A 239,000-nucleotide genomic window follows, 5' to 3' on the forward strand; every position below is an offset into this window, starting at 1 on the left:
AATAACCCCTTTAAACAAAAATTGCCTTCTTCCGTTTTTTAAATGTGCAGCCGTAATAATTCGTTTGTTAAACAAGGTGCTTTAAAATTCATAATGCCCCAAACCCCCCCCCCCCCCCCCCCCCCCCACACCCATCCAAGAGGATATCAGGTATTCTTGAGGCCTTCATCTCCCCCCTGCGCTTCTTTCGTAGTCGCTTTCCGGCCCGTGTCCAGGTCCTCTTCCTCTTGGCCCGTCCCGGGTCTTCCAGCTGACGAACTGGCACCCGACAATATGCTTTCGCTAAAGCTCGGCTGCTGTCTGTGTCCTGCAGGATCCATGTTGGAACCCATGGGCTGGAATTCCACTGATGACTTCTCCATGGGGCTCGTCGGCGTCGAACTAGTCGGCGTACCCGACGCCTTGCGTCCCCAGCCAGCACCCCAGCCGCCCGTCTTTCGCTTCTCGCCCGCCCACGAAGCCCAGCTCGACATGTATGCGCTCGCACGCGCGCCGGCTGTCTGCACCGACTGCTGTGCCTTATTGAGGTCCACCGCAGGCACGGCCGATGCCGACGAGGGCGCGGTCGACGACGCTGGTGAGGATGGCTGCTGCTCGGCACCGGCGTCTTGCGCTCGCGCGGCGTCCTCGGCACGGCGTCGTTGTGACTCGCGTAGGTATTCCATGTCCGAGTAGATGCGGTTGAACATGCTCGTGGCCTTCTCCCTGCCGACGGCGAAATTGCGACCCAGGACCTCGCGTCCCTGGGCGAAGCGCTCATCCAGGTGGAGGTCCTTGACTTGATCTGCTATCCTGCGCTGGACGTCATCCATGGTGAGACCCCCGGCACAGGGATGTTTGGGCTCGGAGACGGCGAACAGATTGGCATCCGTGTACTGGTTCCACATGCGGTAGTTCTCCGTGCCGGACCAGGCTTCTACCCAGTCGAGGCCGTAGTCGACAGCCGGGTCGGCCTCTGTGGTGGAACCCGTGTCCGGATTCTCGACAATGAACTGATGATACTTGACTGACGATATTAGACCTAGTATATATGCCTCGAATTGCGCGCGAATGTACTCTTCGGAGCCGAGATACTGGAGTGTCTTGGGTCGGCTGGGATTAGCCTCGTCCCAGGTCTCACTGACTTCGTGGTAGATGCCGTCGATCCAACGGCGATCGGCAGCAGTAAGCGTGAGTGCATTGCGAAGGGAGGCGGACGTGATGTTCACAGTGTCCTCATCGAGGTTGATGAGGATGTCGCTGTAGCGATCCTTCTGTTGCAGCAGTAGTGAGTTGGTGCTGCCCACAATGTAAGACTTGGTGCCAAAGTCGGCGAGGATGTCAAGTTGCTGGAGGGGGGTGTATGGGCCAAAGAGGCTACCCTGTTGGGTTGTATCAGTAAAACGGGTATTGGAGGGTCGTCAAGTGGCGCCGACGCACCTTGCCGAATATTTGCAACGGAAGTCCCATGAACGACAGTAGCGAGCTGCGATTACTACTTTGCAAGCTCGTGGGCTTCGAAAGTTGACTCTCGTAGGTGTTGAGTTCAGGGTCGGCGCAATCCTGGAGATTGCGCATGAGGCCTGGTATGAGCGACACAAGCGCAAACTGGACCATGCACAACCGGTCGCATCGCGAGCCGAAGAAGAGCATCTACGTCAAAGTCAGCAGTGGCTCTCCTCGCCGTGGTGCGTTCATACGTACCTTTGGCTGAAGCAGGCAACTCTTCAGCAAGACCAGCGTCTGCCACCTGAACTCGTGGATCAACTCTCGCAAACTCATGCCAATGAATTGGTCCTGCTCGGATACGGATTCGAGGTCGCCCCTGGATTTCTCCTCGGCCAAGCTTTCCTGCAGCCCTTTGAGAATATCCACATCGTCAAAGCCACGCTGGTCGAACCAGGCGTGGGTGACTATCCCCAGCCTTTGCCGCAGCATGCCAAAGGATTTGGGATTGTCCGCAATAACCACCACAGCCTTCTGCACCGTTGAGCGGGTGACGTCGTCGGGCCGGTTGATGAGCTGGGTGGAGTCGAGCTGTCGCGTACATGATATCCCGAACAAGGAAGTGGCGGGACTCTTGTCGGTCTTGGGTTTCAGAAGGGTGAAGTACGAGAAGTCCTCTTCAGATCTAGCAGGGCGTTAGTTAGCAGTCTTTGTCGAGGACCGCACGTGGCGGTGGCCAACGTACGCGTGCGCGCCGTCGCTCAAGGCCATGAATGGCAGCAACGACCATTTGAACTCTTCCGCGGGGTCGAAGCCGTCCTCCACGCCAAACCATGTCTCAACCTCGGGCCCTCGTGCATGGTGAAAGCCAACGACTGTCACCAGCGGTGTGAAACCAGCTGTTTCGGGCTTGATGGGCAATGCTGGGCCTGGGTCTCCAGGGCTAGGTGCAGTCTCGGCACCATTGGACGTGAATTCGGTGTCTTCGCCGCTCATCGTGCCTTGATGTGGAAGGGGGGGGGGCAGTAGTTCTATATCAGCTGGCGCTTGAGCTGTGGCTATGGACGGAAAAGGAGCCGTGTCCTCCTGGAGTATTGCGCCCTTGGAAGGCTTTGTCGCCAAGCGTACGTCGATTCCAGTGTTCCCGACCAAGTATAAGGCACTGAAGTCACTGCTCCTTCTCGGACGAGCCCCTTCGGGGGGTGCTGAGGGTGTGGCGGATGCGGTTGTCGTCGTCAGGTCAGCGGTGGCGGGTAGATGTGACTTTGCGAAGGGGTTGATGCAATCGAAGTCGTGGGGACGAGTGTCCTTTCAGCTATACGTTGAGGGATCGAAGTGAGTGGGAGGGTACAATATGGAAGGCTTAGGAAGATCGAGGCTCGAGACGTTGTTCTCGCAGTCATAATAGGAGGTTGTTGAGTCGAGCTCCAGTCGGTTCGCGACTAAAGTAAGTTAGGGTCGAGTCAAAGAATGCCAGAAATTCCCCAAATCGTCACCAGATGCAGTTGGCCCCACTGGCAGTCTAGCTGAGATAGGAAAGACCCCGCGTCGCCGACAGCGAAGCCGAATTGTTTGGTTTGACAATTCAGTACGTACTGTTTATTTATTGGCCGTGGCCTTCATCACCATATCTCTCGAGCCCAGTCTCCAGTCCATGCATGTCCTTGTTTATACGTACAGGAACTAGCGATTCAATTCACCTGTTCGACCTATTACGGACGTATTTCGGTATGACGCTGGCCGTCAACACATCGTGTCACATGGTGTGTCTATAATGGTTGTCACGAGATCCAACACGGAGGAAACCAACCATCAATCCTCAATTGTTCACCAACGCCAGCGATAACATTTACTCATCTTGAATTTTAATACGCAGCATAGGTTTGAAAGTGCCGTCATCATCGCCATCCTCCTGCCAGCGTGTCGTGCATTGCATAAATCTTGGTCCCATGCCCCGCCAACATTTCATCTACGTACAGACTACGGCCAGCCGCCAGTCTCAGCGTTTAGCAACACGTCTACATCATATTCAATTCACATGCAAACCAACGTCAATCATCTGCTTTTTATTTGGCACTGGGACAATCGAGCGAGACCCTGAAACCTGCCGCTCAGACTCTCCCACGCTCCAAGAACTTCTTGGGGATTTCTGCCGTCTTCGCCCTGATGTACTCGCAAGCATTCTTGCCCAGCGTGTCATACGTCGAGCAGCCATTGTAGCCTGTTTCTTGTTAGCAGCTCTCTCTTTCGCCTGCAGCCACGTATCATCGGGTCTTACCTCTGTCCAGATGGTCGTGCAGCAAGAAATGCACAGCCTTGATGCCGGGAATCTCGAACCGATCGATCGGTTTCCCCTTGTATTCCTCCGGACCAAGGAGCTCCTTGAGCTTGTCAATCGTTAAGAAACTGCGCAGCCACTCCCACTCATCCGCGTGCCTCACAAAGAAGCCGGCATTGCAGTCGCTCGCCTTGTCACCGGATCGCCCTAGCACGATGTACCCCAGCGGTGCCTTCTCCGTCTCGCCCCAGCTGTCCAGGGCTCGAGGCTCCGTCGTCTCGTAGCTTGGCTGCTGCTTGGGATATGTCCTTGTCTGAGTCGGTGCGTCCATCTTGATGATCATGTTCTCGCCAAAGAGGCAGTGCACGCGGTGGTTCAGCTCGGCCTGTGGCAGCAACGATACCCAGTACTCATAGTACGGCTTGGGCGCAATCTGCCTGAGGTCATTGCTCAGTGACGCTCCTGGGGCACTCTGCAGGAAGACTTCGAGCACCCAGCGGTTGAAACCATTCGGAACGTCGGGTCGCATCACCTCTGGGTCCCTGCTCTGAGCAAAGATGCGAAAGTCCACCGTGGCCACGTCCTGGTTGTGTGCATCGATGGGTGAAGAGCCGTTCTGGTGGAACTTGAGGGTGGTGAACTTTGAGATGTTGTCGCCGATGGCATATCGGATCTGGTCCTCGGTGAATCGACATTTCTCTTCAATGTCGAGGCCGACAAAGTAAATGTGCCACTCTGCCTGGAAACCTGCAGGTGCAGTGATCCCAACTTTGGTCGTGGGCGGCGGCGGCAACCCCTTTACCCCTGTCACGCGCACAGCGTCCTCGCCCGCTTGCTCCATGACAACGCCTGTAATGTCGGCCACCACATCGCAGTTATAGTACCAGCTGTCATTGTCAGTCAGCAAGAGCGGCTCGCAACCTTTGTCCACACTTACGGTCCCTGAATCTCGTAAAGGAGCTGTGAGGCAACAGTTCCCACATTCACAGCGCCGCCAGTGTTCTTCTCCTTGACGATGACGCACTCGCCCTTCTCGTCAATCTCGGCAATGGGAAAGCCCATGTTCACGTGTTTCTTGTCTTTCATAAATTCTTTGAAACCACCGTAATATCCGCCAGTCACATAGGCTGAGCATTCGATCAAGTGGCCGGCTATCAAAGCGCCGGCCAACTCGTCAAGCTGATCGGCTTTCCAGCCATGCCACCATCTAAAGAGTTAGCCATCTTGGAAATAATGAAGAGGCGGGGGAGCCTTACGCCGCAACACCTATCACTGGGGCAGCGTCTGCCACGCGGCCGCATATAACAATATCGGCGCCTTGCCTGAGCGCCTCGGCAATTCCAAGGCCTCCAAGATAGGCCTGCGCGCATATGGGCTCCATGCCCCATTCCTCAAGCTTCTTTCCGTGCATCAGACTCTCAAACTGCTCGCCTTGCTTTATCAGTCGATTGACCTGCTGGGTCACATCGTCACCCTCGACCCAGGCGATTTTCAGATGCCCGTGACCCGCGTCTTGCACCATCTTCTGGCACACCTGCGCGAGCAGCTCCGTATCAGAGGCGCCGGCGTTTACCGCGAGCTTGCACTGATTCTTGGACAGGGCTTCTATGGCTGGCTCGAAGCACTGAATAAATGTCTCGGCATACATGGCCGTCTTCATGCGCTCCTCGAGGGAGAGCGACGCTGTGGCACCTCCAGGTAACTTGGCCTGGTTCTTGGCCTTGCCGCTGCCGTGCATGGTCATGGTCTGTGACATTGTCATGTTAGCATGATACCCAAGTACGCAACGTCTTGAGCACAGGTTTCGTACCATTTCTGCCATCCAGTCACCTATCACAGCGTCGACATCGGGGTCTTCAGCCATTGACTTGATCGCACGCGAGCGATCTGTGAAGCCGCCAGAGCAGCCCGCAACGCGGACTGGTCGTCTTATTGATGATGCCATGGTATCTGGAATCTGTGATGTCAAATCCAAGTTTCTGCGGCCTTGATCAGGTGAATGCACAGAATACAACGATATATCTCTGTCGATTGCCTAGCTATCGACCTAAATATCTATCACCTTGCGGATAACATCGTCCGCTGAGAGGTTGAGGGTATGCAGACGCTAACCGGAGACTGCGGGGTCTCGAGTCAATGATCCCCAGGTTTCGTGGAGAGCTTGACTCATACGCGGAAATTGTATTTCCATGCTGAGTCCGGGATACGTACCGTGCCTTGGGGTTGAACTGAGACTGTTGCTGGTGCTACTGTCTCAGTGGGATCGGTCCCTTTCTGGAGCGCATGGCTCTCTGCTGGAATGAAAATGACGTTTAGAGCATTGGAAGAAGCGTCACACATGCTACCGCAAAGTATTTGGTGTTTCAACCGATTACCACTTAATACACGGTGCGAACAAAGCCAGAAAACTTCAAAGAGCACACAAAACGGAATGAGCTGAGCTCCATGGTACGATTGCTTGTCGACAAGTAAGATGTGACAATTCGGAAGCGAACAACACTTGCGAGCAGATGTGTTGCTTGAATGCTGATGGAGGGGTCACGGTACAGGGTAGGTGGGTCAGCTCGGACAAAACCACAGGCCCCCACTGAACGAACATAGAGTAAACTTGACCAACAACAAGTATCTGAACACAGCCGGCCAGCATCATTCTCAAGAGCGTAAACAAGTCAGTGACTGTCTGTGCCCAGTATCACACCAGCCCAGGTCAGGCTCGACTGTCAATGTCGACATGAGCTTCTGACGCTGAGGTGTCGCTTTTCGTACTTGAATCGAAAACGCGACTCGCGGGGCAGGATGCGTCTCATCACCCTGCCAGTAGCTCGCTCCATGTCTCATAGATTGGGACGAACCCCTTCGCCCAGTCCTTATAGCAATGCTGGCTTGCCAGAAATTGGAGTAGAGTCCGAATGGTCATGTGGGACTGTGGGACTAGGTGCGAAATTCATGGCTTCAAGGACAGGGCTCAGCATTCGCGAGAAGGCGACGGGAGACGGAGTGATCGATCAATCATGCACTCATCAGAACCCAATCTCATCTCACGATCCCGCTGGCCACCGCTAGAGACTGGAGATGAGGGCAAAGCTAGAGAACGGTAGAGCCTAACCATTGGAGTCCCCTGTCCGTACCTTGCAGCTCGTCAAGAAGTTGATTGGACATCGCTGAAGCTCATTTCGCGATCGCGACAGCATTGGTCGGAATGCGAGCCAGGTGGAACCACCGCCCACGACATGCGGACATGGATAATGGCGTCCACCAGCCAGCGGGTGCTCCCCAACGGCAACAGCTGCTGGCGGCGAGGGGATTTGGAGGAGGGAGAGGAGGGTCTTATTATTTACCTCCTTGACCTTACCAGAGCGACAAGTCAATATCCCTGCCTGGCTAGGCTTTTTTGGCTTCCACTCCCCTTTCCAGTCCTCTTGGCTAGGCTCTCTCCCTCCCGAGCCCATCTTGCTTGCTCCCCACGTTCATTTGGCTGACCTGGCCGGCCTTTTCTGTTCATGTTCTTCTTGCCTTTGCCATCACGTTCAGTCGCTCGCTCGCTCATCGCGTCCACAGTCGCGTGTGGAATATACTACGCTACGAGGCTGTCTGTCGAGTAGACGCCCCCATACCTTGTTCCTTGCTCATCAGCCAGCAATTCACGGCATTCGTTACGAAATACCACGACGTTCATTGATTCATACTACAGACGAGTCGATCTCTGATCGACCACTAGCCTAGCTAAACCTGACGATCACTCAACCCAACCTCAGATCTACTTCCTAGACGTATCGCTAGACGCGACACTATCCACTCCTCGTCACGATGAAGGCAGCTGTCCAGGCCGCCTTCGGCTGGACGCTTGTCCTCCTGTCGTCACCCCTGTGCGAGGCCAGCCACAACCACAACCACCGTCGTCTCCACGAGGGACACCTTGAGCGCAAGCATACACACCTGCATGAGCGCGATCTCAAACTTGCTCCCACCTCTGACATTGCCAAGAGAGGTACAACCTGCGCCTTCCCTGGCGATGCCGACCCCAACCTGGTGGCTATCACGCCAGACGCCGACAATGCGGGCTGGGCCATGAGCCCCGATCAGTCTTGTGTTGCGGACAGCTATTGCCCCTACGCATGCAAACCTGGCTATGTCATGGCGCAGTGGGAGAAGGGCTCCACCGTCAGCTATCCGTCTTCGATGAACGGTGGCCTGTACTGCGACAAGAATGGTGAGCTGGAGAAGCCATTCGACGACAAGCCATACTGCGTCAAGGGTACTGGTGCCGTAAAGGCCGTCAACAAGGCTGGTGGCGATGTCTCCTTCTGCCAGACAGTCTTTCCTGGCAACGAGGCCATGATCATCCCCACCCTCGTCAAGGACGCTGTCACCATTGCCGTCCCAGACAATGACTATTGGTGTGAGACTTCAGCTCACTACTACGTCAACCCCCCCGGTACCGGCACCGAGGGCTGTATCTGGGGCGAATCCTCGAAAGCCATTGGCAACTGGTCTCCCTACGTGGCTGGTGCCAAAACCGACGCCACCGGCAGCACCTTTCTCACGCTTAGTTGGAACCCCGAGTGGCAGAAGATCTCGGCGCTGAGCAGCCAGCCAGTTGATTACAAGCTGGAAGTTGAGTGCGATGGTGACTGTGTCGGCACGCCTTGCGGCATTGACCCCTCCAAGGGCAATGGTGACGTCCAGAGCTCCAACGCCGGTACTGGCGACGCCGGCAACAACTTCTGCGTTGTTACCGTCCCCAAGGGGAGCACTGCCAGCATCGTTGTCAAGTCCTTGGACGGCTCGAGCAGCGGTGGAAGCAAGGACGACGATGACGAGGAGGAAGAAGAAGAAGAGGAGGAGGAGGAGGAAGAGCCTACGACGTCTTCAGCTGTTCCCTCTACAACTTCACAGGAACCTACGACTTCTGAGGAGCCCACCACTTCGTCCACCACCTCAACGACCGTGGAGTCGACCACTGAGTTATCGACATCAACTACTTATGAGGAGACTACCACCTCTTTCTCCTCCTCCTTCTCCTCCTCCTCCCCCTCCTCCTCCTCGACGCCTACTCTGTCCTCCACCGAAACTACCTCGACAAGCACCAAGAGAAAGAAGATGACCGCCAAGCCCGGTATCTTCCAGGAGTTGCACAACTCGACCTCCACCATGACAAGCGGCTCGCATAGCGCCACGCTCACCACTGGTCCCGACTCAGAAGCCACCGGCGACGCCGCGAGTGATTCCGAGGATGAGGACGACTTTGCCATGGCCCGTAAGGGCGACCCGGCCATGGCCGGTCTGGTCGTCGCCTTTGTCGTTGCCCTGTACTTCTTCTGAGTCGATGTCACCGGGCTGCGACGACAATGCTTCTCTTCCGAGACATATTTACCATCCACACCTATCCGGCGATGGCCTTTCGAGCTTCACGCGGCGCCCTCCTTCTTTTTGGTCAAGCACCATTCTCATGCTGTCGCTTTCTTTGACAGCTGGGCGTTTGGCACACATTTACTTCTTCTTGTGATATACCCTTGCAGCATATATATACATTTGGTGGTGTTCTTCTGGTTACAGTACATGTGGGAGAGCGGAGTAGGATAAGCCAAAAATCTTTCTCAGCGATATCAAGTTTGGGATACGACGCCACGGGCCATGTACATGAGGAGGGGGTACTTCTTCTCTTATTTCGCTGGCACTTTCAGGATAGCGCACTTTCTCGATGGGAGGAGGAAAGGGCGTGTATACGATCGAACAAGTAATTTCTAAAGAATCATGACTCCCGTCTCGTGATCTCAACGGCGCTTCGCATTCTTCGTATGGGTATCGTGCCTTGTCCCTCGCTATATACGCATGTGCATCTCATCAAGCCTTTACCCACCCAGGCACATCCTCCTGATCGTAGTAGTACTGGTCGTACTTCCTGTCTGTTATGGCTGACCACGGGGTTGGCCACCCTGCAGCCACCGGTCCCTTTGCCTTTGCGCCTATGATGGCGAAACGTCCCTGCCCGTGCGCCACGAACCCGTGCATGAGGCCTTGCTGCACCATCTCCGCCACCATCATCTCAACATCCTCAGCGGCGATCTGCGCGTTGCCCCACAGGACGCCCTCGTGCGAGCGGAGTTTGCGTGGCCCACTGGGCGGCGCGACGAGCGTCGTGTTGGCGTTGTTCCGGGCCGCGTGCACGGCCAAGGGGTTGACGCCCTGCGAGGGGCGATGCGTGGTCGACGAGGGCGTGTAGCCTTCGATTCGTTTCTGCAGGAACGACGCGGCAGTCTGTAAGTCGGCCAGGTCAAGCGTGGCGGCTTTGCGCGACGAGGCGTCCACGGGCGGCTGATATGTCAGGATGAACGTCTTCCTCGCCAGACTCCGCCACAGCAGTGGCCGCAACTTGTGTGCTAGTTGAAGGAAAAGGCCTCGCTCGTAGAGCCAATCCTGCTGCGTGGCGAGATGTGCCTGGAAAGCTGCGAAATCGCCAGAGCGTATCGCTGCGCAGAGCGGGAAGAAGACGGGCGCCAGATTCCTGGCCTCCGGTCTGCTGAGGAGGTTTTGGGAGGGGAAACGCCCTAGGAGGAGGTTGCACGGGATAAGGTAGGTGAGAATCCTGGCGCGATGCGTCACGAATGTGGGAAGAGTCTGGAGGTACGCTGCCTCGAGACAGTGCGCTGCTCGTAGGTAGTGTGTGTTGGCGAACCAGTAGCGGCCGAGGTAGTAGAGAAAGGTGACGCGTTGCGCGGCTGGGTACAGGTTGAGCAGCGGTGCTTGCGAGGCCATCTGACTGAGCAGCATGGTTGCTGGTGTGATTTTGCGGCACTGGAGGCTTCTTAGTAACGGCAGGTCCGCACCACCAAAAGGGGTTGACTCACAGCAAAGGATAGCTTGAGAACCAGGTTTGCGAATGTGTAGACGGCTTGCTTCCTCCCCTTTGGCGCCGTCCACCTGTCTGTTGTACGATCTTGAAGACAGGTCGTAAAGATCTTCTTGATGGTCTCGGAGGTCCTGCCAATGATCGAGCCTTGGCCATCGTCGCCTCCCCCGTCGCCGGCCGCATCCTCTGCACGTTTTGCCTTGCGAAGAAGGTCTGGTCGCCGGCTCAGGGTCATTGTCAGCTGTGCGAGGGTCTGTGAGAGGGCCAAGCATGTCTGCATGAGTATATCACCCCCAGAGGGATACGAGAAGGCTGTTGCGCTGGCACTTTTCGGAGCTATCAGTCGATGGGCAAGAATGGCGAGCAAGAGGGCCGACATACTTGACAAGATTGGTGAGAAGCTCGTGCGTTCTCAACAGATCATTCCAATCGGCGTCGCGCCAGTAGATCAGATACTCCTTGATGAACGCGTACAGCCCGCCCCACGCAGTAGTCTGTCCTTCTTTGGCATTGTCCGTCTCATCGGGGATCATATGCTCGATCCATTTCTCGAGAGATCCGTGCAATGGCTTGTCCCGCTTACCTTGAAGCTCCTGGCCCATTTCATGGTAGCTAGCGGGTGCTTCTGGCACCACCTGGAACCATTGCCTGAGTTTTTCTCCATTGCCGCTTGCGATATCTTTGCGTATCGTGACGAGCAGTTCGTTGACCCGTGACATGGTGTGTGCTGTCGCACTGTCGCGACAGTCAAGAAATTTGGATAATGAAGAGGTTGAGAAACGTTGGCAGTATACGTGAGGTCCAGTCCGTCGTCAGTGTCATGATACGCAGCTTACCCTACAGTACGCCACCACCTTGACAAGCCCATAATGTGTGGTGAGACTTTGGTTCATTTACAATTTTTACTTTTCGTGTATGTATTTACACTATTCGAAATGTCATGGTTCTCATACCGACTCTACACGCTGCACCACGAGTGCAGTAGCCGCGCCGCCACCGTTGCAGATGGCAGCGACACCGTACTCGCCCGGCTTCAGCTGGTGAAGCAGGGTTGTCAAGATGCGCGACCCTGAGCTGCCGAGAGCATGGCCCAAGGAAATAGCGCCGCCCAGAGGGTTGACCTTTGCGTTCTCCAGACCAAGGAGCTTGGAGTTGGCCAGGATGACGCCGGCAAAAGCCTCATTGAACTCCCAAACCGCTACCTGGTCCTTGGTGATACCAGCACGCTCAAGAGCAATGGGCACTGCCTTGGCTGGAGCCACGGGGAAGTCGATGGGCGCGATGGCGGCGTCAGCGTAGCCGCAAATCTTGGCCAGTACTCGCGAACCAGAACCGTACTTCTGAGCAATGGCCTTGCTGCCCAGGACCAGAGCGCTAGCGCCGTCGTTGAGGGTCGAAGAGTTGGCAGCGGTTACGGACCCACTGCCGTCGCGAACAAAAGCTGGCTTGAGGGTGGGTACCTTTTCAAACTTGATGTCCATGAAGCCCTCGTCGGTATCGATGACTGCATCGCCTTTGCGGCCCTTGACAGTGACAGGGGCAATCTCCTCGGCAAAGGCCTTCTCCGACCAAGCCTTCTGCGCGTTCTTGTAAGACTGGATGGCGTACTCATCCTGCTGTTCTCTGGTGATGCCGTGCTCCTTGACAGTGTTCTCACAGCAGTTGCCCATGTGGAACTGGTCATAAACATCGGTCAGGCCATCCTTTATTAAGCCATCCTCAAGCTTGACGTTGCCAAAGGCAGGCAGGCCACTGGCACGAGGCAGGTAATAAGGCACCCGCGTCATGTTTTCCATGCCACCGGCAATCTGCGCCTCAGCGAGACCAAGTTCAATGTTCTGCGCAGCCAGTGTAACGGACTTGAGGCCCGAGGCGCAGACCTTGTTGACGGTAGTGGCCTCTACGGACTGCGGTAGACCAGCGAAAATGACGGCTTGACGAGCGGGGGCCTGGCCCATGTTGCCGCTGAGGACATTGCCCATGTACACATCGGTAATATGCTCAACGGGAACCTTGGATTTCTCCAGTGCTGACTTGATCGCCACAGCGCCCAGCTTGGAGGCCTCGACGGTGGTGAACGAGCCGTTGAACTGACCGAGTTAGTCTTGGAGCTTCAGTGAAGACGACTTCAAGCAGCATCTGACGAACCTTGGCTGTCGGTGTGCGCGCAGCGCTGAGAATGTAGGCGTCCTGGATCTCCTTGCGCAGGGCCGCACTGGTGGTGAAGGCGCGAGCCGTCTTCACATGCCGAGCGAACTGCCCAGCCAGCCTCGGGGAGCGCAATTGCGTCATTGCCATCACCATCGTGCTTCGTTTCGATGTCGGTCTTGTCGGCGGTTGGCACAGAACTTCTCACAAAAACAGAAATAGCAGGGGAGGATTATGGACACGGGGAAAGGAAGAAAACGAAATGGGGGACAAGAATATTGGGTTGTTGGAGAGACCTGCCTTACCTAGGTCGTCTCAGTGCAGCTCGGTCCGCTTCGGCTTTCGGCGGGCAGTGGCGGGCAGCAGTGGACGTGGACCTTCTGGCCGAGCGTGTCGGTGGTGCAGCCCGTCCGGGGTAGCGCATCATCACCCTGTCAAACTAACATCGGATCCGATCGATCATCACCTTTCGAGGGTGCTGATCACTAATTAATGCCCGCAACCGACATGCGATGCTGACAGAACAACATCGTCCGTCCGAAACCCCGAAAGATTGTAACTGGAATTTGTAGCTTGCATGATATCACCAAACCTTGAATATGGCACGGCAATATTAGTAAGGTAAGGCGTTCGTCCCGCGACCATCACGTGAGGGCGCGCCACACGTGGCGGGGCCGCAAGTTCGAAGACTGGATGGTAAGCCACTTGGGCGGCCCAGAGGCCCCAGACACCCTCATAAGGAGCCCATTACCGCACTACGTACATCATCCACTCGAGTCTGTTTGAGCACCAAGGAACCCTGTCCTTCGCCTCTTTCCGCCCGGATCCCTCTCGGTCGACCGTGCTCATCACAGAGACTTCTCCATCCTCCATTTCTTGTGACAAGTCATCCCCCTCGTTGCCCGATAACTAAGACCCCCCCGCAACGTCCGATTATCCAACCAATACCCCAAGATGTCGACAGCTGCACGCCGCCGTTTGATGCGTGACTTCAAGGCAAGTAATTACCGATAGCATCAAAGAGGTTATGATTAAGCTGACATGTTCCAGCGCATGCAAACTGATCCTCCTGCTGGTGTCTCGGCCTCGCCTGTTTCCGACAATGTCATGACATGGTGTGCTGCCATCGCATCATAAGCTCCGCGAACAACAGCTCACAATCATTTCCAGGAACGCAGTCATCATCGGTCCTGCCGACACACCTTTCGAAGATGGAACATTTCGCCTCGTGATGCAATTCGAGGAGCAATATCCGAACAAACCACCGCAAGTCAAGTTCATCAGCCAGATGTTCCACCCAAACGTGTACTCATCGGGCGAACTCTGTCTTGATATCCTCCAAAACAGATGGAGTCCGACGTACGATGTTGCTGCGGTGCTCACGAGCATTCAAAGGTGAGCGACGAGGGACAGCATACTCTGACACAGGATCTAACGTGCGTCAGTCTCCTCAACGACCCCAATACTGGATCACCAGCCAACGTCGAAGCGTCGAACTTGTACAAAGACAATCGCAAAGAATACACGAAGCGGGTGAAGGAGACCGTGGAGAAGAGCTGGGAAGACTGAGCGCTCGTGTTCATCAAGTGACAGCACAAGCGACATAGCGTGAGCCTTGGGCACAGCTCTGTCTCCAACACCGGAGCAGTGGAGTTTGCAGGCGTTTACTGGCGAATTTTGAGCTTTTATACCAAGGAACCGGTCGCATAGGGCAAGGATATTGGTCGTTCGGGTATTGTAGAGTCCATAGCTCGAGGGTCTTCACGATGGCAGCGCTGTATTTGTTCATGCCAGTGGCTTGTCTTTAGACTACTTTCGGCGCCTCTGCTGGTGCGCTTTGATTATGAATGTCAAAAAATCTAGAACAATGTTCGACGAGCGAGCTGCTCCCCAAGTGACAGTAGATGCAACGAGTCCGTACGTCTGGAACGGTTGTCTTGGCACCCAAGAACCCCTAATTGTGGCGGTGCGTGGGGTCTTGGAAGCCAGTGAGCCACACAGGGAGGTTATTAGCGCAGTGTCGGCGACTCGGCAGACGCCAGCGCTTGTAGCAATCTCCATGCCGTGTGGCTTGGACGGCAACGGGGCAGCCCATCCTGTCATCTTGCTGCACGCGAACCCTCATGTCCCTCCCACCTTGGTAGCGCGTCAACAACCCGCTACTACGTACCTCCTCCCGTCGCGGTCGCCAAGCGTAAAGAGCGGTCTCTCCCCTTACTTTGACGCTGCGGGTACGGCCAGGATTGTCAGACCTTCTGCCACGTTTCCCCAGTCCCAACGACTAGGTCTAGTGTCACAGCTTGTTATCGTCCACCGACAACCTAATTCGGGCACTGCCCTGGATTACCTCGACGTCGGCCTCGGGAACCCGCAGCCTGTCCCCACCCCGTGAACGATAGACCTCGAGGTTAGCAGTCTGCCTGCGCACGGATGAAAGCGGGCGGGCTCTGGACAAGGGAACATTCACCATGTCTGCTGCCAACAGCATCAAGGTCGTGGCACGGTTCCGGCCGCAGAACCGCATAGAGCTGGAGTCGGGAGGTAAACCGATCGTCACGTTCGACTCGGAGGAAACATGTACTCTCGATGTATGTCCTGAAGAACCGGGAACGCTCTCGACCAATGGCTGACAGACGCACAGTCGCGCGAAGCGCAAGGTAGCTTCACCTTTGACAGGGTCTTTGACATGGGATGCAAGCAACAGGACATTTTCGACTTCTCCATTCGCCCAACAGTCGACGACATTATCAACGGTTACAATGGCACCGTCTTTGCCTACGGCCAAACGGGTGCCGGTAAATCGTATAGTCAGTTTTGGGATCTCGCACGTAATGTCAATCGCTGACTGTTCCCGCAGCCATGATGGGCTCGAATATCGACGACGAGGAGGGCAGGGGAGTTATCCCACGCATTGTCGAGCAAATCTTCGCCAGCATTATGTCGAGCCCTGAAACCATCGAGTACACTGTTCGAGTTAGCTACATGGAGATCTACATGGAGAAGATTCGCGATCTTCTCGCGCCACAGAACGACAATCTTCCTGTCCACGAGGAGAAGAACCGTGGTGTCTACGTCAAGGGGCTTTTGGAGATATATGTGTCAAGCGTTCAGGAAGTGTACGAAGTCATGCGACGAGGCGGCAATGCTCGCGCTGTGGCGGCCACCAACATGAACCAGGAGTCCTCTCGCTCACACTCGATTTTCGTCATCACCGTCACTCAGAAGAATGTTGAAACAGGTTCGGCCAAGAGTGGTCAGCTTTTCTTGGTCGATCTGGCTGGTAGCGAAAAGGTCGGCAAAACGGGCGCCAGCGGTCAGACTCTGGAAGAGGCAAAGAAGATCAATAAGAGTTTGAGTGCTCTTGGTATGGTCATCAACGCCTTGACCGACGGCAAATCCTCCCATATCCCGTACCGAGATTCCAAGCTCACTCGTATCCTTCAAGAGTCTCTGGGTGGTAACAGTCGAACGACTTTGATCGTCAACTGCTCACCCAGCAGCTATAACGATTCCGAGACCATTGGTACTTTGCGTTTCGGTACAAGAGCAAAGTCGATCAAGAACAAGGCCAAGGTCAACGCCGAACTCAGCCCTGCCGAGCTCAAGACACTCCTCAAGAAGGCACAGGGCCAAGTCACCAACTTCGAGAACTACATCGCAAACTTGGAGGGCGAAATCAACCTGTGGCGTGCCGGTGAACAGGTCCCCAAAGAGAACTGGGCTCAGCCTGGCGCTGCCGGTGCTGTAGTCAAAGCTGAGGCGAGGCAACCCAGGCCCTCGACACCCTCCAGATTTGTTCCAGACAGCCGCGCCGAAACCCCGATCCCCTCTGAGCGCTCTGGCACGCCGAGTATACCACTGGAAAGGGACGAACGCGAGGAGTTCTTGAGGCGGGAGAACGAGCTGCAGGATCAGCTTGCCGAAAAGGAGTCGATGGCTACGACTGCCGAGAAGCAGCTGCGCGAGATGAAGGAGGAGCTAGGCTATATCAAGGAGCACGACAGCAAGGTCGGAAAGGAGAACGAGAAGCTGACGGGCGAGGTCAATGAGTTCAAGATGCAGCTCGAGCGCCTCAACTTTGAAGGCAAGGAGGCGCAGATCACCATGGATGCGCTGAAGGAGGCCAACGCGGAGCTGACGGCAGAGCTTGACGAGGTCAAGCAGCAGCTTCTGGATGTCAAGATGAGCGCCAAGGAGAGCGGTGCCGCCATGGATGAGAAGGAGAAGAAGAAGGCTGAAAAAATGGCCAAGATGATGGCTGGATTCGAACTCGGCGGCGATGTCTTCAGCGATAATGAGCGGTCCATCGGCGAGGCCATCTCCAAGCTCGACGCACTGTACGAGCAAAGCTCTGTTGGCGACAACATTGCCCCCGACGAATTGAAGGCGCTGAGGGCCAAAATGGTCGAGACGCAAGGCATTGTGCGGCAGGCTGAGCTGTCCATGTACAGTGCTGGATCTAGCGACATGGACGCCCGCCGCAGGCAAGAGCTCGAGTCGAGGCTAGAGGCTCTCCAGCAAGAGTATGAGGACTGTCTCACGCGCAACCTGGGCGAGAGTGACGTCGAGGAGGTCAAGGCGCGCCTGGAGCACGTATACCACAATCGCCAGACGACCCAGGGACAATTGGTCGACGAGCTCAAGGCCGACATTTCCCAGAAAGCAGCCGAAAACACGCGCATGAAGACCCTCATCGAAGATCTCCAGCAGCGTGCCAAGTCTAGCGGGGGCTCGGCAGCGACCAACGGCAAGACGGTGCAGCAACAGATTGCCGAGTTTGATGTCATGAAGAAGAGTCTCATGCGAGATTTGCAGAACCGCTGCGAGCGTGTGGTCGAGCTTGAGATCTCCCTGGACGAAACTCGCGAGCAGTACAACAATGTGCTGCGCTCGTCCAACAACAGGGCGCAGCAGAAGAAGATGGCATTTTTGGAGCGCAACCTCGAGCAACTTACCCAGGTGCAACGGCAGCTGGTCGAACAGAACTCGGCGCTCAAGAAGGAGGTGGCCATTGCAGAGCGCAAGCTGATTGCTCGCAATGAGCGTATTCAGAGCCTGGAGAGCTTGCTGCAAGACAGCCAAGAGAAGATGGCAGCTGCGAACCACAAGTATGTCCCGCGCGTGTTGCTCTTGCTCGCTTTCTCCTATGCTAATATCATGATAGGTTTGAGGTGCAGCTCGCCTCCGTCAAGGAGCGTCTGGAGAGTGCCAAGGCTGGCAGCACGCGTGGTCTAAACCAGGCGGGCGGCGGCTTCAGCTTCGCAGGTGCAGGCAGCCGCATCGCGAAGCCCCTGCGCGGTGGAGGCGGCGACGCGCCCGCTGTGAACCCGACCATACAGACGATTCAGAACGAGAGCGGTAATGGCAACAGCGGAAACAAGCGATCAAGCTGGTTCTTCAACAAGGGTTAGACGGACGGTATATACACTCGGATCGACGGCAAGCAGGCGCGTGCGTGCGAGGGGAGGAAACCGATACCCAGAGGATGCCGGCAACGGCATCATTTCCGTAGCTTTCTGTTGCCAGGCCGCCCTTTGCGTTTGCAGACACATGCTCTGATGGGACGACGAGGATGGCAGGGGTAGAGACCTTTCTCTCCATATGCGTAGAGGATGGGACGGGCAGGCATTTTGTTGGATTCGATTATTGGTGGTTATTGGGTGGGCCATCTCTTGTGTTCGGGGGTACAGCAGCAAGCGGCAGACTATTTCCTTGTCATGATTACAGACGAGTTATAAGAACTGAACGATTAGATTAAGTTTAAAGTATCTGACTGCTTCATCGAGATGACGTCCTGACGTTTACCCATGATTGACTGAGGTTTGGCAAGGTAAGGTAAACACTGCTGCCCCACCATCAACGTACTTCCTTCGACCTCAGCTTGACATAATAACCACCGGCTCTGCTTTATCAAAGCATCAACAGCGCACCAATATTGACATATGACATACTGATCTTTGCAATCAACTGCACGCCTCATTTCAAAATACGGCTTTGTTATCGGGATCGCGTGCGACCATCGATGCGGTCCTCAATACCAAACCTCCTCACCCTGCGCGGCAGAGGGGGCTCACGCGCCTCAAGGGGCAGAGGGAGAGCACACCCTGAAGCGCATGACACGACAATTCAAGGCACCGACACCGACGCTGCCGTCTCCCGTCTCAGTGCTGTGCACTGCGGTTATCTTACAGATCCATATGCCCAATTCTTCGTCAGCGCAGGCGGGGGACCGCCGACAAGACGACTCCCCATAATCAACCGCGGCACATATACACGAACCACAGCATTGGATCGGCTGGTGGATGCATTTCTCGATGGCGGTGGACAGAGGCAGATCGTGAGTCTAGGCGCTGGGACGGACACGAGGGTCTTCAAGCGGTTCGCAAGGGGCGAGACCGAAGGTTTGGTGTACCACGAACTCGACTTTGAGATCATCTCGCAGAAAAAGCTGCGGATTGTCCGAGGGAACCCAATGTTGTCAAGGATCATGGGCGAGATCACCGTCAGCGAGGATGCGACTTGCTGGAGTAGTGAACTTGGCGCGCGGGGAGAGTATCACTGCCATGGCCTCGATCTTCGGAAACTGGTCGATGCCGATGAGAGCCAAGTTCTCATACCAGGTCTCCGGACCGACATGCCAACCCTCGTGGTCTCCGAGTGCTGCCTGTGCTACTTGGCGACTGAGCAAGCAGCAGCTGTGCTTGCGTATTTTCACAAACGCATACCGTCACTTGGCACAGTAATCTACGAGCCTGTGCTGCCGCATGATGCTTTTGGCAAAGTCATGACTGCGAATCTTGCTGCGAGGGGCATCAGCATGCCAACGCTGGATTCGTACCCTACACCTGCAGATCAGGAGAAGAGACTATCGGAGGCTGGATTTGTTGGAGCAGTGAAAGCCATGACTGTCGAGGAGATATGGCGTAAATGGGTCACCGATGACGAGAAGGCCAGACTCGATTCGCTAGAGGGACTGGACGAGGTCGAGGAGTGGGAGTTGCTTGCTGGGCATTATGTCGTCGCGTGGGGCTCAAAGGGCCTTGATGTAAAGGCGTGGAACGAGCTGCTAACCTAGCTTATCACTAGCAAGATATAGATAACTTACTTCGGACCATGTCGTGATCGACCACCCGAGACAAGCGTTGGCGTTGATGAAGAAGGGTGTCACGTGCCGCGTCGCATTGGCGCCTACCTCAGCGACCGTGACCAGCCGCCAGCTGAATGGCGGTGCCATTATAATTCACCCATGCGCTACAATCATCAATTACTCTGAATTGTTTTGTCGCAATTCATTTATACTACTTAAACCTCTCGTTGCGATCGCTTTCTTGCCCACAACGTCCAGTCAGCATTCGTACTTCATCCTTGGCGTTCTAATACTCGAGACGTGTCGGCGACGACCTTGGGCGTACGCAGCTTGCCGCATTCATTACACGCCCCAGACCATCGCCTGCATTGACACTTCCCGTCCAAGAGATATTGAGGGGGCACTGGGGTACCTTTGAGTTGGCAAGATGGCGGACAAGCAGTATAAGTACCGCAGTGAGATCAGTCAGGTATGTCAATTGGCCTGGCCCTACCTTATGTCTACGCGCCCCCATCATCGCCAAAGAATCGGTGGTGGATAAGCAGGATGCCATGCCATGTTCGATAGTACCTACAGCGGATACAACGCTCAACAAGTTTCGTGCGCGGCTCATCGCATGATCGGTCGCAGGCTGGCTGTCCAGGCACCAGTACCTGTCAACTATTATCGAAACGCAGGCGCCGCCGTCTGGTTCTGGGCAAAGCTTCAGGCACTCACCATGGGCTCGCCTGCACCTCAGGCGAGGCGGTTTACTACTGTTGCGCTGAAATCGGGCGCTCACTACTCTTCCCTCATTCACATCTTGAACGACATCTACCGCCATCATGACCAGCCTCTTTTCGTACAATCGCAACACTAGATCTCACAAGGAAGCCATGATTAGACTGTTCGGACACAGGCTGATTGATTCCTTCCTTTTGCAGATGATGTACGTCAGCGGCGAAACTGCCGAACCTCCTGCGGAAACGACGAGTATCATGGAAGACATTGTGCGCCAGCAGGTGATAGAGATGGTAAGTCCCCATGCTGCAAGGGGCTCGCCTGTAATGACCGAGACTAACGCCACTGTAAGCTGCGCAATTGCACGGAGCTAGCCTCCCGTCGAGGGTCCAAGTCCATCAGCATCAACGACCTCATCTTTCAGATTCGCCACGACCAGGCCAAGGTCTCGCGGCTACGGACATTTCTCAGCTGGAAAGACGTGCGGAAGAACGTGAAGGACTCGGATGACAAGGGGGCCGACGCTGACCTCGCAGCTGGTGACGATCCCACAGGCGGCGTGGTGGGCAGCGGTCCAGCCGACGAGGCCGCCAAGAAGAACAAAAAGTCCAAGATTGGTCTTCCTTGGGAGCACGCGTCCCTATACCCGGTGGAGGTGCCCGAACGCGACGACGAGGAGGACGAGGACGAGGACGAGATGAACTTTATCACCCTGCAGCGGTTGCGGCGTGCGGACGAGCGCACAAAGGTCATGACTAAGGAGGAGTATGTTACGTGGTCGGAGTATCGCCAGGCATCCTTCACATACCGCAAAGGCAAGCGCTTCCGCGAGTGGGCCGGCTTCGGCATTGTGACGGACAGCAAGCCCTCGGACGACATTGTCGATATTCTCGGCTTCTTGACGTTTGAGATGGTGCAGGTCCTGACGGAGGTTGCGCTCAAGGTCAAGGAGCAGGAAGACTTGGCGCGGGCGCAGAGCGGAGGGGCCGACGACGACGACAAGGCGGCCGGGTCGAAGAAGAGGAAGCTTCACCAGGGCCTCTTTGATCCGCCCAGCGAGGGCAAGCGGCCGATTGAGCCCAGGCATGTGCAGGAGGCCTTTCGACGATTCCAGCAACGGCCCAAGAAGTCAAAGGCTATGCTGAACGGGACGAGGATGGTGCAGCATACGCCACTCAACATTATCTAACCCGGTCGCATTTCTCGCATTTACTCGGGAGGTTACTCGGGATTGGTGCTGTGGCGTCTATGGGATCAGCGTCTGGGAAGGGCTTGATTTGATTCGGACTGCACGAGAGTCGATGGCCGACCTTGTCTAGATGCGTGAACATGGTGGGGTCCTTGACTAAGGACAATGGGATACAGAAGCGCACTTGACTGTCCCACGTCTCCTAGGGTGTGAAGCAGAGGCGACTAACACTCGAAGAGATCTATTAAGCACCACTTTGAGCATACCTACTGAACTGACTTGGAGAAGAGAACAGCTATCAAGTCGAGCGTTAGGCAACATATTGGCTCAAATGACAAGACCACTTTGCCCTGGTTTTCTGGAATGGTAATTGAGAGATGCGGAAGTACCGCGCGTCCGTTTATGCAGCCACGCCACATAATGAGGCGGGGCCGAAAGACCCTACCTAGATAAACAAGCACCTTACATATAATTGCCGTAGATACGGATACTTTGGTCAGCTTTCTGTGCTGAACTATGCTGCATTGGGCTGACAGGCTCACTCACGTCTTGGCGTTCAACGTCAGCTCGACCCTTCTCTGGTTTCTTCCCTCCCACAATCCTCGTCATCCACCCAACACGGACCGACGACTGGAAGCACACAGGTCACACAGTCAGTGAATCATCGCCGACGTCTAGATACATCTAACAGAGCCGGCGCCTGTCTCGCCAGCATGGCCTCCTTCTTCAAAAAGGTCCAAGGCGACATCGAGGCCATGTTTGGTGACGAGAAACACTCCCACGCCCACTTAGGGCACGCCTGCGACGACCTGCATTCCGAAGAACACAGGGCAAACCGATACCACTCGTTTGCGCCTGAATCCAGTGGCGACGCCAAGTGGTATGTGGACGGATGCTCGTATTTCTGGGCGGTCTCCGAGGCTCTAGAGCGTGAGTGTTGTCTCTGCCGTCTCTTCCAACTCTCATTTTTCTCGTTGTCTGACATTTGACGGCAGAGGCGAAAGAAGAGATCTTCATCTTGGACTGGTGGCTGAGCCCAGAGCTCTACCTCCGTCGCCCACCGTCCCAGAATGAGCAGTACCGCGTGGACAACATGCTCAAGGCTGCAGCCGAGAGGGGTGTCAAGGTGCATATCATCGTGTACAAAGAGGTTGAAGCGGCCTTGACATGCAACTCAAACGTGAAATCCTCAATCCATGAAAAGGCCGGCCAGGTAGCGATGCTGACCAGTGGCAGCACACCCGAAAGGCGCTCGAGGCACTGCATCCCAACATCGGTGTCTTTCGGCACCCGGACCATACACCTACTGGGTACGACCTGGCGTCCGAGTTTGGCGGTGTATTAGATCACCTGACCAACTTCGACTTGGCAAAAGCATCGAGCAGTGCTGTGGAGGCAATCTATGGTACCGCCGACGGCATGGTGCTGTTCTGGGCGCATCATGAGAAGCTGATTGTTGTTGATCGCAAGCTCGGATTCATGGGTGGTCTTGATATGTGTAAGTCGAGCACATGCAGTCAGCACGACTGACAGCGGGAACTGACCGAGAGGCTAGGCTTCGGCCGTTGGGATACAAGCAGTACGTTCCAACATCGAGACTCAACGTTTGATGCTTTGCTGAAAAACGACGCGCAGGTCATCCCATTGCAGACGCACATCCTGGCAACCTGGACGCCATCGTCTTCCCGGGTCAGGACTACAACAATGCCCGGGTGTACGATTTCCACGATGTCGGCAATTGGAACCAGAACAAACGCAAGCACCCTCTATCATGCACACCCTATCCTGGTGCTAATTTACTCAGTGGACCGAACCAAGAGCTCACGCATGGGCTGGTCTGACGTGGCCATGAGCATGCAAGGGCCGATTGTCGACAGTATGATTCTACACTTTGTGGACCGATGGTAATGGCACTTGTTCTCTAGAGAGGTTCTGACGCTGATTCCGAGCTTAGGAACTACATCTGGGATGAAAAGTACAAAAACAAGGATGGGGCCAAGTACACGCGCTTACAGGCCGATGGTCTGTCAACGTCTGGTGAACAGACTACAGACGACGGGGCCAATGTCCTGGAAGATCTCACAAATCGCTTCAGCCGAGGCATGAACAAGTTTATGCATTTCGGCGGGCAGGATGGCAACGACGATGCGCCTCGTGATGATGAAACTGAGAGGACGAAGATGCAACTCACGAGAAGGTAAAACAACTTGTACGCAATGTCGTACTGCGATTCAAGCTAACACATGAGCAAGTGCTACCAAGTGGTCTTCTGGTCATCCTACCGAGCACTCCGTTGCCAATGCCTACGTCGATGCGATATCCAACGCAAAGCACTATGTGTACATTGAGAACCAGGCAAGTAAACATGAGAACCCCCCTTTTGTACATAAAGCCTGACGAACGCGACAGTTCTTCATCACCGCCACAAGCAAGAAACAGTACCCCGTAGTCAACAAGCTTGGCGCCGTCATGGTCGACCGCATCCTCCGCGCGCACCGTGCTGGCGAGGCCTTCAAGATATGGGTGGTCATGCCAGCGGTCCCTGCGTTCGCCGGCGATCTTCACTCGGACGGCGCCCTCGGCACGCGGGCCATCATGGAGTTCCAGTACTTCTCCATCAGCCGCGGAGGACACAGCATCCTCGAGACCCTGCGCAACGAAGGCGTGGAGGACCCTGGCCAGTACATTGGTTTCTACAACCTGCGAAACTACGACCGCATCAATATCTCGCAGACCATGGACGACGCAGAACGGGAGGCCGGCGTGTCGTATGAGGAGGCCCGCATGGGCCATGATGAGCAAGTCGGAGATGGCTCCTCCGGCGAGGGAAGGGATAGAGAGAACCATTACGACCAGTACAGGCAGTACCAGAAGGGAGCCGCCCACGTCGCAGACCATACCCGTGACACCGTCAGCTCCTGCTACATGGACGGCGCCCGCCTGTCCGACGTTGGTTGGGACGGCCCAGATCCCGAAACGGAGATGGACGCGTACGTGAGCGAAGAACTATACGTGCACAGCAAGCTCCTCATCGCCGACGACCGCCTCGTCATCTGTGGCTCCGCCAACCTCAACGACCGCTCCCAGCTCGGCACCCACGACTCGGAGATCGCTGTGGTCATCGAAGATCCGACCCCCGTCGAGTCCAGGATGAACGGCGCGCCGTACACCGCCTCCCAATTTGCCGCGTCCCTGCGCCGATATATCTTTAGGAAACACTTAGGTCTCCTCCCCGACCAGCGCTGGGACGAGCCCAACCAGAACTGGCGTCCCGTCAATAGAGCGCCCAATGACTACGACTGGGGTTCTCCGTCCGACTACCTCGTCCAGGACCCCATGCATCCTGATTTCCATCAGCTGTGGGACGGCACCGCCAGAGTCAACACCGAGACATTCAGCAAGGCGTTTCATCCCGTGCCCAACGACCATGTGCGCACCTGGAAGGACTACAAGAACTTCTTTAGCCGGCACTTTATCATCCCGGGCGTGGACAAGGCCGGGTCTGGCGACGAGGAAGGCGGCAAGGTCGAGTATGGCCACGTCATCAGGGAGGAGTTTCCAGGCGGCGTTGTTGAGCTGAAGGCGTGGTTGAGTCGGATCAGGGGGACGCTGGTGCAGATGCCGCTGGACTTCCTGGTGGATGTGGACGACATTGCCAAGGAGGGCTTGGAGCTGAACAGCCTGACCCAAGTGATCTATACGTGAAGGACTCTGTCTCTCTCTCTCTCAAAAGAGAAATTGAGTAGACAATCATTTTTATTTTGCACAGAATCTCTACAGTGTTCACCGGTGAAGCTCCTCCAACCTGAATATACAGGAAACAATCAGACACCCGTTCAAGTCAATACGCCCCAACGCCTCTTTTTGGAATCTCCAATAGAAACCCAACCGCTCTAGTTTCAGTCCGTCTTCTCGCTGATTTGCTGCCCTATCAAGCCGAGACCCAGACCATCCTTCATACCGTGCACCGGCTCGTCCAGCCTAAAGTGGCCCTTTGATCGCCTGACCCGGCCCCGAAGCCAGATCCACGCGGCCAGCAGCAGTCCCCCGACAGAACCGACACTCAGGTATGGGTGCCTGACAAACGTCTTACGAATGTCGAGGAAGAACTTTTCAATCAGCGACACTGTCAGCTTGGCCTTGATGGTGCTGGGCCCGTAGACGATCTTGTCGAGCGACTCGGAGATGGCGGTCCGGCTGACCATGATGTAGTTGCCCGTGGCGGTCTGGTCCCAATACTGGCGGCTCTGCGACAAGAGGTCAGTACTACTCATGCGTCGGTAGGGGACGAGGGAGGAGAAGCGTACGTCTTGGTCGTTGATGATGACGCGCTCGCCATCCTGGACGACGTCGATGCCGTAGGTGGTGCGGATCCAGCGCTGCCAAAAGACACCGTCGACCCAGGCGAAGCCCACCTCCTTCTTGGCGTGCTCGTTCATGTCGATGCGGGTGAGCTTGGCGTTACGAAGCGCACGCTCATCGCCACGGTCGGCAGCCTCCTCGATGCGCATCTGCTTGGCGTCGCGTAGCTTCTTGCGCTCCAGCTGGAACTCGAGGATCTGGCGATCCATCCACTCGTTGGCGGCAAGCTTGATCTCCTTGAGCGCGGTCGGGAAGCCGGTAGCATCGTCGCGCTTCAGGATGCCGAGGACCACAATCTTGTCGTCCATAATCTGCTTCGCGTTGGCGGCGGTCAGCTCAGGGACAAGAGGCAGCCACACGGAGCTCATCCAGTCCATGAGCCCATGGATGTCCCGCATGGCATCAGGGGTGATGGGCTCGTAATATGTCGGGCGGCCGTCGCGGGACACCAACAGACGCGGCCAGGTCGTCACCTTGAATCGCTCGGCAAGTTTGGGGTCGTTGGTCTTGACGAGCTTGGCGTGCCCAATGAGGCTCAGGGGCAGGCTTTCCAGGGCAGTAAAGTCCTCCGTCGTGGTGGCGTGGTCATAGAAGTAGGTGAAGATGACGTCTTCCTTCTCTTCGAGCGCCTCGAACTCGGCGACCGTCACGTCGGGGACGCCGCTGGCCAGGTCGAGGGCACTCTCAGCGTACGAGATGAAGTCGCCCAAGCCTCGTAGGCCGTGGTATTCGGCGCGCTCACCACCCTTGAAGAACAGGATCGTAGGGTACGAATGGGCATTAGCCTCCTTACACAAACGGGGTTCCTTGTCGCAGTTCACCTCGCCCACGTTCAGCTTGCCCTGCATCGACTTGGACAGCTGGTCCCAGGTTGGGCCCATGGCTTGGCAGTGAGGGCACCATGGGGCATAGAACTTGATGAACCAAGGGTCCTGCGTCTTTGTGACAAGTTGCGGGAAGCTCTCCGCCGAAAGCGAGGTCGAGGCCCCGTTCGGGTTGGGCGTGGTCGTAGGCTTCTTTGGCCTCCTGTTGTTGAATACCTCGGCCGGGGTTGGTGACTTCCACTTGGCGTCCGAGGCGCCTGTGGCGTCGCTGCCGGCTTTGTCCGTCTTGTCAGCATCCTGGGCCTCCTTGTCGTTGTCCTTCTTCGTGTCGACATTTTCCTCTGCTTTCCCAGTTTCAGCCTCAGCCCCAGCGGCCGATTCCTTGTTGGCTTTCTCGGGCGACTCGGCCGTGGTCTCGTCTGTTTTGCCTGGATGGTAATGAGCGCCGGCTTTGGGCAGCTGGATCGAGCGAGGCCGCGACCCTGGGCGCTCTTTCTCGAGCACGGCCTCCATGGTGTCACCGAGATCATCGATAGACTTGACACCCCTCAGGTTCTCGATAGCCACGCCGTCCTCGAAGAGGCTGGTCATGGGGTAGGTTTGCACCCCGTTCTTGACGCAAAGATCATAGTAGGCGATACAGTTGATCATGCCGAACCGGAAGTCGTAGTATTCGAGGAAGCTCGCGTCGCCGTCGCCATCGGAGAGGGATGTGTAGTAGAACTCGTACAAAGTCTGGAACGTTGGGGCATAGTCGATGCAATGAGGGCAGTACGGACTGGACAGTAGATGATTAGCAACGGGCCAAGGGCTGTGGTCTTGGGGACTCGTACCTATAGTGCTTGACAAGCATGTACTTTGTCTTCTTGATCTCATCGTCGAAGTTGGATGGCGTGAGGTCCATCAGCGGGGGTACCTTGATGTCGTTGAATACGGTGGCTTTCTTCGCATTGATGGCCTCTGGATCCAGACTCTGTCCCTTTGCCAGCGCCGCGGCGGCCGTGAGTATGGTGAGAGGCGAGAACCTCATTGTGTGGGCTTGGCACCGTCGTGCTCTCGGTCACTCAGGGGAAGCTCTGTAGTATTTGCGACGTCGCGTTTGGATCGTGGACGCGCACTGGGCGCAAGAGGCCTTGGACTAGGCGCAAGGGGCAAGGGGTCCTCGGGGTATCGATGACAATTGGAACGGAAGCCAAGCAGATGGAGGACCGGTAGCGCTGTGCGCAGTGGCTGGTGCGGTTGAAAGTCTAAGATCCTGGCGGCACTATGATGGGAGTATCGATACGTCTGCCAAGGTGCGCCCGACCAGCGAAAGCGAGGAAAAGGAAGGAATAAACGAAGATGTCGGACGGGACGCAATGAGTTTGCAGTTGGGCCGAGACGGGGGTTTCAATAGAATAGGACACGGATCCTAGATCGCCGCGGATGCCCACCACAGGCTGAATGGGCATAGCACGGCATGGCATTGCGTGGCGGCGATGGAGGCAACTGATTTGAAGCGGGTGGATCCCCCAAGATTCAGGGTGCATGTCTGTTAGTGAGGGCAGGCAGCCACCTGCTGGAACACTAACAGAAACTTGCTCATCTTCACTTCTTGCCGCCCAGCATCAACCGCTCATGCCTTCTTCAAATGGCCATTCGAGGACAAGCGAGAGGGGATTTCTCATACAAACGACATCTTTCAATCGATGCACAAACCCTTCTTGAGCTCTTTTTCTTTTTTCTCTCTTTTTTCCTTTTCAACCCCCACCCTGCTCTATTCCCCTAAGATCACAACCCCCCCGGCTCAACATGGTAGCGACGAATCGTGATAGGCTATGGATCGCACATTGAAGCGTGGACGCGATGATGGTGCCGACAGTAAGAACGACAACCTGAGCAGCTTGACTAGGCCTATCAGTCCACCGGGCAAGAAGCAGCGCGCTGCTTCAGAGGTAACGACAGCATCAGAGGCGAGCGAGGATGGAACCAAGCTATATGGGAGGGATCCAGAAGGCATCAGGGGGGGCTCAAGGACCATCGCCAGTGACGGTGCATCGCAGGGAGTTGAGAGTACTGCTGTCGCTTCACCTTGGCAACTCACTTGGATTCGTGACTTGCCAGAGGACCTGAATCGTGATGCAGTCACCTTGAGGGACCTTTTGGGTGATCCGCTGATCTCTGATTGCTGGGAGTTCAACTTCCTACACGACATTGACTTTCTGATGGACGCCTTTGATCCCGACATACGACATTTGGTCAATGTGCATGTCGTTCACGGTTTCTGGAAGCAGGAGGATCCCAGCCGCCTGCGACTGTTAGTGCGTCCAGCTTGGTTGCAAAGGCATCACATCTCGTCGCTGACACGGAGCTAGGAGGATGCTGAAAAACGTCCCAATGTTCACCTCCACACTGCATATATGCCCGAGATGTTTGGCACACATCATTCGAAGATGATCATCCTGTTTCGGCACGACGAGACGGCTCAAGTTATTATCCATACAGCCAACATGATTCCTAAAGATTGGACTAACATGACAAACGCCGTGTGGAGGTCGCCCTCATTGCCCCTTGCACCGCAGCCAACCCAGTTACGTCCCGAGTGCCCAGACAATCATCCGCTCGGCAGTGGAGAGCGCTTCAAGGCCGATCTAATGCACTACTTGCGCGCATACAATCAACGTCGGAAGGTTTGCAATGAGCTGGTCGATCGGCTGTGCAAGCACGACTTTTCGACCATCAGGGCTGCGTTCATTGCCAGCGTGCCTGGGCAGCATCTTGTCCACGATACGGACCACACGTCGTGGGGCTGGGCTGCACTGCGAAGGAATTTACGCAATATCAATGCCGTGGATAGACCATCCGAGATCGTCGTCCAGATATCCTCCATAGCCACGCTTGGTGGGAAAGACGACTGGCTGCAAAAAACGCTCTTTGAATCTCTCAGTAAAACGGCCACGCCCGGTTTGACCAAGCCTCGCTTCCGGGTCGTGTTCCCTACCGCTGACGAGATCCGTGAGTCGTTGGGTGGGTATGCTTCTGGCGGCTCGATCCACACCAAGATACAGTCGCCGCAGCAGGCAAAGCAATTGCAGTACTTGCGCCCCTTCTTCTGCCACTGGGCGCATGATTCGGCGAACGGAAAAGGCAAGCTACCTTGACTAGCTGCACACTGCTTGTTGATCTGTAGCACAGGTTCACTGACAGACGCAGCATTGCCGGCAAACGTGCCGCAGCACAAGAGCGGGCGGGCACGAGCTGCACCCCATATCAAAACGTATATCAGATACAACGCGCAAGGGACGATTGACTGGGCGCTCCTCACGTCGGCGAATCTATCGAAGCAGGCATGGGGCGATGCTGAGAGGAATGGGATCGCGCGGATCTCTTCGTGGGAAGTCGGCGTACTTGTGTGGCCCGATCTCGTGGAACAACAAGGCAGTAGGACCATGGTGCCCTGTCACCAGAAAGACACGCCCGAATGCAGTGAACCAAGCACAACAACTGCCGGTGGCACGAGGATCGGCGTGCGAGTGCCGTACGACATGCCTCTGCAGGCCTATGGCGACGACGAGACACCGTGGGTTGCGACAATGGGCTACACAGAGCCCGATCGGCTGGGACAGATGTGGTTGGGTTAATTTCTTCCAAGACCAGGGCGATGGATGGACTGTACGCATCATCACTTTTCGCCGCCCATGCGCATGTCGCATGCTGCACAAGACACGAAGAAAGACAGTGGAGGGAATGCAGTTGAGAACTTGAGGAATTGAGGTATTGAGTGATTAGAATTGGCCGCGTGCCGAGTGCGGTGAGCGTGCTGACTAGTTTTACCCTGTTAGTCAGGGCGACATGTACATTGCGCAGGGCGCGCCCGACTTGATGGATAGCTCACCTACTGATTGAGGTTAGTAGCTGAGATGGGAATCTGCGAGATCCCCATCCTCTCGCCACTCGGCACGCATCCTTTTCCATGGACGGTTGGGGGGGGAGCGACTAACAGCGGGCACGTCGCCGCCGCGTGAGACTGGATTTGGTGGTCCCTGGTGGAGGGCCGGCGAGGAAGCGGAGGAAGAAAGGCGGGAGGAGGGGCCGGCGGCGGCGGCGTGGTGCGACTGATAAAGTCAAGTTTTCATTCATCGTCATTCTCTGTCGCCTCCTCTGCTCACATCGCCCACACACCTCGTGGATGAATGTTGAGCCTTTGTTGTGGTGAAGCCACTTTGCACATCATAGACGACCAGATCAGTCAGTCAGTCAGTCAGTCTTCAGTGATCGGTCAGGCACACAGTCTGCGACTGTCTCATCGATTCTTTGGGTCTCTGAGACATTGATCGCAGGGCCGAGGAACAACACGTCCGCGCCGGACCTGAACTCAAAACCGACGGGGACCAAAGCCAACGTGGGCCGCGAAGCTCACTCTCTGATCGAGGCTCGCGCATCTACACCTACAGTCCAACTCGCATAGCCTCCGCTGCCATGGGCCGAGATCGCACGGGCTCATCCGGCAGCAATGCCAACCGCCACATCCTCTCGTCGTCCTTCCGCGCCTCCTCCCCCCTCGCCGAACAGTATCTTGCCGCGGATCTCGCCAACTGCTCCTCCGACTCCGAGGAACAGGACGGCTCCGCCATTGACGACGACGAGGATGACGACCTCCTGGACTCGGAATATCACGATGCTCAGCATCACTTCATGTACAGGCGCGCCAGTGGCGTGGCATACGGCGGCACGCGGCCCGTCCTCAACATCCAGGAGGAGCCAGCGCCGCCGTTGACGGCCATCGAGCAGAAGATCTCGCGCGACGCAGAGCGCAGCATCCTGCGGGACAACCACGTCCTCCCGCCCAAGCACCGAAACCAGCCGCAGTCCCAGAACCCCGTGGCCCGCATGTACCGCTACCTCTTTAGCACCAAGCTGCCCGTCGACGAGGAGGCCCCCGTGCCCGCGCGACCCCGCGAGACCGACCCTCTGCTCGGGGCACCGACCCCCTCGACGGACGACAACGCCCTGGACTATGCGTGGGAGGCAGCCGTCGCCTCGGGCAAGCTCAAGACGACGTGGCAGCGCGAGACCAAGACGCTGGCCGAGTACTCGGCCCCGTTGACCATCACCTTTTTCCTGCAGTACTCGATCAACGTGGCCAGCATCTTCGCCGTCGGGCGTCTCGGCAAGTCGGAACTCGGCGCCGTCTCGGTGGCCAACATGACCGTGGCCATCTCCTGCCTAGCCCCCTTTCAGGGCCTCGCCACGTCCCTCGACACGCTCTGCGCGCAGGCCTACGGCTCCGGCCACAAGCACCTCGTCGGCCTGCAGTGCCAGCGCATGGCCTGCTTCCTCTTCACCCTCATGCTCCCCGTCGCCCTCCTCTGGACCTTCTCGACCGAGATCCTCATGAAGCTGATCCCCGAGCCCGAATCCGCCCGCCTGGCCGGCCTGTACCTCAAGGTCATGATCGCCGCCATCCCGGGCATCATCCTCTTTGAATGCGGGAAGCGCTTCACGCAGGCCCAGGGCCTGTTCCGTGCCACCACCCACGTGGCCATGATCGCCGCCCCGCTCAACGTCCTGCTGCTCTGGCTCTTTGTCTGGAAGCTGGACATGGGCTTCATCGGGGCGCCCATCTCCGTCGCCATTGTCGAAAACGTCCTGCCGCTGCTGCTCTTCCTCTGGGTGCGCTTCGTCGACGGCCGCCAGTGCTGGGGCGGCTTCACCCGGCGCGCGCTCCAGAACTGGTGGGTCATGGTCCGTCTGGCGCTGCCCGGCATGATCATGGTCGAGGCCGAGTGGATGGCCTTTGAGATCATGACCCTGCTCGCCAGCCGCTTTGGGTCCGAGTACCTTGCGGCCCAGAGTGCCGTCGCGACACTCGGTACGATTGCCTACCAGCTTCCCTTCCCCGTGTCGATTGCCGCGTCGACCCGCATCGCCAATCTGATCGGTGCCGGCATGGTCGACTCTGCCAAGACAGCCGGCAAAGTGGTAGGTCTCCCCGTGTTGCTCCCTTGTATAAAGTCTTGACTAATACTGACCGGCAGGCTGTCTGGGCCCTTGTCCTCATTGGACTCTTCAACTTCACCGTCTTCTACCTGCTTCGCTACAAGCTCCCTCTCCTTTTCACATCCGACGCCGAGGTCGTTGACCTCTGTGCGCGCGTCCTCCCTGTCGTTGCTTTCATGCAGGTTGTCGACGGCCTCTCTGCTGGTGCCCACGGTCTGCTGCGTGGCATCGGCAAGCAGGCCATCGGCGGTCCTGCCAACCTCATCGCGTACTACGGCATCAGTCTGCCGATTTCCTTGGGTCTGGCGTTTGGTCTTGATTGGAGGTTAGAAGGTCTCTGGGTGGGCGTCTCTATTGGACTGGTGGCGTAAGTCAAAAGCTGTCTGGCAGCACACTCCATGCGTGACACGTTGCTGACTATTATGCTTGCAGGGTCTCCTTGATTGAATATCTATACTTATACCTGACGAGTTGGGACGCGGCCGCGGCAGAAGCGGAAGTCAGAAACAACGCTGGCTAAGGCACGTCTTTACGTTTGATTTACGACTGAACAAGTACTTGGTTGGTTTTTGGCGCCGTTAGCATTTTTCTCATGTCCATCTACTGCATTGTTTCCTGCAGAGGAACCACCACCTTGATTGGGTATCATTTAGAATGGTATGTAGAAGCTGAAAGACACTGCTAGACTGCGGAAGCGCAGCGGGCAAGCCATTTGATGGGTCGTTGTTTCATCACTGGTATCTATCAAAAAACTCGCCTGCTTCTCCCGACTTGTTCCCCAAGCCGTGCGAGTAACTACATATGTAGCAGCGCCCTCCCTCCTTTTCCATAAACTCCTGCAAACAAAAAAGCCAAGAAAGCTCCTCGGACCATGCTCATCCCAGCAACGAGTGCGTTCGCACAGCCTTGGGGCCATATTCGCTAGTACACGGTCAGCCCCATGCGTCTTCTAGGGTAAATATACTGCCAACTTACTTGTAGTCTACGCGGCTCAGGCTCGCCATGCGCTGCGCCTCGATACTCTGGGCATCCATATTGGAATGCACGCAGAACACAATCCTCGCCGCTACTTGCGCGCCGAGGAACATGCTCTCTTCGAAACCGTTCCGCGTCCACTCTTGAAGGTACGTAGGCAGGCTGACCGTCTTGATGGCCGTGGGCGTCTGGCTGTGAAAGTGCTGCGACACGACGTGCGTGGCGCCCCCAGCCTCGGAGCCAGGGCCCTGCGGGGTGGCCACCGTCGTGGGTGCGCTGGCACCGCCGGCGACGCCGAGCGTGTTGGCCGTCGTCGCGGCTTGAAGGAGCGGATTCACGCCGCTGCTGCTGCTCACCCCGTTGGGGCCAAGCTGGTGCGGCGCGCCCGTGAAGGACCCGGTGGGTGTCTGCGCCCCCGTGCCCGTTGGGGTGGCCACGTTGGAGGGCAGTTCGGACGTGAACATGGTCGCCGTCGAGGGCGAGACGAGGTGGCGCGCGTTGAGCGTCTGGAGAATATTGTCGCGCAGGCCGCGGAGACGGGCCCCGTTGCCGACAAACACGAGATTCTCCCAGCACGCGGGGCGCATATACTGATCCTCGATCCCTTGGATCGCCCTGTAGATGGTCTGCACGATCCGGTCAATCTCTTCGCGGCTGGCAAACGTGAAACGCTCGAGGCCAACTTCAATGTCGCGCTTCACACGCTTGACGCGAAGTTCGGGCTCGCTTGAGAGTTCCTCAACCTTGGGTTCGGCAGGTGGTTGGCTTGAGGGCTCGGCTTCTGGCTGCGCTGCCGCTGGCTTGTCGTCCGAAGCTTCGCCAGAGACATCAGCTTGCGACTCGGGCTTCGGCTCGGCACCGTCAGCGTTTGCCGACTCTGCAGGTTTCTCCCCTGATGCTGTTGTATCCGCAGTGGCAAGGGCAGCAGGCGCAGGGGCCGCGGCGTCTGCTGCGACCTTTGGCTGTGGCTTGACCTCCTCCTGAACGACCTCTTCAAAGACGAATGTGTTGTGGGTTTTCTCCTTGTTCGATAATCGGGCGGCTTTCTGTGCCGTCGTCTCTACCTCCTTGGGCTTGCGCCCCGGCTTGCCCTTCTCCTTCTCCTTCTTGGCGAGGAATTCCTTGGTCTGTCCGCTCGTAACAATGCTCGCGACGTCCAGGACACCATCGTCGTCGGCCTCCTTTTCGCCTTCGGCACCGTCCTCGCCGTTCTCGGCGGGCTTGGGCGGCAGTGCCAGTTCTTCGACAGGGACATCGCCCGCCGCGCCCACACCACGTGTGTCCTCGGTCGGCAGTTCAGCCAATGCGTCCTCTCCACTCGCATACGGCAGCACCTCGCAGATCACACTCCTCTTCAATTGCTCCGCCATGTCCTTGTTGAAGCCCTGGCCCTTCAGCAGCGCTTCCAGTCGGCGCGTGAAGACCTCCCCGCCGCTGATTGCCCTCTGGCCCGACAGACCGCTTCCAATATCAACGTGGTGAACGACACGACCCTCGTAGATTGCTGACACGTCGACCTTTTCGTACCCAATATCGACGACGGTCATGGTGGGAAACTTGAGTCCGTACTGAGTGGCAACGGCGCTGTGGATCAAGCACAGAGCTGGCGTCCGCGTCTTTTCAAAGATGTATTGCGCAATCGCCTCGCAGTCCGGCCGTGTCCATTGCGGTGAGGCCATCAGCATGATGGGCGTGTTGTGATATGTCGTCGTGAGCATGCTGTGCACGTGGTCGAGGAACGCGAGGAAAGCCTCCATGTTGACAATCCGGCCAGCTATCGCTTCGGTCAGCATGCTTGTCCCTGACCATGGGCCACCAGTGCCAGCGCGTGCAACCTACCTTGCAACGGATACGTCGCGCCCTCGTCTGAATCCACGTCCTCTACCCATTCCTCCGTCTCGACACCCGCAACTGTCTTTTTGCGCATATAGGTACGATACGGCCGCCACGCGTCCCCGTCGCGGAACATTCTCGTCGGGAATCGATGCGCTGGCGGTGTCAATTCGCTGCAGCCCATCTGGGCCAGGGTTGTCTGGCTGCCGGGGCAGATGATGAGGACCTGCTCCTCGCGCCATTTGCCGGCGGACGACATCTTGACAGGCTCCTGGGTGGTGATCTCGACGCAATCGTCAGTGCGTGCTTTGTGTCAAAAGGTTCTACGTTGCGTGAGTGCTGGCGCGGTTCCCACCAAGCTGTCGCGTCGTCGCTCGTCGCGAGGCTGCTGTTCGATTCTTTGCGCGTGCCAACCAGCGGCGCTGCTTGCGGGCTGGGCTGGATGTGGCGCGTGAGCGTGTGGCTGAGCGACAGTGCCAGCAGCTTCATTCACTCGGCACGTGACTACCGTGCTCGACGCAACACGAGCACAGACAGCAGTATTGGAATTCGATTTTATCTTGTTGAAATCTTGTTGATCTTATACAGCTCATTAGACACCCGCGGTCCCCAGACGGAACTCGTACCTATGCTCGGTCTTTGCCATCCCAACATAAATTCCCGTCATCAAACCCTTCCCTCCCTTGTTGGAGGGTCGACTATATGCACACTCAAAAACGCCATGACACCTAATATCCCAGTATTTCGGGCGCTAGCTCCCAATAAATCCAAACTCCGAAACCCTTTGTACATGACAGTGCGAATTTTGAATCGTGATTGTGGTGCCAATAAGCAGCAAATGCGCCCCCAAGTTGTGTCCCAGAGTATCGGGGCGAGAAATACGCCGAATAGTCGGTTCTAACGTAACTCATACATCGTTCATCAAGTCGACGTTGGTGCAGCAGCGGGTGTCTCCGTCTTCGCTTTGGCCTGCTCTTCGACTGGTTCGGCAGCCTCAAAAGTGGCGGGCCCGTCGTCCTCCTTGCCCTCGTTCCCATTGGTAACTGCAACATCTTCTGTTTGCGCTGCAGTTTTTCGTGGTGTCTCGTCTTGATCATCATTTAGGAGAAACTTGTGTTCAGAAGTCGGTGGAGTGGTATACGCACTATCCTCAAAGCTGGAGTGTGAGTCAGAAACGCCCGTGTCGATTGATGAACGAACCCTCTTCTCATCACCATCGCCCCTCGTGGCGCTGGCGGGAGGGGTGATCGTGACAACAGCTTCCGAAACCTCCTCGCTGTTCGAGGGTAGCTCAGGAGGTGCGGATGACGCAGCGTGGCCAGATCCGACTTCTTCAGCCTGTTCCTCTTGGGGGGTGTTCTGGGTCGCTGTTGTGTCCTTAATTTGGTTGTCGGTGATCTCCTTGGACGGTGACTGAGGCTGGCCATGATCGTTGCTTTCAGCGGAAACATCGGCCTTCTGAGCTGCTTTCGAGTCCTCGACAATAGTCTTCGCTGCCTCATCAGCTTCCTGGACGCCTGAGTCAGGTTGCGGCATTTCAACGACGGGCAGTGCATGCTCGGTGTCTTCAACGCGGGGTGTGATGGGTTCGCACTCCTCCGGAGGCGGCGTTTGCAGCCGTGAGGCAACAGACTCGTTCTGGGACTGCGTGGATGCCCGCTTCTTGTCAATAGATCCCGCGTCGTTATCAGCACTGAGATCCGAGCCACTGAACTGATGGCGAAGAGGACTCCGCAAACTAGCCGAGTCGGTTCCCCAATCGCTCCGACTTTGCAAGGAGGCTCGAGCTGGATTTCTGGCCGGCAATGGAGGTGGGATCCGCTTGGGGATATTGACCATGTTGCCCCTGGCGTGAACGACGCGAGACGCGACGGCTTGTGTGCGAGCCGGCTGCACAGCCGCAACCTCGAATACAACGGGGTCTTCTTCGTCACTAAAGCCACTGTCGTCGTCAGACAGGTCTTCGGCATCCGAGCCGGCAGGAAGATTTTTCTCTTCACCATAATGACTGGAGGCTTTCGACCGACGATCAACATCCTTGTCATTCTGTGGGACACGAAGATTTGAGCCATCCTTCTCTGTTTCGGCCGTAGCGACTCCTTTCCAGGATGGCTCGTCGTCCGTATGGGCCAGTGGGGTACTCAAATGCTTGAGCGGGGTCTCATCGACGGTGGTGTAGTCCACCTCTGCCGGCTCTTGCGCTTCGTCGTGCTTGTCCTCGATCTTGGATCGAATCCTTTGGGTCGGACTTCGGCCTCTGTCTTGCTCGCTGCGTCTTGGGCTCGGGCTGGTGTCGGGCGTGTTGTTGACGTCAGTCTGTGTGTGCGCATCGGTGACCTGGCTCCGGATGGTACGCGACGACCTGTAGCTCTCACGCTGGGTGTTGGACTTGAAGGTCTGGCTGCTCTGGCGAAAGTTGGTCCTGGAAGACGCAGCGCTCATGGGACGAGTTTGGAAGTTGAGTTGACTGCTTGTGGGACGCAGCCGGCTTCCTGCTTCACGGATCTCCATGCCGGCCATTTCCAGAGCCAGCACGCCAAACGGATCGGGGTCATCCACCTGGGGCATGCCGAAAGCCTGCGCAGGGCGAGGAGACTGAGGTGTCGAGTTGGGGGAGGCAATATTCGCATCCCCTGGCGCAGGGTCGACCATCAGCTTAGCAATGAGCGCAGGGTCAAAATCCGACCGGCCCTCGGCGAGTTTGATGACCTCAGATAGAGGCCTTGTCTCCTCGACATGGCGTGCTATGCTGCCCGACAGGATGTCCATTTGCGAGGCGTTGCATCCGTAGAATCGCTCGTTCTCGTTGGTGCGTTCGGTGAGAATGCAGCCACTCATGTTGACCCTCTGCTCCTGACCTCGCGCTTTCATATACGTCAGAACAGTGTTGCCCAGACTCTTGAGATCAATCTCCAGGTCCGTCCCGGGCTTGTCCAGCGGCATCAGAGGGCCAGCGGTGAGTCCGACATCCTCCCCCAGCACAACCCGCGATTGGGTCATCGACTCCAGAGCGGCCAGGCTGTTCACGACAAGAACGCAATCATACACGTCGACGCCGATGATGAAGCTCAGTGTCGGCGTGTGAAGCATGATGCCCGTCGGTGGTGACCATGTGCCGTCAGACTTGCGAGCGATGAGGATGCCGGAGCCGCCGGAGCCTGTCATCCACAATCCACTCCTCATGCAAGTGAAGACGGCAATGCCGGCAGCATTTTGAATTATTCGTTTCGGGATCTTCTTTGATACTTTGATGGGCGTACTTGGTTCGTTCGCGGTAGAGTCTGGTGTGGTTTCGTTGAGGGTCGCGAGGTATCCATCCGCTGTTAGACAACATGATCAGTTCCGATTCGCATCAGTCGCAGGTGCACAGGAGGCGCCGTCGCAAAAGACAGGTCCTTACCACAAAAGGATTTGAGTATCCTGGCCGCCTTGTCGCACTCGGCGTCCAGGGTAGCTGGCCAGAAGGCTTCTCGCTGCACGCGGACATTGGCGACGCTGCCAGTGTTGCTGTTCCTCTGGTTCGCGGTCTGCACATTGATCTTGGAGAGGCCGTTGAACAAGCTGCTGGCCCTTGCGCTACTGGTGCTCGACCGATTCGACCACCCAAAGAAGCCACTAGAGTTCGCTGCGGTCTTGTGCTGGCCAAGCGAGCTGCAGCTGGCGTTGTTGGAGTCTTTCGTGGCCGAGTTCGACTGCGCACTCGAGGTCGTCTGGTTGGAGGTGCGCCTGTCCCATGAGGGCAAGAAGGCAGAGACGCGCTGCATCGTGTTTGAATGGAGGGCCCGGCATTCGAGGATGCCTCTCCGTCGTTGTCGTCTTCGAATTGGGCGGACACGACAGAGAGGAGAGCCGGAAGGAGATGGCAAGGCGAATAGGTTGGAATTATGGGCGTGGAGGAGTCAGACGCAGGGAGATGTTGGGTGCGTTTGGGTTGGGATCGGGTCGGGACTAGGTCCAACAGCAGCCTACTAGCCTCAGGTCCGCCAGGTACCTCGCTTACCTTATTCCTGGCTACATATAATCCGTGCTGTACCGCTGCCAGTCGAGTCTGCCAGCTCACAACGTTCCAGACACCAGCAAGGCTAAATGCGAAGTGGTAAATAAAAAGACGGATCCCATAAACCCTGGTTGGTCTGAGATGGTCCAGTCTGAATGAGACTTGTTGCCCGTGCGTACGATCTTGCCAAGTTTCACGGTACGTGGACGACCGACAGGCATCGAGTGAGTGACCAAACTTCTCATCACTTATTGCCAGGGTCCATCGAGGCGTGACAAGCTTTGTTTGCTCGTCGTTGATCGTGGCGAGCTGTTCTCTTGTACGTCAGGGTGAAGTTGGTGAACGCCCGGCTTCCAGCGCTCATTCAGAAGGCACTAACAGGGGCCCGCCCCGGAGGCTCAACCAACATAAGCGGCGAAGCTTTGCGGATTCATCGCCACGCACTCCAGTCTCCAGCTGCTGTCTCTGTGCTCATTATCGGCCCCGGTATTGCTTGTCATGTTGGCAACAAGTCATCGTGAGATTCGCGCACAGCAACGTGTCACGCAAGCCGTTTCCAAAGCGCCGCAAGTATAAACTCGTTTGGAATGCGGTCTCGCCCACCTTGACCGTTTGGACCAAGCACGTTTCTTCTATGGCTAATGCAGACTTGTTGACACACAGACCACACCCACCACACTTTCATGCCGCTGCTGCAGGCGGCACTTCAGAAGCAAGGGGAAACCACTTTTCCCACCCGTCCCTATCCCGTACCGTACTGGACCTTGCGGTGCTGGGGCCGGCCTTGGGCCAGGACATGGAGCCTCTCGGAGGACATTGAGTCGGGCCCAGTGTCCACGTCCCTGTTGCTCTGAGCCTCTGAGCTGTCGTTCACACTCTCTCATAAAGCCATGATTCAGGCCCAGCAATGTGGTGGCCACACCTTGCGACCAAACGTCTCCCGCTCTGCCGCCCACTCCGGGTCCTCTCCTCCTTGACCGGGCGATAATGCCCTTCTACGAGTACGCCCCGCTGCTGTATCTCGACACGAAGTACACGCTTAACCCAGCGGAGAGGACTGGAGGCGATCGGGCCATAAGATAATACAGACAAACCGCTCGCCCCTCCAAGTTCATGTTACGATTGATTCTATTCGGCCATGACTCGACCGAGCCGCCGCTACGTCAATTAGACTTTTCACGTCAGTCGAGTTTAGCATACCCTTACATTAACTGTTCCGAAATGCGCACGCATTGCGATCCGCCACAACGGAAGACCTTTTCGTATACTCTGTACTACGTTAGTAGTAATTGGCGAGGAGTACATGTAGACGATTCTGAAGCCTCGCGCGCGTCATTGCCCTGTGCTTAACTTTTTCGGGAATGGCATAGCGCTCGTCAACTTCGCCGCAGTGAGATGTTGGCCACGACAAGTGCTGGTAGACTACATTCCAGTCATGACGCTGTATGCATGCACGTGAAATGACTGAGCACATGTTCAGAAGTCTAGGTAGGTATATGGTGTCTCAAAACCCCCAGGAAACGAGCAGCTTTTTGCCTTATTGATCAGCCGCCGTCAGTGGAAGATCTGGTCTTGTTACATCTGAAGGTGCCCAACATATACGCACATGTCTCACTCTGTTGTCTCAGCTGCTTTGCAGGCCCCGACGACGTTCCTTGCGCGATTGCCGCTGGTTGGATCGGCGCAAGAACAGGTCTTCAATCTGTCTGCCCATCATCGCCAAACAAAATGTCATATCAAGGGCCTGCTGATGAACGCTCGGCCATCGGCTGGAGTACGATGACGTACGGAGCTGGCGCGAAGGGACTATGCCTCATGTGCCCCATGTACCTCGTTGATTCGCGTGAAACCCCCAGCCTTCTTTCAATTCAAGCTTGCCGATCATGAAAGCATCAACACCAGGTGCCATCAATAGAAGTGGAAGTTGGCCGTCGCATAGGCCTCAACTCAACTCTGAAAGGCACCTCACGCCTGGCCTGGTATTAGTCGCTCGGCCAATCAGAATGCATAGTGTGGAGCTGATCAGGACGACAGACCATCAGCCAACGGGCCTAGTCCCATTCAATTCTTCACCTCACGCACTCACTGTGAACCGTATCCAACAGGGATACTGCCGCTTGACGATCCGTCTCCAAGCCTCAAGGACTACAATGTGACAGGATACACAACACTCCATCGAGAACAACGGCGCCGACTCCCATTTGCGATGTTCAAGTAAGCCTCAGCTCAGCACGTGTACTGTCCAGTCCCTAGCTTACACTACCAAGAGCATACAGGAATCTCTCACCCAAAGCCCGCTTCGGTGTCGGCCTCACCATCATAGCCTGGGGCTGCGCCGGGCCCTACTTGTCTGATCGTGCGGAGGAGGTGTTTGGATTTACGCCGACTGAACAGGACAAGGAGAATCTGGAGAGACTCAAGCCGCGTTTCACCGCAGTCGACCGCGGTGTCCATGCCCATGAGAAGTCATGAGATACTCAAGGTCCTAACATCCGGCATTGATAGGTCAACTTTGGTACTTATAATTCAGGTCTATAATGAATGCACTCTAAAGATTTTGCCTAACCTCTGCTGGTGTACGTACAACTCCTTCCACACACTGTGGGTTGCACTACCGGCCTTTCATCCTGGCGAGACTGTTCGTTCCTGCACAGGATATATACAGCTCATCGTAAACCACTGCCAAGCCACGTCCGTGAGTGACAGAATTCCATGTCTATCGTGAATGTGTGAAGTCTAGTAGCAATGCAACCCTCGCAACTCCGACCCTTGGTTTATTTGCCGAGAATGCATTGCAGAAAATTGAGAAGACCACCGCCGAGCCCGCCCCAAGAATGCAGAGAATACTGAAAACAACTTGTGGCCCAAGTGCGATGCCGAGACCTGACCGAGCCCAGCAGCAGCGTCGAGACAGACTGGCAACGCCAACAAGGTTCAAAAGTAAAAGAAATCAGGGGGAAATGACAAAAAATACACAACGCAACACAACGCAACGCCTTTTGCATGCAATTCGTCTCCTCATGACGCCTCCAAGGACGACATCCAGAGCCCCTTCTAGTCAAACACTGCGCCGATCGATACCACCCCAATGTTGCCAGTATCTAGGCTCGAAGGTGGTGGAGTTTTTCCGTGTCCATCAGACGGAGTAATCCATAGGCTCGCTTGCCGCCTCAAGCAGTCTTTTCTTTGTATGGCATGAGGTTGCCGGTCCACTTCCACATAGATCTCAAGTTTCGTGTGGCTTACTCGTCGAATGTGGATAGCCACACGCCAAACATTCATGTGACTCGTATTGCACTCCGCAGTCTTCAGGAGAGGGGACTATGCCTCTGTGAGACGCAGCGCTTTGGAGAATCAAACAAGGTGTTGGTGTTTGGCTTCAAAGCGACAAGAAGGATTCGGAAAAGCCTTGGAGAAAGATGAAAGTCTTAGAAGACAGTCGAACAGATTTTGACACTAAGAACCGTGATTGGCTGCAGGAGCTTGGCATCGATCGGGCACGGCTCGACAGAATCAGGATCGGTTCTGGTTGCGGTCTGCGTCTACCAGAGTTAGCCTGTGTAGTCTAGGGCAGATTTGGGGAACACTTACCAGCCTGAAACATCTGCGACCAGTCAAGACCAGACTGTTGATTCGGGTTCGAGCTTCCATACATCGGCATCCCATTCTGGCCGGTGGGCATACCGTTTTGACCGGGAGGCATGCTGTAGCTAGACATGGGCTGGCCGTTCATAGTGTTTTGCACCTCGTTGCTGCCGTAGGGCTGCGAACCACCCATTGGGGGAGGACCGGGCGGCATGGCCCTGCGATCTCCGTTAGAGTTGTCGAGTCGGCCAATGCTGCTGGAGCGAGACATGTGGTTCTGGTCGGAGCCCATGTTGTTCATGCCGTCCTGGACGGGCACCATGCCGAAGGGATGCTGTCCCATATTCTCTTGAGGCATGTTGTTGAGACCGTTGAGCTGATTGAGGTCGCCCTCCTGGCCGGCAGCGGTGCGCTGAGCGTGCTTCTTGACGTGCGCCTGGGGGTGCGAAAGATGGCTAACGCCCGTAGGGTTGCCGCGGCGAATGGAGCACTTCTGGAAGTGACGCTTGAGGATGTCACTCCGAGAGAAGGTATCCCGGCAGAGTACACACATGTAAGGACGGTCGCCGGTGTCTGTAGGGAGTCAATTGTCTGTACGCAAAGAGAGGTGCGCTACATGGAGACTTACGTCGGAGAAGATGGCGCTTCAAGTGCTTAGCGTGCAGGTACGTCTTGGTGCAGTGAGGGCATGGGAATTTGCCATCGGCATCCTTGACAGGGATCACCGTGCTTTTGGCTCCAGTACCAGCAGCCGGTGCAGCAGGGCGGCCGGGGGCACTAGGCAGGATACCTCTACGACCTTGAGAACCGACGACGTGCGTCGGCTGTTCACCTTCGGGAACCATGGGCTGCTGCTGATGCTGCTGCATCATCTGGCCACCAGGCCCATACGGCGAAGGCGCACCGGGCTGCTGCGACATGATGCCACCCGGGGGCATAGGTCTCAGAACAGGAGGACCGCGGTTGCCACCAGGAGGAGCAGGTGCAATGGGCTGCGGTCCCGCGGAGGTGGTGGTCGCCTGGGGCATCATACCGCCCGACGTCGGGTAGCCAGGCTGCGGCTGGTACTGGTTGTGCTGCTGGGGCGGCATCGAGTACATGCCACGGCTGGCTCCTGGTTGCGACGTCTGCTGCTGGTAGCTAGGCAGGTTGACATGGTTCGAGTTTGGCGTGTTCGGAGTGCCAGGGGTCCGCGGCGTATGCGGGTTGCTCCCGTAAAGCTGCATGTTAGACGCGGAGGGCTGCAACGGAGGCAGTGTCTGGGGAAGAGGAGAAGCGGATTGAAGATGGTGAGGCGACACGGCAGTGGGAGATGGGTATGTCTGAGGGGGCGCGGACGAGTTGGTTTGCGCGTAATGAGAGCTTTCCATAGGTGATGCTCACACGAGACGCGTGTGTGCTTTGATGGCGAAGCGCGCGTGGTGACCTAATCAATGTGGGGGGGAAAGATGGAGGCACCAGGTAGGCGACGATGGGCGACAGTGAGGGTGCGTCGCGCGCAAAGCGTGAAGCAAGCGTGGACGCGATGAAAGTATCACGAAGGACGCAAGTTGTGGCGTCGTCGGTAGACTTTCGCGATGTGGATGCAAATGTCCCAACGCGGTGTTTGAGGCTCGTGCTCGTGGCAGTTTGCTGTGGTCCTAGGGAGGGCCCTCTTTCAAAGTAGGTAGGTGGTGGGTGGTTGTAGAGGGGAGACTTTGAGGTGGAGAAATGGGTCTCGAAGCTTTTTATTTCTTCTGACCGAAGCGGGCAGGCACGCAGCAGATTCGAGGGCAGGGAAAAAAAAAATCAGTGCCTCGACGACGTCGGAGGGGGTGCTTACAACCACTATTCGGGGCGTTGAGACCTCTGAGCGATCAGATTGGGCCGACGAAGGGTGTGGGTGGTGTGAGAGTGTGTGGTGGCAGCTTGGTCTGGCCGGCACGTATCCGAGAGAGGATTAAAGTCGCTCTCACAGCGTTGGTTCAAGGCGCGAGTGATCGCAACACGATGGCAGCGCGAACGGGAAGAGTGGTTGATTGGAGACACTTGCGACGTTTTGGGAGAGAAACTCTGACGGTGTGTCCCACTTTGAATCTCTGCGGCGCGCTTTGTTGGAGACAAGTGGGCCTCTTGGTGCGTTCAAGTGCCACAAAAACAACGGACTTCTGATGGGTCCCGACAGTGTGGTCCTCAAATTTGGCGACAGGTACGGAGTAGGTGAGATACTAGTCGCGAAACGTCGTAGAGCAACAATTGCAAATCAGTAGGCAAGTGAAGTGACAAGGAAGCGAGGCTTCGAGACTTAGTGATTCCTTACTCTGATGGCAAGGTGAGGGAGAAATAAGGTGAGAGAGACGGAAGAGCAAGAGTGAGAAGGGAGAATGGGGGGGCTTGTGGTGAAGAGGGATAAGGTCGGAGCGTAGACGGACCTGGCCAAATAGCTGGCTGACAAAAAAAAAAAAAAAAAAGAATGAGGTTCAGGTGCCCCCAGGGTGCTAATCGACGCCTGTTCAGCGCTCTGCAACCGTCACCTCGCTGGCACAACCACTACGTTCATGCAGGGCAGCGTCCGACGTCACTGGGCGATCACCAAGAGGTCCAGTCCAGTCCCGATACTGGCGCAGTTTCTTTGAACCAGTATCATACAATGAACCTGTCCTAGTCCTAGAGATGGAAAGATCGCAGCTCCTTGGAATCCCGCGTGCAGTCATCATTATCGAATCTTCCGCAGCAACGATAATACTGGCACGTATCCTCACCAGTTTGTTACTACAGCTGCATTGCATCAACAGTAATGCCCGAAAAAGGAAACGTCGCGCCGCCCAGGATGTTAGTTGCGCAGCACCACCCCTGTCGTGCCCATTAGGACAGGGATGGTTGCGCCTTCCAAAGTACCGGTACGTGCTCCAATGAACCGTTTTCAGCGTTCCATGCTGTGACTGATGAGTCGCCTGATCCGTGCCTTGAGCGTGCACTGAGTCAGACATCGCTCGTGCCGCCGACGCGTTCCTAACATGAACGTTCGTCGTTTACATGTTTCCGCTGTAGCCCCACTCCTATTTTCCCATCACCCGCTCATCAGAAACTGTGCGTTCCAGTCGTTGGTAATAATCATGACATGCGTATTCCCAAGTTTTTTAAGTCTCTAAATACGCGCGCAATGTCAAGTGCGTCAGGGCATGTTCGTGTTTTTTGTTAAGCATTCTTATTAACGTTCCCGCGAAATGTACTTCCGCTGCTGTTGTCACCTGCTTAACAATGGTTACAAATCACCAGTTTATCCATTCGGGACCTGCTTGGGAGTGCAAAGTATAAACTTCCATAACATTAATCTATTTACGTTTTCACTTTCACCTTCTCGAGTCTTCGAGATTTGTGACTTTTCTTGGCAGCAAGATGCTCTAGAACACTATTGTAGCAATAGGCAAGGCGCAGCCAAGACGCTCGTGTTAGATGCGCAATGGTGAGCAGGCCTAGATCCTGCTAAGTAGTATGCCACTAGGCAAAATGCATTGTGCTTTTGTATCTTACGGGCTCATACAAGCCTTTGATCACGACTACGTGTCAAACGTACTCCTTGGACTGTTCTGCACGTAAAACCACGAGCGCCTGGTTGTTATTGTGTAGTAGTAGCCCATCAACTATTAATTATATATAACATACATAGTACGGAGTGCTATGTAGTTTAATGGATGGATAACAGTGGGTATTGCGCGCCCACCAGACAAGGGGAATTTGTTTTGACAGGTAACCCAGTCGAAATTCTAACTGTTCCCCCTCATCGATGCTAACGATCTGTTCGAGCAAAGCTAGGCTCTGCTGCCATGATGAGGGAGAGGCCCGCTGTTCTTGGAGAAGAGGACTCCAGTCAGGGACGCTGAGGGGGCCACGGGCGCCATTCCACATAATATACAACCTCAGCTCCAGTCTTCAACAATTCCCCTGGCCCATATTCACGTGGTCAGCATCGTAGAGTTTCTGGCTCTATAACGGGCTTAGTACTGCGAACAATTCCACGCGAGGAACAACGCATCACAGTATGATCACATCATAATATTCTACGTGTAAATTGTCGTTGCCAAGAAACGGCTAGCTGGCGCCTGAAAGCCATCAATTGGCTTTCGGGCAATCTCGCAAACTGTGACCGTACCGTGACCTGTCGGGCGTTGTCCGAACACCGAAGGCTCGACTTGACTCGACGACGATCTTCCAAGCTCGGACTACAATTCGACGCACTGATGAACACGACTCGGGATACCTGCGAATCATGACCAGGTAATTTTGATACATATCTGTTATCGGTCTGCTCAGTAGGTGCCAAGAATACCGGGCCACGACGCAAATGGACAAATGAAAGGTTAATTACATGTAGCGAAACCTCTTGGCTCGCTGCGCAACCCGCCATGATCGTCAGCAACAGCAGATGGTCCAACTTGGATCGCATTTTGGTGGTTTATGTCATACCTTACGAATGGCGGTCCGACGCACCCTCTTCTCGCCCACCTTCACTTCCTTCCATGTTACCTGAACCAAAGTCAATTCCTGCTGGTTTTTGGCCATGGAAGCTTGAATAAACTCTATCTTCATTTGAAGGGCCGTGCACGGAATTGGTCTAGTCGATTGTCTCATCCCTTCAACTTATTTGTTGTTGATGCAGCAAAGTATGACGGAAAACGGTGTGTAAACACACTCGCTTCCGTGTAGCCGTTCGGCCGGCTTACTGCTTTGGGCAAGCCGGCTGGACGCACGTAATGTGGCTAGAGGCACTTAATATTACCTCGGCTAATCGCTGCCAAAGTATCCGTAATACCAGTCTCTTGCGCTCTTCTTAATCTGCTTCTAGCCAAGCATGCTCTGTTGCATCTCGAAAGGCGCAGGAATCTCCACCAGCACAGTGTTTGACGATATAGTAAATGTGTGCAGTTGATAATCCACCAAACAAGCTTGAAGAACCAGGCACGCAGCGGGATGGTACTTTTACGGGGCCCTCGAGAGCCTCAAGTGGAGAGTTGAGTGCCGACCGATTCTCCAACACTGCGTCTATCGTGCCCCATCAACTCCACTAGGACAGACGTCTGGGTCTGTCACACTCACACGACAACGCGGCGTATTCTCACGCGCGAGACAGCCGCCACTCACATCTGCGCAGATCACGAAAATGCCAACATCTTCATGAAGGAGGACAACTGCAGTCGGTCCTTCATCGTAGCGAGACTTGCGATCACATGCATGCCAGCGGTACGGCTGTAGCGACGGCCAAAAGTATCCAATCACAGGTCGTTGTTGGCAGCACCAACCAACGGGGTGATTGATTAGCCGCTCTTCCACAAGTCGCGAGCAGCCGCCTGTCGCTGAACTGCTTTCACAATAGGATGACAGTCGCTGCGCAAGTTGGACCACGTATTTCGGTGCTTGAGACCCAAAGAAACGGATAGAAGTGGCGTGCGTGAGGTGCTAAAGTGGTGTGTCTGTTCTTGTACCACCAATCGCTACGGTGAAAGTCCAGGCACGTAGTTGGCTCTAATTGCGCGGCAGCTACCGCAATGATTAGTATGATTACGCATGACATTAGTTCCTCAGCCAGAAGGATCTCCGGCCGTTTTATTACTGTATTAATTGCTGATCGAACTCTGGCTGCGACTGGAGTTTGGAGCTCACGGCCGGGCCGGTGCATTTACGTGTACGTCACCCTCACCCTCCTAGTTGGCTATAGCTGCAGGGAACCCAAGATTTAGCGCAAAATCTACTGCATGATCAAGACGTGCATGCAGGCGCCACTCAATTTCTAGCGGTGGTCTTTGCGCGCAGACCCCCGCCCGGCTAGAATGTCGGCACAGTAATTCAATGGTTGAGGTACCGCTACCTTGACCGTCTCCACTCAAACGCGACTGGAGGCGTGAAGCCTGAGAGTCAATGGATGGGGGCCATCTCGGCGGCCACGTGGAAGTGGCTTCTCAGCTCAAGCCTCACGACTATTCTCAAGGGCACGCAGCAAGTCTGGGCCACAACAGAAAAAGGTCCACGAGGTTGCATGACTCTCACGACGAGGCTCATCCAAGGAAGTTGGAGGCTCATGTTTCACCGCCGAACAGCCTCGGGTCCGTGTCCAGCTTGCCAGAGTCTTGACTCCTGGGCAACCGGGCATAAATCGGATGCACGTCGGTCTCTGATGCACCGGCGTTTAGCTGACCGCCGACTCTGCCATGCGCGGTTTAATTCTACACGCCATATGCCAGTGTGTCATGTGGCCGAAAAAAACACGAGAGGCACGAATATGGCGAAAAGTGTCGGCAGGTCGCGCGCGGGCAATCAAACGGACTGTGCAGATTTGGGAGTGCTTTCCGGCGCGACTGTTCCGCAGCAATACACCCCTTCAGCCATTGGAACTCCTCACTCAACCTGGTGGTGCGTGAAGCTTGCGCTGCCCAAGATTCAAGTGGCACCTTTGTTGATGTCGACGTGCCGCGCGCATATATATCAGCTGCCAGCACGTCAAGGTTGTTTGGATACAATGTGCCTGGATATCCACTGGTCTTGATGGAGTCGTGGGTACTGGATACTGACCGCGAGGCCCCGTTCGGATCTCGGATCAAACATTGATGGAGTTTAGGATCCGCTCCTTCTAGACGTTCTTCGGTCTCCATCGCGCTCGAGATGGTGGTGTGGGCGGCTGTAGAGTTCCATAATAGCCTTTGGTTGATGTTGAGGCTTTGAAACATGGACAAAACGACAGTCTCTCGCGCAGTGCTCGTGACTACGCTGATAAGTTGTCGCGGCCTGTGATACTCATACAATCCTTGAACGCCAGGTCGCAATGGTGACATGGTTTGCAAGATAAACCCTTGGCAGCGCAAAAGGGCAAATGCTTGCAGGTACTTTTCCTTGCTGCTGCCCCCACGCCAACTCCGACGCACTCCGTACGTAGTCGACTGCCGAGTGCCAACTGATGCATCCGTCGGTTGTGTCCTGACAATGTAGGTTTTGTTAGGGTCACTCGCGATTGTAAGCATAGGTACGTATTGTATGGCTGGTTCGGCTCCTGATTTGCTTCCCAATGTTGCTTTCTACAGGCTACAGCCGCCTTGCTCCAGTAAGGTGTTGTGTAAAGCAAGCTGTGGTTGACGTTTCGTGAATCCTCTTCTTGTTGTCTACCCTGCCTCACCTTTCGAATTGCGAGCTCCACGCTAAATTACCCTTGCGCTGGAGCACCTCAAAAAATCAATCAGGGCTATACACACCCGCCCGTGATGTTTGACTATGATGTCGCACTTGTTGGCGAAATGTGCAGGGTAAGCAAGAAGATTTCTCAAACAACACGAGCCTGTGGCTGCCAGACAAGGACAAGTCAAGCTTTGCACGAAAGTCGACATTGCAGCAACAAAAGTCAGCTAGGGCACTAATCTATATCAAAAGAATGATTCTCATGTCGTTGCGAATGAACAGCTGGTTGTAGGAACATTCATTGCACACAATCACTTCAGAAAGTCACATGACCAGGCGTCGTCTGTCCGGGCCCATGTAGTACCGACGCCGTGCTCTCGGACTACGTGATTGGTTGATCCCAAGTCCGACGTTGTAACTTTTCTCGCCGAATGTCACAGGAGAAGTACGCGACGACCTAGACGTCGAAGGCTGCCAGTCTTCACCACATCGCAATGGCGAACCCATCAAGTTTGTGGCATACAGCCGGCCGTGTCGCACAGTCGACAGGCCGCTCGCTAGCTACACCTTCGCTCACATCGCAATCTACCGCCCGTTTCTCTACATCGGCGCATCTTTGTAAACGCAAGCGACGTGCGACAAACCGCGACAACAACCCGAACCGCGGTGTGTCCTCAATCTATCGATCCGGACCTCGCGAGCCTCTGTCCATGTCTGACATTCCGCTACCGCGCCCGAGAGAATTCACGCCTAAAGTCGAGGTGGACAAGGACCATGGTCTCTGGGGGTTCTTCCCACGGCCGGGGACATGCCTCATGACCCCAGAAGAAACCGAGAAATATGGACGATCATGGACAGCCGAGGAACTGAGGCGCAAGGGATGGGAAGATTTGCACAAGCTCTGGTGGCAATGCTGCCGAGAGCGCAACATGCTCTCTACGAGCATCAAAGAGCTGAAGAGGTCCAAGCTTGGCTTTGGCCAGTCGGAATTGGAACAACGGGACCTCACGGTAGACCGCCCTGGCAATTCCTTTTGTTTAGATTTGGCACTAACCTGCGTCGCAGGTCCAAGCGACAATGCGCAATATCAAGGCCGTGCTCACAGAACGTTATTACACCTGGGAGGATGCTCAAGCGGTAGCAGCCATCGACCCCGAAATAGACCTACAAGCCGTCGATGGCTCAGCGTACAACCCAGGGTCGTATGTCGATGAGTTTGAAGCCAACGAGGACGCCTGGGCAGGGAACAAAGACGCTCTCCCCGATGCTCCCGAGTTTGACAACCCAGCAAAGGAAGAGGCCAAAGCTGAGAAAAAGCTGCAGTCATGATGGATCGACGAAGCCATGCGTTGGTCGAGGAGCTGAGAAGGGATGCACCGACGCCAAGGTTCTGTATAATTGATTGTATTAATTACATACCGCGACGAGTTCCGGGAACCACGTCATGTAGCACATAAGCGAAGCATGCTTGCCCGATATTCATTGCAGCATCATCTCAAGGTACACGACATGCATTTTTGTGACCGGCCATTGATGGATGCAATTGATAAATTTGTCTGTAGAGTCCAAGTACACACCACCAAGCTTTTGAACCCTATATGGATATATGGCTCGCATCCTGTCTAGAGCTAGATGTGAGGCCGAGAGTCATACATGGCAGTCCCAGACAAACAGCACTAGGGTTAGCGAGATAACTACACTGTGGTACGTAGTCGATCTGGACATAAAACTGGAGCTTTACATATACCACTACGACTAATGAGTGCCTAAGGTTCCAGAAGAACCATGCCAATGTGCCCTTGCCACTGCAGGTGCATTTGCTCACCGACCATTTAGGCTCCTGTCACCATGACAATCCCAGTGGAGGCCAGGCCTTGTTGAACCCCGCCTTGGAGCAGCTCCCGCTTTCAACCCACCGACTGACCTCTTCGACCTGTACCTTACCTTAGCTGTTGCACTTTGCTACTGTACATCAGCCGAAGATAAATTCAAACGCCCACCATGGATGAGATCGCACCCGAATACGATGTTGTGGTGCTAGGCACTGGTGAGCCTTTTGACCTACCTCCTTCTGGCTGCTTGCCATCTCATGCGGGGCAGCGGCCAAAGCCGCCATTTTGGAGAGAAATGCCGTACTGACGTCCTTCTTCCAGGCCTGACCGAGTGTATCCTGTCTGGGTAAGACAATGCACGATACTCGAAGGTGACATTCGAAAAACTAACGAGAACCTTGTAAAGTGTGCTTAGTGTCAAGGGCAAGAAGGTCCTCCACATCGACCGCAATGCGCACTACGGCGGGTACGACAGCTCCGGGACCACTACTACGACATTGCCAGCTAACCAGACCACAGTGAGGCCGCTTCTGTCAACCTCGAGACGGTATGAATCAACACGCTGCTGCCAGCCGACCGAACAATGTCTGACCACAAGGATAGCTTTTCAAGAAGTACGGCAACTACTCGCAGGGCGAGGAGCCATGGAAGAAATACGGCCGCCTTAATGACTGGAACATCGACCTGGTCCCCAAGTTCCTAATGTCTTCTGGCGAGCTCACCAACATCTTGGTCTCCACCGACGTCACCCGTTACCTCGAGTTCAAGCAGGTTGCCGGCAGCTACGTCCAGCAAGGATCCGGTCCCAAGGCCACCGTGGCCAAGGTGCCTTCGGATGCTGGCGAAGCGCTGAAATCGCCCCTCATGGGAATCTTCGAAAAGCGCCGCATGAAGTCGTTCATTGAATGGGTTGGCACCTTCGACCCCAAGGATTCGTCGACTCACAAGGGTAGGATAGCAGAGCGGACATCAAACAGAGCTATGGCTAATGTGGGTTAGGCCTCGATATCAACAACTGCACCATGAAGGATGTTTTCGACAAGTTTGGCCTGGAGAACAGCACCAAGGACTTCATTGGCCACGCCATGGCTTTGTATCAAACCGACGAGTTCATCACCGCCAAGGGCAAGGCACCCGAGGCCATTGAGCGCATCCGCTTGTACGGAAACTCCGTTGCCCGCTACGGCAAGTCTCCTTACATCTATCCTCTCTACGGCCTCGGAGAGCTGCCTCAGGGCTTTGCCCGTCTCTCAGCCATCTACGGCGGTACTTACATGCTGAACACCGATGTCGACGAGATCAAGTACGACGGCGACAAGGCCGTGGGCATCAAGGCTACCATGACTGGCATGGACGAGATGAAGTTTGAGACCAAGGCTGGAATGATCATTGCCGATCCGTCCTACTTCCCTGGTCAAGCAAAGGTCGTTGGCCACGTCCTGCGCGCCATCTGCATTCTAAAACACCCGCTGGCCGGCACCAACGACAGTGACTCGGCTCAGCTGATCATTCCTCAGTCGCAAGTTGGCCGCAAGAACGGTACGTGATGGGTTCCTCCAAACTACCAAGCTCATGTTAACATTACAGATATCTACATCGCTTGCGTCTCGGCCGCGCACAACGTTTGCCCCAAGGACTACTGGATCGCCATCGTTTCGACCATTGCCGAGACCACGTCGAACCACCACCTCGAGCTGCAGCCTGGTCTGGAGCGTCTCGGAAAGATTGAGGAACAATTCATGGTATGTGACAGAGGCCCCGCATGCAGGACGCTTTCTGACAATCTGTACAGGGTGCCCCCATCCCCATTTACGAGCCTACTGAGTCTGGCTCGAAATCCAACATCTACCTCTCCAAGAGCTACGACGCATCGAGCCATTTCGAGACAACTACAGACGACGTCAAAGACATCTACCGCCGCGCCACTGGAGAGGAGCTCAAGGTTGAGGGTCTTCGCGAGGGCATCAATGTTGAACAATAGAGTGGTGAAAGTTTGATTAATGCGTAGCATGGAAATGATATCAAAACCGACTGGCCTGAGTGGAATTGTGAGCAGTGAACGCTTATAGGTTCATCGATGGCAAATGATGGAACGAATGCAATTGTATAGATCATAATCATCAAGAGCGTATCGCTCTGTATCATCTAATCAGGATCAATCCAGGCAAGCCCTTGCTTGACACGGATACTTTTGGAAAACCCCACGCCTGTAACGCCAGCACACCATAACCACACCGCCAGGATGCCACGAGAAATGGATGGCGGCAGTGGTAGCCTAACGACGATTCGTCTTGCCCATGCCACGCTTGCCGACAACCTGCGGCGAAGTTAGCCAATGATTCTTGTACAGCCTTGCGAGTTCGGGGTGGTCTTACCAAGTGCTTTGTGATCGAGGCGGTTGTGTGCCTATCGGCCTCACCCTGCCTGGCGCTCCTGTTCATCTTCCTCTGGTTCAGCTTGGCAATGCGCTCCGCATTGGTCCTCGACTCCTCGTTGGCGGTACCAGCTTCCCTGCGGTTCTTGATGGGAGCTCTGCTGGCGGGTCTGCTCATGGAGCGGACGCGCGCACGGGCGTTATCATCGAGGTCCATGGCATCGCTCGCTTCAGTGCCTAGGCGGCTGCGGGACATGGAGCGACCGCGGGGTCTGGACTCGGCACGGGTGCGGTCCATGATGTCGGCGGTGTCGATACCCCGGCGATCGAGAGCATCGTCGAGCTCGGAAAGCTTCTTCTTCTGCAGGCTTCGGGGGATAATGGCCTGGTTCTTGAGGCGCTTCTTCATGCGAGCCTCGTTGCGGGTGAGGGCGATCTGCTCCTCAATCTGCTCGGCCTTGGCCAGAATCTCAGCGGCTTCATCGTCATCAATGTCCTCATCAGATTCGTAGAAGCCCTCGGCCTCGAGTCGCTCCTCCTCCTCCTCCAGGGCAGCCAGCTTGGCCTCAATGTCGGGGTCAATGAAGTCGTAGACGTTCTTGCCATTGTGCAGTTCAGGAATCGCGTCATACTTCCATTCAGGGTTGGCGAGCTGCCAGTCGGCACGCATGTCAACGCTGAAAACTCCGGCGCCACCGTTCTCCACCTCCTCGTCGCGGGCGAGCCTGCGGCGCTCGGGATCGCTCTTGTCGTACTTCTTCCTGTCTTTGAGACCTTCGGGAATAAAAGGCTCGAGAGTCTGACCACCCATGGGCTGGGCGACGTGGATACGAGACATGACATCCGCGAGACGACCGCCAATCTCGCCGCTGGCGTTTGTACCCGCCTTGAGCTTCTGATTGACACGGTCGGCAATCAGGCGCTCGCAAGCCGCGTTCTTCACCTCCTGGACACCCTCCTGCGTGTTGCAAGAGAGCTGCAGCAATTCGACTTCGTTGGACTTGAGGAGTCCCTGAATTTCCTCCTGAGTCTCAATATCAAGGTCTTCAGGGCGGACCACGTCGATCTTGTTGATGACAAGGAAGACGAGCTTGTTCGCAAACAAGGGCTTGATGCTGCGGAAGAGCTGGATCTGGTCCTTTACGCTGTAGCCGCACTGCTCGGACAAGTCCATAAAGTACATGATGGCGGATCTCAGATGGGCAATGGCCGTGATACTCTGCATCTCGATGGTGTTCATCTCCTCCAGGGGGTGATCGAGGATGCCAGGGGTATCAATGGCCTGGAATCGCAGGTATTTGTAGTCAAAATGACCCACAAACAGACTCTTGGTGGTGAAGGCGTATGGCTGAACATCAACATCGGCGCGAGTGACACTGCGGAGGAAACTCGACTTTCCGACGTTGGGATAGCCGCAAATTAGAAGAGTGCGAGTGTTGGGGTCGATCGACGGCAGACGACCCAGATGCTGGCGGACCTGGTCGAGGTACATGAGGGAGTCTTTGAGTCGCTTGATGATGGTGGCCATGCGACCGAGGGCAGCCCTCTTGAGTTGCTTGCACTGGAACAAGGATTGCGCATACTTGATGAGGCGCACGTAGTCGCGGGAGATGGTCTCGATCAGATTCTTGGCTGTCGACAGCTGGCCGAGAGCGATCTTGAAATGGTCGGCATCGTATAGGGTATTGAGGAGATCCTTGTGGAACGGGTGGATGTCCTGGAGGCGAGGGAAACTCTCGAGGATGGCGCCAAACTTCTCAGAAAAGGTCTCTTGAGTGAACTTGACCTTTCGGGTGTAGAAGGCTGCGCGATGTCAGCTAGGGGCTCGGGTGGTGCGCACTTGCTGGTGGTGTCTTACCTCGGATTCTGCTAATTTTGAAGCCAGCGCGAATCTGCGTGGGCAGCTTGCGCTGTGTCCTGCTGAGGACAATGTCGAGGAACTCCTGCTGGGTAGGCACCGGAGGGATGTCCTTCCATGTCGTCTTCATGATGGGCGAGTTTTCTTGTGAAGTGCTGATTGAATGCTCGCAGAGAAGAAGGACAAACGACAACCAGCAAAAACAGACTGGGGTTGGGGAGCAGGATCAATCACTATCTACGGGCGACGGCGAAGTGGAAGGCGGTCAATTTTTTTCCAGTGCAAAAGGTGGGCGTTTGCTGGTACGGCTTATCGATAAACTTTTTTTCCATGGTCCCCAAGGGACCTCAGGCTGGGCCGCTCACTGCAGTCACCCCGCCAGGCCCACCGTCCGCTGATCGGCCGTCGTGGTCGATGCCAAGGTAAGAATTTATCACAGGAAGAATCGCGCTGCGTGACATATCCAAGCTGCAAGCACAAATACTTTCTTCCTTCCGGATAAGAGCCAGAGCCGTCTCGCCTACCGAAAGAAGCTGCAACAACCATGGCCTCCCAACTGCCCGAGTACAAGCAAAAGTTCCTTGAAGTTTGCACCGCGGGGGGCATTCTCAAGTTTGGCAACTTTGAGCTCAAATCGAAGCGAATTTCGCCGTACTTCTTCAATGCAGGCCTGTTCCACACAGCGCGCCTAGCAGGTGCCATCTCCGACGCCTTTGCACACGCCATTATGAATGCGCAGAAGGAGGATGGACTTGAGTTTGACATCGTCTTCGGCCCCGCGTACAAGGGTATCCCGCTCGCCTCCTCCATCACAGTCAAGCTCGGGGAGATTGAGCCTGCCAACCTGGACACCATCTCCTACTCATTTGACCGCAAGGAGGCCAAAGACCACGGCGAAGGCGGCAACATTGTCGGTGCCTCACTCAAGGGCAAGAAGATCCTAATTGTGGACGATGTCATCACCGCCGGCACCGCCAAGAGGGAGGCTATCGAGAAGATTGAACAGGAAGGCGGCAAGGTCGTCGCCATCGTCGTCGCCCTGGACCGCCAGGAGAAGCTCCCTGCCGCTGACGGGGATGACTCAAAGCCCGGACCTAGCGCAGCAGGCGAGCTTCGTAAGGAATTCGGCATCCCAATCTTTTCCATCATCACGCTGGATGATGTGATCAAGGGCATGCCGTCGGTTGCGTCGGAGGAGGATCTCAAAAGAACCGAGGAATACCGGGCCAAGTACAGGGCTGCAGACTAAGCGCTCGTGCGCCTCGTTCAGCCAAAAATGAATATAAAGAATTACGGTTCTTGGAGTGTGTAAATTGTTGAACTTTGTGATCACATGCCATGCTTCGAGTCGCACCGCAGGTGCAGGTTACCGTGCCTCAGACACGACAGGATGAGTCAGTCGATCTCGAGAATTCTCCTCTTTCAACATCTTCAACATCTGCATCTCTTGAGAGACTGGCCGCATCGTGTCTGATGCGCCCTTGAGTGGTCCGATGCGCAATACCGCCTCGTTTTTAGATCGGTCATGGCGGGGCATTGCGTCAGTGCTGAAGCTGCCTGAAGGCTCGAAGGAGCTTGACGAGTGCTAGCAACTTCTGGTCTTCCATCGCAAACGTGACCTAGGCATACTCATTTTGATCAGACGCGTCCGAGAGTTGACGAGTTAGAGCTTTTGGGAAGAACATCAAATCAAAGGGCTCTCAGCGTTGGTTATTGTTACGTGTTGATTGGTAAGGCAGCGTAGCATAGCCTCCCACGCTTGTGACGCCCTGGAGCTTGTTTGATCGGGCACTCACCATCCCTTCTCTTTTCCACATCTTCTAGCGGGAGCCTCTGTTTTTGTTTGCTGTGCCACCTGTCCGACCATCGCAGCCTTGGCTCCTCCCATACCGCAATGTAGGATCTGGCCCAGTCCTTGGCAACTCGATTGCTGACAGACTCCAGGCGCATCACACTCAACATCTCCAACCCCCGGGAGGGCGAAGATGATAACCTCATCACCCTGGAGGTCTTCCCCGAGATGACGGTCGAAACACTCCGCGAATCTATCCACGCCGAAAGCAAGGTCGCCCCGCTCTCGCAGCATATCTACCACAACGGAAAGCTCCTCTCCGACAACTCGAAAACGCTGGAGCAGCTCGAGATTGCGGATGGCGAGATGTTGGCGGTCCACGTACGGGACATGCGAGGCAGCACAGGCGTTCCAGCCCAGCCAGCTGCCCCTCGACAACCCCAGCAGCCACGCCCACCCCAGGGCGGACAGGCCCAGCCTGATCCCGAGATGATTCGATTGCAAGTCCTGGGCAACCCTGCGATGCGCCAGCAAGTGCAGAGCCAGAACCCGGATCTGGCAGCAGCCTTAGAGGAGCCCGCTCGCTTCGCGCAAATCCTGCGTGACAGCTACGGCCGAGAGCAGAGGGAGCGTCTAGAGAGACAGAGGGAGATTGAGAGGCTCAACGACGACCCATTCAACATTGATAACCAGAGGCGGATTGAGGAGATGATTCGACAAGAGCGAGTCATGGAGAACCTCCAAAATGCCATGGAGCACAACCCCGAAGGTACGTCCGTTATTGGGGTTTCAAACGTGAGAAACGTGTCACTAACACATTCCTTTCCTCAGTTTTTGGCCGTGTTCATCTGCTCTACGCTAATGTCGAGGTGAACGGACACAAGGTCAAGGCTCTTGTCGACTCGGGAGCCCAGGCCACCATCATGTCACCAGACTGCGCCGAAGCTTGCGGCATCTCCCGTCTCATCGATACGAGATTCGCAGGTGTGGCTCGCGGTGTTGGCACAGCCAAGATCATTGGCCGCGTGCACGCTGCCCAGATCCGGATCGGCGAGTTGTTTCTGCCGTGCAGCTTCACCGTCATGGAGGGCAAGTCTGTGGAGCTGCTGCTGGGGCTGGATATGCTCAAGCGATACCAGGCCTGTATCGACCTTCAAAAGGGTTGCTTGGTGATTCAAGGCGAGAATATACCGTTCTTGGGAGAAGCAGAGATTCCCAGGGACATGGAGGAACAGGTAGAGGGCGAGCCGACGGCCCCAGGCCCAGGCGGCACACAGATCGGCCAACGCTCCGGTGCGATCCTCCCAGCGCCTGGTTTGCAACCCGAACAGTCATCAGGTCGCTCGGTTGAGACTCCGGCTGCACCACCACAGCAGGCACCTGCTCTAGCGGCGCCCACGCCCACGCCTGTGTCCGCTCCGGCCGCAGCGCCGAGACCATCTGAGCCTGGTGTCACCGAAGCTCACGTACAGACACTCATTTCCATGGGAGCCGATCGAGCTCGCGCTGTCCAAGCGTTGCAAGCCTCCGGAGATAATGTCGACATGGCTGCCGGCATCCTCTTTTTTGGCTAAGCCTCGCAACACAAATACGGACCTATGAGTTCAATAGACGGCAAGGATACTGGGGTGTTGTCATCTGGCGCAATACGCATAGACCCGGCATGTGGGAAGGCGCATTGCAGGAAAGGTACACGGTGCAGTCGTATTAGATGCCTGGGGTACATTACCACACCTTTGGGCACTGTAAACATATAGCAGGAACTTGAAGCCAGCCCCTATATCCAGCTCTCTATCGAATCTTATAGACGCAAGGTTTTAGGACTGTAGCCTCGTCACCTTCGTTCTCGTCCTCGTCCATTTTGCTGAGATCACGCTTTGGCGTGATGCCCTTCTTCAGGGGCCTCTTCTCCTGAGCCTTGACTCCCTTTCCCTTGACCGGCGCGGCGCCCTTTGTGAAGTGCATCTTGACAAACATCTTGTTCGAAAGGTCGATAGCCTGGTGCTTTTCTCCTTGCAGAACAAAACCTCTTTTGCGCAGCACCTCGACGAACGCCGACACGTCCGTCTCCCTCCGTCGGTCATCTTCACCATCCACCTCGACCGCCAGATCGTTCTCGAAAGCAGCGTCACCCTCTTCTTCGCCAGCCTTGGCCTTCTTGGCCATTTTCTTGCGGTTGCCCACACTGTGCGTCACGGGAGCATTCTTGTTCCGCACAGGTCCGAAGCGGCTCTTGATCTCGGCGACCCACAGCTCGCCTTTCCAGTGCAGGATGCGATATGCCTCCTCGATAAAGTCGACCCAATTTGTGCCCATGAGCGCGAGGCAGAAGATGGCCACGTTGACCGAGTCGTCTTCGAGGGGCAAGTTGGCAATATCCGCCTTGGTGACCAGCGGACTCGGGCTCTGGAGGTCGTAGCTGTTGATCTGCACCTTGAGCTTCTTCTTATCTTTCTGCAGCTCTGCGGCCAGTCTTGCATCGCCGCATCCCAGGTCCGCAATGGTGCACGTCCCCTCCGTCCTCGGCAAGGCCTGACGCCCAACCTCCTGTGGCTTGTCCCCCTTTCGTAGCGGCTTGACCTTGGCACGTCGGCGGATGTCCCCGAGGAAGCTGTCCACGGGGTTCTCGGGCCAGACAGTGACTTGCCGACGGAAACCCTCGTGGTACTCATCGAACATTTCCGGCGATTCGGCGAAGAGAGCGAGAGCCTCCGCCGAGGGTCGCGTGTAGAGAGTCTCGTTCAGATGGCGGAATCGGGCAGAGATCAGCTTCTGGCGCATGGACGCTTGCAATGGGGTGAGCTTGGCAGGAGCCGGAGGGAGAGGAGGAGGTCCAGGGGCCGCGACGACGGGTTTGTCTGCCTCAATCTCGGGGTCCGCCACGTTCTTTTTCTGCTGCTGTTGCTTCTTCTGTTTCTTGTCCTTTTTGGGCTTCTCCTCGGTTTTGGTTGTGGTGGCGGGTGAGAGTCCTGGGCTCCCATCTTGCGCCGCCGGGTTGGCACCCTCTACTACGTGCGGCTGGGGCTTCTTGTCCTTCTTCTGCTTCTTGGACGGTTTCTCCGCCTTTGCACCCTCGGCCTTCCTGCCCTCAATGACACTTTCAAACAGGTCGGCGACATTGTCCGCGGTCACAGCTCCGCTCCGGCCCGGCCTCTTGCGTTTTTTCGACTTTGTGGGCTCTGAAGGACCTTGCGCGGAATTACTCGTGAGATCATTCGACGATGTTTGAGGCTTGAGCTTGTCCGCCGAGACGGACCACCCTGGAACCTTGAACATTTTTATATTTGTTGGTGCGGTGAATGAGTAGGTGAGGTAAGGTGAGGTGTTGTGAAGACAGTGGATGAAATTTTGGCAGCTAACTTTCCGGTGGGGCCCGTGCGTTCTCGGTGTTGGAGACTACCTAGCAATAGAGTTTGGAGATGGGTTCCGGGTAGGCAATTGATACGTCTAACACGACGCCCACAATGGTACGTTGCGTCGAACGTCCTGTGTCGAGGTCTCCTACCATTCATGTGGACACCCGAGACAGGCTCGATAACGCGGGCATGGCCAGCAGCAACTTGGGAATCCGACGGTCGAGTGCCGTACTACGTCGCACGTTGCTCATGTTATATGTAAGCGGTGGAGCTATGGAAGGAAGTCTTGCATCCCCGGGTGCGGGCTGCATGAGGCGACAGTGTTCGAAGCGTCGTGGCCTCGGGGGTGCTCGCAAACTGCGCTGCATACAAAAAGCCGTAGACTAAGGATTCGGTTGGCCTTGGCGCTCATTGATGAGGCGGCAGACTCGAAGCGTATGCTAGAGAGTTGGAACTTGGTGCTAATTGTACTCATTGAGCAGCTGAGATGAATGAATCCTCTCACCCCACAAATTAGGTATCATCATGCTTGGAATGACCTGCAAGAAAATCTCCTAGTGGCCAGCCACGCCAGTGCCGAAAGCCTCATCCGTGAACGAGATACGGATATAGTCGAGCCTCCAAATGCCGCTGTCATCTCCTTTTAGGGTTATTTGATTTGAGCTGTTTGTGCTTGTGCTGGGATACGTGATTGACTTGGAGCCAAGACACCGCAGGGTAGGCGCTCACAAGGTACCACCGGGCAAGGCAATTATTATTAATGTACAGGAAAGTACCTACTAACTAAGGACTGGAGCGCTGTATCTTGACTCCCGAGCTTCGACCCGAAAGCGCGCAGCTACTACATACACCATCTGCTGCAGCACGGTCAGCAGTAGCAAAGAGGCACTGGACGCAGGCTTGCAAAGTTAGCAACCAACTGTGACCCTGCTCTGCTGCAAGCGGAGAGCTCAAAGTACCCGGTCCTACCTCGAGCTATCAGCCACACTCATCCATCATCTGCGTTTGCTGGCGGCTCTCGAGTCATCGACACGCCCTGCGGCCTCACCACTCTATCCAGCGACGCATCGCTGACGATGTGAGGAAATCCTTTTCATTACCTTTCCCACGACTGCCCCTGGAGGACCCAAGTCGAGCACCCAACTCACGCCATCCGACAGAAGCGGGAGATTGCACACGAAAGGCACGTGTTGCTGTCGCACTCCGACTGTCTCAACTGTCGACAGGATGCCCGTGCTTGACTCTGTTGCATGTTCGCTCTCGTTGCCGGTCGAGTACCACAATCATGTGTCACTACCCGTCCCCGACAACCCATCATCGCTCGCGGACGAATGCTTGCCTTGGAGGTGAATTCTGGAGCATTCTACGTCCACCTGTCCCACTCCCACGAGGCCCCTCGCGCCGTGTCGAACGAGATATGCTGACTGCGATGATCGTGTCTAGCTAGCTGTCAGCCACCACCTATCTTACTCAAGCGCGCCCTTGATCCCATCCTTTCTACACCCAAGAGTAACTTAGGTTTGGTCGGATACACATTGGATAATCTGCTGGCCACCTACCAGCATGGTATGGTCCCCCCTGCCGAAGCCTGTTTTCGCGTACGATTGCTAGCTTGTGCTGTCTCCCCGAACCATGGAGCAACCGGAGGGAGCCCTGCATAGCACGGCCGATGCTCAGCCTGATGCCCGTACTTCGCTAGGCCAAGGCGGGGGAGGGGGAGAGGAAAGAGGAGAACAGAGGAATGGCAGCGGGAAGATACGAAAACGCACCAAGACCGGATGCCTTAGTAAGGATCGTTCGATTCAGACGGAGAACTGATATCTGATGTCTCTCACAGCCTGTCGCAACCGACGAATTAAGTGCGACGAAGGACGACCGAGTTGCAATAACTGTTTAAAGTCCAGACGTCACTGCAAAGGGTACAACGCCAAGTACGCGCGGGAGACAGACAGCGTCGGCGCACACCCAGTGGGAGCTAGTCCCTGGGGTCCTTACGGTGTATATAACGTCGGCGATCCCACGCAGATGACTTCTGGCCCCAACGGACGACTCCAGACGATAGCTCCCCGGCCCCACTCCTCCAACTACCAAGCAGCCCAATCTGATGGCCTTGGCTATGCCACTGCCTTGCCACAGCAGTTCTCCGAGTATGATCTTCTGCCTACAGGACTCGATCCGCGAATGGTGACTGCCAGTACTGCCTCGAACGAACAGGTACATGATCAAGGTTTTCAAGCCCTAGGCCCCGAGTATCCGCCAGATGTGGCTCTTCATCTACCTCTCCCGGTTGGGTCAACCGAACAGGAGCCTTTCCCAGGCTCCCCGGCTGGCTCCTCGGCACCGTCTCACACTTTGCCGAATCATGCCGAATCACGACATCAACCACCCTTCCTACCAGTCAGTGATGACGATGACTCTGGAAACGAGTCGTCCAATGGAGAGGGATGGCCTCTTCAGGTCGTGCAATCCCACGTGCAGGCCCCGAACCGCTATCAGATGATCAATAGAGCAAGATTCTACACCGAATATGTGCAAAGTACTGCATTGGGCGAGTATATGAGATCGCCACACGCAACCGAGTTGCGAGACGACGCAAAAAGACAGCTTTTCGAGCATTTCATGCGCATCACTGGACCGACAATGTCTCTATACGAGCGGCATCCTTTCGACCCCCAAGAGCGCCAATGGACATCTCCTGAAACGGGAAACAGCATTTGGGAATGTACGTCTTCCGACCCTGCTTTATCCAGCACTGATATTCTGACACTCAATAGTCACGTTTCCCTTAATGTCCTTCCAGCATCCATGTCTACTTCACGCTATACTAGCCATGGCCAGTCTGCAGATAGCCAAGCTTCAGGGCTGCCCGCCAACAGCTGCACATAGGCACTATCATCTTGCACTCCGCCGCGTGGCCAAGAATGTCACCCTGGACCACAAACGACGCCAGCCAGCAACCCTTGCGGCTATACTGCTTCTGGCATATTTTGAGGTCTGGAGCTCCGAGCACACCAAGTGGACCAGTCATCTGTACGGAGCACGCATGATCTTCACAGAGATACCTCTTCTAGCCATGGCAAGACGGTGCCTGCCATTGAAACGCCAGCAACACCTTCAACAGCGGCGGATGATGAACTGGCTCAACACTGATCTGGAAGCTGACTTTGACTTGGACTACGACTTGCTGACCACGATCACGGGCGCTAGAATCACAGCAAGCCACTATAATCTCGACCCCGAACTGGTCGTGCCCGATAAAGGAGCGCCGCCAACGGCAAGAGACATAGAGTCTTTCGAGACCCTGGCAGACTTATACTGGTGGTACTGCAAGATGGACGTCTACCAGTGCATGCTGAGCGGAACGAAGCTCTTGTAACCTCGCCCCAGTCACTGCGTTCCTCGCATGCAGCTAACGTGAGCAGCATGCCCTACCGCCTCTGGACCCAGTGTCCCCCTCGAGCTCCAGCCTCCTCTATGGCTAGCATGTTAGTTTCTCTACCCCCGTCGAGACGAAGACTTGTGCTAATGCTCTTACCATAGATACGGCACATATGATCACCTTCTTCTACTGCTTGGACGGCTGGCAGAATTTGCCTCCCGCGACATGGCACGGAAAAGGGCAGCTAGTCGTGCCAGGAATTCTCCTCCCACAGGCAGCCCTTCGCCTCCCTTTTCAGGGATGTTACCCACGCAAGGCCCCTTCAGGGCTCCGCGAGGTTTCGATAGCCCTCAATCCGATCCCCGCAAGGATGCGCACGATGTGGATGATGCGGACGCGAGCTACACCACGGCATTGCAAGAGTGGCAGGATATATGCCATGCTTTCGGTGCTTTCGAAAAGTACTTGGGAAAGGACTTTGGCCCATTGTCAGCGGAGTTTGCTGACAATAGGCCAACACCGTTTGGACCGTCGAGACAGTACCGTACGTTCTCAGTTGCTGGCATCTGGATGAACTACAATATGGGCATGATCCACCTATACCGCAGCCACCCAGACATGCCGCCTACTGCGCTTCAATCTGTCGGCTTGGCAGCGAAGCAGACAGGCTACCATGCGCAGGAGATTGGACGCATCGCAGCAGGCCTGTCAGGAGAGAGCTCGGCCATGGACAAACTCCACAACGCTTTAGCAGCTGCCTACATTGAGAGTGCATTCTGTCTCTTCTTCGCGGCTGTACAGGTAGGCCATCTAACCTTCTTCCGACCCAGGCACAGCGCTCACAGGACCTGCAGTATCAAGATGCACAGCAACGACGATGGGTCGTCACGAGAATGCACGAAATCACGCGCTTGACAGGTTGGCAGTCGGCACGCCACATTGCACATGGCTGCGAGTCTGGCTGGATTAAGGCGGCGGAGCTGGGACGCGGGCCCCCGTACACGAGATTGGCGACAGAAGACAAGCCGGCAGAGTCCGTGTGGACATCTGCGAGACGCATTGACCGCAGAATCCAAGAGTTGCGCGATAGCTCCTCGGCGGAGGGAACAGGCGACGGGAAGATTATCCTGCCCATGACAGAGAGGGCGCACTATGCTGTGGGGTTACTTGGAATAGAGTCTGACTTTAACCATCTTGAGCTGACGGATGACGTGTTTCACGGCAGCCGGTAGTCGTCATGGACATGGAAGCATGGCAGATGCAGAGTAGCCTGTTTGGAGATAATGGATAGGCTGGCAATTGGTTGAAAGTTTCAGGTCGGCGCCGGCGCGGCCTTGTGAGGGGCGTTCTCTCTCATTCAAGGTCATCATCATTAGAGTTACATTGTAAGGAAGTGTGGCCTTCATTGAGACCGCGGACGAGATACGCAAGGCGTCTAGTGCAACAGCGGCACGTTCTGACCGTGATCTTGTCCATTCGATGATTGACCTCAATTGGCGGGTAGCCGCTCCACAACCTCAGCCATCTCCTCATCTGTGTATATCCTGAAGCCCTTGTCCTTGGTGACGCTTGCCAGCTGTACGTTTTTGTGGTCGAGCTTTTCCTCCATAACCTGCTTCAGGGTTTTGAGGACCAGGGTCTCAGCATCCTCGAGGGTAAGGGACTGTTTTCGCGTCAGCATCCATTTCGGCAGGTCTCCGGGATACAAATAAGCGAGGCAAAATTTGGACGCACCTTGTGGTATTCGTTCTGCAGCTCCGCCTGTGCACCCTCCGATCCAGAGCCAATAGCTTTGGCATCGTAGCGATAGAATGTCCCACTTGGCTCAGCATGGAACAGCTGAGGCCCGTTCTCGTCGTGGCCGGCAATGAGCAGAGCGACACCAAACGGTCTGCTCATAATCGTCTCCTCGCCGTCGGCACCCTCGCCGAATCGCAGGGCCAAGTCGCAGATGGCCTGGGTCGTGCTCTCCACGCCCAAGGGCTCGTTGTAGTTGAACGAGTGGCTCTGGCACTCGACGCGGGCGTGCTCGACCATCGAGCGGGCGTCAGCCTGGAGGCCGGACATGGCGCAGCCAATGTGGCGGTCAATCTCGACAATCTTCTCGACAGAGGAGGTTTCGAGCAAGGTGGAGGTGACACGCTTCTCGACGCCCAGGATCACTCCCTCGGATGTGGCGACGCCGATCGCCGTCGAGCCAAGCTTGATAGCCTCTAGGGAGTATTCGACCTGGAAGAGACGGCCTTCTGGGGAGAAGGTGTTGATACCCCGATCTGGAGGCGTGGTTAGCTTCTGGCGACCCGAAGTGGGATGGATGTTAGCTCGACCGACTGACCATATTCTGACCTGGCCATAAACATGTTGGCGGCTTGGTGCTCTCGTAGAGCTCGTGATGGCTATGTTTCTGTCTAAAGAGAGAATCGTGAAGCTTTGGGGAGAGCGCAAAGCGAATGCCTCGTCAGGTATGGCGTGGAGTTGGATCGTTTGCTGAAGCTTAGGACGACGTCAATCGGCTTGGAGGGCTATTAGGCACGTATGGGGGGTACGTTAACGACCTTGAAGTCCGTGAAGCTCTATGATTGGTCCGTGTGGAGCATAGCTCCAAGCTGGACGTGGTAAGGTACGTACCATCCGCCCGAGGGGGACTGTCGGCGGGCGCTTTTACCAATAGTCCGCACCGCAAACGCGGTCTTTGAATCCCATCGCGTCTCGCTGTGGCAGGGACTGGAGCTCCACTAATACAGCGATGGATTTACAGGTCGCGTCACTGGCAGGGGTACCAGTCAAACCCCACGATGAATCTATGCCCAACTGTTGAAGATGGAATAAACCGTAGCAACGCGAGTCTTCACACAACAACGTCGAGCGGTGGCACGAGAAGCTGCAGGTCAAACTGCCTCAGATGTAGCGAGTCACTATGTCCTCTGGCCCAGCGAGAACATCGAGCCACCCCAACTCCCTACACGAAGACAGTGGGCGCCCGCGCGTCGCAGCACACAGCAACAGCTACAGAAGCGACATGAGGCCGAATGCGCGCAGCACCACCAAACCATCTTCGCCACAGCCGCCACAAGGGAGTCACTATGCCTCGACATCTCACAAGAGGTCGGCTTCAGGCCGGCCGGTGAGTAGGACACCCGAAGAACGGAGGCACGACGAGAAAAGGGTCACAGAGAGGACCTTGGAGACGCGAGTACAGAGGCTGGTACCGAAGACGCAGAGTCGGGAAGCGGAAGAGCGGCGTAGCGCGCCACAGGAGAAGAGACAATCAGATGTGCCCAAGCAGAAGCTACCCGAAGCTCGTCCAAGGGCAGGGACAACTCAGGCACCGTGGAATCCAGAGGTCACCCTGCTGCCGCACACAACAGCACCTCTCGCCTCCCGCAAGTCAATACCTCCCTTGGGGTCAGCTGTACCGCAAGCGCCACAGCCTCGACCGATCCATGAACTGAGTCTGGAAGTACAAGAGGCCGCCATCGTCGAAGACCTGTTGTTCGTTTTCATGGGTTTCGAGGGACAATACATCCGTTTTGCAAAGGGCTACAACCCCGAGGAGGAGAGAGACCGGCTGACAGGGCCGTCTTTCAAGATTGCCCCGGGGCTCGACCCAAGCTTGCATGATCTGACACAGAGCATGCTCAAGATGGCGACATATTACTCAGCACTCGAGACGTTCGTGGACGTCCAAAGCAGGGAAGAGTTCGGGTCCGTCAGCCATGCCCTGTGTGCATCGATACGGAAGTTGTTGCAGGATTACCTAGTAATGATCGCGCAACTCGAGACGCAGTTTCTTACTAGCGACACATTTACTGTACACGTGCTCAACATCCAAACTACCTCAACACAGCAGATGATGTATCAGCTATACGCCCTGGCACACGAAGTGTTGAAACGCAATGCGCTGCTTGACGAAGAAAGCGACGACTCTGATGACGACGACGCCGACGACTACGATAATATCCTCGAGAATTTGAGAGACGGTGGCGAACTGGTGCCTGGGAACATGACCGGCAAGAAAATTTGCAAAGGCGGTGCCGCAATCGGCCTCATCACCAATAGGTTGGAGGCAATGTCAGGAGATCCAGCAGCGCGAGCGCTGCTCACGACCTTGCTCTGCGATGCTAGCAGACCGTACATGACGATGCTCAATGAGTGGCTACATCATGGCGGGATCAGCGACCCCCATTCCGAGTTTCTCATCAAGGAGCAGAAGAGCATCAAAAGAGAGCGATTGGAGCAAGACTACACGGACGAGTACTGGGAAAGGAGGTACACGATGCGAGACAGTGATGTCCCGCCTCAGCTCGAAAGCGTCAAGGAGAGGGTGCTCCTGGCCGGCAAGTACCTGAATGTGGTGCGTGAATGCGGCGGCGTCGACGTCAGCAAGGTGGTTCAGGACGTACCTACATCCTTTGACGACCCCAGGTTTCTCGAGAATGTCAACAATGCGTATGCGCACGCCAACGAATCACTCTTACGAATGCTCCTAACGACGCACTCACTGCCTGCTCGTCTACAGTCCATGAAGCACTACTTCTTCTTGGATCCTTCTGACTACTTCAACCACTTTCTGGAGCTGAGTGCATCGGAATTGCGGAAACCGGTGCAAAAGGTGAACACAACCAAGCTGCAGTCGCTTCTTGAACTGGTCCTCCGGCAACCCGGCACAATCGTGTCTCTCGACCCTTTCAAAGAGGATGTCAAGGTCGAAATGAACGAGATCACCCTCACGAAATCCCTGCAAAGAGTGGTGAACATCACCGGCATCGAGCAAGGCGAGGCCCTGCAACCCCTTGCCAACCAGCCAATGGAGAACGACAAGAACGCTACTGGATTCACGTCGCTACAGCTTGACTATGCTGTCCCCTTCCCCGTGTCACTCGTGATCAGTCGGAAGACGGTCTGGCGATACCAGGCCCTTTTCCGCTACCTCCTTTCATTGCGTTACCTTGAATCACAACTGTCGACCACTTGGCAAGTACAGACACGGGGTGTCAGCTGGGGCCACAAGGGCTCTAACAGGGCTCTCGAGATCTGGAAGCGCCGAGTGTGGACACTGCGCGCCCGCATGCTGGTCTTTGTCCAGCAGCTCTTGTACTTTTGCACGGCAGAGGTCATTGAACCAAACTGGATCAAGTTCATGTCGAGGTTGAGCAGCAAAGACGACGGGCCCGAGAGGAAGCCAGGCGGGTTCATGCGCACAGTGGACGAACTGATGCAGGATCATGTGGACTTTCTCGATACCTGCTTAAAGGAGTGCATGCTGACCAACAGCAATCTCCTTCGGGTAAGTCTTTATCTCTTCGCTGCGGAAAACGCATAGACACTACTGACCATCACCCCAGATCCACTCCAAGCTCATGCAAACGTGCACCATCTTTGCGGCCTACACAAACTGGCTCACGCGCGAACTTGAGAAGGCGGACCCCGACCTCTCAGCGGCAAACAAACCAAGCACAATGACCACGGATCAGTGGAACCGCTTCCAGGCTACGAAAGCGGCCGCCGCTCGTGCCTCGTCCTCGTCCGTCGCCGAAACGTCCACGGCCTCAGCAGGTCCCGCAGACGAGGCAAGGGTAGACAACCTCGTCGACATGATCGCCAAGTGGGAGGTCAACTTTAGTAGACATTTGCAGATTCTGCTAGATGCGTTGAATCACTACGCTGCGACGGAGACGGTGGCATTGTTGAGTCTCTGTGCAAGGTTAAGTACCGCGAACCAGGGAACTAAGTATACGGGGTTGAAGCATGACGAAGACGGGTGAGGAGCCTCTGCGATAAGCCTTGCTGTTGATTGAGATACCAGTATATCAATGATGAATGATGAACAGATCTGTGCTTGCCGGTCCTTTCTTCGTGAATATGTGTCTTAAGTTGTCTCGCTACGTTGGTAGAGAAGTCCGTCTCTCGCGTCTACCACCGCTGCCCAAGCTCCCATCCAAGGTCCGTATTCATCACAATTAGACACGACCCAAATCGAAACCATACGCTAACTATCAATATGGCTGAGTGTCGTGTTCTTAGCTGCTAGCCAACCGTACCTCATGCTCCCAATTCTTTGCCCCAGCTATTCTTGTGAACACAAGAAGAAAAAAAAGATAAGTTAAACCGAACCCAATAACGGTACCGAACCGACGCCCCTCCATGTACGCTCCGTTTTCTCAATAGTCGTGAATGCTTTGTCTTACTTGAAAAGAATCTTGAGGTCTTCGAGTCTCGTCTTCTGGGCTTCGGACTTGTCCTTTCGGTCGACAGCAAGACTCGCGAGCTGCTTCTTCTTGTCCTGCAAGGCCAACATGTCTTCCTCAAAACTATGGTTCATAATGTACTTGACAGTGCGGACGGGGCGCTTCTGACCCAGACGATGAACACGGTCGATAGCCTGTGCTTCAGCGGCAGGATTGAACTGCGGTTCCATTACGTAGGCGGTGTTGCCCGTCACCAAGTTCAGCCCCAAGCCTCCGGCACTGATCGAAATAATGATAACATGAACCGAGTCGTCTTCGCGAAACTGCTTGATGGCGGCGCTGCGAGCAGGGCGTGTCATGCGGCCGTCCAGCCTGACGAATTTGATGCCAGCAGGCTTGAGGGCCATCTCAATCAGATCAAGATGGCGTGTCCAGCCGGAAAAGACCACGGACTTGAGCGGCGCCTCTTCAGGATGGGCTTCGCTGTGCGCCTTGGACTTCAAAAGATCCTCCACGAGAGCTTTGGATTTTGTGTGAGGACCCAAGTAGTTCTTGAACGCCTCGACCTCTTGCCTCTCATCCGAGCTGGCGTCGCCCGTGTGCTCAGCCTCGACGAGTGATCGAGGGAGCGGTACAAGCTCAGGCGACGTGGGCGCATAGCAAGTGAGACACGATCCGCGGCTACGCTGGACGTGAGCCTTGAAGCGAGGAACGTAGTCACCGGCGCAGTTTGCGCATATGACGTGGAGACAGGTTGTCATGTATCCCATAATGTCGTCAAGCCCATCATCGTCCACTTCGTCTTCGTCGCTCGCGCCTATCTTCTTTTGGCAAACCATGCAGCTATCGCCATTTGATTGCTGCAGCAGTGCGAAATTGTCATGCTGTTGCTTCAGCTGTAGCGTGGCGGCATCAATGTCAGGCTCGTCATCCAGATTAATGGCCGTGTCGGCAGAGACACCTTGAACACGGCGAAAGTCAGATTCGTTCAGAAGATCTTTGCCGTGCGCGCAGACAAGTCGCATCATGAGGATGGACTTGAGGACGTGAATATAAGTATTCTGTGGAAGCTTGGTCCCTCCCGCAACACCCGCCTCGCTCGTCAAAGCATCGACACGCTTTTTGGCATAGCTCTTGAACGTGTCGTGCAGCTTCTTCTCGTCGGGAGAAAAATCAAGCCTGACAATCAAATCAGTACGAGGAGGGAGGGGGACCTTGTCCTTCAAGCGACGAATGGTGACGGTATCGACCAGTGCGCGTAGCCGAGGGACGACCTCCTTGTCGGCAGCCTTGAACGGTTCGAGAATGTAACGGTTAAATTTCAAGCGATGCTCGAATGGATGCAAGCGAACAAAAGCCAGCAAAGAGCCGAGGTCGTCGAGGCGATTCTGCACAGGCGTGCCTGTCACTGCCCATCGCCTTTGGGCATGAAGACGGACAGCTGACTTAAAGTTCAAGGTGTTCTTCTCCCGAATCATGTGCGCTTCGTCAAGCACAATTCTGAACCATCCAATATGTTCCAAAGGGTATGATCCACCACGACCTTGGTGGCGCTGACGGAGCTCGCTAGCAACGGACCCGTATGTTGTAAGAATAATATCATACTGAACAAGCTTTTTAACATCTCGAATGCGATTGGCGCCGTGATAGATGTAATAGGAAATGCTATTTTCCTTCGTGTGCTGCTTGATCTGCTCCTCCCAATTGGTGATGGTACTCAAAGGGCAGATCAATAGGGTGGTTTTGGCGTTCACCGTCAGCTTTACCAAGTCGAGGGATGGCTTCGAAGTGACAGCATCCTGTTTGTTGGCTTTGCTGTCCGCTGGTGCCAGTTGAGAGACGGGTGTTGCAGCCCATTGTTCTGCCGCAGGAAAAGAGCTGGAGATAAGTGAGAGTATGCTGAGGGTTTTGCCCAAGCCCATTACATCGGCGAGAATGCCGCCCAAAGTCTCGGGCGGAGGTTGGCGTTGCTCTGTTTGGGTGATGATGTTGAAGTACCTCATTTCACCGGATGCCGTATGGTCCTTCTTCCACAGGGAGGGGATCATGTTCTCGCGGTCTTTCAGCCACTTGTCGTGATCCCGGTGGTCGCCCTGTACTGCGCGCACAGACGATGAATAGTAAGGTTCCTCGCGAGCCTGCATAAACCAGAGACCCTGTTTCTGATGCGTGAGCAGGGGTGTAACGATGCAATCACCAGGTTCCGCCAACGGGAGATCTTCGCTTTTTTTCATGCGATCAAAAACACTCATAACATCTGCCTTAACTTCCTCAACCGTACGGACGGTGGCAGCACCGTAAGACGACGTGCCCTGAGCTGAGCCAAGGCTTCTATTCTGCACAGGCAGCGGACCCCTTTTAGGGAATAAAACGTGCGGATTGTACACACGTATGCCTTTCTGTACCATGGTAGGTGCGTTCAGGCGCTGCTCCTGTTTCTCGAGCCATCCACCAACACTCTTCGCATACTTGATCTTGCCATAAAGAGTGACATCCAACTTGAAAGCGTGAGACACAGGTTTTCCTGGCTCTGATCCTGGCGCCTTGGGCTGCGGTGGAAGGCGACATTCAGTCCGCAGGTGGATGTTCGCATCGAGCAAAGGGGAGAGGGCAGAGGCGCTTTTTGGATCCACATGGCCAATGGTCACCCGCGTGTAGTCGTAGACTTGGATACGAGTTGTCTTGTCAGCCATGACTCGCTTCAAAACGACTTTGATGACTGGCTGGTAGTTCGGCCCCCATGTGCTCTGTGCACCAAACTTGGACGATGGTGCCACCGTACAGTTGAGCGTACACTTGAGCAAGCCGTAACATACTTCATCGTCGCCAGGATCGCCGATCGTGATGACTTCTTCATCATTCCCTTCTCATGTTAGTCTACGCTCGGGACAGTGTTGTTACGTCGTAAGCCTACCGTTTGTCAAATCAACAGTGGCTGTCTGTGGAAGTGCTGCGGCGTTTGAGTCCGCGTTCGCATCTTTGAGAGCTTGACCTAGTGCGCCACTGCCACTGGCATTTCGCATGGCGATTTTGCTTCGACCTGGCGAATCTTCTGAATCAACTTTGCGACGTTTGGCCTCAGAAACCTCTGAGCGATCCTGCACATTGTGTACCTTCTCGATCCAGTTGCCAGGACCTGCAAATGTGGTTGGGTGAGCAGACGCAGACTCAGAGCTGTATGAAGGCGTCGAGGCTCCAGATGTTGTCTCGTTAGGGTTTTCGAACTTGAAAAGCTGGGGACCGTTGGCATTGGCTTGCTGTGTGAGCCATGCGCTGCCTGCCTGTACTGTGGACAAGTCCGATGGCGTGCCTTGCTGTGAGGAAGCTGCTAGGTTGCGATTCGGTTGAAGCAGAGCAGCTGGATTCCATGATGGCGGCTTGGGTTGGCCTGCAATGTTAGCGTCAACGAGAGCATTCAGAGTGTAGCTGTGAAGTGGTGATGAATTTGAGTAGGTCAAGGTAGATTCTTTGGTTAGAACCGCATGATCTTGATTCGCGACTGGTGCTGATGATGCTCGGGACTGGGCAGTGGTGGTGGTGATTGGCGTACCATTTGTCGCCATGATTCGAGGGTGAGGCGCCGAAGCATTCGTCTTGAACGCTCTGATCCGCCGAATGGAGGAAAGATGATAGAAAGTGAGCCTAGACCTCCAAGCCCTTCCCTATGATCATGCGCGTTGTTGAATGTTGTAATATCATAAGAGTGATACCGCGATGGCGTGAAGATGTGATGAGCGTGCGTTTGTGGGCGAAGAAAGCGAGAGAAAATGATGTTGGAGGCCGCTAGAGGATCTATTGTGCAGAAAGAAAAGTTTCGTTGCTAATCATGAATCCAGAGGAATAATCGAGTTACTTCGAACTCAGTGCCTAGCTCAAGTGCGTACAATGCGGTGCGAAGGGATGAATAACGACTGGAGCTAGCAGCAGGCCGGGGTGGAGGGCGAATAATAGAGGTGGGCAGAATTATAAAATGCTCCTGAAAGGGTGAGAGTTTCAAGGATGAAAAGAGCATGCGCAAAAGGTCCAGACAATATATGACTCTTCTTTGAGGCTGGTGGCATCTGAGAACTCTTCGCCCAGGCGCTGCATGAAAGCTCGTGAAGATGATGTGCTGCGATCAGCAGCGAGGGAAAGCGCGGGTAGTAGCGCTTGCCTGCAGTCGCAAGCCATTGATGCTGGTCACCTGCACGGCAGTGTTTTAAAGGTGGTGTGGGGCCCTCCGTTGCCGCCAGTCACCCGTTCCCCTGGCTGGAGCGACGAGCGCAGCAAGCACGTGAGCAGCTTGCCAACAGCCTGACGTATTTCACATGTTTTTGAAGCCGTTGGCCATGTTCGATTTCATCTAATTACTCCATAGAGACGTACCTTACGCATATTAAGTATTACGTAATACCCATCGACCTCTTCGACCGTAGCTACCATGTATGTCCGTGATGGTGATATTGATGCTTCAAGTGTCCTGTATTGAAGGTTCACTGACATCTACGCCACAGATGGATGAGAGACCAAAAAGGACCAAATATAGCTTGCGTAAAAACCAAATGCTCTTTTAGGGCAACACAAGCCAAGATCCAAGTACCTCGATAAACACTCGCCGTATCATCTCACATCGACTCGACAGACCCTTGTCATGAGATTACATAAGCAAAAGCGACTTGCTGCCCCGCCATTGAGTGCTCAGGCTCGCCCCTCGCCCAGCACAACCACACGTATTGAACTTCCGTTAGATCCCAAAATCTCAAGAAAGCGACGTCGTCACCGTCATACATGCGGCGACCATGGACATTACAACTTTCGTGGTCCAAGGACGCGACAAGGCTCTTCTGTATGGGGATTATTCGACATACCATTCACAATGCTCCAAACGTCTTCTAAGCTGTCGCGCGAAGATTGGCATCGTGACGAAGAACCGGGGTAAATTCCACAAGCCGGAGCATCTCACAGCTGAGCACATTGGCGAAAACAGAGAGTAAACACTAGGCCGCGCCACGGAAACTTGCACTCATGCTGACCTGCGTGTAGATATGTTCACCTTCTTTTGCTCACCAGCGAGCGCGCATGGGCGCAAGCCATGGGCATGAAATCCTCTCACGCGTCCGACGACAAGGGGCTCAACAGCCACGCTCGATCTCACGTTGTCTCTCGACTCACCAAAGCCGCTCGTGCAGCTGAGGAGCTCGTCGAAGCGCTCGGTGCGACCGACGAGTCTGGCGCGTCCACGACCGATGTCCTCGAGGCTCAAGCCTATGCAGCTATGATTCAAGCTGCTATGTGTTTCGAGAAGCATAGTTGGGAGGCATGCCTACGCAATTACGCTACCGCTTGGGTCGTATACAGTGCGCTGCAGTCTTCCACCAAAACCGATATCTACAAGGAGCTTCTTTCGGAGACTATCGATCCATCGATTCGCTACGCCGCTTACCAGCTGAAAACTCCTCGAACCACCCCAATCCCCGTCATCGCGCACAAAGCCTTTCCTCAATCCGACAGTGCATTGGTCGAGAACGTCAATCAGCTCGATCCTACCATCTTGAAGCAGGCGGACGCATCTCAGGACGCGAAAGACGGCGAAAGCATTCCCCAGACGCTGACATGGAGGTCTCGAGAAGTCAAGATCGAGGACGCGCAGATTGCCGAGGCCTGGGCCGCCGTGATACAAGCAAAGAAGACATTGTCGGAGAAGGTCAAAGAAATCGACGATGATCATCACTTTGAGAAGGCTGCTGCGTACGATGAGATCCTTGCCGCGACTGGCGATGCCGTCGATGCAACGAAAACCGCTATCGATGAGCTACGCGCCGAAGGGGTCGGCTCAGGCGATCCCCGCATGCAAAGTCTACAGATCACACGCACCGCTGTGAACTATGAGATGGTCAGCTGGCGAATCGGCCGCAACCGCGTTCTGACGGGCGGCGATGATGGCGCCGCAGAGCGCTACGGACACGGCAGGAGGCGGAGAAACAAGGCCAAGGCCAAGGATGAGCCTCTCAAGGATGAAAGAGAGCTGCCAACTTCGAAGAAACTCCACAAGCTCAAGGAAAAGGTGGCACTGTATGACGGAACACTTCAAAACTTGCGGACTATCAAGGAATTGCCCGGTGTGGCGGCGGATGAGGAACTGGCGGCCAAGCTCGATGCTTCCGTTAAGTACTTTGAAGCACTCTCGTAAGTTGTCCAGATTCTGATCTCTTGCGTGCCGCGGCTAATGTGTCCAGCAACCTCTCTATTGCCCGCTCCCACTCACTGGTGGGCAACGTCACGAATGCTCTTGCTCTCATCAACCACTCTCTCAAACTCAGCGAGCAGGCTTCGAGCCGGATGCCCAACCTCGCACATGATCCAACAAGGCCAGTGAACGTTGACGTGTCCGCCGAATCGATTGCGAGCCTCTCGGCGCTGCTGACCGGGGAACTCCAGCGCCACCGTGCCATCGTTCACATCGACAACATCCGCAAGGAAGAGATCGCAAACGCTCACTCAGGCTCGGCACCTTCAGCGGCCAAAGTCCCTCTTGTGGATCGTCTCTACGACTATCCCATAGGAGGCGTCGACTTGGCCAACGTTGTCGAGTTTCCGCCCAAAAGGGCCCTCATTCCCGTCAAGCCCATCTTCCTGGACGTCGCTTGGAATTACATTGGATATCCTGGCAAGGATCCGTTGGCCGCATCCGATGTCAAGGCCCAGAGTGCGCCGTCTGCAACGGGCGAACAGGTGGAGCAGAAGCCAGAAGAGAAGCAATCCGCCAAGAGAGGTTGGTTTGGCTTTGGCCGGTCGTAGACCACTTGCTAGGTGAACAAATACGAAGTCCAGTCATCAAGACGTGGCACAGAAGTGCACATGTGTAGCAAACGGGGAACATGCAGAAGCTGTCGGGTTTCCAAGATTTATAAGTGACTGACACGCGTACTTCCCGAGTGTATAATCACAAAGTACACTTGACGGCTATGGTAGGAGTGAGGAGGAGGGAAGGTAAAATTATCATCTAGCTTGGCTTTTTGTACAAGTAATTCAAACCACTCCGTCGGAGACCATTGCCCAAAAATCTCATAATACAATTCATTGGTTCCTCGGAACTAAGTTTTGATGCACCAACGCCAATCCGCCAACCGTGGTATTAAAAGCAAGCGCAAACATATAACGCAAAGGTAGGGCGGAAGTATGAGTACAGGATAGATACATCGAGCGGCAAGGCGATCCTCAGCACGCCGCTCATATTCTCACAAACATTGGAAACATAAGCATGAGCTTGGTCAAGACGTGGCAAGCTTTAAGGCTTGTTCTCGTCCTTCTTCTCACCCTCCTTGGGCTGCTCCTGCTCCTGCTGCTGCTCGCCAGCCTCGTTGCGGGCCTTGTGCATCTTGTCGAAGAGGTTCAAGCTGGCCATCTGAAGCTCATCGGTCTTCTCCTTGATCTCAGTAGAGGTGGCGGTGCCCTCGCCAGCCTGGCTGGTGGCGATGAACTCGCGGAGAGAGGTGATCTTCTCCTTGATGCCGTCGGCCTCGGCCTTGTCGAGCTTGTCGGCATACTCGTTCAGAGCGCGCTCAGTGTCGTTGAGAACACTATCAGCACGGTTGGCAGCCTCAATGGCCGCCTTGCGGTCCTTGTCGGCCTCGGCGTACTTCTCGGAGTCCTCGACCATCTGCTCAATCTCCTTGTCGGAGAGACCAGAGCCTGAGGCGATGGTGATGGACTGGTCCTTGTTGGTGGACTTGTCCTTGGCGTGGACGTGCACAATGGAGTCGGCATCAATGTCGAAGGTAACCTCGACCTGAGGAACACCGCGGTGGGCAGGGGGGATGCCAACCAGCTGGAAGTTGCCGAGCATCTTGTTGTCCTTGACAAGCTCACGCTCACCCTGGTAGACCTTGATCTCGACGGCAGTCTGGAAATCGGCAGCAGTGGAGAAGACCTGCGACTTCTTGGTGGGAATGGTGGTGTTGCGGTTGATCAGACGAGTGAAGACGCCACCGAGTGTCTCGATACCCAGGGACAGAGGGGTAACATCGAGCAAGAGGAGATCCTTGACCTCACCAGACAGAACAGCACCCTGGATAGCAGCACCGATGGCGACAGCCTCATCAGGGTTGACAGACTTGGCGGGATCACGGCCGAAGATGCTCTTGACGGACTCGCTGACCTTGGGCATGCGGGTCATACCACCAACAAGGATGACCTCCTGAATGTCCTTGGCCTGGAGGTTGGCATCCTTGAGAGCCTTGCGGACGGGGTCAATGGTGCGGCTGATGAGAGGATCAACCATCTTCTCGAGCTGAGCACGGGTAAGCTTCATGTTGATGTGCTTAGGGCCGGAAGCGTCAGCGGTGATGAAGGGAAGGTTGATGTCAGTCTGGAGAGAAGAGGATAATTCAATCTTGGCCTTCTCGGCAGCCTCACGGATACGCTGGATAGCCATGCGGTCACCAGACAAGTCAATGCTGGAGGTCTTCTTGAAGTCCTCAACCATATGGCGGACGAGGTGGATGTCGAAATCTTCGCCACCAAGGTGGGTGTCACCGTTGGTAGCCTTGACCTCAAAGACACCGTTCTGGATCTCGAGAATGGAGATATCAAAGGTACCACCACCAAGATCATAGACAGCGACGACGCGGTCGGCCTCCTTCTCAAGGCCGTAGGCCAGAGCGGCAGCGGTAGGCTCGTTGACCACACGGAGGACCTTGAGGCCAGCAATCTGACCAGCATCCTTGGTGGACTGACGCTGAGAGTCATTGAAGTAGGCAGGAACAGTGACGACGGCGTTCTTGACCTTCTTGGACAAATAGGCCTCAGCAGTCTCCTTCATCTTGTTGAGAACGAAGCCACCGATCTGGGATGGCGAGTAGTTTTGGCCACGGGCAGCTACCCAAGCATCACCGTTGGTGTGCTGGACAATCTTGTAAGGGACCTCCTTGATATCACGTTGAACCTCAACATCGCTGAACTTGCGTCCTATTAAACGCTTGGTGGCGAAGAGAGTGTTCTCAGGGTTGACGACGGCCTGGCGCTTGGCGGCGACGCCGACAAGACGCTCACCGTCCTCGGCGAAAGCGACGACGGAAGGAGTGGTACGGGCACCTTCGGCGTTCTCGATGATCTTGGGGACCTTGCCCTCCATGATGGCAACTGCCGAGTTTGTGGTTCCCAAGTCGATACCGATCACGCTGCCTTGCACCTTCTCGCCCTCGCCGGTGTTTGTGGACTCATAGCGAGCGAACTTGGCGCCGAGAGGGGCGCGAGTGAAAGCTGATGAGCGAGCAGCGATGGGCGAAGCCCTGGGCAGCTGGATAGATCATGTCAGCTTCTGATTCGGGCGCATTGATGCGAAGGTTGTCGCGATGAGTGCGGCGCGTAACTTACAGCTCGGGAGAAGCGCGAGGCGAGCATATTGGTTGTGTGATTAAGGGTATACTATTGAAAACAACAAGAAGAGAGAAGATGAAGGCGCGCGTGATGGGGAGGGAGAAGTTGAGGAAGATGATGGAAAATACAGGTGTGATAATAGAGGATGGGAAGGAATAATGAGAAAGGGATCGGGACAGTGAAAGTTTTTGACCCGAGGAAAATTAGGTCCCCGTCATGGAAACCGAAGGAAAGAAGACGTGAGCAATCAGAGGCCGCAGCGTCGCGAATGAGGGTCCACCTTACCTCCTGCACAGGCTGCACTTTCCGCCGCGACTCCCCGGCTATCCCCGGACTAATGTCGGCCCAGCCAGTGGCAGGTCCAGTCGACGCACCAGCCACTGCGACAGCTTGTTGCTGTTGACGGACAAGCGCGAGATGACCCTCGGTCGAAAGGTAAGACAATATGAGATCGTGGAAGCATCAAAGCCATTGAGTTTCTAATTGCCTTTGCCTATTGTACCTTGATCCTGCGCGAATCTGACTGTAAGTACGTATATAGCAGCAGAGAGTCCCGCTCAGCTGGCTCGAGCCTAATTACGCTGGCGGCGTCCAACTGGAGAAGAGCCTCGGACGTCATCTGCCGCCTTCACAACAACACTTCACACCGTAGTAGGGTACCTTATATACACTTTCCTCACTCCACCCTCTTCATGCCACTTGCCCCTTCGCCCCCAGTCTACGTAGGTACGGAACATCCGCGTTTCGCTTCGCCAAAACAAGCCTGGGCTCTATAATATTATACCTTACTTGCGCAGTGCATCCGCCTTGTCCATCAACGGTTACTGTACCGCCTACGACCGAGCACCAGCTTCACGGCCGAATATCCAAGTCCATGATCGGCGCTGCGCAGTCTACTGCATGTCCCGCCATCTGGTATAATCACAACTACCCTGCGAATAATCATCGACTCGACTAAACCAATCCCCAGAGGATGGCCGTGACGGACGATGGCTTGTTTGTCCCACTTTGCCGATCCCAAGCGAACAGCCGTGAACGCCCAGTTTACTGATCATCTCTATGGCAGGCACTTTCCAAGTCAAGGCCTCGTCCTGAAGCAAGGACGAAAACAATACCGCACGCCTGTGCGCTCTTTGTTCGTGGCGTCTTGCGGTTTCTGGTACACCAACTGACTGGGCTCTAGACATTGGCAATTGCGATCCCTGATAAGCGCCGACAAACACAATATTGTATACCTTCCCGGTGGACACGACAGAAATCAAGTCTTGCGTCTGAACACTGCGACCTGCGAATGCGATCCTGTCAAGCTCCTGCCCTTCACTCCGCGATGTCTCGTATCCAACGGGACGTGGTTATGCTGCGGTGGCGAGCGCGGGGAATTCGTATCCATGAACCTAGACGCTACTACGAGTAACGATTTGGCCGCGGGGCTCGGCGATGCATTAGGCCTCGAACTCGATCCCGAAAGTCGACTACCGTTCGGTTTTACAACAGCGGATGCGGAGTCGATATCGGGCTTACTTGCACACGGGCAAAGGTCGACCAAAAGCTTCATTGCGAAGAGTGCCAAGTTGACGACCAAGGGAGATCGAATCAACGGCATCACAATTTGGTCGCCGTCGGGGCGAGTCAAAACACACGACCGGGCATACACCTTCCCCGTTGCCGTTCTGGCGAACAATGACAGGACCGTCAAGATTGTCGGCCTCCATTCCTCGGAGGACAACGACAAGATCGAACCCCTAGCAACGATTCGGTATCCCGACTACGTCAATCGAGCAGTCATCTCGCCCGATGGGAACATTTTGGTTGCTGTGCTCGACGATCCCTACATGTACGTGCACGTACGGGCTGAAGATGGGTACTCGTGGGAGCTGAAGCACAGAATAATGCTCAAGAGCCAAAAGAAGGATGACGAGACCCCCATGAACGGAACGTTTGCCGCTTGCTTCTCTCCATCAGGGGCCTACCTAGCGGTCGGCACGCAACACGGATGTGTTTCCGTCTTCGATGCTCAGGACCTCCTCGAATGGGGTAGCGATGCCGTACTAAAAACTTTCGAGTCGTCCAGGCCCTGGACCGGCCACGGTGCTATTCGTGATATGGCGTTCTGCCCCGGACCGTACGATCTTCTAGCTTGGTCCGAGGATCGTGGTCGAGTTGGCCTGGCAGATCTCAGGAGTAATTGTGCAATCCGCCAGATTGTCGATATCAATAATCAAGCAGATTTTGAGCAGATCAACGTTTTGGATCGCAACACAGTCGACCCTAGACTACTGGACCGCCGAGGCGAGCAGCGCGGTTCAGCTTTAACCTCGTCGCTGGGCCACCTCTTTTGGTCTGACAACCTCAGACGGAACGAATCGGGGGAAGACCTAGTGGACTACCGAAACTATCCGCTGACGCCGAGCGATACTGAAGTTCTCGAATCCGTACAGAACGAACGCCGGAGACGGGAGTGGGCTAGGGACAGGGCTTCTCAGGCACGTGTGGAGCCCATGGCAGCCAGAGTACGTGACCTCGCATCGACACTTCGATACTCTGGAGGTCCGCGGCATGAGGACCTAACACCCCGGGAAGCTGGCACGCTCAACCCTAGCATCAATCGGGTGGCAGATCTCCTAGGGAACTTTCGCGAACAGCGAGCAAACGTCCGTGTACGAACTACGGGTCGTTTGTACCGCGATGTAGCTCGTGACAGCGGCACATCCTCCTCCAACTTGGGACAGCTACCACCGTCGACTCAGTGGGAACGGCCAAGAGTGGAGCGCTTAGATCCAGGGAATTCAGTACGAGGCCAGGAGCCATCTTGGATGGGCGTGCTCGATCAGGTCAATGCACGTCAGCGAGAGCGAGGCCCGAATGACGATGGCCCGGACCCTGTGGACATGTTGCGTGCTATCATTCAGCAGCGCGAAGACAATCCCACCCGCGAGACACCAGACATGAGTGTGCAGGACGGGCCGCCCTGCGATGACCATACCGCAGGCCTGGCCTGGAGCGCGGATGGACGTAAATTGTGAGTCAATCCAAAGGGCCATCTTCGTCCTGAAAGGATATTGACTAGTCGTAGCTATTTGGCCGCCTACAATGGCATTTACGAATTCAAGCTTGACCTGCTTGGAAGGATGTTGTCACCGAGCATTTGCCTTCGCTAAATCGAACAGAGGCTGGCCAAAGGCCACAGGCAAAGGTTTTCTTTTGTTTATGAGAACGAAGTTTACGACACTGTTAGCGATCAGGCGCATAGGAGCCACAGATGCTGGAAACATTGGTTTGGATGGTTTCACTCTATTACTTCAGCGCGAGGACCTTGTCTTGGTATAATCTCTCACTATTGAAGCTGCCATGGTTGCTTGTCTTCCGCGCCTCATGTGGTGACATTACCATACATTAGTTTCTCGACTTGTTCGCCAATCGCCAGCGAACTAGTCAAGCCGGGGCTTTCGATGCCCAAGAGGTTGACCCATCCCTCGTAGCCACTCTCTTTCCGGATCACAAAGTCCTGAAACCCTTTGCCTGTGGCGACAGCCTGACGATGCGCCAGCTTTGGGCGAATGCCAGCGTAATCAGGCTTTAAGCTATCCACATCGACGCCAGGCAGAAACCTCTTGATCTCTCTCACGGCTTGTTCGAACCGCGACGTGTTGACAGACAGATCGTTCGGGTCGTCTACCCATTCCACATCCGGGCCAAACTTCAATCTGCCCCCCAGGTCCAAGGTCAGGTGTGTACCCAGCCCTCCGAGGCCGGGCTCTGGAGCCGGGTAGATGAGCCTTGAGACTTTGGGGTGCGAGGACCCGTAGGAGAAGTAGTTGCCTTTGGCGTAGTACAGCGTCTTCTTGTCTGTATCCGGCACGATCATGTTGTGGACCTCCACAGCTCCCAGCCCAGCAGCGTTGACAATCGTCTCCGTCGTGACGGTCGATGTCTCGCCCGTGGTCCCATCCATGACCTCCACTTCCCATCCCGACGCGCCCTTGTCCCCAAGAGGTGTGATCCTTTGCACCGGTGAGTTCAACGCTACCACGCCACCATTCTCCTCGAAGAGGCCTTGGAGCGTGATCATCAACCCGTGTGAATCTACAATGCCCGTGGTAGGACTCTCGAGGCAGCCCTTTTCAGCGCGGACACCTTCTCCCTCGCGCGCAATCTCCTCCTGGCTGACCCACCGGACAGGAACGCCAATCTCCTCCCTGCAGTGCTTCTCAATACTGTGCAGCGCGGTCATCTGCTCATCGTTCTGCGCCACGATCCATTTACCCGTGTTTTTGAATCCGACGTCATGCCTCTTGCACAGCTCGTACAGCAGATTCTTCCCCCGCACACAGAGGGATGTCTTCATGGTGTCGGTGCCATAGTAGATGCCGGCATGGATGACCTCGGAGTTGCGCGACGATGTCTCCGTTCCCACGGCCGGGTGACGCTCAATGAGGAGAGTGCTGCTCGGGGAGGAGGATGGCAAAGATGAGCGGCGCGTCAGCTGCCGAGCGATGGCGAGACCAACGACGCCACCTCCTACGACCTACGCTTCCTCAGTAGGGAGTCGCATGCTGGAGATGGAGAGGAAGGGACAGTCATACCACATGCGTAAAGTCGGCTTTTCGAGCCGCTGTCGAGCTAAAAGTAGATTTCTGATGAGCAGAGGCAATTGCTCTTGGGAGACCTCTGACGCTTGTTGTTAATATCATTGTGCTGATGAACGACAGGGGATGAAGGTCGGGAACCCGGGCTTGAAGATGCCTAGACCGGTTATGGTTATGTCGTCAAAGAGAGAAGCGGGATCCGTCCGTATGCCGGCGAGCACCGCCAAGTCGCACTACGTAGAAGTATTCACACAGAGAACATCTACCCAGTCAATACAAAGTCGGCCACGTTAAGTCTTGAGAAGCAGACGATTGACTATCAAAACGCGCGACGGGCTGTCCCGTTGTATGTTCCGAGGACTGACTGAGGGTCGGTAACATTGATACTGTATGTCGGCTGGCGCCCATGGCGACGTGCCAACGTTCCTTAACTGAGGTATGGCGCCAGGAAGTCCATCTGATAATCCACAATTCGGCAATGTCATTTTCATCATCATATAGTCATCGGCGTCTCTTCTCACGGCTCGTTTACCGGCGTCGAGGTCGACAGGAAATCCGTCCAATTCCTTGTCCTCGCGTTCCCTACCCTACTAAGTAAGCGTGGCGCAAGTGCGTCGCGCGGCTCTGGCATCATCTCCGATCTTGTCGGTGATAGAACGAAACCCTCAATCACCCTTATTCCCCTCCTCAGACGCATCGGCTTCTGCCACGTTACTGGTCGACCGCATCAACGATGACTGCATCGATGGTGCGTTGCTCGCAGCACCTCCGCCTGAAACTTCCGAGAGTTGCTTTTCTTCATGCAGTCAGTGATAAAATCCCCGCGACCCGGGATGGATGTGACATACCTAACTCGCGAATCCGGTGTCGGAGCATCTGATTCTCCCGGGTGAGCATCTGCGTCTCAGCCTGGTAGAATGCGCTCTCATCTCTGCCACCAAGCGCCCAGTCACCGCTCTCTTGACTGATTGAAGTAGACCTCAGTCTTGGGGACGCGCCACGGCTAGGGGTTCGTGATCGCCGGTGCAGGTCTGCTCTCGTCAGATCGCCTCCAGACATACGGTTATGTCGGAAACTGGGTGATCGCGAATATGAGCTTGGAGGTGCCGCGTGCTGCAGCGACTGCTGTGAGCCTTGTTGGGGGATGGGCGTTCCCTGGATCGAGCGCTCCGACACTGCGCTGCTATTCTCGGCGAGAGCGGATGGGTTGCTCTCCCGGAGACGACTCAGTTCGAGCTGTTGCTGTCGGATTTGCTGAAGCAACCGATTCTGGACGTCTAGGTCAGTTCCGGGGTCAAAGATCACGGCCGTACGAGGACTCACTACTTGTGCCTCTTGCTCTGCTTCGAGCTCCTGGTGCAGCTCACCAAGGCTAGGCGCCCTATGATGGTGAGGATCGGCTGTGCTAGGAGATGCCGCGCCAAGCTGTGGACTGACAGCATGACTGTGCTGCTCGCTTACCATCTCTCCCGGTGCAGGCATCGTGGGGTCGTTGTGCTGTAGATTCATGAGGATGGATCGGCGGCGGCCTAGCTGATTGGGGGACTGATGGCCACGCAATGAGCTGTTCGAAGAGCCTAAGTGGTACCATCAGTTTGTGCTGTGTTCTCAGATGAAGTACACCCAGGAATCGTGGACACTCACGTCGCAATCCAGCGTTCAGGGTAGCGGCAGCCTGAAGCGAGACAGAAGCGGACGGGGGGGAACCGGGGGGCGACTCGTCGCGGGGTGTGGTATTGGCATCGTTATTAGAACCCGAGGACATTGCTGCGACGTGATGTACACCTGAAGGACAACCTGGGCTGGAATCTCGGCTTTGGTGCAGACGGGAGAAAGAGCAACCTGGTCAACGATGGAATTAAGAGGTCGTCGGAAAGCCAAAAAGTGGCGTGGTCAATCCTGCACGCGTGATCAATCGTCCGGCGTCGGATCAGGCCTTGTTCACTTGCTACTTATGATACCTGCTTGGTTGTGCACTCGGAATGCGCCGATGGCGACGGGCAGTCCAAAGCTTGGACGTGAGCCTCTGGTAGGTGTACTTGTCATCATGTTTAATTGACGCTACTGCCAGTGAAGTCAACTCGTGGTGGAAACGAGTTGAGTTTATTTAGTGACCATGTGAAGTGCAGGCACCCCGCTGTAGGATAGGTAGGTTGCTCGGACCGTTAGTCCCCTAACAATATCCGCACAAATAACAGCATGTGGCTGTCAGCTCCCCATCTTCTCAAGTTTGCCTATCAGGTTGCGGGAATGCAATGTCACAACGGAAGGATTCGTCACAGAACTTCCAAACTGTAGCAAATATCATTATAGAAACTTAGATCATGACACATGGTTTGTCTATCGTACCGGATGCCCCCGTATCACAAGCAGCGGCAGCTACGTACCTGACTACCTTACCCTATACTGCGTATATATCAACGCTTCTCCGTGTCGGTCGTGCTCACGTGCGTTACTGTTCGATACCAGGTATGCGTGCCAATCTTGGTCGTGCCGTAGACTTCGTTGGCGACAATGAGTCGTGATGGCGAATCGCTCAAGTTCTTGGGATTCCCCTGCATACGATGATACAAACGTCATCGCTGTGTTTGAGCATGGCAAAAGCTGCGTACAGAGAGTTTTGTAGCTCGTTATAATTGACAATAATATATAAACACAATCCCGAGAGGGAGACCTCTCAAAGCGGACTACATCAAGTCATGATTCGCCTAATAATTATTGAGCCCGGCAGCTTTGAAGTTGCTTGGATCCAAACCCGTTCACTCGCGCGCAGAGGGAAATTCTAGGTCAAAGCATGGATAGCGGGGGATTGTCGTCAGGGAAGATGGGAGACCTGTCACTTCTCGAGGCTTTGTCGCCGTCCACAGTATGATACAGGCCAGATCCGCGAAAGCGAGCTCCATGCTGGACGACTGGGTCTACGTGGAGTGATGCGAGTCTTGAATACTGAAACCTATAGATCGGTGAAGCTCATGACAACACTGTCAGAATTTTTGAGAGCCCTTGTGTGCAAGCACGGAACCAGATGGAGCTGGACAGGGGTTCCTTATTAGCCCGTTGGTGGAAAGGGAGGAAAAGAGGCATGTTGCTCAGCAGGCCGCCAATCCCGAGGACTTGCACGTAGTACACGAAGCCTAGACAAGGCCGTATTAAAATGACGACGCAAAGTCTAGAGCGTATGACGCCTACCGTTGAGTAAATAAATCGGCCTTGTGCGTCCGTATGACAAGGTGTAGGTAGCCTATCCGTACCACAACGGAGGACCACAAGGACATGGAGAGAGGAGAGAAAAGACATTGTCCTACAGTGTGTTTTTGTTTCTCAATACCGTGTGGATCAGCCTGGGAACTGACAGGGACGCTATTGACCGGGCGCCGCCCGCGGAACAGACGGCCCCCAGCATGCGCCCAAATTCTCGGGTCTGTGACTGCAGTCCATGTCCGTGGAGGAACATGAAATTTCACAAAGCCCGTGCGTGGTTGCACAAAGCCTGCGACTTTTGGTCGAAGTTGACGACGAGTCCTCGCGAAAGGCCTTTGGCCGGGTAAGTCGAGGAGCCGCGGCGGAATGATTGAGATGGCGAAGGTGTTTCGCGTTCCTGCATGCCGCTTGTTTCGTGCAGTACCTTAGCTTGGTTCCTGGATCGTGCATGATCGTGTGGTCGTGGGGCATAAAAATTGTTGGTGAGCATCTAGGCGGGCGCGTTTGGACAGCTGCTCCGTCTTCGGCAATTGGCGTAACCGATTCATTAGAGCCTAAATAAGAGTCAGCGGTCCCCCCCCCCATTACGGAGTTCTGGCGTACGGCCCACGGGATAACGCATAAGTGCCGTAGCGGCACTCCGAGCGCTGATTCAAGCCAAGTGGCACAAGCACACGCCTTCTGCTCGTCAACTTGTAGACCAGTACGTAGTGATGGTAATTAATAAGTAAGAAGTAGAGTAGACTGCAAGTGTCGACTTTCTGCCCGAAGCGCATCGGCGAGCAAAAGGAAACGAAGAGACCAGCAACCGATCGGGAAGGGACCCCGACAACATTCTACTAGTCTATTTTAGGTGCTCAAGATACACCTAACGTAACCCACTCTTTAGGGACCAGACTCATCGATCGAGAAAACCTGACCTATGATTTCATGAAATGGGAACTTGGAAGATTTTAGTTCGATGTTAATCAATGCGGAAGCCTCGGAGCACTGCCTGCTGGCGAGCGACGATGCGCATGAGCGACAATTGTCATGCGTGTCTCTGCCAAATGACTTACGCAAGTCCGAAGTCGCTATAATACGGTACGTAAGGCGAGATGGCAATTTCGACAGGGTATATCTGCAAGACGCGTCCGCCTAATTTTATCTTGTCGCCTCGTGATAATGCGGGCCTATGATTTGATACGAGTCTTACTGTACTTTTCTGTCGTCTGAATAACATTGGATAAAACGCGATGCATCGTGGGAATCCCAGTCGCGTCGAGCAACCACTCACGCAAACCTGAACGGTAGCCCCGCGATGCGAAGTAGTAGCTACATCCGTAGACGCGGGCAACTAAACACTAACTACTAGTACTTGACGAGCCTGGCCTTTTAGGCCTCCACGTCACTTTAGAGGAACCTCCTGTGACTTTGTCTTCCACGAATGACTTATAGATTGTAAGACAGTGTATCGACTTGTACTTACGCGGCCGTGCAAACCCGTCGCAGCAGTCACACAGTCACACAGACTGGATCTGGACGGCGGACGCTGGCGGAGGCTACTTGCGCACTAACCGAGACCCCCGGTAGCGCTCCCCTTTCACGTGGGTCAGGGAGGCACAACCTGGTCAAGGCAGTCGCAACCTTGCACGAACGGCAGGGACGCCCACAGTCGCTCCCGTCAGTCTGACAGCCTGAGATGGTCAATGCTGGGAGGTGCAACGAGGCAGGAGCTGTGCCGTCTCATTCCAGTCACTGAGGGTATCCTCCTCTCCCTTTCTTTCTCATGTTGTAATCCTTCGTTGATCGTGTACATCTCATCACAAACCATTCTATCCTTAAAACAAATTGTCGCTCATTTCAATTTGCTCGTTTCCATTTGCGTCATAGGCCGAGCGCCACAGTAACACCGTCTTCCGACATTGCCATTCACAACTACGGATAGCTGACCTCACAACCTCGACGACTCGCCCCTTTGTCTCCAGTCTGAATCGCATCACAGGCTGTTGAGTTCCTGGCCCAAGGAAACGCCCTAGGATTTCTAATCGACTAGCGACCACATTGCGTGCTTTCTCAGCGCGCTAACAGCAATATCGGCGCATCGGTGGAGGATCGCTAGACCCTCCGTTCAAACCTTCTTTCACCCGTAGACTGCCACGGGCCGCGTTTCGACCTCTCCACGGCAATCTGCCACGCGCTTTTCGATTTCGCTTCACCTTCAAACCGAGTTCGTCGCGCCAGTTTCATTTGTATGGCAAAGTCGCTTGGTTTGCCTTGACAATCTTGTTTCATTCGTTTCAAGGCGACACTGTCGATTGCCCGACGTCGCGCATATTTGTGGCGTACCATGCGCCTTGCGCTGGGTTTCTTGAAGCTTTAAAACACTTCCAGCGAACAGTACGACACTGATCCTCACCTTCGACAAGCACAAGCCCAGCACGGGTTACATTGAGCCCTTGCGCATCGAAAAATATGGCGACCATAGCCACCATGCCACATGCGCCGGAGCCCGACAACATCGACACGATCCGATGGCGGCCAGGTCAACAGCCTATTGACCTACCGATCACCGAAGAAAAGAGAATTACGGATACTGTATCACCATCTCGCAACGAAAAACTAGCACGGAGGGAGTCGCGGCTGGGGCTGAGGAGCATTTTTGGGCGCACCAAACCAGCTCGACACTTAGATACCCCAGTCACCCAGCATGTGTCAAAATTGCCCGGCCAGCCCTCGAGTCCGAGTGGTACCGCAACGCAAGGCATTCCCTACTGCAGCCTGCCACCTGGAAGGCCGATCGTAAGAGGTCAAGTCTCTCGACCTCTTTCAGTCACCGCTGAGGATGTTGAGAGTTTGCCGCCTTTGTCAGCAGACGCAGATGAGACATCGAAATCCAAAACACCCGTAGGAAAGTCAGGCAAAGCCGGTTCCCAGTCATGGCAGGTGCCACCTTTTCACAAGGCATGCCCAGAGGCCGCACAGCACTCGAATCTGCCCGCCACGACTGTACCGGCCGACCTGATTATGAGGTCTCACGAACGGAAGGCAGCCGAAGCAGCACTTGAACTCAACAATGAACAGGCAGCGGCAGCCGATAAAGCAAACAGCAGGAAGAAGCCCCGAAGAAACCGGTCTGGGACGGTTTCAGATGCCGACTGGACGACGAAAACGTACATCTTGCTCGAGTCCGGCCATCTGCTCGAGTACGCCCAGGAAGGACCTTTCGACCGCATGCCTGAGAAAGTGCTGCGTCTCAACCGCAGTTCGGCAGCCTTTGCTAGCGACTTGATCCCTGGGCGTCACTGGGTACTACAAGTTTCTTCAATCATGGGTGCCGAGGGCGCAACGATGACCGACGCGAACAGAGGCCTTTTCTCGAGGCTCCCCTTTCGTGGTGGGCATGACAAGCGACATGCTGCGAATATGCTCCTTGTTTTTGAAAGCGCGGACGACATGGACTCCTGGCTGGTCAACCTGCGGTCGGTGATCGAGCTACAGGGAGGCAAGAAGACGCTTACAGAGACTGGTGCGCCAAAATTGGAGCCAGCCACTCCCCTGCGGGAGCAAACTAGCCAGCGCACACTTCTCGTTCGGGAGCACGACCGCCATTCCAGGAGTATACCGGAAATCCAGGCTTGTGAACAGGACAGTGCGCGGCGCGAGAGCAGCGACATATCGGCTGTTCCCTCGTTGACCCTGCGGGACCGATCTCTAGATGGCATGTCGGCGACGAACAGTGTCGTTTCCCATGACGGACACCAACTAGACAGCCTGCGTAGCAGCGCCAACAGACTATCGTGTATCTCGTCGGGGCAAAGGACGATGGTCACCTCCGCTGGCTCCTCCCCAGCATGCTCGCCCACGACTGACAATTTCCCATCGCCAGTGGAGGAGCCCACGAGGCGTCACCCTGAGGCCAGCAATAGCGACTCGAGGTTGCGACCGAACGCGACAGCCATCGTGGATCGACGGAAGTCCTTGCAGACCATGTCCCCGTTTGTTGTGGAACCCCAGTCTCATACACCGGCGCAATCACAAAGACCTCAACCTTCGCTCATCGGCGCAACGGCGTCAGGCTTTGCAGGGCATGTGGTGGCCCCCAACTTCAGTGTCCCGCATTCCTCCAACCGCCGCTTTTCTACAGCACGACTACCGACTGCGGACGCGTCGTCACATGTGCAGCCTACGCCAGTTATATTCGAGCAAGCCGAGTCTCCGGCCCCATCGCGCACGGCATTGCGGAAATCACCGGCGGCTATTCGTACATCCCGCCCCCTTTCCATGGTGCTAGACCAGTCGACGCCCCGAGAAGATGAACCGGGGCGCCCAGCGACTCGTCATGGCGATAGCTTGAAGGCTAGCCAGGCTAAGGAGGAGACCCTGCCAATGCCGACGCACAGATCTGAGGCGGGAGTGAGAGACGTCCATTCCCCCACGCTGGGGGCACTTGACCCAGTCCGGCCAGCGAGCCCAACCCTGCCTCAGCAGACCACGTTGAGGACGAGCCCTAGCCGGCTGTCGAGCATGGGAGCTTTGCGCGGCCATGGCGATGCGACTTGGCTCGGGCGACTGCGGCCCCTGGCTTCATCGCAAACGCGAACGTCGGATCCAGACAGGTGCCATTCGACAATCGTGACGTACGACCGTGCCAAGACATTCGCACAGATGCCAGGACGACTGGCGAAGAGAGCCAGTATGATGTCGACACCCAGTAGCTTCTCTCACTCACCTCCCACTGCGCCGCCACCTAGCACGCCACTGCCCCGGATTCCTCAAACAGGCAGTCGACCGAAGACAGATGACAATGCACATGCTCTGTTCAACAGACGGAGCATGCCGCAGCTCAGCGAGGGCCCGCCGCCGATGCCTCCACCAACATGCGCTTTACCACCTATTCCACAGAAGGTTCTGCAGGACCACGCTGTTCAAAACAGCCATACGGCTCTCATGTCTACCATTGTGGACAACGAAAACGATCACAACTTCTTCTAGATTATGTGTGGACAACCTGTTTCTCTTTCTTCACGGCAATGACGCCACACCAAATTTCTCATGTCTGTTCAATACGCAGGAGAGGGGATTGGAATTAAGCGGTTATCTGGTCAGGTTTCAGGAGTCGAGGACTATAAAATGGGCACTGACGAAAAAGTCTGGATAATGGTTGCTTTTACGAAGAAGCATAGATGCTCCTCTCAAGGAGTAATGATACCCGCTGTTGCAGACAGCTTGATTGACGACGAAGCCTCGGGGCCTTATTGATACTTTGGCCTGTGTGCGAATGCATCTGTTCATCGACTTTTGCAGCCCTAGTCGATATGTCCATGTAATGTCGCCAGTAATCACAAGTACGAAGGGATGGTGACTGGTATCAGTGACTTACCCTAAAAGTAAATACATGTGGCTGGTAAGCAAGCCTTCCTCCCCGTTGCCCCGCACCGCCATCATTCTGCCTCTTGTCCTTCCCAATTCCGTCCCGGTCGGTCTGTCACCAACGAATCTCACCTGCAGGAACGACTAACTGGGCTTGCGCAAGCATCTCCCCTGCCACATCATCCAGGGCCGCCTTCTCTCTTCTTTCCTCATCGCGAACGATCAACCGCATTGCATCCACATTGTAATGCCCACGCATCCTGGTCTCATCTTCAATCCAAAGTCCGACGACTCCACGCACACAGACGATTGAACGATATGCGCGACGAGGAAACCCCTTAGACGACGACCACCAGACGCTTCTCCAGGAAGTGGACTGACGTGAGGGAGACGGGGGCTCACCATCACGAGGCTCACCCAGAAGCAAACACCAGGAACACTGCTGGGCTACGTATCGATTCTATTCTGTTACCACGCATCATCATCCGTTATCACCGGTGGCACCCACCGCCATCATGCCGCCCACACTCCTGCTCCCGCGACAGTCGACCAGCGACGGCGACACCCTCATCATCCCCTCCACCTACGGCGCGCTGCACTCGTCTCTCCACCCAGGTATCATCGCCGGCATCGTAATCGGCTCCGTCACCGGTTTCCTCCTCCTCCTGCTCCTCATATACTCCTGTCTCGGTTTCGGGCCCCTGGTCTCGGCGAACAAGGTCGTCGTCGAGGAGGAGGAGGTGGAGGAGCCGCGACCGCGCTCCTCCAGGAAGAAGCATCGCCATCGTCGACGGGGCAGCGCCAACGTGCGTGTCCGAGAGCGGGTCGAGGTCCGGACGAGATCAGGCGGACGGGGGGGCGATGGCCCCGTGATTGTAGAAGCGCCGGGGCCCGCGTCGGACTCTGACGAGGAGGATGAGGTGGTCGTTATCGAGGAGCATGACACGCCGCCGCCGAGGCGGGCGAGTCGACGAGGGACGGGCGGCAGGGTGTATCGGGACGTGGATGTCGAGGAGATGAGAGAGCACAGAGGGTCTAGGAGGAGTCGAGATTACTGAGCAGAGTTTGGAAAGCGAGCGAGCTTTGTTTTTGATATTTAGCGGCTGTGATATATAGTTTTGAGATGTCAATATGATCTTCACGTCCATCGGGATGAATGCAACCGCAAAACACAGATTCACCCCATTTTTTCTTCTTCCTCTTCTCCGTCGCTAAATGGAGACACGCTCAGGGTTTACAGACCCATGTTCCCGTTGGGGCCCCCTCCGCCTTGCTGTTGTGCGCCAAAGAAAAAAGTATCAAACGGGTTCATCTGCTGATTGTCCCCATAGTCATTCGGCAGGCCTTCCCAGTTGATGCCAAAGCCAAGATCGACCTGCGCCTGGTCGACGCTGCTGCCCATGTCGCCGCCGTTGGGCGCGGCGCCGAGGCTCTGTAAGAAATCCATGGTCGGCGTGTCCGGGTAGTCCATGGAGCCCTGGAGCCCAAACTGCTGTCCCATGAACGCATTGTTATTGTTGTTCCCTGCGGGGTGCGAGTGGAGGCGCCGCAGCGGTGGCGGTTGGGGCGGCTGCCGTTGGCTGTTGTTGGGTTCCTGCTTGATGCTAGACGCGGGACTCACCGCGTGGTTGTCCTGCGAAGTCATCATGTACTCATTGTCGTAGCCACGTGCAGCAACAGCAGCAGCCGCCTGCTGCGACAGGGCCGGCGAGTGCTTGGAAGCCACGTCACCGCCTTGCACAGACATGGTGGGCGAGGACAGTGTGTCCGAGAGGGAGAGGTCAAAATGAAAAGGCTGCTGCTGGTGCTCGGATGGACGGCTTCGGTGCTGTGATTGCTGAGGCGTAGGTGTTGGGGGATCCAGCGCAGAGAGCCAGTTTGTCGAATGCGTTCTGTGGTGATGGCGCTGGGCGGCGGCGGCTGCCATCGACGCGGACGCCTGGGCTCCGAAGCCACCGTTCGAGCTGGCCATTTTGATGGTTGCCCTCGCCGTCCTGTCAAAGGCGTCGCGGCAGGTCTCGGCAGGGGGGCACTTGTCGATCATGTCGGTGAAGACGGACTTGGCCGCCAGGACGGTAAAGTCCACCTCGTCCATGGTCAAGCAGCTGCGTACCGTGTGCGAGTGCCAGATGGCGTACAGGTACGAGATGCCCGCCATGAAAAGGTGATGTGTTGAGAGGTAGGTGTAGCTCACCAACCCCGTGAGATGGAGCTGTCGGTATATCCTCAAGATCTTCTGACCTGCTTCCGCTACTTTGAGATAGACCTTATCCTCGTCCTCTCTCGATTCCGCCGTGGTGAAGCCTTGGGGGCTATCCACCTCGTTGGACGTGTTGTACTCGCCCTCAAACATGGCTGGCACGCTCAGACTCTGGCGATAGAGGGTGATGATAGCCTGCCAGTAGTTCAGCTCAAGGAACTCTGTCGAGAATGCCACGCCCGTCTCGTGGCGCGTCGGCGCTGATTGCTTCCAGTTGAATAGTCTCTCATCGATGCTGCGCCGCCATGATCGGAAGGAATCGAACTGCACTAAGAATGGTGAGGGCAGATGTGTGTGCATCTCGGGGTACATGATCCCCTGCGGACCCGCCTTGGCGATCTGTGACTGTTGGTATTGCAAGACCTGTAGGATCTCCGACTGTAACATGCGGAGACGAAAGTAGTGATGCGCAACGTGCTTGTAACTTGGCAGCATCTCGTTGTTCTGCGACTCCATGATACCTCCGGGCGTGATGTAGTCGTCGTCCAGTATCGAAGGCAAGTCAGTCGTGATGACCTGGTCGCTGATCCCAAACGGCCGTCCGACACAGGTACTCACGAGCCGATCGAACGAGTACGTGCACCACCACAGCCGCCGCCTCATGTCGCGTATCCATTGTCGCCTACCTCGCTCCTGGGCGCTGCCCTCTCGAGGTCGCGTGCTGCTGCCATCCGTGGCTTCGCCGTCCAGCGGCGCCTCTGGTAATGCCTCCACGTCCATGCCATCTTCGCGATGTAGGCCCAGGTCCACGGCCAGCCGTACCGCCACACCTATGATATACCACAGACCGGGCGGCACGGGTCTCAACAACGCAAAATTGGCCAGAAGAAGCACTGCCTGCAGAACCTCCAGCCCCCCGCCCGAGTTGCTCAGGCAAGCCTCGAGATGGACAATGGCACTCGCATGATACTCCTCGGGTTGGCACTGCCCGCCGTCGACGGCCATCCTTGACGTTTCGCTCTTGACCGGCTCCCCGACAATGACGCCGCAGCCAATCGCAAACACCATGTTGAGCACATAGGACTCTCGCGGGCCCAGTCCCTGCGGGGGTTGCGCATATGCAACCTCGAACATCTTCATAAACTCGCCTCGGTGCATAATCGGGATCTGCGGATTCGCGTGCTCAAAGTACAGTGTGACGAGTCGCATGCCCACGTCGCGGCTCGGGAACGTCGCAGGCTGGATGCTCGGCTTGGTATGTAACCCAAAGAACGAGTCCCTCATGGAGGTGCCGCTCGTACCGCCGGGATGTCGCCGATCCTGCGGGTGCCCGCTCTGGTCAGAGACGGAGTACTGTACTGCCGCAAAGACGACCCGCGCAAACGACACGCCCGAGGCGGAGGCGAGGGATTTCGGCTTCGACGAGATGTTCTGCATGGCGGGGCTCTGTGCGCTGCCACCCGCCGAGGCCGAGGCCGAGGCAGACGTCGGATTCCTCTTCTGATGGCTGAGCGTCTCGACGGCTGGGTTGCGCGGCCTCCCATCCTTGCCAGCACCGCCGTCCTCGTCCTTGCCCGCGGGGCGCGAGCAGTTCTCGAGGTTCTCCGCCGCGGGGAAGTCGATGCCGTGGTCCCTCAGGAGCCCCTCGAGCTGCTCCACCCTCGTCTCCAGGTAGAAGACGTAGCTCCGGGGAATCTCCTTCTTGGTGATGGGGTCGTAGCCGACGCAGGCGACGTTGGCCTTTGCGCAGCTCGCGCAGCTGGGGAGGCGCTGGTCGCATCTGTTCTTGCGGAGGCGGCAGCGGTTGCAGGCGCTGACGTTGCGGAAGTTGCTGCTGGCGGATGCCTTGGAGTCGATCGACTGATGAGGCGACGGCTGCTCGGCAGCGGTAGTGGTCGTGGTCGTGGTCGTGGTGGAGGCTGTTCCGACTTCTTCGAGAGACGACTGTCGTTGGCGCTTGGAGGGTGGGGGTTGCGCGTAGGGCGAGGAGGCGTCTGGGGCGCCCATGGTCTCCCGTCAGCTCAGCGACGCCTGTTGCAGACGCTGCTGGCTTGTAAGGGGGATGGGGGTTGCCGAGCAATCGATCGATGCTCAGGATGAGATTGTCTTTCTATCGTGGGCAGGGCGCGCGGTGCGAAGGAGTGGTAGCCATGTCTATCGTCTCGGGCGACTCGTGGTTCATGTGCTGTCAGGGCTAGTCAGAGAGCCAGCCGGTGCAGGATAGAGCCGCGCGAATGGTCAATGGTGGGTGGGTGAGAGGTGGCTGCGCGCCGAGGTTGACGGGAAGTCGATAAGTGCTGTTTGATTATCGTCGTGGGTTGGATTGGAGTCTTGGAATTATCAATCAGCGTCCACCGATTGGGGGTCCAACTGATAAGCAGCACCGGCTGGAGGAGGGATCGATCCATCATCCCAGTCAGTCAGTCACCAACGAGCACGCACATGCTGTCGTTCGCCCCGCATTGCCTGCTTTGTTAATCTGCTGCTCGGGTTATCATTACGTGCATTACAATTCCCCCCATTACTTACTCGATGCCCATGCAGGTAGTGAGATTCGGAGTGACCCTGCGATCTAGCTCAGTTCACATTGTGGCGCAAGCAGGACACGGCATCAGCCACACACACTAGGTACAATACACCAGCCACCGCGTGCTTGGGCAAGGTACTAATTACGACGTGCAAGTTGTAAGTGAGCAGGACAATGGAGCTGGTATATACAAAGTAAGCTTCGCCAGGTCGTGCAATAAACAATACGAGGATGTGTAAGGTGGATTCATTACTAGGGCTGTCCAGTGCGTCGGAACGACGGCCCTAGGTCCCCCTTCTTCAAGGCTGCCCTTGACTTGACTCAAGTAGATATCTAACTTCAATGCCCAAATGCTACCCCTTTGCAATGCAGTACGTACTCCGTACCTCGCTCCGCGACAGATCGTGGCAGGCCCCCTCGTCGCTGGATATACTGAAAACGCCCAAAGGGATAGTCCCAAATGCTCGCGGAACCCGTGCCCAAAACCCATCGTCTATGTTGAAAAATCCACGCTCGTACCAATGTGACCCAGAATGCTGCTGCGGGAGAAGTGAAAAAGAAAGAAAGAAAAACCACAGGTTGCAAAAGAAAAAAAGAGAACAAGAAAAACAGAGGAATCGGCGTAAAGCAAAACGCTAAACCAGAGGGGGTATTCGCCACTGCATTAAGCAAATGCATAGGTAGTGAATGAGAGACCGGTCGACAGTCTAGCCCATCCATCCAAAAGGAGTATTACAAGTCGTAATTCCCTAGTTTCTTTTTCTTTGTCTCCCAGGCGCCAAACGCAAGAGTCATGTGTTGGGGTTGCCTCAGACGCTGTCGTTATCGTCATAATCGTTCAGGAGCCTCTCGTTCTCCAGAGAGCCTCTGCTGCTGGGGGGCGCAGACACCTCATCCTGGACACCTCCCTCGGTGATCTGCAGGCTGAGGTAGGCACCGACAACCGTGATGAGCCCGCTGAACCACCACGCCAGCCCGGAATAGCCTGTCTGCAGACCCAACGAGTACAGAAGACCGGAGATGGTGGGACCCAGAGCGCGGCACAGGCTCGCCGTCGACGCCGCGATTCCGTTGATGGTACCCAGCACCTGCTTGGAGGGTGCCGAGTTGGCGAGCAGGATGGCGTTGCTGGGATACGCCATGGTCGAAAAGGTGCACTTCCAGATGACCAGGATGTACAGGGCTGGCATCACCATGTTCTTGGGCAACAGGACAAGGTACGGTGTGACCAGGTACAGGGCAAAATACGAGAGCGCAATGATCCGGAAGAGGCGGAGCGAGCCGAGGCGACGTGTCACCGGCGCCACGATGAGGTAGTTGGAGACGAGCGAGTAGATGCCCTGCACCGCCATGATGACGCCAATCGTCTTGGTCTCGAGGCCAAAGCCGTCGACAAACTTGAAGGGCAGCTCGACGTTGGGGTGCTCCGGGGGGGCCGTGCTGAGGAAGACGGGTAGAAGCTGATCAAAGGTCATGGTGTGGAAGGCCAGGATCCCGTACGACACAATGTTCATAATGACCGGCTTGGTGAAGATCTTGAATCCAGGGCTACCGGGCCCTTGGAGAGGCGCGACCTCCGTAAGCTCGGGGGCCGCTTGCGGGGTGAGTTGAGGTGAGCTGCTCTGGCTTTGGTACTCCGGCAAGCATTCGTCGTCCGAGCCCTCGTCGCTGAGCAGCGCGTCTCGACCGAGCAGGCTCCCCTTCTCGGGTGACGCTTTAGCCGACGAGAATCGTCCGAGACGGGGGCACTTGGACGCGAGGAAGTCGCCCAGTTCGCGCCCGCGGTCCCGTTGGTGCTTCTTGACCGCATGCGTCTCCTCGAGGAAAAGAATACCAATCACAACACCCACAAAGACGGTGGCCGCGCTGAAGAGGTTAGGCAGGAGGTAGGGGAACCTGTCCCACATTGTGCCGCGGGCGAAGATGTCGGGATAGCTCACGCAAGGACGGGCCAAGGCACCTCCAATCATGGGTCCAACGATGGATCTGGGTCCTGTTAGCTGACTTGGTCTCGCCATCAGTCCGGCGCGGAGGTTTGGCTTACCCAATGCACCAGACCATGGGCATGATTGTGTACGCTCGAGCTGTAAAGGACAAAAGTCAGTCGGGCTGGACTCCAAGTAGGGCATATTTCCTGCACAGGGATGCTTACGTTGCTGCTCCTTGACGGTCACCAGCTCCGCCACAGTCGTCTGCAACACACCAATATTCCTGAACCGACCCATTAGCTCCAGACGTCACACGCAAGAAGACAGCCTGACAACATACCCATTCAGTAAGCCTCCCAAAGCACGTGCAAACAAGGCAACCGGCAGGCTGGGGGCGAAACCAAAGATGAGCACGCTCAGCGCGGTGCCCGCGAGTCCAAAGAGGAGAACTGGCTTGCGACCAATCCTGTCGCTGAGACGGCCCCAAAGAACGCCAGTTGCGAATTCGGCAAGTGTGAAGGCGGAAGTGACCATGCCGGCGTAGACGGAGATCTTGCTGGCGTCGCTGGTGATGTGGAAATCCTCAATCATGTAGTAGATGTAGGGAAAGATGGACATGAAGGCAATTGGCTCGCATATGCGGCAGCATGCTGTGTCCGATTAGCCTCCGCACCAGAGAGTTTTCTCGACCCATTGGCTGTCCCATACCGAGCACAAACATCTGCCGAGCAGGAAAAGGGGGCGTGACAGCCTCGAGGCGTCTGTTGGCGCCGCGCCTTGGGCGGCTGGCGACCGCACCGTATGTTGTCATGGTGGGTGAGCCCTGGCAAAATTATGGGTGGTTGGGAAGTCCCAGGCACCATGCGAAAAGGGTTCCTGATAGTGAAGAGCTCCCCCCAATCACTGGTGTTCCGGGAGACGCGTATTGGTTCAGAGTATGTGTTCGGCTGTTGAATTGCAAGCGTCGCAATGTCGAGCTTTCAGGACGGAGGTAACGTAGAACAGCAGGGCGTAATAATGGTTTCGCAAAAGCCAGAATGACAGACTGGACACGGGCGGATGATGTCAATTTTCGGTCCGGGGCTGAGATTGTCTCGGTGCGGAAAAGATTTAGGCGGCGCGGACGTGGTGTAAGTGAGCAAGCGTGGAGTCGGATGAGACAGGCGCCGTTGCGAACGGGCGGTTGGTTGTAAGACAAGGCGGATAGCTGCCGAGTTGCACAGGGAGAGAAGGCGCAAGCAGGCTAGACTAGACTAGACTAGTATGTCGGTCGGTCAGTCGTTGCAATGTCAAGAAGGACGTGATTATTAGGACAGGAGGGACAAGTTCTCAGGAGAGGCGGAGGGGCGCGATCTAATATAACACAGGAAGCGCTGACAATGCGAGAAAGCGACAACCCTGTCACCGACTGGAGTGTTCCCAAGTCATGAGAGAGCGCTATCCTCATTATCCACACATGCCATCCATCCGGGGTTGCTGTTAGTGAGCCCGGTGCGTGGGTACGACCCATACTGCGGGGATCACACCCGGTATGAGGCGAAAGGACAAGGACGTGGGAAGGGGTGTCTTCTGAGATGAGGGCGGTGACTTGAGCCGACCAGGGGGGTCCCCTCCTCGTGGTGGCTCTGCCTGGCCCCGGTCTGCCTCTGCCATTCTGGAAGTGGACAGTGTCATTCTGTCACGTCCGGGTACGTACACTGGCGGAGCCGGCTGGGCAGGATGGACACACAGACACACAAGACACGCAGACAGACAGACGAGCGCAGACCCGAAAAAGGCGGTCATTGATCTGCTGGATCTCGCTCCACCAATCCCGAGCCCAACGGGCGTCCGGTCCTTTACCGCCCTTCTTCTTTTTCTTCTCCGTGGCTCCTCTCCGTGGAGTCTCCGTCCGCCAACAACAAGTAAAGAGAGCGAAGTAAAGGGAGCAGCAGCAGCAAGCAACAACGGAGGGGGGGGGGGGGGGCGGGGGCCAGAAGGAAAAGATCCGGCTGCCATGCCACCCCCTCTTGCGTGTAGGTAATACTTGTCGCTTGCACATCATCAATTACCCGTCTGCGCCTGTGTCCGTGGTCTGTGACTAGAAGGTGATTTCCGTACGGATACCGCATCGCACAGCGCAATTCAGGTCGTCGCACAACAGCAGAGGTGGGTGCCACGCGCGCATCAAAATGCACAATGTACGTACGTACGCACACCGACGCTGGCATGTGGCATTTCGCTTTCCTGACCGTCTGCACTGCGGCAACGGCTGCCGCTACTGCTGCATCAACAAACGCCTGCATTGCTGCTGGTTGCCTTGTTGTTGATGTGTCTTTGTCCATCGTAAAGTGCTTCCGTTCTTGCAGCTTGTTGGCGAGCAGCAGCACCAGGCAAGGCAACCCGCCCAACAAGTCTCATGAGAGACCAGCATGGCAGAAGGAAGCAGCTCTGGCCGGCTGTCGACCCGATCAAGTATGCGCATCGCCATGGCTTTTCTTGCTTTGCTTTGCTTTGCTTTGCTTTCTTGATCCTTCTCGTCGGTTAATTAATTAGGCCGGCAACACCAAAGTCAAAAAGAAAGGGCTCTGCACAGGCGCCGCCTCACATCGAATCATTGGCGGGGCGCGAGCAGCGAAGCGCGCCTCGATCAAGCAGGGCGTGAGAAAACTGGTAGGCAAGGGCCCGTTCCAAGGTGCCTCAACAGGCACTTACTTGGCTGGGACCGTACGTGCAGCAATCGACGGGGGGCTCCATACAGCCGGGCCAAGGTTCCCACGGCCGGCGTGCATCTGCGCCAACACTCTGGTCCGTACGTACTATCCAGCGGATCTGCAGAGAACAGGGCTAGAAAACGGCCCACACCAATCACATGGACGAGGACGTTGAAATTCAGCCAGAAAGGGGGCGTCCAAGCAAGGGAGGGCGTGGGTGCCAGCCAGCTGTCAGTCGTCGTGTGGCTGTCCCTGTCTGGCCTCTCTCCCTGTCTGCCTGTCTGATGGATGACTGTCTTGTTTGTTTGCTGCCTGCAGCCCAGCCCAGTACAGCATTTTCAGGCATCATGCATGCATATACATACACACGCGCGCACCACGCACGATATTGCACATTGCATGGCACCTGTGCATCGCATCTGGCAGCAACAGGGTGACTCGGTGAGATCATCACAACTCGAAAATAGTCATCGACGGCTGGCTGCATCCGCGGATTCTTCCCCGTCTGTCGGGGGCCTGAGTCCTGACATGATTGCCTCTACGCAACAACGCTGTGCAACACTCCACTCTGTGACATTTCGGACCTTCCGCGAGCCTGATACTTTTGTCAATCGTCGCACTCCTGCGGACCAGGGCAGAGCAGCGTTGGATGGTCGGTCTAGGCATTTCCCGCATCACATGCTGTACGTATCGTCACTTGTCGGACGTCCATGTTCATTAGCCGGGCCGCGTAAAATGATGCGCCATGGGCCACGGCTGCCGTGTCACAAAAGGGCGCCGCATGGTTCGCATTCAAGGTTGGCTTTCGTCATCGGTACTCGAAGCCACTCCAGCTGCTATTAGCCGCCTGCTTTCGTCCACAGGCCGGAAAGAAAAAGTAGCATCTTTTGGTATATATGGAGCCAGCTGCGGGAAACTGTTGAATGTCTCACACCAGCTCAGCAGGCAAGCACGAGCAATATGACTTTTTTTTGGCCGCGACCTAGTTACGTACGTACGTGTAGGTACGTAGTTGGGTATCTGGCAACCAGATCGTCGTCGTCTTCGTCGTCGTCGTCGTCGTCATGGTGGTGTGTTGCGGCGTGCGATCAGGCTGATCTGCTGACACGATCGACTCATAGAAGCGGTGTGTGTATGACTGCAGACAGACGTCGTGTCACGAGTTTCCACGACCATTTGAGCCAGTCATTGCAAACGAACTAGACTTTGAAACAGGCGTCTGCTTTTGAGAATTGCACACGAAGCGGGGTTACACTAGAAGGATGAATCCGCCTACCCATGTCATCTGGGCAAGAAGGTCCATGGTGTCGATGTAAGTCGCAGGCTCGCTGCCCAACATCGGCTCGCAACAACGGTCGTGGCATCGTCTTTTGGGCCTTGCTTCTGTAATTTGTCATACCAGCTTGGGGCGTCAATACCGCCAACATAAATGGAGCCGTTGTTGATACAGCGGCGTCCGCCGCACCGGGATCCGGTTCTGAACATGTGGCGTCACCTTTGTTTGGATAGAGGTTGAAAAAGGGGTGACCGGCTTCAACAGCCATCAGCATCCAGTGAGTCAGCCTCCAATGCCTTGGTGGCAGCTAAAAGTATTGTATTTACAAGGGCTGTCGATTGCGCATAACGAACGCATCGATAATGAAGAGTTCGTGGACCCGCGGCTTAATTCCGGCTTGTTGATTTTGATACATGGATCTCCCAAACATCCAACCAGGGCACCGTGACAAAGCCGCACCTTGTCCCCGGTCGCGGGATGTGGGCGAACACGCAGCAGAGGAACGAAACGATACGACGATGTAATAACACAACAGCCATGTGACGGCATCATCTGAAAATCCGATAAGGAAGATGTTGTGTCTCTTTGCGTCAGGGACGGGACAGTATCCGACTGTCGATGATCCAAGGACCAACAGTGCCAGGCCTGAAATGATTATCTTGCTAGCGGAACAGCGGATCCTTCCTGTTGGTACGAGTCCATGCGGGTCATGGTGCGAGGGCCGCAGGACCCCGCGATCTGCGCGCGCTCAGACACAGCCTCTTTAATTACACCAACAAGTCGCATGTCGCGGAAATAGACCGGTGGGCATAGTAAACGTGGAGGTCCGCGGAATTGACCATAGTTTCGCAACATTCCTACAACCTCCGAAGGCTATCGCGGTCAGGACTCGAGAGACGGACCACCTCTGTATCCATCACCAGTCACAATTTCAGCGTGATTGGCGTTTGGCAACAGTGCGGAGTAAAATCTGGACGGACCATTTCGAGTATCGAAGACGCCACTCAAGTCGTCCAAAATTGCCTTTTCAGGTGATGACGTCATTGCCAAAGGGGATCTGAGGGATCTGGATGCTGTGATATTGTCAGACTGATGCCCCTGGGGCCTGGGCCAAGGCTTGAGTCCGGACTTGGCAAGAAACGAGGGTTTCATCGTAAAACATGAGTCGCGGCTCGTGAGTCGCACCTCGGTGACGAGCTTGCTGGGGATGTGACCGGGCAGCCCGAGACTAACAAGAGTAAAGACTGCACTGTGATTACAGTGACAGTACCTTATTTGTTGGCAGGGAACGTGACATCGGCCCGCTAGCCCAGTCTTGAAGGCTTGAACGGTTCCGACAATCAATCCGTGGTTGACGCAAGTTCTTGCCCAAGCTGCAAGCTGAACCCGCTGATTTCGACACAGTCGGTCACGCCGCACGCTCGGTCATTTCGTATCTGAAGTAGCTCTGATTACTTGCTCTTTGCGCCCGCTGGCCAGACTTTGCTTTCATTAGGCGAAGGGTGATGAGGCGGCGAGAAGCAATTAATTTGGTAAATTGGAGCCCGAGTCGCCCCGCCCACCATCTTCCCATCTGAACCCTAGCTTGAGACCAGGGGGAAAAGCCGACTGGCTGGAGGGCAGGCATGGTTAGTTGCCGGGTGGAGGGGCCAGCAGGGCAAACGGTTCTCCGCTTGGGCAGAAAAGGAAATGTGCCAGGGGCAGAACATCCACAGTCCACGAGGTCCGCAGTGCGACTGTGCAGCACATGGTGGGTACCTTGACGGTGGCTGCCCCAGCCGAATGGCTTCCAAGCGGCTGGTTCGGTGCAGCTGTCAAACCAGGGCTGTCAAACCAGGCCCAACGTGGCAGCATCGGTCATAATGGACAGTGCCGGCCGGCTCCAGGGGAAACCAAGCTGTCGGGTCCTCCTCCAACCAAACACCATAGGTGCACCGTGCAGGAACGTCGGATTACCCTGTCCAGAGTACTAGAAACATGAGAACTTGTTCCAGTCATGATCTGCCAAGCTGTAGAAAGAGTCCAAGTCGGCGTACGACACATTGAATCTTGTCGTCCGCTTTGTTTGGCCTTCACTGCTGGTTTGCTGGTTGGCAGCGAAAGGAGGTGATAAGTCAGCCTTCGCCTGAGTGCCCAGAATTATTGGCGCGCTTGGTTGGTTGTGGGATGATGCCCTAGCGACAAGCCAGTCTGTAGCTCACGGTGGTGGGTGATGCTGACGCTGACTGCGTTTTTCGGCTGAATACCCTGGCCGAGGTCCCTTCTTAGCTTCTGCCATTCTGGCTGCCCATCGGGCAAGCGGGACGCTTCGAGATCGACCTGCAAGGGAACTAGCTTTAGTCTTTATGAACTGAATCCGTTCACGGGGAGACCATCCAAGTTATCCCGTTGGGCCTGGCAAATGCACGACATTTCACCGGAAGTCTGGGCACCAGTGGTCGCATTTCTCGCTGGGTCTTTGTTCGTCTCATGGCTTTTGTTACGGTCAAGGGTGGTGATCGGGTGGTTTGTGCGTGCGTGCGTGCTTGCGCGCTCGTGGAGTCGTGTGTGGTGCACTGGTGAGCCTGAGGCGGAAGGCGACGGACAGCACCTGCCTGCTGCAGCTTTGGCGGCTCGGGGAATCTCACAGACAATCCGTTCCAATCATATGAGAGAAAGAGGCGCCTAGAGCGTTGTGGCTCCACCGGGGAAGGGCCGCCGGATCACCAAACAGTCCTAGAGAATTTGACGAAAAGACGAAAAGAAAAGAAAGTGATGGATTGCACGGAACAAACCCGAAGCGCTAGACAGTAGACAGACGATCTATGTTCTACCGTATATCTCTCGAACCCAGTTACTACCGCCAACCAAGCTACGTGACTGAGCGTGTAAGATCCAGCATTGAGGAGTCCCCTGAGCACAAACTATGGTACGGTACCTGGTAGGAGCAGCTCACGTTCAAACTTCAGGCGGAGTACACCTGATGCTGTCGTCCCTCGCCTCAAGACACCCAGAATCCTAGAAGAACGTGACAAAATCACCTTGTCGCAAATGCCCAAGCAGGCGAAAAGTCCAGACCATGCAATTGGCCCTGCTTTCGAAACTTTGCTCTGCACGTCCAGGCCGGAGCTTCGCCCACCCACTTCGAGGAAGAGCACTGCGACAGGATGTCTTTGAAATCCAACTCGGAAGATCGCCCGCCTATCTCGAGGCATTCTTGCGCGTGAAAGCTGGCATGCACATCGCCGGTTCCTTACACGAGACTTCCCATTGGCGCTGGTTGGTGTGCTGGCTCGATGCGCCTGGGTCATGTGGCATCACGCAAAACATTGTCGATGCAAGGTGATACTAATCAGGACGTTCATCCTGACTAGGATTCCCGTCCAGCAGTTGCGCTCTCAACTCGATGCACATGCAGGCTTCTTCTTCTACTCGTCGGCGACAGCAGTAGCACGCCGTCGAACGCCTCGTTTCGCCGCATATTGTTCTCGGCAAGCCTGCATCTACCATTGTTCCCAGCACTTGATCGAATGCGAGCGTGGCCACAGCCAGCCAACGGCAACACTCACAATTCCGCAACTTCAGCCGCAGATGCAGACATTGACGAGAGTCAGTGGTACGTATCAAAGAAGAAGGGGGAGCGTACGGAGTACATGTCGTTGACATGGTGGTGATGCACACGTCAATTTGGAATAAAGGCGGCAGCCTGCGACGCTACGCCTGTCGACGCAGTACCCGGCAAGGGGGCGATTGCCCGCGTGCAGTCTGATGGATGAGGTGAACGCGGTCAGAATTTGTCACGCCGCGTTATTATCCTGAGCTCTCGGTCAACAGGGATTGGCAAGTTTGGCAAGCCACAACAAATCAACATCGCCGCCGCATTGCGGCACAGAGCCCGGACCCTTGTTCGGCTGGCGAGGTGGTCACCCGCCTCGCTCATCACTGGTGCTTGCAGTTATTTCTCGGAGCCGCACTGAGCCTCTGCAACCAGAGACTCGACACATTGCGAGCGCACCGGGGAGGCACAGTAATGTGAAAGGCGAGATCTGATACGCAGGGTCTAGAGTAATGGAGTATTGACCTCTGGTGGGACGATATGCCTGGGCCCTGAACTCGGGGAATGGCCGGGGCATGAAGCGCGTGCGTGCTTCGTCAGATCTCACCATGCGTGCGCCCGTCCACTTGCCGCCTGCGACCATGCCTCACGCTCTCGTTGGCGGAGGGCAATGCAGCAAGAGCAACTGGTCACTACATGTAGACTCGAATGCACCGCTTAATGCTCCCACTTGGCGACGCCGGATTCCGATCGCGCTAAGCCTGTGAAGATATAATAATGGCATGGGCCACTGTCCTGCGAACATCTGCCGTTCGTAGGGAGACATGACTGATCATTGACGAGCAGTACCGGGCGATCATTCTTCATGCTATGACAGGCGGCGACAGTCCGTGGCCAATGAGTGGACAGACTGGACCTACTGCACCTGGACTGCTTGGGAAATGGAGGATGTCTTGTTTGCCTCAATGTTTGCCTCAACAAGACAGCTTTGAGGTCTAGAAGACATATTCCTGCGAACGCCATGCATATCACCCCTGGAGCCAGCTTCCCCGACGCGGCACAGTGGCATCATGTGCAACGGGAGAGCCGATGGATCTGTCTTGGGCATTTGTTTGCGTTACACAAAGTCTCGCAGCCGTGTAACGATTGCTGCTCTGGTCCCTGGGACTATTGTCTGGCTGGAGAGGCAGGGATGGCGGCAACCAGTATCAGTTGAGGCTGAGGCAGCCCTCATTACCTCGGACTTACCTGAGTGGCCGCAAGGCTCCAGCGAAGTGACCAACCCTTGCCAGTAGGTTCGGAGGCCTTTGAGCAGTGAGCTGCTCATTAACAGCGAGATTAGTCGGGCAAGTCGCGGGCTCACCGCTCACGGGGTTCGTCTCTGCCCGGTGCCGACAGCACTGCGCTGCAGCCCCATTTCCCAGGGTGATCATGATGTTGGCGACGGCATTTGGTGGATTGGTTGGCTCCAACGCCGTGGCGACCAGGGATCGTGTTTTGATAGAGATTCCCCTGTCTTGTTTAGCGCGTGAGTGTTATGTTTCCTTACAATCCTCGAGCGTAGATTCAAGCGCGCAGCAAGGGGCGACTGGATTATGGCTGGGCCACATGCAAGCCTCTGCAATGCAGCATGCGCGACGTGAGATTTTAGCATGTCATTGGAAAGGGTCTGCGAATTGAATATTGAACCACATTGATCGGCCTTGGGTCCGTTGTCAGTCTGTGTCGGGTTTGTAGTTGATGATTACATGTACGTATGTGGGTGGCTAAACGCAACCGGCTGTGGCTTGCCACTCGTCAGCCACAGCAATCTCACCTGACGACGTGGGTTTGCGGCACGCTACAAGGCCTACAGCTCCATTTTGAGCAGCTCGTACATGTCCTACGTGCAACCCTGAACAGGAAGCACACGCCCCGAACACCCGGCGATCTATTCCATCTCACGCGACACTCCTCACAGGCACTGCAGTCGCAGCGATGGCCGGCAAAAAGGGCGAAAACAGCAAGAAGGTGGCCGGCAACGCAAAGAAAGCAGAGGCAGCCGCACAGAAAGCTGCTGCCGAGAACGCAAAGGCTGAAGCCGCCGAGTCAGCCGAATGGTCAAAGGGTGCCAAGGGTACCGGGAAAAAGTGAGAGGAACTACATAGGCCAGCGGATCATCGCCTTTGCTGACGCATTGCTACAGGGAAGCGGAAGCGGCCAAGAAAGAAGAGGCTGCCCGCAAAAAGGCCGAGAAGGAGGCCCTGCTCAAGGAAGAGGAGGCCAATACGCCCGGACGAAACGAGCCCAAGAAGACCAAAGCGCCCGTTAAGAAATCGCGCGGTCTTGATCTCGGACAGCTCGACGACAATGGCAACAACGGCACGGCCTCGGCGCTGAACGCCTCAGGCATCGACAACGCCCTGGATGCGCTGTCTCTCACCGCAGCGAACGACGACGGCAAGGTCGACAAGCATCCCGAACGACGATACCCCGCCGCTTACGCCAAGTACGAGGAGCGCAGGCTAGCAGAGATGAAGGCAGACGGCAGCGGAACGGGTCTGCGCCTTGACCAGCGCAAGACACGCATCAGGAAGGAATTCGACAAGCATCCCGACAACCCCTTCAACCAGGTCACTGCAGCCTACAACGCCAAACGAGCAGACATAGACGAAATCAAACAGGCGGAGAGGGACAAGATCGAGAAGCGCCTTGGAAAATGATCGGGTTGGGCTCAAGTTTGACATGACCATGACGATTCAACGAGGGATATGATATAGAAACGCATGGTGAGACTGGTGTTGCGTAGCCAGGATATAAAGAGAAGCCCTTGTATATATCGATCGTGTCCTCCATCCCTGAGACTTAAGACTAGTCATAAGGAACGAGGATGCCATCTACCACGAAGCCAAATGCTTCTTCCGATGCCGCTTCTTCGACACCTGGAATCCAGCCCTTCTGAGGAACCCCGCCATAGCTTGAATCAACTCAAATGCCCCGCGATGTCTTGGCACCATCATTGCTCGGCAGAACCACACACCGCCTTAGCCTGGCCGCCAAGTTCGGGTTAGCTCGCAGATCACTCCATCTAGCTGGCTCTCACTTGTGTCGTACTATTGTTGACTTTGATCCAACATAACTTGGTGAGAGTCGATCGCCTGGATAACATGGTACCTCTATCCATGGGAAGCCTGCCGTCGGTGCGTCGGCAGCACCTTCTATCTGAATTGTAAGATCACCCATCAAATCGAGGTAGGGGATAGCTTCGCTAACGTTATGGTACGAAGTGCGGGCCTGAAGCAAGCCTGCCCCGAAGGGGTGTATGTTAGCCTCACACCAGGCGATCCTACTCTCTGGTCGGCCGTTCTTTTTGTGCGCGACGGTATAGGCATTGCCCAATCCACGAGTCGCTTGCGGATGCAGCACTGACGGAGATCCCAAGGCCCTTACGCACCTGCTGTTCTGCGGTTCCACATCTCATTCCCCAGCTCATATCCAACCTTGCCCCCCGTCGTCACGTTCTCAACCGACATTTTCCATCCCCTCATCACGCCCCTGACGACATTCATGTACTCGACTGATGTACACGAGGGTGGTACAGCAAGCGCCACGGATGATGAGAGGCTACCACCAGGGGGATTCAGCTTGCGCCACGGCTTCCCACACTGGTTTGGACGTGGCAACCGTAACGGGCCGGCGGAAGATCAGAAGAGCCATGACAAGCAGATGTTGACAACGCCAAAACCGGTTGGGCACGCCACGATGATCACGCCCGAGTCAGCAGGGAAGGTAGCGGCCGCCAGCTACACGAAGACGAGTACCAGCCATGTGTCGGCTTATGACATCTTGAAGTACATCCGTGGTACGTTTGATGACGAGGAGTTGCTGGACGCTGTGCCGTTGGAGGCAGCTGGCAATCCTGGCGCATGGCACGCGTGGCGTACCCATCGTCGGAAACTGGGTAAGATCCGTGACGAGCCCGTGAAAGACCAGGATGGAGCGGATGGCGCTGCTAGTAACACCATCGAGGAAGACATCCCAGCGTCCGCCCCAGATCAAGACGCAAAGGCAACATCGCAGAGTACGGCACGCAAACCCGGGGAGTGGAACTGGGAGGGGGTTTGGGAAGATCGCGTTAGGAAAGGCGTGCAAGCCAGTCTCTCTGAGTCCGTGCTGTACGGAGGGGCTACAGCACTCCCTGATGAGCTCGTGAGTAGGCCCCCACTCCTCTGTGAATCACTGCTGATCATTCAGATCAAATTCTTGCCTCTGGATGAGAGCGAAGTAGATTCTGTGAAGGAGAATATCCGCCGCACTCTTGGGGCCTCAACCTAAGACACTACCATACCACGAGACAGTCAGCACCTGCCTGAGGTAAATTGCCTTGGATGCATGTACTGCTTGAGGTTCCTTCTACCTGGACAAGCTGCTCTTTCCATTTCCTCCCTAAGGTTTCACCTGCCTCGGGATTTGAGGTCGGTTGCACTCGTCCTTACATCATACCACGCACCTTACTTGCCTTAGTACTTGGCTTCTCTCCAGACACTGCATGGCCGGAGGATCATTGAGAAGTACCGAGTCTTCTCCCTTTCGGATATTGAGCACCCCCAATGTTTGAGCTTTTACACAACCTTTGTCCCAGTGTGGACTGCCCTGAGCTACCTTCTTGCTGTCTCTGTCAACCAGAGACGAGGAAAAATCCTTGCATAGTCATTTCTGCAGTCACCATTGTCGCTTGCGTATTTGTGCTCACGGCAGCTCTCGCGGCACCACATGTTCTACCCGTATCCCTGCGCGCAGAAAAGAATACTACATTGCCAGTGATCACACCGCGAAGTCAGGAAAGTCTGGTACCAAGGAATAGGCCCTTGACTCGCCCAGATTCGTGGGGAAGCCTCACGAGCTGTGACTCTCAACTAGTACGAGGTAATGGGTACCAGTCACCTCGCATCCATACAGAGCCAGATACACCACTCAACCACTCGGCAGTATGGCGTCCACCCCGGAAGAATCACCTCGCGTGGGCTTTCAGCAGCGATGCCCACCCGACGAACCTCGACCCTTACACATCGTCAAACGAAACAGCAGTGCCACCTCTACAAAGCATACCCGCGCAACAAGGAACTCGAACATGGAAGGAGATGCCAAAACGGATGCGACAGACGAACAGGACCTGGCCATCATGAAAAGAAGAAGTGACAGGGATCGCCTCGCAGAGGCCTGGAGGGACGAAGACGTATTCTCCAGCACCACCATGGATATTGAGCCCGGTGCGCCAATAGTCTCACGGGGCAGGTAGGGGCCACTGTCTCGTAGTCATGGTACAACCGGGGCGCAGAGTCTGAGAGTGAAGAAGACGCGCACGAGCGAGCCTTGCGTCGGTGAAAGATCAACAGCACAAACATTTGCCGCGTCCACACTTGCGTCATATCGCCAAAGAAGAGGCGAGGTCCCATTTCCTTGGGCCCAATCGCCACGAAACCATGAGACGACAAGATCTCCAGTACCTGCTTGGTCACAGCCGCATCGTCAAGCATCTTTACTCAGCGGATATACCTCTCGAGAATCATGTGTTCTATGTCCACAAGTCGAAAGTACTACAGAGTGCGCGTCACTTGACTATGAGCAACAACAGCTATGGGTTGCTGTGGAAGTAATTGGTAAATTGGCCAGAGTCTCGAGGCGATCCTCGTCGAACAGCACAAGCAGCACCAACAAGGTCAACGGCGGCAGTGTTCTGACCGGCTGCTTTGTTGACCATGAACTGGGTACAGACACCCAACGAGGCCTCTTCTGAGGGACTGACTGACAAATTGCAGACCGCTTCTTCGATCATGGCTGTTTGTACGATCTTACTGTAGATGTTCTACCAGTGCAAGGCACATCGATATTACAAGTCATTACAGATCAAAGCTTTCCCACGTATGTGAAGAACGCCATTGCGTGGAAGTGTTTAACTCTCTGCAGCACCATTTATGCAGGATCCAGCTTATTGTTGTTGGCTCACATTGCAATTGTTCGCGAATCTCCGCCGGCTGTTCATAGCCAGCACGTACGCCAGAAGTCTGATGAACTTATCGAGGACCTCGAAAAGCAGCTAGGCGCCTCGCAGATGACCTACGCAAAGATCAGGGTATCATTTGCGCACTCGGCGTTTCCATCATTCGATCAAACAGAACCCGTGCGAGGTATATCGGCCATGGGCAGCAGAATGGAGACCGTCGCCACGGCCAAACTTAAATGGCACAATGCCTTGTCTCCGTGGTCACCTCGTTCAGCGCCTACACTCGATCTTCTCTCTCCCTTAGTTAAGAAGCACTGGGGTTCTGACAAGGCAAGGGACGTGATGCAACAGGTTTCGGCGGGGAGATCCGGGCAGGTTGGGCATGGGCCAACTGGAGCTTTGTCCCACAACATACAGCCACAGCAACGATCGATGAACCCTGCTCAGATGCGCCACGCGCCTCCCGCTATCCCACGCAGAGAGACAAGCTTGCGAGGTGATGCCACGTTCAGCTCCCATCGTTCGCAGGGTACAGGGAGCCTGATACCTCGAGCGAGCCACAAAGAGAGTCCGCGGCAATCGGTAGGATCAGAAGCTGGATCCGTGGCAGACCAAGGCTTGTTCCTGCCTGCACTTGGGAATTTCGGTTTGATAGACCGGGCGACTACTAGGTCGCGAGGCAAAACAAGTGTCAGGTCAAAGAAAGCAGATGCAGGGCGGTGGAGTTGGGCTAGTTGGTTTTAGCCTGGGAGCAGATACCATCCGAGACATGATAACAGAAGATAACTTGAAGTGTTTAACTTGGCTTGCGCTTTTTGACTATCAGTACGTCTCTGCAACTATTCTAGCTCATCCTTCCAGGGAATAGACACTTGGGCGCCTCTCTTGGCAACTGTCTTGGCTGCTGCAACATTGGCATTCCTGACGGCCGTCTCAATGTCGAAGCCTTCCCGCACCACAGCCAAGGCGTACGACCCAGCAAAGGTATCACCTGCCGCCGTCGTATCCACGACGGTGGTCTTGAGCGCGGGAACCAGGGCGCGTTGACCAGCCTTGGTCACATAGTAGACGCCACGACCGCCCAGAGTGATGATCACATTCTGAACACCCCTTTGGATGAACAGGTTGCCTGCGGCCTCGAGGCCAGCGTCGGATTCAAGCTCAGACTCGGAGATGCCCGAGAGAAGGGCGGCCTCGGTCTCATTAACAAGTAGATGTGCCAGGCCATTGTAGGCGGAGGCGGGGAGCTCAACAGCAGGTGCTGGGTTAAGAAGGACGGGGACACCGGCCTTCCTCGCGGCGTCCAGGGCCTGCAGGACCGTGGGCAGGGGGATCTCCAGCTGCATGATGAGGAGATCCGGTCGTGGCTCGGGGAGGCTCGCAAATTGCTCCGGCTGGAGGGAGTAGTTGGCCTCGGGGGAGAGCATGATGCGATTCTGGCCGGTGGGCTCGTCGACGACGATGACGGCCACGCCCGTCTTGGCGCCCTCGAGCTGGGCGACGCCCGCCACATCGACGCCATAGGAGGTAAGGGAGTCTGTGAGGATGGGGCCAAAGGCGTCGCGGCCGACGGCGCCGATCATGGAGACGTGGGCAGATGGACTGGCGAGCGTGGATGTGCGGGAGAGCTTGGCGCAGGCGACGGCCTGGTTGGCGCCCTTGCCGCCGGGCGAGGTGTTGAAGTGGTTGGCCGTGAGGGTCTCGCCCGGGAGGGGATGGTGAGGGACGTAGGAGACTACATCGATGTTGAGGGAGCCGAGGACTGTGATGCGTGGGAGGGCCATTGTGTCGGTGCGGGAAGACGTGAGCTGTCTTATACTGGATGCCTGGGCAATCTTCTATGTGAGAATGAGACCGTCCAGGTAACAGATTGATGTGAGCTCGTTCAAGCGCCGAGTGCCTGGCTGGAGAGTGTCTGATGAGTCCCTGGGAGACTGATGATGAGCGAGTCGTGCTGCACTGATAATTACGTCGACGCTGTGAGTTGGAGTTGCAAAGCTGTGGTCCGTCACTCGGCCTCAAGCGGGTCTCGTCGATGCTCCACCGAGACATTCTCGTGATGCGACTCGGGGACGTCGGCCTTTTGTCCGAGCGTGCTAGCACTGTGCTCTCTGGCGGTAAGGACGCATCAAGCACGGTGTCGCTACAGTGTGTTTACAGTGCCAGGCATTCCAGTGCTGCCCTAGCTCTGGTTCCACAACAGTGACTGAGGTGTATGGGCAGCGAACGTAGAGTTGGCATTTCCAAGTCCAGCCGCCTCTACTCCTCCGTCAATGTTGGCGATAGAAAGTCCAAAGCCTGAGGCACATGGATTGGCCCAGGAGTCCGGGGCGATGCTTTTGCAGGCGCGCCCAATATCTGCGGTCCAATCTAGACAGCTCTCCTCGTCGTGACCCGAGCGCAGCAAGGCCATAGCTTTTTACAGAAGCGCCTACATCGTGATGTACATGAGCACTCGACGTAGGACTTGAAGCCGATACAGTAGCCACTATATGAGGAAGATGCTGCCGCTGCCAGCACGCCCTGGACCAAGCACAGCCTAGGAAAGCCTTCAATCAGTGCAGCGACCACGCCAAGGTTCCACTGAACCAATGGCTCGGAGACGTTTCAGCGGTTAAAACTACCACAAAGGACAACATCCTCACCAAACGAGTGCCACTTGACGCGCGATAGCCGGCCCGCTGGTATGGGCATGCCTTGCTCGTCTTGGACTCGTTCCGGTGACACGACCACGCCGCCCTGGCCGAGCCACGTGGGTGCGATGGTGACAATCACCGAGTCAATTAAGTCCTGGGCATCTGGGTGAAGCAAAGTGTTGATGATGCGACCTCCACCCTCCACCATTACGCTCGTGAGCCCGTTCGCGCGCAAGACCTCCAAGATTGATGGCCAACTGAAGCGCATCCGGCGGTCAGGCGAGTCTGGAGTCATCGGGTCAACGTGAATAAACCGACCGCCGTGCGCCTCGAGTAGCTCTGCGCTTTCCTGTGGCACCTCTCCAGGCGCGACGCCCGTGAGCACAAACGGCGCGAGCCCCTGCGTGGTTCGACTCAGCTGTAGGACCTTGTCCGAGTCCGAGGGTGTCCAGCGCAGATGCGGATCGACGACAATGGGCCGGGGCTGCGACGTCGCGCCCTCGATGCGGCAGTTGAGGCCAGGGTTGTCGGCCAACAGCGTTGAGACGCCGACTAGGATGGCGTCGTGGCGTGATCGCAGGTAATGTGTCATGGCCTTGGACTCGGGACCCGAGAGGCGTGTGCGCACGCCAGGCGCCAGTGATAGTGACGAATCGAGTGAGGTGGCAAACGTCAGGGTCACAAAGGGCTTTTGATCTGCTGGCGTCGAAGCACCTGTGGTGGACGGCAAGTATGGCTCAATGGCATCCTTGCCTGGCGTGCCAAAGGCGAGTTGCTCAGACATGGTGTGCTGAATGAGGGGATCGCAGCCCAATGTCGGCTCGCGTGCTCGTAGGCCGCGTGTCGGTGTAACAATGTGTGAGCTATGTGCAGATTCGATTGAGCTTTGTTGGTGGAGGTGTGTCACTGATGAAGCTGGCTGACTCCACCGAGCCGGGGGATTTGATGATGAACATAAACAGGTATTCCCGCCGAGGCCACGTGAGCATGCGGATTCAAGAGTTGCACGCATTATTGCACAGCTTCAGCACAAATTCATCATTGACGATGAGGCCACTTTGGTTATCTTTTATTGTCTGACTTTGTATGTGCAGTTTTGAATATGGGGTTCCCGTCGTCGTCGAATTCCGCCCACTGGAAGAACGAGCACCCCTTCTTCTCCGGTATGTTACTCGCGTGACACATCCAGAAATATTTACCATAATTCTCCTTCTTCCGCTGGACGACCCGGAGGACGCAGGGTACGTTGCACGTGCATCTGGGTGTGAACCGGGGGTGCATGTTGGCGCGATAATCTCTGTAGGTGATGTTGATCCTCTTGTTGCCCGAGACGGGGTGAGGATCAATCGACAGTGCGGGGGAAACGCTGTGCTTCCACTCCTCCTGCATTTCTGCGTGCATCACGAGCAAAGAGTTGTGTGGCAGGTGGATGGCGACCTGGCCCTCGGCGTCTCCGTTCTCTGGGCCTTTGTCGCCGTCGTCCTTTGGCAACACTCGTCGTACACGGAACTCGCGAGCGACGCCGAGCGACACTGACCCGATGACAGCTCTTGGTCCGAGGTATGTGAGCTGATCACAGTGCCATCCCACGCTCTCCTGTGGCCCGTTGTAGCAGTTCACAAAGGCAGAGTTGGGGACCCAGGCATCTGGAGATTGAAACTGGAGCTTCTGGCCTCCAGGATACCGGGTTGCGATGCGATTGGTAATCTCCCGGTTAACGGCTGCCTGTACTAGGGGCTTCACGGCGACGAGTTGCGGCGTGATCCTGCGAACGTCCTGCCTAGGTTGTTAAAAATTGGGATATAGCCGCCATACGTAACACTGACCGTCAGCCGCGCCCCGTTGTAGTGATAGTCTGTCTTTTGTCGCTGGATCTCGTCATAGCTTTCCACGAAGAAGCTCGACGTGTGTGGACTGGAGACCACATTGTCAAAGAGCTTGAAGGTGCTCTTCTCGAATGTCTCAGCTTCCTGTAGGAGTTCCTGCAGCAGCTTATTCGCAAGCTCAGGTGGCATGAAGTTGTGAATGATGGTGCAGGGCGTGTGCTCCGCTACATCCTCCGGGTCATACAGATGCAGCGTCACTCCCTTCTTCGACCTTGCTTTCTTCTGGACCGGGGCACCGGACGCTGTGGAACTGGCAAACGGCCTCAAGGACCGCTGGTACCCGATTGTGCCGCTGCTCTTGCGAGGAGTTGGGGGTGACCTAAGCGCCGCCGACGCCTCGTCGACAGATCCTTGATGTGCTATGAGCACGTCGAGCAAGGCTTCCTGTTCGAGGGCCGGATAGAGCGATGCCAAGATGGCCATCTTCACTTCGGTGGGCTCTTCCACTTCAGCATTTGAGCTGGCCCCCGCCGCTTCAGGGCTCTTCTTGCGCTTGGTGCCTCTCAAAAAAGCCTCCATGATTCGGGGCACCGGCCATGAGCATTGCGCCTTGACCTGCAGCACGACATCGGCGTCGATAGGGATCCCTGTCGTATTGCACAGAGTGGAGAGAGGCTTGCCGGTTGTGTTCTGGCTTTGGGGACTTGTCCCAGATGACGCGAGGAAGGTGCAAGACGCTGACGCGCGTTCACGTGACTGGATGACTCCCCTCAGTTCGGCCTTGATAGCGTGGGGTAAGTCGACGGTGCAGATCAATCATTGGACACTGTGACGTAGGCGGGCCGAGGCACATGCCGGCCATTCATCTCACTGCTACCTACGTCCGTACTTGACCATCAACTGCTACGTACCGTCAACATCAACCATGTCCATAGCGCCGAGATACCACCAATTATAAGAATACGATCCTCAATGCGCCGGAGGGTTCTTGCGCGCCACTGCCTCCATGGCTGCCATGCTTGAGTTCCGAACGCAAGGCTACAACCCCTACGCCGTCAAGTACTCGCCCTACTACGACTCACGCATCGCTGTCGCATCGTCCGCCAACTTTGGCATCGTCGGCAATGGACGGGTATACTCCCTGGGCTTGTCGGCGCAAGGCATCCAGGTCGAGAAGACGTGGGTCGCGCCCCGTTCGCTTGCCGAGTATCGAGTATGGAACCCTAGCTGACCTGGTCGATCGCTCGCAGCTTTGATACCAACGACGCCCTGTACGACCTGGCATGGTCCGAGATCAACGAGAATCAGCTCGTCACAGCCTGCGGCGATGGCTCCCTCAAGCTGTTTGATCTGGGTGTCGACGATTTCCCCGTCATGAACTTTCACGAGCATAAGCGCGAAACGTTCTCTGTCGCTTGGAACCCCGTAACCAAAGACTCGTTCATCTCAAGCTCGTGGGATGGCACCGTCAAGATAGTACGTGTCGCCCCACTGCCATCGGCCGACTTGCACGAAGAAGCTAACGGCAGGACAGTGGTCTCCCACGCGCAACCATTCCATCACGACACTGCCCATTGGCAATTGCACCTACAGCACCTCGTTCTGCCCCTCGAACCCCGCCTTGATATCGGCTGTCTCGTCCGACTCGCATCTCCGCATCTTCGACCTGCGCACGCCATCCTCGGCCAAGTACCATCTCGTAGCGACGGTGCCTGTGCACGCCGCGCCGGCCGGACCGACAGGCCCAGGGCCTTCAGCCCAGGCAGCCCCCGCCGAGGTGCTCACACATGACTGGAACAAGTATAACGATACTGTGATAGCAACAGGAGGCGTCGATAGGATCCTGCGCACTTTCGATATCCGCAGCCCAACGGCCGGTCCGCTGTCGTTAATGCAGGGCCACGAGTACGCCGTGCGACGGCTTGCGTGGAGCCCGCATGCCAGGGATGTCTTGATCAGTGCCAGCTACGACATGACAGTGCGGCTATGGCACGACGATGCGGGACCGCCGCAGGACTTGGCCTTGGGCCCGCGCCTCGGGCAGCAGATGGGCGTCATGAACCGGCATACAGAGTTTGTGACGGGCGTGGACTGGTGCCTCTTTGGCATGGGAGGTTGGGTGGCTACCGTCGGGTGGGATGAAAGAGTGCTGCTGTGGGACTCCAACATGCTGATGTCTGGGAGGTAAAGGCGGAAAAAGACGAGATACCATGCATGCGTTGCACGCGGCGGGCAAAGTAAGAACTGGGTCCAGACGACGTTTGCGAGGCATGACAGGACAGGGACACCAGTATAGATGGGGCTTGCCGTGCTCTGGTTTGAATGAATAAAACATTGATGCATTAAGAGATCTAGATCGTGGAGATGTGCCACGCAGGCAAAAACTGCCTCCCTGAGAAAATGGTTACGCCGTCCCTATATTGTACACACAACCAACCGACTCCCAAAATGGCCATACTTTTTTACACAGCCGCCAAGTCATCAGACATGCCAATATGCAATAACAACACAGGTAGAGATACAGGATGGAAAATGCGAGAGACTGGATCCAGCCGTTTGCTCGATCATTTACCATGAGCCTCCGGCGCCGCCGTCACGACCGCCGTCACGACCGCCTCCGAAGCCACGACCGCCGCCGTCACGACCACCGCGGCCTCCTCGGCTGAAGCCGCCGCCGCCGAAGCCACCGCCACGACGGCCACCGTCATCGTCACGGCGGCCCTCGAAGCTGCGGCTGAAGCTGTCGCCACCGCGGCCTCCTCGGCTGAAGCCGCCACGACCGCCGCGGCCGCCACGGTCATCACGGTCCGAGTGCACACGCTCGCCGACATTGATGAAGCCGCTCCGGTGGTCGAGGCCAATGTTGCGCACCAGCGACGGCGACAGGGGCGGGGTCTCGGACCAGCCCCAGCCACGGGTCACCCAGTAGTGCAGATCCTCGGCCAGCTCCTGCTTCCGCGAGGCGGTGCCGAACGATGAGCTGTAGGCGGACGACAGCAGGGACTTGGGCACCATTTGCACAATGTCCTTGAACTCCTGAAAGTGCTTGGGCAGCTCGCCCTCGGCAATGTCGGCCTCGGCGCTCTCGAGCGACTGGTCCTGCTTCAGCGGCAGGCCGTTGAGGAGCTTCCGCGCCGCGTTGACCTCGAGCGGCGTCAGGATGAGCCAGCCCTCACCCTCCTTGTTCTGGCGACCGGTGCGGCCGAGACGGTGAATGTAGGATTCGCGGTCGCGGGGGGAGTCGATCTGGATGACGTGCGTCACGTTGGGGAAGTCCATGCCACGCGCGGTGACGTCGGACGAGAAGAGAACGCCGGACCGGCAGCGACGGAACATGTCGGCCGCGCGTGTGCGCTGCATCTGCCCGAGTTTCGAGTGGATGGAAAATGTGCTCATGGCGGTCATGCGCTCCTTGCGGCGCTGGAAGCCGACCTCGCCTGCTAGCTCGGTCAAGGAGGTGGTGTTGAAGTACACAATGGCCTTGAAGGGATTGCGCTCCGGGTCGGCCTCGGCCGCCTCGTATTCACGCTCCATCAGCTCGAAGAGGGTGGGGAAGACGTTGGCCCATGAGGAGACGGGCACCACTTTCTGAGGCACCTTGTCGTGGGTCAGGGACTCATTCTCGGGGATGGTCTGGACGAACTCAAAGTCGTCCGCGCGGACCATGGTGCGGGCCAGGCGGATGACATTGTCCGGGATGGTGGCGGAGACGAGCATGGTCTGGCGGACCTTCTCCTCGACGCTGGGGAGCATGGAGATGATGTCGTTTAGCTCCTTTTCGAAACCAACGTCCAGCATGCGGTCCGCCTCGTCGAGAACCAGCGCAGCCAGCTTGGGTGCGTCGATGCCGGACGAGGTGTCGGAGAGGAGATCGTTCAGTCGGCCAGGGGTGGCCACGAGAAGATGGCAGCCCTCGCGCTGGACCTGGCGGAGCATGCCCGTCTTGTTGGTGCCTCCCACGGCGGTCTGCACCACAAGGCCAGTGTGCTTTACGAGTTGCTTGGCCTCCTGGGCAATCTGTTCCGCGAGCTCGCGCGTAGGGGACATGATGATGCCTCGGATGTCGTCGGAGCGGGCATGGCGGCTAGCCGAGCGGGTCGCGAGCGAAGGATCCTCGTCGAGCATCCTCTGGAGCAGGGGCAGGAGGAAGGCAATGGTCTTTCCTGTACCGGTCTTGGCTTGGGCAACACTGAAAGGGGGAGAGTCAGCTACAGGGATGTTCTGGCCTCGTGGGACATGATACTCACATATCTGTGCCCTTGAGCGCAGGGTTGATGGTCTTGGCTTGGACGGGAGTCATCGTGTCGTAGCGGAAGCCTTTAGTGAGGGCGGTGATCAGGTTCGGGTGCACGTTGAGCTTGTCCAAGTCGGCAAATCGTACAACCTGGCCATCGGCAGCGGGCGCTTCTGTGTCGGCGGCGGCAGCAGCCTCTGCTGTTTCTGTGCTGTAGGAGCGCCCAAAGGTGGCGACGTTCTCAAGGGGGAGGACGAGTCTCGACGAGGTTGTGAGATTGTTATTCCGCGCAACGGCCATGGCGAGTCGAGGCCTCGCCAGTGTCGGTATCGAGCTCATGGAGCCCGCCGTCCTGGCGCAGCGCCTGACGGTTTGTCTGAACATGATGGTGGTTTTTTCGGTTGTCCAAGGTATGATGAGAAAGTTCGTCAATACTCGTGTCACTGCGCAATGAAGATCAAAGGGGTTCGGTGGTGTGATAGAGAGACAAGACACAAAACGATGAAAGATCGAGATGGACAGGATCAGGATGCACGTAGTGAGGAAGATGCGGCGCGCCATGAATTTTTTCGCCGTCGCGGGAGATAGGAGAGACCCTTTTTGCGACGTTTCCTCATCGGGACTAGTTTGAACGCGGCCCCACTGTTTTGAGGCTTCACGAGATCCGCGTCATCACGTGACACGCAGCGTGGAATGCTTCCAGTCATTCATTCATTCATTCATTACGTATCCGTCTCTCTACACTACTTTGTATCTTTCTCTCGCCTCATATTAGTATCTTCCTCCCTCGAGACAGAGTCTTGCAATCTCGCCACCATTATGCCTTCTCCTATCCCGTCCGAGATGCCTCGCGTGACCTCGTCCACAGCCCACGCAAACGTGCCCGGGACGCCTTCTCCCAGCTTCCCCTCGTTGCTGCTCAGTGCGATCTCGGCCACTCGACCAAACTGTCGCCCAGCAGCATTGAAGCAGTCCATGCTATGCCCAATGATTCTCTCCGAGATCTTGTATCTGCGCTCGACGCCCGCCGCTGACTTGAGAATGACAACCAAGTAGGGCAGCAAGAAGCGCATGAGGAGAAAGAAATTGAGGACCGCCACTTGCACCAGTCTGTGCACAATCGATTTTGCTTGCCCCGAGCTCGCAGCAGGTGTCATGGTTCCAGACCGACCTGGCCTGCTCAATGCTAGCTCCCGAGGTAGAGGATGAACGGGAGCCGCCGACCAGATCTGATCTGCCCCGCTCATGTCCAGGTCTGCTGGCAGGCTGCGCAACAGGTAGGTGAGGCTGTCTACGTAGGCCTTCCTCTCAAAGGTGGCATCGTTGCCGTCTTTACTGGCATCCGCGGCAATCGTGAGCAAACCCAGACCTAGCTGCCCTGTCAGATCACCGGCTTGCCCTACTCGAAGCTCTCTACTCACCTTGCTGGGCCACTTTCCAATTGATGCCCGAGGCGGACTGCTGCTTGCACTCTTCTGTCACAAGTGTCCGCGCATCCCATGCCAAGGTCGATGTGATCGTCGCTTGTGATACGTCGTCCCGCACATCATCCTCAGATGCCGTCTCGTAGTCACTGCTGGCTGCTGTGGAGGCGGTGGCCGGCTGAGCGGGCAGCATGGGAGACAGGCCGTCGTCCTTCATCGCGCCCAGGCTCCCCAGGCTGACCGAGCGTCGAAAATGCCGAAAGGGGCCCATGGGAGCTTGCAATGAGACGGGCAGCAGATTCATGATTGTCGACATGCGAAACTTCCCTCACTTTGTGTATCCCAAAGTGCTGCGTGCAAAATTGCGCTCTGCGTGCAGATGGAAGTTGGTTGAAGCGTGCGTGCGTACAGAGTGGTGGTGAGCAGTCCACGGCAACAACCGGCGATAATTGAACGCCAGCAAACTCCTCAACTCGAAACTGTCGCACAGCCCACGTGCGCTCGTACTACACGTACGTACCAGCCTCAATTTGTTGGGAGTCCAGTAACCAGTCTTTGCTGAGATCAAACCCGACGCCGGCTGCCCGGAAGGCAGCCTGAGAGAGTCTTGACATGTGAAAAGGTATCCACACAAGTGGCGGCGCCGCCGCCGCCCACGCCCACGCCCACGCCAGCGCCAGCGACTTTTCTGCCATCATGCTATCTCTTATCTCGCATAAATAGCCTGTTGCAGGCGAGATGCTTGGTTGCAGGCATCAAATGGCATGCACGGCATGGGCGAAACTGGGCCCATGGATTGAACAACTCGAAATACACGCTCCATATCAGTGTGCTAGACCTGCCTCATCGTTGAAACGCCACGGTCGTACCAGCATGCATCGTCTGGACCCTTGCCCAAGAAACAATAAACTCCTGCACACTCTCAAGCTTCAAGTGTGCGTATGCCCTCAGACCACATCCTTGCTAAGCTCATACGACCAGCCACCGTCTCGTCGAATCTTGTCTCGAGCTGCCAGATCTTTCCTAATATCGTCTTCCGTCAGACGATCTAAGCCGCTCCAATTGGCACTTGACGTTCTCGCCCTGAACTTATGCCACCTGTCCTTGCTCTTGTTGAACACCTCTTCCATATTCAAGGGAGCGGGCGGGCCAAAGATCTGTGATGGGTCGACCGTTTCTTGTCGTAGCAGAGCACCCCGGAGGTTGGGTGAATCTGCCCAGTCTGCCATCATTGTGTTGCGCGCCTCGTCCTCGCTCTCGTCTTCATCATCCGTATTGATCTCTGGCAGCTCAATGGCTTCGCCATTCTGGAAACGAGGCGACGACTTCTGCGCTGGTTTGACCCCGGACTTGGCAATGTACGAGCCCGAAGCGTGGCCCGGCGTCTTGTGAGATGGACCAGCCGGGTTGGCGTTCGGAGCAAAGGGTATCGCGCCTTTGGATATCTGGGCCATGTCTCGCGGGTGCGCGAGTTTTGCTTGACCATGATGCTGAGATGTAACTGTCGCTTTGAACAAGTCTCGCGCCGGCCCAGATTGATTGCTCGCATAGCTGGTCTGGAACGCTGACTTCTTGGACATATCCTGCTGCAAGTTGAATTAGCACTTGACAGGCAAACGGTATGTAAACATGAGGACGGCCAGACGTACCATCTTGAGCCCGGCCGAAGGCCGCACTGGAGGTCCTCTGATGTTAGGCAGGGGTTCACTGTCGAGTTCGTCGTGGTCTTGGCTCGTGCGGCGACGCTTCGCCTCCTTCATCTGGTAGCTCTGGCCACCTCTGGAGGGGGGTCTTCTAGCTTGATTCTGTGCGTCATCGTTGGGAGCCATGGTTCGTTTCAAGCCTGGCTTCGCTGCTGGTGCTGTGGACATGGGTCGACCGATTTCCGATCCCATGCGTGAAGGCGGACGAGAGGGCTGGCCAGCCACCAATGATCGATCCTGAGAGGAGTGGCCGTGGTTGGGCGGCCCGTTGGGCTGCGACCGTACGGCTGGTGGCGGTGCTCTGGTCTGCTTGGCTTTCTCGATCATGGCCTGTCTGTGGGCGCTCTGCTTGGCCTCCGCGTGCGCAGCAGCTTGTTCTCGGCTCTTCTGCTTTTGCCGCTCGGCGTCTTGTCGGCGCTGCTCTTGCTTGCGCTGCTCCTCCAGCGCAACGGCCCTCTTCCGCTCTACCTCGGCCTTGGCCTCACGGCGGCGCTGGGCCTCTCGCTCATCTTGCTCCTTCTTCTTCGCGGCGAGATCCAGCGCCTTAGGCCTGGGGGCGGACGACGCACCCTTCAGGTTTTGCACGGAAGCCTGACGTTGCAATGATGCCTTGCTTGCTTTACTACCGAGCTGGGTCGTGACGGGCGTTTCCGGAACGGCAATTGAGCTCTGGGCAGTGGGCTGATACAGTGGCTGTTGCGAGCCGGTATTCACGCGAATGACGGTGGGAGCTTGCTTAGGCTTTGGCTGCGCATCTCTCGTGGGTTTCGTTGGCCTCTTGAGCTCCTTTCTTGCAATCTGGCTGGTTCCCGCGGTCTTGGTAGATGAAGCTGGCGGCGCTGCAGGTGCAGCATCAGCCATGTCAATGTCGTGATCATCTGGCAGGTCTGACGTCTCCGCAGGTCGCTGGAACTTGCCAGGGGTGGTTCTCGTTGTCTTTGCCGATTCCTTGACAGCAGTTGGTGGCGGCAGTTGCTGCTCCTTTTGCTGCTCCGCGGATATCACTCTCTCCTGTTCCTTGCTGAAGACGCGAGCCTTTACCCTCTCCTTCTCCCTTGCCTTCTCAAGCTTCAGTTCCTGTTCCTCCATACGCTTGGTTTCCTTCTCAACACGCTTTTCCTCCTTTTCGCGCTCAGTTGAAGCTCGCGTGCGTCGTGCAACGGGTGCGCCTTTGCTAACATCCTCTGAATCACCCTGGTTCTTCGATGCCAACGACAGAGTGGAGGCGGAGGCACCAGCATGGGCGGCTAATCGAGTAGTGGAAGGGGAGATCATCGACGTTTTGCTCTCGGCGCTCAGAGCCGCGCTGCTTGCGAGTAGGCCCCTCGAGCTTTTCAAGATGGAAGACAGCTTGTTCTTGACCTGTTTCAGCGGACTATCCCGGAATCCACGCGAAGGTGTTTTCGCTGGGCTCTTGGACCCAGAGGGATCCATGATAGACGCATTGGAAATTGATGTCGCCTTCGTCAGCGGCAGTGTCTGCTCGTCAATGTCGGGCGCAACCATCGTGGCTACTGATACTGACGCAGACTTGCCATGTCCAAGGACAGCCGCAGGCTTCCGCTGGGGCGATACTGCTCGTTCCTCTTGCTCTGTAGCCGATAGTGCAAGCATCGCGCCACCAACATAATTCACATCATGGATACCTTCCATGACATCTGCCGAGTGGCTCTTTGGCAAAGCCGGCCTAGGACTTTGTGTTTGCTTGGCAACTGCCGCAGCTGGTGGTAGAGACTGGTTGACCCAACCATCTTCGTCTTCGTCTTCGTCTTCGTCATCCTCTGGGAAAGCTCCCGGAGTCGTCGTTGCGGGGTCTCTCGTCTTGGGAGATGGTGACTTGGGGCCTTCGACTCGTGGTGGACCTGTGGCATCGGAAACTTGGACCGAGTGAACAGACTTGGAAGGCCTTGGCTGTGATTTACCCAACCGGTTGATCTGATCCTGCAATCTCTGCGTATAGGTTTTGTTATGGTTCAAGACTGTCGATGACTTGTCTGCACTGCCTTGATCGTCAATATCCATGGGTTCCCGATGATCTTCAACTTCTTCGGTTCCGCTTTGTGTGTGATGGCCCACGTTCTTATCGTCCGCCTGGCGACCAAAGTGACTTCTTCTGTTGTGGTCGAGATGACTTAGCCTTGAAGTTCTTGTACCGGTGGCTTTGCCGCCCGTCATGGGCTCGCGCGCGGGCAAAGATGCGAAGTGAATGCTGCTCTTTCGCACGACAGGTTGAAGAGGACTTGAAGCATCAGATTTTGATTGCGCATCGTCCGAGGCAAAAGGAGAATCGATCTCTTCGTCGCCATGTTCTGTGGTGTCCTTTGTAGGAAATTGCGGTGAGGAAGTGCTTTCATGTACTGAGGGTGCGTCTGGCGCGACGTCCTCTGCAGGACCCCTTGCATCACCAGATTGCACCGTGGCTACTGCATGTCGCGGAGATGGTTCCTGAGCTACTGCATCCGCCACAGGACGCGCGCTCTGTACATCTCCCGCTGCTTCCGCAGGTTGGGTTGGTAGATTATTGTGGATCACTACTGGCCCGATGCTTGGCTTGACTGAGGGTACACCGGTCGATCCTGGTAGCTCAGGCGACGAGAACTGGGTTGCGGCAAGTTCATCATCTCCCGCAAATGAGCCCACGTACGTCGCTTGGCTCCCAAAATATCCGGAGTCCTGGCCTGGGCCACCGGTAGATTTCGCGATAGGATCCTTCGCCACTACAGCCTTTACAGGGCTTGGTGATGATCTTCCTGTAACCGTCGTGGTATTCGGGGATTGCATGCGGGTCAATTCATGGGCAAATCGATTCGTTGATCCGTTCGGGGTGGATGCGAATACATCGGAAAGTGGCTGAAGAATGTCAACCATTGTGGGATCATCCAAAATCAGCCGACTTACTTGACGCGCCTCTGAAGCAATGGGCTTCCGTGCTGTTCTCGGAGTCTTGCCTCGAAGCTTTCCGGGAGTCTTGAAGGTCTCTGCAATGTTGCTGAAGCTAGTCAGTCCAAGCCCACGTCCAGCGGTGTGTGGTTGCGCCTGCATTACTCACAGCTGATTCTCGTCGAATATTCCTGCCATGTGCTCATTGAGCCAGTCCAGCTCATTTCGGGCGGAAAAGGAGAATTCTTCAACCTCGGATTCGACAATTTGCTTCGCACAGGATCGTTCCTCAGCGACCCAGGCGGTCGATCCGACCTGGAGTCGCGGTCCACGCATGGCCATGGCGGGGATATCGCCGGACAAAGACGAAGTCCTAGAACGAAGGGCCGTTGCTGTCGTCAAGTGTTGATCATATGCGCAGTCGAGAAGTGCCTCGCTTGAAAGGAGCGTGTCGGGAAGAATTATGGGCGTGCTCAGGAAGATGATGTGGTGAAGCACGCCAGGTCGTCCGTAAACTGTTGTTTTGATCGAGGCTCAATCGGGTTAGTGCACTTGGAGCTATGTGCCTTACCAGCCTGCTCTCTGACGTGGAATTGAGACGCGTCGCAAGGGCGAGTGGATACCACGACAGTCCTGCACGTGCTGATAAGACTATCAGATAGTAAACATCCCGCTTTCCGTCTTGTTTACGATGGGGAAGTCGGGGTTGCCCTCTTGTTGAACATTCTCGTCGCAGTCGCGAGACGTATTCCAAACTATTCTTCACGGCGTTTCGGACGCTGGAGACGACACAATGAGGGTGATTGAGGTCATCATCGACGTATGTCAATGCATATCACGTCGCGTGAACATTTGCTCATCGTTTAAATAGGGCTTCAAGTCGTACCAGACGCGAACGGTCATATCGGGCTGGTGAGCGAACACCATGACCACAGAAGTAGTAGATGGATGCTCATCAATCTAGGGACGAAAGTTTCAACTCAATTACTGGTCTCAATGGCAGTGGAAAATCGAACATTCTCGACGCCATTTGCTTCGTCCTTGGCATCACCAACATGTCAACTGTTCGAGCGCAAAACCTCCAAGTACGGGGAAACCATAGCGCATGGCAGAAGAAGGGGCTCTAATATCTTGCAGGATCTGATCTACAAGCGCGGACAGGCCGGAGTCCAAAAGGCCAGTGTCACAATCGTTTTCGACAACCGAGACAAGAAGAAGTCGCCTATAGGATTCGAGGAATATGCGTCCATCAGCGTCACCCGACAGATTGTGCTGAATGGCTCCAACAAATACCTTATCAATGGTCACCGCGCGCAGCAACAGACGGTGCAGAATCTCTTCCAATCCGTGCAGCTCAACATCAACAACCCAAACTTCCTGATTATGCAGGGTCGTATCACAAAGGTCTTGAATATGAAGGCTGTCGAGATCCTGGCCATGATCGAAGAGGCAGCTGGCACGAGAATGTTCGAGGACAGAAGGGACAAGGCTTTGAAGACCATGGCAAAGAAGGAGTTGAAGTTGCAAGAGCTGAGAGAACTGCTGAAAGACGAGATTGAACCCAAGCTAGAAAAGCTGCGCACCGAAAAGCGCGCATTCCTCGACTTCCAGCAGACGCAGAATGATCTGGAACGCCTGACCCGGGTGGTGGTCGCTTTTGACTACCTGAAATGCCAGGAAAAGCTTGCCCAATCAGCGGCAGATCTTGAAGGGAAACGACAGCGACACAAAGAGCTTGAAGATTCGTGCTCCAGGATGAAGAGCGAAATTGTCCACTTGGAGGAGGACCTTAAGCGAGTGCGGGCGCAACGGGACAAGGAGATGAAGAAGGGCGGTAAAGCGCAAGCTCTCGAAGAAGCCGCGAAGAAGCACTCGAATGAGTTGGTCCGCCTTGCCACGGTTATGGATCTAAAGAAATCAAGCATGTCTGAGGAGGAGGACAAGAAGGCCGCGATAGAAAAGTCGGTCAGCGAACTGGAGACGTCTCTCCAGGAAAAGACCAATACTTTTGAAACGGTAAAGGCGAGGTATGATGCTGCTAAAGAGGGCCTCGAAAAGCAGTCCAGGGAGGCAGAAACCAAAGAAGAATTGCTGCAGACCTTGCAGACTGGCGTTGCATCTAAAGACGGTCAAGAGAATGGCTACCAAGGACAGCTACAAGATGCGCGCAACCGAGCGACAAGCGCGGCAACCGAGCAAGAGCAAGCAAAGATTCGCATCACCCATCTTCAAGGCCGTGTCAAAGAGGAAGAGCCGCGAGCGCAAAAGGCCAAAGAGCAGAACGCAGATCTCCTCCGGGATCTCGACTCTATGAAGACCCACGCACAGAAACTTGAGAAAGAGCTCCAGCGTCTCGGGTTTGAACCAGGCCGGGAAGAAGCAATGTACAATGAGGAATCGCGACTACAGCAGACCATCCGCACTTTGCGGCAAGAGTCGGACAAATTGAAGCGCTCAGTGGCCAACATCGATTTTAACTATGCTGATCCAGTGCCGAAATTCGACAGGTCCAAGGTGAAAGGCTTGGTTGCGCAGCTCTTCACTCTCGACAAAGAACACTCAAACGCCGGTACGGCCTTGGAAATCTGTGCAGGTGGCCGATTGTACAACGTCGTTGTCGACAATGAGGTCACCAGTACTCAGCTTTTGCAGAAAGGAAAGCTGAGAAAGCGCGTCACTATCATTCCTCTGAACAAGATTGCTGCCTTCAAAGCCTCGGCGCAGACAATAGCGAATGCGCAAAACCTTGCGCCTGGAAAGGTCGATCTGGCCTTATCCCTCATTGGATACGACGAGGAGGTCTCGGCTGCTATGGAATATGTCTTTGGCAATACGCTCGTGTGTGCGGATGCCGAAACCGCCAGGCGTGTCACGTTCGATCCCAATGTCCGGATGCGCAGCATTACCCTCGAGGGTGATGCATACGACCCATCTGGAACCTTGTCCGGCGGCAGCGCCCCTAACTCGAGCGGAGTCCTTCTCACCTTGCAGAAACTCAACAGCCTGATGCGTCAGCTGCAGGAGTCTGAACTTGCCCTGCGCGAACTGCAGAAGCAGATGGCGGCGGAGAAGTCCAGGCTCGACCAGGCTCGCCAGACAAAGCAAGAGCTTGACTTGAAATCCCATGAGATCAAGTTGGCTGAGGAGCAAATTAGTAGCAATTCCTCGTCGTCCATCATCCAAGAGGTCGAAACGATGAAAGCCACCGTTATCGAACTCAGAGAGGGCATCACCGAAGCCAAGGCCCGCCAAGCTGAAGCGAATGCTGATGTGAAGCGAATCGAGAAAGACATGAAGGACTTTGACAATAACAAGGATGCGAAACTGGTCGAACTCGAGAAGTCTCTCTTGCAACTCCGCGCTGAGTTGGCGAAAAACACGAGCGCGCTAAAGGTCGTCCAGAAGGAACTCCAGAATACACAACTGGACTCTGAGCAGGTCGGTGCCGAGCTTTCGGCTGCTCGGGAGCAGATGTCTGAGGTCGAGGTCGCCATCAAAGCACAGCAGCAGGATATTGAAGGTCTTGCAAGTCAACAGGCCGAGCTCGAAGAGACGCATGATGAGGTACAAGCCCAGCTCGACGACGAGCGCGCCAAGTTGCATCAGTACGATAGCGAGCTTCGCGACCTCGAGGAGGCTACGCGAAGCAAGAACGCCCGCATCACTGAAGAAGGCCTCGAGATGCAGAGACTTGGCCACCAGGTGGACAAGTTCCACAAGGAACAACAAGGCGCAGCAGAGAATGTAGCCCGACTTGAGGGTGATCACGAATGGATCGAGGATGAAAAAGACAAGTTTGGAAGAAGCGGGACTGCGTACGACTTTCAGGGTCAGAACATTGCCGAGTGCAAGTCGACGCTTAAAAACTTGACGGAACGCTTCCAAGGCATGAAGAAGAAGATCAACCCAAAGGTCATGAACATGATCGACAGCGTTGAGAAGAAGGAGGTCTCTCTCAAGAACATGATCAAAACTGTCATCCGAGACAAAAGCAAGATCGAGGAGACCATCATCAGTCTGGACGACTACAAGAAGAAGGCGCTGCAAGAGACGTGGGAGAAGGTCAATGGCGACTTTGGCCAGATCTTCTCCGAGCTACTACCAGGTGGCAGCTTTGCCAAGCTTGATCCACCAGAGGGCAAGACAATCAGTGATGGCCTTGAGGTTAAGGTGTGCTTGGGGAAGGTCTGGAAGCAGAGTCTTACCGAACTCAGCGGTGGCCAACGGTAAGACTCCCCATCAACATTGCTCGGAGAAATTGACATGACTAACGAGACGCAGGTCACTTGTTGCCCTCTCACTTATCATGGCACTGTTGCAATTCAAGCCGGCGCCCATGTACATCCTGGACGAGGTTGACGCCGCCTTGGACTTGTCACACACGCAGAACATTGGCCGCCTGATCAAGACCAGGTTCAAGGGATCGCAATTCATCGTCGTCAGTCTGAAGGATGGCATGTTCCAAAATGCGAACCGCATCTTCCGCACGCGCTTCAGCGAGGGTACAAGTCATGTCCAGGCCTTGACCCCGGCCGACTTGCGATGATGGGCCTAGTGATGAGAGACGGACATGGTCATGAGAAATGAGGGAATGTATCTTAATATATCCAGGCAGCATGGAGCGTAGCGGGCTTGCTTTTTGGAGGATTGGGGGTTGGTCAACTTGCTTTTGCACTGTAGTGCCTCAATGCGGCCTCATATCTGGTCTTCTGCCCATGCCTATATGGGGATGTAAAAGTGGTCACCAGTGCTCAAGGGGACTACCTCCATGCCGACGTGCACCGTCGACTCAAGGTCTCGTTTTGGACGAGACTCAGGAAACAGGGGGCATAGCTGCATTCCTAAACAGCCATATTTGGGCGACCCTTTGTCGACGTCTCGAAACTTTCGCAGTGATCGATCGGGCTCGTTGCGGTGACGGTTCCCATTGTCCTGGTCGACATTGGGCATTTTACATCTGGGTTGTTAGCCAGCATTACGAAGTACCGATTTTCACACGCACCGAACAGTACGGCAAGACACATGAAACTGGACATTGTCGGCCGCCGTACCAAATCGCACGGACGTCCACTGTTCTTCCTCGTAAGGCTTGCCCCCCGACACTAGCAAAAAGTCAGTCTTCTGTTGCAGAGGAAGATACTCCACTTACTGATCATGTTGGACCGGAATCGTCGAGGGTCTAGTGAATCGAACGTGTCGTCCTCAATCTTGGACTCAAGGTCCCGGACACTGTTCAGGCTGAGGAGATGGAGAGGGTACTTGGGGGTGTTAACATCGTCTCCCAAAATGATGATTCTCTGACCTACCGCATCGTGGAAGTCAACTACTGGCTGGTACCCAACGTCTTCCTTCTTCGGCGCACACCTGAATACTTCCCTTCGATTCGAGGGATCCATCCTGAAGAGAGCAAGGCGATGCCTCATGCCGAGATACTTCTCCAGCTCAGGTGGCACCGCTTCGATCATATTCAGTGCGGTGGTGACATTGTTCCAGATCTTGACGTCTTCAAACTTGTAAGCCTTGGCCTCAATGTCCCCCTTTGAGGGGAAATCAAGGGGCAGAGTGAACACCTTCTCGTACGTCCCGCCAGTCAGTGCATTCACGATACGCTGTCTCCACCCCCGTGAGCTCTTCTCCGTCCAAGGGAACTTGACGACAATCACGCCGGAGCCATCGGCAGAATTGGCCAGCCACACCGCAACTGACAAGTTGGTCAAGAGAGGTGCCTCTCTCTGCGTCAGAAACCGCCACGTCGTCTCGTCGCCACGTAGCTGCGCAAAGGTGAACAGCCTGTCGAACTCGAGGCCCGTGGGGAGAACGCGACTTTGGGCCAGCTCAATGCCGCGACATGACTTGAGGGGATAGATCCAAAGACTCCGCAGGGTGATCTTGCTGCCGCCCAACGGAGACTTCTTCTGGGCGTCAAGGTTGGTCTGCGAAGGCAACAGTCCAATCCTAGTGTGTGTCTTGATGAGGGAGTTCGGCAACGCGTCGAGGGGCGTGAAGTAGACGTTGAGCAAGATTGTGAGAACAACCAGCGCCAACGCGGTGGGGACCTCCCACGGCGCAAGGTCTTGCCAGAGTGACACCATGATCCTTGCGCGCAGATGAGCGGTGACTGTAGCGATGCCCTGATCAGTGGTGTCTGGGACGACCCATCTGTCAACATGAGCATAAGATCACAACTTGCTGAGCCCTTTTGTCCACATGAAAATGTCGGCCCGTGCAATTCCCGGTCTCAGGCGTGCTGCCGGCATCGCCGCTAATCACGGTGTGTGCTAGTATTAACAAGCGTTTGGGTGTCGTAAAAGACGACAGTGAACTGAAAACCATTTGCATGTGTTCAATTAGCGGTTGATTGTAATATATCACGATTCATCTTTCCCATTGTCAACAGACTTGTGATCGGTTTTCGACCAACTTGAACAATATTGTGACTTCTAGCCAAACTAGCGAGACTACAATCACAGTAGGAAGAAGATGCCCTTAACACCCACATCATGATTCTGCGTTGAAATTATGATGCAAAGAGCAGCCCCAGGCAGTCGTTGTCATGTCTTTCCACATAGCTGCCCTGCCTGATGTATTGATTCAATCGGTCTAGGGTAGGCTCATGTAGTGGGCTCCATGGAAGTACATACGAACCCAATGTCCCCTACATGGGGGTCGGGGATTTCGCCCGGGGAGGAATACGAGTGGTCCCAGATTATAATAAAATGACAATTCTATAGAGTATATTGGCACTGATTCAGTGATTCTACTACGTATATGCCGGCGGGTACTAAAGGATACAAACTATCCGTGGTAGGCGCCGCTACACCAGTGGTGTGGTTGAATTCGACGACCAAGTCTAAGGAACATTATGATTATCCTCAAACATCAACAAGGGCAGACCATGTCAATTCACTATTAATCCAGCGATGTACCCGGAAGGTAGAGTTACCGACGCAACCCTAACGGAAAGCAATTCCGGAAAAGCGCATGGGTAACGAAGTGGAACTGACTCTTTCCATCACGATACCAGGAATAAACTAAGCCTCATTCACTCGGCATTTCACCCAAACCAAAGGCTCTCCTCTGCCCTAAGTATCTGGTTGTACGTCATGGCGCACAAACATAGCTCGTTGCTCATGAATAAGACCTTTCTGACAAATATTCAATGACGCGGACGAGCATGAATTGAAAATATCGCTGTCTGCAAGTTTGACCCATCATTGCGTGGAGTCGCCGTGGACACTGCGGAAAATCATATGTACGTCGGCCTTTCTTCGCGGTATGTGTAGACCGGATCGAAGCCCGGTTTCCGCGAGCCAAGGTACGTAAAAGTTAACAAGGACTAAGATGATGTACTACGTATGTACGTAGTACCGAACATCTGGTACATTGGTGGTTATTTGCCTTAATGAACTATGTCAATTGCGGACTGTATTGGAAGGCACAACCACAGAAGCAATGGTCATCGACATGTAAGGTAGCTAGCAGAATGGTATTTATTAGGTTGATTAATTCCATAGTAGACGGCGGTGGTCTCTTGTTTTGTTAGATCATGCTAGGCCCATCAAATGGCCGAGTCCCGTGCTCGTGAGGTGGTGACATTCATTGTTCACATAATAACCACAGTTCACACCCAGTCGACATAGTATTAAACTTCTTATGACACTCGGACCCAGTCACACAACCAGCAACAAAAGAGGCTTCGAACACCAATTAGTAAGGTACTTTATCACACGCTGGATCCGTCCGTCTCTTGGCGGACATCACGCTAGATACCGAAATCAACTAACCACTGCCCGCGCTGTTTACGGAGGGCGGTTGTTGGCGATGAAAAAAGAAAGCAAGAAAAAAAAACCCCCCAGACCCTGACTCCAGCATCACACCCAGGCTGCGCACCGCTGACTCAGGTGCAGGCCAGTGGCTGTCAGGCTGTCCGCTGTCGATGACATGGATCTGGGCCCACCGCCCAACCTTCTTCTGGAAATGCTCGGCCGAAGCAAGAGTCCGCGACTGGTAGCGCTGCACGCAGCGGTCCTAGCAGGCTAGCAATGCACAGACGGGCACAGCTTGTTTCTCTTGACAATTTCCGCGGTCAGATGATAGCCGCAGGCAGGGAATTGCACTCCGTACTTGGTGTTACCATACAGTCTACAGATGTGCGTACGGCCTACGGATACGGATACTGTTGATCAGTCATTCGGGTACCTGCACACCCGGAAGCACGGTTCCATTATGGCGCGCATTCGTTGCTGTTGCGAGCATACCTGGTATGTAGGTAGGGAGGACATCTCGCAAATACTACCTTACATTAGTGACAATACTTGCCTACAATCACGAAAGCCGTCCCATCCCGGTATCAAATGCCAAGCCTGAATACCTAAGGTAACAGGCACGGCGGATATCCCGAAGCAACAGGCACTAATTACTAACCAGACTAGCCCAGAGGCTAGACCGGACCGGCCTGGAGCTGCCACTCCAGCCACCAGCGGAAACTTATTAGTAGTGCGGCCGGCGGCTACTGTTGTCGCCGAGAGCAAGCGACAACCGGCCACTGGACTGAATACAGCAGGTTAGAAGCCTCTGGGTACCACTGTCCATAGTGGAAGAGACTGGACTGCAAAAGGAGCGACATGACAGCGGGCACACGCTAAATGAAGGTAGCTGGCAGGCTGCAGCCAGCTAAGCAGGCTAAAATATGGTAGGGCAGGGGCTGCTGCCGTCTATCGACCTTCACTCCGTAGCCTACTTGTAGTCACATGCGATTATGACACCTAGGATTTAAGCAGTCCAAAGAAAGGCATGGAAGTAAATACTACTGCCACAACTGCCCACGGATCATCGGCGATATTCTTCCATTGCTTTTTTCCCCCCTTAGGTTAAGCTATTGACTTTCTTGACGCGCCGTCGGCCGCCGTTGGCCGCTGCCTGCTCACGCCAAGGCGCGATGTCTCTGGCCTCCTGCTGGGTGATGCCGTCGTGACTCGCAACGCGCACCCAGATCGCCCGGATCACCGAGCGAATGCTAATTAGCTTGACGTGCGCCCGAATGTTTGTCAAGGCTCGCTGCACTTGTTTGAGGACCAGTCACTATCATGGTCTGGGCCACTTTCATTATAAACCCCTCAGCAAGGCATGGGCGTCCCTGCGGGCCTGCATGGTTCGTTGAGGTTGTTTTGCGATCGCATGTGCGTTGATGCATGCTGGGACCTGGTCGATACTGCCTTGACGGGACGCTAAAACATTTCATTAGCACCAACAACTTAACAAGGCACTCAAGTCATAAAAAAGTAAGGTGCCTAACGTAACCATGCTCAGCTCCCTATCCGTACATGTACTAGACTAGGATACTAGGACCACACGCGGGCTACGTACGTACTCGCCCAGGCAACTGGCATTCGGCCGCTTCCTTTCAAGTGGTTGGCATCGACACATCATTATTCCACCTGTCTATCCGTATCTACAACCGCTCTGTCTTCCCATACCGCCTGCAGCTGAGCGATGCAGTCCTCCTAACCGACTCACCTCCAAAACCGAGCAAGGGGGAACACATGCCAGATTGAGGCAGTCACACAACAGCCGTCGCCGTCATGGACGACCCTTACCGTCGCTACCTCTCCTCCATGTCCGGAGCGGGAATGCATCTTGTGGACATTGCCCAGCCGCCGCATCCCGTGCCAACTGCGCTGCCCTCAGCCCTGTTTCATGACTTCACCCTGCAGCAGGCACCAGACCATCACAGTGCGCAGCAGCAGGTTCTGGTCCAGAAGCGAAGCAAGTCAAAGAGTCGGACGAGCGCTCTGTCCGCCGACGGATCAGAGGCCGTGAAACACAAGCGAACCAGATCCGGCTGCCTGACCTGCAGAAGCCGTCGTGTCAAGGTTGATTCGCCCACCACCATGCGACGAGAGAATGCACAAGCTGATATTGGCCGATGTAGTGTGATGAGAAGAGACCAGTCTGTGAGCGTCAGTACCCCCATTTTGCGCCCTTTCGCGGGCGCATCTTGCGTGTGGTCCACCCTCGTTAACTTTGCGCGTAGGTTGTCAGAAAGGTGGCCGTGAATGCGTCTATCCGGAGCCCAAGGGATCGGCAAAAGAAGCAACCAGGTCAGCCGAGACTTCACCGCAGACCACGGAGCAGAGTGACGCAGGCGAGGGCGCGGCGCATTCAGACCGTGGCCGCCCTCGCGACCCAACGCAGAGCCTGAGCTCACCCATAAGCTCAGCAGGGGCGCAGAGCAATAGTCCGGCCGACCAGCGCGGTCAAACGCCGTCACCTCGTACCATCAGTGCCACTTCATCCTGGAGTCATCTTCCTGCAGATATTCAACGGCATCTCGAATGGATAGCTGACAACGTCACGAATCTCCATTACGGCATAGCGCACGAAGCCGACCATTTCTTTGAATCGCTATTGCCCCAGGCAGCCTTGCAAGATGAGGCTCTGCTCAACGCTCTTGTGGCCTTTGCGTCCTACCTCACGACGGTGCAGAACCCAGATGGGGACTTGGCGGAATTTTTGCGGTATCACCACCGCAGTATCACGCTGCTGCTGGAGCACTTTAGGAAAGGCGAGAAGCACGAGATCAGCACGCTCTTGACAATCCTGCAACTGGCGCAGATTGAGGAGTATCTGGGGGACTGGGTCAATGTCATGGGGCACCAAAGGGCAGCCTTTCAAGTCCTCGACGCCCTTTTCGAGCCTGCCACGGCCCCGCACACGCCTATGGGACGGATGTGCTTCACATGGTACGCGCGATTCGACGCGTACATTGCGGCCGTGGCGAATTGCTCCTCCACGCTCGACAGAAGCTGGTTTGAACACATGGAGAAATTCTGTCTCAACCAAAGCTTGCTTTGTCCGCATGACCCAGATCGGATACTCGCGCACGAGTACATACGCATCCGACGAATGAGGTGGCAACAAAACATGCTATTCACCAAACCCCGCCAACGCCAGAACCACCCGGACAGCAGCTTTGGCCGAGAGCACGAGGATCTACTGCAAGAACTGGTTCGGTTCCGCCAGGGATGGCCCCCTTCGATACCAAGGCCAGAAAATATAGAATCACGGTTTGGGGGGAGGGAGCCGACTGTGGACGAGCTGTTCCAGACGCTCGAAGGACGTGTGATGCCGGAACTGCCATCAGCGGAAATAACGGAGCTCTATGCGTCGTGGCATCTGACCATGATACTCCACCTCGTTGCATCGCCTGCCATGCCCTCGGAGGAGCTCATGTCCAATGTCAGAAGGCACGCGTACTCGATTATTTACTACGATGAGGCCTTGCGACGACGGTCATCCCAAGGCGTACTAATCGGCCTCCAGTCAATGGTGCAGGTTGCCTGTTCGGTTCTGCGCAAGGATGACCACAGGATAGGCATGTGGGTGAGGCGGAACCTCGCGGAAGCAGAGCAGATGGGGTGAGCCAGCTACGAACCAAGACGTCTCGGGCCACAAGACTAACAACACCGTCTAGGAGTATACAGCCGGCCCGACACCGCGAGCAGATGGCTCGCGATCTGAATGATCCGTCCATCATGCGCTGGTGGCTGCCCCATGATGAGGGCTTCACGCCATTGCTGCGCAAGGTACGAGAGTTTGCCGATGAACGGAACGACGTGGCTCGCACGGCGCAGCAGCAGGACGTGCGCGAAGCCAAGTTCTTGTATGAGCTCTTTGCACAGATGGAGATTGCAGGCGGATGACGGACGACAAGCGTTAAGCTCCGCGTCTGTAGTGTCTGCGTATTAGTTGAGTACTATTAAGTGACAAAGCGCCTGCCACGACGGGCTCCTGTGAAGCCTTCCCAACTTTCAACATACACGTGAATCATGAGTGAGACATCCCCGTGCCTCTCCGTCACGCCTATTCTTTCTTGGACTCATCCGTCGACTTTGCGTCAGTCTCGTCATCCGCCAGCTTGTCCTCACTAGGAGCAGCTGTGCTAGTGGTCTCGGGCTGCTCTTGAGACTGCTCAGTCTCCCCATACTCAGCCTTCCCATCTTTCACAGATTCTGGCTCCTTTTCGGGCGCCTCCTCATCCTTCGAGTCCTCCTGTTCTTCTACGCCAATGTCGACCACTGTTTGATCAGCTTCTGACGTGGCATCGCCATCATCAACGGCGGCTTGGCCATTGTCGAGCATCGTCTCCCCCATGGCTACTGTACGAGGCGACCCAGCATCCTCCACCATCATGGGCACATCCGCGGTCTCGGGCTCTTCGCTCAGGGTGTCAGGGGCTGAGAGATGCATGTCCCTAATCTTGCGCGAAATGCCGCCAGTGTCCTCCTCCTCCGCCGATTCCATCACTGTTGTGACCGCACTGCCTGTCGATGGACTACTCCGGATGTGTCGTCGAGTGTTCGTACGCCCAATTGAGTGAGCGCCATCGCTGCTCTCCGACGGCCCGTGCTCATGCTCTGATTGCTGCTGCTGCTGGTGAGGTGGCTTCATAATCGTCGGTGTAGATTTCTCCAGCTCCAGCTCGGCTCGCGGTGCCTCGAGGCCTTCAGCTTCCGGTGGGAGCTTGTAATTCTCGGCGGGGAGGAGGTCGTACAGGTCGCACACTGTCTTAAAAAGGACGTACAGCCCCGTCTGGCCTTCCACCGACCAGAACACACTACGGTGCTGGAACCACGCGTGAGCAAAGATACGGTGTAGCCTTCGAAACACATTGACGAGGTTCTTTACGCCCATATTCTTGCTGTGCGCGTCGGTGAGCGCAACGAAGCGGCTGGGGAAGAGTTTCTGATCCGTCACGACGTTGGCTGCCCAGTCGAGGGTATGGCAGCAGTAGTCGATGGCGCAGCAGCTCTTTGGCTGTTCGTGCACGGCGCAGAGAAACTGCCACTCCGATGCGCGCATCTCAGGGCACGTGCTCGCGCTGCAGGGAGGGGAGTCGAACAGGAAGCCGACGATGAGGCTGTTGCATTGAGAGATGAGGAACCGACACAGCTCGTACAGCCATAATGTCTTGTCGATGCCGGGTGGCGGCTGGGCGAGCTGGATCGCCGAGTCACGGTCGATGGGCTTCGCATTGCTCTCCGTGTGGTGGTGGTGAAGCGCAGCGAGATGCTCCTGTAATTGAAAAGCTGAGTCGAGCTGTGGTATGGTCAGTCCATGGCGTCGTATCGTTTATCCTGACATAGCGTACCTCGTTGAGGGCTACCAGGGGCGGACCGGCCGCCATGTCCGCCGCCTTGGTGCCTGGATGTATGCGTCTCCTAGAATTGGCATCCAGCAAGCTCTGCTCTGCTTGGGACATGTGTAAAGTGGCCGCCGCGCCGCCAAACGGGGACTTGGGGATCTCTGCCACCGGCGGCGGACTTGGTAGCCGGGGTGAGCCTGGAGCGAAAGACATGATGGGTGCTGTTGGGATTGTTGGAGTTTGTGTTTATCCTCAATACATTCAAAGTTACGATTGGCGTCGCGCGACGAGCTCGGCGTTTGGCTTAATCCAAGTGGCCCGGATTAGGGACTGGAGCTTGCATAATCTTTGTGCAGCACCCGCATAGGATCTGTGCATAGTGCAGTGACGGCATCGGGGCTTGGTGGGGCAAGCGACATGGAGGCGGGCGATTCAACTTGCAGTGCTCATGTACACTGAACTGACCAACTGCTACTTCCCAAGCTCCTCTTTCTCATATCTCACTCTTATCAGAAATAGACCACGTATTCTCGCACAATGGATCTTGAAGATGACACTCCGCCGGAACTTGTCGATATTCAGGCTGACAGAGAGACGGATGCATCAACGCAGGAAATCACTGCGAAAGTGCCAATCACGATAGTCACCGGTACGAGCAAACGAGGCGCAAGTTTGAGGAATGCGAATTAACAGTACAAGGCTACCTCGGCGCTGGCAAAACGACGTTACTCAACTACATCCTCACAGCTCGACATGGCAAGAAAATTGCAGTGATCATGAACGGTGGGTTGACTCGGAGAGCTTTAGTGGCCTGAACTGACATCTACAAGAATTTGGGGATTGTGAGTAATGCATGCTACGATTCCTTGATTCAGCCTTACTCAAACGATGCAGCATTGGACATTGAGAAGTCCCTGACCGTTAACAAGGGAGGTGAAGAAGTCGAGGAATGGCTCGAGGTCGGGAATGGCTGCATATGCTGTTCCGTCAAGTGAGCCCATCAATGATTGATGTTGGGTTCGAGCTGACCTCATCAGGGACACTGGCGTGAATGCGATAGAATCTTTGATGGAAAAGAAGGGGGCTTTCGATTACATCCTCCTCGAGACTACAGGGCTGGCCGATCCTGGGAATCTGGCACCGCTCTTCTGGGTCGATGACGGGCTAGGCAGTACCATCTATCTTGATGGTATCGTTACTCTTGTGGATGCAAAGAACATCTTGCGCAGTCTCGAGGACCCAAAGGGCAAGCTGGAGGAAGAGGACCACGACGGGCATGGCCCACTGTTGACGACTGCTCACGTTCAGATCTCCCATGCCGATGTAGTGGTGCTGAATAAGGTCGATCTGGTGACCAAAGAGGAGCTAGACCATGTCAAGGCACGGATTCAGTCCATCAATGGGCTTGCCAAGATCCATCTCACAGAGAGGAGCGAGGTCCCGAAGCTGGAGGGGTTCATACTAGACCTTCATGCATATGACCAATTCGACGAGGCCCAAGTTGCGCCAAAAGGTCATAGCCACCTGGATTCTGTAAGTTCAACTAGTGATTTGCGGCACCTCTACTGACGCTTCAGGCCATCTCTACAATCTCGTTCGCTGTTGGCACATTAAGACCGAGTCAGTTGGATACTGTTGATCGCTGGCTGCGATCCATTTTGTGGGAGTCTCAGCTGCCCGGGAAGGGGAATGACACCACTTTCGAGATACACCGATCGAAAGGACGATTGGTCTTTGACAACGGCGAGGTTAAAATGTTACAGGGTGTGCAGGAGATCTTCGAGCTGATAGACGCCCATAATGGTGCTGAAGAAGCCTCGCGGCAGGGTAAGATCATTTTGATCGGTAAATATGTCGCGGACGTGGACTTTGAGAATAGCTTCAAAAATTTCCTCGGATGAACTGACGATGGAGACAAAGAATTGACGCATTCTTGTATCAAACTGCCCTATAGTCTAGTGTGATGAAGACGATGTGATACCCTCTCAGCCTCACGGCAGATGGTTCCATCTGGGTATACCTCACCCCCTAGAATGGTAGCATGTGATTGGCTAGACAGCATCATCGGGGCGGATGGATTTGTGTCCGACGACCGCGATCGCTGGGTTCCCCAGACGCCCGCTAGCCGCCACTCGAAGCTGCAGCCTTCTTTGCGAAGGGACGTACCCTTGTCATCTGGTCGACGACAAACTGAAAAGACACCAAGCTGCAGGACAGACCTGAACCCCGCGAAGACGCGAACACCTGCTCGCTTCACAGCAAAGGCCGCGTTTGTTGACCCCCGATTCGACATCGCGACCGCCGTATACCAACGCACGAGCGAGCACGTCGTATCACACGAGGCGCATCATATCTGCCACCATGAATAGACCAGGTAGGATCTCCCAACATCCGTAGTGCACTGCGACCCCTCGAACCGATCGTGGAACGAAAGTCTCTCCTTCGAAACCATTCGTTTCCCAATTGCGACAAAGACCACAGCAAGTAGCGAGCCCACCGTGGCCATAGCCTACCAGCGCGATCTCGTACTCGGCTGTTCCCGGCGATGCATCCTACAGACCATAAGCTAGTGGAAGTTGAGGCGTCGATGGTTGAAAAGCCCCTCGAAGCACATCGCCTCGTGGGGATGCAAAGCCCGTCCTCGTGGTGCCTGCAGGCTTCAGTGCGGCCCAGAGTACAGGACAACACGGCTCTAGAAATATAGACTGGCGGTACAGATCAGCTGCTGACGTATATCTGCTTCAGGAATGCCGCCGACAATACGGCAAATGCCAAGTGGGTTTGGCGGACAACAACAAAATCAGCAACCCACCAACCGGTCTGTGTCGAGTCGGTTACCGAATGGAAAAATGTGTACGTCTTGTCCGCTCTACCGCTCAGCGTTGAGGCTTTTTGGGACGAAAGTGGGACAAATGAGGCTGATATGGCATGCGAATGACAGCAAACAACAACTCAGGTTGGGCATTTGGAGGTGGTGTGCCAATGGGCAGCGCTGGCCTTCAAAATCCCAATAGGCAAATGGGAGGCAACGTTAGCTTCGCCCAGAGTCTGAGCGGCTCCCAGCCCGCGACACCATTGGACTTGTCGTACGTGCGCTTTTCACTGACCCTTTAACACCCCTCTTGACTTTACCTTCCTTCCCGACACTCTCCCCCCACCTAGACCACACCTCCAGTCTTTGTGACATGCTCTCATCCTGAGCTTGATTACCGAGGGCAACTACGATGGCGAAGAAGGCCAGGCTCTGCAGGAAGGTCCTGCACTTGGAACCGGGACAGCCTGTCCCTAATCGATCCGGGGGTTCCTCAGGCGTTGCCTACTCCACTGTGCACATGAGCGGGTACATCTTTCAAGCTCGATCCATGCCACTCGTCCTTGCTTGCACTGTTCTCAGTCTGCCCAAGCAAATACTAACAAACGCACCATAGGGAATTTCCTTCGTTGTCGAATAATGCGCAAATGGCTGGTTCGAGCCAAGGATCGATGTGGTCGGGCACTTCGAATACTGGCAGCCGAAATATCACTGCACCAGTGCAAAGGAACCAGGGCACGCCTCTATCGTCTCAAGTCGGGCAAGATGACATGTTCAGCCCTCCATCATCACGTATGGCCTCTACACAAGGAGGCTTTCGGTTCGGGGGCCATGGCAGCGCGCAGGCAGCGTCGCAGCAGGGCCAGTCGGGAGGGCCGGACGAGTTTCCACCATTAAATCGTGGTGGGAATGGCGAGCTAGGCAGTGACAGGTTAGCCGCCATGGGGTTTGGATCACACGACGGGCCTCCATTAGGCACTGCCGGGCCATCAAGCAGAGGGAACGGACTCCTGAACGCACTTTCGGCCACGAACCCCGCGAGTGAAGTGCGATCACCCCCTGGCATGGGAATGCCTGGTAAGCTTCATCGCCCCCAGCGACCCCGTCATAATTAACGCTTCCAGGGTTATCGAGATCACATGACGAGGAAAGAGCATGCAATGTCCCCGAGGGCTCTAGGACTTCTTCCGAAGCCAAAGACACCAAGGCATTCGATGCTCCTGCGCCCATAGATCCATTGAACGGGATGTCCGACGCCGATAAATGGGGTATTAAGGGCCTGCGAACTCTGATGAACAACTATCCAGACTACCACGCTATGGTTGTTGGGCTTGACCCGGCGTCTCTTGGTCTGGATGTCACCTCGCCGGAGTACGTTCTCTGAGAATAAGACACGAACGCGAAACTGACATGTTGCTAGGCCCATCTCGACACAGGTATACTCGCTATTTGATGAAGCGCCACCCCGACCGACCGTCAATGGTGCCAAGCCTCGTTTACCAGACTGCTACAATGTCACCAATGTACAGCCTATTGAGACCAAGATTCAGGGGTTCAATGAGGAGACTTTGTTTTGGATCTTCTACAGCTGTCCTCAAGACATCAAGCAGCAGATGGCAGCAGAGCAACTGTAAGTGTATCAGGCGCTTGTTCAAAATCACGACTGACCTGTTAGCAACAATCGCAATTGGAGATGGCATAAGAAACATCAAATCTGGCTCACCAAAGATGAGCAGATGACCCCTCAAATATTGAGTCCGACGCACGAGCGAGGTTACTACATTGTCTGGGACACCAACAACTGGCGAAAAGACCGAGTATGACCAGAAGGCCTCTGAGAATTCTGAGAATGATTCCAAAAGCTAACGTCAATCCAGAAAGAGTTCACGCTCTACTACAACGATTTGGATACATCCCTGACGCAAGCGTCCGGGCCGTAATTCACTGGCAAGGTGACGACTGCGCATTTACAGCAGGGGTTTACTGTTTTCTTTGACAGCCTTATACGTGCAAGGAAGGTGGATCATGGCAATGTGCTGTTTGACTACCGATGGGTGGCTCAGGGAGGATGTGTTGTTCCCAATGCAGGCGCGCGAAACGGCTCAAGCGATGATCCTCATGGATGCACGTCTCTAGGTTACGGGTACTGCTGAAGAGCAATCTTCTGCCTTGAGATGGATTCTCTATGAATTGAGTGAGCAATTGCAGCCAGGCATTGTTCTGATATGCGTTTGTCACATGCATGTACAGTTCATCGCAGTCTGTTATCGGTGCACGTACTTAGCTTCTGTTGCCGACATTTTACCGATCGCGCATACGTTGCAGCAATCTTCCCAGTAATGATGGCATTTGATCCACATCTTCCTTAGCCTGCCTGTCCATCCTCCACCTAACTAATACCTAATAAAGCCGAGGGTCGCCGCCTGCTAGAAGGGCCTCGACCTGGGTCAACGATAAGACACTTCTCGTCCATCTGTATCGACGTACGGAGTAGGCAACCCCGATTCACGACACGCTCGCTTAGGCTAGACAAGTCTCGCTACAGCTGCAACGGCCGTGCGCCACTTCGCGCCAGCTCATACGACATCTTCGGTGGATGACCAATCACGAGCTCAACCCGCACCAGACCCCAAGATCAACGCCATTCATCTTCCGCTGGGCGGTCTTTTGAATCTGTACCAAGAATAAGATGTCTGACGACCAAATTTCGCTGCCCTACTTCGCAGCGATTCTGATTATCCTGGGCTTCATCGCGCGCTATCTGTTCTTCAATGGAGGAGGAGCTTCGGCAGCGCAATCGCCGCGATCGCCCGAGGCGCTCCTGCGAGCTCGAGAAACAGCTGTAGAAAGAATACAGCAGATGTTCCCACAAACGGAACGACGGACGATTTTGTGGGATCTGCACAGGAATGGGATGAACATACAGAACACGACGGAGAGGATTCTGGCAGGCCGTCTGGAAACAGTGAGTTCGCTCAAGTTTCGAAAGCTTCCGTTATTACAGCCCGACTGACATTGGCGTGATTAGCCTCCCATTACTTTCCAACCCCCTGCGCCACCACCGCCGAACACCACGAGCGCGAGCTCGGCGGCAGCTCTCCGCAAAGTCGAGAAGCCGTCGCAGCCAGACCTGATCACGCGCTACAACCTTACCAATCGTATCACCAGCTCGACTGCGACCGATGATACGGTCAACATCGATTCCAAGACCAAAGCCTGGAGCTCCAATCGAGACGAGAGGCAGGCGTCTTTGCAAAAAAGAAGGGAGGACATGATCCTTGCCGCAAGGAGGAAGATGGAGGCGAAACTCGCGAAAGGGAAAAGCACCTGAAGGGATGGGACATGTTTGATCTGACTGTCACGACCATTTGCCGGCATTGTGTTTGATCAACATATGACAATGAACATTATTACCAGATCCACAAGGCGGTACCAGCAGGACTCTGTGATGGTCAGTACCGAATGTGTCTAAGAGGCAGCCCTCTCTTGCTGATAGCCCCCTGTCCCATGTCAGGGTGGATGCGAATTGCAATGTCTGACACCTCTTCGATCCAAGCTGATAGAATCTTACAAAGATAGAGGAGCTCCGTGATTGCACTGCGCCTTCGTTGGTTAAGGCGAAATGAATACTGCCTCATTTCCTCAGCCACACGTCGGCGTCTACATCTAAGGTATCTGCAGGTTGAAGCCTGTTTTGGCGGGGCTGTGTAGACCCTGGATTTGGCGATCCACTATCACTGCAAGAGGCGTGGTGGGTCTACGCAGTCGTTGAGGATACTGTAAAACCAACAAGCAGCGCAACCGCTATGCCAAAAGAAAAAAGAAAAAAGAGAAGCTCCTGCGCAAGCAACATCTTTTTAGACTTAAAAAAAAATGTTTCTGGGCGAACACTGTGACGAGGCTGATCGATTTGACGTCATCGTGGGTGATCTACAGTGGTGCGCGCAGCTTAATTAACCTGAGCTGTATCCGTATAAAGTAGTACCTGGCAATCGTCACGCTTGGGCCAAGCCTGCTGCAGAAAGCCACGACCTACCGTGACTTGCTGTTTGCGCCTAGTCCGACCTACTCATTATTTCTCAGTCCCACCTCAACTCACCGAGGACACAACCTCGCATCCAGCCCGCACGACAAGAGGTTCTGTGATACCCTCATTGCTTGCATCGCCTCGCCCTTCGACTCTAACCAGCTTCCTCTCACCCTTCTTGGCACAACAGCCCCAACAGGTCTCACCTCGCTTAGGGAAGAGTCCGTAACCCTCGCGTTACAGCAGACCTCCGACAGTCAACTTTCATTTGCCTATCCACAGACAATCGAAGTGGTTCGGCAAGCTCTCGCTCTCGCGCTCCCCTGCAAGCGATTGAAACGACTAGCGCGAACCCACCTCCAACATCGTCGCTGCCCAGCGCGTCGCAGCCATACCTGGACTACTAGTCCCTATACTCAGCATATAATCCCTTGGACATGTTCGTGGCCTTTCAATAATATCCGCAACACAATCGAGCAAGCTCCTCCGCAAGACCACTTTCGCTTGCGATGGTAGCCCCCCGCGACTATTATGCGGACCTCGATCTGCCTCCCACGGCGGAGGCCGCTGACATCAAGAAGCAGTATCGCAAGCTCGGTAGGAGACACGCCTCTCATATATCATACTCATTGCTAACGAGCTGGAGCTCTCAAGTACCATCCCGATCGTAACCCTGGCAGGGAGCAGGAGGTCAACGCACAGTTCCTGATCATCCAAACTGCCCACGACATCCTCACGAACCCTTCCGAACGAGCCAAGTTTGATGCCACGAGAGGACGGTCTGCTCCTGGGAAGTCTTCAGGCGTCAGAGGAAACCCATGGGCTGATCTTGGGACACAATTCCCAGCGCCTCCCCGCCGGACTAATGCTCCAGGGCGAGGCCAAGCTTCTGGAGCTGACCGATGGAACACGCGTTTTTCCTCTGGCGTGCCCCCAACTGCTCGCCAACATGCATCTGCCAAATCTGAGTCGATGAAAAATGCCGCCAAAGCATTTGAGAGCATGCGCCCCAAGCCCCAAGCTAAGGCTGGGGGTTCCTCAAGCACGCGTCCTTCGGCGGCACCTCCACCGACACCACCACGGACAGAGTCGGCAAGGCAACGGCAGCAGGCAGCTTTTGGCAACCGCAAGACTGGATACCAGCCACATGCGTCAGCCTTTGGCGATGAGCCACCGGTAAGCAACAGCAACTATACGACACGGCCAGACCCTTCGCGCACCGTACCACCACGACCAACAGAAGAGTGGGAGCAGCCTGAAACCCAGAGGACCGAAAGGCCTATGCCGCCTCCTCGGATGCCTGATCCTCTCAGTCAGTTCCGCGACAACTCCGGCATGGATGGACGTCAAAGCTCCCCATATATGGCCCATTCCGGCGAAAAGACAAATCCATTCGACGTCGACACTAGCCAGGGAGCACCCAAGGTTCCGCCCAAGGAGCCTCACACGAAAGCTCGAGCATCGAGTGCCCCCCGTTCCCAGGAGTCTCCGGCACCAAGTCGTAAGTCTCACAGTCATGGTTGACAGGATTTCGCTAACGCTAGTAGCAACCGAGCAGAAGGCGAATGGTAGCCAACGGCCCTCAATGTATGGAACACCCCGCAAGCATCGCCCTCAGTCCTACGCCCACAGCCCCCGCAAAGCCAGAGGCCCATTCCATAGTCAGCAGCTTGAGTCGATCTAGGAAACGATTCATGGCTATGAAGCTTGGCGCTGTCACCCTTTCACGGAGTCTTGGGCTCCGCAGACGTCTCCTAGTGGAGAACGTAGTACACCTCGAAAGCAAACATCCTTTCTTCGGAACCAGCATAATCTGCTGGAACAGTTGATTGCCTTTGCGAGGACCACCCCGGAGAAGAGAAGGCAGCCCTACACATCTCCAACCAGTCAAGTCACGCAGAGCAAGGCTAACAAAAGATCTATTAGCTTTAGCCTATCTGAGGAGACTCTGCCGACAACTGCGCCAACGCAAAACTTCGCGCGCAAGAGTGCAGATAGTATCAACACCAGCTTCACGAACGAAGACAAGGGTCAATGGCAGTTTAACGCTGGAGCCCAGCCTGCCCCGGCCTCAGCTGCCCCATCTGAGGATTCTTTTACTCACCAACAGCAAGCCGAACAGCCGCCTGAGATCCCTCGGAAAGAGCCAGTGGGGGCTCCCGAGACGAAAGCAACCCCTGCAAACGAGCCTTTCAACCCCGAGGGCTGGAGCGCACAATCATGGAACGAGACATTCGCACCTCCATCTCGAACCAACTCGAACCCTTCACCTTTAAAAGCAAGCCGAGCTAACTCGCGGAGAACCAATCCCGCAAAGTCTAAAGAAGGCTCAACCGCAAAAGAGGCCATTCTTGTTGACAGTGACGAGGATGAGATCTCCTTCATAGGGAGAGGCACACGGCCTTCAGTAGCATCGACTGGGAGTCCGCAGGCCATGGACATAGATCCCCCCCCTGTGACCGGTACAGCAACCCAAGGGCCTCGCATTGTAAATGTTCAACCGTCTCGGCCCGAATGGCGCACTGACGAACACGACGGACTACCGAAGGGGGTTGGAACGACTGCAACCCGTGAAAGTCACCTTCGAAATGCGGAACCCAACCTGAACGGAGCTGGATCAGAAGATTCGGCCGAGTTTCAAGCTAATCTTGCTGATTTGCGCAACGTTGCTCCTTTCGCCAATGCCGACGGCACTGGTCTTCATTCCTTTGGCAGTATGAAGGACAACCTTCCCTTCGAGAGCAAGGCTTCAGAGACTATCCCGCTTGAGCCGAAGCCGGTGCAAACGCAGCCACTGGTATTTCCCGATGCGCCTCTGGCACCCCGCCCTCCGCCAACAATGGCTGTGCCTGGGATGCCGACGAACAACGGGACATGGGAACGATATGTGGGCGACTTTGCAGAGTACCTGCAGAAGTGGGAGGATTTCACCGGTCAGGTCACAGATCACTTTGCTGCCCGTAAAACGCAGATCATGGGTCTACGCAAGGAGAAGGGCTACGGCTTTCTTGGCGCTCGAAGCGACACGGATTGCCTGGAGTACTTGAAATCTGTTCAACAGGATAATGACGTGCGTTCCAGGTGGAGCGCAGCCTGCGACGAACACGAGCAAAGGTTACGGGAGTTCATTGCATGCCGGGAGAAAGTCAGGTAACGTGTACACTCCACGTGGGTTGCAGCCGTTGGAGAATATCGAACTCGATGAGCTCCGCATGTTTCTTGCCCTAACAATTGTTACGACGTACTCGTGGGCGAGATGCCACACGCGCTGGACAACATCCATATGATTTCTGCTCTTGGAGAGATGTCGAAGTGTTCTGCGGCACGAAGAGAACTTGGTATGGAGAGAAGTGAATGAGGTTCCTGCGGTAATTGGCTCAGCAGAGAAAAAAGACGCCTGATAGAGGCCGCTGAGCTTCTTTCACGATTTATGGTTATTCTTGCTCTGGCTCAGCAGGCAAAACACACGCACGGCGAGCCGGGTTTAGCTGAGGCATCGAGCGTACTGCAGTTGGGAAATATATCCTGGCGTTTGGGCTGCACTTGTGACATAGAAGGTCAGGAGTACACGTTGCTTTTATCATTGTGCAAACCCGAGCACAGATATTACTTGGCAAGGGAACCTAGAGAGCATATGGATGACTTTTGATATCACGCACGTGTTCTCGCTGTGAAGCATTTACAGAGAGATCTTTCTGCCCCATTTTGTCAAGTGACGCAGTGTCGAGTACTCCCCGTAGGCAGATGCTTGCTTCCCTAGAAAGATAGATGACCTTGGTCTATGGCGAAACCGCTTTATCCAGATCAGCTTTGAGTACGTCATTAGAATCCTTCATATCGGATTGTGGCTCACGTCTCTCCCCGTGCTTGCGAAGTAGGCGTTTGCCAGGCCTGAAGTTCTTGTACATTCACCAGGCTGTGTTTGATTCTGGTAGCATTGCGTTTGCTCTTGCAACTCGACCAATATGACCGGAATAGCCAACACAAAAAAAGTGAACGCACGAAAACATACATGTACCTGGATACGCGAGCAGTCATTCGGCAGCACAAGCTTGCTAGTTCAGCCTGACTGTCGCCTCACTCCCATCTCCATCGATCGCTCCACGCCGATCCCGTTGTTTCCATGTCTGCCTTTGCTGGATAGAGTGCCTCGCACCTCGCAATATGTGGCGGATATACATGCCCTTTGCACTTTCATCCCTTTCACCTCAACGTTCCCAGAACCTCTCACTTACATACTCACTCACACCCACGTCCTCGATTCCAACACCATATCTTTACCTCATCACTACTTCAGCTATACCTGTGTAGTTAATACCTGTCCTCCCTACCACAGACGCACTTTCTCAATAGAAGGCACACTTCCTGCAGCAATGTTTGAGCAGGAAGAGACCAACGCCAAGGCTGGAGCTTGGACCGAAGCTGCAAAGGTAGGTACACCGCCCGCAGTGTGTCAATATGGCCTGCGGCCTCTCAACAGGACATCCAATGACAGACCGCAGCTCGAATTCCTCCTGCGCATTATCGCTGTCTACAAAGACAACAAGCCGATGCCATGGAGTCGTATCAACATGCCGGGCCGAACACAAAAGTCCCTGCAGAACCAGTGGACCAAGATCCAGAAAGATATCGCGGCACTCGCTGATGGAGATCCTGAGACTGCCTTGAAGGCCACTCGTGAGCAATGTGCACCAGTACAACGAACCAAACTGATGATAGTCAAGCTCGCAAGCGCGGCAAGAAGTCTGTCGGCATCGAGAACGGTGATGATGATGACGAGGGCACAGCTACCAAGAAGAAAGGTATGTGGCTCGGCTACAAGAGTCTTGATAACCTAGCTTATGGATCCATAGCCCGCACTCCTACCAAAGCCAAAGGCAAGGCCGCCAAGAAGGAGATCAAAGACGAAGGTCTCACGGACGATGAGGAAATTCTCATCAAGAAGGACGAAGATAGCGATATGGACTGAACCATTACATCCTCCCCTCCCAGAGCTCGGCCGGCTCAGAGTTCGGATTTCTTTTCGCGTTGATTATCCTGTTTCTGATTTACGAAACTCCTCATTTTTGCCACACAATCTCAGTTGCGAATATACACTGGTTGATTTTGCAGTGTTACGAGTAAGCGTCGCGAGCCGACACTACGAGGCAGTAGCAGCCGCATGTATGATGGTAGAGGGGGTCAGTTGATGGGTCTCGTGACTCGATAGCATTGCAACGCAACCACGTCCACCGTACTTTTGGAGCTCATAGTGTGACCTCGTGACATGGTGATGTGCCTGTTTTTGTGCATCGAGGCTGTGTCGTGTGGAATGTGAGACACGGACGCGGCGGCGGGATGGACAAGTTGGAGTGAAGTACTGCGGATAGGCTGTGACTATGTTTCCCGCGCACCAAACAAAGCAGGTCGCCTATGCCAAGGCTTGGACATCTCAAGTGTGGTGTAGCAGCAGCGTGAGCAGCGCGGATGACATGGAAGCTACGGCTGTTATTAGTTTGTACTTTGATAAATGAGCGTGTTCATATTGCCGCGAGAAGAGTTGCGACCAAGGATATCCATTGCATACAGACTGCATTGATCATGCGACGACTCGCAGCACATTGGAGACTTGCATTTATTGCGCAGGGCAGGTTCGTGACGTTCAACGAAGATGCATGTCTCACTACACTGCAACCCTCGTCTGTGTGGGAGCTCGGCCTGCGCTTGATTGCGATGGCACGGTTCCCATGGCGAGATCCAAGCAAGCCATCCAAGTTGGACGAAGCGGGTTAGACGCGTTCAACATATATTTGTTTCGTTGACGCTCGGATCGATGTTTCGACTATCAATCGCGGTGGTGGGTGAAGTGAGTGGAAGGCCGACTTATCAAGGAAGGCGGCTAATACACCTTGAGCCTTGCGGCCTACGTACTCTGTAGTAACATTAACTTTGATCATTAGTCCCGCGCTAGGGCGGTTGTGCAGGGGTTTACACAATTGTGCAGAACATGATCCACCTTTTCCCAACCTCAGTACGTACTCCGTAATTAAGCCTTGCCTTCAAGTTTTCCCCGGACTGAACTTGGAACTGACTTTCCATCCCCGTGTCATCCTCTCAAGCCTTCCGCTTTGTTTAGTGGTTGCGATTCTTGGAACACGCCCCTATATTGATTACTCCCGTTTGCTCTTCACAAACGCGACAGACCATACGTGACTCGGTCACGCTTTACCGCTTACCAGTCCTGCGATTCTCCACGCGTATTTGCGACAGACGGCCTTAGCCTTTGTTTTCGCATTGCCACTCTTGAGCCGGGGGTTTTCGCGGAATCCGGCTCCTTCCCAATATCTCGGCTTCGTCTACGAACACGCAGCGACCATGAACGTCACCGGGCGCGCAACACGAGCCAGCAAAAGAAAGGCACCGAGCTCACCCGATCAAGCGCCACCACCCAAGCGCGCAGTGAACGGAAACCGCTCAGAAGACGACGACATCGAGTACGTTCACGATGCCGAGTACGAGTACGAAGATGTCTCCGACCTGGGAGCTGATCTGATCGGGACGCCTGTAAGCTTGGGCGAATGGCGGGACACAATCAAGGATGTCGTGCGCAGCGTCGTCTCTATTCGATTCTGCCAGACGTGTTCTTTTGACACGGACCCAGCTCTCACCAGCGAGGCCACCGGGTTTGTTGTCGATGCTGAGCGTGGGTATGTCGACATCCGAGAGTGTGGTGGAACGGTGCTGACTGACCAAACAGGTACATCATGACGAACAGACACGTTGTCGGCGCGGGTCCATTCTGGGGACACTGCGTGTTCGACAACCACGAAGAGGTCGATTGTTACCCCGTCTATCGGGATCCCGTCCACGACTTTGGCATTTTGCGCTACGACCCCAAGGCAATTAAATATATGATCGTCGATGGGCTAGAACTCAGGCCGGAGCAAGCTCAAGGTATGTGAGACGTGCACATTAGCAAGAGGCCTGAATTGACAGCGGCAGTGGGTGTCGAGATCCGAGTCGTCGGTAACGATGCAGGAGAGAAGCTCAGTATCCTGTCTGGCGTCATCAGCCGACTTGACCGCAACGCCCCCGAGTACGGCGACGGCTACAGCGATTTCAACACATGTTACTACCAAGCCAACGCCGCGGCCAGTGGCGGCAGTTCGGGCAGTCCGGTTGTCAGCAAGGACGGAGCTGCTATCGCGCTGCAGGCAGGCGGTCGCTCGGACGGTGCTTCAACGGACTACTTCCTGCCGCTAGACCGACCCCTTCGAGCTTTAAAATGTATCCAAGAGGGCAAACCCGTCGAGCGTGGTGATATTCAGTGCCAGTTCCTTCTCAAGCCCTTTGACGAGTGCCGCAGGCTTGGATTGACTGCCGAGTGGGAAGCCGCGATACGAGAAGAGTTCCCTACAGAGACTGTGATGCTAGTTGCGGAGATCATCTTGCCCAAGGGCCCTTCGCACAAAAAGATTCAAGAAGGCGACCTGTTGATGAAGGTGAACGACCAGCTTATCACACAGTTCCTGCGCTTGGACGACATTCTCGATTCCAACGTTGGAAAGACAATCAAATTGCTGTTGAACCGTGGTGGCGAAGATGTCGAGGTAGAGATTGAGGTTGGTGACCTTCATGTCATTACCCCTGACCGCTTTGTCACTGTGGCAGGTGGAAGCTTTCACAACCTATCCTACCAGCAAGCCCGGCTCTACGGCGTCGCAGTTCAAGGCGTCTATGTCTGCGAGGCGGCAGGATCCTTCCGCTTTGATAGCCCTGACAACGGTTGGATCGTGCAGACAATCGACCACAAGCCAGTGCCTGATCTCGAAACATTCGTCCAAGTGATGAAGGCCATCCCAGACAAGGCTAGGATCGTCATGACTTTCAAGCATCTTAGGGACCTGCATACGTTGAACACCACCATTGTCTACATTGACCGTCACTGGTCTGCCAAGATGAAGCTTGCCGTCCGCAACGACAACACAGGTCTATGGGACTTTTCGGATCTAGGCGACCCCTTGCCACCAGTGCCACCCAAGCGCCGGTCGGCTGGATTTATAGAGCTGGACCACGTCCCTGATCCTGGCATCGGTGACCTGGTTCACAGTTTCGTTCATGTGAACTGTGCGATGCCACTCAAGCTCGACGGGTTCCCCAAAAGCCGCCGTGGAGGTATGGGTCTGGTCATCGATGCCGACAAAGGCCTCGTGCTCATCTCACGGGCGATTGTGCCTTATGACCTTTGTGACATCACAATCACAATCGCAGATGCCATCATCGTGGAAGGCAAGGTGGTCTTTTTGCACCCCCTGCAAAACTACACCATTGTGCAATACGACCCATCTTTGGTGGATGCGGACGTCAAGTCTGCGAGACTCAGCGACCAAGAGTTGAAGCAGGGTGAAAAGACCTACTTTGTGGGCCACAATAGGATTGGAAGGGTTGTCCACGGCTCAACCACAGTCACCGAGATCACAGCGGTCGCGATTCCTGCAAACTCTGCTGCTCCGCGATACCGGGCCATCAATGTGGATGCCATCACCATCGACAGCAACCTGGGTTCTACATGCAGCAGCGGTGTGCTAACCTCTCCTGATGGTAAGGTGCAGGCGCTCTGGCTCCTCTACCTAGGCGAGCGCTCCCCTTGTAGCCAAAGAGATGAGGAGTACTACCTCGGCCTGAGTACCAAGACCCTCCTGCCCGTCCTCTCTGCAGTTCAAAAAGGCGAGACGCCGTCTCTCCGAATCCTCTCGGTGGAGCTGCGAGCCATTGCCATGTCACAGGCCACTGTCATGGGCGTCTCTGACGAATGGATCAGCAAAGTGAGAGAGACCAACCCCTCTCATCATCAACTCTTCATGGTCAGCAAGCGCACGTTTGAGCGCGGAGACCACCCTGCCTCGTTGCTGGAGGGTGATATTGTGCTGACTCTGAATGGTAACATTTGCACCACCATCTCCGACTTTGACACAATGTACTCCAATGAGTTGCTCGATGCCACGATTGTGCGGCAGTGCCAAGAGATCCAGCTCAGCGTGCCTACGGTCAAGGCTGACGATCTCGAAACGGACCACGCTGTCTCTTTCTGTGGTGCTATTTTCCACCGCCCTCACCAGGCGGTCAGGCAGCAAATCAGTATGCTTCATTCGGAAGTGTACGTGTCGAGTCGCGTCCGCGGATCCCCGGCATACCAGTACGGTGTCGCGCCCACTAACTTTATCACGGCTGTGAACGGTACGCCGACCCCTGATCTCGAGTCGTTCATTCGTGAAACTCGCAAAATTCCCGACAACACTTGTGAGTATCTTCTTGCCTCAAGCACAAAAGTATGCGCTGACCACCCTAGACTTTCGAATGAAGGCAGTGACGTTCGACTCGGTGCCTTGGATGATCACGATGAAGAAGAACGACCATTACTTCCCCACAATGGAATGGATCAAGGACAACAACGAGGTGTGCGGCTGGAGGCGCGTGACCTACGAGGGCAAGGACGTGTTCGAGGGCGAGGCTACGGATGGCGTGCTTACGATCCCAGATGCGAGTGATATGGAATAACGCAGGAATGAGTTGTTGTACGACCAAAAAAGGGATACGCGTTGTACAACGATGAGGTCAGGGACTGCGTCGGTTTGTTGTGTCGCTTTCGGCGTTAGGCATCGTTGAATGGCGCTCCGCTGAGCAAGGCGACGAGTTGTTTAGAGAGACTGGAGCAAATAGAAGCTAAGCACGGTATCAAGTAAAAGATGTCCCTCAAGTGAAGCCAGCACCTGGAGGATGACGTTGACGCGCGAAGGCCGGGCGGGATTGGGCGTGTGGGGCTAGACCAGGACGGCGTGGCGCCCCGCACTTCTTGCAGCGCCTGGAGCCTCAGCACAGGCAGGCGCCAGCTTGACGGTGACGGACATCCTGCATGTCTTCGTCGCCTCTCTGCCTTGCGCCGTCCGCACCATCACGTCTTTTGCGCATCCTCCTAAGCTTCTTGATTCGTTTGCGTCGTCTTTCGCCCGTTCTGGAACGACAAATCCAAGATGCCTCCTCCTCATACCGGCCCAGTCTTCACAGTATGCCATCCCTCATGCCACCTACCCCGCGATACGACGACGCAACTGACCACCCTTCCTCCCACCAGAACAAGCTCAAAGTACAGCTCAAGCTGGCAATCGCTCGCTTACGGTTAACCCAACAGAGGGATGAGCAGCTCGGCAAGACACAACGGCGCGCGATGGCGCAGCTTCTCGAGGCCGGCAAGATTGACTCGGCCACGATTCGCGTAGAGAACATCATCCGCAGCGACATCACCTCCGAACTACACGAACTCCTGGAACTATACTGCGAGCTTCTACTCGCGCGCGCCGGGCTGTTGGAGGGACCGGTCTGCGATCCGGGTCTGGAGGAAGCCGTAAAGAGCATCATCTACGCGGCGCCCAAGACAGATATCAAAGAGCTGAACGTGGTCAAGAATCTGCTGGCGGATAAATATGGCAAGGAGTTTACAATGACGGCGCTGGAGAATTCGGACGGCAAAGTGAGCGAAAAGGTGGTTCGAAAGCTGAGCGTGGAGCCACCGAGGCCCGAGCTGGTTCAGGGGTACCTCGAGGAGATTGCCAGGGCGTATGGGGTGGACTGGCCCAAGAGGCGGACGCCGCCCCCTCCAGAGTTTGAAGACGGTGACGATGACGACGAGCCGAGAGATGGGACCAAGGTGGAAGCGTCCACTGAGCCGCAAGGGACTGACAATCAGCCTGAGGCCGCATCTACACCAGCCAGGACGTTGCGGCCAGCCGGGCCGACCAGTCCTTTGACCGTCACACCACCTCGGATGACGACGGATAACATGCACCCCAAGGTGACGTTGGGGTCGGTGGAGTTGAAGCCCAGCAAGAAGATGGAGGATGCCGCGTTACGGAAGAAGAAGGGTCCTGATGGGTCTGTACCTGATATCAGTGATCTGGAGAAGCGCTTTGCTGCGCTGAAGAAGCCTTAGAGGTTCCTAGTCTGTTTGCACATACATTTGGCGCTTCCTGCATGGAGTTTTGTCGAGACAAGCCTGTTTATGCAATTTGTCCATGGTCAGAATGATGGGATCTCGTCGTCGTGCTGCTTTGCAGTCTGTGATGAGAAAGTGAACAGGATGCGACTGGTGTTTTCTAGGCTGGCACGGCAATCTTGAATGTCCAACGGCTCGTGAGCCAGATTATGCCGTACAAGTGTCTGCATGTTTCTATTTGTTTACATCCAAAGGATGGCGCCCCTTTTTTGACCATATCTTTGACTGAGCAAGAGCAGTGGCAGTAGTGAGCTTCAGCCTCGGCGATACATCACCGCTGGCGTTCACTGCCTGGTCTTTGCTCGGTTGCCTTGAATGGACTTGAGCAGGCTAGCTACGGTCGAACACATGCGCTGATACCATGCCGCTGCATTTCTACAGTCGAAGGGGTTCGCGCTTCATCTAAAGCAGTGCACGCGGAGTAATTTCGCTACTCGATGACTCCAGAAGGTAACACAAAGACATCTCGATATGATAAAGAGTGTTGCGGTTTCCGGACGACTTCTACGTGCTTCTCAGATGCAAGTCACCTGCTGGGCGCCCTTGCCTCCATGTTGATTCTGCCGGCGGTGAGGACACTTCAGTACCTGGTAGGCCTTCAGCTGAACACTTGGATAATTCTGTGCAGGGCTCTTTCAATTCCCTTCAGATCATCATCCTAACCTTTTCCCTACACTTCATCGTAGTGGCCAACCATCACGTACCTATTTCTCTTTTACCAAAAGATGTTGATCCAACCGTGGCCAGCCGCGATTGAGAGCGAAGCCTTAGTCACGAATATACTAAAGAGTACGTTCCACATCGGTGGCTATCCCATCCCAACCTTTGTCGGTTGGAGAGAACGGACACTTGGGAAGAAGCTGAAAACCACCTGGGGTACCCTCACCAACAGCGAAAGAGCTTCCATCTATACGGTCTGGCTCTGGCAGCAGCCTGCTTATGGCCGTGAATGTTCGTTCCCTCGCAAATCCGCTGAAAACTACTGCCTGTACCTCGAAGAATGCGGCTACGCACGTGAGAAGGTTGAGCGCATCTGGAGGGAGTGCAGAGACGCAGCCGACAAAGGCACTCCCACAGCCCAGAAAGGGAGAGTTATGAAGTTCATGGAGGACATTGCCTACGGCATTCGCTTTCACTATGACAAGAAGCCTAGCATGCCTACTCGGACTACAAAGGAGAGAAAGCGCGAGGCCAAGGTGGTGTCGGGTTCCGTGAAAAAAGAGAATGAAACACCGTCAGCAAACCCAAACCTCGAGCCGCTCGGCAAGCCTAAGCCCAATGTTACCGTCGAGCCTCTCACAGAAGCGAACAATTTCCAAACTGTTGCGTTTTCCGGTCGACCGTCGCCAGCAGGCCAGGTAGCGGCTGCGGCAGGTCTTTCCAAAACTGAGAGGATCAAAAACAAGCTGTCAGCTGTGGTGGCCTCGATGCCTCGCAAGAATGTATCTTCGACTCCGACGCTGATTGCCAAGCTGCCCTCTGATCTCGGATCATCTTATACTTCAGAAGCATTGGCTGGAATTTCTAAGGATGCTCTCGCCATCAGCGTGAATTGGGGAGAGCAAACAGGTCAGTGGTCAATATATCAATATGACATGGCTCTTCTTTGACTCTTGGCACATAAGGGCGTCTGACAGCACCATCGACTACCTCGGACGATACTGGAACAGCGCGCAACCGGTGCACGTATGATGGCAGCTGCATGGCAAGTGGCCATGTAGCTAGCTGCCATGAAGGACAACTAAGGGATCCTGCGCAGGATACCGGGAATTTTACTGCCACCTGGAGCGAAAGACATGCTTCTCGAGAACCTCTTTCCATTGAGATCGACGAACACGGCATTATGGGTCAGACTTCCCAGACTGAAGGCGTTCCGAACTCGATTCAGGGCGTACAACAGGAACTATACTGCCTCAAAGAAGCCAGAGACCAGTGGGGCAACAATTCATCTCGCGCAGATGATGCGTTTAGTGCGTATCACGAAGGGCTTTTCTCGGGGTCTGAACGTCCTACCGGGTTGCTCATGGAGCAGTCGGGCGCTTGGACTGCTCGGCCGGGCACAAAGGCAGCCGTCGTTGCTTAGGTTCCAACGACAGTTATCGGTCACGCTCGCAAGAGATCTGACGACGTGGCCTACCTGGGGACGGGTATCAAGAAACGGAGGGTTCTCATCTATTCAGCCTACAAAGGTTCACCCAGGCCGTCGGAGACAGGAACTGGGATAGCTGAAGTCCAGAATATCAGAGCCTCCAGTGGTCCAGCCGGCATGGACAACAGCGGTGGTCCCGGTTCTATGAACCTAACAGCATTCATAGATGAGCAGCAGGGACTTTCTGACGGCCGTCTGAGTCCATGGGACGACGTATGTGTGCAATTTTGAGGTAAAAGATGTGGCTGACTGTGCTTGCTAGGACGAAGAAGCCATTGCAGACGCATCAGACATGAGCACTTTCAGTGGAAACGCCAGGTGCAATGGCCGCGGCGATATGATAGCAAACCTTGAATGCTCGAGCTTCTTGAAAGAACTGGGCCAAGAAATGGGATCTCCATACGCTGCTCAAGCCGGCGTCAAGGCATCTGGACTCCTGCCCGAGGTTCCGAATGAGGGGATTGCTCTAGGTGAAGGGAACAATGATGTCGGGGGAGTAGGCTCTCAAAGTCTAGCACATGACGGAGGGTCTCTGGCAGAGCCATCTCATGAGGTCTCCGATATGATTGGTGGCTCTAAGATTCCCACCTTGGTAGGGGAACTCTGCAGCTCTCCGTTGACGGCGCGCCCAACGACACCGGTATATCCTTACCAAAGCCATAAATCTCTGTATCGAACACCTTTGTATCATCCCGGGATCAACGCCTTGTTCATGAACAAAGAGAATCTTTGGGTACATCAGCCGCCGAGGCCTTCTGCTCTGGAATTTTGGCAGGTCCATGACACAGTGAGGAAGGAAGAGGAGTCGATGCTCCTCAGAACTGAGGTTAGTCCTCGTCACTTGTCTCAGTCGTGCGCCCACTGACATGCCCAGTGCCCAGTGGTGGCATGTCGTTTGCTTGAGCCGCTCTGAGGCAGCATTATTCGTACCATACTGGGAGGATATGCAGCTTCGCTAAAGCAACATCGGTTGCTGGTCTTATGAGTCATCATGAAGGAATAGCCAGGGCGGCTACATCCCCGATAGGGAACAAATATAAGGACCAAGTGCCTTGCTATGTAGAAAAGACTCGTGAGCGGGTTGTACAGTCTCCGAAGCACAGCAGTACTTAGCTGCCCCAAGGAACAATGCGCCGAACTCCTCCCATGCTGTATGAAACGTCGCTTGCCAAAACCCAACGTCGACCCGCTTATTCCAGTTTATCCAGGTGTTCCAACCTCGTCAACACAACCTGCTTGCTGGTCTCCTCGATTTCGCCGGCCAGGAACACCTCATCCAGGATCGCATAAACCTTGTAGAAGTTGAAAACGAGATCAAGCTCGCAGACGTTGCCGAAAAAAGCATCCAGAACCTCCACAAAGAAATGTATGGCCTCAAGGTAGGCGAGCTCGTTGTCGTTGGTGTCGACGCACGCGCAGAAGAACAGGCCGGCGTACCGCCTGTAGATGACCTTGTTGTTGCGGAATTCGACAAAGTTGGATTGGTACTTTTGGTCGCGCGGCGCGACGAGGCGGTGCACCTCACCCTTGAGCTTGATCTTCTCGTCGTCGCTGTACGGGGCGTACCACTTGGCGAGACGAGTCTTACCCCTGACATTTGTGAGCGTGCCGTTGCGATTTCGGCCGAGGGACATGGAAGCCTTACTGTCGGTTTTGGATCAGGATGAAGGACAACATCGTCACACGCAGGTCCTCTCATTCGAGGCGACGAGTAACAGACGTTTGTATGTTTGGGGAGTAGCGGCTGGAGGAGGGTCGTCGACTTGTCGCAAGCTGGGTTCCTGGACGGACGGAGTGTGGGGAGGCAGGGTCGACGGCACGCGGCATCCTTGATCAACATTCTCCAACGTCTTATTATCGATAAGCCATCCCAAGTTCAAACTGGCTCCCTCCAGCCAGCCAGCGTTCACCCTCACATGCACTCATGACTTCATCGGCAACGACGCGGTTTGCTGTGCAGAAGACTCCTCATCAAATCACTTCTCTCATGTCTCGTCATTGCAGAAACTTGACGTGTCTGCTCCCTCGATCTTGGAATGGATGAGGGGATAGCGACGCGCCATGGCTCTTCCTACTTCCCCTTCATCTCCTCTCAATAAGCTCGTGCACGTCCTCTGGGGCGACTGGCAAGCGAACCAACTATGGCAGCGCATAGTCAAGGCATCCCTCGCGTGCACAATCGCCATCTCTATTGCGGTGGTTCCCCAGGTTGTGGACGTTTACGGGCTTAACACCTACCTAATCCCGATGACGGTCGTCTTTGCCCATCCGGGACAGCGCATGGCGATGATGATTGAGTCCTTGGCTCTGCTCGTGATTGGAGCGTCCCTCGGCCTCGCCTGGGCGCTTCTTGGTCTCTATCTGTCGACATTGGCGACCGAGCAGAATTTGGCTGCTGGGTCCACGATACGTGCCTTGTTCTGGTTAGTAGCCACGTTCACACATGGTTTTGTTCGGTCTGCGAAACCTCGACTGTTTGTTCCCGTGTGGTTTCTGATGATTGCTGCCGGTACAATTTTACTAGGCAGCGATACCGAGGTCACACTGAGATCATTCACAAGCATCATGTACCCAATCTTGACTAGTGGAGGTATTGTGCTTCTTGTCAACATCGCTATTTTCCCGGAGCTTTCTACAAGCTTCCTGGGCAAGTCGACACTAGAAACACTATGGGAGACCCTTGACACTGTGGAGCGCGCGACACACTGGTTCATCACGACGGGGGGAGACTCGCCCGAGGCGAAGCAGAGGCAGTCTGGCGCATCCAGGGCCTCTGCCAACAAGAAAAAACAAACGTGGTGGACGGACTTTCTAGCCGACTTTCCAAACCCATTCCATGTCGGCAGCAATCAGACTATCCCCAAGAAAGAAATCAACTTGACAACCTTCGTCGAACTGTCCTCAAAGAAGCCTGGTCTGCGAGCAGCGCTGGCGAGATGCAAAATGGCCCAGGACGAAGTCAACTTTGAGTTCTCCATTTCACCACTCTCGCCCAAGGCGTTGAAGCCCATCAGCAAGCACGGCGCATCGGGGCTCGTACAGAACGTGGTGACTCTCATAAATGCTTGCGAGAACAAGTACGTAATGTTGAGCGCAGCTACCGACGTGGAATCCTCGCGTCAAGCAAGCAAGCCACCATTCAGCAAAGGTGCGCCGCCTGGATCGCAGGCTCTGCACCAGCTTCCAGAAGATGACATGCAAGATGAGGGGGATCACCTGGTGTCGATAGACGACGTGAAGCCTCTCCGAGAAATCACAACCGCCAGTGTGCAGAAACTCGAAGCTGTCTTGCAGCGTCTGCGTGAGCCCGTGTCAGCTTTCGGTGAGGAATTCCGCAGGGCTGTTCTGCTACTTATGGCCAGCATTGCATATTGTTATGATGTCGAGACCCTTCCCTCTGGACTGCGCAGGCCGGATGGCGTGGAGGTGGAGGAGGTGGATCTTTACTTGGATGCCTTCCTCGACGCCATTAGAAAGTTCGACGAGCGGTCCACTCGAGAGCTGAAGTTGGCTTGCCTGCTGGAGACAGGGCAAGGTGTGGATATTGCACCACGCATGGAAATGTTCCTTATCTCGTCTTTCATCCTGGGTCTCAGACAATCCGCACTGCAGGTGCTGCAGATGCTCCACAAAGCACGAGAGCTGGTAGACGAACGCAGGAAGCGCCATGACCGGCCACGTCTCTGGGTTCCTCATTATGCCGACATTGGAAAGTGGCTGTCCACGACAAGCGACTCGGATGTCATGATCTTGCCGAACAAAGCTCGAAAGGAGACCCTTGCAGGCAAAAAGAAAAGGCCGCAATCATCTCCAGACACTTCAGACAGCAGCGTCTCCGGTGTCCCCTCAGCACAAGACGAGGAGCAGGGACTCGGATCAGGTGGGTGCAGGCGACCTGGTCAGAGTACGCACAGATCCCAGGCCAAGGTGACGCCGGCCCAAACACCACAACAGGGAACCCTTTGGGGTAGAGTCAGAGAAAATTTCGCTGACATTTTGGAATGGGCTCAGCAATCCGATGACCTTGCGTATGCTTTGAGGTTCACACTGGCCGTGATGATTGTCAGCTGGCCCTCGTTCGTGTCATCCTGGAGGCAATGGTATGGCAGTGTTCGCGGTATATGGGCACCCATCCAATTAGTCCTGGCGTTTGAGGTGTCCATCGGAACCTCCATCTTCGTCTTTCTCGTGCGGCTCACTGGTGTCATCTTTGGCTGCATCTTAGGCTTCGTCTCGTACGAGATTGGCGACGGTAATCGTGTAGCCATGGTGGCTGTTCTCATGCTAGGTATCGTGTTCTCGTTCTATGTCCAGGTCGGCACAAAATACGTCAAGGCGGGTATGGTTGCGACGACCTCAATGTGTGTCGTCGCGACAGGTCAGTCTTTTTGGGCTCTGTAAGGCTGCTTCTTTTGCTGACTGTCAACCTCTTTAGCTGCCATTAGCCAGCCCCAGTCTGCGGTCGACACTTTCCAATATCGCCTGGTCGCCTTTCTCGTTGGTGCTCTAGTCGCCCTTGCCGTGGAGGTTTTTGTCTTTCCGGTGCGAGCGCGCCATCGCCTTGTTGATTCCCTTTCAGCAGCTGTTCGTCACGTACAGAGCATGCACTCGGTTATTCAAGTCGGGATCAGCAGCCCGTCACAGCCCAACTTCCGCTCCCAAAGGCTACACCATGCCTTTTCTCACGCGAGGAATAAGGCGCAGGCGTCTCTTGATGCAGCTGACGCCTTCCTCCCGTTTTGCCTCAACGAGCCACGACTCAAGGGCAGCTTCAAGCCGTTTGAGCCCATTTACCAGGAGATCATTTACGTATTGCACCAGATTATTGATCGGCTGGATACGGTGGTCGACATTCGGAAGGCGTACGGCTCGTCGATGCTGGAAGACCTCCATGCCCAGGTCTACGCATACAGGCGTAATGCTGCAGCCGCCAACAATTTGATGCTATTCTCCGTTCACGAGGCGATGACCACCTGGCTCCCGCTGCCACAATTTTTACCGTCTCCCCGTATTGCGCAATTGCGACTTGTCAGCCGGGTGCGCGAGGTTGTGGAGGAGAAAATCGCAACAGGGGCAACTCCTTCGGGCGCTGACAAAGATGGGCAAAGCTCCGAGAACGCAGCATCTTTCGTGACGCAACGCAAGTTTCTTGCTTGGAATGCAAATGCTGCAGGACTCATGGAGATTGTCGAGTATCTCGAGGAACTCGTTGAATTGACCAAGATCCTGGTGGGCGTCAATGCCTTTCGCAGCGGCCTATTTGAGAGGTCGCAATATAGCGACTACGTTGAGCAAGTCCGTACCAAGCGGCAACCGGGGAGGACCACCACGGCTATAGACGAAGCTGTCACGTCATCGGCCGCTAGTGATACCACAGACACATTGGCCAGAGTGGCCAGTGTTGCAGCGTCCGTGCAAAGGTTCAGACGAGTGCTGGTTGCTAACAGGGGACAGCCACAAGCCGCCCCCGAGGAAGCCATTGCGGATGAAGATGATAATGATGATGCGTTGCCAGCAAGCTTGCGCAGGGTGGGATCAAGAGTGCAGCGTCAAAGCACTGTTGCACGGAGGCGAGGCTTCAGCGCATCAACTTCTTGAATTGACTATCACACATTGCTTTTGTAAGATCTGTGGTACTACACCATTGTGACTGTTCATTGCCTTGTCGTCTCTGCATCTTTGATCCAACATGTTCAACTACTACTCAACACGAAAAAGACAAAAGAATAATGGCCACAGCTTCGAGAGGCAAAAGGATCAAAAAACAAAAAAGGAAGACTCCGGTACAGGGAATCGAACCCTGGGCTTGACGGTGCTTCACCTTGATGGAAGTGAGAGCGTCAAATGTTAGCCACTACACCATACCGGATTATGATGTTCACTCTCGAGTTTTAGACTATATACTGTAGCTCACGTAGGCAGTAGCGGACCGAAAAAGGCTGGCCGAAGCCTCATCGAACAAGACTGCGGCGCATCTGACGCACCACGATGACTCCAAAATACGAGCACAAAACTGCACATTGATACGAATAATCGAAAGTCAATGGGGTATTACATTATCCTAGACACATGAAATTGCCGTCCGAGGCTTCGTCACCAACCAAGAACCCGTATAAAATCCCACGCCCGACGCCCCCCTCCCCCCGGATCTCACGACTCTACACACTCACTGCCTCTACTTCTCCTGCAGTAGCTTGACAGCCTCCTCCCATCCCCTCTGTTCCGCCATCTCCAGCACTGTTCGGCCCATCTCGTCCTTTACGTCGGGATCGACACCACCGCCTTTCTCCTTCAAGAGTCGCAGCACATTCAGATCACCGTTCTCGATGGCTTGGAACATGGCATTCCACCCGCGGTATACCTTGTTCGGGTTCGCGCCGTTCTCAAGAAGCATTTCCATGATAGCCGTGTCCTCGCCATGGTAGCGGCGTACGGCCTTGACAATGGGCAGATGCTCGCCGGGAGCATTGATGTCGGCGTTTCCGCCCTTGGGATCGAGCAGGTACTTGACAATCTCCCGACGATCCTCGCGGATGGCAGTGGTCAGGGGAGAGAAGACGCCGCCATTCTTGTCCTCCACAGAAACGCCGGCGGCCAGGAGAAGCTTGACGGACTCGATCTGGTTGGCGGCCACAGCACGTTCAATGACACCCTTGAAAGCACGAGGCTCAGCAAGGACTGACAAGATGCGCTGCAGAATGATGGGGCAGTGCACCGCCATGCAAACCGGCCAATCTTCACCGCGCTTGTTAGGGTCGGCGCCACGCATGATCAAGAGATCCACCATCTCTGTGCGCCTCTCGCGGATGGCGGTGGTCAATGGCGACTGGCCCTTGGGGTTACGTTCGTTCGGGTCCATTCCTTGGTCGAGGAGCCAGACGAGCCCCTCCATGCTGTTGAAGGCAACAGCTGTCTCGACGATTCCCTTCGGGCTATTCAGGTCCGCCCCAGCGGCCACCAGCTGAGGCAGGTAATGCAGTCGATTGTGAGTGATGCACTTGAAAGTGGGGTATTCGCTTGCAGGTGTGTTTGGGTTCGCGCCGCTGCTCAGCAGCAGCTGGAAGATATCTGGGTGATTGTCTCGGATCGAAGTGCACAGGGGCGTGTAAACGCCATCCTTCTTTGCGTTGGGGTCGACGCCAGCCTTGAGTAGGATCTTGACTGACTCGATCTTGTTGAGGCTTGCGGCCAGTTCCATAATGCCGGGGGCCTTCTTGGGGTCCGCCCCGTGCTGCAGCATGATCTGGAGGCACTGTGGTTTGTATGTCGAAGGCCACAGCATGTGCTTCGGGCCTGGAAGATTGGGGTTGGCCCCATGCTCCAAGAGGCTAGTGACTATATCCGCGCGAGACGAAGTGATAGCCTCAAAGAGGGCCGTCTTGCCCTCCTCGCTCTTCCCGTTCGGATCGGCACCGTAGTCGAGCAGGAGATCGACAAATTTGGCTGGCGTTTTCTTGTTGATGGCGCTAATGAGCATCGTGTCGCCCTCCACATTGAGGATGCTCACGTCACCGCCATACATGAGCATCAAGTGGGCTAGGCTGACCTTGTTCTCAACCGTCGCCATTGCCAGGGGCGATTCCGGTTCTGGACCTGCCTTGACGTTGGGATCAGCGCCGTACTTGACAAGCATGACTGCGCCAGGAAGATAGGATTTCTCTGTGGCAGCGGCAAGCGGCGTCATGCCCTCTCGATCTGTTCCGTTGGGATCGGCCCCGAAGCAGAGCAGCAGCCGAATGCTTTCAGAGTCCTGCACACGGACTGCTTCGATCAAAGCATTGATCTCAGGCCCCGTGTTGGGCGAAACGCCACGATCGAGCAGCTGCTCAACTAGTTTGTGGTTTCGACCACGAATGGCCGCTGTCAAGGCGCCTTTCATCCCGGCGCCATCCGCCCCGCCGCTCGCCCGGGGCGTCCAGCGTGGCATGGTGAAGGGATCAACCTTGAGGCGCATGACGCCCTTGGACCCAGTAGAGCCGAGCTCGAGAGCAGCAATTTCTTCCAAGAGGCCATCGGTTGCTGTGTCGCTTCCGGTATGGTGCGAGAGTGTCTCCTCAAAGGAGCTGAGTCGATCGAACTGGTGGTTCTGGACAGGGCGCTCGTGGGAGCCCACGGAGCTAGGCGTTGTTGTGCTCCAGTGCCGCGTGTCCGGGATCTGGTTGCGCGAATCCAACGACGTATCGAAAGCGGCAGGTGCAGGATTCTGATTGATCGATGCAGATCTTTCCGACCAAGGCAACGGCGGTAGAGGAGGCTGTGCGGTATGGGCGCCATCTTGAGCAAGGTGTGCGTGTGAACGGCTCGCGTCCAACGATTTGGTTCGGTCGAGAGCAGCGGTCGGCTTCTTGCTGTCCAGCTTGTTCAGAGCAGCTGCCAAGCCGGTGAAGCCGATGCCCTGTGAGCTCTCGATCTTCTCGTTGCCGAGGCTCCATTGGAACATTAGAGCGCTCATCCTCAGAGATTCGCGTGTCTGCTCCAGGGCATAAGTCATCTTGCTGAAGTCGGTATCACCAAACAGTTTGCTGAAGCCACGCTTCATCTTTCCCATGGCGCCATGGCTTTTTCTTTCGGTTTCAAGCACCTTCAAGAGCATTTGATCGAGTAGGTTGAAGTCGGCTTGACACACGCGAAACTTCTTCTCCAGCTCCGACAGAAGATCTGCGGGAAAGAATGGACCAGCCCTGGAGCATTCCTCGAGCCCGGCCTGCAGAGTGAGGAGGACTTGGCAAGTGGACAAGAAGCTGTGAGCAAGATTGTCTAGCCCGAAGGGCATGTTGTTTTGCTTGACCGAGGTCAGGTACTCGAGCATGCGGACTGAAATACGATCCCCAATTTTGGTGGTCTTCTGGCACACGTCCAGGCATTGTGTCTGAGCTCGGGCGTGGGCAGCCGACGCGGTCATCTTGGCTGTCCGGCTTCGACTTGGTGGTCGTACGGGTGTCTCCGTGATGACAGGAGCTGCTGAGAGCCCTTTGAACTGGGTAGTATCGTGAAGAGGAGCCTGTGTCGGTATGCCAAGCCTCTCTTTGGACATGAGAGACAGCTGATCACTTGTAGGGCCGATGTTGAGAGCCTCGAGAAAGGAGAACTCGTTGTCAGACTGGGTCGGATTCGGCAAGGCAATCGACGAATTCATGGTGCTGACAGGCAACTCGAGAGCCTAAATCCGAGCAGGAAAAGATTGCAGATATGGCAGCTCCATAGCTTGGGCTTATGTACGCTTTTAGAGGAGCAAGAGTTGCCAGCAAAGCAGCCATAAAGATTAATTGGTACCTGTGCCTCAGCCTGGCCCCCTCGACCAACCCGTGATCTACTATTAGTTAGTATCAGTCCCATGTCGAGACTGGGGCGGAGGTGTGTCTCGAGTACCACTAAGCTACACGAAGTGGTTGGTTGGTTGGCTCATGACCAGGGCATGGCTGGATCATTGGAGGGAACCTATACGTAGCAAACGCGGCCAGACTAGCGTCGGGGAAAGGATAAGTTCAAGCGTATCTGTACACACAAGAGACGGGCCGAGCATTGGCCGTCAAGAGAGTCTCCAATTGGCTTTGTGAAGGAACTGGTATTGCCATGCCCGCCGTGCCTTCTTTCTCTTGCTTATTTGGAGAAATTGGACCCGAGAGCTCGTTCAGCTTACTGACATTGCTATCGCGGTCGATCGACGAGTGCCCAGGTTTCAGCATTCTGCACATCCACGTTTATGGACACAACTGCAGTCGGAATTGTGAGAAAGGCCGCCAAAGGCGCCATGCGCCGGTGGCTGGACTCGCATCCTGGAACAGGATCGCAGGAGGAATAGCCACAATAGTAGTAGCGCCGTTCGTGCAGGGGCCTCTTGCGTTGCCTTAAGACGACTGCGTCCTAGTAGATCTGCCTTGAATGGCAGCTGCGGGCTCTTAAAAGCTGGTTCTTGACTCGCGCGAGACCCGCCTTGCGCTATCGTTGAACCCTGACCCCGGCGGCCGCACCCAATTCAGCTTCAAGATCTGATTTGAGGGGCATTGTTCGCAACTCACAAGGTGTCGACTTGGGCTGCCAAGCCTCTATAAAGCCCAGAATGTCAACGAGACGGGCTCTCGAGTCATTGCACCGCTTCTCTTGCAACCGTTCACCATGTAGGCGATACGGCGACGGGGCAGACGATCGACCACCGAGGTTTAAAAGCCACCGTCCACGCGGGGTGCATTATGCAGGCGATTTCTGATAGTGAGGAGCAAGTACCGAAGATTCCTTGTGTTCATGCGGTACGGAGTCCGCCTTGTTGAAATTCGATCCAGCAGCCGTGCCGTACCGTACTCATTCGTTGAATCGTTCCTGGTCCAGCTGTCGCGGAGCGTGCCTCGCCACGCTGTGCGGGTCGCTGTCCGCTCCGCCCGAATGTTGGTCAAGCGAGGAGTTTGATGATCGGACTCGGCTGTTCCTTGCGGGCACCCCGCGAATCAAGACCAGACGAAGCACCCACCCTGTCCGGTTCGGAAGACCTAACAGCGTGCCGCGGGAATTGCGAGCATAGAATGTGCGGTCGTCCCGATACATGGTCGATAGCGCAGCCCACTTGTAAGTTTCTTGCGTGCGCTATTCACGGGGTCCACTGTGGATGCTGCCAGTGTCATTACCCGGAAAATGGGAATGAGGGGCTTGAAGTCTGACTAGGTATCTGAGTGTGTATTTGTGTATTTGTGAGCTTGTCAAGGTGCAATGGAGTTGGATTTGATCATACCTGCTAGGTCGGTCATTAGTTGGTTCCAAGTATATGAACATATGGGGGTCGACGGGGGTGCATGAGAGTGGGAGAAATCAGGCTGAGAGCAGAGTGGCTCACTGATCGATCGGAACAGAATGATGGCAATCACCCTGTCCTGATCGGAGGAAGGTGCATAGCAGTGATATGTACGTACGGAGTAGTACGTACTGCCTCATTCACGAACTACTGACTTATTTTAGACTATGCCTTATCACCCAATGCGCACCCTAGCCATGGCCCAGCGGCGGGTGGTACTTGCTTCAGAGTCGGACACCACCGGGTCTTCTTTCAGCTCTTTCCGTGCCGCGTGAGATGGAGTCGGATCCTACACGTATTGAGAATTTGAGATTTGAGCTTACTGATGCTTGAAGCACTTCGATTCGTCAGGTGCAGGCGTTGCCAAGGCACGTACCTGCCTAAGTACGCACGTACAGGACTACTGGTCATCAGGATTCGCTCTAGACCAGGCACCAGAACGGCGTGAACACATAACTAGAGGTACCTTGCCTTATCCATACTTCCTGAGGTACGTACTGATGACCTTACCCAAAACGATTGCTACTTATCCTCCCGTCCACACGCAGTTTCGAACTTTCATGCCACAACTACAAGTCCAAGAGTCTAAAAGACGCCAGGCTCCAGCTACGCGTCCCACCCGGGATCCCACGTGTGAAGATGTTGGCCCTGGGTCCTAAACTCCTGGCGGCCCTGACGGTTGCCATTTTCATGCAATTTCATCATTTTAGCGCGTGCTGTGTCTAGGACTCTGGAGATTCCTTCCGTGAGTCCGTAGTCAGGAGCTAACGACCCGTCGACGGGCTCTCGCCATCAATGATTGTGGTTCATCCCTACCAACGGGGGCGACTTTTGCGGGACGTGTTAATTCCTGTAGGATCTAGACTAGGTCCGCCGTTTTCCGGTCTCTCGGTGCTCACTCCCAGATCCAAGGTACACACCCCTTGGCGCTAGAGGAATCTCATCGATCTCCCCGGCGGCCCACTGGATCTGTGCTTGCAATGATCAGTACGTACCCCAAGGTGCGACAACACGATGCTAGAACCTCCTGCTCCCCAGACCGAGGTCATCGCGAGATCTCAATACAGCCCAGGTGAAACATCAGTCTAGAGGATTTCCCCAAAGCCAAAGGTCAAAGGAACATGCAGACCCATGCTGCTTGGGGAGGCTGGTCTCAACGGCAACGCGTCCAACACCCAACCACGTCCCGGCAATTGAGCACCTGCTCTTCACGTGGAGTCGCGCACGTTGCCAGAGGCAGAGACGACCAATGACAACCCAAATTTGGGCAATTGAAGCTGTACTGCAGCGAGCATGCGCTTCTCGCTCGTAGTTTTGTTATACCGGGCTCGGTTTGGCAGCTCTGCTGGAGTGGGCAAGAACTTCCACGCGCGATATAAAGGGCGGCAATGTCGTCTGCTCGGAGCGAGGCTTGTCGAGACATTGAACTTTTTCGTCTGAAACGGCAATCCTGAGTGAAGCTGCATCATGTATCGTCAAGACTCTCTGATCGCTGTCGCGGCACTCGTGTGCGTGGCCGCGGCTGGTCTCTACCCCGGGATCACAAACGAAAACCACACTTGCGCTCTTTGTATGCATCATTCCACCGTAGCCAGGGCAGCAAAACTGACAATCTTCTCAGCGGACCCTATCCTTTCTTGCAGTGACAAGGCCGATCCCAACAAGGTCGATACTTGCTGCACTGAGACATTTGGTGGTCTGGTACTCCTGACCCAGTACTGGAACACTCACACCGGCCTCGAGGATCAAAACCAGCTTCTTCCCCAGCGTTCATGGACTATCCATGGCTTGTGGCCTGATTTCTGCAATGGTAGGGTATTGCCTAAGCCTTTCCGGCCAAAAGAATTCGTAGCTAAAAATGACACTTACAGGCTCCTATACTCAGTACTGCGACCTATCCCGGCAGTATGACCCTCTTCCCTACCCCAACACCACTACAGGGACACCGGATGGCACGCCTGTTGTGCCCTATGATGGCGAGCCCATCTCCAAGTGGTTCGAGCCCAACGGAAAAGCCGATCTGATGGAGTACATGGAGAAGTACTGGCCCGGACTCGATCAAGCCAGCTGGATTCTCTGGGCCCACGAATATAGCAAGCATGCCACTTGCTTCTCTACCTTCCAGACCGAGTGCTACGTAAGTCTACGAGAGCAGGGCACGCCCTACGTGACCAGCGAGCTGACAGAGACAGGGTCCTAACATGCATGTGTTGGATGATCTGTGGGATTACTTCGAGACCACCATTGCCTACTTCCGCACACTCCCCAGTTGGGGCTGGCTCGCTACACATGGCATCATCCCTTCCAACAGCACACCGTACACCCTTGGTAATATTCAAGAGGCTCTGACCCAAGGGTTTGGTGAGCTGCCTTTTGTCGGTTGCGCCGGTCCTCGCTACAACGAGACCGAGGCTGGCAAGGGCTCGATGGATAGTGGCCGCACTGAGCTTAACGAGATCTGGTACTACTACCATGTCTTCGGTGCCCCGCAGCGTGCTCAGGGGTTGCGCGTACCTGTGATCGACAGCTTCGTCACGACCTGTGCCAAGGCTGAGAACGCCATCAAATACTACGAGCGCGCAAAGGGTAGCGAGCAGTAGCTCGGAAGGTCTCTGAAGAAAAGGGACATGATGAGAACAAGTGGGCATACACCAAGTAGAAATGATTGATATGACAAAAAGACCATCGCAATACTCGCTACAGGCAGTCTGTTGCGTAGCTCGACCCTATTAGCCCACCCACTACCCTCCATCCATTTTCTTGAATGCATGCATAGTGACCTGCCAGAACGCCAATATTTTTGGGGGGACGATCCCACTTGAGCCGATTAGGCATCGTCGTTCCCGTCCTCTTCGACCTTGGGGGCCACGTACGAACGCTGTTGGACTTCGCCCGAGTTGACCTGTGTGTCGGTGCCAGTGGTCGTAGCAGAAGCAGGAGCAGGCTGACCTGTGGAGGCAGCGAAAGCGGCACTGGACGCGCCCGCACCCCCGCCCTCGGCCTTGGACTTCTTCTTCTTCTTGGGCTTCTCAGTCTGGTGAGTTGGTCAATATCAGACATGCCTGCCCTCGGGTTGAGCGGAAGCCTTACCTCGTGCCATGCCCAGACGGGTCGGAAGCTGTCCATGAAGGACACGTCCTCCCACAGATTCGGGTACAGCCAAAGTCCGGGGGGTACCGCAAAGTAAGTGATGCAGAACAGAATGACACGGAAAATGGCCATCAAGAAGAACAGGCCAAGCAGGCCCAGCATGCCCCAGCTCAGGTAGTACACGCCCAGGCGGAGTTTGAGCGGCCAGAGCGGGTAGAGAACCACGGCAAAGATGGCGACGAGGGCCAAGGCAGCATACAGCTGGCGCTTTACCTGGCTGCCCTCGTAGAGCCACGCGTAGTACATATCGTCGCCAGCTTCTTGCTGCTGCTCAATCTTCACATTCCACTGGCCCTTGACACGCTTGGCCTTCTTGCCGTTCGGGCCAGGTGGAGGGTCAATCTGCTTGACCCTGAGGGCAAGCATGCTGAGCGGGAGGAGCTTGAAGGCATTCTCGAGCGAGGCCCTATCCTTAATCTCGGGGAGGAGTGGGTTCTTCTTGCGCGCTTTCTCGTAGGCGGGTGACTCGAGGGCTCGGAGAGCTCGCTTGACTGCTTCCATGTCAGTTCTGCACATGTGCGGATGGAAAAGCTGGACCTACCCCGAAACATGTCTCTACGCTCTCCGTTGAGGATACACGTGCGAGTCTTCAGATCCTGGCTCCGAAGGAACTTGGCCATGGCTAGGGCCTCGGGTTTGGGCGGACCTGGGTTGATCGCCTGGCGCTGGGGGCGCATTTGCTGCGGAGGGCCATGCTGGTGCGGCTTCGGTTGTCCCTGCTGCTGCTGTCCTTGGCCGCCCGGCTGCTGCTGGCCTTGTGGTCCTCCCGGGCCTGGCTGTCCCGGAGGCCCTTGGCCTTCTTGCGCCTGTCCTTGCTGTTGCGCTCGTTGGGCAGCCTGCTTCCGGATCTGCTCTATAAACTCGGGCACAGTCATGCCCGCAGCCTCAGCATCGACTCGCAGCTTCTGCTGAACATATTGGATCTGCTCGGGAGTTGGACGCTGGCCTGGCTGGATCGGGGGCATGCCAGCGGGCAGCGGTATCGAAACAGGTACGCCGCGACCCGAGCCTTGCGGTGGCGGGGTCGCCATACTGTAGAATGGATCGAGAGTCTGCTGAAATTACACGGATGTGAAATGAAGACGATGGCTGGAAAAGGCTGCGATCCGGGAGTACCAATGTGGCCAACGGGAATGCCGGGCGGGTTTGCCGTGCAAGTTTGTGGAAAGATTTGTGGTGTTTGAATCAGGGATGCGACCGATGTCATTGGGACTGGACCTTGACAACAGGGTGTTCACTTGACTGTGCCTGCAAGGAGTGCGACAGTCTGAGACACTGTGTGACGATGCGGCGCACTGTGATTTTTTGTGAATGCCGTTCCAGCATCGGTACCTAGCTAGCTCCAAGGTCGCTTCCAGCATTGTGCCCATGTTGACGCTCACTCCACGCAAATCCCATGTCTAGCGACAATGACTGATCGCCTTACCCAGCTGCAGGATGCTGTCGATCAGGTAAGGTCCTCGGTTCCACTGGAGTGTATCAGGCCAACCTTGCTCTAGCTGGCCCAGCAATTCGTTGCTGCGGTGCACTTTGTCCACAAGCGGCACGATTATCAGACGCTGGGACCAAACGACAAGGTTCGCGAGGTCAAGCCCGAGGAGATGCAGCAGACTAGTAAGGTGCAGAAAGGACCTCTACCCTCTAACGAATTCTGACCGTTGTCCAAGTTGATCCGCTCCCAGCCGAGGACTTCCAGGCCGGCCTGAGCGAGCTGTCGCGCGACCTTATTACGAAAGAGCAGCAGATCGAGTACCTCATATCCATGCTCCCCGGCTTGCAAAATAGCGAAGAAGATCAGGAAAAGTCCATCAAGGAACTGGAGGAGGACCTCAAGGCCGCCGAGGCACAGAGGCAGGAGGCGCTCAAGGAGAAGGATGAGATTCTCGCAGAACTAGACCGGGTCATACAGAGCATCCGCAGGCCATGAGCATCTACGGGTGGTTCGTGTTTTGCATTTTCCACAGCGAGGCGTTTGGCATGGCATAGTACTGCGGATGGTCCAGGTGCACATCTTTGACCAAACTATCAGATACCACAACTCGACGCGTTACCGAATGATATTATATCTTCTATATTCTATTGAGATCGGTCTTGTCTTCGCCCGGCTCAAGTTGCCTTGAAGAACTGTGGAAATACGTCGCGCAATTCGCGCAAGTGTCGGATCTGGTGCTGTGATGCCTGCTTCTCAGGAAGCGGCAATCCCTCCTCCACGAGGTGGGCGACGTTCCACCCAACGTCTTTCGCCGCAACGCAGTTCTGATACGAGTCATCTAGTACATTGTAAGCCCGGGTCGAGACCGCAAGGTACTATAGTTGTTCTCACCGACAAAGTAGCAATTCTCATAGCTTTGTACCCCTGCTTCCTTCATGGCCTTGTCATACATGCCACGCTGAGGTTTGCACAGGAACGGCACCTGAGCATAGTCGCAAAAGGTCAGACCCTCGAATTGGTCATCTACGCCCAGCAGCTTGACAACACGCTTTCCATGTGTCACGTAAGCGTTCGTCAGGAGCCATACCCGGACTTTGCTCCTATCAATAAACTCGAGGAGTTGACGCAGCTCGGCATCTGGCTTGATGATGTCTTCGAGTGGAAGCGCGTCGTCCACCTTGGCGTTGTAGTCGAGTGGATCGATCTCGTGGTGTCGAACTAGTCCTTCTATGGCCAGGCCGTAGTTGGTGTAGTATTCCCGGTGCAGTCTCACAGCGTCTTCATGAGCTAACCCGAGATGAGTCGAGAAGTACTTGTCGATCAGATCAGCCATGAGCTCGAAGACCCTGGTACCTGTACGTAGTCAGTGAGATGCTACGATGGCATGGTCGAAGGGTGGCCAAGAGCTAGAGCTAGAGCTTACTCCTCGGGTATAGACAGTTGTCGATGTCGCTGTGACCGTGTGAGTGAATAGCATGTAACAGCGGTTGAGTGAGTCATGTACAAGAACAATACTGGCTTCGTAGCCATGGTGTCTCCAGCGTCTCCCATATTGTGAGTCTGGTTCATAGGCTTGAACGTGCAAACAGGTTTTCGAGTTCCGGCGTGCTTGGTCTTTTGTCGACCAGTTGCATGGGCGTGACTGTTTAGATGGCAGTGTGTCGTTGTACTTGTACGTGAACTCATAAGCTGCAGTAGGGGTGGCGGGGACTGAAGTGACCGGAGCCGATGACTCGACGGTTGTCGTGGCTTCAGAAGCATCAGTCTACTTGCTCGTCCTCGGTTTGTCGGGGCCTTCACAGCTTGTTCAATATCTTCATGTAGTATTCGATATACCCTCAGTCTTGGGTATCTGAGAGATCATCAAATCGATCTCAACGACAATTGAGAATGTTCTAGCACATGTCGGCGCACATGTTGAGTTGTCAGATCTAACGTTACGCAACTGTTAGTCACCAAAAGTCTCCTCGAACGAGTGCGTCATCAGTGACCGCACCATTCTTCAATGATTTCCATCTCAAGCTCCTACGAATGTGCCTAGCATTATAGGACACCTGAAGGCCTTGTGTCAAGCCACTGTCGCGACCAGTGAACATTACTTTTGCGTTGTACGAAGACGTGCATAGGGTACGGCATACCATCGGCCCCACGGGCTCCAAGTGCTGACCGCCTTCTGCAATCAGCGACTGACCTCTAATTAGATGGGCCTCGACACACACTGCGAAATCCGGACGCGATACTTTCTTCCCTTCAAACCGCGCGGCAAAACCAGCCTTCCCATTATCATTAACATCCAGTGCATCGCCATTCTTTCCCTGTCAGTCACCTGTAAGCCTTTGCTACACGATCTGCCTCTTGGTGCGCAATATTCGACGCATTTGGCGTTCCTGTACTGTGTGACCCGAGCTTCGCGGATGCAAAGTAGCTTTGCGCAGGCCCTGCTTCTGCACAGATACTTATGGCGCAAGGCCATCCCACGTTGCTGAACGGCACGGGGCATCATTCCCCCGCCGGAGCATCAGGCAATGAGCTGTCAACTATCCAGCAACTTGAGAAGATCTTGCAGTTTCGCGACACGATTGTCTCGGGTCATCACCCAACTATCAAGGCCCCCCCTGGCGTCGCGCCGTTAGCACAGTCGTCACCAAGCTCCAAGCTCCAAGACGCGTCGCTGAACCGCGAATGTAGCGCGAATAACCAACAGTCTTGTTCAGCAAATGCAGCCGCCGTGGTAGCTCCCCCCACCGCGTCACCCAGCGGACTCGCTTCCAGACGAGTGTATGGGTTGGGAAGCACCGAAATCAATCCCATCCTCCTCCAGAAGTCGGACGAGCTGATCAGAGCCGAATTTCAAGCACAGAGAGCGCGTCTAGAAAGAGCCATCAAGGAGGAAGCGGAACAGCAGCGTCGCGCCAAGCAAGAGAAGCCAGAACCATACAATGACTTGAATCTGTCAGAGGTGCTAGCGAAGGCTTTGACCTTGGTACAGGCTCAAGCGCCTGAGAACACTCTGCTTGATGATGAAGGCTTGACTGCTAACGAAGAAGTCGCAAGTGATTCGTTCGATAACGAGACCTTCTACTCGTCACGACACGACACACCCGAGTCGAATTTGACATCACGCGTTCGCAGGGACTCGGAAGACAACCAGCAAAGGGTCGCACATGGACAGAAGCGTTCACAGCATGCAGACACCGCGCTGTCCCATCCAGTCCCCGAGCCCCAGAGGCCGATTCAGCCCTCGTTCATACCCAGTCTACCTCAGGCACAGCCCTTGCATACGAGCAATGGCGGGGTTAGCTCGAACGGTGGCGGGGCGCCATATCAGGTACCTGGATTGAACAACTACGCAAAGCAAAACGCCAATGCGGGTTCAGCTTCAGGCCAAGCCGGAGTTGGATGGTCGAATGACACTGTAGGGCCAGAAGCGGCTGTGCAAAAGCCGGCATCCAGAGCAAACGATGCTCTGATGGACCCCGATGACTCAGATAGCTATACGCCGTCGCCTCTGCTCAGTCCCATCGACCCAGCGCCGACTGTCGCCCAATCTGCTTCTGCTCCATCGTATCCTGTAGAAGAGCCGGCCCCGCCAGCATCTGGGTTGGGCAGCAAGACCTACTCATTCGCACCACCAGCCCAAGTTTCTGCTCTTCGTAACGAGCCTATCGCGATTAACAGTCCGGATAGCTCCCCCCAGAGTGGCAGGAGCACCGACAGGAAGAAAGGGAAAAAGAAGAAGAGGAAGGCTGACAGGCAAGCGCCTGAGGATGTCACTCCACACATCAAACCCGAGCCTCGTTCCCAGTCTCCAATCTCTGCCCCCAACGTAATCATCCGATCGAACAAGCGCCAAAAGCAGGCGCAGCAGGTGGCGGAAGGGTCTGACCGTGACAGCATTGTGGTCCCAGTCGCCCATCAGCCACAATATGCTCACCCATCTCACTGGGGTGAGCCTGTGTCCGCGGCCTATGGCGGTGCCCACGGTTATGCTTATTCACCAGTTGTCACAGAGAGGCGACACAGCGGCGGGTACGGCGGCGTGCCACAACCCCGATTTGAGACCCAGCAATATCCCCATTACACCCAAGATGTCCCTGCTGGCGTGGCATATCCTCCACGGGCAGTATCCCACGTTGCGGTGGATGATAGCTATAGGACACCCGTGCGTTACTACAACGACCAGACCGAGACATCTAGGATGAGCGTGCGCCCTGACACCATCCAATACGCCGGGCAGCCTATGCCTTTGCCCTCTAGGATCGTTGTAGACGAGCACGGGCGAGAATATCTCGAGCCGCCTCGCCTAGCAGCGCGTCAATCTGTGGCGCCACCGTCGACTCAAGGAGCTGGTGTGGTCTATGAGCAGGACCCTCGCGGGGTTTCCCGGCATCCACCCCCCTTCGATGAGAGAACCATCGCTTACTCTCGCGCGCCCTCCGCATATCCTCCGCCACGGCGCGTGGTTACCCAGCCCGAGTACGTATCGTACAACGCGCCGGCCGAAGGACGTCCCAGGGAGTACTCAGTGCGGCCTGCTGGCGGCCCAGCTGAATACGTGCAGCTCATGCCGCCTCCAGGCCGCCACCCTGGCCCTGAACCATCGCGAGAGTATGTTGCAAGAGCTGCGAGTGCCCGCCCTCCAGAGCCTACACACTACGAGCTGCCTCGTGAGTACGGTCGGATGCAGAGCGTGAGGCCTGAGGGAGCACCTTCAGGTTTGGAGTATGGAGGCATGGGGCAACCTCAGGTCAGCAGGGAAGCGCCCCGACCCTACATGGTTGAATACGCTCAGCCCCGGGCCGAGCAGCCAGTGTACCAGCGCAGCTACAGTGTCCGCCCTCCAGAAGGCTACTACGAGCAGCCGCAGCCGCAGCCGCAGCCGCAGGCCAGCACTTATGTCGAGCGTCCGCAAGGGGCGCCTACAAGCGTTATGTATGCGCAAGATAATAGACCAGGACTGTACCGATAATTGTTTCAAATTTGGATTCAGGGGGAATCTGGAGTGAAACGGATCTTGCTGCTCGAACATGGCGTTGGTTTGGAGCGTAGCGTTGCTTGGAGTTATATAGCATGGCACGTTGCGATAGCACACAGAGTACGATACTGCACTCGGAGATAATTTTACACTACTATCTCGGGTGCGGAATGTTTTTCCCCGGGTGAACATACTACTAAAAGCAACGACCATGAAGCAATATGGCAGTGGATCTGTCCTTGGTATCAACGTTGGGGTACTCGGCAGGGGTCATCTTAGGGAAAGCTAACGCAGAGGAAGCCGGAGTGCCATCACAGCTTGAGGGCTGATCAATCAATTGCTACAAAGCAAGCGAGCTGTATGGGACGATCGTAGACATATCTATCATAGACGTCAGGCTGGAGGGCATTGCTGGGCAGACGCATGGATCACGCAGTTCAATGCAGTACCTACACATACGTACCCCGAACATCACCACCATTGCATCCCCATCAATTGAGAAGGGCTTGCGGGCAGCTAGCTTCGTTGGCAAGAGAGACGTCAATGAGACGCAGGTGGTCTGCCGCACCCGAGCCAGAGAGGAAAATGCCTCGCTGTGCTTAGAACCATCGGATGCAGGGTGAGCTCGAAAGTCCGCAAAGAGATCGAGCCAGTTATAGGACAGCGACGAAGTCGAGGGCGTATGTTGGAAACTTGGGGAAGCTACCAAGTGCTTACAACTTATTCTCGGACTAGACCAGTGGGTGTGGAGAATGGAAGTTTCGAGTTTTTTGGGGGGGGGGTTCCAAGCCTCCAGACTACTTGTGAAGTTGTACGAGTTGACGACCAGTCTGTATGGACTGCGTTCGTGGGTGGCATCGCGAACAAATCGTATTGTTGTTGCTTTTTGTAGGATGGACCAGGCTGACGTTAACCTGTGTGATTCGTATGCAGTGAATAGTGTTGCGAGCGCCTCGTGTTTCTGGGTCTAGTCCCTCGTTGAAGTCATATCTCGGGTTAGGGCCCTGGGATTCGGAGACTCGGAGGGGGCAGGTGTTCTGTCGTTGCACTGCGTGGCTACCTTGCCTTATTATTAGTCGAGCTTCTTGTTCTGGTCAAGGTTTCGGTGGAGGGCTGCGCGTACGTACGGCGCGGGGGATGGTGTATGATCATGACGACGCGCAGAAGAGCGCATCATATATAACCTTGCCTTGCGTGCCTATGCTATGCTTTTGTTAAGCTGAAGCTGGACCCTTCATGCTTCCTTGCGATGAACCTTACTAACTCCTTCGAAAGAACAAGCCCTGCTTGGCCTTTGCGTCTCAAATGCCAGCATGGCATTCCCATCGTGCCTAGACCTGTTGAGGATACTACGGGACTGGACCTGCAGGTTGGCCATCACAGGCCGGAGGGCGGGCAGCTTGGAAGTTGGTGGAGTGGTTCTGGTCCTGGCGTGCTCGAATCCAATCGGTTCGCGGCTGGGATTCCGTGTCAGCATCCAGTCCAGTCTGTTCCAGGGCTGGGTGCCTGCGGAGGGTCCCTGACATGGCCACTGGAACGATCTCTTTTTAGCCCTAGAACAGACGGAGCAACTGCCGCTATTTGTCGACCCTGCCGCGCCGCCAGCAGTCAGGACATCCTTTACCACGCGACTGGAATTCGTCAACAGGTAAGTAATAAGTAATCAGGCTGTCAGCTCAGCACGGACAATGGCAACGACCCGACATGTGGACGATCTCCGGTGGATTTCGAGGCTTGACGGCACGAAAACCGGGGCTCTAAGCTCCATACCATATCCGCGCAGACCTGGCATCTGCAGTAGTAATTAGTCGACGTTAGGGGTCAGCAGCACTGCGCCATCCAGGGCTATTGGCGGCAGGACACTAGGCCATTTAAATCACAGCTGTTGTTCTGAGCTAGCGCATGGTAGCGAGTACTTCGAACCCAGCAAGTTCTGCAGTGCTCCCAGATGTCTCTTCTAACGTTTTCCCATCACAACTCTTCAACTCCAGGTCGACTGCTCCGGCGCTTCTTGCTCAGGCTTCAGGCCAGGCCTTTAGGCCAAGGTCCATCATCCTCGTCTGACTTGCTGCTGCTTCTTCCTCTCTTATTCTCCCCACCCTCTCATCTCGACGTCCACTCTCATCCGCATTCTGTGTCTCGGCAAAGGCACTTACAACTGTTTCTTCTCAATACCAATTCTTCTTTCTATTTTATTTCATTTTCTTCAGTTTCTCTCCTGGCCACCATTTTCAACCCGCACGACGTTGTCACGATACCCCATCCCTTCGACTACCAGCTAGCTGTCTCGTCCTTTGCTTGACTCGTCCCGGACAGCCGATTTGATACCCCATACCACGGCCGCTGTCCACCGAGCAGCACGCCCTCGACTCTTGTCTCTCCGCCACTATGAACAAGCTGGCCAACATGCGGCAATGGAGCGAGCGAATCGGCCCCAACTTCGTCATGGGCCGGCCCAACACCAACGTGCCCATGAATGCAATGAATGCTCATCCCAAGAACATGCCACAACCTGGAGGCCCGATAACCTCCCCGCACGCTGCTGATGCTACGATTCACTGCTCGTTTCAAATCCCCTTCGCGTCCGACCTCGCCGGCCCCAACACCGAAGACATCTTGCACGCTACGACCGATGCAGTCCTTCGCTGGACGCACCCCGAAGACGCGCCTGACGATGTGCCTGTGCACGACCTGCCGGTTCATGTCAACGGCGTGAACACGTTGGAGAGACTCTGTAACGGTCTGACGACTGGACCTTTGCCCATTGAAGCTCATGTCTCGACCTTGCCGGCTGGTGACGGCAAGGGTAAGCAGACGACCATCGTATGCCTATCGGGCTCTCAGGACCTCGTGCACAAAAGTCGTGAGGCAATATTCAACGACACGCCCATTTCATTGGTATGCTTCTGAGCCTTCTCCCAGCAATTACTTTGTTTGTAGGATTGATCGACTAACTGTGCCCAGCGCTGCACCACGATCGATGTCGACGGCAGTCTTGTGTGTGATCTCGCCGCTGGAAAATTGCGCGAGAAGGTTTGCGAGACTCTCGACTACATCTCCAACTATTGCGGTGTCGACATCTTCCTTCTCGGCCCTAAACTGACGCCCATGGTCGACGGGATGACCGGCGAAGCCGAAATGCGAATGGACCAGCGTTGGAGGGTCGCCATTTACGGCGACCAACTGTCGTCAGAGCATGCCAAGGTCCGAGTGCTTATTCACATCGACACCCTGGTACGTCTGATGGAGAATCGTCCAAGTAGCCAGTAGCAGCTAACAGAAGTAAATAGCTAGGTCGTATCGCCGATTCCGTCAAGGTCGACCAATCGCTACATCAAATCATTTGCGGTCGTCACCGAAAGAACATCAAGCTTATGGAATCGGCCACGAACACTGCCATCTACTTTCCTCCCCTCTTCTCGCAAGTATACCGCTATTCGCCCCCAAACGCGAGCCGACGAGACCCCAATGACATCTTCATCACGGGCGAGTCGTCAGAGGCAATCCGCGAAGCCAAGCAGAAAATTCATGAGATTGTGACCAGGATCCGGCTATACATCAAGGACGTCACTCTCCCTGCGGCAAAGATTGACAGCATCTTACTCGACCGTACCGAAAAGGTCCGGAAGATTCTGGAGGCCAACGGCACGTACATCATGTTCCCAGCACTCGGAACTCAGCGCACAACGGTGCGTGTGCAGGGTAGCGAGGGTATCCCTGTTGAGCGAACCGTTCGTGAGCTCATGAACCTTGCTGGCCAGTTCTACGCTGCCGGCTGGTACATCCAGCAGGTGGATACTCGCCAGCTTCCCAACCCGTCGCAGGTTAGAGACATGCTGGGTGAAATCTGCACCACCTCTGGTGCCGATTTGATGTTTGACAAGATGGCGTTCAACATCACCGGCTCTGATGATGCAGTCAAGGCGGCTCTGAGCGTGTTGGCTCAGATCAACTTTGTTGCGCAGTCTCAGTACCAAATTCGGGTGAAGATTGAGCTGGCCAACGAGCACAAGGAATTTGTGAGCGGCAAGAAGAATGGCAAGATCAACAAAATTATGGGTCAAAGTAAGTCGGTACGCAGACATCCGGTGATCGCGGACTAACATATTGTAGGCAATGTTCAAATCATCTTTGATGGTTTCAATGAGTACAACTTTAACATCGACGTTATGGCTGCAAGTTACGAGTCCATGCACCAAGGATTGAGCTTGGTTGAGCAGGAGATGCCAGCGTCCATCTCTTTCCATGTCCCCGATCAGTACCACAAACGCATCATTGGCATCGGAGGGCAACACATCCAGCGCATTATGAAGAAGCACTCCGTGTTTGTCAAGTTCTCGAACGCCATGGATCGGGGCGGTATGGGTCGTGAAGATGATGAAATCAAGGTCGACAATGTCATTTGCCGGACTCCCGCTCGCAACGCTCAAAATCTTGACGCCGTCAAGAACGAGATCCTCGAGATGGTTGATCGAACAGTAAATCTCCTTGGCGACCATAACGAACAAGAAGAATAGGCGCTGACACAGGACAGGACTCGGAGTACACCTCACAGGTCGTCCACGTAGATCGACTCTACCACCGCCAGCTTATTGCCCGCCTCAAGGACATTGAGACTTTGGAGCAGAAGAACAACTGCAAGATCAATTTCCCCAGCACTGAGCAGGCGAGCGATGAGGTCACAGTTACTGGCCCTCAGTGGCAGGTCCCTCATTGTGTTGACGAATTCCTGGGTATGGTACCCGATCACCACGAGCTCGTCGTTGCGAAGAGCGATGAGCTTGCCAAGTTCCTGGAAAGCCCGCAATTCACTGAAGAGCTCGTCAACAAGCTGCGAACTCAGCACGAGGTTGAACTCTCAACCAAGGAACAGCCTGAGCAGTTGACCGAGGACGGAAAGCCCACCGTCACGCTCCGATGGGGCTTCACTCGCAATAACGCTGGCGGACTTCGGGATGCTGTTGACTTCCTCACTGAGCAGATGACCAACCAAGGCGTTGAGCTCACAGTTGTGAAAGGATCCCTTCCCCGCCCCAAGTCTGACTCATTCGAAGATAGCTTGCAGTACTTTGATTCTAAGCTGCTCCAGCACGCCCCAGCCGCTGCTTCAGATGCCCAGGCCAAGCCTGCGTACGGTGACGAGGTCGCCCGCGAACGCAGCAGCATCCTGGACCGCCTGCGCAAGCCCGGTAGCATGACTGCCATCTCCTCCTTCCTGGATCGTCGCAAGAACAGCTCCCGCTCTCCCAATGGCAACTTCTTCAAGGGTTCGAGCAACGTCTCCAAGTCGTCCTTGATCTCGATCGAGTCTGCTCGCAGCTTCAACGCGGACAGAAACCCTTGGAACGATAGCGGCGTCAACCTTACCGACGATGACAACCCATGGGCTCCCCGCCCCCTCAGCACCCATGTCGACAACAAGTTGGCGATTCCCATGTCCGGAGAAATCACGCCTCGCCACCACACTTGCCCCTCTGGAGACAGTGGACGGCCCTCTACATCCCACTCTTTCAATTCTGGATACCCCGGCCCTCTTGGCCCTTTCCGTTAGATTCCTCGTTTAGAAGCTCTACATGCGAATACCCCGGCTGGATATACCCTGGCGTCAAGTATACCCTGAACGTCTGATTACGTATCGGTTGGCTCACGTTATTGATTTTGATTTTGGATTATTGGTCGAATTATCGCAAAAAGGTGTCTGTTTCAGCGGGTACGGATACGCTGTGTTTTATCATTATTCTACGCACCGATACTCGTTATTATTTATTTTATTTTATAACAAAGTAAAATAAAAATCTTATTTCTTTTTGATTATTTTGTAATTTACCTTTTTTTTTTTTAAATTATCTTTACTTTTTTGAGCTTTTTCTTTATACTTTTTTTCTTTTCTTTTTCTTATAATATTTTTATATTATTCCTTGAGTAATTTATTTTTTGATGCACTAAAAGGCAGATCAAACAGGTGGAAAAGGGATGATCAATTCAAACGTCCTTGGTAACGGTCGGCCTAAATAGGCATGGCGCGGCTGCTCCTCGGATCTTGTGCGCGCAACCTGATTGGCTGCGGTGTTATCAATGCTATCTTATCGTTATCGCACCTGTGCGTGTACGTGACCAGCACGTGACACCCACACAGGGCGGATGCATCTTGGTTGAATGGCCACACAACCTTCAAAGTGTATCAGAAATAATCTTATTTATAAAGTATTAATCAAATTCAATAACCTTAATAAAAAAGCGAAAAGAGAATATTAAGTTTATATTATTTAAAGGAGATAAAAGATTTAAAAAAGCTAAGGATATAAGTAAGCCTTACTTCTTTAATAACTTATCGCACCTATTCTGGCTAGGACGATCATGCGGGCTCTTCTCCGATTATTGACACCCAGCCATCATCTATACCCAATGGAACGACGCAAAGTTTGAAAACAAACAAACCATCATGAGAATACCCCTAGGTGAAGTGCATCGGTTTGTTTGACGAGTGTGCGCGTGGCAGCGACCAGCAGGGCGGGTGGCGGCTTGTGGGAGAGGATTGGCATTGAATGCCTGTGATGTGAAGGGAGTATACAATGGTGGGACTGTCATACATGCATCACCTGGAGAAAAGGAAGATGGTTAGAAAACGGCATGTTGAGTTTTTGACACAGCCGCTGCTAGCAATGCGAGACGATACCCAACTCGTGCGCCAAGAACCATGCTTTCAGTCTTCGTGATCTTTACTATTTTGTATCCTGTGGTGTTTGTGGCCGCTGACGTGGCACGACTAGTGCCTCAGCAAACGCAGAACCAACTTGCAAAGTACGTGTTGTTCATAGATTTACTTGGAAAAAGGTTACATTATTGTTAGGCCGTGTATGTGGCAACCAAGCCATGAGTATGCGCCGTGCCATGTCCCCCTTGGACCATGAGCATCCTACCCAAAACGCCTGTAGCTACAGTACACAAAAGTCAGAGAGACACATAAAGATTGTACAGCGTAGAGCAGGACTTCATGCGGCGAGGGGTCCGACCTTAACCTTCTCTCGTGCGTTCTTTGCCCTCTCCACTAACACCTGCTTCTCCTTCCTGCGCTGGTCGGCCTCAATCTTTGCGAACCACCCTCGAGCACCATGTTTCAGCTTCGTGATCATATCAGCTGCTTTGCCCTTGGTCAGATCGCCCACCTTGACAGGCGATGACTCGCCGCGCAACTTGTTGATAAAATCGAGCTGCCCCTGCGTGGGCGCGAGTCGACGCCACGGCTGGCGGCGGCTGATGAAGCTCAGGGGAAACGCATGTTGCGCGTAGCTATCTGCCCCATGCACGGCGTCGCTAAAGGTGGTCGCGGTGAGAAGCTCGCGAGGCGCGGAAAAAGGCGACTTGCTCACCCCGGGTGGCAGAGAGCGGATCTCGACGGCTCTGTAGACGGGCTTCTCGCTGTTGGCCCCGGGCTTGGCCGGCGATGTCTGGTCGATTTTCTCGATGCGTATGTACGAGCCGCTGGGTGCGCTGAGCACGAAGCGCTCCGCGCCCACCTGCACCCAGGAGTAGTCGCTGATGGCGCGGATGTGCCGCTCGCCAGAGGTGTCGGCGATGAGGTCGACCACGGAGGAGTAATCGGTAAAAGTGACGGCCGTGGAGGAGTCGACTCGGGGACCCTCACCACGAGCGACCGCCTCTCGAAGCACAGCTGCTTCCGCAGCCTTTTCTCGCTTGAGACGCCTCATCCCCTTGACGGACATCTCGTTGACCAGCTCGCTCGGGTCCAGCCCGAACAGTGTCGGCGTAGTCACGATGCCGGTGTCTAAGCTCGATACGAGGTCGATGATGTGGCAGTTCTCCTTGTCTGGGTGCAAGCGCATGCCTCGACCAATCATCTGCACCAACAGGTTTCGAGACCGCGTCGGCCGACCCAGGATGATGCAGTCAATGTTCGGTATGTCGGTCCCTTCCGTGAAGACACCGCAGTTGACAAGGACAGGAAACTCCCCCCTTCTGAAAGCATCGAGGATCTCTCCCCGTTCGACTTGTGGCGTATCTCCCGTGACATATCGGGCGTCGAGCCCATACTCACGAAATCTGCGGGTCAAACCCCTGACATGGGCAATGTCGACGCAAAAAACGAGGGTCGACTTGCGGTTCGCTGCCTTGGCCATCCAGCTACGGATGGTGATGTCGTTGATCTCGTCAGTGTTGACAGCCTCTGACAGATCGCTCGTCTGGAAATCCCCAAAAGGGTTCTTTTTGACTCTGGAGAGGTTCGCTGTGGATTCGACGGTGGTGAAGACCACATCGGATAGCCACTTGTCCGAGATCATGTCGACGTAGTCTTTGTGGTAGACAATCTCGTCAATCGCCGCGCCGAGCTTGACCCCGTCAAACCGTGCAAAGGTCGCGGACACGCCCACCAGAGCAGGTGAATCATCGCGCTTCGTGTTGAGGCCAAAGTGGCTGAGTACCTTCATGTACCCGGGCGCAACAATGTGGTGTGCTTCGTCCACGAGCACAAGCTTGTAATTGGACGGGTTGTACTTGTCCAGCCGATCCTTTGAGTTTATGCTCTGCACGCTGGCAATGGTAATGTCTGCTGCGCCGGACGCATGAATGTTGCCCATCTCAATCTCGATGCGCTTCCCGGGATAGTTCAGGCGGCAATGTCGAGCGGCTTGCTCAACGAGCTCGCGACGATGTGCGAGGATGAGTGTGCTGTCGCCCCCGTTTGCACGCTTCTCAATCTTCTCAATGAGCTGTGTGAAGATGACCTGCCCCAGGGATCAGTTCTGAAATGCATCTCATGCATCATAGTTGGGGTTTTCTTACAGTCTTCCCACTGCCAGTCGCGAGGGAGATCCCGACTCTCTTGTGTCCTCTTTTGAGCGCAGAAATGACTGATTTGATGCATTCTAGCTGATAGTTGCGCAACTGCAGTTTGGGCGACTTGGGTTCAGACGCCGTGGTCGCATAGGTCGATCGCCTCAAGGTCTGGAAAGGGACAGCTGTTCGAGCCCATCCCTGGAGGCTCAATGATGGACGTGTCTGATAAAGACGCCTTGACAGTGAGCGTAGCATGGCACATGGCGATGGTCGTGTCATCGACGGTGCATATGTGGACAATGAAATGCAGTCAAAGTCGCGTTCATCAAGGAGACTTGACCAGGCATCATGAAATTTCCAGGACTGTCTAGCGTCTTTCAGTCTAGCACTATCTGCCATTGCCCATCGCGGCATGTATAATTGTTAGTGCAATGCATCATTACCGATTGGGGATAGATTGGGGGTCCGACCCACCCTTACGCGCCGCGCGCTGACTGCTGCCGCTGCTTTACCACACTCAAAGAGCTACGTTACGCAAGAAACATTGAAAGGCAGACTGGAATTTCTGATCAAAGAAACGCCTTTGCCCACTCGATTCTCAGTTTTGAAGTGTCAAAAACATCGTCAGATGAATGTCATCTAGACGCAGTCTACAGGTGAAATGGAAGGCTGGAACGAATGGATCTGTCTGTCCATTCAGCCTACCCGGGTCCGTCGGTACTCATGGCGGCGCAGCTTCTGACGCAGATGGTCTTTGCATGGGAAATTTCATGAAGTCCCAGTTCCCTCCAGTGGCGCATTAAGAGCACACGGCCTTCAAGCCAAGGAGAGGATAGGTTTCCATGCATATCGTTGGGCAGGTAAAGTAACGCAGCGTTCATTTTGCCTTCGTCCGTTGCCGTAGATGCATTTTTGTAGAGTCACGTGGAGACCGTAAATCTCAAGATGCGAGTCTTCGTGCCAGCTTGAATTCGAAGAGCCATCCGACAATTCACAACTTGCTCTCAGCCCTTGTACCCTCCGCGGCTCGTCACGTACACCTCTCGCGACAACAGGGGAACCTCTTAACATGAGTCTAACAAATTTTGCCGTATACCGCTGCGCCTACCCGAAACAAGGTAGACCATGAGCTCAGACTATGAATACGAGCCTCTCGACGACCACGACGCTGGGCTCGCGGATCTGATCCCGTTTCCTGAGACACCGTCCCCCGTTGCATCGCCAGTACGGCTGCGCTCACAGCAAACGTCTCGAGTGGGAAACTCCCATGCTGGCCATGAAAGTGGAGCCATCCGGGAAAACCCGCGTTACAATATCAATGAGCCCATCGACAACCACACTGCAGCTTCGAGTGCTGCGCAGCTAAGAGAATCCCCTCATCAAAAGCTTGAGCCGCCATCGCTGCAAACGCCATCGCCAGACCCGGGCGAGCGCATCGATCCAGATTTTGACTCCCTTGACCAAGGCTCCGGAGAGCCATCTGCAGAGGAGGCCGAAGAATCAGGCCGCGAAGAGACCGGCGATGAGCTGCCATTGAAGCGGTCCGCTGAAGATCCTGCGGCTTTCAGGCCCCTGAAAAGACAAAAAGGGAACTTCAGCTCTGCTTACATCAACCTGTTCAATGCAGCTGTCGAGGATGCCTCGCATAGGGTAGTGCTGAACGACGAGGCTGAGCCGCCGAATTCTCAAATCGGCCTCACTTTCTGGTCAAGCATTGAGAAGAAGTTACTCTTCGAGGCGGTTGCACGTCTTGGCAAGGACGATCTGCAAGGAATTTCAGAAAGAGTTGGCAGTAAGAGCCCTGTGGAAGTGCGACACTACATTGAAGTTCTCGAAGCTGGGCTCAGACGTTATACCGACAATGGGAGCGGCTCACTCGTGTCGATGGAGGAATATCCTGCGGCCATGGAACTCAGTCAGCAGTGCTGCCATGCGCTCGACGATGCTGCTGATGCTCTCTCGCTGAAACAGGAGCGCCGCGAGCAGCATCGCGAGGAAAAGAAATGGGCCGAGGTCTGGGACTTGACACCTGATATCTCCAGAAGACTTCGAGCCGGTGACAAAAGCTTACAAGCTACGTCAGCGTTGCCCTCGATAGGACTATTCCATCTGCACAACTGGCTTAGCGTGTCGCAACGGATATTTCTCAACTCGTCGGTGCCGGCTGACAACTGGAACCATATTGACGACGTTCCACCTTCCATATGGACCTCAACTTTCGAAGACTTCTACTCGCTCACAGTGTCCATCACCAGGAGGCTGGTGCAGACTGCGATATATGCCGCGTCCACTCGGATTAAAAGTCAAAGGGAGCGGCATCCTCATCAACGAAGTCTTGTGCGAGGGAGGGACATTAGGACAGCCGCGGAAGCCCTGAATCTCTCGCCAAATTCAAGAGACTTTTGGCGGAAGAGTGCGCGCCGGTTGCGATTGGTCGTGTATGATGAAGGCGAGGCCGACGACGAGGACGAGCTACTCGATCATGATCAGGTGGAGGAGGCACTTCTTTGGGAGGACGACGCTACGAAGAGAGTATCCGCGCCTGATACTGGCGCACATGTCAAGGCGAAGCCGGATCCAGAAACTGATCTTGACGTCTCGACTTCAGAGTCGGCGCAAGATAGTCATGATTCAGACGAAGAAACCGACGAGTATACGGCGGAATCGCAGGCCATCGCACGAGAGGCCGACGAGGTCTTCAGATTTTCCGTCGCACCTTTCCAGAAGACGCGTAGGACGATGCAGTCCCTCGGCCATCGCATAGCGATTGAGCGAAGTCAGGAACAGTATGCTGAGGATCTTGATCAGCACAACAGCTACCAATATGAACTGCAGATGTGGGATCTTCTCGCAAAGGCGCCGCCTAGGGAGTTACCTAGGAGATCAGCTCCTGGGCCTCGCGCGCGAGGGATGCTAGATGTTGAGGGCAAGCTTCCTCTCGGAAGAGACTGGAGGCATACCACCAAGTATGTCGGTGAATGGGAGGCCAATATGGCCGAGGAACCGTCGACCTAGTTACATGCTTCTCCCTCGATGGGATCCTCTTTGGGTATCATTCAAACTCTAGTATACTATCTTTCGGAAAAGCCTCTGTTACACTTGTTCATCGGCCACGCCGGCGCCCGCCCCTACCTCGGCCTCGCCCGCGTGGTCTGCCCCCTCGGGTGGGCCTGGCCGACGGCGTCGCTGCAGTTTCCTCATCACTGTGATTCTCCTCTTGACTCGAGTCTCCATCCTGATCCTCGCTGTCCTCTTCTTCCTCCTCGTCCTCGTCCTCCGTTGACTCGGCCTTCTCTGCCTTGGCAGCGTTGCTGGCCGCCCTGGTGCGTCCACGAGACCTCCGTCCGGCCGGTTTTTCGTTGTGCGCGACCGAAACCTCCTCAGTATCCTCCCGTGATACCCCCCTGGTCCTTGACCCAGTGCCTGCGCGTTTCCGTTTCTTGGGCGGCGAGGAAGGGATTGGTCCTTCGGGGTCAAATGTTGCTGGAGACGATCTTGTTTCGCTGGGGTCCGCCTTGGCACGCTCCATGATCGCGTCGAAGAAGTTGGGAAGCGGTAGCTGAAAATCGAGATATCTGTCGTCGGGTTCATCGTCGTCAAAGCTCTCGCGCTCGTCGATGGCCTGGAGATTGTAGTAGGTGCCGAGCTTCTTCCAAATGTTCGGGATGCGCGTGTGTCTGTGATAATCGGGGTCGAAGCCATGGTTCCGCAAGTGTTCTGATATAGCAAGCATCCGAAAATGCTTGTGCATGCCTAATTGCGAGATGTCAGGTCTTTTCATGTTTGGTTTCGAGCTTGGTGGAGGACGCACCGGCAGGTTTCCAGCGGATGACACCCTTGAACAGCGAGGCCACCTGGTCGTCCGTCCAGCAATCGTTTGGATCGATGGCGGACGACTTCTCCGGGGATGCGCTCTTGGTGTCATCGGGTCTAGGCGTGTCAATGTCCATTTTGTCGTCGTCGCGTGCCGGTGTGGCAGCAGTGGCAGCGTGCGCGCCACCGCGCCCTCGTTTCCTGGGCGGCATCGTGGCTGGCTTTGGCAGGGTATCCGCTATTGCTGGGCGATGTTCAGTCGCGAGGTTGGTAGAATAAATAGGATGGGCGAGGGCCAATGGCGCGATGAGTCTAATTGAGATGTTGCAACTGAAGACGCGGAATGCCAAGCACTAGCCTGGTCCTCAGACTTGTCGGAAATCAGGGTCCAAACTCCAAAGTTTGAGGTTTGCGTTTGCGTTGCGCATGAGATCATTCTCGAGTGGATGTACAGAGTACATTATTTTGCAAGTTCGGAATGCGGGCTACTGAGGTACCGAAGACTTGCACCCTCTGCCGCAACAAACGCGCCTCGAGCCAACCCTCAAAGCGCGTGTCGCGGGGCAGCTACTTGTAGACGCATCTTCTCGCCAACGTACCTGGAATTATTTGGTCAGCTGCTGCAGATACGCTTCCACCAGGGCTCGGTCCCAGCTCACACCTCATGCGTGTCCAGCACTGTTGAATTCGCTTCAGTAGGAGCCCCAGAAGCACAACATGGCCAACGTATTTGCGGTGCCCGACTTCTGGACCACATCCTCCTTGGTCAATGAATTACCAAATAGCGATCGTGCTGGACGTTCTTTTTTCTCAGAGGAACTGGTTGGTGAGTGAGGCGACAATGGCGTTCTCTGTTCTTGCTGATTTGCGGTAGATTGCGATGCGTCCAAATTACTCGATGTCGCCTCATCCCACAATGAACTCTTCTCCTGGCGAGGTCCGCCTGAAGTGGTCCCTGGAATACCAGAGAATGCGAGCCAACCTATGCAGCAAGAAGAAGAAGCCGGGCCAGACGTAACGGATGAAGTCTCCTCAGATCTGGACGACGACCTGTGGACCAGATCAGCCCCTTACATCAAGGACACATCGACTCTCAGAACGTGGGACTCATACATAGCGCAAGATGCAAGCACCAAGCCTCCGCCTCTGAATTTGACCGAAGCTGGCCCTCAGGCTTTCGAGTCGATGCTTGCGCGCGGTCAAGTACGTGCGAGCTCGTTCTCCCGGCCCCATGGTCCCGCTGTTGCCTCGAGCGTAGTGCTGGCTTCGCTTCTAGCATTGACCGTGGGCAACGAGTCGGCCCTGTTCCAAAGGAGTGAGGATGGACAACAGTTTTGTGATGCACTGCCGGAATTTCGGCTATATGGGTTCTCTCCCAGTGCTATCGGTGCTATCAAGAAGCGCTGCCTCACCTGTGGCGGGCAATATCTGAAGCTCGATACATTCGTCAACAAGATGTACACCAAGGAGAGGTCACGCTGCGCTGTTGCGCTGGCCAGTGCCGTACGCCAGGCACTTCACTCCTTGAAGCAACACACCGTGTCTCGCTGGCAAGGGGGTTCGCTGCTACAACTCCAAGAACTGGTGAGAGCTGTCATGACCATACTGGATCCCCTTCATCATCTTGTCAGCACTGTAGAATTGGCTGGAGGCGACGCGCGGATCGTGGAAAGCGTGGAGAAGCAGATGGTTCAATTCCAAACGGCGCGGGGACTGCTGCCCAAGATCTGGCAGGAGTTACTCCGAGTGGCATGCTCGCCTTGGACTGAATTCCTCGAGGAGTGGATAGGGACCAGGCCCGAGACTGGCATCCCCATGCACAGGACAAATCTGGGGCAGACCAAGGGATTCGTCAAGGTCGAAGCAGAGGTTTACACGGACGACTTTGGTGAGGGATGCGAGGAGGTCGACTTTCGACTCAAGAAGAACCAAGCACCCAGCTTTATTCCCGACGATGTGCTGGAAATGGCATTCGAGACGGGTCGCAGCCTCCGGTTTCTCTGGGCGTGCCATCCAGAACATGCCCTGTCAAAGCCAAATACGCTGGTCAAGGCCGTGGCACCAGGTATCGACTGGAAATTCGAATGGGACGCGATCCAAAGACTCGAAGCCCAGGTGATGGTCTACAAAGAATCACTGGCGGGAGCAATTGAGGAATGTCGCAACTTGGGAGAGCCATCTTCGGTTCACGAACCGGGGGTGGCCAGAACAACAACGGAAGCTGCTCGCGGTCTTTTCACGCTCGACCCAGAAGAGATGCATGATCGCCTTGCAGCGTCAATGCAAGACCTAGACAGGCAACCGGCTGCAGAGGACACCCCAACGGTGCTGGATGAGCTGATACGTCAACACTTAGACGGCCAAGAGTTTGTACTGGAAGGGAGATCTGACGACGACATGCTGCACTGGTCATTGATCCCCAATCTCAGCTTTGGCAGGCTCATCCAAGCGCAAGCACAAGTTGTCAACCGTGAAGCGCTTCGGGAACTGTTCAAGAGTCACAACCTCCGCAATCACCTCCGACTGCAGCATGACTTCCAGCTGTTTGGCAATGGCGTGTTCTCGAGTCGTCTTGCCCAGGCGCTCTTCGATCCTGATCTCGAAAGAGCTGATAGACAGGCTGGTGTCGCCCGTCAAGGTGACACAATGGGCCTCCGGCTGGGAGGTCGCGATACCTGGCCACCGGCGAGCTCAGAGCTGCGACTCGCGCTGCTGGGGGTGCTTGTTGACAGCTTTGATGTGCAGCCATGGGGCGGGTCATTTTCCGACCCTTTCTCAACGGAGGCTACTGATTTGCCCGGCGAACTGAGCTTTGCGGTGCGCGATCTGTCGGATGAAGAAATCGACAAGTGCGTCAATCCTGACTCTTTGGAAGCGTTGGACTTTTTGCGATTGAGCTACAAGGTGCCGTCTGAGCTGAGGTTTGTCCTAACGCCACTGATCCTGATGCAATACGATCGCGTCTTCAAGCTTATGCTGCGCGTGCTGCGTCTGGTGTTTGTGACAGATCAGCTGTGGCGAGAGGCCATGCTCGAACGCGATGACAATGAACCTGGATACCGGTTCGTGAGGGAGTCACGGCACTTTGTGGCCAGCGTCGCGTCATACTTTCTGGATGTTGGTGTGGCTTTGCCTTGGCAGGCTTTCGAAAAGAGACTGGACAAGATGGAGTCATCGCTCGAGAAGCAGCCTACGGACGGCTTGGAGAGTCCAGAAAAATTGCGCGAGGTGCACAGTGCCGTCCTCAATGTGGTGTCGCAGTCGCTGTTCCTTCGCAAACGGCAAAAGGGGGTCCTACAGCTTCTGGAAGAGGTGTTCACGATTGTGCTGCAGTACGCGAAGCTCAGGCGACAACATAACAAAAAGGGGGCTGCTGACGCCGCCGTGTCTTCTGCAATGCTCTACAAGCAGTTTAAGAAAAAGGTACAGGTATTTGGAACTGTTTGTCGTGGCATGGCTGAAAAGGCGCGCGTTGACAAAGGGAGGGAAGAGGACAGGGAGCTTGGGCTCGAGGGGCTGGGCGACGACACGATGGTATCGCATCTTCTTTTGAAGCTTGATATCAATGGATTTTACGGCGCGCATTAGACACCCAGCGGATTTATACCGTACCTACATAAACATACCTATTCTTCATGAAGACAAGCTGCTTTCCTTCCCCCTGAGTGCCTCTCACCCGTAACTGACCCCACCAACGAGGAACGTTGCCCCTCATCGCGTCTTCCACGCGCCCGTGACCGCCAACTTCAATCTTCAATTTAACCATCAACATATCCCATCATGGCGCGACCGAGTGTAGCACCCCGCAGCTTGACGCTGACTGAGGAGCTCGAGAAGCTGGAGCAGTCGATCACGCTGACACTGCAAGGTCAGGATCCTACAGGATAGTGAGACACAAGGCTGACCATCTCTGCCAGAAATCGACCACAACTTCAGTAAAGCTCACCGCATCGTTACCACCAGCATTCTCCCGCTCGTCGAGCAGTATGGCGATCATTCGCGGGCCGTCTGGGATGCCTCCAAGTTTTGGAAGCAATTTTTCGAAGCCTCCGCCAACGTCTCGCTTTCAGGCTACGAAGCACTCGACAACGACGCCGAGACGACCAAGAATGACGAGAGCACTGCGATACGCGACGATACTGCCATGACGCAGACGCCCCGACGTGGCGAGGATGTCAACACGACCAACGTGTCGGACCACGCGCCGATGGACGTGGAAGGCGAGGAGTCCTTGCTGGATGACGGTGAATTGTCGGGTAGCACCCCTCGAGTACCAGCCACCAAGACCATGCGGACACCACTGGCCGATCTCGACTCGCCGTACGAGACAATGAAGAGGCAGGTGCCCAAGACCGAGGATACGACGGTTCTGCAAGAGGACGAGGAAGACTCCACCGTGCTCTTTGCCCAGCGTACGGCGAGGTTGCCGGACATGTCCATGACGCCCCGGCAGGTCCTCGAGCGGAAGGAAAGCGAACAGTCGGTCCAGAAGAGCAAAGATCCTCTACTTCACCGCGTACTGGACAAGAACTACCGCGTGCAAGCTACACCGCACAAGCCTACACTGCGAATATCGCCCATCAAAGGCAAGGGCAAAGGCAAGGGCAAAGAGCCAGCCGTTCCATCGTGGAAGGATGACTCGCCCATGTCCTCGCCAGAGATTGCTGCGCCTCAACTCCGAAGCGAAGCCTTTATGTCGCCATACAAGAAGGGTGCGACCGCGGCGCCGCAGCGCGGCCCTCGCACACCCGGGGTCAGTGTGCAGACACCCGAAACGGGTCGCAAGGCCAGAAGCGCCTTTGACGAGGGTGAAGGGGGGGTCAGCAAGGTGCCGTTGGATTGGGATGTTGGCGAGGAAATAGATTACGAAGATGACGAGGATGCTGATTTGTACGCGGGGATGAGTCCGCCCAAAACGATCCAGTTCGCTCTGCCTCCGTCGAAGTTGCTGCAGACGCCGGCTCGCGAGGCAAGCAGGAGAATCGTGGACGACATCCTGATTGATGCGGGCGCCGATCCCGAGTCCAGCGAGTACAGTCCTACAATGGTCAAGATGAACGAGGATATACTCAACGACAGCTTCTGATCGATTGGAAGAAGGCTGCAACAGCGAATGAGAGACGAATTGATACCCTGACTTGCAACACTACTGAACTGTTCATTTCGCTAGACATCCCCTTTTCGCAAGCCCAGTGTTCAAATCACAATAATGTTTGCCTAAGTTCTTAGGTAGGAGCCTGCCGGGGCCAGGACAAGATGCTGATACCAACTGACTGACCCCTTGCGGACAGCGGAGGAAACACAAGACAATGAAATAATAATAGTTTCCAATGGCGACTCAAGGTTCTCCCATACATGAACGTTGGCGTGGTGTTGGGTGCTGACTCCAAACAGGGCCACCATGACGGCGATCTCTCGCCGCCCAGGTTCGCAACAGGCTTCTGGGAGTATCGATTGGCCTCGATCCTAAGATCGACATCAAGACACTACTGCCCATGCCATGTAAAAATTGTCACTTCGATGAATGCGACAGAATGGCTCAACCAACCTCAGCGACAGCGACAGTGTCTTGGCGGCGACCCACCAAGCTCCAAGCCATGATCCCCCACTCTGTTCCTATCGATAAGACTTATCGCCGGAAATTTTTGCCAGCAAGGCCAACCAACGCCTTGTCGCAACTTTTTGCGTCTGGCGATGTTTCTAAAGCACTGATCCGGACGACGCCAACCGCAACGATGGAGCAGCAATTACACAAGCCCCATCGCAAGTCGGGCAAGGAGAAGAAAGACAAGAAAGACAAGAAGCAATCATCGGGCGGTACGTCGTACACCCACACCAGCGCACGCGACTAGGAGCTAACACCCATGGCACAGAACAAAACCCGAAAGCCTTCGCCTTCTCAAAGCCTGGCAAGCTCGCCAAGACTGCTGCTCGGTCCCAAGATGTGAGTTGAAGATTTCTCCCTGCTGACAAGCTTCCACTGACATTGCCCCAGATCAAAGAGAGACGCCTCCATGTTCCCCTTGTCGACCGCCTGCCCGAGGAGGCACCTCCCCGCCTCGTCGCCATTGTCGGCCCCCCTGGCGTCGGAAAAACGACACTTCTCAAGTCTCTAATCCGTCGCTATGCCAAGGAATCCATCACCGACCCGCAAGGCCCGATCACCGTCATCACTTCCAAGAAGCAGCGCCTCACCTTCCTCGAATGCCCCAACGAACTCGAGGCCATGGTGGACGTGGCCAAGGTCGCAGACATTGTGCTCCTCATGATCGACGGCAACTATGGCTTCGAAATGGAGACCATGGAGTTTCTGAATGTGCTGAGCGCAACGGGCATGCCCGGTAACGTCTTTGGAATACTCACACATCTGGATCTGTTTCGGAAACCGCAGACCCTCAAGGACGCAAAGAAGAGGCTCAAGCGCAGGTTATGGACTGAGCTCTACCAGGGCGCGCATCTCTTCTACCTCTCTGGTGTGATGAACGGACGATATCCCGACCGCGAGATCCACAACTTGTCGAGGTTCCTGTCGGTCATGAAGAACCCCCGGCCCCTGGTCTGGAGGAACTCGCACCCCTACTCGATCATTGACAGCTACCGGGACATCACCCACCCAACCAAGATCGAGGAGAATCCGAAATGCGACCGATCAATTGTCCTCTCGGGTTATCTGCGAGGCACCAATTTCTCGTCACAAGGGCAGAGGATACATATTCCCGGGTTAGGCGACTACACCGTGGCGAATATGGAGGCGCTGCCCGACCCCTGTCCAACACCTGCCATGGAACAGGCGTTAGCCAAGATCACCGGCAAGACAGGTCGCCGCAGGCTAGACGAGAAGGAAAAGAGGCTTTACGCCCCCATGTCTGACAGAAGTGGTCTCAAGATTGATGGTGACGCCATCTGGATCACTCGAGAGAAGGGCTTCAACTTTGATAAAGATACCCAAGATGCTGAACGTGGCGAGGGAGAGGAGATGATTGTCGGTCTACAAGCCGAGCGCCGTCTACTCGGCCAGACAGAGAACGGTGTCCAACTCTTCGAGGGTGGTGAGCAGATCAAAGAGGTGGCTGAGGATGAGGACACAGGTCGCAAATCGCAGCGCAAGGCACGGATAGCCGAGCGCGACGAAGATGAAGATGATGAACCGGAGGACGAGGGCTTTGCCAGTGGCGACGAGGACCAAGAATTCGATTCGGAAGAGGTGTTTCAAGAGAGCAAGATGGGCAAGATGTTCCGCAAGAGCAACGACAAGGACGCCACCGAGGGAGATGTGGCCTTTGCCGACAGTGACTCTGACTTGGGCTCAATCTCTGGTGCCGAGGATGACGAGGAGGAGGAGGAGGAGGAGGAGGACTACGATTCCGACGAGGAGGCTGCCGCTATGCGATGGAAGGACAATATCCAGTCCAAGGCCATGAAGATGTACGGCAGGAGACGAACATACCACACAGGCGACCTGGCGCGCTTCATCTACGATGAGTCATTATCGCCCGCCGACGCGCTGAAGCGCTGGCGAGGTACTGACGAGGACGAAGAAGAGGAGGAAGACATTGAGGCCGACGAGGATGACGATGACTTTTTCAAAAAGACCAAGCAAGAGGACGAGGACAAGGCTGAGGACCGATTAATACCCGACTACGACTACGAGGATCTAGCAGCCAAGTGGGCTGACGAGGCCAATCTGGATGCACTTCGTCGGCGCTTCACCACCGCGGTCCGGGGTGAAGGTGCCGAGGATAGCGAAGGATTTGACGAAGACGATGAGTTCGACGGCATCGATGATGGGGACGACGAGGGTGATGGCGTCTTTGAGGATCTCGAGGCAACAGAAGATCAAGGCGGTGTCAAGCCTGAGGACGCCCCCCAGCAGCAGACGGCCGACGAGATCGCGGCCGAACGCGACGCCAATGCCAAGCGCAAGGCTGAGCTCAAGCAGCGCTTCGAAGAGGAAGATCGCGAAGGTTTCCTGAACGACAAGGCCAACGCGCGTCGCGAGGGTGGCGACATTCAAGAGTTTGGCGAGGACGAGTGGTACGATGCCCAAAAGGCCATGATCCAGAAGCAACTCGACATCAACAAGGAGGAGTTTGCCGAGCTCGACGAGCGACAACGCGCCGCCGTCGAGGGCTACCGCGCGGGCAAGTACGCCAAAATCGTCCTTGAGGGGGTCCCCGCCGAGTTCGTCGAACGCTTCAATTCGCGCACGCCCATTGTCGTCGGCGGCCTCTCTCCCACCGAGGATCGCTTCGGCTTCGTCCAGGTCCGCATCAAGCGGCACCGTTGGCACAGGCGCATCCTCAAGACCAACGACCCCCTCATCTTCTCCCTCGGCTGGCGTCGCTTCCAGTCTATGCCCATCTATTCCCTGACCGACTCGCGGACACGGTCCCGCATGCTCAAGTATACACCCGAGCACATGCACTGCTTCGGCACCTTTTACGGGCCCCTGATCGTCCCCAACACGGGCTTCGCATGCTTCAACTCCTTCTCCAAGGATATACCGGGCTTCCGCGTCGCGGCCACGGGCACCGTCCTGTCCGTCGATGAGTCGACCGAGATTGTCAAGAAGCTCAAGCTTACCGGCCAGCCGACCAAGATCTTCAAGAACACCGCCTTCATCAAGGACATGTTCTCCACGTCGCTCGAGATCGCCAAGTTTGAGGGTGCCTCCATCAAGACCGTCTCCGGCGTGCGCGGACAGATCAAGCGCGCCCTGAGCAAGCCCGAGGGCCAGTTCCGCGCCACTTTTGAGGACAAGATCCTCTACTCGGACCTTGTCTTCCTGCGGGCGTGGTACCCCGTCAAGCCGCATCGCTTCTACAATCCCGTCACCAACCTGGTGGGGTGGCAGCCCATGCGCCTGACAGGACAGGTCCGCCGCGACGAGGGCGTGGCGACGCCGCAACTCAAGAACAGCCAGTACCGCCCCGTGGAGCGCGAGACGCGCCACTTCAACCCGCTGCGCGTGCCGCGGGCGCTAGCGGCCGAGCTGCCGTACAAGAGCCAGGTTGTCCAGACCAAGAAGCAGCGCAAGCCGACGTATATGCAGAAGCGCGCCGTCGTCAACAAGGATCCCGACGAGAAGAAGGCGAGGGCGTTCATGCAAGAGCTCCTCACGATCCGCAACGAAGCGGCCGCCAAGAGAAGGGCCAAGAAGGAGGAGAACCGAACCGCCTTCAAGAAGAAGATGGCGGAGAACTTGGAGAAGAAGGAGGCACGTGAGAAGAGAGAGTCCAAGGAGTTCTGGAGCAAGAATGGCCGGAAACGCATGGCTGCCGAGAACGGTGGCGGCGGCGGCAAAAGGAGAAAGTAAGCAGATCAAGTACTAGTACCTCAGGCCGACATGTCTATACATATACTTCTCACTACGCGATGAAGGCGATTTTCGTATGTGCGGACATTAGCCGTTCATTGTTCATGCAATCTCAAGTACAGCTACCAATGTTAGGTCGGGTGAATTCTGAGACGCCTTGGAAAGAAAACACCATAGAACCCCGTCTCCGTCCTATAAGCAGCCAAGACGCCGCCAGGCGTCAGGCCCATACCAATCAAAAGGAGAATGTGTTCATCATCATACTAGCCCATAGCACTGCCTTTGCTTCCAACTGAAGCCCCGTGTACAGTTCCGAATTCTCCACCTTCCACTTCCAGGTCCACCCGTCATCATCGACATCGTCAAGACTTATTATAGGTGGCCGGGTCCTCGCCTCGCACGATCAAACGATCCGAGTGGTCTCCATGGCCAACTGTGGCATGCACCATGGAAACCCTCGTCTTGCCGTCGCCTGATGAACTGGACACCCGCCAGTTCAGCTTGCTCTCTCAGGCCGTCTCACCTAGACTGCTGCGAACAGCATCATCCCGCAACATCGTCTAGGAAATCAGGGGCTCGTCCTTGTTGGGGAGGACGGGCTCCGAGGGAACACTAGGGGTGGGGACATCGGCAGCCGTCTTGGGCTCTTCGGTGGGCGCGTCGGGGAGACCAGGCTCGGCGGTAGGAATCTTGGGGAAGGCAATTGGGTTGGCGGGCCCCTTCTCAGCAGAGGCAGCGCTTGTCTGGGAAGTGTCCTCGCTAGTCTCAGCAGTAGCAGCGCCCTTGCCGCGCAGCATCTCCTGGACCTTACCAGTGTAGTCGCCGGCATATTGCTTGCCGATGGCGCTCACCTGCTCGGCCTGCTTCTGAGCGACACTGCGAACCTGAGAAGTCTGCGCCTCCACGACGTCAGAGGCGTTCTTGAGGTGGTGATCGATCAACTCCTTGTTGGTGACATATATCAGGGGCAGGGCGAAAGCGAGGACAGTGCCGAGAAGAGCAAGACCCCAGTAGGGCATCAACTTGGTGAGGTGGTATCCAATGAACGAGGCAATAGCAGCCTATCTGAGCTTTAGCATGGGATTCAAGACGAGAATGCACGCAAACTCACAGACAAGGAGGCAAAGACGTTCTCGACAAAGAGGATACGCTGCGCCTCAATAACAACGAAGTTGACGAGCTCATGAACATCCCCGACAAGACCGTCAATTGTTTCGCGGGATACTGTATAGTACCGACGAGGGCGGATCTGGGTGGCAAGACCATTATTCAGGATGAGCTTGCCGAAAACCTCAGCTGTGACGGTTGAGAAGAGTGAGATCCATGCCAGCTTCAGAGACCAGCGGGTGATGTCGAGATAACGAGCCGCGAAGATGGCTGAGAGGATGGAGACGAGCGCGATGGCGGATGCACCTGTCTGGTCAGCATAGCCAAGCTGTGGTGGTTCCAGCACAACATACGGGGGTTCTTCCAGGACAAAAGCTCGTGGAAGAACGAGTGATAGTGTGTCAGGGGCTGGCCGGTAGCAGCAGGTTCGTTGGGTGTCTTGCGTGCGGCGGCAAGGTTGTTCAGCTCAGAAGAGGCTTGCGCAGTGTGGTTCTTGACATTTTGCGCGACAGGTCCTACCCAGTTTCATTAGTTTTGTTCGCACAAAACAAGCACACGAGCAGTGACGTACCAGTGGTGACGGAATTGTAGGCTGCGGCAGCATCTGCGAGATGGTTGTGAGTATGGCAGCATGACCAGGGAAGATTGTGTAGTAGACTATTAGCGCTGTTAGCCATGCGCATGCGACAAGTTTTCGTCGAACATGGACCTACCATACTGGCCTTGGTGGTGTCTAGGACCGAAGGGTTCTGGGTTTCGGCCATCGCGATGACGAAAGATAGCTAATGTAATTTGTTTTGTTGATTTTCTGATCGCGATTTTTGGTATCGGGCACAGGTAGTCGTGAGATCCTAGGCGAGAGCAAGCTGTGAGTTCTTGATCATTCGTAGGTGGTGGGCTGTGAGGGAGGATTAGGTATCTGGTGTTCGTTGCAGAGACGAGGGCCAGAGAGCGCACGAGAAATTCATCGGGGCGCCGGAGGGAGAGAAGCATCACTGCTGGCAGTCAAGAATGTTGTTTCACTTACTTGAGTGGAAAGAGCGCGAGGGCCGTTGCTTCTACGGGGATTCGAGATGCTTGAGCAAGGAGGAAGGCAGTAGGAGCATGTGGATGGGGAGAGCAGATGAAGGTGGTGGTTGTGGTGGTGGTGACGAAGATGATGATCGATGATGGAAGCTACCACTAACCAGTCACGCTACGTACCTTACGTCCTGACGGCACCTGCAGTCATCACACAGGCCGTGGAATGGAATGCACGGGCGGGCATGCAATTAGTCTAGGGGATTTTGGTGGGCGTGAAGCAAGGGAAAGTGGGCAGCTGCAGCAGCAACAGCCCGCAGCAGTTGGGCAATGACGCACCCATGGAGGGGTGAAACCGCACCACGCCGAAAACTTCGACCTCACAACAGGGTTTCACCACCGCGATTTGGCCGTCGCGACTGGAGATGCACGCACATGACATCAACAGCAACTTTCTGCCCCGTTCTCCTGTGCGAGCTCAAAGAATCGCTTCACACATGGCTTTGCGACATATCAAGGACGAAAGCTCATCACATCAGATCAGGGTCCCCTCCATCAGCTTCTCAGCCACAGCCAGTGCCTTATCGCGCGCGGGTGCCGTTTCGCTGCCGGAGCATTTGCTGCTACGTACGATAGCTTGTGATTATGCAAGTTCCATCCTTGATGAAATAGCGTTTGTGCCTTTCAGGACACGCTAATGATCGGGTTATCCAGGGATTGTGCATGCCAAGCGACATCCCTTGGGCAGCAAACCCTCATGCACGAGGGTCTGTACTTGGCTGGACTTCTGTCGTCACCCCGTACCCAGCTCAGTGCGACACCTGATAGTGCCCTGCGCAACGTGCTATCCTCCCAAAGCCCCTCGATTTAGTCTAGAGATGTACTGGCGAACGAGCTACAGCTTCACAAATGTTTTGGAGAACTCTCCGCTCCGGTCATCTCGTACAAATAGTGCATAGTCTATCAGCAGTCCCGTTGCATGGCGTAGATCTCAAAATCCCTGCAGGTACACGCCCCCACCGAGATACGCAACAGACACCTTGAGTGCTCGCAATTGATCAGTGCTGTTGTAGCTAGACACCCGGCAGGAAGTAAGCATCAATCCACACGTCATCTGCAGAGCCATGGCATATTGTGAACATGAAGTTGAGGCTAAGCTGTCATCTTGAGTGCTTTTGGACGGCTATTCCTCTGCACAGGGTACTAAAATACGCATTTAAGGGACTACCTTTTGGCATGTGATCGAGCGGAGATCGAACGGACTTGAGCCTGTATCACCGCAATGCAGTCACGGGAGTAAATGCAAGGCGCGTCTGGCCATTACCAAGGATAAGCCCATATGTATCTGCTCAACTCGAAAGAAATATTGTTCAGCATACTTGATTCTTGACGCCATGCTCCCCTAAACGCCACTAACGCTATTGAACAAGTTCAAATGGTATATATCCCAACCCTTTTATTTACACCCACGAAAAGAAGAATCCGGCCCCCTTCCTAGTCGTGTCCTCGCGAGAAAACAGTCGTTTCCAACGTTATATTCAGCCTTGACACGCCTTTTACATATCGCAACATCCTCACGTCAGTTCTTCCTCATCTTCGCCATCCCCAGAACCCGCCGCCACTTGTCGATGATCCGCTCGGCGATCCGACGAGTGGCCTCGCTGCTGTGTCCGCCGGAGGCGTCATAGCCGTCTGTCCGGTGAGGCGACCAAACATACCCGCGGCAGTCATAGGGTTGATCCCTGGGGACGGCAGGGCAGGTATCTCGCCAGGCGCAACGCCGCATGCTTTGCGGAAGGCCTCCAGCTTCTGCTGCGCCTCATCAGCCTCCTGACGTGCCACTGCTTCAGCCGTCTTTGAAATCGCAAGCTCCGTAAGCAGTGCCTCGTGCTCCGCGACTGTTGGCGGCACCGTCAGCTCCGCGGCCGGCGCCGTCGGTGTCGCTGGCCCTGCCGTGGAGGTCATTGAGATGACAGACTCGTGCCGTGCAGGGAGGGAGGAAAGACGCTTTGAAAAGCCCCCAGCCTTAGAAGGAGTGGACTTGCTGCGCGCCAACTTGAATTCCCTAAGCCCGCCGCTGTGGCCCTTGACGTTCGACATGTCCGAGGCCTCTCGGCGCCTGGGCTCCATGGCAACGCTGGTCGTGCGCAGCTTCTGCACTTGATGCTCTAGACGGTGCTTGTCTTGGTGGAGTAGGCGAACGTGGGCATGGCTCTCGCGAAGCTGATCCTTCAACGAAGCGACCTCTGTGCTTAGATCATGAATCTGGCGATTCAGGCCCTGCGTTTGCGACGCCGAGACGGCCAGCTGGTCTTTGGCGCTCACCAGCTCCTCATGCAGCTCTGTCTTGGACTGCAGAACTGACTCGCGGTCCTCACATTCCTGGTCGGGGAACCTAGCCTGAACCTGCTCGATCAACGCAGGAAGGTCCGTCGCCGTTTCCTCCACGTCGTGTTGTAGTTCTACCTCGCCGTCCTGGCTCGCCGGCAGCTTCTCGTCCACTGCTGATTTTGAAATTGCCTCTTGCTTGAGGGCATCGAGCAGTGGCCGGACTGCTTGCTGGTCCTCCTGCCTTTCGTCCTTCTCACGCTGCAGCTGGTTCGCCAGTACGGTGTGACTCCGCTGGAGCTCGCCCATCGCGGTCAAAAGATCCTCAATCTGATTATGCAATAACCGCTCGTCGACGGTTTTCGTACTGTTTGCTGTCTTATTGCCCACGGGCGTTGACTCCAGAACCGACGCTTCGTCGTCCATCCGAGAAGAGTCACGGGAGATGAGGGAGGCTTCGGTCGAGGCTGAGCTTGTTACGCTTGAAGAGCTGGCTTCTATCGAGTTCAGAGTCGATGCAAGGCTCTGCTTCGATGCGCTGCGTCGCAACATGCTCAGGGGTCGGGGTGAGGCACCAGCGCCCGGGCTCAAGGTAGTATTCGATTTGGGCGCAATTGTCGACGAAGCCCATATTCGGCCCAGAAACCTCGACGCAGCGTTTGTCGTGTCTGATGTGCGACTGGCGTTGGTGGCCACGACCAACGATCGACGATACCCCTGCTCCAACTGGCCCAGATTTTCTCTTGACACTTCGCTTGTCAAGCTGACAAAGTCATCGACGAACTCTTCCGCGTCGTAATGGTAGCAATCCCACAGGCCTCGCGATAGTAACAATTGCATCGCATCTTCCAGCTCGGTACATGCTAGAAGTCGCTGTTCGTTCTTGCGCATCAATGAGAGCGCCACTCTCATGAGTGTCTCCGGGGCACCTTCAGCGAATATGACATCGTAGATCCGGAACAGCATCGGTAGAGGGCAGGTTACGGCGAAAAAACTGAGGAACCACTGTGATACGTACGCAGGGTCCACCTGAAGATCCTCAAAGTGCTTTGAGAGCTCTGGCAGGTTGCTTTTCAAAAGTTCCCGGAACTGATAAATGCGAACATGGAGGCCCGAGAGATCTGGGAGGAAGCACGTCCGGAGGTCGTACCGCTCCATCAGACTGCCAGAATGGTTAGCCGATAACCCACCCTCGTGTAGACAGTCCTGCTTACCGAACCAAGACGCAAAATGCTTGCTTGTCAGGCATGTGCATCAATAGGGGCCCGACCAGGAACGCGAGGCCCTGGCAATAGCCAATCTTCGTGTCGTACAGGCTGAAGGTCTTGAGTACACGACCTAGCATGCGCTGGCCATCACCATCTGGGTCCCTGAACATATCAACTCCAGGAAAGCTTCGACCAAGATCCTTGCCAATCAGGGGCTCGTAAGGACTCGACTCCCCGCTGAGTTTCTCATATTGTTCTTCCAGGCCCGCATCGCGAGCCCCAGACATGCTCTGCCATACCACGCCTCGCAACGGGGGTGGGATGCCCTTGTGTATTTTATTTGAGAGCAGTGTTGGTAGGCGACCAGCAGTCTGCTGGTAGTCCTTGACCAACGCTGCCCAGAATTCGAGGTCAGTCATGGGCGGTGGAGGAAGCATTGAATAGCGGAGAGCAGATGGTGTCGGTCCATCTATCATTTGTCGAAGCTGGGCCATGGACGGTGGACGAGGTCTCCTCGCGTTCGAGTCGCGCGCAACTTGGACTTTGACGGTCTTCGGATTCGTAGCCAGCTTCGCGTTTTCTTGCTCCAGTTGCTGCAATAGGAGTGTGGTGGACTGCAACGGCACGTCAGTATAAGAAAATGTCTCACAAACAGTCCAAGGGAGTCGTATGGGCAACCCACATTATCCGTCTCATCGTCCTTGGTCTGCGCATCCTCCGTCTTTTCAAGCTCCTCCCAATTGACAGAATCAGCGTCCGAGGACCTGCGAGAGTCACCATCCTCCTCCCCGCTGTATAATTCGTCTTTTAATGTGCGGCTGGAATCGGGCGTTGCCCTAGACTCGGCTGACGAGCGCTTCTGAGAGTTTTCCCCTCCAGTGCTCTCTCTTTCCGCAACTGGCGATCGATCTGTCGACACGCTATCTTTTCTTTGCTTCTCATTTTTGTCGTCGTCTAACGTAGCTTTGGTGTCCAACGTTAGAGCCGGCGGCTCAGACAATCGCACGGTGACCATGGAGTCGTGTGCTAACTTAGGCGTCTCTGCATCTGCCGCGTCTGATTTCTCGATTGCCGCTGGAGTCGTTCCCGGTGTTTCGGCCAGGTCAGCTGCGGCCGTGTGCGACTCTGGCTCGGGGAACGTAGTAGCATTGTTGCTTGGCTTGTCTTGGAACGCCATGTTCAGGCAAAGAGAGGCGCTGGGGCCCGTTGGCAGGAGAGGTCGGCAAACTCCTCCTGGCTAGAGCTGGAAATGCCCTGTTGGTGTCTGCTATCGGTCGCAGGGCCGTTGTCGAGCTACCGCCGACTTTTAGATGGCCTCGATGTGACGGAAATGCAATGTCGCACCTAATCTCAGACCTGACCAAAAACACGAGCCGCTGTCAACACAGGGTGGCAAGAAAGGCAGGAGGAGCAGCCACGTTGAAATCACAACGTGTGTCCTACCGATTGGTGGGACGAAACTCAGAATGCGAAGTAACCTCTCGGTAGAAGTGAAACGTTGTCGCAGCCAACTACTAGTGATTGTCTCGGGCAGACAGGGCACACTTGGGGCGGTGGTCCGCAACGTCGAGGAGGAATTGAGAGAAAGGCGCGTGATTGCGGAGTAGTGAAGATCGAGACCTTGTTGAACGGAGGGCCGATCTGAGGCGGAAGCAAGGAAGGCTTCAAAAACGAGACCAGGCGCGCTTGATTGAAGAACTATTATCAATGCCTGGGCCAGGGGTAATTATGAACCACGATTCGTTTGCTCTGACATGGCGGCTGCCGGTGCTAACGACGCGATTGGGGACGATGCTAATCTCGCCGGGGGCGCGAACCGCCAGCCTATTCGCTCCCCTGAGTCCCCGAATCCACACATGTCGACTGCCGCCCATTATGCGCCTGAGCGAAGGCGAGGTAAAATTATTGTCATAACCGAGCGAACATTGGTGAAATTGGCCATGAACTGTATCTAGGAACCAGGCATGAAGCTGGGTAGCATTAAAACTACGTAACTTCGCCGGTAATCGCAGTTCGGAACATTGGAGACGCCCGTCGTTTGACCGTTGGATTGGCAAACATCAATGAGGTTGGCCCAGACCGGCGTTAGCATCATTACGGAACGCAGGGGTCGACCACTTAAAACACAGCGTTAGACTTATCGATAACCCTTTCGGTGCACATCCGGTGCACTTGGAGCCGACGCGTTTCCAACAGTCCCCGCCTTTATGGCGCTAGCTATCGATACCAGGACACCAGCCACATCCCGCATCAACAAGTCACATCCGCGCGAGGAGACACCAAGGACCAAAGCATGCAGGTTTTCGATGCATTGCTGCAAGTCATCTGATGCTGTGATTCTTGGTTCGGGAGCTTTAGTTGCATCTAGACTGCCGTGCAGAACGAAGCACACCGCTTCGTCAAAGTCGCTGAATATGTGCTCTGGGACCTAGGGTAAAGTGGCTACCGAAATCCATCTTTTCGCGAATTCATCGTCCTCTTCAAAGGGACCCGGCACCATTAGCGTTATCTCTGGTCTGTATCGCCCTGCCATCACTGCTCCAGGAACCCTTCACCGACTTCTGACTCGGGCAAGAAGGGTGTCGCACGAAAAGAACGGATGGGTGGCTGCCCTAGCATGAACGAACGGACCGGGCGCAATCGGCCCAGTTATAACGGCACCTTGTCCCCCACGTTTGTACAGGGCATGCTGATGCTGATGCGATCGCGCACCGCCTTTGGTAGACAAAGTCAGCGGACTAGAGTTCGGTCGAACTCATCATGAAGCCAATTTCTTATCACCCAGTTCCCCATACGAGCGCCTCCTGAAAAATGAATCGTGAATGTGACCAGAGGCGTATTAATCGAGCGGCACCCCTCCAACGCGGCAACGCCTATCATGAGTGACCCCACGACAAGAGCCCCCCCGGCTGCGAGCTAATCCTCATCTTGAAGGCTCATCAGGCGCATCAGCCTTGAAATATTCTCCAATGGAAAACCTCCCTCCGACTCCAACGCCTGCACGACCGAGACAACCCTGATTGTCGTCCATAGAACAGCTCCAATTTGGCATGCAGAGGCCCACAACATGTGCGACCTGCAACGATCTAAGAGTGTCATGCGTACGGAGTACAGCAAGCTCGACAAGTCTAGACTGGCATCACGGATCAACGTCATGACATGCGCGCATATGCGCTCAAGATGCCCATTTGGTTCGTCTGCATCGCGCTCAAGAAGCCAATCACTTGACCCAGGGATCGTCTGGGCAGACTGGTATCTCTCGAGCAATGATCAAGGTATGGCAACCTTGCAACGAAATTCTTGGTCTCATGGTGTCAGGTTCAACCATACTGTATCAACAAAGACGCATGCTTGATCTTGGACTTATTATTACCCCGTGCTACGTGCAATATTAGTGACCCGCTCCCCCCCCCCTCCGGGCAAGCGAGGTCGATTTGGACACTTTCGCAAGTTGTTGGAGGACGCGACCACTAGTGGATGTCACGATCCCCAGATCATTTCCCACACCCCACTGTCTGTGTTTCTTCCAAGGAAGGACACAACAACCCGCGACAGACCTGTCTCTTTCCACCACTCCTTTCTGTTCATTTTTGTTTGACCTCATGGCGTCTTGATACGCGTCTCGACCACCGGCAGGTACGGTAGAGATCTCTCATTCCATCTCTTCGCAGAATGGTATCCTCTTTTCTGCGCCCGCGTTCTGCCAGACCTCGCGTCGGGTCCCAGAGCCCTGGGATCTCTCCCTCGTTCGAGCAACGAAATCCTCGAGTGCCTGTCGCAGACTTTACGGAAGCCGAAGAAGACGATGACGAGGAGGAGGAGGGGGAGGAAGAGGACGAGCGAGGCCAGGGACATCGCGCTTTTGGCCGGCCCAGCCGCTTCCCAGATGAAGATCCCCACGAGGACCTGGACGACGAAGGGGACGAAGATGGTCAAAGGGACGCGCTGCCTGTCTTGCCCTTATTCTCTGCGTCCCATTTAGGTATGAATTGGATATTGGGAATGCAAATAGAGACGCTAACCATGTGCAGACTCTCTGCCCGTGTACAGCATCACCCACGCTATTCGAATCATCGTGATCGCTCGAACCGAAACCTCGTTGACTTGGGACCAGCTGAGGTCCCCGCAAGTATCTCAGTTCCTCGTCAAGCCGATGCAGCGTCAAATACGCACTCAACATTTCACGCGTGCTACGATATATGCTCTCATGGCCAACTGCCTGCAGTTCACCAAGGAGGCTCAGCGATACGCCGCCAATGCTGGCACGAGCCACACGAGAGCCAAAGTCTGCGAGCTCTTGGCTCTGAAAATACTCAAGGAGTACTCGACGAGGGAACTCATCGACGCACTGGCGTATGATTTCCATCCTCTACAAGGCTTACCGGGTCTCTCGTCAAGCGACCTCGCGATTGGAGCAAGCTCGAAGAAAGGAGGACTGAACCCATCTCGGACCTCCACGCTGGAAGTTGCTATCAGGGCGTCGGCAAAGCATTTCCTGGCTCATCCCGTGGTCGTGCAGCAGCTTGAGGCTATCTGGAGTGGTGCTGTCACGTTTTACTCGGCTGCGGACAGCCTGCATCGAGCACCGCCCAACAGCCCTTCCCGGACCCTGAACGGCAGGGTGGGCAAGCCCAGTGCTACGACTCCCTTGATCGGCAGAGCATCTTCCAAAGACACACACCCACATGTGCCACCGGGCAGGCGGACAGTGATGCTCTACGACCCGCGGCAAGCCTCAATGCTGAAGCTTTCTCGCCTGCGCGTGCCCCGTTACAGATCGTTCCTGTCTACCCTGTCACTGGCCATCCTTATCGGGCTCTTCCTCGCCGTCCTCATCGAGCGATCCACCAAGATCACAGGACTGGAGCTCGTGTTCTGGTTCTGGAGCGCCGGCTTCATGCTGGATGAGCTTGTCGGATTCAACGAGCAAGGCTTTGCGCTCTTCGTCATGAGTGTATGGAACTTGGTCGACTTGGGCATCCTCGTGCTGCTCATTGTGTATTACTGCATGCGCGCCTACGGCGTCTTCATGGCTGACCCGCATCACTGGAACGACATGGCGTACGATGTGCTAGCCGCCAATGCCATTCTACTCCTGCCACGCATCTTCAGTGCGCTAGATCACTACCAGTACTTCTCGCAGCTCCTGATCGCGTTCCGACTCATGGCTGTCGATCTGGTGGCCGTACTTGTCCTGGTCCTGATCATGTGCAGTGGCTTCTACGTCTTCTTCGTCCTTTCAGACAACAAGAACGATGGGGGAGAAGTGGCATTCAAGATCTTCCAGCTGCTCATGGGCTTCACGCCTGCTGCATGGGATGTGTAAGTTGGGCGGCGAGCTTACGAGACTGGTGACCGAGCTGTTCACTGACGTGGATAGGTGGCCTACATACAACTGGCTCGGACGGGGGCTGCTCGTGCTTTTCCTGTTCATCTGCCATTTCCTGGTCGTGTAAGTCTCCAATACTCCCACGAGCGCTAACTGTTGCTTACAACTCACAGCACCATCTTAATTACGGTACTCACCAACTCCTTCATGGCCATTGCTTCCAACGCGACCGAGGAGCATCAGTATGTGAACTCCTTCTGCGTCGTGTTCCACCGGAAGCTAATCATTGTAGATTTCTGTTTGCTATCAACACAATTTCTATGGTCAAGAACGATGCTTTGTTCTCTTACATCGCACCAAGCAACATCTTTGCCTGGCTGCTCATGCCCCTGAGGTACTGTATGCCCCTCAAAGAGTTTGTGTGGCTCAACCGCACCATTATCAAAATCACGCACTTTCCAGTGCTCTTCTGCATCTACCTGTATGAGAGGCTCTGGCTTGCGACGAGTGTGTTTGAGCCCACAGATCTCATTGACAACAGCTCTGGTGGACGCGACAGGACCCTTGCGTTCATCGATGCTGCTAGCAGAAGCGCCATGTTCAGTCCTAACGTCAGAGTGAGGGAAGAGTCGGTGGCGGGATTCCAGAAGGATCGCGCATTGGAGGAAGTTTTCAGACGCATGCCTGAACCTGCTACGCTGAGAACGCAGCGCAGGAACGAGAGGCAGAAGGCGCAGACTGCCATTCGAAACTGGATGGATCAGCACGATGAGGATGGCGCCGTGCAAACGAACTGGCCCACAATGGACAGCAGGGCCGTGCCAGACTGGCATCGCAGGTTGAGTGCTGGTCGTGATCGCCCTTCGCAACTGCGGCACATGTCCGACGTTCGTTCCACAGCAAGCGACCCTGCTGATCTGATGTCGAACGTCGGAGGGTTGCCGACATTCCCCCGGAGACCACTGAGGAAGGATGTCGTGCTCATGGCCCCCGACTACAAGGAGAATACGGACGCCGATGGGGACGACGAGCTCGTCACGAACGACGAGGACGAGGAAGACAACGTTACGCATGAGGTTAGCAGTCGAAAGGGCGCGATGGTATCGCAGGCCGATCCAGAGGGGGACTACTTTACGGCACCTGTGACATCCCGATTCGCGAAGCTGGCATCTTCTGCTGGCTCTTCTGAACGCGGCGTGCCGGCGACCCCTCGACAGGCCGCTCCACGCCGCGCGGGCATGCACAGCCGGACAATGTCCACAAACACGATACTCTACAACCCTGGCGAGGTGAAACAAGCCCAGAGGGCTGACCACAGCTCGTCTTCGGCGGCCTCAAACGGAAGGGCGGACCAGACAGGTAGCGGTCGTCAGAGTGGGCGCAGTGGAGGCGATAAGACGCCAGGGAAACGCGCATCGCCTCGGCGACGATCGCCCCAGAGACAGACCGCGGCAGCGGCCACCCAGCCACGACCAGTCACCGCACCGCGCGGGTTGACTGACAATGGCGGCATCACTCGGACGGCTTTGATGAGCATCGATCCCCGCAACCGGCCGCGCGACGCACGGAGATTGCCGTCCGTCGACATGAGCATACTGTCTGGCGACACCAGCCTGCGGTATGCCAACGACGATGTCCACGGTGGTATGGCCGGCAGCTTCCAGACGCAAATGGCCATGGCCATGATGAAGGACAACCAGAGGCGCGTTGCCGGCAACATTGACGCCGCGGACCGTGACAGAATGGGGCGCCTGGTGCTGGCGAGGATGAAGACGCTGGAGGAGGGTTTTGCGGACATCATCAAGGAGGTGCGCGCAATGAAAGAATCGGGCCCGCCTACCAGGGGTTATTCCGACACGGAATCCAAGGCTCAGCCAGCGAAAAGGGCCAAGGGCGACACGACACCGAACAAGGCGGGCGGAAAGAGGCCCGTCAGCCGGCGAAGCTGGAAAGAGCCCAAGGACATCAAAGGGAAAGGCAAGCGACTGGTGTACTCGTCTGACGATGAGGCCGGTGGCGATGAGGGCTTCGGCAGACGAGGGAGCTCCATGTGAGCCGCGGTCTCCAAGGGGGGGTGCAAGGCGTTTCGTTGCATGGTTTTGGTGCATGTTCACCCGGCACGGCAGAAGCATATATGGGGTTTGGCGTTTGGCAAGACTGTGCGCATCAGAGCATGTACGACCACCTCGCTTGGTATCTAATTCGAGAAGATGCGCACCACAGTTGAGTTGCCTTCCTAAATTCGCTATGAGTCAACTTGCGGGGCTGTTCAGTACGGCCCTGAAGGGAACGTGATACCCATGATGATACCTTACCCTTTGGCCCGCTAGACATGCACGCAGGCGGGGGCTGCGCAGCCTCGCAACACTCCAAGTCTGTCGACTGGTAGGTACGTACTCCAGTCATCCGGGGCGTGTGATATGCCTGGTTTGGGCAACGTGGAGTTTGTCAAGCCTGGAGCCCCGGAGAGATCGACTGGCGACGATGGTCCAGTTTTGGGAATGAGCCTGCGGAGGAGGTATTTTCCCAGCAGCCGCTGATGTTGATCACAGGCAGATTGGTTGCTCTTTCCCTCATCGGGGTGGACGGGACGGGCCAGTTCCCCAAGTCCAACATCCCCGATGGCCATGCTAGCAAGCCTGGCAGCGGTATCAGCACGGCTCAGCATCAGCATGTACAGTTAGGTGCCTATCATCTGTCTGCACGCAGAAACGAATTCTCACCCTCGTTCACATCTTTGCATCACATTCGTGTGACGCTATCTGACTCATACTATCGACTCGGCGTGTCTTGTTTGCCCCATCAATCACAAAGGCAGCAACCCATATGGGCATTTGAAACTTCGCTTCGGCTGGCTGTCAGCATATTGCCTCTTCTCATTTTCACACGCTCCCCCGCCGCTTCCTATTCTGACCCATTGCTGCTATACTATGCCAGACCCCGGTCTTACGTACAACGGCTGGAAGTCGCCTGAGCGCCCAGCATGGTCAACCGACGCTTCCATGGCAACGGCTGAAGAGCTGCAAGAACCTGGTGGCAGTACCGCCGCAACGAAACCCATACCCAAGGCTAGCACGAGTGTGCAGGATGCGCGACCTGGACAATGTTCGAACGAAGCGTACGAAGACGCGCCATCAATCTATGAGTTGACCGAGTCCCAGACTCGAGAGTTCATCCGCACAGGGCAGCTGCCACTCAACACGGCTGCCGTGGACGACGGCTTGAGGGCATCTCTGGAAGACGATGTTCAACTGTCTCTCTGGGAGCGAAAGTACAATGCATCTGATTTTAGCGGGGGGAACGATGGCTTCAATCAAGTCCAGTCTCACAATAGCCGCACCACTACGATTCCCAAGCTACGCGAGCAGAGTGCCCGCCCAGCAGCCGATGACACGATCCAGTTTCCTCACATCATTTTGGACGAGGGCGATGTACTCGTTTTCGTTGACGTCCCGAAGACGAAAGTCGACAGTCGACCAGCGACAACTTGCATCGGTGTTGCCCCATGCAATCAAAGCTTCAGGGTACATTCGGAGAAGCTCCTGGCACTGAGGGATAGCAAGTTCCCAGAAATGCTTCACAACCAAATCTATCAAGCCAGAGTTCGACGACGGCGCAAGCTCGATCCCGATCAATATCCGGGTATACGCTACTTCCTGGACATGACGCCACCCGTCGAAGGTGACGACCTCGTCTTCCAGATGATGAGCCTGTCCCTCCCCCAGGGCATAATGGACTGGTGGTCCGCAGATTCATTTCATGGTGTTAATCCTCAACTAGTCCGTGGGCACGACGATCTTTGCTCTTGCTTCAGAGACCGCCATCTGGCCGACCAGAAACGAGCACAAAGGAGGCTTGTCAGCACCACAATCTTCGACATGAGCCGAAAAGAGAGTGCTTTATACTTGGAATCTGTTGGCATGACAGAGGCTGATCTACTTCCTGAGGAATCACCGCCGACCTTACCGCCATCTGTCTCAGATCTCGAAAGACTCCGCGAGCGTGGTGCCACAGAAGTGATCAGTACGCCCTCGTGGTTCCAGATCCCAGACTACTGCCCTTTCCGCCACTGCAACAGCATCATTCGCCTGTTTATGATGATTGAGGACAAGCCAGCAGATTTGAACTCGGCAGCCCGCGTCTGGACCATGTTTGGCATCAGCAAGATCTTGGATTGCCCCTCGGTGGTGAACACCCAAGTTGCAGGCTGGGTCTTATCCAACCCTAAGTTCATTGAGGTTCTCCCCGAGGAAGCTTTCGAAATTGGGTTCGCTCTCCAGCTGCCTCAGATCACCTTGGCCGCCTATCGGATATTAGTCAACGAGTTGGCCCTAGAAGAAGCTGCGGATGACAGTCGCCTGACGACCCGGTCCCGGTTGACGATCTTTGGCCGCCGGAAGCGCGAGATCGGCGACGACGAGCAGAGCAACCTCATTGAACATGCCGCCAGAGCCTTCATTGAACGTGTCAAAAGCAACTTTGCCTGGCTAAAGAGCTCCTCTCTCTTTGATCATCTCGACATACCTCAGTGGGCCAAACTCCACAAAATTAAAAGGCTTCTTGAGCTCGAGGATGACGGCACTTTCGACGCAGCAAAGAAGGCGCTTTGTGGGCTGATGGACGCCCTTGTACACAAGGCAAACATTGCGGTCCAGACACTTGCCAGAAGTGGTACCTATGGTAGCGAAGCGCATGCTCAGTGGGACAAAGACCGTGCTTCCGTTTTGACGCCCCAGGCCTTCAGACCAATACAGGAAATTATGCCGACCCTGAACTCAACACAGAGGCTCCTGCTGCCTTCCTTTTACAACGAATTGGAACGGCGGCTGAAAATAACGTACCCCAGGCTGGCGTCCCTGTACCCAGACTCTCGCCGCCAATACTTCAGCACCTTGCTCGCTGATGTCGTGCAGGAGCTAGATAAGCTCATTCAGGCGCAGCCAGGTAGACGGCACCGAGAAGGGTGGCAAAATCTCTTTAGGTATGACGAGCCGGTGTCCGACTCCCACAATATACGCCTGGTCGCCCCTTTGCTCGACATGGAGCGTTTCGCAGACGAGGTCGTGGATGCCTTGAAACCAACCGTGAAGTCATGGAAGTGCGGAGATTTAGGGTATGAGGATGCCATGCCCCAGCTCAGCATTACGAGACATCTCCTTCTAGGACTCACTCATAATGAGTTGAAGTTTCTGCCGCTGTGGGCTGGCGGGAACAACGATGGTACGGGAGGCGTATTTGAATCATACGTACCGCCGACGGATATGGGCCCCAATGGTCCAGGCCCGGCCTACCATACTGGGTGCACCATCCCTTCCGGACCACCTAGCCTGTCCGGCTCACTCCTAGACGAGATCACTGCCTTCAATATCGAGGGCAGCACAACAGCTGGGTCTGTGGACGTTCACGACAGTATCTCGACAGTCTACCGCCCGGAAAAGGTCATTGTAGCGGACTCGTCCATCGCATCGGAGAGCACCTCGGGCATGGAACCCGAGTACAGTCGTGCGCGGTTTGAGATCCCTGCTGAACACCAGAAAATGGGGCAGGCTGTCGAACTCATGGTGGGCTCGGTGGATGACTCCGACGATACCACAGCTCTCGGCGCGAATTCGGACTCGGACGACAGCTTGGAGGAATTTGAGGAGGCCAGGATGCAGAAGTGATAGCAGCAATGGCTTTACTGCCACCTACTCGACTGCGAAGGGGGAGCAAGTCTCATCTCCAACATCCGACGACGAATGGCGTTTTTCTGTCTCACACCTTGGTTTGACTTAGAACAGCGTGTGCAAACCCTAGGAATCTTTTTGAAAACCACGATGAGAACTTGGTATACAAGGTCGAAGAAGAGCGAGGGCCATGGTTCTTGTCCCTGATTATCACGACAAGACGACTGTTACGCAGAGCACAACTATACAAACCAACCTAAGCCCAAACGCCATGCATGCATAACTCATGGCACATGATTATCAGCCCATGTTCATCGTATTCCCCGAGCCCTTGGGATTGTTGTCCTTGAACTCGTCCCACTCTCGGGCCTTGTACATTTCCCTGTCCATCGCCTCGTAGTCATCCTCATCAATGACCTTCTTCGGCTCCTCCCCGCCTTGGAGGATGTTGCCTTGCCGTCTCTCCTCCTCGAGATACTCATCAATCGTCATGGTGGGCAGGCTGTGGCCCGAGCGGAAGACCCCCTTTGTGCGCTCCCCCCTCGCGTTGGCGCCCAGCAGCGTGAACGGCTGCAGCGGTTTCCCGGCCTTGGACAGCAACGGACCCCCCGTACCTGGCTTCATGCGCATGGGTCCGTCGAGCCTCGTGTCGTCGTCACGCTCTTCAATCTCCTTCCGCCGCGACTCTGGCTCATCAGGCGCCGCCTTCAACAGGTCGATTTCCCGGTTGATCGAGTCCAGCGCGTGGAACGTCTTGTGTATCCGGTACGCCACGTTGGTCAGGTAGACCTCCCTGATGACCTCCTCGTCTCCGTTCTGTAGATAGCGTGGGTTCTGGCGCAGTGCCTCGAGCTTGTCTTTGAGCTGCTTCTCGGCCTTGAAGGCGGCGATCTTTGTGTCGCGCTTGGCAGACATGTCCATGCCCCGCGGCACCACCCCAAACTCATCGTCCTCTTCGCGATATCTGTCTAGGAGCTTGCTGTAAGGTGGTTCGACGAGGTCGTATGATTCGACGAGGTTGAGGAACAGGTCGTATATCCTCTTCGTCTTCTTCAGGTGCTGCACCCGTTCGCTGGGCTTGTTGTGCCCGGACACGCGCTCCATCAGCTCAGCCATGTAATATGCAGTGAGCATAAAGGGCATTTCGGATGTGGCAACATCTTCGAGCGTCTCGTTGACGGAGAAGATGGAAGCAGCAGCGAGGTGTTCGAGAAGCTGCTGATGCAGGGCGATGGTGGACTCGACATCGGCAGCATAGGTGGCGGAGGGAGCGTCTGCGCGTGACTCGAGATCACTTCGTTGTTTCTCGGTGGCTTCTAGTAGTGACGATAGCGACTGGGGCGTATCTAAAAGGTCCATTCTGGCAAGCTGGTGGTTTGTTGACTGAGTAGTAGATGGAACCTTTGACCCGGATGCTGGGGGAAGCTTTTGGCAACCATCGTAACTATCTGTGCTGCCCCACCCCCACCATTCGAAGACTGGAGGCTACCCTGTACCCAAGTAAGGGCTTCATGAGTGGCAAACAAGATAGCACACCTAGCTTCCATTGCCTTGTGTCAAGGTCAGATACCAGGGTCCAGTAGTAGGTAGAAACCTCATGCATCAAGCATGCGTTAAAAAGCTTTAGATATCTCGAGTCAAGTGTACAACCTGTTTGAATAGAACGCCCCTGACGCCACGTAACCTCTTCAAGGTTAGTCCTCATTATCATCCATGTCGAACCCGTCATCACTCTCATCATCCTCGTCTAGCCCCATGGTCGAATCCTCGTCGATGATCACTGGCTTCCTCGCTGCAGCAGCCCGGCCCGGTCTCCCACGTGCCGCAGGTCTCGGGGCTGGGGATTCAGGGTCGGCCACATCTTCATCGTCATCCTCGTTATCGTCTACTGGTATAGATTTCTTAGCCGCAGACTTCTTTAATGCGTAGGCTTTGGCTGCGGGCGAAAGTGTGGTCTGCTTGGGCGCTGGTCTTGGATTCGTAGCCGGCTCCTTGGCGGCCTTATTCTTCACTCCTGCAGGGCGACCACGGGCCTTCTTCACCACTGGCAGAGCATCCGCCTTGGAAGCCGAGGGCTTCGGCTTGGGTGCAGCCTTTGAAACAATCACCGGCTCCTCGTCGTCATCGTCGGAGAGGAACTCGTCAATGTCCTTGGCCTTGCTTGCGGGCTTGAACGGTGAAGACTTGGCTAGCATCTCGTAGTTGGTGTCGTCCGGGCTGTCCTCATCGAACGCTTTCGATGACTTGGGCTTGGGCTTGGGCTTGGGCTTGGAGCCACTGGGGCCGCTGCTCGGCTCGGGCCTGCTCATTGCGTGCAGGCTTAGCCTACCAGTGCCAGTTCCCGAACCACTCGACTCAGGCTCCGATTTGCCGATACCTTTCACCATCGCGCCAACGTCCCCAAGCATCATGTCATTATCCTCGTCGCTATCCGAGTCGAGGTTAATGAACGTCTTGGCTCTGGAAGCAGCAACGCGCTTGTTGCGTGTCGGCTGCGGCAACGGCTCTTCTTCCTCATCTTCCGACAGCGACAAAGCCGGGGTTTCCTTCTTCACCACGGCTTTGGCTGTAGGGGCGGATGATGGCTTGGTCCGGCTCAGCGCCGCAAAGTCGTCGTCAGAGAATCCGTCAAGGGCGGCACTAGGCTCTGCTTTGGGCTCCTTCTTGACAGCGGTCTTGCCACTGCCAAACATCTCCGCAAACCTCTGAGCGCTCTTCGTGTTGGACGGCGCAGCCGCCGCCGCTTTGCTGTTCTTGGCCTTTGACTTGGCCTTGGCTTCCGGCTCATAATCATCTTCATCCTTGGCTTTCTTGCCACGACCAGCGCCAATTTTCTTTGAAACACGACGACCGGTCCTACGGATGTCCTTCGCGATTTGAGCGTCAAGAGTCTCCTGTTTCTCCCACTCCACGGCGAACTCGTCGAGGTCACGGCACCAGAGGTCTTTTTCGCTCAACGCCAGCAGCTCGTCATGCTGCGCTTGCTTGTTGCCCATGGCCTCTTTGAGTTTGGCCAGGCGTTCGGCAGTCAGTGACCAGATAGGCATCTAGAGCGTGTCAGTCAAGGTTCGCTACAGTGGGAGGCAGACGTGGTACTTACCGACAAAAGATAATCATAGTCACGGGCACTTCCCTTCTCGGAGGAGTCATCGTTCTCGTCGTCGCCAGACTCGTTCATCTCGTCCTCAGTATCTTTCTTCTTCTGGTTGACGCCGTTCGGGAAGGCCTCGTAATCACGGTCGCGAAGCTCTTTGACCAAAACATCCTTCCTCTTTTTCCCAACGACTAGTTTGCCGTCGATAATCTCTTGGATGAAACGAGCCTGATTGGTCACTTTGCGGAACTCGCGGTGGTAGACATCCAGCCAGTGCTTCTTTCGCTCGGTGTACATCTGCAAACGGTGGACATAAAATGCGTCCAAGATGTCCTCAACCTTTTCATATCTGCGGATGCGGCCTTCGGCGTCGAATGCCACCATGTTCGACGTGGCGACTTGCTTCTGCAGCTTGAACTTTTCCAAGAGACCAGCCTCCATCACCTTGTCGATGTGCTTGTCATCTACCTGGATCTCAAAGTGTACGGTCTGATGATCGTTGAACTCCTTGTAATCCTTGATCCAGCTGGGACCATCATCCCCGCTGATGATCTTTTCGAGCTGTGCCTTGAAGTTGTCGGTCCACACGCGGATGGGCAATTCCGTGATGATGATCTCGTTTGGATTCCTGTCATCTCTGTAGGCAACGCCATTGAACTTGAAGCGGTCAGGGCCGGCGGGCTCGGGAACACCTTTCCAACCGCGGAACCAGGGCGTCATCGATTCGAATGGAGCCTCCTCCGTGTTGTCTGGATCAAGGCGACCCATGCGTCGCTTGAGGTTGTTGACAATGTCCATTGGGTGATAGTTGGGGATGTTGGTGCTCCAACCGGTGCCAATACCATCAGCACCGTTAACCAGAACCATGGGTAGAATGGGCGAGTATGTATCCGGCTCGATAGTCACGCCTTCTTCCGATTGGTAATTCAAATTGGGTTCGTCCAATGGACTGAAGATCTTGCGCGCAAAGGGGGACAGTCGGGTGAAGATGTAACGGGGACTGGCCGCGTCAGAACCACCAGCGAGACGGGAACCAAAGGTGCCGCTGGGCTCGAGACAATTAATGTTGTTGGAACCGACAAAGTTCTGCGCCAGGCCAATGATGGTCTGATGCAAGGATGCTTCACCATGATGGTACGAGGTTTGCTCGGAAACGTAACCAGCCAACTCAACGACCTTGGTGTCCTTGACCAGGTTCCTCTTGAAACAAGCGTAAATGACCTTGCGCTGACCTGGTTTGAATCCATCCAGGACAGATGGAACAGATCGCACATTGTCAGCCATGCTGAAAAGGATCAGCTCTCGGTTGACAAAGTCCGCATGCTTGATGACCGATGTGGACATGTCGAGGTAAGTGCCCGGCACGAACTCTCCCAGCCAAGCCTTTCGCGCATCTGCCTTTTTCTTGCTGAAGACCAGCTCATAGAGCTCGGGTTCACCTGGCTGCACAGTCTGAAACTGCTTCAGATGCTTGTCAAGGTCCTTGAAATAGATCTGGGCGTCCTCAGGGGTCGATGAACCCAGACCCTTCAAGTACTTGCTTCGCCACTTGGTGAGCTCGTTGCTGTGGGCTTCTTTCCATTCCTCGTACTGTGGTTGAGTGAAAAAGGACTTGAGTCGCAAAGGTTTCTTGGGGTTAGAGCCTTGCCACACCTTGACAATGGGCGTGATAAAGCCCTGGAAAAAGCCTGGCACTTGAAGCAAGGAGGGGTACATGACTTGTAGAAAGTTGATGAGAAGCCCCTTGATATGACTACCATCGTGATCCTGATCAGCCATGATCATCAGATGGCCATAGCGCAGACTCCTGTTGTCGGTATACACAGCCTTGTGCTTGAGGCCCAGGAATTGTTTGATGTTTTGAATTTCCGTATTTTTGGAGATTTGGTCCGCAGTAGCATCGCGAACGTTGAGCATCTTGCCTCGCAAGGGGAAGACACCGATGCGGTCGGGGTCGAGAATTGCACGGCCAGCGACGGCCAGACCCTTGGCGGAGTCACCCTCAGTCAGGATCAATGTGCATTCGTGACCACGGCGGGTGCCAGCCAAGTTAGCCTCGACAAGCTTGGCATTGCTCACTCGTGAGCGCTTGCTGCCGTCACTCTTTGCCATCAATTTGTCGGCCTTCTTTTCTGCGAAAGCCATAATGTTCTGCAAAGCCTCGGATGCGGCGATCTTTTTTAGGAACTTCTCGCTGAGCTCGCACTTGCTACCAAATTGGCTGACTTTTGTAGTGGTCTGCTCCTTGGTCTGTGAGTTGAAAGTAGGATTGTTGATGAGACAGTTGACGAACACAAAGATGTGATTTCGTAGATGGTTCTGCTTCAACGTATGCCCCTTTGCCTTCTTGTTCAGCTGCTTGAGTAGAGCATTTGTCATCTGATCAGCGATATAGTTGACGTGTGTTCCTCCTGAGGTGGTGGCGATGGAGTTGACGAACGAGACTTGTTGGAACGTTCCGTCCGAGACCGTGAAGCCGATCTCCCACCGGGGATGGCCCTTATCATCATCAATCTCGACCGTCGTCACCGGGGTCACACCCTCCTCCTGAGCTCTCGTGTGGGCAATGGCCTTGGCGTACATGTTGCAGTACGACTTGAAGTCCTTGATCTTGATATGCTCGCCATTGAGGTACGTTTTGACGCCACGAACCGTGCCTGCCATATCGTAGACACGTCGCAAGAGTAGACTTTCTAGCGTATCGTCGATACCGTCGGGCATGTTGAGCTTCTCAAAATCGGGTTTGAATGTCACCCGCACAAAATCAGACGTCTTGCTCGACGTGATCTTTGCTTTGGTCACGTGAAGCATGTTATCCGTCCATGTCTGCTTGTATCTCTTGCCATTCTCGTTGTCCTGACATTCGAGAGTAAACTCCTTGCTGAAAATGTTGCAGAGCTTGGCACCATAACCGTTTCGGCCGCCGACAGTCTTCTTCTCGTTGTCGTCGTAGTTGGCACCTGTAAGGAGGACACCAAAGATCATCTCGGGAATATACATCTTTTCCTTCTCGTGCATAACGATAGGGATACCCTTGCCGTTGTTCTCGACACTGATGACGCCTTGCTCTCTGTCGATGGTGATCTTCATATGCGACATTGTCGAGTCACGCTGCTTATTGTCCGCAGCATTCACAAGAATCTCGTCAAAGATTTTGTAGAAACCGGGCACGAACGTGACTTCCTTGTACTCCATCAATTGCGTCTCTTTGTTGTAGACCCACATCGTCTGTGTGGTCTTTTCGATTGAGCCAACGTATGTGTCGGGACGGTGCATGATGTGCTCACGCTGGGTGAGCTTCTGGTATGTCTCGCTCGCTGTCTTCTTCTTGGTCGGGATTTTTGATGTTTCCTCAATCGCCATGCTGTCATTCTCAAGCTCGGCCAAGGGGGCGCCTGCAGACTTTTTGACGGCTGGTGCCTTCTTTTGCTTCTTGGGCGGAGTGTTGGAAAAGCCAGAGCCATCGGCCGAATCGTCGTCTTGGTCGTCATTCTCCGGGGCGGGCCGCTTTTTGCTGACCTTGAGGGTACTTTGTGTCATCTTCTTTGCTTTCGGCGCCGGCGCCTTCTTTCCAGCCGCAGCCTTGGTCTTCTTCTGTCACGGGCGCAATGTCAGCCGATTGTCGGGAGAAACAGAGGCTTGCAGGTCTGACGAGGTGCTGAGGGTCAGGGAGCTCATGGTGAGCTGATAGGCCGGCGATGTTGTTGTTGGGAGATCGGATGCGCTTGAGACGCGCGAAGACTTACAGTTACAGGCTCAGGGACGAAGCCATCAGACTCGGCCTCGGAGATGAACGCCGACTCATCTGAGTCCATCTTGGAGTGTACTACAGATATCGAACAGAATCTTCCAACGGCAAAACGAGAGTTGATCGACAGCGGATGCTCGGGGTACAAAGTGGAACATGGATATGGAGCTGGAATCCAGGTGCCCCTTGGTCGAGTGGCAAGGAGCGCTTTTGCGCAAGATCGCAATAGTAACGAGTGGCGTAGGGAGTGTGCCACGATGATGCGAAAGCAAGTCAAAGATTGGAAATAGTTGGCGACGCAGGGTGAGAGGAATCACAAGGATGTCGTCGGCGTTGTTGTGGTTTCCTCGATGCAAAGTACATAAACAAAAACGCGTCCCGAGCCAAATGTCGCGGTTCTGTGGGGGGAGCGTGTCCTGTGGCGCTAGCAGGGGCGGTCCCCGCCGGGAAAGTGGGACCCACTGAAGAGCGCGTCAAGTGTGAAGTGGCTGCCCGTGGCGCAAGGAAAGGATGCATTATCACGTGTCGTGAGTCCCACTTGACATCACGTGCAGTGCTGCTGCCGATCTTCATCCATTCATCTCTGGTGAACCCAGCTTTGTAAGACGCCCGGTCACATTGAGAAAACGATATTGTACTTGTACATAATGCAATGGTTACAAATGCACTTGATGCGTATGCTCGGCTGCGTTCTTGCCGTCAACATGTCGGCCACATGTAGGCTGCCTCGTACGACCAAACTTCCGAGTTAGACTCTCGAGTCTTCGCATGTTCTTTGAGTCAAGGAAGCTTGCACTGCCATGGTCAACGACTCCAGTCACTCCCGACGGCAATGCCGTACTGGCACCCTTCTTGATCGGGTAGCTTTAAATGAGAGGACCTTCCCGTATCAAACGGCAATTTGCGGTAACTACGTACTAGACTACGTAATGGCATTCCCGCAAACTCGTCCCCAAGGGCAGAAGTCGGGCGAATGCCATCTGATAGAGGCATTAGGACTGTGCACCAGGCTTTCTTGAGCCTCTCTCAAACAAGACGCCTGGACGCTTTGGCACGCACGTCCTCGCCAGAGATTTTGTCCTCGAGGATTATGCAATCTTCCGTGTCGCTGCTCCCGGCCATGGGTCAAGAAGTGATTGCCTACAGCCCGCACCTCGTCCTACCGAACCACCACGCGCAGCCTCTGAAGTTCAAAGCAGGCAGTCAGAGTTTGCCCTACACTGTGCTCACTGCTTGGCAATTCTTGTGAGGATCACAGTTTGAAACACTGCCGTGCAACAGCCCACTCTGCCCCCCCTATCCTTGACGCTACATCGACTAGCTGCGAATCCCAGACCCCGGCATTCTTCTGACGTGCCAGTCTGTTCAAAGCATAGTATGATTGACGCGCTTGTATCGTCTAGTAGCGAGCAAGTGGACCAAAACAAAGCATGGTTGTCTGGCCAGCCCATCGCGACATGCATGAACCTTTCAGAGGCACCATCATCGACACTGGCTTGATGCTGAGCTAATAATTGCTATTCTACTGGATATGCTACATCCAGCGCCTTTCTATGCGGTTGCCATCATGGCTCTTGTGGTTCTGGATGGGGCCGGGCCTCGATCATGGATGCCATGCATCCCTGGGTGTGTTTGGTATGACAGCTGGCTTGTATGCCGTGCACCTTCGGGCACAATTCGTGCGTCTGTACCGCCACGACCGGGCAGCGTCTACATGTACGCAACTCAGATCCCCCAGGGTCTCATGCCAGATGGCTGCTATCGCTGGACCCTATGAAAACCCAAATGAACATTTCTAGAGATTGATCACTCGTGTGCATCGAGGACTGGCGTGCTTGGATGGGGGCGCGATTTAAATGCGAAATGGGCACATGACGGGTCGACGTTGCCATCATTTCGGCAACCTTTCATGGGGCCATGGGTCTTCAAGCCGGCTTGACGAAAGAAGCAAGTCTACGCATTGCCAGCTCCAATCCCCACCCTCATTCACCGTTACGCAGAGGTATATACTTGGGGAGGGTTTCGATGTTGCTGTCCGCCAACTGTAGTCCGTCTTGAAACCAGCTGGACCGGCTGTTCACCAGGTCGATGCCGCATCCGGACACCTTTCATGGCCAATTCCGTTGCGTGAACCTGTCTTTCTGCGTTTGGGCGCTCGCCAGTGCCCGTTTGGGAAGGTATCGAGTGATTCATTGTCGATCAAAGGGCTTGGATCTGTGCAGTATGCCGTGACAGCACATAGTCTTGGGCGTCAAGTCTGGGGAACATGGCCCGCGTGCTACCCGTCTGCCTAGGGAGGTGAGATGAGCCGTTGGAGGCAAGCTGGTGCCCAGTCAACCCAGCAAGCGTGTATGAAGCATAGTCAAGTGACCTTTGCTCTTCCTGAAAGAGCCGTGCCTGTGTCGAAACTCGCGTCGCGGTACAGTCTGCGCATGTTTTCCCGTGCACTCTCGACCTTGCACAGGCGGTGAGGTCAGTCCACCTTTCAGAGACCAGCCGAACTGATGACCGCAACTTTCCATCACATTGTCTTGGACCATCTGTCACTTTGTGGCTTCCAGCTAACGACCTTGTCAAAACGCAGGTGGGGGGGAACAAACAGTCACTCTGGGATTTCACAGGCTCCCAGGAAGCACACCTTGACGGTGTGTCGGAAACAGAGAAATACTTGGCTAGAGTCACATCTGTGGCCGTCACTTGAGCGCAGAAAGGTGCTGTTGACCCTGGCCCATCGCGAGAGAACTGACGCGCCAAAGCGCTCCTGCGTTTGTCAAGCTGATGTTTGACCCAGAGCTGGAGCGGTCGGTCCATGGCGATTCAGCATCTTCATTTTCTTACTTCAAGTCCCTGTCCCGTCGATGATCATTGAGTAACTGCCAACTTTGTTGGGCTGTTGTCCTTCCAAGTCGACCATGGGAGAACGCATCGCGATTCAGTCGATACTCAACGCCACCTCGCCACGTTTGTCCCCTCGACCTTTCATCTGAGACCGTACACTCTGCTCACTATGTCTAGCATCGGACTTCTCCTCCCCGGCCTCTGATGTGCCTGATGCGTTTCCGCTCTTCGGTGACTCGACGCCGGCACCGTCCAAGGCCAAGAAGACACGGGACTCAAGCGATTTGTCGTATTCGCAAGCTACAGGCTACTACAAGTTTGCCCCTTTCGAGGACCTGAACGAGAAGGCCATGCGAATGATCCGGCCGTACAAGATATACCCGTTTGGCGAGATTGGCGCCTACACCGCACACATTCCGTATAGCAGTGACAAGAAAGATGTCATGGCCAAGACTGGCAGGGAGAAGTTTGAGAGTCAGCCTTCTCGCCCTTTGGAATTGCCGACCACATATACTAACAGGCGACAGTTTTTGTGTATAAATTCACCGACCCGGCAGACGACAAGCCTTATGAGATTATGTGGGATGTCAAAGGCCCTGGCTACGTGCGCATCAGCCCCTTTTTCAAATGTCTCAAACACAAGAAGACCGGCCCGGCCAAGATGCACGAGGCCAACGAGGGTCTGCGTGAAGTGTCATTCCACATGACGGGGGGCAATCGCATCGCCCAAGGCAAGTGCAACACTTCCCTGTGCAATGCTCCGTGGCTAATCTGATCGTGTCGTATCTAGGCTACTGGCTGCCCTACCGCTGTGCTAGAGCCGTCTGCGTCAAGTTTTGCTACCCGATTGCAGGAGCGCTGATTCCCATCTTTGGGCCAACCTTTCCGGACGACTGTGTGAAGCCCGACTCGCCGCACTTTGGTCGCATGGACATTGACCCTCAGGAGATCGTAGATGCCAGAAGCGAGGCTTTGGCGTACCGTTTGTCGGCGAGGGCCATGCCCGTCACAAGCCATCCGCGGGACGAGGAGAGTCGGTATTCTCGCTTCGGGGCCATGATGAACCAAGGTCTCCAGTGCGCGCCGGTCAACGCGTCGTGGGAAGAGATATACAGCCGGCACCCACGTAGCGACCCCTTCTTTAACCGCAGTGCTCCCTCCACGCCGCCTCGGAGCAGTACCACCATCCAGCACGAGGAACCGCGCGACGCACAGGCCAGCAATGTTCCTCCACCTGGCAGCGAACGTCCCACCTGGCGTGCCATCAACTACCATCCTCCTCCTCCCCCTTATCATCCCTCGCCGGCAGGTCAGCGACTACCGCCCATCCGCACCCACAACCACCGTCCATCTCCACTACCTCAGTTATCATCATCAGCTACTGACATCCTTGACCCGCGTCTGCAGCATCCAGCAGCGGCAGGCGATCCATTCGAGAAGACCGTCAAGCGCCATCAGGCAGACGATGGTGAATATCTGCGCAAACGACGCCGCATCGAACCATCCCGCCACAGCGACGATCGTACCACGACAACGCGGCGGGTGGATTTGGAGCGGCCACTAGAGTGCCGTCGCAGTAGGTCTTACGAGCGGCAAACATCCACGACGGGCGGCGCTGCTCGCGGCTGCACGAGCAAGGACTACGAAGCAGCGTCGATCCTGGGAGCTTTGCACAAGACAGGAAAAGCGAGTCACGTGCTCGAACCCAGATCCAGGACCCCTTGAGCTATAGGCAGCGTTGATATTGGTACTGTTTTTTGTCTCTCCTCGATAGCATCTGTTAAATAGCGAGCACGGCGGGTTGAGTAAGTATGTGTGCATGGGGGACGGGCAGATCTGCTGCTGACACTTTCTCCCCCGCGAGGAAAATCATTTTGATTTATGCTTTGCCCGCGATGGCCTTCTTTTGCTCCTTGAAAGTCTTGACCCATTCGTCGGCCTGCGCCTTTGGCAGCACGAATATCCTCACAACACCGTCAACCACCTCGACCTTGCCGGTGCCCAGCACCTTGAGCAGGGTCACCCTTTTGCCCATCTTGAGCAGGCCACCCTCCCTAGTCTCCACGTAGCACTCCACGCCCTCGGTGGTATACCGCCCCTGCTTGTCCCACGGCAGCGGGAAGACGTAGCCCAGGTGCTCCTCGAGCGTCTGCATCTCGTTAAAGGCCTTGATAAAGTCCGACTCGAGGTCCTTGGGGTACAGCAGCACCGTCGGGAAGCTCAGCGTGCTGCGCGGGTCGTCCGGGTCCGGCACGAGCTCGAGCTTGGTGTCCTCCATCTCGGGCGGCTTGTCCGTCGTCCGAGTCGGAATGTTACGCGCCTTGAGCGCCGCCTTGAGCAGGTACTCGCGTCTCTTGAGGAGCGCCTCCCTCTCCGCGTCCCTTTGGCGCTTGGCGTCGCGCGCCTTGGCCTTGACGACAATGTCGTCCGCCACCAGCTTGAGGCTTGCATTGTTCTCGTCCAGCGCGAGGCCGCGGGCGCAGACGTCGTCCGCCTCCTCGATCCGCCCCACGGCCAGCAACGCGCGCGCACTGCGATAGTACGCCTTGACGTTCTTTGGGTTCAATCTCAGCGCCGCCGCACAGTCGATCCAGCACGAGCGGTAGTTTTTCAGCTCCAGATGGCAGGCTGCCCTGTTTCCGTACAACGACTCCAGGACCGCCCGCTGTTGCTGGATGGTTTCATCAGAGTCAATCCTGCCCTCATTGTCGGTTGTGAGTTCGCCGCTCTGCCTCTTCTTCTCCTCCGGCGCCAGGACCTGAATACCCTTTGTGTAGAACTCATTGGCGTCGGTCCAGAGCTTGGCCCGGTAGTACTCGTTGCCCTTCTCCTTGAAGTCGCTGCCATTCTCTAGCGGTGAGCCCTCGTACGCAAGGGCTTGCAGCGCAGCCGTGTCGTCGTTTTCCTCATACTCTGTCATGAACAACGGCGACTTGTTCAGATCGGCGACGACTTCATCCACCGTCATGTTCGAATGGAGCGCATGACCGGGTGGCAGCTGGGGCCGGGTGGCTTGCGTTGGGTCGTTGGATGCAGGACCAGTGGCCTGCTGGGGCCCCATGGTCCTGGCCACCTGGTCGGCGATGGCATCAAGATCCATTGTTGGCTAATGTCGCAAGGCGCGTCAATGCGTGAGTGGGAGTGAGTGATGTTGCTGATGCGGGTGAAAATCGAATATCTCCAACTTTGGCAAGTGGTGTGGCGAAAATCTCATTGGGCGCCAAACAGAAGATTTCCACAGAGATCCATTGGAATCTGCGCGATTGACTCACTCGGCGACTTGAAGTCTAACGTTACTGTTTCGTTGTTTCATTCATCTATGTGCTCATGTCTTTATGCTATGTACGTATTTTTTGAACGCCAGGAACGCCCTGCGATGACAACCAACTTATGGGGATATCTTTAATAGCATGCACAAACAACATGCAATCGAATCACATCCGCCAAAGCCCAAACGCCAAAAACAATAATCTGATGGCTCCCACGATTCCCAGGGCATGCGCCTGCGAAATCGCTGTGGAACTGTAGATATGGTCAACATTTCCTTCCACGCGAGCCTTTCACGAGGCTGGCGTGTCTTGAAACGGGTCGGAGACTGATAAAATCAAGGCACCTAGTCTAATCGCTTCTGTCGTCTGATACTTCAGTGACCGCGACGGAAGGTTGGTGCTTGCGCTGAGAAGGGGCGACTTCTTCGTGGGTGTCGGGGCATCGCTCCCGAGTCACCGAGAAGCACTGTACAGCACCAACAATCGCCACAACGGCGCTGCCGTACCAGGCCACGGCGGTGCAGTCCATGCGGCTGCCCCAGGTGTACAGATACCCTGCAACAGGGGGTGCGACCATGCGGCACGCCGCGCCGGCACTGGCAGCAAGGCCGTTGATGGCGCCGAGTGCTTTTGGTGAAGGGGTGGCCTCCTTGAGGAGGATGAGGAGGAGAGGGTAGAGGATAATGGAGAGAATGTTGCGCACTGTCAAGCAGGCGTAGATGGCAGGGAAGATGAGGTTCTGGGGGACGAGGAGGAGCATGGGCACGAGAGCGTACGCGATGGGATGTAGTACCGTGACAATGAGAAACAACTTGTACACACCGACCCGCTCGGCAGCAATCGGGAAGATGACAGCCTGCACGAACAGGGCAATGACACCGTTGACGGCCATGATCATTCCGACGGACGGCATCGACAAGCCCAGCCCACCAGGAGAGTAAAATGGTGCCGTGCCACTGTGGCCAGCGGCAGCCTGCATGACCGAGTTGACGCGCTCGTCCTCGAAGAAGATGGGCATCAGGTGGTCGTATGTCATCGAGTGGTAGGTGAAGATGCAGAGGGCGATGATCAAGTTGATGATGCGCTTGCTCCAGATGCTGGGGATGGTGTTCTTCTCGCGCGTGACCTCTTCACACTCGTCTTCGACGTTGATAGCGCCGTAGGTTTCGGAGCGAAGATCGACCGCGGGTCGCTTCATAGCATCTGATGTTTCGAGCAACGGCGTCTCCTCCGAGACATATGTGTCAACAGGCAACGCCAAGCGAGGCTGCATGTCAGGGTGCGTCTCTTCGAGAAGGAGGAAGCCGAGCACAATGCTGATGGCCAGCAGCCCCGCGCAGACAAGGTTGGGGAGGAGGTAGGGGAAACGATCGAACAGGCTGCCCTCTGGGAACAGGCCTGGCCAGGATGCGTGGGGTTCGGCAAACGTACCGCCAATGCAGGGTCCAATAATTGTACCGACGCTCCACACAAAGGGCATGACAGAGTATGCGCGCGGCTCGTGCTCTGGCTTGGTGACGAGCTCGCCGACCATGGTCTGGATGACACCAATGTTGCCGTTCAGCAGGCCGCCCACGGCGCGTCCGATCAAGGCCATCCAGATGTTGGAAGCGAAGCCGACGAGGACCATGCTGAGCATGGTGCCGAGACATCCGACAACCAGGACGGGCTTGCGGCCTACACGATCCGAGAGCCCGCCCCAGAACATGCCCATGGCCGCCTCGGCCAGCGAGAAGGAAGAGATGAGGAGACCGGCGTAGAAGGCTGCATCTTGTTCGTTTCCGACGTGGAATTGCTTCACGAATGCCCAAGCGTAGGGGAAGATGGATGTGAGCGCGATTGGCTCGGCCAAGCGTACGATGGCTATTAGACACACAAGGTTAGCATGGTGTGTGGGATGTGGGATGTCTCGGGAACGGGAGAGGCGGCGCTTACCAAGGAGGAAGAGTTGCAATGTCGGAAAGTCATCGGGGTTGCGAGTGCGCGTCTGCTTGATTAGAGACATGCTTGTGTACTCGGCTAAATCTTACAGCAGCGGACACAACGGATACCGTAGGGTGGAATGCGTGCGTGCGTGCGTGCGTGCCTCACTGGCTATGGAAGGAATGTATAAGAAAGAGAGAGAGAGAGGGACCGCTTGCTCTATCGACCCAAAGGAAGACCGGAATAGCGATAGGCGTCGATTGTGAGGCGGATAGATTGTGAGTGAAGCTTGTTGGGATGTAGGGAACAAAAGGTGTTGAGGTGCAAAGGAAGGCAACGAGGTTATTTCTACTTGTTTTCGCGAGCCATGAACAAGGCAGGGCTAGTGGGGTGGGTGCAGGCAGGCGCCTCCCAAGTTCCGGGATCAGCAGAGACAGTGGGTCGCTGCAGCCGGGGCTGGCCTGCATGCCCTGTGTCTGTCTGCATGCACTTAGCGGGGTGAGACCGGTGTGGATGGGTCGGGGTGCTACTGCTACCGCCGTTTGCGCACACATTGAATTGCTGGAGCAGGGGAAGAATATACAAAGGTACACTACGTTTAGAATTATTGGGCACTATTCAATCCATACTCATCAAAATACCAGCTTAGTATCATATTCGCTGCTATGGCTTTCCCCTCCCCCGCCCCAAACGCGTGGCGTCTAGTGCCCATACGCCGCGAGGTCACAGATCTGGTCATACCGTCAAAGTGACAGCCGCCACTTGGAATGCAGTGTCTCAGTCGCACGTTTTTCCGGGGAAATCGGCGGCAGCTCGCTGTGCAAGACGAGCGCAAGCAGGCGTGTCTCAGACGGGGCTGAAGACACTTTGCTCTCGTCTTTTGCGACTCAGCGTTGGCCTCTGCAACCGCCAGATACCTGACAACTCGAACCTAGATGCAGATACTACATGCGGCGAGCGTTGTGCGCCCTTGGCAACCACACACACGACCTGCCTCACTTGTTCCTAGACCGCAACAGAATACACTGCAATCAGCCGCAAGACTGTAGCGTACTGTCGTATGATTGGAGACGATTCAACCTCATTGCCTTGACGCCTGTGTCTCACATCTCGCCCGCTCATCTCGTCGATCCGGAAAACCACAGCACGAGGGCCCCGCCGTGTATCCCCTCCCCCCTCGTACGCCACGAACGCGCTCCGCCGGTGATTGGCTTGCTTTTTAAGATACTACAGGGTTCGTGTGCAGAGCTAACGTCGACTTGGACAAGCGGAGTTGCCCGCAAATGCTGATTCGTGCGCGCATTATTGAAAAGCTTTCGCACCTGCATGGCCGGGTTCCACCTGGACTTCAACGAGGGCGACATCCCGACGCCGCCCGCCGGACCTCGCGACACGCCGTCAATCAAGCAGCCTAGCGAGCCTGGCTCATGACTTGGTAAAGACCTCGAAACGGACTGACCACGTGGCTACGAGATATACATAATCACATCCTTATCACAAGCGTGCGTGTCACCAAGGTGTGTTGCCTGAAGATGCGGTGAGGAAGGACGAAGCGTTTCACCGCGGCAGCGATCGCACCAGACATCGTACAAATTGATCCCCGGACATTATTTCCGCCCCATGCACACAGCCGACGTCGGGCAGCGCTAGGCTGCTAGCACGCTGCACTGCACTGCACATCCACATGTACATAGCGAGGCGTGGGCACCAGACGCGCGCAACCCGAAATGCCACGGCCAACCTGTGAACATTTGCAGAGTCCGAGTGTACCAAGGCTTGCAAGTTTTCAACAGCAAAGCATGAGACACGACCGAGCGAGAACGGCTTGAAGGAGCCGCGCGATGAGATCAACCATCTGATCCGTTTCTTTTTTGTTCCTGTTGCGACGTCACCTAATTTGAATATTGCAGACCCTGCCATCTGGACTAGAATTGAGGGCCGTCCGTCCCTGCATCACCCATCAGGCACAATGTCGCCTCGTTTACTCGCTCACACCATCAATTCTCCTGGTGGACAAAAAAGTCCCCTGTGTCATGTGCTGTGATTAAAGCGGGCAGATATGCATTTAAAGAATTGCAGTCAACGCCAAGAACAAGGTCGCTTTAGTTCCCGAGGGGGAGTGCATGTCTAAATCCTTGTGCATGCTGCGGGGTGTGCTTTTGGTGATAATGGCACCCTATTCTTGGTGAAAGTGTAGCTGTTGGAGATGGAGAACCCAGAATAACTGTCAAATGTAAACATAACTCTAGGCTCAATACATAGTTTCGGCATTCTCAAAATCTTCTGCCGTCTGGGTGTCTGATGCTCTTTTCCTGTGCGAGGCTCATGCTGCAGCGAGCCGAAACGCTCGACCTACCCGGTGCCACAGCACTTGGAATTTCAACAAGCTAGCCGTTCAGTACTATGAACAATACACAGCAGATCAAAAGCGCCGTGCTTCTCAAATACCCTTACGGCGCTGGCTGCTGTTCTCCGAGTGCTTGGATTAACAATGACTGCCTCTTCGCAGGATCGAATGAGGATGAACGAGACGAAAAAGAACGTAAACCAGCAGCATGTCAATCTCCCGGGGCTATGACGACTGGCTCACCACCAGAGCAAAGGTCAATCAATATGCAACCGATTTCTCATACTTACCTTGGATATCGCCATGCTGCTCAAGATGAGTGTGGCGGAGCGCAAGGGGCCTGCATTGCACATCGCGGCGCCAACTTGCGCGCTATTGCCCTTCGGGGTCAAAGTATCCAAATTTTTTGATGGCCTTCATTTTCATTGCTGTCGAGCTTGACGCTCGACTGTGAAGAAGATTTGCCCCCATTGTGTCGTTTCTGGTCATACCTCTGGTGTCAGCTGCTGTGTTTATTGCTGTAGTGTGGTGTGAGTGGCTTGGCTTGCACGGCAACGCGGTGGAGTTTCCCGGTCATCTCAGGCTCAGCTCGGGCTCAGGTTTACCCAAACTCCACAGCACCATGCCTTGCATGAGCCAATTCTCTTTACGCTGTGCACGGCAGTAGAAGATGGAAACGTCAAGTGAAATGGCTTGCAAGACCCTGGCTCGTTTTCACTGACGTTGCCAGCCGCCATTTGACAACCGACGACCACAGCTGTTCATGTTTGTGCCCCTTTTCGCACCCCTTCCCGGTTGCTTGAAATCATGATGCTGAGCTTAGTGATGTAGCCACAAGCTACGCGGGTACGTACCAATGCCTTGTTTGAGAAACGCACTGATGGCTATGGTGCATTGTTCCAGCGTGATCCACGTTTATTGATCATGGCCTTTTCATGCCCCGAGTGTGAATCGGCGATGATTGGATCTTCAACATGACCCATTGAACACATCCCATGGGATAGATTACCGCTGTTTTGTCCCGCTTTCAAGCTTTAGGGGCCTCGGTGATCTGGTGCCGCTCGAGAGATGATGCGAGGGTCTCGGTCCTAGAACGCTCAGCTCAAGAAGTATACAATATCTAGATTCATGCCTGTCTATCCTCGCTGGCGAGATGTGTGTGACCCGTCAAGCCAAAGTTGA

At 55.3% G+C, this 239,000-nt stretch overlaps 76 protein-coding genes across 76 annotated transcripts; 41 read left to right on the plus strand and 35 right to left on the minus strand.

Moving 5' to 3' along the window:
- Positions 1 to 146: 146 nt before the first annotated feature.
- J7T54_006735 (Late secretory pathway protein-like protein) lies at positions 147 to 2,421 on the minus strand (the record flags this gene model as incomplete). The annotated part of the gene is made up of 4 exons (XM_051506757.1): positions 147 to 1,361; positions 1,420 to 1,632; positions 1,684 to 2,110; positions 2,171 to 2,421. 4 exons carry the CDS (start codon positions 2,419 to 2,421, stop codon positions 147 to 149), a joined length of 2,106 nt encoding a protein of 701 aa, XP_051365949.1.
- A 1,115-nt stretch (positions 2,422 to 3,536) lies between these two features.
- J7T54_006736 (uncharacterized protein) lies at positions 3,537 to 5,648 on the minus strand (the record flags this gene model as incomplete). Its single annotated transcript, XM_051506768.1, has 5 exons — positions 3,537 to 3,646; positions 3,704 to 4,590; positions 4,641 to 4,910; positions 4,960 to 5,450; positions 5,514 to 5,648. 5 exons carry the CDS (start codon positions 5,646 to 5,648, stop codon positions 3,537 to 3,539), a joined length of 1,893 nt encoding a protein of 630 aa, XP_051365950.1.
- Positions 5,649 to 7,510: 1,862 nt separating this feature from the next.
- On the plus strand, positions 7,511 to 9,025 carry J7T54_006737 (secreted beta-glucosidase-like protein; the record flags this gene model as incomplete). Its single annotated transcript, XM_051506778.1, has 1 exon — positions 7,511 to 9,025. One exon carries the CDS (start codon positions 7,511 to 7,513, stop codon positions 9,023 to 9,025), a length of 1,515 nt encoding a protein of 504 aa, XP_051365951.1.
- A 522-nt stretch (positions 9,026 to 9,547) lies between these two features.
- J7T54_006738 (uncharacterized protein) lies at positions 9,548 to 12,857 on the minus strand (the record flags this gene model as incomplete). The annotated part of the gene is made up of 6 exons (XM_051506789.1): positions 9,548 to 10,498; positions 10,552 to 10,879; positions 10,935 to 11,280; positions 11,348 to 11,390; positions 11,507 to 12,643; positions 12,702 to 12,857. The coding sequence occupies 6 exons, from the start codon at positions 12,855 to 12,857 to the stop codon at positions 9,548 to 9,550; spliced, it is 2,961 nt and encodes a 986-aa protein (XP_051365952.1).
- Positions 12,858 to 13,742: 885 nt separating this feature from the next.
- On the plus strand, positions 13,743 to 14,270 carry J7T54_006739 (Ubiquitin-conjugating enzyme E2 2; the record flags this gene model as incomplete). The annotated part of the gene is made up of 3 exons (XM_051506800.1): positions 13,743 to 13,816; positions 13,872 to 14,096; positions 14,147 to 14,270. The coding sequence occupies 3 exons, from the start codon at positions 13,743 to 13,745 to the stop codon at positions 14,268 to 14,270; spliced, it is 423 nt and encodes a 140-aa protein (XP_051365953.1).
- An 899-nt stretch (positions 14,271 to 15,169) lies between these two features.
- Positions 15,170 to 18,112, plus strand: J7T54_006740 (Kinesin heavy chain-like protein; the record flags this gene model as incomplete). The annotated part of the gene is made up of 4 exons (XM_051506811.1): positions 15,170 to 15,289; positions 15,343 to 15,496; positions 15,559 to 17,809; positions 17,866 to 18,112. The coding sequence occupies 4 exons, from the start codon at positions 15,170 to 15,172 to the stop codon at positions 18,110 to 18,112; spliced, it is 2,772 nt and encodes a 923-aa protein (XP_051365954.1).
- Positions 18,113 to 18,723: 611 nt separating this feature from the next.
- On the plus strand, positions 18,724 to 19,776 carry J7T54_006741 (Leucine carboxyl methyltransferase 1; the record flags this gene model as incomplete). Its single annotated transcript, XM_051506824.1, has 1 exon — positions 18,724 to 19,776. One exon carries the CDS (start codon positions 18,724 to 18,726, stop codon positions 19,774 to 19,776), a length of 1,053 nt encoding a protein of 350 aa, XP_051365955.1.
- Positions 19,777 to 20,612: 836 nt separating this feature from the next.
- On the plus strand, positions 20,613 to 21,697 carry J7T54_006742 (SAGA complex subunit-like protein; the record flags this gene model as incomplete). The annotated part of the gene is made up of 2 exons (XM_051506835.1): positions 20,613 to 20,801; positions 20,861 to 21,697. 2 exons carry the CDS (start codon positions 20,613 to 20,615, stop codon positions 21,695 to 21,697), a joined length of 1,026 nt encoding a protein of 341 aa, XP_051365956.1.
- Positions 21,698 to 22,410: 713 nt separating this feature from the next.
- On the plus strand, positions 22,411 to 25,402 carry J7T54_006743 (Phospholipase D1-like protein; the record flags this gene model as incomplete). The annotated part of the gene is made up of 9 exons (XM_051506845.1): positions 22,411 to 22,627; positions 22,693 to 22,877; positions 22,934 to 23,195; positions 23,253 to 23,276; positions 23,333 to 23,427; positions 23,516 to 23,601; positions 23,652 to 23,894; positions 23,950 to 24,056; positions 24,147 to 25,402. 9 exons carry the CDS (start codon positions 22,411 to 22,413, stop codon positions 25,400 to 25,402), a joined length of 2,475 nt encoding a protein of 824 aa, XP_051365957.1.
- Positions 25,403 to 25,596: 194 nt separating this feature from the next.
- On the minus strand, positions 25,597 to 27,913 carry J7T54_006744 (uncharacterized protein; the record flags this gene model as incomplete). The annotated part of the gene is made up of 2 exons (XM_051506856.1): positions 25,597 to 27,661; positions 27,717 to 27,913. The coding sequence occupies 2 exons, from the start codon at positions 27,911 to 27,913 to the stop codon at positions 25,597 to 25,599; spliced, it is 2,262 nt and encodes a 753-aa protein (XP_051365958.1).
- A 787-nt stretch (positions 27,914 to 28,700) lies between these two features.
- Positions 28,701 to 33,382, plus strand: J7T54_006745 (uncharacterized protein; the record flags this gene model as incomplete). Its single annotated transcript, XM_051506866.1, has 6 exons — positions 28,701 to 29,179; positions 29,417 to 29,877; positions 30,076 to 30,442; positions 31,203 to 32,844; positions 32,901 to 33,229; positions 33,295 to 33,382. The coding sequence occupies 6 exons, from the start codon at positions 28,701 to 28,703 to the stop codon at positions 33,380 to 33,382; spliced, it is 3,366 nt and encodes a 1,121-aa protein (XP_051365959.1).
- Positions 33,383 to 33,833: 451 nt separating this feature from the next.
- On the minus strand, positions 33,834 to 35,929 carry J7T54_006746 (uncharacterized protein; the record flags this gene model as incomplete). Its single annotated transcript, XM_051506877.1, has 2 exons — positions 33,834 to 35,611; positions 35,677 to 35,929. The coding sequence occupies 2 exons, from the start codon at positions 35,927 to 35,929 to the stop codon at positions 33,834 to 33,836; spliced, it is 2,031 nt and encodes a 676-aa protein (XP_051365960.1).
- Positions 35,930 to 36,591: 662 nt separating this feature from the next.
- J7T54_006747 (SH3 domain-containing protein) lies at positions 36,592 to 39,434 on the minus strand (the record flags this gene model as incomplete). The annotated part of the gene is made up of 2 exons (XM_051506888.1): positions 36,592 to 38,990; positions 39,071 to 39,434. 2 exons carry the CDS (start codon positions 39,432 to 39,434, stop codon positions 36,592 to 36,594), a joined length of 2,763 nt encoding a protein of 920 aa, XP_051365961.1.
- Positions 39,435 to 41,873: 2,439 nt separating this feature from the next.
- Positions 41,874 to 42,139, plus strand: J7T54_006748 (uncharacterized protein; the record flags this gene model as incomplete). Its single annotated transcript, XM_051506899.1, has 2 exons — positions 41,874 to 41,881; positions 41,944 to 42,139. 2 exons carry the CDS (start codon positions 41,874 to 41,876, stop codon positions 42,137 to 42,139), a joined length of 204 nt encoding a protein of 67 aa, XP_051365962.1.
- Positions 42,140 to 43,180: 1,041 nt separating this feature from the next.
- On the minus strand, positions 43,181 to 44,478 carry J7T54_006749 (Fungal specific transcription factor domain; the record flags this gene model as incomplete). Its single annotated transcript, XM_051506910.1, has 3 exons — positions 43,181 to 43,203; positions 43,259 to 43,825; positions 43,881 to 44,478. The coding sequence occupies 3 exons, from the start codon at positions 44,476 to 44,478 to the stop codon at positions 43,181 to 43,183; spliced, it is 1,188 nt and encodes a 395-aa protein (XP_051365963.1).
- A 6,411-nt stretch (positions 44,479 to 50,889) lies between these two features.
- J7T54_006750 (54S ribosomal protein L4-like protein) lies at positions 50,890 to 51,724 on the plus strand (the record flags this gene model as incomplete). Its single annotated transcript, XM_051506921.1, has 2 exons — positions 50,890 to 51,405; positions 51,461 to 51,724. The coding sequence occupies 2 exons, from the start codon at positions 50,890 to 50,892 to the stop codon at positions 51,722 to 51,724; spliced, it is 780 nt and encodes a 259-aa protein (XP_051365964.1).
- A 672-nt stretch (positions 51,725 to 52,396) lies between these two features.
- On the plus strand, positions 52,397 to 54,208 carry J7T54_006751 (uncharacterized protein; the record flags this gene model as incomplete). Its single annotated transcript, XM_051506933.1, has 8 exons — positions 52,397 to 52,442; positions 52,549 to 52,573; positions 52,634 to 52,693; positions 52,747 to 52,774; positions 52,831 to 53,176; positions 53,227 to 53,766; positions 53,815 to 53,969; positions 54,020 to 54,208. The coding sequence occupies 8 exons, from the start codon at positions 52,397 to 52,399 to the stop codon at positions 54,206 to 54,208; spliced, it is 1,389 nt and encodes a 462-aa protein (XP_051365965.1).
- Positions 54,209 to 54,502: 294 nt separating this feature from the next.
- Positions 54,503 to 56,589, minus strand: J7T54_006752 (nucleolar GTP-binding protein; the record flags this gene model as incomplete). Its single annotated transcript, XM_051506944.1, has 3 exons — positions 54,503 to 54,544; positions 54,603 to 56,404; positions 56,460 to 56,589. 3 exons carry the CDS (start codon positions 56,587 to 56,589, stop codon positions 54,503 to 54,505), a joined length of 1,974 nt encoding a protein of 657 aa, XP_051365966.1.
- A 414-nt stretch (positions 56,590 to 57,003) lies between these two features.
- Positions 57,004 to 57,708, plus strand: J7T54_006753 (Orotate phosphoribosyltransferase-like protein; the record flags this gene model as incomplete). The annotated part of the gene is made up of 1 exon (XM_051506955.1): positions 57,004 to 57,708. The coding sequence occupies one exon, from the start codon at positions 57,004 to 57,006 to the stop codon at positions 57,706 to 57,708; it is 705 nt and encodes a 234-aa protein (XP_051365967.1).
- An 89-nt stretch (positions 57,709 to 57,797) lies between these two features.
- Positions 57,798 to 59,825, plus strand: J7T54_006754 (DNA damage-inducible protein 1; the record flags this gene model as incomplete). Its single annotated transcript, XM_051506966.1, has 3 exons — positions 57,798 to 57,853; positions 58,404 to 59,020; positions 59,083 to 59,825. 3 exons carry the CDS (start codon positions 57,798 to 57,800, stop codon positions 59,823 to 59,825), a joined length of 1,416 nt encoding a protein of 471 aa, XP_051365968.1.
- Positions 59,826 to 60,042: 217 nt separating this feature from the next.
- On the minus strand, positions 60,043 to 61,527 carry J7T54_006755 (uncharacterized protein; the record flags this gene model as incomplete). The annotated part of the gene is made up of 1 exon (XM_051506977.1): positions 60,043 to 61,527. The coding sequence occupies one exon, from the start codon at positions 61,525 to 61,527 to the stop codon at positions 60,043 to 60,045; it is 1,485 nt and encodes a 494-aa protein (XP_051365969.1).
- A 2,910-nt stretch (positions 61,528 to 64,437) lies between these two features.
- J7T54_006756 (UPC2-regulatory involved in control of sterol uptake) lies at positions 64,438 to 66,218 on the plus strand (the record flags this gene model as incomplete). The annotated part of the gene is made up of 4 exons (XM_051506988.1): positions 64,438 to 64,979; positions 65,030 to 65,092; positions 65,148 to 65,787; positions 65,913 to 66,218. The coding sequence occupies 4 exons, from the start codon at positions 64,438 to 64,440 to the stop codon at positions 66,216 to 66,218; spliced, it is 1,551 nt and encodes a 516-aa protein (XP_051365970.1).
- A 257-nt stretch (positions 66,219 to 66,475) lies between these two features.
- On the minus strand, positions 66,476 to 67,346 carry J7T54_006757 (20S proteasome subunit alpha 5; the record flags this gene model as incomplete). Its single annotated transcript, XM_051506999.1, has 3 exons — positions 66,476 to 66,649; positions 66,721 to 67,259; positions 67,322 to 67,346. The coding sequence occupies 3 exons, from the start codon at positions 67,344 to 67,346 to the stop codon at positions 66,476 to 66,478; spliced, it is 738 nt and encodes a 245-aa protein (XP_051365971.1).
- Positions 67,347 to 68,005: 659 nt separating this feature from the next.
- Positions 68,006 to 70,751, plus strand: J7T54_006758 (Spindle pole body component-like protein; the record flags this gene model as incomplete). The annotated part of the gene is made up of 2 exons (XM_051507010.1): positions 68,006 to 70,273; positions 70,332 to 70,751. 2 exons carry the CDS (start codon positions 68,006 to 68,008, stop codon positions 70,749 to 70,751), a joined length of 2,688 nt encoding a protein of 895 aa, XP_051365972.1.
- Positions 70,752 to 71,170: 419 nt separating this feature from the next.
- Positions 71,171 to 74,737, minus strand: J7T54_006759 (Helicase-like transcription factor; the record flags this gene model as incomplete). The annotated part of the gene is made up of 5 exons (XM_051507021.1): positions 71,171 to 72,674; positions 72,780 to 73,330; positions 73,580 to 74,025; positions 74,089 to 74,562; positions 74,725 to 74,737. The coding sequence occupies 5 exons, from the start codon at positions 74,735 to 74,737 to the stop codon at positions 71,171 to 71,173; spliced, it is 2,988 nt and encodes a 995-aa protein (XP_051365973.1).
- A 1,215-nt stretch (positions 74,738 to 75,952) lies between these two features.
- On the plus strand, positions 75,953 to 77,951 carry J7T54_006760 (Signal recognition particle subunit-like protein; the record flags this gene model as incomplete). Its single annotated transcript, XM_051507031.1, has 3 exons — positions 75,953 to 75,999; positions 76,197 to 77,339; positions 77,390 to 77,951. The coding sequence occupies 3 exons, from the start codon at positions 75,953 to 75,955 to the stop codon at positions 77,949 to 77,951; spliced, it is 1,752 nt and encodes a 583-aa protein (XP_051365974.1).
- Positions 77,952 to 78,441: 490 nt separating this feature from the next.
- J7T54_006761 (Heat shock 70 kDa protein-like protein) lies at positions 78,442 to 80,555 on the minus strand (the record flags this gene model as incomplete). The annotated part of the gene is made up of 2 exons (XM_051507043.1): positions 78,442 to 80,451; positions 80,529 to 80,555. 2 exons carry the CDS (start codon positions 80,553 to 80,555, stop codon positions 78,442 to 78,444), a joined length of 2,037 nt encoding a protein of 678 aa, XP_051365975.1.
- Positions 80,556 to 81,919: 1,364 nt separating this feature from the next.
- On the plus strand, positions 81,920 to 83,554 carry J7T54_006762 (uncharacterized protein; the record flags this gene model as incomplete). Its single annotated transcript, XM_051507054.1, has 1 exon — positions 81,920 to 83,554. One exon carries the CDS (start codon positions 81,920 to 81,922, stop codon positions 83,552 to 83,554), a length of 1,635 nt encoding a protein of 544 aa, XP_051365976.1.
- A 271-nt stretch (positions 83,555 to 83,825) lies between these two features.
- On the minus strand, positions 83,826 to 85,119 carry J7T54_006763 (L-2-hydroxyglutarate dehydrogenase-like protein; the record flags this gene model as incomplete). Its single annotated transcript, XM_051507065.1, has 3 exons — positions 83,826 to 83,865; positions 83,924 to 84,973; positions 85,061 to 85,119. 3 exons carry the CDS (start codon positions 85,117 to 85,119, stop codon positions 83,826 to 83,828), a joined length of 1,149 nt encoding a protein of 382 aa, XP_051365977.1.
- A 663-nt stretch (positions 85,120 to 85,782) lies between these two features.
- Positions 85,783 to 86,882, minus strand: J7T54_006764 (uncharacterized protein; the record flags this gene model as incomplete). The annotated part of the gene is made up of 3 exons (XM_051507076.1): positions 85,783 to 85,913; positions 85,966 to 86,694; positions 86,762 to 86,882. The coding sequence occupies 3 exons, from the start codon at positions 86,880 to 86,882 to the stop codon at positions 85,783 to 85,785; spliced, it is 981 nt and encodes a 326-aa protein (XP_051365978.1).
- Positions 86,883 to 91,324: 4,442 nt separating this feature from the next.
- Positions 91,325 to 93,292, plus strand: J7T54_006765 (uncharacterized protein; the record flags this gene model as incomplete). The annotated part of the gene is made up of 1 exon (XM_051507087.1): positions 91,325 to 93,292. One exon carries the CDS (start codon positions 91,325 to 91,327, stop codon positions 93,290 to 93,292), a length of 1,968 nt encoding a protein of 655 aa, XP_051365979.1.
- An 893-nt stretch (positions 93,293 to 94,185) lies between these two features.
- Positions 94,186 to 94,728, plus strand: J7T54_006766 (uncharacterized protein; the record flags this gene model as incomplete). Its single annotated transcript, XM_051507098.1, has 1 exon — positions 94,186 to 94,728. One exon carries the CDS (start codon positions 94,186 to 94,188, stop codon positions 94,726 to 94,728), a length of 543 nt encoding a protein of 180 aa, XP_051365980.1.
- A 176-nt stretch (positions 94,729 to 94,904) lies between these two features.
- Positions 94,905 to 97,877, minus strand: J7T54_006767 (Positive regulator of purine utilization-like protein; the record flags this gene model as incomplete). Its single annotated transcript, XM_051507109.1, has 1 exon — positions 94,905 to 97,877. The coding sequence occupies one exon, from the start codon at positions 97,875 to 97,877 to the stop codon at positions 94,905 to 94,907; it is 2,973 nt and encodes a 990-aa protein (XP_051365981.1).
- Positions 97,878 to 99,206: 1,329 nt separating this feature from the next.
- On the minus strand, positions 99,207 to 101,136 carry J7T54_006768 (putative membrane protein-like protein; the record flags this gene model as incomplete). The annotated part of the gene is made up of 5 exons (XM_051507120.1): positions 99,207 to 100,383; positions 100,442 to 100,481; positions 100,550 to 100,608; positions 100,666 to 100,975; positions 101,034 to 101,136. 5 exons carry the CDS (start codon positions 101,134 to 101,136, stop codon positions 99,207 to 99,209), a joined length of 1,689 nt encoding a protein of 562 aa, XP_051365982.1.
- An 8,670-nt stretch (positions 101,137 to 109,806) lies between these two features.
- Positions 109,807 to 110,531, plus strand: J7T54_006769 (DUF1014 domain protein; the record flags this gene model as incomplete). The annotated part of the gene is made up of 2 exons (XM_051507131.1): positions 109,807 to 109,958; positions 110,015 to 110,531. 2 exons carry the CDS (start codon positions 109,807 to 109,809, stop codon positions 110,529 to 110,531), a joined length of 669 nt encoding a protein of 222 aa, XP_051365983.1.
- Positions 110,532 to 111,375: 844 nt separating this feature from the next.
- On the plus strand, positions 111,376 to 112,143 carry J7T54_006770 (Protein crossbronx-like protein; the record flags this gene model as incomplete). Its single annotated transcript, XM_051507142.1, has 1 exon — positions 111,376 to 112,143. The coding sequence occupies one exon, from the start codon at positions 111,376 to 111,378 to the stop codon at positions 112,141 to 112,143; it is 768 nt and encodes a 255-aa protein (XP_051365984.1).
- A 2,508-nt stretch (positions 112,144 to 114,651) lies between these two features.
- Positions 114,652 to 115,596, minus strand: J7T54_006771 (ribokinase; the record flags this gene model as incomplete). Its single annotated transcript, XM_051507154.1, has 1 exon — positions 114,652 to 115,596. The coding sequence occupies one exon, from the start codon at positions 115,594 to 115,596 to the stop codon at positions 114,652 to 114,654; it is 945 nt and encodes a 314-aa protein (XP_051365985.1).
- Positions 115,597 to 116,419: 823 nt separating this feature from the next.
- On the minus strand, positions 116,420 to 118,853 carry J7T54_006772 (GRF zinc finger domain containing protein; the record flags this gene model as incomplete). The annotated part of the gene is made up of 3 exons (XM_051507165.1): positions 116,420 to 117,276; positions 117,648 to 118,224; positions 118,275 to 118,853. 3 exons carry the CDS (start codon positions 118,851 to 118,853, stop codon positions 116,420 to 116,422), a joined length of 2,013 nt encoding a protein of 670 aa, XP_051365986.1.
- A 427-nt stretch (positions 118,854 to 119,280) lies between these two features.
- Positions 119,281 to 120,462, plus strand: J7T54_006773 (uncharacterized protein; the record flags this gene model as incomplete). The annotated part of the gene is made up of 3 exons (XM_051507176.1): positions 119,281 to 119,453; positions 119,525 to 119,750; positions 119,809 to 120,462. The coding sequence occupies 3 exons, from the start codon at positions 119,281 to 119,283 to the stop codon at positions 120,460 to 120,462; spliced, it is 1,053 nt and encodes a 350-aa protein (XP_051365987.1).
- Positions 120,463 to 120,842: 380 nt separating this feature from the next.
- Positions 120,843 to 122,892, minus strand: J7T54_006774 (ATP-dependent RNA helicase; the record flags this gene model as incomplete). The annotated part of the gene is made up of 2 exons (XM_051507187.1): positions 120,843 to 122,463; positions 122,522 to 122,892. The coding sequence occupies 2 exons, from the start codon at positions 122,890 to 122,892 to the stop codon at positions 120,843 to 120,845; spliced, it is 1,992 nt and encodes a 663-aa protein (XP_051365988.1).
- Positions 122,893 to 123,251: 359 nt separating this feature from the next.
- J7T54_006775 (uncharacterized protein) lies at positions 123,252 to 124,236 on the minus strand (the record flags this gene model as incomplete). The annotated part of the gene is made up of 2 exons (XM_051507198.1): positions 123,252 to 123,877; positions 123,930 to 124,236. 2 exons carry the CDS (start codon positions 124,234 to 124,236, stop codon positions 123,252 to 123,254), a joined length of 933 nt encoding a protein of 310 aa, XP_051365989.1.
- A 643-nt stretch (positions 124,237 to 124,879) lies between these two features.
- J7T54_006776 (Inner centromere -related pic1) lies at positions 124,880 to 128,857 on the minus strand (the record flags this gene model as incomplete). The annotated part of the gene is made up of 4 exons (XM_051507209.1): positions 124,880 to 125,518; positions 125,582 to 127,954; positions 128,534 to 128,624; positions 128,685 to 128,857. The coding sequence occupies 4 exons, from the start codon at positions 128,855 to 128,857 to the stop codon at positions 124,880 to 124,882; spliced, it is 3,276 nt and encodes a 1,091-aa protein (XP_051365990.1).
- A 451-nt stretch (positions 128,858 to 129,308) lies between these two features.
- Positions 129,309 to 133,061, plus strand: J7T54_006777 (Structural maintenance of chromosomes protein-like protein; the record flags this gene model as incomplete). Its single annotated transcript, XM_051507220.1, has 5 exons — positions 129,309 to 129,335; positions 129,387 to 129,427; positions 129,480 to 129,600; positions 129,653 to 132,741; positions 132,797 to 133,061. 5 exons carry the CDS (start codon positions 129,309 to 129,311, stop codon positions 133,059 to 133,061), a joined length of 3,543 nt encoding a protein of 1,180 aa, XP_051365991.1.
- Positions 133,062 to 133,234: 173 nt separating this feature from the next.
- Positions 133,235 to 134,607, minus strand: J7T54_006778 (uncharacterized protein; the record flags this gene model as incomplete). The annotated part of the gene is made up of 3 exons (XM_051507231.1): positions 133,235 to 133,472; positions 133,518 to 133,617; positions 133,665 to 134,607. The coding sequence occupies 3 exons, from the start codon at positions 134,605 to 134,607 to the stop codon at positions 133,235 to 133,237; spliced, it is 1,281 nt and encodes a 426-aa protein (XP_051365992.1).
- Positions 134,608 to 138,096: 3,489 nt separating this feature from the next.
- J7T54_006779 (uncharacterized protein) lies at positions 138,097 to 140,217 on the plus strand (the record flags this gene model as incomplete). Its single annotated transcript, XM_051507242.1, has 4 exons — positions 138,097 to 138,387; positions 138,447 to 138,468; positions 138,549 to 139,932; positions 139,989 to 140,217. The coding sequence occupies 4 exons, from the start codon at positions 138,097 to 138,099 to the stop codon at positions 140,215 to 140,217; spliced, it is 1,926 nt and encodes a 641-aa protein (XP_051365993.1).
- A 160-nt stretch (positions 140,218 to 140,377) lies between these two features.
- On the minus strand, positions 140,378 to 141,872 carry J7T54_006780 (uncharacterized protein; the record flags this gene model as incomplete). The annotated part of the gene is made up of 3 exons (XM_051507253.1): positions 140,378 to 140,820; positions 140,881 to 141,613; positions 141,666 to 141,872. 3 exons carry the CDS (start codon positions 141,870 to 141,872, stop codon positions 140,378 to 140,380), a joined length of 1,383 nt encoding a protein of 460 aa, XP_051365994.1.
- A 324-nt stretch (positions 141,873 to 142,196) lies between these two features.
- J7T54_006781 (COBW domain-containing protein-like protein) lies at positions 142,197 to 143,560 on the plus strand (the record flags this gene model as incomplete). Its single annotated transcript, XM_051507265.1, has 6 exons — positions 142,197 to 142,308; positions 142,359 to 142,442; positions 142,490 to 142,501; positions 142,554 to 142,650; positions 142,697 to 143,192; positions 143,423 to 143,560. The coding sequence occupies 6 exons, from the start codon at positions 142,197 to 142,199 to the stop codon at positions 143,558 to 143,560; spliced, it is 939 nt and encodes a 312-aa protein (XP_051365995.1).
- Positions 143,561 to 145,265: 1,705 nt separating this feature from the next.
- On the plus strand, positions 145,266 to 146,411 carry J7T54_006782 (NOT2 family protein; the record flags this gene model as incomplete). The annotated part of the gene is made up of 5 exons (XM_051507276.1): positions 145,266 to 145,402; positions 145,651 to 145,842; positions 145,892 to 146,101; positions 146,165 to 146,288; positions 146,349 to 146,411. The coding sequence occupies 5 exons, from the start codon at positions 145,266 to 145,268 to the stop codon at positions 146,409 to 146,411; spliced, it is 726 nt and encodes a 241-aa protein (XP_051365996.1).
- A 749-nt stretch (positions 146,412 to 147,160) lies between these two features.
- On the plus strand, positions 147,161 to 147,802 carry J7T54_006783 (coupling of ubiquitin conjugation to er degradation protein 1; the record flags this gene model as incomplete). Its single annotated transcript, XM_051507287.1, has 2 exons — positions 147,161 to 147,436; positions 147,500 to 147,802. The coding sequence occupies 2 exons, from the start codon at positions 147,161 to 147,163 to the stop codon at positions 147,800 to 147,802; spliced, it is 579 nt and encodes a 192-aa protein (XP_051365997.1).
- A 1,205-nt stretch (positions 147,803 to 149,007) lies between these two features.
- On the plus strand, positions 149,008 to 151,652 carry J7T54_006784 (Chaperone protein-like protein; the record flags this gene model as incomplete). The annotated part of the gene is made up of 5 exons (XM_051507298.1): positions 149,008 to 149,095; positions 149,145 to 149,256; positions 149,542 to 149,999; positions 150,046 to 150,085; positions 150,425 to 151,652. The coding sequence occupies 5 exons, from the start codon at positions 149,008 to 149,010 to the stop codon at positions 151,650 to 151,652; spliced, it is 1,926 nt and encodes a 641-aa protein (XP_051365998.1).
- Positions 151,653 to 152,871: 1,219 nt separating this feature from the next.
- J7T54_006785 (uncharacterized protein) lies at positions 152,872 to 153,467 on the plus strand (the record flags this gene model as incomplete). Its single annotated transcript, XM_051507309.1, has 3 exons — positions 152,872 to 152,928; positions 153,001 to 153,175; positions 153,223 to 153,467. The coding sequence occupies 3 exons, from the start codon at positions 152,872 to 152,874 to the stop codon at positions 153,465 to 153,467; spliced, it is 477 nt and encodes a 158-aa protein (XP_051365999.1).
- Positions 153,468 to 154,852: 1,385 nt separating this feature from the next.
- J7T54_006786 (Pro-apoptotic serine protease-like protein) lies at positions 154,853 to 158,035 on the plus strand (the record flags this gene model as incomplete). The annotated part of the gene is made up of 4 exons (XM_051507320.1): positions 154,853 to 155,184; positions 155,235 to 155,431; positions 155,480 to 157,777; positions 157,827 to 158,035. The coding sequence occupies 4 exons, from the start codon at positions 154,853 to 154,855 to the stop codon at positions 158,033 to 158,035; spliced, it is 3,036 nt and encodes a 1,011-aa protein (XP_051366000.1).
- Positions 158,036 to 158,543: 508 nt separating this feature from the next.
- J7T54_006787 (Protein of unknown functionlike protein) lies at positions 158,544 to 159,464 on the plus strand (the record flags this gene model as incomplete). Its single annotated transcript, XM_051507331.1, has 1 exon — positions 158,544 to 159,464. One exon carries the CDS (start codon positions 158,544 to 158,546, stop codon positions 159,462 to 159,464), a length of 921 nt encoding a protein of 306 aa, XP_051366001.1.
- A 3,402-nt stretch (positions 159,465 to 162,866) lies between these two features.
- J7T54_006788 (Adaptor protein complex) lies at positions 162,867 to 163,310 on the minus strand (the record flags this gene model as incomplete). The annotated part of the gene is made up of 1 exon (XM_051507342.1): positions 162,867 to 163,310. The coding sequence occupies one exon, from the start codon at positions 163,308 to 163,310 to the stop codon at positions 162,867 to 162,869; it is 444 nt and encodes a 147-aa protein (XP_051366002.1).
- Positions 163,311 to 163,737: 427 nt separating this feature from the next.
- Positions 163,738 to 167,274, plus strand: J7T54_006789 (putative membrane protein-like protein; the record flags this gene model as incomplete). Its single annotated transcript, XM_051507352.1, has 4 exons — positions 163,738 to 164,099; positions 164,262 to 166,054; positions 166,112 to 166,218; positions 166,276 to 167,274. 4 exons carry the CDS (start codon positions 163,738 to 163,740, stop codon positions 167,272 to 167,274), a joined length of 3,261 nt encoding a protein of 1,086 aa, XP_051366003.1.
- Positions 167,275 to 167,851: 577 nt separating this feature from the next.
- J7T54_006790 (Ankyrin-like protein) lies at positions 167,852 to 170,812 on the minus strand (the record flags this gene model as incomplete). The annotated part of the gene is made up of 1 exon (XM_051507363.1): positions 167,852 to 170,812. The coding sequence occupies one exon, from the start codon at positions 170,810 to 170,812 to the stop codon at positions 167,852 to 167,854; it is 2,961 nt and encodes a 986-aa protein (XP_051366004.1).
- Positions 170,813 to 173,926: 3,114 nt separating this feature from the next.
- J7T54_006791 (Ribonuclease Trv-like protein) lies at positions 173,927 to 175,059 on the plus strand (the record flags this gene model as incomplete). The annotated part of the gene is made up of 4 exons (XM_051507375.1): positions 173,927 to 174,029; positions 174,081 to 174,269; positions 174,331 to 174,596; positions 174,652 to 175,059. 4 exons carry the CDS (start codon positions 173,927 to 173,929, stop codon positions 175,057 to 175,059), a joined length of 966 nt encoding a protein of 321 aa, XP_051366005.1.
- A 227-nt stretch (positions 175,060 to 175,286) lies between these two features.
- J7T54_006792 (Translocation protein-like protein) lies at positions 175,287 to 176,640 on the minus strand (the record flags this gene model as incomplete). The annotated part of the gene is made up of 3 exons (XM_051507386.1): positions 175,287 to 175,493; positions 175,550 to 176,100; positions 176,151 to 176,640. 3 exons carry the CDS (start codon positions 176,638 to 176,640, stop codon positions 175,287 to 175,289), a joined length of 1,248 nt encoding a protein of 415 aa, XP_051366006.1.
- Positions 176,641 to 177,018: 378 nt separating this feature from the next.
- Positions 177,019 to 177,536, plus strand: J7T54_006793 (RNA polymerase II transcription mediator; the record flags this gene model as incomplete). The annotated part of the gene is made up of 3 exons (XM_051507397.1): positions 177,019 to 177,060; positions 177,109 to 177,223; positions 177,277 to 177,536. 3 exons carry the CDS (start codon positions 177,019 to 177,021, stop codon positions 177,534 to 177,536), a joined length of 417 nt encoding a protein of 138 aa, XP_051366007.1.
- A 179-nt stretch (positions 177,537 to 177,715) lies between these two features.
- Positions 177,716 to 178,592, minus strand: J7T54_006794 (pyrimidine nucleotidase; the record flags this gene model as incomplete). The annotated part of the gene is made up of 4 exons (XM_051507407.1): positions 177,716 to 177,879; positions 177,933 to 178,394; positions 178,465 to 178,493; positions 178,546 to 178,592. The coding sequence occupies 4 exons, from the start codon at positions 178,590 to 178,592 to the stop codon at positions 177,716 to 177,718; spliced, it is 702 nt and encodes a 233-aa protein (XP_051366008.1).
- A 907-nt stretch (positions 178,593 to 179,499) lies between these two features.
- Positions 179,500 to 182,010, plus strand: J7T54_006795 (uncharacterized protein; the record flags this gene model as incomplete). Its single annotated transcript, XM_051507418.1, has 1 exon — positions 179,500 to 182,010. The coding sequence occupies one exon, from the start codon at positions 179,500 to 179,502 to the stop codon at positions 182,008 to 182,010; it is 2,511 nt and encodes an 836-aa protein (XP_051366009.1).
- Positions 182,011 to 184,404: 2,394 nt separating this feature from the next.
- Positions 184,405 to 187,567, plus strand: J7T54_006796 (uncharacterized protein; the record flags this gene model as incomplete). Its single annotated transcript, XM_051507429.1, has 5 exons — positions 184,405 to 184,914; positions 184,981 to 185,250; positions 185,307 to 186,081; positions 186,130 to 186,494; positions 186,551 to 187,567. The coding sequence occupies 5 exons, from the start codon at positions 184,405 to 184,407 to the stop codon at positions 187,565 to 187,567; spliced, it is 2,937 nt and encodes a 978-aa protein (XP_051366010.1).
- Positions 187,568 to 189,008: 1,441 nt separating this feature from the next.
- J7T54_006797 (putative mitochondrial ATP-dependent helicase-like protein) lies at positions 189,009 to 191,067 on the minus strand (the record flags this gene model as incomplete). Its single annotated transcript, XM_051507440.1, has 2 exons — positions 189,009 to 190,760; positions 190,819 to 191,067. The coding sequence occupies 2 exons, from the start codon at positions 191,065 to 191,067 to the stop codon at positions 189,009 to 189,011; spliced, it is 2,001 nt and encodes a 666-aa protein (XP_051366011.1).
- Positions 191,068 to 191,937: 870 nt separating this feature from the next.
- On the plus strand, positions 191,938 to 193,827 carry J7T54_006798 (RNA polymerase I-specific transcription initiation factor-like protein; the record flags this gene model as incomplete). Its single annotated transcript, XM_051507451.1, has 1 exon — positions 191,938 to 193,827. One exon carries the CDS (start codon positions 191,938 to 191,940, stop codon positions 193,825 to 193,827), a length of 1,890 nt encoding a protein of 629 aa, XP_051366012.1.
- An 88-nt stretch (positions 193,828 to 193,915) lies between these two features.
- Positions 193,916 to 194,837, minus strand: J7T54_006799 (Chromatin modification-related protein-like protein; the record flags this gene model as incomplete). Its single annotated transcript, XM_051507462.1, has 2 exons — positions 193,916 to 194,565; positions 194,624 to 194,837. The coding sequence occupies 2 exons, from the start codon at positions 194,835 to 194,837 to the stop codon at positions 193,916 to 193,918; spliced, it is 864 nt and encodes a 287-aa protein (XP_051366013.1).
- A 772-nt stretch (positions 194,838 to 195,609) lies between these two features.
- J7T54_006800 (Gamma-tubulin complex component-like protein) lies at positions 195,610 to 198,213 on the plus strand (the record flags this gene model as incomplete). The annotated part of the gene is made up of 1 exon (XM_051507473.1): positions 195,610 to 198,213. One exon carries the CDS (start codon positions 195,610 to 195,612, stop codon positions 198,211 to 198,213), a length of 2,604 nt encoding a protein of 867 aa, XP_051366014.1.
- A 192-nt stretch (positions 198,214 to 198,405) lies between these two features.
- On the plus strand, positions 198,406 to 199,711 carry J7T54_006801 (uncharacterized protein; the record flags this gene model as incomplete). Its single annotated transcript, XM_051507484.1, has 2 exons — positions 198,406 to 198,493; positions 198,543 to 199,711. 2 exons carry the CDS (start codon positions 198,406 to 198,408, stop codon positions 199,709 to 199,711), a joined length of 1,257 nt encoding a protein of 418 aa, XP_051366015.1.
- A 649-nt stretch (positions 199,712 to 200,360) lies between these two features.
- Positions 200,361 to 203,941, plus strand: J7T54_006802 (Ribosome biogenesis protein-like protein; the record flags this gene model as incomplete). Its single annotated transcript, XM_051507494.1, has 3 exons — positions 200,361 to 200,442; positions 200,499 to 200,569; positions 200,621 to 203,941. The coding sequence occupies 3 exons, from the start codon at positions 200,361 to 200,363 to the stop codon at positions 203,939 to 203,941; spliced, it is 3,474 nt and encodes a 1,157-aa protein (XP_051366016.1).
- Positions 203,942 to 204,501: 560 nt separating this feature from the next.
- Positions 204,502 to 205,812, minus strand: J7T54_006803 (cell lysis protein-like protein; the record flags this gene model as incomplete). Its single annotated transcript, XM_051507505.1, has 5 exons — positions 204,502 to 205,002; positions 205,053 to 205,354; positions 205,402 to 205,563; positions 205,620 to 205,652; positions 205,767 to 205,812. The coding sequence occupies 5 exons, from the start codon at positions 205,810 to 205,812 to the stop codon at positions 204,502 to 204,504; spliced, it is 1,044 nt and encodes a 347-aa protein (XP_051366017.1).
- Positions 205,813 to 207,658: 1,846 nt separating this feature from the next.
- J7T54_006804 (Protein of unknown functionlike protein) lies at positions 207,659 to 210,781 on the minus strand (the record flags this gene model as incomplete). Its single annotated transcript, XM_051507516.1, has 3 exons — positions 207,659 to 209,558; positions 209,611 to 210,218; positions 210,287 to 210,781. The coding sequence occupies 3 exons, from the start codon at positions 210,779 to 210,781 to the stop codon at positions 207,659 to 207,661; spliced, it is 3,003 nt and encodes a 1,000-aa protein (XP_051366018.1).
- Positions 210,782 to 213,276: 2,495 nt separating this feature from the next.
- Positions 213,277 to 220,596, plus strand: J7T54_006805 (Calcium channel YVC1; the record flags this gene model as incomplete). The annotated part of the gene is made up of 7 exons (XM_051507527.1): positions 213,277 to 213,586; positions 213,636 to 214,926; positions 214,985 to 215,056; positions 215,107 to 215,175; positions 215,226 to 216,983; positions 217,490 to 217,617; positions 217,871 to 220,596. The coding sequence occupies 7 exons, from the start codon at positions 213,277 to 213,279 to the stop codon at positions 220,594 to 220,596; spliced, it is 6,354 nt and encodes a 2,117-aa protein (XP_051366019.1).
- A 303-nt stretch (positions 220,597 to 220,899) lies between these two features.
- J7T54_006806 (uncharacterized protein) lies at positions 220,900 to 221,958 on the minus strand (the record flags this gene model as incomplete). Its single annotated transcript, XM_051507538.1, has 1 exon — positions 220,900 to 221,958. The coding sequence occupies one exon, from the start codon at positions 221,956 to 221,958 to the stop codon at positions 220,900 to 220,902; it is 1,059 nt and encodes a 352-aa protein (XP_051366020.1).
- A 335-nt stretch (positions 221,959 to 222,293) lies between these two features.
- Positions 222,294 to 227,508, minus strand: J7T54_006807 (DNA topoisomerase-like protein; the record flags this gene model as incomplete). Its single annotated transcript, XM_051507549.1, has 3 exons — positions 222,294 to 223,646; positions 223,700 to 227,287; positions 227,440 to 227,508. 3 exons carry the CDS (start codon positions 227,506 to 227,508, stop codon positions 222,294 to 222,296), a joined length of 5,010 nt encoding a protein of 1,669 aa, XP_051366021.1.
- Positions 227,509 to 230,353: 2,845 nt separating this feature from the next.
- Positions 230,354 to 232,004, plus strand: J7T54_006808 (uncharacterized protein; the record flags this gene model as incomplete). Its single annotated transcript, XM_051507560.1, has 4 exons — positions 230,354 to 230,402; positions 230,457 to 230,753; positions 230,807 to 230,959; positions 231,070 to 232,004. 4 exons carry the CDS (start codon positions 230,354 to 230,356, stop codon positions 232,002 to 232,004), a joined length of 1,434 nt encoding a protein of 477 aa, XP_051366022.1.
- Positions 232,005 to 232,158: 154 nt separating this feature from the next.
- Positions 232,159 to 233,379, minus strand: J7T54_006809 (Hsp70/Hsp90 co-chaperone-like protein; the record flags this gene model as incomplete). The annotated part of the gene is made up of 1 exon (XM_051507571.1): positions 232,159 to 233,379. The coding sequence occupies one exon, from the start codon at positions 233,377 to 233,379 to the stop codon at positions 232,159 to 232,161; it is 1,221 nt and encodes a 406-aa protein (XP_051366023.1).
- A 518-nt stretch (positions 233,380 to 233,897) lies between these two features.
- Positions 233,898 to 235,553, minus strand: J7T54_006810 (putative membrane protein-like protein; the record flags this gene model as incomplete). Its single annotated transcript, XM_051507582.1, has 2 exons — positions 233,898 to 235,411; positions 235,484 to 235,553. 2 exons carry the CDS (start codon positions 235,551 to 235,553, stop codon positions 233,898 to 233,900), a joined length of 1,584 nt encoding a protein of 527 aa, XP_051366024.1.
- Between the last annotated feature and the right edge of the window lie 3,447 nt (positions 235,554 to 239,000).

The sequence above is a fragment of the Emericellopsis cladophorae genome (genome assembly GCF_022114955.1).
Source record: "Emericellopsis cladophorae strain MUM 19.33 chromosome Unknown NODE_2_length_1295279_cov_118_880017, whole genome shotgun sequence".
NCBI classification, from domain to species: domain Eukaryota; kingdom Fungi; phylum Ascomycota; class Sordariomycetes; order Hypocreales; family Bionectriaceae; genus Emericellopsis; species Emericellopsis cladophorae.